The sequence below is a fragment of the Harpia harpyja genome, chromosome 3 (genome assembly GCF_026419915.1).
Source record: "Harpia harpyja isolate bHarHar1 chromosome 3, bHarHar1 primary haplotype, whole genome shotgun sequence".
Lineage (NCBI taxonomy): Eukaryota > Metazoa > Chordata > Aves > Accipitriformes > Accipitridae > Harpia > Harpia harpyja.
The window spans coordinates 1,701,506-1,989,028 of record NC_068942.1 but is presented as its reverse complement, the minus strand read 5'-3'; the positions used below and the strand labels follow the sequence as shown (position 1 = coordinate 1,989,028).

General features: G+C 43.2%; 4 protein-coding genes, 3 long non-coding RNA genes and 1 other non-coding gene across 19 annotated transcripts; 5 read left to right on the top strand and 3 right to left on the bottom strand.

Annotated features, from left to right (window-relative positions):
- Positions 1–98,586: 98,586 nt before the first annotated feature.
- Positions 98,587–108,924, top strand: HEY2 (hes related family bHLH transcription factor with YRPW motif 2). 2 transcript variants are annotated; one of them, XM_052781159.1, is made up of 5 exons: positions 98,587–98,751; positions 99,916–99,994; positions 100,102–100,185; positions 102,879–102,960; positions 107,968–108,924. In XM_052781159.1, the coding sequence occupies exons 1-5, from the start codon at positions 98,669–98,671 to the stop codon at positions 108,654–108,656; spliced, it is 1,017 nt and encodes a 338-aa protein (XP_052637119.1). In that variant the 5' UTR covers positions 98,587–98,668; the 3' UTR covers positions 108,657–108,924. The 2 variants fall into 2 exon arrangements, with proteins under 2 accessions (XP_052637119.1, XP_052637120.1); XM_052781160.1 differs by lacking the exon at positions 100,102–100,185.
- A 13,767-nt stretch (positions 108,925–122,691) lies between these two features.
- TRNAE-CUC (transfer RNA glutamic acid (anticodon CUC)) lies at positions 122,692–122,763 on the bottom strand. The gene has a single exon. It is a non-coding gene; the product is annotated as a tRNA-Glu (tRNA).
- A 2,831-nt stretch (positions 122,764–125,594) lies between these two features.
- On the top strand, positions 125,595–224,259 carry NCOA7 (nuclear receptor coactivator 7). 6 transcript variants are annotated; one of them, XM_052781154.1, is made up of 16 exons: positions 125,595–125,785; positions 150,263–150,394; positions 171,191–171,444; positions 192,788–192,867; positions 193,741–193,848; positions 195,244–195,345; positions 196,386–196,511; positions 198,847–199,031; positions 200,490–201,523; positions 203,036–203,204; positions 214,253–214,400; positions 218,936–219,061; positions 219,546–219,698; positions 220,239–220,334; positions 220,988–221,061; positions 221,993–224,259. In XM_052781154.1, the coding sequence occupies exons 2-16, from the start codon at positions 150,345–150,347 to the stop codon at positions 222,126–222,128; spliced, it is 2,841 nt and encodes a 946-aa protein (XP_052637114.1). In that variant the 5' UTR covers positions 125,595–125,785; positions 150,263–150,344; the 3' UTR covers positions 222,129–224,259. The 6 variants fall into 6 exon arrangements, with proteins under 6 accessions (XP_052637114.1, XP_052637115.1, XP_052637112.1 ...); XM_052781155.1 differs by having other exon boundaries at positions 200,457–201,109; XM_052781152.1 differs by having other exon boundaries at positions 200,457–201,523.
- On the bottom strand, positions 205,502–212,994 carry LOC128139150 (uncharacterized). 3 transcript variants are annotated; one of them, XR_008234249.1, is made up of 3 exons: positions 211,581–212,975; positions 207,132–208,988; positions 205,502–206,697 (listed from the first exon to the last, which is right to left on the bottom strand). It is a non-coding gene; the product is annotated as an uncharacterized LOC128139150 (long non-coding RNA). The 3 variants fall into 3 exon arrangements; XR_008234247.1 differs by having other exon boundaries at positions 205,502–208,988; positions 211,581–212,371; positions 212,614–212,813; XR_008234248.1 differs by having other exon boundaries at positions 205,502–208,988; positions 211,581–212,994.
- A 2,035-nt stretch (positions 224,260–226,294) lies between the features above and the next one.
- HINT3 (histidine triad nucleotide binding protein 3) lies at positions 226,295–233,509 on the top strand. Its single transcript, XM_052781151.1, has 5 exons — positions 226,295–226,492; positions 227,222–227,339; positions 228,694–228,763; positions 229,585–229,711; positions 231,706–233,509. The coding sequence occupies exons 1-5, from the start codon at positions 226,340–226,342 to the stop codon at positions 231,751–231,753; spliced, it is 516 nt and encodes a 171-aa protein (XP_052637111.1). The 5' UTR covers positions 226,295–226,339; the 3' UTR covers positions 231,754–233,509.
- Positions 233,510–233,771: 262 nt separating this feature from the next.
- Positions 233,772–239,065, top strand: LOC128139148 (uncharacterized). The gene is made up of 2 exons (XR_008234246.1): positions 233,772–236,221; positions 237,026–239,065. It is a non-coding gene; the product is annotated as an uncharacterized LOC128139148 (long non-coding RNA).
- On the bottom strand, positions 236,615–239,560 carry LOC128139147 (uncharacterized). Its single transcript, XR_008234245.1, has 2 exons — positions 239,281–239,560; positions 236,615–238,711 (listed from the first exon to the last, which is right to left on the bottom strand). It is a non-coding gene; the product is annotated as an uncharacterized LOC128139147 (long non-coding RNA).
- Positions 239,561–241,989: 2,429 nt separating this feature from the next.
- On the top strand, positions 241,990–270,317 carry TRMT11 (tRNA methyltransferase 11 homolog). 4 transcript variants are annotated; one of them, XR_008234244.1, is made up of 13 exons: positions 241,990–242,137; positions 243,572–243,637; positions 244,371–244,444; positions 246,754–246,835; positions 246,929–247,021; positions 248,085–248,219; positions 249,907–250,063; positions 254,794–254,874; positions 255,557–255,721; positions 257,123–257,195; positions 257,942–258,093; positions 261,449–261,569; positions 269,762–270,317. XR_008234244.1 is itself a non-coding variant. In XM_052781147.1 (13 exons), the coding sequence occupies exons 1-13, from the start codon at positions 242,063–242,065 to the stop codon at positions 269,891–269,893; spliced, it is 1,386 nt and encodes a 461-aa protein (XP_052637107.1). In that variant the 5' UTR covers positions 242,001–242,062; the 3' UTR covers positions 269,894–270,317. The 4 variants fall into 4 exon arrangements, 3 of the variants coding, with proteins under 3 accessions (XP_052637107.1, XP_052637108.1, XP_052637109.1); XM_052781147.1 differs by having other exon boundaries at positions 242,001–242,137; positions 257,942–258,073; XM_052781148.1 differs by lacking the exon at positions 241,990–242,137 and adding an exon at positions 242,360–243,111 and having other exon boundaries at positions 257,942–258,073.
- Positions 270,318–287,523: the final 17,206 nt, after the last annotated feature.

Sequence of the window (287,523 nt, the reverse complement as noted above, 5' to 3'; positions counted from 1 at the left end):
CCCATATCTTTTTTTTGAATGATGAATAACGGTGTTACTGAATAGTTAATAGCATACAAAACTGAAAAAGTTAAGTTTCATCTTGTTTTGATGGCTATGCTGTGACCAATCTCTCTTAGATTTCCTAAGAAGCACTGCTAATTAGTCCATAGATTTCACTTAGGTTCTGCATCCAAAGAATGAAGAGCTTGATACAGAAAGCGCCTGTTTGTGCCAAGAATCATAGTACTGCTGTCACAGGAACTGGTGTTGAGAAATTCCAAGACCGAGCTGATATTCAAAGAAATCTCTGTGCTTCTGCGAGATGAAATAGCAAGGAAAATGAGCTACAAGGCTCTCCTCGGGAGGAGAGAGCAGGACGCTCCCAGAACTCGCCTTCTGCTTATCTGGAGCCTTGACCCCAGCCTGCACCATTTGATCCGCATGCCTGCGACTGCTGGAGACTTATCTCTTGCAGCAGGAATTTGCCTGTGCCTCATGCACCCATCTTACAGCCCACTTACAAACTGGATTGTGGGACTAACACTTCAACACTCACAAGTGGGAAACCTGAGAGCAGGTCATGGTCTCCATCACAGGCGAGGTGTAACAGAGTCAAGTGGGAGGTCAAGCAGAACTAACTGGGTGAGGTACAGCGTATTTCATGACTCTTCCCAGCCATAGAGACGCTAAGTGTTGTCAGTGTAAAAGGATCACCAAAAGCATATTTAGTAGCTTAATAATTAATTATTTAATTGAATAGAAGTCACTTTATCTCCCTTTTATCCTTCCCAAATTTGACCTGTACAAAACAGTTTTAGGCAGGTAATGGAATACAATTTGATGTTAATTTATCTTCTTTTATCACCTTGATTGCAAGATAGCATAGGTATTTTTCTGGCACTGACGGCCAGGTGTTTTATACGAGTCCCAAGAGCCAGTGGGGAGCACTGGGGAAGGGTAAGGTGTCTCCATCTCCATGGGGTCCGTGAGCACCTTCAGTACCCAGGTGAGATGATACTTCATCTCCCAGTGAGGGTGCAGGAAGGCACCTGGGTCTGATGAGGATTTACGTCCCAGAGGTTAGAAAGCTCTTCAGAGTCATCCACCAAGTCTACGAGGATTCAGACCCAGATTGTTCACCTTCCCAGAGCATCCTGCAACCAGCAAGACTGCTCAGGCTAGGGAGACCGGGAAGCACAACCTTCTCCAAAAGCAGTGGCAAGTTGCAGAAAAGAGAGGAAGGGACAGACTGTAAAATTATAAGTGTTGTTTGAGAGGAGACTTGTCTTTTGTCTTAGGGGAAATACGAGCTAGATGACAAATTTTGTCCAGTATGTTATATTCTGGTCCACAATTATTTCCCCTCCTTCCTCTCCCAAACTGGGATATTAGTAATTTTCCGCATCTAGTACATGTGGCAGTCCCAAGTCCGTGCTTAGGATACATTTATTTTCCAAAACTCTTTTGTTGTATTTGAACATATTGATTCTTCCCACTGCACCACTACCAACGATGCCATTATTCTAAGGCAAAGCTGACAATTTATGGTTATGATTTATAGGCTTCCAGGCTTTTTATAGAGCTCAGTGTTTCTTAAGGTTTGTGCCGGGGCAGTTGTTTCTTCCAGTTTACCCTCTTGGCTTAACTGGCAGCCAGCAAACAACATTTCTTAAAAATGGCAGGGGGGGACTTTCCTGAGCAACTTCTCTGGCAACTTCTTGAGTCTTTAACTACTGCAGGGGAGAGAGGAGTGGGCAGAGGCAGGAGGCTGTGATCACTGTGAGCAAGCATTCGGTTTCGCCTGGTGACACATGGCTTTCTAAATTAGAGGGTTCTGAATAAAATAAAAAATATCAAAGCCATGTGTCTGCTTGTGGGTGCCACATTCTTTAAGATCACAGTGGCTGTCCTTCTGCACGAATGTCACAGAAACGGCTTGGTTTCATCCCGCTTGAATGATGTGGCAATATTGTGAAACGCGGGGTGGAAAAGCGTCCCGAAAACAGTCAAGCGAAGAAACCGCCAGAGAGCTGGAAAGCGGCTGTAGAGACCCAAGTGCTGTCACTTTAAAAAGGCAATGGGCCTCGGCGCCTTTGAAATCATTTATCACAGAAGCCGTAACATCTGCCACCATCTTGGATTCATTTGAGAAGTGCGTCTCAGTAGCCATTTTAAAAATGTTTGTTTTCAATTCAAAACACATAATTAAGTGCAGGCCGGGGTAGAATATATGCCTTGAGCTGCTTTCCCTCACCCCAGTTCAGAGCATGGCTTTTTCACAACTATGCACTTTGAATTGAAAGCTTTCTTTTCTTTCTTTTCTTTTTTTTTTTTTTCCTTTTTTGTCTGCAGGGCCTGCTGTTTCTCAAGAATAAATTGAAAGTAAGGCTGCAGATTTAAAGGAGTCCGTCTGATAGGAGCCTGAGCATCATCCTGGGGCCGGAGGGGCAGCCCAGCCTCCTGGGGCTCCGAGCGGCTCCTTCCTCCGGTGGGGACGGAGCTCGGCCCCAGCAAACCGCAGCCGAAGCCTCGCTGTCGGATAACTAGGCTACGCCTTGTGTTTAATTAAGCCACGTCCCATTTCGTAGACAAGAGACACTGGGATGATTTATGGTCATGGAAGGAGCGAGAGACCTTGTTACAAGTCTCTAGAGAGGCTACCAAAAAGGTATCTATGTCCTTAACATACTGTCCTTAATAAACTATTCACATCCTTTTTCCAGACTTTCTAGGAGGCACTTCAGAGGAACAGTGTGAAGACAGTACTTGCCTGTTTACATTGCCTTCTGTTCAGCCGACTTTTATCACCATCACTGACACGTTGCAAACAAGCCTGGGGAAAAGACGAGCAAATGCTCAGGAATGAGGCGCTCCAGACTGGCTGGGGATGGGCTGGACCTGCGGCTCTCCCATTATCTCCTAAACAGGCAGGAAGAAAAGCGAGTCGCTGATACAGGAATGAGTTAGAAGCTAAGGTAGTGCTGGTCTCGGTTCACTCCCCCAAAGAAGAAAAGGGGTTTCTGTGAGGTTGGGAAAAATCCAGGAAAGGCTTTAGGTGTCTCTGAATTTGGTTCCCTTTTGTGAGTCTGAAGCATCATTTCCAGGTGCCTCAAATTCTCCATCTGAAAATACAAGTCACACAAGTTCCCTGAACGGGTGCTCAGACGCTGGGGTTACGTGCGTGCTGGTGCACCATCCCCTTTCCTCAGCTCGGGCGGGCACAAGGGATTAGGTGGGTGCTCAGGGATGCTTAGCAGAGACCTGCTCCCCGACCCCCTGAGCACTGTGGTTCTGGGTCCGAGGAAAATCAGGTATATGCATGGGCCAGGAGCTGCAGCATGCTTTAACCACCGATTTTCAGGCTGAGATGGTTTCTGAATGATGGGGGGACTGGGACTTTGTAATGCGTCATGGTGAGCAAGTATGTGCAGCTTATGTTAATGAAAACCAGAAATAGATGATGTCAGATTTCAATGACTCCGTGCTTTTAAACATGACATCTTTATTTTAACACACAATGTACACAAGGCAGTTTTTCTTTCCTGAAGGTGCCTGGCAAAAGCTGAATTCAGCGCTATGCAAAGAGAGGAGATCCCCTCATATGTCTGCAGTGAAATGAAGAAGCAATGAGCTTTTGAATAACTTATGCTACAAGTTTCTGTGAGAGATACCTATGTTGTTCCACTGATGATGAAATATATTCACTGTTCTGGCAGTGTTTTGATTAAAAGAGGAGAAAATGGAGGAAAAAAGAGGAAATTAATGAGAATAGTATTAATGACAGGGTCCCTGCAAGAGACACTTTCTGTCTGTGGTCACAGTATCATACAAAGGAGATGGGATGCATCTGTGTTGAAAATAAAAGTATCTGCTTGATGTGTGTGCTCCTGGCATGTGTTTGGGAATAGACTGCGATTCTGCTCTGGGGAAACCGAAAGCAGAAAAAGCAAGATACCTTGAGCTAGCTCTTCCTAAACACGAAGCCAAAGCATGCTTTTAATTTTTTACTACACCCATCTTTTTGAAGTGTCCCGTAACTGTGCAAGGGGGGATGTTGCTCTAGATTTCAAGGAGGAGGGGATTTGCTTTCTTTTTTCTTACAAATCTGTTTTTCACGGGCTTTCTTCTTCGGGCATGCATTCCAGCATTCCAGATGAGCGCTGAAATTACAGGGGTGAGAACGCAGCCAGGAATGAGTAACATGCAGCCATACGCGCAAAACAGAAAACATCCTCTTTGACTAGGTGATAATTAGAAAGGCTGCTGCATTGCCGTGTACACAAACAAAGCACGTCCCCTTTGGGAATGCATTTTCTTTCCTCTGATGTGAAAACATTAATGGTTTTTTTGTGGAGGACAGATTTTTAACTGCTCACTGACCTATTTTTAAACAAAACTTCTGCCTGCTCCAGCAGCTGCTTCCAGCTACAGGCATATGACCACTGCCCAAATGGGTCTAGCTGGGATGTTGGAGAACTGAACTAGTGTCTGATTAGAAAAGGTTGATAACTTATCAACGCTCCGTGTTACTTGACTAAAGCCAATTAAAGGTCTCTTGGAAATAAGCTACTATCTCCTCATCTTCGGCAGAAACACACAGACTGATAACCCCGTAGCCACAGCTGGTGACTGACAGGCAGAGTCAACTATGAGCCACTGATTTTTTTCTTCCATTACAAGGACCATCTTCCCCTAATATACTTCCCTTGTGCTCAATTCAGAATGCATGGGCTTTCCTCCATATCTGACCCATTCTCTGCACTTCCTCGCCACGGTTGGACCATAACTCTTTCAGCCTAGGATGACCTTCCCAGAAAAGCCGTGTTTCACCACGCAGACTCTAAAGGAATACTTTATGAGTGGTTAATAGATATGAATCCGTACCTTTCAGGTAAAATGTATGGCAGGCTGAGACAGTATGCTGTTGGATGTCTTGCAGTGGCAAATATGACACAACCCTGAATTTTTTTAGGGGAAAAGAAGGAATATATTTTGTCCGAAAAGAAAGAAAGAAGGAAAAGAAGGAAGGAAGTACAGGAAGATGGGAGGAAGGGAAAAGAGAGGAAGGGAGGAAGGGAAGAAAAACGTAAAAGAAAGAAAGGAAAGGAAGAAAAGAGGAAAGAAAGGAGAAAGTACTTTTTTTTTTTGTATCCTTCCCGTGTGCATTGGTTGCTTGAAGAGCTATAATCACATTCAGAAACAAGCCCTCTTGCCAGAGTGCAGCACAGGGAGGCTGGTGGAGGTGACCATCTCCAGCTGACCCTGGTTACTGTTCTGGTCTAAATGGAGGCAAAAATATCACAGCAACACTTAATGTGCCAGGGAAATCATATGTAAAGTAAGCTAAGAGAGATGTTAAATAGTTGCAGTTCTTGCTGGTGGATAATTATTTCAAGTTCTGTGTGATCTCCAGGAAAAAGGTACTATGTGAATTCAAAGTGTTACTCACTAATTGGCATGCAAAGGTTAATATAGTGAGGAGGATATTAAGGTCAAAGCTGAACCTTGATTTAGGTTTTATGCTTTTATTTAGACTTACTAAGCATTCTACCTTGCATTCTACAGAGAAAAGGACAGAGCCTTGTAAAAGTTGACATGTCTTTTTAAGGGGTTGCTATTACTAGCAAGGGAAGAAGAGGCAAGCTAGCATTTGCTTTCAAAACACATCCCTTTCAATATTTGGATGTGATTTTGTATTCAGCTATAACAAAAAAAAAAGGAGATCTTTTGATGAAAAGTTTCAACAGAATTTAAATGCAAATTGTGTAAGAGAAGAAAATGTTTTCTACCTTCCATATACAGTGGTAACAGCAGGCTAACACTGATGCATTTAAATGTATTCAAAATGTATAATTTGCATTTTTCCCTGAAGTTTTAGGATATATACACACAGCTCTCCAAAGAGGCTTTTAAACTGAGATTTAAGTAGGATTCAGAAAACATGCTCTTATAGGAGCACCACTGAAGAACTAAAAAATCTTGTGCACAAATTTCCAAACAACAAAAATTGTGTTCTGTAAGGCACTAAATGCCATTATATTCTAATGCCATTGCACATAAAAACACTCAGGTAAGAAGCAGCTGGCGTCCTGTGAGGTTTAACAAAATGCAGTAGCGGTCAGGTTTGCAACAGGCGTTGTATTTTTTAATGCAGGTTTATGCAACAGCATTTAGCGTTTCTGCAGCGGGCCACATCCCAGCACAATCAGGTCCTGATTCAACAAAACTGATAATAACGTACCCAAATGTTATGATCTAGCAGAACACATCAATGCAAGCCAACCTTCAGTCCTACCGGACTCGGTAGGTCTCCACCTCCTGTTTGGAGTCAAGCGCAGGCTAAGGTGATGTATTCCAGATCAGAGCCACCCTTCCTCACCCGACGTGCCTGGGGTGAGGACCACCTCCCTGCCCAACCCCGCTCCCCAGGCTGATGTTGGTCCAGCAGCAAAGGGCTGGGACGGCTTTTGGCCGACCGTCAAAGGCAGTCAGGAGCGCAGGGCAGCCCGTGCCCTCTGCAGAACCGCTGTGGCAGCCGCGGGGGGTGGCCGAGCCCCACCAGGGACAGAGACGGGGCTGGCCACGGGCCATGGGGCAGCCAGGCGGGGGGAGGCTGCCCTGCCCCTCGCACGGCCCCATCAGCTCAGAGCCAGACGCGATCAGCTCTCCTAGGGCTGCGGGAGGGTGGGGGAGCAAAGGAGACAAAGCACACTTTTCATCTTCACTGCAACGCTCAATACGATAAAGAGCTTTTCCATTTAAAAGGTGTGTAACTAATTCTCAGCTAAAATCTTTGCAGGAAGAAGAGCTCCTCCCAAAGTAATGCCCCACGGTAGTAGTTTTAAGTCATAAAGACTCCAAGGGCTTGCTAAAGTTTTAAAAAAAAAAAGTAGGGGCAAAGCGGTGTCACTGGGCTGAAATTCCTTTGACAGATGTAAAGGTCTCGATGACAGTTATTTTCCAGGTCTGCAGCTCAGCAGTCATGCCTCTGACCGGTTTCCCACGTGAAGTGTTTGAAGAAGCGGTCGACGTGTGACTGATCTCTAAGGCCCACCGTCTGGTCTTCTTTAAGGATGAGGCAGAGGCAGAAGGAAAGGTGATGCTGATAAAGGAATCTGAACCAAATGTTGTCACGTTCTACAGATGATTAGATGCCCTTGCTGTGACTTATTACACAACCTGAGAGCGGAAAGGGAAAACCTGGGGTGAAATGTAGCCGCAAGAGGGGGAGATGCTTTTTCAGCAAAGAACAAGAGCCAAGAGAGAAATTGTTGGTGCCTAAGATTGGGTCGGGCATCAGAGCCTTCTCTGTGTTGTGGGAGAGATGTGATGCTGCAGTAAATCTCCCGCAGAATCAGACCTACCATGATCTGCATTTGTATCTTCACAAGCTGCTGATTATACAAAAAACTTGTCTTTGTTAAAGAACAGGACAATGCACTTAAAATGCATTTTTGAACAAGCTGGGTTATTTCAGATTTTGCCTTTTTCCTTGCATACATTAATGAATGAAAACTTTGAAGCCTAACTTATGTAACAGAATTAACATACTTAAATTTTAAGCCCCCTCTAAACTTCAAGAAAACGGTTGTATATTAGCTTATAAGAAAAATTATTGATTCGTGTATTTCACATATGCAATACACAGCTTAAAGAAAGTGCAACCTTGCTCCTATATCTGCATTTTCTTTTAAAAGACAGTTACCTGTAGCCATATTCCTAATCTTGGGATTAGATGCATTTTCTGTGTATCACCCTATGGTTTGGCTATGATGATGAGGTATTTAACTCAACAGAAAAGTGAAGGGAGCTTGGGATTCTGGAAGATTTCTTTGGTCGAAACACTCCAGTTCACTCAAGAGTGCTTTCACATCTATAAAACACTCTTGTTAAAAGTAGCAGCAAAAAAAGTCTGCTGCTACGGAAAGTACTGATTTGTCACATGAACCACAGACACCAAAGAACAGCTTATACCTGATCTGTCATGCATGACCACTGCTACATGACTTAGTTTGCAGTATAAATACAGAAGTTACATTAAGTATAACTTCTCAAGACATCTGCCATTTACTTTCTCATTAAAAAGCACTTTCTGGACTGTTTGGTTACCACAGAAACTAGTACAAGTTTTTCCACTGATTTCAGGACAGGCAGTGTCACCCCTTAGATCCACCTTCCTGCAGATCCAAGGAGAGGCAAGAGCAGAGCTCCATCCTGGTGTTACTAGCTCTGTAGCTTAGAAAAGGTATGAGTCCATGACGTTTCAGGAAAGAAGTGTCATTCTTAATATTAGTCATGGCTAATGAAATAACTAAAGCATCCTCAAGTTTTTGAAAAACTTTTTTATTGAGTGTGAAGACCCTGAAGTGAGGAATTCAGGATTTAATGTGTTATCATTATGCATTTTTAAGTATATATTATTTGTAAATATGCATTATTGTATCTGTCGATACAGCAAATTGGTGTGCAAAGGAAAGTACAAATTTTCCTAGTGCAAGGGAAAAACTGACAATCTCCTTGTTAACCAGGTGCCAGACTTCTCTCCAGCCTCAATACCTATCACATACAGCCTGGATTTGTTCCTCCTCTGGATGCCAAGGTAGCTAGTAATTATTCCCCAGCTTCCTATTTAATTGTTGAAATCCTGACAGAGGATGGCAGCTAAGATGCCATGCAGGATCACCGGTCACTGTACATACCCTAGATGTCCAAGGGATCCTAAGAAGCCTTTCAGAGGATGAAGGAGGATTTGGTCTAAACTGGCTTTTTCGCCCTGTTCAATAGCTATCTGCTCTAGCTCCCCATGTTCAAAATGGGTCTATTGATACACACAGGTCTGAGCGGTGAGGTACCCGCCTGCTGCTGAAGTTAGGGAGTAATCTGAAGAGCAGCCTGGGGCCAGGCAGACCTGGCTGGGGACACCAGCAGCTCCGCTGTGACAGCCTCAGCATCCCGTTGCCCTTTTCTGAGGTGGCCGAATAGCCATTTTAGTCTGGCCTTTATCAGGCCTGCGATTGCCTAAGGAAATCCCTGGCTGATTACGATGAACAGAAGAAGATCCGTAGACTGGGAAAGATCAAAGCGCAGGCTCTACCTGTTACCTCACTTTTATAGCTCAAGAGGAACCGCGATGACTGAGGTTTTACCACAACGTAAATTGTTGGTTTGGGTGTCCCAAAAATGCGTGTCTGGAGGCAGCCAGGTGGTTAGCGCTGCTTTGCAAGCAGCTGTGGTGAGTGCTGTGTGGAGCTGAGATGACTGAGATCAGCAGGAATTTGGGTCGGGAGGGTGGCTGTGAGAGAGAGGATCTATGGCTCGAAGTTTCCCATCCCTCCGCCACAGGATCGTGACTCACTGTGTCAAGGAAGAGGTCGTAGGAAGGAAAAGGGCAACAAAGGGACAAAGAGAAAATTAAATCCTTCCCCCTTGGCTCCTACCTCACCCGGTGCTTTCCCTCAGCAGTTTGAGAAACATGTCTTTTTCATCTCCTTCCTCAAGCCCGGGGAACTTTAACTGCTACCCCCCGTGCTACCTCTGTACCTTCTTTTGCTCCTCTATTTCCTTCATCGCAAGCTCTCACCCTCACCTAACCTCGGGCACGTTTGTATCGCAGGCGCTGGCAGGCGAGGATGGCTGCCTTCAGCAGACCCTCGCTTCACCCCCCCGCACCAGGTCCTCACCCCCTGCCCGACCCCAGCCCTTTGCTGGCAGCCTTACAGGGGTCTGAGCGGCTCATCCCTGGCTTTGGAGCCAAAATACATCGGGGACACAGTGAAGGGCGCTGTCTTTTGTTTAATTTCTGTTCCACAAGTAAGCAGGAGGCTTTAAAACCTAGTGCTGCAGCACACATACTTAGTCTGTCAACTCCTGCCCCATGTTCATACAGTGCCTGCCCATCAGGAGGTCCAGCCTATAATAATAACCATACCGAAACCCATATGGACATTGTAAAATATGCCTGCGTGCAGAATGAGGATACCAGAGCTGTAGAAAATGTTGTATCGCTTCAAGAGATGAGTTGGGCAGCTTGCGTAGCTCCTTGTGCAATGAGCGGAGTGAAGTCTCTGCCCAGATGTCAGGAGGGTCTGACTGAAGTCTGAGTTCAGCAAGGAGAAGCTAAGAAGGACGCAGCGACATATGACAGCAGGGCACTGCAAAAGCACTGCTCACAAATGCACACCAAGTGGGTTTTACCCTCTTTCTCACAGCTGCCAGCTCATTTAGGTATACGGCTTCATCCTGCTCTGTTAAATCAAGGCTTCACTTTTCCTTTTGCCAGGAAGACAAGCTCAGCATTGGTTTTTTTCCTCGGCCATGCTATCCAGCTGTGTTTCTGGTTACTTGACATAGTCTCCTTTCCACAGTCATTGCATTTAGCAAGATAGTATCATCACCCCCATTTTACAGGTGTGAACGTGAGGCACAGAGTATGCTGAAAGACATCACCATGCAAGGAGCTTTCTTCTGTTTCACCAGCTCTCTTCAATCTGTTAGATTGCTCTTCCTAAAAGCAAGAGGGGATGCTAAAGTTCAGAGACAGTGGGCACGGGAGGGAGCGAGAAGAGAGGAGAAGAAAGGAAGCTGTGGCATTGACTGAATGCTGATTGCTTGCCACGCTTTGCTGTGCGTTGGCTTTTATTTAGAGGATGCTACTGAGGCTGTCAGTCTAGACTGTCAGAAAGTGCTGAAAAAAAGTGCATGATAATCAACAGGGGAACAAACCTCAGTCAGAAGGTCACTAATGGAATCACTCCAAGCGAACACACACGGTTCGCCCAGCATCCCCCACAATTTATACCATAAGCGGGTGCAAGACTCATTTTCCCCTGCACATCCCTTCAGCAGAGACTGTGAGCAGGGGAAGGAGGGACTTGCTCTCCTGCCTCTTGCGGCATTTCCCTTCGCCTTCCCTCCTCTCCCAGTTCATGCAACTAGGTCCTGCTGTGTCCTCACCTCCCTAAAGGGTTAGAGCCTGCTCTGCCCTTTCAGCCGCTGTTTCAGCCTTTGCTTTTGGGGGGCACATGATGCTGTAGCCTGGTCTACAGTCATAGCTAGCTATAGATTTGCCTCCAGCGGAGGAGAGTATTTTAGCCGTTGAGCTTGCAAAAGGCATGCACGGAGAGAGCAGCAAGTCCAACTGCTGCTGAAAGATGAGCTAGCTGGCCGCGATACATCAGATGCCAAACCTGGGGGGGAGGAGCTGGGAGAGATGAAAGAAAGAGATGAAAAAGTGGGAGGGAAGATTTGCTGTTTCTGTGGAAACCAAGACTTTACTCAAACTCAGGTTTTTTGCATCCCTGACCCCAAGGTGACCTGCTGACCTCCTCTCCCAGCCGGAGTCCAGCCCAGCTGTTTCTCCTGAAGGAAAGGGGCCAGGCTCACCTCCCGCTCGCTGCTTGACGGTGTGTCCAGGCAGACTCCTTCCTGCCAGAGTAAATACAATTAAAACAGCATCATGCGCAGGGTTCGGGCCACCTAATACCAGAGGTCAACAGGATAGGTGCCCCAGAAAACCCCAGCCTGACAATGCCATCATAACAAGTAAATAACTGCACATGTGCTACTCTTTGGAGTTTGCTGACCGCATAGGAAAGAATTGTTGGATGTTGCTTGTTCTGCACACATATGTAAAAAACTGTTAAACAAAGATCTGAAGCAACCCATAAGGTTATGAATCCAGCTTCCAAAAGATGTTCACTAATCACTTTCCTAGTCAAAAGGCCCTAATTAAAAAAGTTGCAGCAGCATGCAGCATGAAGGGTAAACCAGCACGGACTAGCAAAGAAGCAAAAGATGTACGGCTAGCTCCTGACGGGAAAAATTTATTTGAGAGGAAGAAGCAATATTTAAAAAGCAGTAGAGAAATAATCTAGTCCACAGCCAGGACAAAGCAACTACAATTATGTGTACTTGTATTAGGAAGGAACAGTGGTTCCATTGCTAAACTCCTTCCTCAGGCAAGAGATCAAAGCAAATTACACCCATAAGAAGAATTTCTACAATGCCTCACTAACTAAATAGCAGTTGGTTCGTGTAATATTGAAATCAAAAAACATGTAAACAAACCTTGAGACAGGGTTGAATATTTTCCATGCAGACATGAGCCTGAACAAACTCTATCTTGCACTGTGCCTGAATTTTGGAGAAGTTTGAATCTAGAAATGGGTCCAATTTTTGTGCTCCAGACGCATCTCCACTTACTTAACAAAAGTCAATTCCTTAGCAAGGAAAATACAGTGGCTTGAAGCAAAATGCCGAACACAACCAATGACTGATAACGAAGTGTAAAATGAGTCCAACTTCAGTGATGTTTCAAAACTAAAAATGAGATTGACCAGTATCACATACTTAGATGCAAGTAAGCGTAAGACATTCAGTAATTTTTAAACTCCTGTAGTTAAGAAAAGGGATGAGCATTACCATAACAAAACTAATAGCGGTACCTTCCAGTATGACTGAGAAAGTTCCCAGGCTAGTGGCAAGGCAGCAGCAAAGACCAGCAGCATCCTACTTTTCGCCGTTCCCTCCAAGTGGATTTACCTCCAAGAAAGTGCACAAGTGCTGCAACATTTGTGGTGCTGGGCTGGTCAGAAAGGGACAAAATAATAACTAGAGCTTACCACAGCTTTTTAAAGCAACACTGCTGAAAGTCTATGAGCCCTGATGCTGTGACACCTACAAATCTCTTCCATCTGATGGAAGCAGAGCCTGTGTTTTGAAGGGGCTATCCCTGCAGCCACATGTGTTCACCTAAATAAAAAAATGATACCTAAAACCAGACAGCTGGGGATTTGTTGGCTCTTTTCCATCATAAATCTGTAGTGGGAACTTGCAGCATCTCTGCTTTCCACTACCAGTTCCTTCTCATTGATTTAAGGATTACCTGCAATGCCTCTGTCTGTCAGAAACCCCGCTGGGAACACTGGGAGTGTTTCCCCTCCTTCATGGCAGAGATCTTTCTTCTCCCAAACCAGATTCTGCTTTGTGTATGCCAGTGTTGCTCTGGCTATGTCTGCTCCAGTAAAAGCAGCAAGGCCAGGGAGAAGGCTTAAACACTGGCCCACAGCTGCCTCTGCTGTTTGGCTGTCGGCAGACCGCAGGGACCAGTGCCACGGCTGCCTCCTAGCCCACTTGCATTGCTTGGGCACGGTTTGCAAATGCCAAGATCCATTTTCTCCCAGCAGAGGCAGCCCTGTAACCTCCCATCCCTCCCAGTCACTGGCCCTTCCTCATATCTGAGGACCGTCCCACTTCATCACCAATTCCGTTCCTGTTAACCCAGGTCTGCACATAGACACACAGAGTATTACCACATCCATTGCTATCCCTGTTTTTCCCTTTGAATCATAACACTGGAGCCCTGCATCTCTAGAGAGCCAAGTTTCGCTCAGAAAGAAGATTTACAAAATGAGAATTTCCTTCTCAAGAGCTCATCTGCTTAGTCCCCACCTGCACTCCTAATCCTGCTGGTGACATCAGGGGGAATGGGCAGACATTTGAATTTTCAGTAAAAGGCAAAAGCCATTGGTCTCATATTCATTTTCTACACCCACACCCATCTGCTCCCAAAAGAGCGAAAGAGAAGTTTAAAAAAAAGAGAGAATAAGCAGAAATAATAGCCCAAACCCCTACACACCCAGAAACATGACAGAATCACACTATTTCAGAAGCCAACACTTCTCAGTTTCCCGTAATGACAAACTGGATACGCAGTTCCAAGTACCCTTTGGATGTGGTAACCGGGAGCTGGAACGAGCAGCCAAATGTTCGGTGCGGACGTGGCTTCTCGCCAAGGGCAGGGGAGCGGATTCGCAGGCAGGGATGATACCTTCTCCCTCCAAAGGCAGAGCTCCAGGAGAGCACATCTCCCTCCCAGGGAGCTGGAGTGACCACAGAGCTGGCCCAGCTTCACAGGCAGCCCGAAAATCCTCCCGTCCTTTAGGTTTCCCCCAGAAAGGACATTCCTTTCCCAGCTCACCTGTGCCAAGCACTTCTCTCTTGGGACAGCTCAGAGCTCTGCTACCTACCACAGACATCTGCCGATGGCTTTTCTGCAAACAGCTACTTCTAACCAGCTTACCCTCTGCAGATTTTTGCTTCGCTGCAGAAGGACATTGCTCTTATTTACACGTTTGGAAAGTCCTTGCACACACGCACATTCACATCTACACACACACACAGGGGGGTACCAGCCGTAGCCTGGGGACAAGTATATTCAGCACGGGCTTAAAGCATAATTCCGCTGTATCCCCTCATTTTATGAATAAAAACTTAGGAGAAAAACGTCTTGGGAGGAGAAACCACAGGGCTGTTCTAGCATTAACAGACCCTGGGTGCTTATCTCAAGCTGAGAGAGTGATTTCATGGCAATAATTTGTTTAAAGTGTTGCTGATTGCTTCTTATTTCTTCCTAGCAAATGACTTTTACACCTTTCTGCTGTTGCTTTTATACGAGCTGCTATGGCAATTACTCTGCAGGAGGCTGTGTAAACATCACACAGACCCTTTTATCTGACTACTAAGGGCCATAGAAGACACTCCTGGGATTGATAAAAAGTGTTTTCATAAGTTTTTCCCCTTCCTTGAAAAAAATATTGTTACTAAGTTGCTACCAGAGCTTTATTCTCACAGAACACATTCAAGTGTACTTCCAACAGAGACTGTCTGATCCCTGTAAGTAACCTCTTTGAAGGGAACTTCAATAAAGTAATAAATAAAATTACCGAGAGTTCCTGGAGGCAAGGAATTGCCCCTTCTCTGCTAAAAGAAGAATTTCTCTGATAAAATTACTTCAAATCAAGTTGACTCTTTCAGAAGAACTGAGGGTATACAATGATCAGGGCTAATCAGAGGAATCTCTTTTTGGTTCATCCTTTTATTCTCAAGTGCCAGCACTAGGTGTCAGCTATCCGTTTCTCCTGTCCCATTGCTAGTTGACGTGATGATGTTCAGAGTCTGACCAAGGCACTTTGCGTGTTTGACTGGGGCTCCAGCCCAAGGATTTGGCTTGGCCCATGAAAGCTTTCTGCTTTATCCCAGCTTCAAAGTTTCTGCATTCTCCACTCTGCGTCCCTCAAGAGATCAGAGCCCTGTCAGAACACCCGTGAAGCCCACACATCATCACACAACCGCATCTCTGTCAGATTAACCAGAGCACACACTACGGAGTCTATGCCAGTTTCAGGCTTTTTTCCTGCCAGTTTTATTCTGACTTTAAGAGGACTTAAAATAGCTGAACCAGCACAAAGTTAGAGCAGCACAGGAAGATAATACAAGATCTGGCATAAATCCTGCTGGTACAAAGTCAGCTTGTCAATGTTTTTTAGCACATTTATGCTGATGATGTGAGTTCATTCTTGATCAGTGTTTTGTGTCATGTGACCACAGTGGGGTTTTTTTCTTATCAAGAAAAGCATGATATTATTCAATGAACAATGAGAAAGACACTCTGATAGCAATTAGTAGAAAGAGAATGACAGAGCATTAAATTTACAGGATGATTAACTCAATGATTCGCTATTGTAGCTAGGATTGTGATGCTGGTTCCATTTTAATCCTTGATTTTCAGTTGTTTGGGGATTTGATAGTTTAACTATAACTTATACAAAAAGAATTATTAAACTCCTACATGCTCACCAGAAGATTATCTTCCTTTCTATGAGTTAATGCAACATAATCTAATATAAGTAACGTGACATTTCTTTCCTCTGGATTCCATATGAATGAAATGTTTCAAATGTTTTATGGATGAAAGCACCAAAACTCAAAAGGAAAATTCATAGGACTTTTACCTGTAGGCAAAATGGGGAAAACATTCCTCAGTGATGTTATCATAGATTCTTGATCACCGTTTTCCATTTTGTATATAGTTTGCATTATTATCCCATTTTACAATCTCTGAATTCATATTTACCTTGGGACGAGGTAAATTTGAAAGTAAGCACATTGGTTTACTTCTGAAAGCTACCATTTCCAGTCACCCTGTCCCAGGGATAAAAAGCATACACACCATGTTGTGAGGGTAGCACTCAGATTCATCCAGTTGTGTTCTTTACCTTTGGTGTAATCGAGGAAAGTTTTCTGAATTGCAGGTTGTATTAGTCTTCCAGAGCATTTACCGCCATGCCAGTCCCTCTGCTGCTCTTCCACCCCTACTGGTACACCATTAATAATAAACAATGACAGCTTCTTATATTAGCCCCTCACAATAAGTTACAGGTGGTTTTTTTCAGTGTTTAAAATGTGTTATCAATACTAACAGATAACAGGACTCTGGTAGATACTGGATCAAACCCATATTCAATAAAGGGAATAAAGGACTTTATGCAAATCCTTACCTACACAGAGAGTTTTCTCCTCATTTCTACTCGGACTTCTGGGCAGTCAAATAACTCCCTAGCTTTAAAAGAAGAGCAGGTACCCATCAACAGGCTCTACAACATCTGTTGAAAGATGTGCTGTGTACAGCATGATGTCAAACAGAGGGAGCGTGAGCTTGTTAGGAGATTATGAAAGGAGCTTCCTTGTTCCTTGAACTGAAAGCCCATTTCTAGCTCCAGGTGGTAAAAACATTAAAATAAGACCGATTGTGCATTATTCTCACTACTTATTTCACACAAGCACGAACTGGTCTAGTACAAGAACTGTCTGTCAAGTAGGTGAAATGAGATAAGCAGGACTAACACAGTATTATGCACTTAGCATAACAGTAACTCCTGTAACATTATCTAGATGGCTACATAAATTGCTCTTAAGTACTCCAAGTGTCGTTTCGTGCATTTTCTTTACAAACAGGCTTGGTAACATTGTTCTTCCAGGCCTTTGCACACCCACGTACACACTCCTTCAGCCCTTAGAAAGCAAGAACTGTAACTGTATGAAACAAAAGCTGAAATGATTATTCACATCAGTACTATCTAATTGAAGTAAAATTCTTCTGAGATCTATTTGTTATGTATGTCCATGGGTATATGGATGCAAACCACCCTCTATTAAATGAACATTCTTTTGCCCAACATAAGCCAGATAGCAGAAAATCCTCATTCAAGTCCCAAGATTTGTGTAAGAATACTGCTTACACCAAACAAAGAAGAAACTGTTGTACAGTATCTGATACTCATTTGCAACCCAACACGAGCTAACTAATTCATCGCTGTTCTTCAACGTTATCAAATTCAATCCTAAAGCATCACTTGGTGTGAATGGTGGCACTATTCCATCACAAAAACTTGTTTCAGATAAAAAAAAAAAAAATACACACTGTGTCAGTGTCTAGTCAAAGCCGCTTCCCAAATACAATCCCCTCTGAAGCATGTTATACAAATGAGACTATTTCTGACCTGTTTAAGTGGAAGAGGAGGAGCACTTAGAAAAAATCCCATCTCCCCAGCTACCTTCAACAATTTAGCTGCCCTCTGGTGTGGTTTTGCAGCTCCTAGAAAGAGAGGTGCAGGGCCCCTAACCTGCCTTACCCACCCTGGATGCCCTTCTGTCTCCCCTTGGTATCGAGGGACCTTAGAAGAAGATCCTCACGAGAGGTTCTGCTCTGTTGCCTGCCCGTAGACACAGAGAGATGCTGGAGACCCCCAGGACACTGAGGACAGAGCGGGGGGCTGACAGGTGGGACCTGTGCTCTCTGGGCCAGCAGCGGGAGCACCCTGGGTGGCACTGAACATCAGTGCCCATGGAGGTGGTCATCTGCCAGTCCCAGGGGCAGCCTGGGGACAGCACAGGCAGGGACGAGAAGAAATGGCCTCAAGTTGTGCCAGGGAGGTTTAGATCGGATATTAGGAAAAATTTCTCCACCGAAAAGGTTGTCAAGCACTGGAACAGGCTGCCCAGGGAGGTGGTTGAGTCACCATCCCTGGACGTATTTAAAAGACGTGTAGATGTGGTGCTTAGGGACGTGGTTTAGTGGTGGATTTGGCAGTGCTAGGTTAACGGTTGGACTTGATGATCTTAAAGGTCTTTTCCAACCTAAACAATTCTATGATTCTATGACTCTTCCCACGAGGCAGTAAGGAAGGGTTTGGCTGTACAGACACAAGCTATGCCATGCCATTTACTTCCAAGGGTAGAAAGCAGCCCCTTGTCCATTTTATTTGCTGGTGTAGGTGTAACCCTCTGCTTCAACGGTGCCATTTCTTGAAGAACTGCACGGTCTACCCAAAGAGAGTGAAATAATAGATGCTAAATCATATCTTACTCTAATACATTAATATTATCATGGCTTACTATGAAATAAATATCCAGATATAAATTCTCCAGCCTTCTCCAATCACATCTGAGTAATTTTGAATCTCTCCTTAAAAAAAAAAAGAAAACAAAACAACACAGAGAATTAAAAATTGTCTAACATTTCTGTCTGAGCTATTTCACTTCTCTAAGATGTTCAGGACTTTCTGTTGCTTGCTTGTCCATCTCTAGCTGTCCCTTTAGAAGCTCTGGAAATTCATGGGATGATAACCCCTGAGAGGTTATTGCCCCCAGGGATCTCCCCACCTCTGCACACAGCCTGCCTCAGCTGCCGTCTGCCTCGCAGCCTAAACCAATTCGGGTTAACAGAGCTGGCTGGGAGCAGCCGAAGAATGGCCACATCATCTGTCCGGCCACCCCTGAAAGAAGGGAATTTACTTCTACCCTAAGAGTGGCCACAGGGAATGCTCATGGGACTTGGGCTCCTAAATCACTGCTGTGAAAACTTGACCCCAAGTCTGGAGCATGCTGCGTAGCCACTCACTGCAATGGGAAGAGACTTGGATTTCTCTGTTCTTAGTGGTTTGACTTTGGTTGCTTGCTAAAACAAACATTTTAACAAGTTTTTCTCTGGAAGCCTTTGAATTTATTATTATGTTTGTTCTTAAAATGGCCTGTTGCAAGAAACACTTAATATTTCACATTTTTTTTGTATCTGGTAACATATAAACTTCATGCCTATAATTCTATTCTTTAGAGTAATTGTAAATCACTGCATCTTCTTTCACACTTCCATTTCTCTAGTACTGCTTGGATAGCAATGGTTATAACCCACAATTTGCAAGATATGTGGTGAAGTGTGGATGACAACCAGTAGAGCCAGCCACACTGCTCCTCATGTGTCCTTCTAGTCTATGCTCCTCTTCCATTTGAAAATAAGCAGCTGTTGTTCCTTTGGTTTTTAATAGATTATTTTGTTGTTAGGTCTGCTCAAATCATGCAGTGATTGCATACATTCTATCTGTGAACACTTTCCACCGAGACTCCAGGGACTACATGGTCTCCAAATAAGCCATTCTAGGAGATATTTGTCTTATTTTCTACTGCTACAGAAAAACTACAAACCTGAGAACATAAGAGGCAGTAACAAATTCTTTTCTTGTTTCCTGTTATATTCAGTGTAACAAATTCTCCAATCTAAAAGCAGTTGCTGTAACATTTTATACCACTTTCTGCTAGGGTACTTTGCAATTTACTAACTTCAATGTAAGACTGTGTTTTCAGTTTAATAATAGAAATTTGCTGTGTGTTACATGTAAATTCATTTCCCATTGTGTAAGAATTTTTAAAACTAAAGGTTATTGTCATAGAATCATAGAATTGTTTAGGTTGGAAAAGACCTTTAAGATCATCAAGTCCAACCGTTAACCTAGCACTGCCAAATCCATCACTAAACCATGTCCCTGAGCACCACATCTACACATCTTTTAAATACGTCCAGGGATGGTGACTCAACCACCACCCTGGGCAGCCTGTTCCCGTGCTTGACAACCTTTTTGGTGGAGAAATTTTTCCTAACATCCAATCTAAATCTCCCCTGCACAACTTGAGGCCATTTCTTCTCGTCCTATCACTTGTCACCTGGGAAAAGAGACTGACACGCTTAGTGTAGCCAGCTTCCTCCTGGATGGATTCATGAGACTATGTATTTCTGGTCCCCGTAAGCAAAATTATTAGTTCTCTGTCATCTTTGGTCACCTGACTTCTCACTACATAAACATTCAGTACAGCTGTCAAAATAGAAGTATTTTCCATATTTCTATGTTTACTTATATTCTCTTGTCCCAGTTTTCTCAGGAATGTAAAATCATCCTATAAATCTTTATCTACTGAGTATTTCAAAAAGTCATCACATGCTTTTAAACTGGACCACAGGCAAATGACAGGTGCCTGTTGCACAGAAAGACCAACTTAGTGGCATTCCTTGGAGGAATTATGCTTCATTTTAGTTTAGGAAAAGAAAATATAGCAAAGTGTTCAATCTGTGTATCAATCAAAATGACAACATGATCCTTACCTATATGTAAATGAGGAAACTCCCTAATTTTATATTCAGTGCTGTTCCCCTTTGCGTATTGGAAGTGCATATCAGTTGAGAAAAATGTTTTCTTTCAAAGGCGCAAGCTGGAGAGGACTCAGACAATTTGGCAGTACATCTGGCAGCAGAAAACATAATACCTATTGTTCTTAAACCTCTTCGAAATATGAATGAAATCCAGCAGAAAATTAGAAACCTGGCTGACTTCACTCATCATCAGTGGTTTCATATAACCAAGCAACAGTCAAAGTCTGAATCCCACTCCTGGAAGGAAATACCAGCTACCAGTATATTACCTTGAGGCAACTCCACTCCTAGCAAAATACAAAGTTCCCCCAGTTGCAATGATGCAAGGTCACAGTGAGTGAAATTGCGGAGAACAGACAAAGAAACTAACTCTTAACTAAAGGAAGTGAGGTGGGAATAAAGAAACAAAGAGCAAGTGAAGATTTCTCTGTTATGAGTACAAACTACACAGGTACCTTCATTGCCTTTCTTCATGGGAAAGAAGAGGCAGAGGGTGAGTTGGGCGGGTTGGAAACTGCATGTTAACAGTAAATGAGTTTTTGCCTAGAGTGTAGACAGCTTTGGCCAACATTTGACCAACACTATGACCAATATTATGTTACCATTCTAGTCAGCTCAGATTGACTCCTGAGCTGCTCTGAATTACATCAGAAGCTGGAGCCTGTAGGCTTAGGGAAGCACGAAGTTTCTGCAAAGCATCTTACCTCCATGTTTGGTCTTTACCTCTTCAGCAGTCCAGCTAAGTCTATACAATATTTTTGTCTGCTCCTACAGTGCCTCTGACACGTTCAAGCAGCAGATGACAGCCATCACAGCAGCATGTGCCATTTTGTGATGGAATCCATGTTCACAGACCTTGGCAATTATATTATAGACCCTCATCTCTTCAGTGTTCAATTTGCAAAACATGGTTCAAATGCAAAGATGTATTACATTACTCATACCACACGATGCAGCAACTTTACCATCCTACACTAAGAGCTCCTCTGAGATGGTCCACAACATATTGCCCAGAACATTTACTAAGTTGTTGATAATCTGTATTTCACCACTATCCTGATTTCTTTTGCAGCTCTTTCCTTCTGTGTCTTATATTTTTGGTAACTTAAGCCAGTAACATATTACTGAACCTGACATTCAGAGGAGCCTTCAGCATTCTGTCCCTAAATCCAGCCAGGAGCAGAACTGATTGGCAATACAGTCGCAGTTACCCTGCCCTCCTGTTGGGCAGCTGGGGAAGAACAGGAAAGTTAACCTCTAGCAGGATAACTCTGAGCCTTCTTTGCTGGAGTTTACCAGAGACATCAGTTTTTGAAGTGTAGGAGTCAGTCTCTCACAGAAATAGAGGCTTTCCAAATTATTTATATACACTAGTATAACATTTTCAAATGGGTCAATAACAAGTTACTTCTTGCAGGACCTTCGCCATAAGCTTTCTCTCTGTTTCTGATTGCACAGCTCTGTTAATCAATTTTATGCAACTAATGTTCCTGATCTACTACCCAAATGTGCCCTAGAGAGTTCATATGATCTGCTGTAAGCCTGATATAGTATATTTCTTAAATTAGTTTGCCTTAGAGGGGAGAAGATTAGGGCCCTGTAGACCCTTGAGTACCTACCTTTAGTCTTTGCCAGAAGATGTATCTCTTCTGTCTCTCTTGCAGAGAAAATTTCTCTCATTTTGTGACACCGGAGGTAATATTTCAAAGCCATCCACTGTAAATTGAAGGACAGAAATTTGAATAGTATTAGTTCATGGCAGCCTTGTTATTGGCTCCAGGGAGGAGAACAAATTCTGATACGATCATGGTGCAGCTTTTCTTTGCACTAAATCTGGGTCCTCCTCAGAGGAGGTACTGATTTATTTACTTCCACTGTTATTACTTTTGGCATAATGTGCAACAGGTTTTATATCCCAGAGTCCTTAGTACTTTATCTCTGCATTGAATTTGAAGTTTGCATGGAGATGCAAAATACAAATGGTCATGGATATTTTCTATGGTCAGTAAGTTAGAGAGCGCTAACCATATAATGCGGTGCTTTCTGGAACCAATTCTCTACTGCAGTATACCCACAGTATTTTAAAGAATCATTTCACTAAACTTACATTACCATAAACAGATGCAAAAGACAAGTGAGCATTTGACTGCATTTTTGCATAAAGGTCCTCATTGTCTGGTTCACTTGCAGCTTAACACCTAAAAGTCCTCTGCAGAATAGCAAATATTTGTAAAGCAATTTATATATTGTTCTACTTATTTTTTTCCAGAGTTTCTCTAAAAGTCTCTGCTGCAGTCCGATTCATGTAAACCTCTATACAGGCACTTTGGAGAAAACAATGTCCCCCCCAAAACCAAGCCAAACCAAAAAACTCAGACCAAAACCTGTTTTCTCTGCCTCCATGACTTGAAAAGCAGAAGAACTTATCCCAAATATAAAACAGTCAAAACCACATCTATAGTCTTAATTAAGTAGCTATGCCACGTTGTTTACAAATTTACCAACTGTAGAAGCTGCAAACATCCACCGTAGAAATAAATAAAATGCTTTTTAAACCATATTTATAACTACCACAGAGTAAGCAAACAAATTACTTTGTGAAGGTTGATACCTAGTTCTGTACTATTCATTTTAGCTTCCTGTAGATTTCTGTTGTAAATTATTTTTAAGATGGGAATTTACTGCTTGTGATTAACATCAAAAATTTGTCTCTTTCACCAGGATGTCCCTCACTTCTGGCAACTATTGGAAATAACTCAAGCGACAAACTAAGAGTCTATCATGGCAATGGACAGCCTACAAGGTACACCATTACATGCCCCCAGATTGTAAAGTAGTGAGATAGTAGCCTTTCTTATTAGTGGGAATACTATATATATTGCCCTGCTACCAACTTGGGACCCTGAGAAACCAAGTCCAAAATTCTAAGTGTTTGAAGGTCTGGCATCCCCTTCTTTCTGCAGTTGTCTTTCTTCATATCCTATCATGAAACAACGCTCAACTTGCAAGAATTAATAGTATTAACTATTAACCCCAGGCATCTAATGAAGTTTTCCAATAAACAGATGATATATTCAAGACTCCAGCTTATCTTCCTTTGAAATATCTATTATTATGAAGGAATCCTAGATTTCCTTAATATATTTATTATTCCAAAAGATATGTATTATTTCCCAGGAAAACACAAATTTTATTGCATAGTTTTTACTGCACAAAACACTGGTAAAGGTATTAGAAAGCCTTTTGGAATTTTTTACTCAAAATTGTCCTGTGCCAGCCTGGATGTGAAAGCAGCAGTGAGTAGACCTTGTTCTGCTACTGGTACACCACAGTGAACCAAGAGTGTTGTAAAAGTGCCCCAAAGTCTCTGCTTCTGGGCTCTCCACAGGGTTAGCTGCAGGGGACTTCAGGAGGTCACTGCAGCCAAAATAGTTTTACTCAGTGCTATTGTAGACTGAAAAAAAAAAAAGAAAGTTTGTAAACTAAACCAGAACATTTTACCTATTGATCCATTTGCATTTAAACTGTTTCTGTTCACTAGTAGCTGTCAAAAGTAGTTATGTCCTTCTACTTTCGATGTTTAGATTAGATTTTCATTACAAAATTGACTCTAATGCCTATGTTTAGTATCAGGAATTAAACAAAAATCAATATGTTTAAGATCATATGAGATTAAGTGAGGCAAGAAAATACTCCCAGGCTTAAAAGCTGTTATTTATTCTTAGAGAGTACCTTGCTTCCTTCACAGGTTTGCCTTATATGTACACAAAATAGCTTTGTTCTTAAATATTTTTATACTCCTATGCTTCTGTGTTGGCATACAGTTTTTTATCCAACATTATATGAGGGTTTCTGGCATACAGTTGCAAGGTACCTGTCCTTATAGATGCAGTTTTGTCCATCAAGACCACAGACCACATGTGGAAAGGAAAGCACAGTTTTAACAAGAGGGAGGTTCTCCTAGACCCAGTCAATAATGCATCACATATCCTACATAAACAAGTCTTCCTACATTGGAGCAGGCTTTGTTGACTGCACCTGTATTTACCCAAATCCTCCATGTTGCCAATTTACAGATGTGCTGGGGTTTTTGCCTGTCAATCACACATACTCCTTTACAACGGTTCTTATCAGACTGACACCTACAGCCACGGTTCCCACTGAGCCAGGGCAAGCACCAGACAGGGGCCATGGGGTGGACCCTTCTCTCATCTCATACAACACTGGATGACTTGCAGTGCTTCCTAGTGTAGCTTCATACCTTGGCATGTTTAGGCACCCCAGTCATTTGTCCTAATTTTTCAGTCCTAACACTGGCTCTGGCATCACGCATTGTATTTTGAGTAATCAAAAAAATAGAGCTTTCTAGCACCAAGGTTACTTTGAAGACAACAGGTTGTGGCAACTTTCACTGAAAATCTAGCCACCTGCAAACACGTCTTCTTGTTACTAGCTTTCAGGCTCTTCCCTGACGCCTACAAAGACTCTTAAGACTTTCCATGCTTCACCCTTATGTTTTCTTAAGGCTTGCTTCAAAAGGAAAAGGGATAGGAACTTTAGAATTTAAGATGAAAGGTATGACTGCTTCAGTGTGCCCGAATCTGGCTTCTTTGAGAAGGCGCTGGTAGGATATCCCATCTAGTGCATTGGGACAGTGAAAGACATAAAGGTGGAGCATGATGTTTTATTCTGGTGCATGCAAGTTCTTATGGCACACTCATTACTGCAATATCTACACCTTGGAATAGTGCATTTAATGTGGTGAGTGTACATCAGTCATCCTGGGCTGCTTATCTTCTCGTCTTCTCCCTGAAGGGACAAGAATCTACAAGTAAGTGTCTTTTTTTATTAGCTTTGGGAAGGTGAGAAAAGCTATCTCTTTTCCTTTAACATATGTACTGTTGTGTGGGTAAGAGATGGCAGAACAGAAATGCATTTGAGGCAAAAAAATGATGACATGTATGATGGCCTTTAGATTTTAGGGAAGTTTAATATAGAATCTCTGATTTGACCCCCAAAGAAACGTATTTTTGTCTTACAAACAGTATTTTTTCTGTCTATGCAATCTGTTCTGTTGCTTCAGAGGCTTTATAAGATAAAGCATTAAACTTTTCCTGGGTGAAGCTCATTGTAAACCTCAAAAAACAGCCCCAAGCCTTCCACTGGCTTTGAAACGCTATAGAAAATCAGCAGAGAGAGATGAGGGTGCCCACACATGCCACAGCTGCTGGGGAAACACGCTGAGCACTGGTTAAGGTACAATGCTGGAGCTGTGGGCCCAGCTAAATGGTATTCACGTCATCGAGGGCAGGCTCCTCAAAGTGCAAGAACAGTCTGAGGCAATGAGCAAAGAGCTGAGCAAGCATGACAGAAGGCCATCATGGACGAATATGGTGATCCTGACTGAGCCTGAGCACAAAAAAGCAGCACACGGAGGCAGGAGCAGAGACAGGATACAAAGACATTGGCTGTGCATGGAGGGATGGAGTAAGGAAAGCCAAAGCTCAGCTGGAGTTGAAGCGAGCAAGGCGGGTGGAGGACAACAGGAAAGGTTTCCTCCATAAGTACATTGGCAGCAAGAGGAAGGCTAAGGAGAATGTGGGCCCATTGCTCAGTGAGTTTGGGAACCTAGTGGCAAGGGAAAGGTGCACCTCTGTGTCTTTTTTGCCTCAGTTTTCACTTGTTCCCAGGCCTTACAGGTCCCCGAGTCTGCTGGCAGAGTCGGCAGGAGTGAGGCCGTACTCACAGGAGACAAGCACGGAGTTAGGGCTCACTTAACCACTTGGATGTGCGCAAGACCTTGGAACCAGCTGGGATGCATCCAAGGGTGCCGGAGGAGCTGGCTGATGACATTGTGAGGGCAGGCTACATAATTTTCAAAAGGTAATGGCACCTGGGGGAGGTTCCTCAGGACTAGAAAAAGGCAACATCACACCCATCCTCAAGAAGGGCAAGAAGGAGGATGCAGGGAATTGCAGGCTGGTCAGCCTGACCCCAGCCTCTGGGAAGGTGACGGAGCAGATTGTTTTAGAAAATGTTTCCAAACACGTGAAGGACAAGAAGGGGGTTGGGAGCAGCAAACATGCATTTGCCAAGGGCAAGTTGTGCCTGGCCAGTCTCAGTGCTTTCTGTGATGACACCCTGTGACAGACAAGAGGAGGGCAATGAATGTCATATACCTTGACTTTAGCTAGGCCTTTGACAGTCTCCCATAGTTTCCTTATCACTGAAATGGTGAGATATGGGCTGTACAAGTAGACAGTAAGGTGGGTGAAAAATCGCCAGGACTGCCAGGCTCAAAGTTGTGATCGGGGGCACAAAGTCCAGCTGGTGGCCAGCTGGGGTCTACAGTTGAAGATTGGCATTAACGATGTGGATGATGGGCTGACAAGAACCTCATGAAGTTCCACAAAAACAAGTGCAAAGTCTTACATCTGGGATGGAATAACCCCCCACCCCAGTACAGGCTTGGGGCTGACTGGGGGACAGCTCCACAGAAAAGCCTTTTCAGTGAAAGTTTAGATACCAGGTTTTAGGCTCAGCAAAGGACCCCAAGAGCTTTTGGAATGGTAGGCTGTAACAGTGTAGGAAAGCTGGCCTGAGCTTTTGAGATCGACCAGGAGAGTGTTTCGGGGCAGTGTTCATTATCAGATATTTATTAGTCAGGATTTAGGCTTTCACTGGCTTACATGAACCTATCAGATGAATAAGAGTAGTCTACCTTGTGCTTCTCAGGGAATAGAAACCACAGCCTATGTCTTCTCATTAATATCTCTATATTGCATGTTTCGAAAGATAAAGGAAAGTTTGCAGGCAAATGCCCTGCCCACTTCCAAGCCCTTTTAGCGATCCCTCCCAAACACATCTCTCTGCTCTCTTCTGCTCAGTGTTGCTACAACCTGACCAGGACCTTCCCCTATAGAGAAACACAAAAGCTCTATACTCTGGTGTTAAAGCTATTCAAGCTTACTCAAACCTATCTCAAATGTCAACAATATTTACAGAGCTATCAAGGAACAAGTTGGGGCTGGGGCCAGCACCATGCCACGCATGCGTCCCTCCCTTTGCAAGGACGAGGGTGCAGCCTTTGCCAGCCAGCACTGGGTGGAGAGCACTTTGATTCTCCTTTACCTATCTCCAGCTAACCTGCTCAGTTCTCCTACTCGCTGTGAAGTAGAGAGGAAGGAGAAAAACTGTTCACTCTTTTTCTCTCTTCGTTACTGTCATGCTTAACAGTCGTTTCTGTGTCACCTAGAGTGGTCCCGTGATCTGCTGGGTTTTGAGGTGTTGATGTTGCAGCAGGACAGCAGTGTGTGAAAGACTCCTGCTGAGAGGAGAGAAGCTCCTTCTCATTGCTGTCCTCTGTGCCGACGAAGGCAGGGGACGGAGCAGTCTGCCTCTTTCCTTCCCAAAAGCTGTGCGCTGCTGGGAGAAACAGAGGAGGGAGGGAAGGTGAAATGGAAAGAGGGGAGAAGAAAGATAAATGGCAAGAGGAAAAACATGGTAAGAAGTGAAAAGCCTTGCATAACCTTTGGACTTGTTGCAGCCAAGTCACATTTTTTACAGTTGCAAGCTTCCACGTCTTGCTGGGCCGTTCAGAAAATGCTCCCACAAGAAAGGGATTTTAACTTCTAAAAAAACCCTTCATTATTACTATTTATTGTTACATCCTGATAATTTCCAGGATTTCTGACAACATTCCAGTTTCCAGGGAGCCACAGAAACCCATATAAGAAATTAATAAAACAAGAAGTACTTGTAAGAAATTAATAAAACACTTGCTGTTTTGCCGTTTGTTTCCTTTGATAAAAGAGGTCATTAGCATCTTTCAGCTAAACAGCTTCCACCCAGTTCCTGCGTACGAGAGCACACATCAGCAGCACCTCTGTGTGAGACTGATGTATTCATCAAAACCCCTGAAGCAGGCACCGTGCACCGTGGGCTGATACTGCAGACCTCCAAGCCTGCTTAGTGAAAGTTATTTTTTACATCTTGAACAGTAAGCACACATTACAATACTGCCTGCTACATCAGTTAAAGGGAAAAGTCCTGATCCTATTCAAAAAAAAATTTAAAAGCCTACCCCTATTTCAGTTGGTGAAACACTATGTCAAGAAAGATGAGTCCCAAATTAAAAATGGCACCTTTAAAATAGTTCTTCAGTGCTTATGATCTGAGGACCTGTAGCCTCCAGAAAGCCACTAACATGAAGAAAAAGTGCTTATACCTCAACGCTTCTGTGATGCAGCCTCTCAAAATCAGCCTCTTGTCCCCTCCTGCAGTCCTGTCCTTCCTCTATAACATTTATTTTTTTGTATAGAAATAAAAGCAAAGCCATGCTGGATTTTCTTTCCTTTCCTTCCCCCTTTTTTTTTTTTTTTTTGATTATGGGCTAAAAGATTGTGAAAGTTTGGTATTTCTTGACCTAGAGCTTTAAGCTTAAGCGAGTGAAACAGAAGGGAACGGGAAGCCCCAGCGAGCACAGATCGCCTTATGTAGTCTATGTGTTCAAAGAAAAAAAGCGAAGCTGGAGCACAAGCACAGTATGGCGTGCTCTCCCTGTTTGCTCTATGGTATCCCAGATTTACTAACAGCACAAAGACAAACCAGTACCGTATTATTTATAATGTCATTTCTCAAGAATGCAATGTCCCACCCTCTCCCACTCTCAGCTTTAAACTCGTTTGATGAACACCAGTTTTCCAGTAAAGACAACATGGTATTTGGCCAGAGTGGTGGAATAAGAAACATGATTCTTTTCATGTTGGACACTTGCATAGTATTTCTCAACATCCAAAGTTGGGTTTATGCGGGATTACAGCAATCCTTATATTATTTATGAAAGATGACAGCATGTCGTGTGATAATGTTTAGGTTAGTCATCATGCAACCTATAATAGCCTATGTGGAGGGAAATATGAAATTTTACTTAGCAAAGTGAAACCTTTAATTAATTTCATCTGTCCAACAGTTGCTTTTTTTTTTCTTACCCAAGCAGTAAATATCTTCCAACAGATTCACAGAGCAGAGACTTGTCTTACAGTGACAGCTAAGAAAAATGCTTATTAATGCTCTGAGCCTGCCATGTATGTCTAACACAGCCAGGTTTGTCACGCTGTTGATCTCAGATCTGCGTGAGAAGAACAGATTGCACACAACCCTTCGCAGCTTCTCCAGGCCTGCAAAGGCTTGCATGGTCTTACGCTGGAGAACGGTGTCCTTCTCTGGAAGAGGAAAGGAGAAAACTCTCAGCCGATGGCCGTCACCTCCTCACGTATTGCCGGTACATTCACCAGTGCGGGCGAGACATCCTTCCAGGGAGAGGCGAGGAAACACCAAGGAAAACCACACGTGGGACCCGTTGAGATTAACATTTCCAAAAAGTCTCCAGCTGACCCTCTGGGTGCTATCAATAATGTTAATCACAGATGATCTTCTAAAGGCAGTGATACGAGGCGTAAATGGTTTTTACTGCAGTACAACCATAAATAATTAAATACAATGTAATAAATGAGCCTGTCAAAACCAGCTGGCATAAAGTTAGACCTACTAATCCGATCTGACTGCCAAAATCAGCACGCAAGCAAATCTCCATCTGTGAGCTGACTGCCCAAGGTGCTTAGGGGGCATGTTGTGCCTGCCCATGTCAGCTACCCAAAGCAAAGACGCTGCTCGGAGGTGCCCCATGATGGCAGATGGATGTCCCATAGGACAGAGGAGTGTAAAGGGCAATACTTAATTGCCACTGCACATGGATATGTGCCATAAGTACAGCCTACCACTGGATTTTATTTTTTTTTCTAGGTAGGATAAAATACTTCAGGGAAAGCTGACTCTCCAGTAAAAGCTTTTTCTTGTATGCACATACACCACTTTTTACCTACATGAACTGTATTAATAAAACGTCTCTGGTTGTGTGAAAATTTACTAAAAGCCAGGAAGTTAAAACTACACCCTTAACTCAGAGGCCTGAGCATTTATAAAATGTGACTTTTCCCCTCCTTTCATTGTGCTAAAAAAACCCCAAAACAAACAAACAAACAAAAAAAAACCCAAAAAAGGAAATTAATCTGCAGCTGACCAAAACACACAAAAATGTTTCATAAAAAAACTGGCATTTTTGGAAGACGACTATTGGCCACACATTGGTGACGTTATTGGAGTTTTTCCTTTAAGCCCAGACATTTAATCTGAGTATTATTAACACTTAAATAATTTGCCAATTTTTCCCCTTACTAAGCCTTATTTTTAAGATGGTTATTGCTTTGTTTCCTTTGCAATTGTGTTTTAAGTGTGATTTTTAATGAAATTTCAATTAAAAAATCTTTTTAAAAAGTCAAATACTTTTTTTGGAAATGAAAAATGGCTCTGAACGGAGACCTTGCAAACTCAGATCAGCTTCAATGCTTTCTATGCTGCGTTCTCCTATTTTTGGCTGACTCTCCATTTCATTGAATCTAAAAAACCAAACAGCAAAATACGTGTTTGCTGTGTATGCACACACACACACACGTAAAAAGACACACAAATATACACACCACACACACACACACACACACACACACTATTTGGCTGAGGCCAACGTGGAAAAACAAAAAAAGTTGCTGATGCCTGAAAATGGGGATTTCTGGTGGGAATAACTGTAGCTATAGTAGGCATCAGTGCTGCCAGGAGTTTGCTCTCTCCATCTCTTTGTGCTTAACATTCGGGGGAGCTTATGAGCAGATCTTCCACCCTGCAGCAAGACCAGAGCTAAAATAGCTGACAATCATTTTGACGTTTAAATTTTTGTTGTCTTCCTCTATCTCTTTTACGTGAGGACAATAAAAATAAGGGGATATTATCCTTGCATGTACTGATACAACATAAATATTTTGAACTTTATCACGTAGATAAGCAACAATGATCCTGTTTCCACCTCCTTTTTTACATCAAATTTTGCCAACAGCAGCTTCATTTAGCTATTGTCAAGCACACTGCATAAAAAAAATGCATGTACTCTGAGGGTGGGTTATGCCTGAGTGACGTTACAGTCAGAGCAAGAGTGACGGAATGGACGTGGCTGCAGCTAAGGAAGCCGCGACACTATCCGTCCTTCGGTGCCTTTCAAGGATCTTTGCGCTCGCGATCTAATCTTGGTTGCAGGACCCGTGGCTCCAGAAAGGCCTCCAGCCTTGACTTTAAAGACGTCGGGAGAGGAGTCTGAGCCCCGTACCTCTTGTTTTTCTCCCTCCGCGCCGGCGGCGGGTGTCCACGGGTGCGTGCCGTGGGTCGGCGTGCCTCCACACCCTCGCCAAGTGTCCCCACCGCCCAGGGCTGATAAATACGCCAATAAATCTGCCGCCGGCTCACGCAGGGCTGCCGGCTGGCTCCCACCTCCTCCCCACCCGCCTTACGTGCTCCTAATCAGTCTTCCTGCAGGAGCAACAACGCCGGAGCAGACGGCGGCAGGGTTTTGTGCTGGGGACCTGCCTCAGCGGAGACCTTTTCTTTTGAATTGCGGCCCGCAGCCGGCTGGACGGAGCGGCAAAGGGGCTGTCGGTGCTCGGTAGGAAAGTCTGGGAGGAAGGCAGCCCCGTGCGGAGAATGGCAGGAAAGCCGCTCCGCTTCCCGGTGGCTCTATCTGCTGGGAGGCAACGCGGCGCCTGGAGCCCGCCTGCCCTTCAGGCGCTTCCCGGGATTTCCGAGTCGCGGCCACGGCTCCCGCTAACAGCCAAATATTTCACTCTGGAGACATACTACACTTCCTGATATAGGATGCACTTGCATGTCTCCCGGTGACCTTAAACACTAATAAAGGAGTCATAATATGACCTAGACGGGCCTTGAGAGCCAGCTGTAGTGTGAGGGATCGAAGGGGAGGTTGAACGGGAGGGTGCGCGCGTCTGCTCTTTGCTCGGCAGCTTTCGTGTCGTGTTCCTTTCGATCGCGCGGAGGAAGAGATTTTAAAATACATTTGTGTTGCCCTTTTGCCAGCAGCAGAAGTTAATCCACTGTGCTGGGAGAGAAAAACTAAGCGCGCTGACGGTCGGGGCTGACCAGCAGCTCCCGTAGCTTTGCTCTCCCACCCCCCAACTGCATCCAACCAAGGAAAACAGCAACGCAGTGCAAACACCAACCCTCCTACACTGATTCCCGCTGCCTGCGTGGGCAGGAAACGATTATGCCCGTGTATCATGGGCTTTTTAAGGCCACTTTGCAGTTGTGAGCCAGAGATATCGAGCTCCTGTCCAAAGCACAGACTGAAGAAATGGTGGGGTTCTCAGTGGTGTTGGGCCAGATTTTCAACTGCTGACAACAGACTTATCTGCATTCAAAACAGCGGAGGACTTAGCCCCTTTGGTGTAAGGAAACACAGCAGCTATCGTTTGCTGCTTCCTGCCACACGTTGAGTTTTGTACTGCCTTGGCCCTACAGGCTAAGCAAGAATAAGCAGAAAGAGGCTAATTTTGGATCATGCTGGCAATCCAGCTATCAACCATAAAATGTGCTCAGACTTGCTAAGTAATGAGTGAATGATGACTTTGTTACCAGCAAAACGGTCAGTGTTACACGGATCAAATGCATGCGGAGGAGAAACAAGAGACCACCGGGAAAAGAGGCAGACTTTCTCGTCAGCAGAGAACTGTTTTAACTGCTTTAATAGCTCTAAAAATACTTAATTTGATCATGAACCTTTGTTATTTAGCTCTGTTTATTTGTAAAAGGAAGGATAACAGTCTGTCTTCAACTCTATATTACATAAGATCAGCTGACATTTGCTATGATATCATAGACCAACAAAATGAAATAACTTGCAGAGCAAATATTGACTTTCTTTGTCTGAAATGAAGCCAGCAGACAGAAGAGAGATGAATATGAAATAAGAGAAACTATTAGAGCAGTCATACACAGACTAAATTTAGATACAAGTGATGCATGACCTAATTCAGGAAAGCTCAAGAAAAAAAATCTTAGGCATTATTATCATTAATATAAAAGCTTTAAGTTGCAGAAACCAGTCCTTAGCAAGTGAACAATGCAGTGAGACAATTCTCACAACTGATGAAAACTTAAATGCACCATGATCTCACCATCCTCCGATACATCCACATAATTCCCACTGATTTTGACAGGAGCCATGCATGCATTTCGGAGGGAGGCCTTTAGTTGCACGGAGAAACAGGAGGCAGAGTCTGCACACATGGCAATTCTTAATGCTTGGTGTCACTGCACAGCCCAGCAACTCGAAACATTATAGATTTGCTCTCCGCTAAGACCCCTAATCAAGTAACCTCACATCTGACGTGCCCTTGGAGTATCAGTCTGCCTTCAAGACTCTTTCCCAGGATCTGACTGACAAGGGCAATTAATCAGGGCCGGGTCCACTGTAGCCAACAATGTGACACCAGCGCAAAGCTAGTGAGAAGTCCACGCCAGACCTCTTTTTCTGCATCAATTTTATTCTTGACATAGTGCTGTTGCTCACTTACTAGCTCATTTTTTAAAATAAATGTACGGGTTTTAAACCGTTGGTAGGATAGGTTTCTCAGTTTGATTCAACCCAGTAGACTTTAACTGCAATTTCTACAAAATCCTATTCACTCATTCCACTCTGTACAAAGAGAACAAAGCAATGATGACTGTCTTTGAATATTTCTGTCTGTCCTGGAGATGTCCCCAAAATTTCCCCTGTACATTCAGAGCAGTCCCCTGTATAACTCTTCTATGGTCTGACAGCTATGGAAAATGCTTCTCCTGACATTTTCTCACATTCTTCATTTTTAATCTAATACATGTAAATAACAACTAATTATCTCACCCCAATCCTAGACTTGGAGGGGATGAAATGCTGTCTCCCATGTGCTCTAGGGTTTTAGGATGGCAGCAGTTTTGAACATTAATCTTTCTTTAATATTTATAGGAATTGATTCATTACACTACATCCTAACTCCCGAGGTTACACTTGTGTTCAGAAACCATGCCAGATCAAGAACTGTGTTGAGGATCTGATTCATTCAGTGTCTGACCTGTACGTAGTAAAATCAGATTTAAAAGACTTTGGAGACCTTGCCACTTCTTAGAGAATCCTGGATTTTTGTGATTTTCTGGTTTTTATGGCACCTTATAAAGCAATACTTCTGTCTCCTGTTATGCCTTACCAGCTCTATACAAGCAGGATTGTCCAACATCTCCCTCCAACATTCCAGGCCTCTCCACTCTTTTGACTACTGTTTCTGTCATGTATTTCTGCAGAGCGTTTCAGTTGCTTTAATTCCACCGGTCTTGGACCCTCAGCTGATCTCAATTTGTGTGTCACACAAGGAAAAAAAAAAAAAAGAAAAAAAAGAAAAAACCCAGCCTGAAATACCATTTGCTTTTTACTGTCTAAAATGCACCATAAGTTCACCTCATGTCATGTGCGTGTTTCCATTCTCCTCCGCATCAATTTTTCCATGGAAACTTGCACCAGCGTCATATAGGATCGTAACGCCCTGCGTCTGGGCTGCCCATGCGTGAGAGGAGGAGGGGGCTGCTGGGAAGGTAAGTGTGACAGACAGACAGACAAACGGCCGGCGGCTCTTCGGCACATGTGTTTCTCAAGCTCCAGTTGTGAGTTGACATGTTTACATTTCAAACCACTCACAGATTGCAGTGGGTGCAAACAGGCATCTTCAATTATTCATGTGGCCTCTTCCCCATAAATAAAATATTAAGAAAGAAAGAAGACCGCCTTCTAGCCCGTTTACTGCCGGGATTTATCCCCATCTTGTTGTACTCGAGCAGAGTAACTGCGAGAAACATCTCGGCTCTCGTGGAAACAAGGCGTTATGACAAATAAGCCCAGACAAGGGTCAGGTAGATGCACTCCCCCCCGGTCCAGGAGAAAGAACCCCCATGAAAGGCTGGCTCTGCAGCAAGGGGGAGGTCAGGGCCCTGGCTGACATGCAGGCACGTTTCAGCACGTCACCGCAGACTTGCTGTCACCCCAAAACAGGGAGCTGGTGGCCGCGTCAGCCCCGCTTGCTCTGCAGGTGGGGTGGGATCCAGGGCAACAGCGCTCCCACCAGTGCTGCGTGACAGCTCAGCCCGGGTGACACCGATGCCACATTCAGTTCCTACGTACCCCAGCGAAACTCCAAATCGGTGCCAAGGGAGCTTCTTTTGGGCCGTGATGCGCATTTGTTTGTTCAGTCAGACATTTGTCCGTGACGGTAGTTTGACACAAACAAAACCACGCGCAGAGGTCATGACCTATGTGGATCTCATGTAGATTTAGGAATAGTTTTGGTCTAGGTAGATTTAAAGAGGCGTTTTTTAAAGAACCTATTTGAGTTATAATCTAAACACCATTTTTCAAAATGACTTTAGAGCCTGCCTCCCTCCAGCTTTCAGTGAGGCTAATGGCTTGTCCAAGCTACCAATTCCAGCACTTCACATGAGGTTAGGCTTCACACTTCTTGATACACAGGTATCACCCCCGCAATGGTCATTCCTGTTGGGCATATGGCAACGTAGACACGAACGTCATGGGGCCCGTGCAGGGCACGACACGACTCCCGTGTCTTTGCCCAGCGCACAGGTGAAAACAAGCATTTCAGTTCATGCTGGGCACGTTAGCAAAGAGTGCAGGGATAGGTTTTGCCAGTTCCCTTTAAATTTTGAACTTTGACAAGCTAATGAAAAAGAAATTGATAGGAAAATAAGCTAACGAGAGCAGAGAAAATCCACACATTTGGGAAGACCAGTCTCCTGCAATAATCTGTGGACAGAGTGGTTCAACAAAATTTCAATAAGTTTCTTTTTCACTATTTCCTAGGAGTTGTATTCATCCTGCCTTCAAGAACTGGTGCCTCTGCTTAATCAGATTTATAATAAGCCTAATATTTAAGTTCTCAAGAACAATTTGAGTTTCCCTTCCAGTGAACATTAGAAAATGATACTGTGATTAGCCATGCTATCTCTCTGACTGAGGCTGCTAAACAAAACAAATGGCTGGCACAGCTATTTGATTTGGGCAGAAAGAGAAGCAAGAGTAATGACAGCCAGTTTCCAGGTTTTTATTAGAGGAAATGTTTTTGATAGAGAAGTCCCATCCCAGATGTATTTAAGTTCACATGCTAAATAACACAAGTTGTTTCTAAAACACGGAAAAGTTCATAAAAGCTGATTAAAATTATTTCTTACAGCCCTCTATTCACTTTTTTCTTTATGTAGCCCCCAAGAGTTAAAAGAATTATGTCATAGAAGATAACCAGAAGGTCAATCCTGCTCAAAGATATAGTAGTCAGTTAAGACAAGAGCAGAATTTTGCCCAGCTTTACCTTTGAACCACCACGACTTTGTTAGCATAAAAAGAGACAACCTTTTTTTTTTCTGAGGAACATGGTGCCACTAGAACTCTTGAAGAATAAACGAAATCTTTTCCTGCATTGTGCCATACAGTCTTAGAAAAATAGTGAACTGACCTTCTTCTCACATTTTTTGCCACAACTGATGCACAAGGCAGAAAAAAATTGCTGAATAGATTCTGAAATTTCAGGCTGAACTGGCAAAAGTTAGGAAAAACTTGCAGATTTAACCACTGTGACACTGAAACAAGTGACAGAACAGAACTATGCAACTTTATGTTTTTGTTTTCCATGGTTCAGTTTAATACCTCTTAAGAAGAGTAGACCTAGCACTGACTAGAGGGCTGTTGCTTTTTCTTCATGTCGCAGAAACTGAAATTTCAATGTGCTTTTTACTCTGATCTGAAAGTGGTTTAAAAGTAAATATCTGCCTTTCATCGGCTGGATGGCAATTAAAAAAAAAAATCTATCATTAACCCTCAAGTGTCTCTGCAGATTCTGGGTCACTGGAAGCAAGCGATGCTTGGGGCTCTTGGGGGTCCTTGGGTGCGGAGGAACCCAGTGCATCTATACATCTTTCTGTGGAGAAGGGAATACAACATTGCAAGTGCCTTTCTGCAATACAGCCGGGAGAGAGGAAAAAAGTCAGCAATGGATCCTAAAACAAAACATCACCTACAGTATATATCTGTTCCTACATGTGTTCCCAATAGTGTCCTGAAGACATACATATGTATTTGTTTTTAAAAAATGAGAAAGAGTAGAATCGATTACAACTGAACAAAAAATGTACTTTACAGTATTTTTATGTGTAAAAACACATTCAGTTCTTCCTGTCATTTGCCTTCTCTCCTGTTTAGCACCCAGGGCTATCTACTGTTCTTATCTGAAGCAGCTTTACGAGTTCACTTCCTAGCAAATACTTGAGCACATTCAAGGTGCAGGTACCTGGCACGCCGGGACATGATCCAATCTGTAAAGAGGGAAGAAAATACATTTCCTCCTTTGACATGCCACCTAATGTATTTCAGGGAATATGAAACACAGAGGAGAGGAGTCAGTCTGAAATCCCTTACTCAGTGCCTCCAAAGTGGCATTTCTCACCAGCTTGGGGTGAGAGCTGGATACTATTTCTTCAGAGAGAGTGACGACACTGAGCTTTATCCCATCCCAAACTGGCTACCCCAGGACATGGAACATCCAGACTCGGCGGCCTGAGGAAATTTAAACTATTACCCACCAAATCACAGCATAGCCACACAGGCAGGGGCTGGTTTGGGTGTTGGTGTCCTCCATCCACTCTGGTGCTTTTCAGCCAGGACAGCAAGATCCCTTTGAGCAGGGATTAAGCCCAAAAGTGATGGTGGTTAGGCTTGGGGAGACCCAGGTGCTGCAACCCACTGCTAGGACATTGTGTGTGTTGCATCCAGCCTTTAACACAACGCATAAGCATTCAAGGGACAAATGCCTAAATATCTTTCAGCCTATTCTGTTTTGGGGTATTATTGTGCCATGCATATTACCATGGCATCTGAGTGGTGCATTTCCAGCGGTACACAAAACAGCCTACATCTAGACCTATTTAAAAAAAAAAAAAAAAAAAATTATTTCGCAAGTCAACTAGACACTTTTGGAAACGTTACTCCCAGTTGGACTGAGCCTCTCGGGCTTCCCCCAGAGAAGCAGCTGGGGTGCCTGGGACCTACCAGCACAGAAGCAGTTAATTTCTATGAAGACTCCGAGAAAGAAAAACAGTCTAAGAACAGCCTTGTGTTGGGAGGAGGGTTAGAAAACGAGGCTGTTGCTGTTGTTTTCATTGTGTGCACTCTAATCAGAGAGAGTAAGAACAATAATGCATGTAATGCTGATTTTGGACCGTTTCCATGCAGCTTTTCCCAGGCTAGGCAGCCTTGGGAACCACTGATAGTGTGGCACACCAGGGGCACAGCCTCAATCACCAAGCACAGGGCAGGGCAGCCTTTTCTGCGGATAAAATATGTGAGGGATGACAAGAATCTTCCCAGCATGGGAAGTGGCAATAACAAAAAAAAATATACAAGGGGCTGAAGCTGAGTGCAACATCCACTGCAGAGCGTGCCTGCAGGCAACACTCAGATTTGAAAGGTAGACTGCTATTTTTCATTTCCTCCCCCATTTTGTTTGTTTGTTTGTTTGTTTGTTTTCCCTTCTTTCATTAGATGCCCCCCTCCCCCTCTCAGCACCACTTTGAAGCCAAGATGAAAGAAATGCTGTGGCTGCTGGCACAGAGCACACACAGGGAGCCTGACTGAAGTGTGCTTTAGTTTAAGATGCCATGGCTTTTTTTTTTTTTTCCCCAAGTAGGGGAGGGACAGGGGGAGGGGAGAAGAGGAGAAGAGAGTTATTCAGCTAAAAACAATATATTACACTTCATTGAAAAGCATATTGTACAGCTTGGATTGAAACATGGTCCTAATTTTTCAAAGCTTTGCTCTTCAAGGACAGAGGGTTTGGGGTAGCTAAGATGTGGCACCCTCCCAGACAGCAACTGCCCATATTTTATTCATAAAACCTGTCACATCAGTATATGATGAGAATTGACACAACAAGCTGTAGCTTCGTGACCTGTTTTGAATAAGTCGGTCAAATCAATGATGTCTGTCCCTTAGTAGCAGAAATTTATATAGCCACTGCGGGGTGGAAAAAAGTCACTTGCCACCATTTTTGTTCCTAAAACAAAGAGATGCTTTTGAACAGTAGCAATACAAGGATCAACTTGTTTTCTTTTCTCTTCTCTAGGCAATTGATTTCTTCTGACATCCACTTTAAAAAAAAAAGAAAATTCTGGCAGGGGAAGGGGTAGAATTCACACACCTCTGCCTTGACGCTGTAAATACTGGAAGACGCAATTAACTTTGAATGGCTAAAGAATTCAGATCTTTGGGGAAATCCTGGTGCCAGTGACATCAGCAAGGGATGTGTCAATGACTTTAGCATATCAAGCAGATCAAATCCCACCAAGTTCATTATGTGCCACCCAAGGCTGCAAGAACGAGGCCCTTCCACCAACCCAGACTTGCCCCGATGCTGGGAAAGTTGCGCAAAGACTCTGTAAAATCCAGGGGAAAAGGAAGGTCACCATGGATGGCTGCAATATTTTCTCCCACCTTCAGCTTCCAGCCCTTGCCCCTATAAAAGTGTCATTCACGACTAGAATTTCATGCTTATTTAATATCTGTTAGTCACTGTTAAACTGCCAACAGCTAGCTAAATTCACACTAATGTTCCTTTAAATATGCAGCAGTCCTACCATTTACAATCATTATGGAATTAAACTGTAGAATTAAACTCTCAGGTCAAATACCTTAACATATATCTAAAACAGCATTAATTAGCATGTCCAAGGATTTTTTTGGAAGCCCTTGAAGAGAGCAATTACAGCAATTGGTGAATATCCTTTGAAGGGTGGATTGCATGCAGCTTAGCAAGTTAGAACTTCTGACTATTAATTTATTTTGAACTAATTCTGACCCTGCTTCTGTCTGCTAACTGCAAGCCAATTTTCAAAGGCCAAGTATACTGGTGTACAAAGTAAGCCAAGTTTTCTGGAGAATAGAGAGCAGTAAGCCAGCTCTCAAAGGGATGGGGCTGGTTCAGTATCAGAGATTAATGGAGAAACAACAGAATCACAAAATAGGTGTTATCATGATCTGTTACACAGAAAAATAATTTTATAGCAATATGTTTTGTATATGGAACAATCCAGGGTCCATGCTAGGAAACAGCACAGCCATTGTAAGAGTTTCTTGTCACACCTGTAACAGAGAGGATTTGTTTCAAACTAAGCGGTTTCCAAGCAAGTAGCAAGCAGGGGAACAGACCCATTTGCAATTGTGGCATTGCAAGAGAGCCATGAGCAGACCTTTAAACAACAGACAGATTATAGGGCTTGAAGGGGTTTTCTGACTTGACTCCAAGGAAGGACCAGTTATATCTAAACTATTCCAGGCATGTTTATGGAATCTCCTCTTTAAGATCTCAACTGATGGCGATTCCTCAGTTTCCCCAGGTAACATAATTCAGTGCGTAGCTGGCTGCACATTAAAAACAATTCCTAAGATCTTCCCCAGTCTCCTTTATTACCATTTGGTATGCATGCATCGCATTCTTCTGGAAGGCAAAACGCATTACACGTTAGCATTTTCATTTGGGCTGCCTTTATCCTTGTCATTAATAGGTCCGGTCAGGCCCATCTTTCCTCCTAATGGCTCTGGGATGGTGCGATTAAAGCTGTAATATGCTCCAACTCTTTCTTTGCTGCATTTTGTCTCGCCAAATTCTAATTGCAGGACTCTCTTTTGTGAGTACCATGATACACTTCCTATCGCCATTGTTTTAAAAACACAGGCCCTTTCAGAAGCGTAAGTAGGAGGGGATCAGAAGAGGAAACGTCCAACATTTAAATCAATTGCAGTAACCGGGTGCCAAGACATTGGGCAATGAACTTTGCCTATCAGACAACTACATGGATCTCCCTCAGTTGGAATCGACAGGTGAATAATATTCCAGAACTGAAGTAATTTTAACTGAAAGATAGAAAGAATCAAACAGAACAATTCTGCATATGATTATTCTCCTGTTACTACACAAAAGCCTGCTATACAAATCAGAAACAGCAGTGAGGAAAAAGCTAGGATCCATAAAGAGTTATTTTTCAATGTGGCGAGATTAACAGAGTTCTCCAGAATTCTCTCTTCTTAAATGAGTGGGTTTGATGTTTTCTTGGGATAATTGTCAAGTAGTGACACAGGAAAGGCACAGCAAGTTGTAATTTTTTTGTAGCATCCAAGAAATACTTCAGTTATTGTAACCACCAGAAAGAAGACTCGGGTACCTTCTGGAAGGGCTCAGTAAAAAATATCTGCTCAATGTACCTCTGAGAGAGAAAATTCCAATAGTTAGTGCTTCTGGGAGAGTTAACATTTGATAAAGAGATTGGACAATTATGTGAAAATATATGGAGTTATAAAAGATAATGCTGAAAAAAATCCAGAGGAGACATTAAACCTATTACTTCAGGATTTAGATGGCTCTAAATATTAGCGGTAAGGAAGATACATGGTGGGGAGGAACACAAATGTGCCTGCCTGTGTAAGGCAAGGTTTTCTCCACGGGTGTCTGGTGCTGATGGGTTTTTAAGGCAGCATATCAAACAGGATGAACCATATACTGGTCCAGTATCCTTAACAAAAGAGATATTTTTGATAATTCTAGAATCAACCTCAAGGTAGCATCTTTTCCATTTTCACCATGGTATCTGGCACAGAAACATCTGTGAGAGCTGGTCACTGTTTAACCTCATTCCCTAACTTATTCTTTTTACCAGCTGAGCTCTAAACGTCAGCTGCAACACTTCAGCACTACGCTCCTGGCTTTAGCTTTCTAATTACAGCATCCTTCTCCCACTACACCTGCGTGCCCACCAGCCACAGGAGGCTTTTCCTGGCTGTGTGCCTTACCCCAGGAGGCTGTGGGAGCAGATCCCCGTGGAAAAAAGCAGTACCCCTGCCTCCAGCACCTTCAGTGTAAGTCCCTGCTCTGTCCTACAGATACAGCAATCACGATTTCTATGAATCCTTGAGCTTTGCCTAGCTTGTATGGCCTAAACCGCCAGATAACGAAATTCTGTTGATTAAACCTATTAGTTATGTCATTGAACTTTGAGTTTCATTTAGTGTCCGGCAAATGATTTGGGGAAGTCAGCCCTTGTCTCTGCTCCATAACAAAGTCAGGGGCCAGACGCAGCCTGCGTGCTTGTTCAGCAGCCTCCTCGAGCTCAGTGGGGATCACTCTTATTAACAAATTCACGGTCGAGTGTCTAACAGACAAGTATCAGTTGAAGAGGTTTTTTGCATTAAATAATTCAATATTCTTCATTAAGTAATACTGAGCTACTAAAATACTAGGTTGATGTTTCATGCCTTATGAATGCCTTTGATAGGCAGCAAGTCCACATGAGTTACTGCCTGCCTGCAGTACAGGGCAGAGGCAGAGGTTACAGGAGAATCCTGGTATTGCTTAACAAATCTGTCCTCTCCTATGTGTGACCGGTATAATCAAGGGGAAATATGTCACGGATTACTTGTAAGAAAGAGAGTAGGTGTGTTTTAAAGCACAAATAAATCTCCACCTTTGCAGTCTCTCAGCAGACCGCAGCAGGCAGATAAAAGGTTTGCGTCACTACTTGTGACCTGTTCGTAACGGGCTTGAAAACTTTCCCTCATAACATTAGTCCAAAGCTAAGGCTTACTAGCCAGAGCAAAAACAGCTGTGTTGCCATGACCCACAGCTTTTAAGGGAACAAAACAATTAGTACAGTTATAAATAACTACTTTTGAAGAGCGTAAGTCATACATTTCAGTTTTTCCTTTGTGTTCCTTGTAAACAAAATATCCCTTAAAATAATTGTGTTAAGGGTAAAGACACGAGATATATGACTGTGACAAATAATGGCCTCTTGTAAAAATATGGGAGTTCGGGTTTTTTTACATTCCTAGTATAGTAAAGAAAGAAGATCGTGGGCTTTTTTAAGGAGTGTAATGACATCTGAGAGGAGGGCATGAATTGGCATTGACATTTGAATCTCTCAGTCAATTATGTGTGGGCATAATTCATAGGAACGGCTACATTGTCTTCTTCTGACCCTTCCAGGAGCAAAGAGAAGCTCAGAGAGCAGGAAAGCTCGGCCCCCGGCCCCCGGCCCCTCAGGCACAGCGGGAACGGCAGCAAGCGGGGACGGGGAGCGACGTGGAACCGATCGGACGGGAAGAAGGTGTCGACGCCGATTTGGTTGCGAGGTCAGATCCTCGCAGTCTTTCCCAACTGCTCTCACTCACCGAAACGTTTCTGTTCTTGGACTTTTCTGGTGCGGTTTAGTTAGACCTGTTACCCCAGCTGGAGTGCTTATCTACATGAAGGTTGTTATGCTTTCTGTCACGCTGCTCTCCTTTATCTGAAGTTCCCACTAAAATGACCATGTTATTCTGGAATGAATAAGAGGTCTAATAAAGAGAATAAATATCTGAAGGCAATAATATCGTATCTGAATGGATGCTTTCAGCAAAGGAATGCAGATTCAAAACTTAAATAAACTAGCAAGCGGAACTGTGACCTCTTGCTGTCTGAGTCACAACAAGGGTGTCACAGAGGTGGAGGAGTGGTGCAAGAGACTGGAGCAAGCTCTTTTCCACCAGCAATAAAAGCACGGATGCTGAAAGAATTGCCGAAACTGGAATCAGGGAGTTCCTGACGTGCCACAGCATGACTGGGAAAGGAAGTGAGTAACACCAGGTCTCTGGCTGATTGAAAACTTTCTTTTGGCTTTTTGGGCTTGTTGACTGAGGGAATGAGAGACTCCTGAGCAGGTACTAAAAGACTGCCAGAGTACTTTCCAACACGTCCCTGTGACAAAACCATGGGTCTCACCTTGGCTGTAGATGAAACTGCTGCTATGGAAGAGCCCCAGCCAAATCCAAACAGGGGATTTTGATCACTTTTTTCTTTCTTCACGGGGCAACAGCTACAGATGCCAGCATACTGTGAGCCAGGGATGCTTTTCTGGGTCCCAAAAGATGATGAATCCAAAGTGCAAGGCAAAATGTGTAACAATGCTGCTTGGAAGCCACCAGGGAAGGGATGTTCACTTTAAAAATCTGTCACAGATGTTACAGATTGCTAAACCAGGGACTTGGCTATGAAGTCCATTTTTCAGCTCATGGAAATAAATTAACTATCATCTAGTCTAGCACTAACCAGCCTACCTCTCCTCATTTCTGGATAAAGGCGTAAGGAGAGTGTAGCCTTGGACATGAGGAGACCGGGGTTTAATTTTCAGCTCTGTCAGAGTCTTCTGTTCTGAATTTGAACATAGCATTTGAATGTGTATCAGAATGACAGGATGGTAAATGTCTCTGCCCTCCAACCCAAGGCTGGTCATGAGATGAGCGACAAAAACGTTTGGGCCCGATGCACTTGCTCAAGCGGGGGTCTCCCACCATCAGCACATTCCCATTGCAAGGCAACCGCTAAACCCCTTGCAAGCACGGCTGGCAGCCCTGGGAGGACTCAGCCAGGCTGGAGCCCTCTCTGCGAGGCTGGAGATGCATACTGCTGCCGGAGGGGCTATCGGGACATGGAGCGGTGACCGGTTTGATGGCAGCCTGGGGACATCCCAGCAGCATCACGGTGGGCTGCTCTGCTTGGACCATGTCTGCTGTCCCTCCTACACTCTCCCCTGGCCTCTGACGTGGCAGCAGCGATGACAGTGGGGACAGCGGCAAATCCTGCTCAGCTCGCTGTAGGTCTGAGAGCAGACAATGCTTGTCTATTTTTATTACACCCTTTGCTATAGTGGGTCTTGGACAACAGATGCGGAGTAGTTGCTGGAAACATTCATCCCGAAACTATAGTGGCCAGCGCCTTGCATAAGAGAGCTCTGTTCTAGCCTTCGCCCCCCGTATCGATAGTCTCAACAGCAGGGGAGCATCCTCCCGTGCTGGTGCACCGGCGTGTGTTTAACTCCGTCTCTCTGGCATTCTTTCAGCCGTGCTGCGAGCAAAAGAGACAGTGTAGAATAGAGACTGGGGTTCAAAGAAGAGGTTTTCTGATTCCGTGTCTCTGTCTCTGCCTTTGTCTGTTGCTATCACACAGGGATTGAGTTACAGCAGCGCAAAGGAGACTGTGGGAACGTCTCCGTCCGTTGGCCACAGAAAGGGAGAGGCCCCCCCGGCCACAGCTACAGCAGTGATATAGGGCAGCGAAGGAGCCCTCCACCTTTCCAAGCCCAGGTAGGCTCTGCGGCAGCTTTTCCGCATGACACGCCACTAATCCCAGCCTTCCTGCCTTTGTGACACTACCGCACAACACCAAAGTTTTGCCTTTTCCTCCTAAATCTGATTTCCCGCATATCACTTTCATAAGTGACATGGCTCAAAGTGGCCCTCAGTTTGCTAGTGCCTATGTTAAAATATAGCAAAGCAGCCTGATTTTCAAGAAGGCTCTCGGAACCCTCTTGCAATCAGCGCTTCTCCATTTGTCCCCATACAACTGAGGCACGGAAGATCCTTAACTAATACAAGAATCCCACCTCACGCACAGTCCTTCTATAAAGCCTGTAGAGATTGTGTAAAAGCCAGTGATGTTTTGAACTTTAAAAGCATGAGCTATCTTCAACATGTAAAGAAAAGCAGTTCTATGAGCTGGTCTTTAATTTTTCAGGTACAACTGGCAAGCTACACTTGATGCTAAAAGCTACTGCAGGTAGGGGTTACCACATGATTTATATAGGGCTTACTAATAGTAGGGTAATGATCTGGAGAAAATCTGATTACCTGTTTTTCAGACACAGCAAAGGGAAGTAGCTGAATTCTGTAATACTTATTTTGATAAGCTCTGGTTTGCTGTGTTTACTCTCACCTCTAGCCAAAATAAAGTCCTGATTTTCAATAGATCATTTGAAAAGAGAAGTATACATGTCAAATAATAAGAACCGGAAGTTGGCTGCATATAGTTTTTTCCTGGTCATCATTGCTTTAGTATTTGAATACTTTACTCTCTCAATATATTTATCCTCACAATTACCACAGGAGATCTGACATTTGTACAGTATCAACTAAAAGAGGAAATAAGTGTTGTAGCATGTTAGCTGAACAAGGTTCCCTCAAGCCTTACCTGGCATCCTAATCACCAAAAGAATCTTCTTCTGTCAACTAAATACATGTGTTCTGAACAAGTGTGTTTGTTGTAGAGATGATTGTTTCAATGACTGAGAAGTGGTACGTTTCAGTGGCACTCCTTTGTGACTCTGCATATACACATATGTGTGTGCATAGAAATCCACGTGTGAAAACAGAGAAAACCAAGATTCGCTTTTTCTAATCTAATCTATCTCTGAATGAATTCGCACTACTTCCTCCCATCTGCTTTCTCCCTGATTTGCTGCGGCTCTCTAAGCTGATGGGAACTTCTGACAATTTCTGAGATCTTGAGCTACAGCTGAGCCAGCAGGATGGAGAGGTGCCATAGAGACTTTCAAAGAGCTGGCTGTTGAGAACAGATTGGTGACAGAGCAGTTTTAAACACAAAGATCTGAAATTTGTACATCAGAAAGATCCTAAAGCTTTTCAGAAAGCTTTTACTGAGAGATTTGCAGACTAAATACATTAATTGTTTTGCTATTTTCACTTGCTATGTCAGGAGTGAGTAAAAGCAAGAGTGAAGGCTAGCCTGGAAAAAGAGCATACTGCAAACTCACAGAATCACTTCAGCGGAGTGTAACCACTCCAAATTCCAATATGGTCACAATACCACAGGCATGTCTTCTGGATCTATAATGGCCATGTAGCCAAAACAGAATATCTGAGTCTAAGGGCTGTAGGTTCGGTGGCACAATGTCCACCGATGCTGAAAAAAGAGAAAGTCCTTATATCTGATCCAGCCTTGGTGCTGCCTTGTGCTGGGTAAGCAGTGTCAGAACATGGTCAGTTTATATGGGGAGACTGCAAGAATCCAAAAGGTTTGGTATCTGATATTTCTAGGATTAAAATACTATTCATTCACTTGTTTTATATGGAAGTCCTATTAAAAAAAACCCAACCAAACAACCAACCAAAAAGAAACAGTCCTATAGAAACACAAACAACTCAGAGACAGTGATTTTTTGAGTTTTCCTGTGATGCAAGGTCTGTCGATCTGCACCCCAGCTGTCATAATTTGCCTCCTGGCAGCACTTATCCCTCTCCCTTAGCTCCTCTGAATTCCTCCTCTTTCTCTGATGTATATGCTCTCCATCAGCTTTCTCATGGCTTCTTCACCATCTGTATGATGCCAGCCTAGCCTGAGACTTTCAACTGCAGCACTCTGGCCTTACAAACTAGAGGAAAGGCCTTTCTCTCAGCCTAAACTTCCCTCCCTGTGCTAGCATTGCTCTCTTAGGAAGACTCTCTTAGGAAGACAAGAAAAGAAAAAAAGGGGAGAGGAGAGGAGAGAAAGGAGAAGAGAAGAGAAGAGGAGAGGAGAGAAGAGAAAAGAGAAGAGAAGAGAAGAGAAGAGAAGAGAAGAGAAGAGAAGAGAAGAGAAGAGAAGAGAAGAGAAGAGAAGAGAAAAGAGAGCAAAAAGGGAACAAGTCCCTTACGTACACCCCACAAAACATATTTTCTGGGATCTGCTTAGCACTATCTGTACACATGTTACCAAGGGAAATTTCTCACAATGAACTTCGATGTATTGAAAAGAGGGAAAAAGAAAAGAGAAAAACAAAAAAAAAAAAAGAAAAAAACCTGTGGTGTAATCCCCATGGGAAGACCATGTCCAAGAGTGACATTCTTGAGGCTAATCTTCCCATATGTCCTCTCTAACAAGCACGGTAAGAAATAATTGCAACCATTCCTGCTCGAGTCGCATATGCTGGCAAAAATTATTTCACCAAAAGAGCATTCTTTTGTGTGAGTCCCCAAGCGCCTGCGCAAGGCTGCAAGGCAGCGCACTCGCTCGCTTGCTCTCCAACATTCCTGCTTTCAAGAGTGTGGCATTCAAGTACGGAGAGGGTTGCGCTTTCTGGTATAGCAAGTAAAGGTGACTCTCACTGTTACTGTAAATTAACCTGTCAACACTAGCCAGAGAGCCACGGCCAATAAAAATAATGGGCCTGCTAGTGAGGAGCTGTTGACATAGCATTTCAAAAAGACAAGTTCAGCACTTGGGGCTGCAAGGGCACCAAATGTTTTTGTTTTGGTTTTTTTCCAGGTTTACTTGGAAAACGCAGAAAAGTGGGGAATGTTCGGCATCATTTCCAGCCTGATAGTGTGTTAGGGCGGGCATGGATAGCCTGATGATCTTCAGCTCTGGAGGCCACCTGAGATTGTGTACTTAGCTTGCATATCAATATTGCATGAGAAAATCAATAACCATTGTGTTGCTAAATCATTTTCAGCCATGATGCTCCTTAAAGTGGGCCTTTAGAACTGATGATTGAAAATTGAGCCCCCAGCATTCTCAACCGCTGCAAAATTATGACATAAACTCATGTTCTGTCCTTTGGTTGCAGGAGGCACGCCTGTATCTCCATATGGAAAGCGCTGACATCTTCCTTTTCTCTTAAGCCCCCCCTTTGCTGCAGGATCAGAAGTACAGGTAGACTTGGAAGCAGAAGAGCATAAGCTCTTCTTTGTTCAGAGTGGGTTTTGAGTAGCCGTTGGTCTTCAAAGCTGTTTGCATTCCAGCAAGTCGCGTTACAACTACTGTGAAGCGATTTTATAAGTATTGTTTCCAGTAGTCAGGAACAATCCCCGCTGTGCTCCTCATCATCTTCAGTTAAGCCAGTACACGCAGAGCTTGTCCCGCTGGTCGGATCAGGGCAGTCCCTTAACCAAAGGGAGCAAGTACAAAGGACAACGGAGCCTGTGAGCAAGCTGTGTGGTGGAGTGTGGGAGGGAAAGGAGTAATCCTCTCTGCCGTGGCAGCTGGGACAGAAATTGCCTGTGGAGTGACTGGGACTCAATTCGGTTGTTCGTGCTGTTCTGACGTTCCTCTGAGTCTTCCTGACATGTGGCCGTATGGTTAGAGCACTGATGTTCAGGTGTTTTAGGCTCAGTCCCTGCCTCAGCTGGAGACTAACTGAAATGCCGGATGAGCCAAGAAATCTTACGTGACTGGGATGACAGCTCCTCTGTTTCCCCACCCAGTATCTGCCTTATCTGTGTGTCATAGCTGTGGGTCCTCAGGCCAGGAGTGCCTCTCTCCCTGTGTTTATGCAGTGCCTGCCATACGGGCACCAGTGTTACTGAGAGCCTGTATGGTAGCCCCAAAAAATAAGCAGAGAGATGGAGGTCCACATACAATTTCCCCTTTTTATCTTTTAACAACAGCTGCTACCAAGCTCAGCTTTACCACTCTGTACTGCCATGCTCTCCGGATAACTACCTGGTACAAGGTAGTACTCTCCTGCCTCTTTTTTATGCCTTCGGCTTCCTCCACCAGAGTTTGGCAGACTCTCCTTTACAGGCAGAAGTACTGATTGGTCCCCAGGCCAGAAACATCTTTCACAACTCATTAAGGTTTTACAACTATTTGACTGCAAAAGACTTGCCTAATACTCACACAGAGCTCTTACACCAGGGAGGTGTCATCTGTCACAGACAGAAGTGCAATAACACGATTCCCATCTCAAAGAACCTGCTGTCTAACTAGCTAACTCTTCAAACAGTGCTAGCCCTTGCCTCTGCTAATCTGCAGTACAGCTTCCTAAAAAATTATCTTTAAATTCAATGTTCAACTCAGAACTATTTTAATTGGGTTTTTTTTCTGAACCATGATTTGATTTTGGAGAACTTTTTAACTTAAAGAAATTTGGAAATTAAAGGCTGGATTTGCCAAGAGACTTTAAAAACCTTGAGAATGTGTTGTGGCCTGAGCCTACATCCTTAATGAGGACAGTTCATTTTTTGCAGTATTTACCGAGGAGACACAAATTCAACAGTCCTCCTTGCGTCTCTACTGCAGAGAACAACACACTCGAATTTGGGCCCTTTGCTTCTCACGAGCTTGTCTCAGCACTCAGAAAAGGTGGTCTGGAGTGGAGCTCTCCCAATATTTCTAACCGAATCTTCATCCCAATTTATAGAAAGTAATTAAAGTAATTAATTACCCACTCAGACAAGTGCTGTAGACACCCAAATATAAGAATGGTTTGCAGGGGAGAGATGTGCAACCATCCCTTTCTTCTCTGCATTGTGAAAGCCACTAAGTCGCCTCATGAATCAAGCCTTCCAAAATTCAATGTTTCCTTCTGAAAATGTCGAAATGAACCAGTTGGGCATTTCCAGAACTTTATTTGTTTGTTAGTTTTCGCATCGGCCAAAATTAGCTGTCCTGCTCGACCTAGTGTCACAAGCCTGAACTTTTGGGGGCGAATGCTTGATTTACTGGGGAAAAGAGAAACAACTGCAAAGTCCCGGTCTGTGCCACTTCTTTCCAAGCCAGGTCCAACAGCTGGGGAGCAGAGCCCACGCTCTGTCCCGCCTGAGCGTAACGGGCAGCCTCTGACCGGCAGCAGGAGGTTAGCTACTTGTGTGGCAGCATGTGGCATTTCTTCTTAATAAAAAGAAGAAATCACCAAAGCGAAAACAGATGATAGAGAGTAGCCGTTGCTGAGATACTACAAATAAGTAAACAATCCTTGGGCTCTGTGCTGTTGTTATTTTTCTTTAATGAGGATTGTGGGTGGGAGGCCCTGGCGCCTCTTCACTGCACCCAGCCTAGAAAAAGAGCTCTTCCCTACCCCGATCAGCTTGACAAAGCGACAGGAGTGGTACCTCCTGAGCAACTCAGCTCACAGTTGGGCAATATTCCTCTGCTTTGAAGGTTTCTGTTGCTGACATCAGAATAAAATATGAAAACCCTGTCTCTTCTCCTGGATCAAATCGTGCTGTGCAGTTCTGCTCCCATGAGAAGAAGCTGCTGTCAGGGACTTGGCAGGCTTCCCAAAGCTCGGTGGTTGAGTGACAAGGAGTAGGGAAGGGCACTGTACCAGGGCTAGTAAAGATTTTTTAGCCTATTATTAGGTATTAAAAACTATAGAGAAGATGTCTTCACAGGCGCAAATCATCTCAATTGTAAGCTGGTGGTAGTGTGCATAAAATCTCATCTTGAGGAAAAGCCAAATTGTACCACATCAGTCACAGGCTTTTTGGGCACACTTGCAAAATATTTTCCTGCACTCTTCAAACCTCATGTTTGTCCACTATTAGACATGTTCAACAAAACATAATGATACCAGCGGGAAGGAGGTACAGAGTTGTCCCTGGAAACACCTTCAGGCTACAACATCTATATCCAAGTATCCTCCTACTTCGGGAAGCCTCATTCTAATTTTTTGCCAACTGCAATTGCACTTACACATGAGTTTAACAGTTCTGCTGTCTCTGGACCTCCATGTCTGCTTCTTTGCACAAAACTGGCCCTGTTACTGGAAAAGAAAAATGAGATGGTTATTTGAGATTCCAGCTGGACACCGAATGGATTGTTCTTCTCCATGATATGAACCCAGCCTCATAGGAGCCCACAGAAAAGAGGGCAGCATTGCTTTTTCACTCCTCCTGTACACTGGAGCACTGCTATTTCTGGTGTCTTTCTGCATATACAGCCCTGATGCCTTATGGAATTTTTTTTTAAAACTATTAATAATGCTGTCTATGCACCTGTGGTGAGGGGATAGAGTATTTTGTGCCTAGTTCAGGAGAGGAACAGCACTGGGTAAGGGCTGCTTTCCTTGCCAAACATCAGTTTGAAGGTGGTCTGTAGCTGCTCCTTTGGAGTCCTGCGCTGCCTGTGCAGATTGCTTCCTCTTCCTGATAGCTCAGTACAACCTGTTGCTATTGCTGCCACTTATTCCTTTCCTTACAAGTAAATGTACAAAAAGTACTAACTGCAAACATTAATGAATGTACCTTTATGTTTGAGGGAAAAGCAAGAACAATGGGGGCCGACCAGACCAGCCGGCTGCTCGCAGTCAGCTGCTGCCAAACGAGGTGCAAGGGGGGAAAACTGAAGTGCCCGCCAAATGCGTCACTCTGGGTGCCAGCTCAAAGGGCACGTGGTTTCCCACAGACTTGTGTTTCAAAGCTGGTGTCCGGAGAGGAGTAAAGTTTCTTCTTTGGAAAGCTCTGTCTCCAGTGAATTCTCAGGTGGCTGCTAGGGTTGCGCTCCCTCAACAGCGTTTCTCTCAGCTGGGGTGCTACAATAGGCTCGTGGGATTTCATGAAACTTGTGGGAATATCATTAATACCTTGGGGGTCCCTAACAGCTCTAGCTGGCCAATTGCCAGCCAGTTTGAAAGATATTGAGAGATGTGAATATGAACAAACACATGCATACCACATGGAGTGGTATGTTGGGAGCCTTATTTCCTAGAAAACCCAGCTACTAAGTAAAACAAAACCACAAGTAATGTCATTGGCAGTAGTGTCAGCAGCCCCCTCTCCTGTCATGGTGCTGAGGGCACCCACAGGCCTTTACTGTCCCCAGGCAACCTCCCTTGGGGCTACCCCTTCCCTGCCCACAGCCCAGGACCCCCTTTCAGCTCAGCCTGGGACAGTCAGTCCCTGCCCCAGTGGCACCAGCAATGCTGGTTTCCAGCCCTGTCTCCTGGATGGACTGGACCTATGCCATAGACAGCCTGTCTCCTGGATGTACACCGTGGCTTGTCTCCAGTCCTGTCTCTGGCCCTGGATGGACTTTGGACCCATGCTGCAGGCTTGCCCCATCTCCTCTTGCTTCTGACAGCAGCACCCGGATGGTCACGGGCCCTGGTTTGTCACTTGCCACGTCGGGGTCTGTTGATGGATGTTGTTACAGCCCCCGGATCTGCCCACCATGATCAGACCCTGTGGGACAGCACCCACTGGTGAGGGCATGACCTGCGCTGGGGTCCCCCTCGGCTCTCGGCTCGTCCCCCTTCGGGAGCAGACTCACTGCACCCTGGTGTCACCTACCAAACAACAACAACGGTGGAGCTCTGAAAGTTATTGGAAGACTTGCATTAAAATAGGCACTATAAAACATGTCTAAGAGACATATCTCAAGAGACTGAAGTGTACAGGAGTCTTTTTTCAGGTCAAATAAACTGTCAAGATCATAAAATTACTGTAAATGTTTTTATAGCAGATAAGGAGACCTGATCATGTCTGGCCAGGAGAAAGGGCTCCATCCATCCTGTCAAAGTAGACTTCTAAAAGCCAGATGGCACACCGACATGTCTAATATGGAGTATCTAGCCAGTCAGGGTTAGATCTGTAAATATCACCTCTTAGAAGTATAAAACCATACGAAGTACATTTATACAACCTTTCAGTAGATAATTTGGGGCTCACAGACTTGGGACTAATGTCACAAGCTTTTGGGGAGGAGGAAGAGGGCAAAAATGAGCAATGATATCTCTGCTTGCCAAGGATTTATCACTTTGTGTGTTCATAAAGTACAAATACTTGAGATGACCTTAGCCAACAAGCCGATATTCCTTGGGGCATCTTCTGTGGTGAGGAACTACTGAAAAAAATTGACTTGGGGCGGGGGGGTAGTCTTTAACATTAGGAATTATTTCTTATGAAAAAGGCTAAATAGTTCACATGCAAAGTCACAACCCTGTATTTATACAAGTCTTATCAAACTAATTCATGAACAATGGTGTTTTAGCAGAAAAGCTTTAAATAAGTGCAGCATTGTGGCATGTGTTAGCAAAGAAAATATAATATTAAATAACTCCTACAAGGCTTAAGGCCATGTAATAATCACTTGGAAGCTGAACAAGCTTCTCTGAAATGGAGGCATAACAAATATGTTCCTCCTGCTGCAAACAAGATCACAAACACTGGAGTATTCCCAAGAGTTTGTTTATGGTTAGCTATCTACATGATGCTTTAGCTTGGCTATCCAGAGCCATGGAGAAAAGGAAGAAGAGCTGAAGTCTACAGCAGGTAGCAAAGAATATGAGAGGTTAAAATCACAGAACCGGTCTCACTCAGTCTCCGGTTGAGGATGGAAGGTGAAAGGTGCTAAAGGATGGCATGAGGAAGTGTCAGGTGCCAGTGAGGGAGTGTTTGTTATCTCAGCCCTGTTACGGGAAAACATGCAGAGGGACAAGTTGGAGCTCCAGCGTAAGCATGTCTGGAACTAGACAGGACACATAAGCTACGGCTGCTACCACCTCGAGAAACTGGCACACAGGCTTCCACGAGGATAGTGTGGTACTCTTCGGATGATCAGAAGCCAAAATACGTTGGGATCCTGCAGTGCACTCATACTCCAGTACTAAAGGTGATGAGCATCATATTCTATTTTGTTGAGTCGAAATCAGTGAGTTAGTGTTTGATTTTTTCAGTCATTGTGCAAACATTTGGCTGAATGTCCTCTGTAGTGCTATTACCACATTTTACAGTCTGTTCTTTGATTCTTTATAGGCATATCCTTCAACAGCCCCTGGGTTTTGTCCTCTGTGTCAAAATCCTCTGTAAGAAGACCTATCAAAGTTACCTGTGGGCCAAGCCTAGAGGACAACGGCTTCCCATGACAGCTTCATTCCTGGGGACAATGGAGCTGTCAAGATCCACAAGACCAAGCCTTGTGCCGGGCTGGCAGGGGCTCCGCAGCAGCCACCCTTCAGCTGCAGCACGTGCTCATCAAAGCCAGCAGGAAGATTCAGATATCAACATTCACAGCCTTTGAAAAGAAAATGTGGAAACATAGCGTACCATTAATCCTCCATCCACTTAGAGCTCAGAATTAAAAATCCACGAGAAAATATCTCGCAAAAAAGGGAGATGGAGAAAGATGCAGAAATCTCCTTCTGTTCTTGGTTTTTTTACAAGTTGATGAGCTATTCAAAAAATGACACGATAAGCACAGTAAAAGAAGCCAGCAAATGACTGTCAGGTTATTTTCACAAAATCACAACCAAATCCTGCCTTTCTTTTTGAAAAAGAATTGCTGCTGTCATTACCTATAGATGATGAAGTAAATCTGTTCATTTGTGGTTTTAACTGCAAACCTAGGAAGAAAGGTTAAAAAAGGCGACATGTTCCTTACTTGACATAATACAGAAAATAATCAAAGGCAGTCAATTTTCATCATAAAGGCATGCAGCTTGCACTTACATTTGTATCCAACCAGCCAGATACTCTGTAGTATATATCTTGATGGATCTAGTCCTTTATTCAATTTTTCTTTCAGTGATCTCAAGCTGTAGAAGTCCAAATATCTCCTTAATGCAACAGGGCTGTAATGGAGTCCCAATACTCCAGTGAACAGACAGCTGAAACCAGTGCCTAACCTGTGAGCACACTGCTCTGCTCCTTCCCAGTGCAGTGTTGAATGGTTAGCTTAAAGCACCTGTGTTTTATGCTGCAAAAATGTGATTACTCTTGCTCAGTCCAAATCAGTGCTTCACTCTGAAGTTTTTTTCTCTTTTTCCAGCCAGAGCAAACCAGTGATGGCTTAAACCAGGCTTGCTGTCTTTGTCCTGAAGAGGACTAGAAGGTGATGTGTCCTCTCAAACCAGCATGACGGGAAGATTAAATTAAATTGTGAAACATTCAACTTCAGCGCTTCTTTAGTTACGTTTTTTATGTGTGTGTTTAACTGTTTTCTGTGTAACGTATAAGCACCATACCTTCCAGTACTGCTTTAAGGAACCCATAGCCTTGAGACTGGGAGTCTATAGGTGCAACTGCAGTTCCCAGTTCAGGCCTGAGTCCTGCCGTGGAGGAAGGAGGGAATGTGATGATTGCTTTCAAACATACGTACTCAAACAAGCACCCAGAGTAGCCCAAAACCAGCCCTTGAGCTTCTGCGCTTTTGCAGGCTTGAAGACCTCTGATCAGGAAAGCATTTATGGACGTGTTTAATTAGAAACACACGCTAAAAATATGGACTTCAATTATACCAACTTCAATACAACTTAATTGAAAATGTGCTTAAATATTTCCTGTTTGAGGCCTAAAATAACAAGAACACAATTCTTCAAAATATAGGACATTTCATTGTGTGGACTCTTAAAGGACTTCATGTGCTGCATATGCTGGCATTATTTATCCCTGAAAAGCGGCTGCTTCTAAGGTGGAACATTTTGTGTGCTATGAGAACAAACAACGACACTGCAACAGCTAGACAATGAGTATATCATGCCCAAATAAAACCATTGTAGGAAAACAGACAACCAGAACATAATTTCTCAGCTTGAAATTTAGAGGAGCCACTAACTGTTACAAAAAGCCTTACTGGAGCTCTGACAATGAGCGTGGAGGTCTGGAGCCCTTAGCTTCATGCCGGGACACTGATTCATTCCTTGCCCCTGGAGAAGAATGACCTCTTCCTTAAGGAACTACCGGGAAAGCGTTATTCCTTGGACAGCATTTAGTCTTCCTGCAAGGTGCCCGATCCCAAAGCCGTGCTTTGCTTGCAAGAGTGTCGCAGCCCGGCTGTGGTGGCCACAGGGAAAAGGCTGCCTAGCAGTTTAGAGAATGTCATACCAAGTTTTGTCACTGTTTTTTTGCTGCCTTCCACTTAGGACACTTAATCCTTCACATTTATTTCTAAAAACCACTCTGTGCCATCACTTCTTCAACAGTGCTTAAAAATTGATAGCGCAGTATGTTTCACGGCTATGTGCTTTGCCTCACACGTAGCATCTGTCTCGTCTGCTTTCAGCAGCACACGTAGCAGCTGCACAGAAACACATCCTGATGCACGTGAGAGGTTCTGGGGAACGCAAAGGGCACCGGCAGGGCTAAGGGTGTGCGCTGCCCTTCCTGCAATGCTTTAGCTGTTTAGTGCGGTAAAACCTCCAGATACAGCTCTATTAGACAGGGAAGGTTTTTTCACAGTATAGCTCTGTCCTGCAGGGCTAGGATATAATGATGTCAACCGCCTTCATTCTGCTTAGCTATATTTACGGTAGATCCTGTTCCAGAACACTCACGCTCTTTCTTTAAATTCACTTTGTTAACCACCACCATACTACAGTCAAAAAAATTACGTGTCTTACATCTTCGGCTCAAAACAACCTGCTCGCATGATCACAACACAAGTTTGTTCTGGAACATATACTCCAAACAGTGTCAGTCTACAAATATGGAAAAAAAGAAAACCCAAAAAATAAAAATCAGTTAACACCATTTAAAGTTAAGGAGAACCTCATTTCTTCTCAGTTTTGTCACAGTTGTTTTTCTTCTTCTATTGCTTGATGCCCTCTTTGAGGAGTGATATAAAAGACTTTTTGAAAGGACATTTGCAGCAGATTAGTCTGTGATGTGAATTAATCCCAGTCTGTGTTCTTAAAACATTCGACATGTCAGAATTTACAAGGCAGCTATGCAGTAATCATTCAAAATAGATTACTACATGGCTGAAATTATAATTCTACAGCATACACATACCAATAGACATAAAAGGCAACAAAGAAACACATTCCAATTACATCAGAAGTAAGAAGATGGGAAAAGAGCTGAACCACCATGCACTGTAGAAGGAATGACACCACTCGACCACACAGGCGAAGGCAAAATATTAAATCTTTGCATCAGCCTTCAACACAAACATTGCGTGCAATCGTACAATTAACGCAACCTACATCAGGCCTCAGCTCTCAGGCTAAGAGGAAGGCAGAGAATGTTTAGAAAAGTTAGCTGTTGAGTCGTGTTTTTTCCCAAATCAACTTCCTGATTAATTTTATCTTGGGGTGTTTAAAGAACTAGCTGAAACCACCTTGGAGGTTCACAGGACTCAGACAGGCACATGCAGAATGGACGTTCATGCCACTCAGCGCAGATCATCTGAAAGTCAGGTGACATTAATAATCCACATTGCACAGTCACTGAAGACAAGTGTCTACTCCAGAAGGTAATTTTCTCATCCTAAAATGGTTCCTAAAATGACTCTCTTGAGGCACCCATCTCTCTCCCATAATTACAGAGGGAACCTTGATAAATATTTTAAATTGGACATCTAATGTTTCAACGTCTCACGTCATGTTAGCTGAACTGCAATTACATCTTCAGAAAAAGGAGAAGTTATGGGACTGTAGGGCAGTCATGTTATCTTTAAGGTAGGAAAAATACTAGAAAGAAGAATCAAATAGGCTCTTTGTGAGTCACTGCAAAATAATGAGGAAAGGAGTACAGTCAACATGGATTTGTCAAAGCCTCTGTATTTCAAACCTTCCTGGAGAGCACCGTGGCTACCAGCTACAGGCTGCTGTGGGGTGGGTTTTCATATTGCATGTATAGTAAGAGGCTAAAAACTATATTCCCCGCGTGCTCTCACCAAGGAGCAATTTGTGAACGGATAGCAACGGCGGCTGGATGTGCAGGGATGTGCCCCGCTTGGTCGGTCTCCTCTGTCACCCCAGTGGGCCATGGCAGAGGTTGGGGCAGGGAGAGCAATGACCAGCTGGAGGGAGGCCAGCGCTAGCACTGCTGCCGTAACATCTCCTCTCAAACAGCCACACCGATCAGGCAGCCAGCTCGCTCTCAACCCGGCTGTGGGTTTTGGCTACAGAAACTTTAACTCACTGTTTGCCTGCTCAGGCACAGCAGTGGATGGGATGATGCCACGGAGAGCTGATACAAGGGGAGAGAAAAGAGGGATGCTTCTGCCAGGGAAGCGTACGAGAGTGGTGTCATAGGAAAAACTTTTTTATACAGCAAGAACACTGTCTCTTATTCAGATCTTTCCTGAGCAACAGCTTGCAGGGAATGCCCGTAATTGTTCTCTTCTTCTTAGTCCTTTGACGTGGTACCTACTGAAGCCACCTCTGAGCAACTGTTCCTCTGGTCCTGACCCATCACCACGCCTTCCAGCAGGTCGGGTGCGTGAGGTGCAGACCACCGTGTACGTCTGTGCCGGGGCACGACCCGCAGGGGGTACCAGGCAGCAAGGTCGCACGTGGCTCTGCACACCCAGGGCCACACAGAATTGCAGGCGCTTGGGTAATTTTCCTGGTGGGAACGCAGATCCCTGGGGAATTTAGGTTCTTTTGGCTTCCAGCAGCCTCTGCATGAGACTCCTATGCAGCTACCTTACAAGCAGATGTCTTTACTTAGCTATCCCACATACAATAAAAACCAGATAACAGTGCAAATGTTTCAAAGCCACGTATAAAATTACCTATAAAGAGATGTGGTTGAAATAAAATACATATGGACCAATACCTATGTTTTAACATACCATCACATTGCTACTGATCTTATTTAGGATAGTGTATTCCTACGTAAATTTAAATACAGAATCAGATCCTTGGCTATTTGAGATCAGCCGGTTGCCCGATCCCCAATATATTTCCAGCACAATTACTGTAATTGACATTTTCTCAGGCTGCCTGACTTTGATTTCTGTTCCTTTGTGTTCCTGTGCTGCAGCCCTCCCTGTGAGGGCTGAGGAGCACCTCTCTGCTGTGCAGCAGAGCACAACACACAAAACCCAGCGCAAGGGTGCACCCAGCACCGCGTGCTCTCAAAACAGTAGGGCAATCCCATGCAGCCTCCTCTGAATAGATGTGGAAGCAGTAATTCATAGAATTACATGGAATTGTGAAAATAATTATTTTCAGATATGTCTTATTGGTACTGAATAACCATATGGACACTGGCTCTGGACCTGTCTAACTTCCACGCGTTGAGGTCTCAGCACTCAGGGTCTCTGTAACTAAAATACTTTACACCTGGCCCTGGCTCAGCCGACCCAGCTTTGGTGTTTCCATTCCCACAAGGTGGATGTTCCCTGAGCCTCTGGATTTAGAAGTAGTGATGAGTAAAGAATTGAGAGCAGAAGAATGTGCTGGCTAACATACAGGCAGCATTAGCACAAATAATACTAGTTAAATAAGGCAACATCTTCTCGACTCAGCTGTTCTGCAGACTCCCTGCATGGCAGCCATCAAGCACCAGAAGGCAATTTGGAAATCAGCACGTTCTGAAAATCTTTTTGTGCTGTGCAGCACCTAGCATGGTGGGGTGCTGGTCCATGTTAGGCTCGGAGGCACGAGTGCAGTGAAAACAGTGGGTCAGTTATCTCAGATGGGGGCAATGCTGCCGTTTCCTGAAGCAAACGCTGTCATCCTCGCTGACTCTGCCTCTCTTCCAGAGAGGCAAAATACAGCTGATCAGATGCTTTTTAGGTTATGCAGGGGTTTCCAGCTCCACCCTCCCATACATCTTCTTCTATCTGTCTCAGTAATAACCATGAAAGCAAAACCAAACAACAGGAATGACAAGGATGGTGACACACAAAACTGTAATTTGTTCTTTAACCAGCAGTTAAGCAGCGTTGGGCTGGCCATAGGGCTTGCCCATAGACAAGGTGTGATGGACCAGGTTACCAGGTCTTGCAGCGTACCATCCGCAGAGAACAGAACAAGCTTTTCTTGCCTTCAGAGCTCTCAAATGGGGCAGAATGCAGGAGCATTTCTCTAACTTTAGGTTAGGGTTTTCCTTTAACGATAGTGAGGATGAAATAGAAATGACTAGTTTTACAGAGATACCTAAATACAAATATACGCTGAAGTACTGTGCTACGTAGGGTCCTCGGTGCTCTCACGGAGCACACATAATGATGACTTACACTGTCATGGCTGTGTTAAAATTGCACTGATGATAGATTAAATCAGTGTCTGGCTTTTTTTGATGCTCTTATTTCCAGCACTAACTTTGGAACTTAAATTACCTTTCTGTTCCTTTTGCCTGTGCTTTCCAGTTTCTTGTATTTTCAGTCATGGGGTTATATTTTGGCCAGTCACTACTGTGCAGTTTGCAAGGTGCCAGAAGAAAACATTCCAAGTACAGCAGAAGTGACCTGCTTCCAGGATGCTGTGTGTTTTAATTTCATTTTTTTGTATTTTCTGTAAACCACATAATTTTCCCACAAGGTGAAACAGATGTAATAAATTTTCAGCACTTGCCTGTGTGAAGGGATTTCACTCTCATAAATTCAGTGCAGTGTCAGGTCAAACATTCCCTGGAGAAACCAGGGCATACATTACAGTTAAAGCCATGAATGGCACGTGTCGACCTATGGCTATACCTCCAGCATTCATTTTGAATGTATGACACCTTGAACTTCAAAGAATAGATCATTACAATAGATACAAGAATGAACAGGGAAGACTGCAGTGAAATACATTCACTTCTGCAGTTCTTAGGTACAGAGCCAGCAGTGTTTTCCCACATGATTATAGAAACAAGGAAGTTTTTGTAAACTTAAAGGTGGTGGGGAAGCATAGTTACATCTCATTATACACTGAAGAATGGGAAGGATAACTTTTTCTATTAGCTGTGAGTTTTTCCTAGCAGAAACTGAGCTTTTCCCTTTCTTTCCTTTCCCAGAAAGTGGTCAAGTTAAAAAATAAATATATGAGAAAACATAGATGTGTGTGTATAATTTTATATATATCTTATATGTAATTTTGGAGAAGTTCTGCTTTAGCACCTTGCCATCATTGGGGAAGTACTCCGTACTTTTACATTCCAGACAAACCCTCCCAAGATCCTCTCCTGTACTTTGATGGAGAAATGCAGTGCTTATAGAGATAACGCACGTTTGTATCCCATGAGATGTGCTTCCTGCCCGCTTGAACCTCTGGTGAAAGCTGCAGGTTCTTCTCTAAAATGACTAGATCTTCCAGTAAACTAGTTTCTCCCCTTCCAGAAAGTACTGCAGAAACTCATGGATTTAAACAGAGATTAATAATAGTTTTTAAATGTATTTTCCCAGTTCTGATAAGGACGCAGCAGTGCAACTGGATTGTTGGCAGAGGACTTCAGAAATAAAATGCCGTAAAGATAGCTGAAAAGTGGCAAGTAAAAACGACATAATGTGATCGGCACCAGGGATACAGGACATTGCACCAGTCAGACAAAAGGGACTTTAGAAGTGTATTTTAAGCCTCTAGGGTTGATTTAACAGAGACAAAGTTTACTGTGGCGCAGAGAGCACTCTCGCTCCATGGAGGCAGCAGAAAGCCGTCGGCGGGTCCCGCCCGAGCTGCCGGGGGGAGGGAAGGGAGAGAAAAAAACAGAATCAGTCTCTTTTCTGAAATGCTGTCTCTCTCCACTGCTGGTCTTTAGCTAGTTTGTGAAGTTTCACTCCAACAGAAGACAATGATTTGGAAGGGCAAAAGGCTGCCCTGTGGCTGGCGTCACCAGTCCCTGAGATAAGCCCTGGGAGCATGCTGCTCTCCGGGGCCCACATGTCTTTTAGACGTTAGCATCTGTGGGGTTGTCTTGTAATAAATACCAGGATTGGTCCAAGACTAATACAGAAATATGGGGAAATTCAGTGTTCTTTCCCTAGGACTATTCCCCACATCATTGCTTCTCACATTCAAGTACACCAAGGCTGTAGAAACAAAGTCATTAGAAGAGGATGGGGCATGTAATCACGAACTTTGGAAAAAGAAGAGAAAGCAAAACAAAATGAAAAAACCCACTGAAATACAGTGGATAAGGTAAATAGAGTACCCCTCTCACATCTTCCTGATGCCCGTGGTAGAGATCTCTCTCTAACTCCCTTTTCCCTAGTGATGAAGGCTGTCCCACACCTCCACCATCTCTCACAGACCACGTCAATGCAGAGCAGTAGCCCAGGTTTCTCTTGGCAGGTCTGTCTCTAGTCCTTGGGGGTCCAGCTTGCTTAGACCACCGCGGGAGCGTCGCTCCCTTACTCAGCCAGTGTCCCAGCCTCCCTGAGGGGCAGAAGAGGCGAGGAAGTTACTGCGGTCCCGTGTGCCACCTCCCACTGCAAGGTCCTCCCTACCATCACCCGCACTAGCATTCAGTCCATTGCAACACAGACCCCCAGAAATGGGGACCTCTGCAGCAACCTCGAGCAGAAAGTCTTGACAGCGTGGAAATGACGTCTTTGCTACAAGACAACACTTCTGTGAAACTCCCACAGCACAAGTGTAACTATGATAAACTACCTCTTGAATTTCTCTTTTGCAAATGTAGCTCTTTGTAACAGCACTTTGCCCTTTTTATCAATAGAGGGAGTAGATAGCTTTTCCCTCCCTAATGCTTCTGGCCGTGGGGTTGCAGGTACTTTACTGACAGTAACATTATAGCAATCGCTAACACCACAACTGAAGGACAGATGCTGAAGTCTCAATCAAATCTGAAATTATTATCTTATGTTGTGCACCTTGGCAATCCTTTCATTCCTGGCTTGGTTGTAAGCTGTACCATTATAGTGATGACAAGGATCACAAAGCCAGAACTAAAACCTGTGGAGGAAACCCAGCATTCATAAAAGCAGTCAGGTTTGCTCAGCCCTTCACAACACAGCTCATGGAGCGCGACCCAATTTCTCCATTATGGCAGCAGTGATATTTAAAAGCATGTGGTAGTGATGCTGTCAGCCTGTGGATAGAAGTACCACTTTAACTTCCAGCAATGCCTTATGCTTCCAGAGAAAAGGATAACTTCTTCCTTGCCTTTATCCATTAGAAATGTGTAGCATCCTGCATTCAGCCCTACTGAGAGGAGCACTGGAAAAGAAGAATGGGAGAAAGAATGAGCCAAATGTTGCAGCTGTACAGCCACGCTTAAGGCATCGCTAGAAGACACTTGGGTGTCTCTTACCAAGAGTGATATGTGAAAATCTATGTCAAACCAATGAGTGGATCCTGAATCCAGACAGCCACAGATCAGTGACAGCCTGCAGACCACCAGGAACCTTTGCCATCAAGTTCTTAATTCAAAACATTATACAAGTGAGATAGTTCCATAGGCCAGCTCTGGACAACAGAGAGTCCACACTTGATTTGTAAATCAGTGGAATAAGAAAAATGTTAGCCTCCTCAGTATTCATAGCTTTTGCATTCTTTATTTCTTAATCCCAGAATTCTGAAGACAGAAACTCTGTGGGGCTATCCTCATTAAATGAAACAACCAGCAGGTCTCCCCATGCAGCCAAAAGAGTGGAGTTCAGGAGAGATTCCATTCTTAATTACAGCTGAGTGTTCTGCACACACTTATCTGTGAGACAGAGAAACAGATCTGCATTCTTCCAAAAAAAAAGGGTATTTCAATGCCTTGCTGCTCACATACAAATGCAACTATAACCTTATGCTTTTATACGCCTTCTTATCTATCGTATCTTTTTTAGATTCCTAAGCATTGAAAATATAATCCTTTGGTCACAATTCTTTGTCTTTATTGCAGCCAAATACCATTTGAAATATGAGAGATCTGAAGCCCATCCAAACTTCTTCTGACATTGTTTTTCTGAGCATGGCCCAAACTTTGCCATGACTCAAGTGAAGTCGAAGGCATAGTGGTGCTGAACAAAAATAAAGCATCATCCAACAGTTTGCATAATGTAACTATACATGAGATAGAGATGAAATTAGATACTGCAGGGGTTGGTAAGTAAGATACATCCATAGCCAAAGTTTCAACCAACTGACAAAGACCATCAGGATTTTGCAATAGAGAATAGCCATGTGTTTTTAAGTGATGTTAAAGATGAAAGACATTATTACAATTTTCAGCTGTTACTAGTGCAAGCCATTTCACAAACTCATTTCAGCCAAGAAAAGGACCCAAACATGTGCCAAACAATCCCATATAAAGCCTCCCATGTAGCCTGTACATTTATACACATCTATCAGAAGCACAACATCAGATTACCAAACAGACAGTAATTGCATTTGCAGCAGGATCTCAGACTCTGTAAATACGAGTGCGTGTTTGGCCCAACCAACCAAAGATAAGGCTTTATTCTGAAGATTTTTTCCATCATAGACAGTAAGCAAACCTGATGACCTGCAGCTTGGAGATGGGAATGGGAGGGGTAAACTCTAACCAGAAGAAAAGTTTGTATTAAACTTCAAACAGTAAAAAAAAAAAAAAAAGTAGTTCTTTAACTGTAGGAGGGGAAAATACTAAAGTTACAACATGTCAAGCCAACTCTTTGCACACTAATATTTCTGATTCTCTTTAATATGTGTTGTTAATGCTTTCTTCATCTTCATCAGTCTGTCCTTGTTTTCTCCCATAAAGTCTCAGTAGCATTATTATTACATATTGGTGGCTGTTACAAAGTTGTCCTTGTCTCGATATTCCCAAGATGACTCCATCTCTGTAGCAAGCCTCTCTCACCCTACATTATCCGCTGTTAACAGCAATCCAAACAATTCCTAGGCTTCAAATATTTCTGAAAAAGTTGGAAGAGCATTCATGGCTCCATCCTGCAGTGGGAAGAACCGTGGCACAGAGAGATAAAATCGTCTGTCCTTGGCAGGAAGCCACTTACAGAATACTTGCTTTTTGTTTGTTTTTTTCTCCTGCCTTTTTATTCCAGATACTTCTTAGATATTTTTTCTTTCTCTTTCTTGATGGTGTTCTGTTTGATTTTTTTTTTTTTCACTCTTTGCTTTGTTTATTGAGGCGCCTGTATTTTTAATTACTTCTCCCTACAGGCTATCTCATAGGAGCAATCCTCCCCCTGGATGCACAGAGCCCCTAGTGAAACATCCAGCAGGACCAGGACTAAGCATACCTTGCTCTACTTTCGTCCCGCTTTTCTCCATCCTTTGGATCCGCTTATCCCTAGTTCTATCCATTTTGCGCTAAACTTCTAACCCTCCCCCCATTCCCTGCTGCCGCCTTCCTATTTTCTTTCTGTCTCTCTCTCCTCTTTTCCCACCAGCTGGACATAAAGGGACCAGGATTTGAAATACCAAACAATAGCTTTTCAGATCTTGGTATGTTTCCTAAGGACTTCACAGGACTGGAGTCTATGGGAGGGGGAGTAGCCTTTAAAAAAATAAGTAGATGTTCCTAATCATTGCCAGGAGATGCACTAAGGGGAGCCTAAAAGGACTCAGTCACAAAAAGGGAGTGGTATTTTCCTTGCCATGAGCCCAGTATTGCACTAGCCAGCACTCTGAGTCACTGGGGGGAGCTTTGCTGGGAGAAGTCATGCAGGATGTTCAGTCCAAGAAATCAATCTCAGAACAGCCATTGCCCTATTTTGGAGAATATCAAGTATCAACACCGAGTTTCAGGAAGGTTGTTCAAGGTAATCTTCTCATCATGGGGAAAAAGCATCAGCTATGTCTAAGCAGAACAGTCCTCCTTAACGGTTTCTCCCTGGTATCCCTTATTACTCTGATGTTAACACGGTCACTGTGACCCAGGGTCATCTGTTGAGTACAGATTGGTGGCATATGTTCAAAAAGTCCCTACATTCCTTTAAATAGTTCAAGAAATATTTCCCTGATCTCCATGCATTTTGGAGCTACGAAACGATAGCTTAAGTCAGTCCCTGTCTACATACTCCTTTCCCAGCTCCCTGCAGTTGCTTTTATTTGTAACATCAGCGTTGCTAAAAATTTCCACAAAAATTACCTAACAAACAAAGATCAGTAAAACTGAGACACCCTGAGGTGTCCCTCTGCATCCTGCAGCCTGTGACATAGTTGGAAGCTTGGGGAAAAAAACCTTGCTCTCAGAACGCTCCCTTCAACAGAGACAGAAAAGAAGAAAGAGAGGATTATAGAAAATGTTGGGAGGGCTTTTAGCAAACTGGCACAAAAAGTAAGAAATAAATGATGGACGTGCTCTTGTCTCAGATGTCTATGATGGATTTCAAATCAAGCATTAAACGTGGTGTATTTGTATTGGAATAGATGTCCCACAGACATTTGAGACAGGTCCTTTGTTGCAAGAAGAGCAGAAAATAAGAGATAGCTTCCCAAAGACCACTTTGATTTATATTTGTGTATCTTGCATGGAAAATGGAATAATTTGGTACAGAGTCACCATTTGTCACTTTGTCATTTAAAGTGCCATGTGCAAAGAAAGTCACAGAAGAGTGACATAACAGTGACAGGGACCAGCTTGTCATCTATTGCTTTACACACATACCCTTCATCACTTGCCCTGCTGAAACATCACATTATCTAATCTGCGTGATGTAATGAGAAACAGCACTGTAACCCAGGGCACCTCTTCATATGCCTCTCTAATTGTGGTAAGACTTTCTGTTTCTGAACTCCATGAGTGGGTTTTCATCTTGTGGTATGCCATGCATATAAATGAAGAGTGGGGAGACTATATTCTTGGTCACACAAAGGGAAAAATACAGAAAAATTCTCAATATCAAGAATGATGTTGATGAGTTCGTTGCTTATCTGACTTTATTTCTGGGTCTGGGGATAAGGTTTTGTAAAGTCTGTCACCAGACCTGCCGCAGCTTTGGGCACAACAGGTGTTTTCTCCATGCTGCTGATGCTCCTCCCTTAAAAAGAACTTTACAAACCGAAACTACCACAAGATGAATTGATACTACTCACAGGCGAGAGCCTCGATAGCACCAGTCTATGGTGTGGAACCAGCTCCCCAGCCCAGCTCCATGCCTGAGGCATGTCCAAACTCCTCACTGACTGTGGGGGAAGTCAAAACACGACCCAGACATACAGCCTCCCTCCCTCCTGCTCTTGGTCCTGAGGGAAGGAAAGCCATACGCATTTGCTGGATGCAGCTCCAGCATTTTCCAACAGATCCCAGGTCTGATGAACTAACAGACCAGGACAGTGAGGGGCGGGAGAGGACTCTACTCAGGCTTCCCTCTCTTCAACGGTCATGTAAAAGAAAACACAAAACCAGCCCTACAATCCCATGCAAATAAAAGCTCTGTGAACTCTTGAAATTCGGCTTACTGGGAGCAATACTTTCCAAGCAATTAATCTTGGCCAGGTGTGTCTTATACTACAAGGCATGTAAAGTTAGTGCAGCTTTCTCAGAATCTTAACAGGAGACCAGAAAACAATCCAACTGATCTGACAAAATGTAGACGTACCAGATAGTATGGCCCCAGACAGAAGAGAGGAAGGCATTTGAAAACCTTCTGTTTAGGGAGTGTTGTGTCCTTTTGAAATATCTCAAAGACAGCCTTGTGCAGGCTTTACAATTAGCGAAGGAAAGAGAGGATTGTGAAAAAAAGAAATGAAGGAAATGGAAGGAGAACACGAAGAGCATTTTAAGAGGTTGAAGGCAAACCCCCCACCACGAAGAGTGGGCAAAAAAAGGGAGCTAAAAATAGTCAGCATGAGACAGGGCTCTCCGAAAGAGAGCGGGAAGGACACTGTGTTCTGGAAACTGGTGCAACGAACCACAGGCAAATGTGCCAAGGCTCTTGTACATTTTGTTGGCAGTTGCTCAAGGCTGGCACGTAATCCGTACCAGGAAAGGTATCACCAAGTAGGCAGTGCCCTTCGCTGGGGCAGGCATTGCCAGTACAAACTCCTGAGGGGCCAGAGGCAAATGGCCCATCAGACAGTGATAAAATGAAGATCTTCCTGGACTCTCCCTTATCACCAGAGGAACTGATAGAAGCAAAGTTTTATGTACTTATCTAACTCCATCAAAAAAATGGGGTTTTTTTTCCTAGCTACCCACAGTCAGTTCATAGCCATTTGTTCTTGTGCTTACATTGGCATTCAGTTTGTTTCTAAATTAGCTTTAGTTAGCTTATCTTCTCCCCCCATGTGCTTACAGAGAGTAACCATATGCCCCCCCACTAAGCTAACACACCAACCTCTGCTATTTTCTTTTTGTAAATCAGATCTTTGATTCCATGATCACTCTCCTTTTCCACTTCTGCATCTTCTCTGGTCCAAACTAGTTTCTACTGAAATGGGGTAAACAGAGTGAAAATGAAATTTCAAATACAAGCTCACAAGCACCTTGCAAAATAATACCTCTTAATACCTCTCTACCTCCGTCTAAGATGCCAGACCTGACAAAATACCTGAGGGTAAGTAAGTCTTTTTCACTCCCAAATCACACTGGTGTTTCTAAGTCCCTATTACCTCTTACAGAGACCCAGTTTATAACAGATGTTCCAATCACCTCCTAAATGCAATGATTTGCTATTTGTACTATTAAATTCTATCCCATTTCTGCTGCAGTCATCTTCAAATTAATCTTCAAAGTCATCTTTATGCGATGGTCTGATCTTCATCTGTATTGACGTGCTTCTCTTTTTATTTATCACTGGCGGTTTTCATCAGCTTATTCCTGTTTTCTATGCCAAGCTCGGGAAACAAACATATTAAGTGGCACCAGTGCCAAGACAGGGTCTCAAGGCACTTCCTTGCAGCCTGACAGGTTTCTTTTCAGCACAGCGTGTTGTCCCTTCCCTTTTATCTGCAACTTCATGTGTCTCATATTAATCTCCATCTTCTGCAATCTGACAGTTTCTCAGGTGGTACAATATCAAATACTTCACTAGAGACCAGGAATATTGGACATACTATATTTCCTTTAGCTAGAAAATGACTTATTTTTCTCAAAGAGAAATTTTATGTCAATATGGAATGCTTCATGCAACCAAGGCAATGTTTTGTCCTGTTTTCTATTTACCTCCATTTCCTTACTTATTCTGTACGTCAGCAGTAAGCAGTGCTAAAAATCCTTGCTGCTAGAACTACACTTCTCCGACTGGTCTCACAGGTGAAGATCATCCAGTGCCCTGACTTGAGTACATGGAGAGGGCTTGGAGACCCCATGTTCCTCACTGTCTCTTCCAATCCAAGAAGAAGGAGACACATTCAAAGCAAACATAAGGAGGTTGTTCTTCAATCAAGCTGCAGGTAACCTCTGGAATTTTTTGTCCTGAGATGTTGTGGATGATTAAGGTTACAAACAGATGAGGGGGTGCATGAATGAGTCAATGAAAGAGGAAGCAAGGGAAGGTTAATAACTACAACCCTCCCCATGCTTACTCCGGGTATGAAAGTCCCTGGGCCACAAGCTGCTGAAGGCTCGGACGCTAATCCTGAACTGGGAAGCATGGCAAGATGGATTTTCAGTCAAATACAGTGAATTGACTCTTATATATTTGTGTAATCTATCATATCTTATTTGAGTAGCTTATCTGAGTCTTATTTCCACCACACTCATTCCAACATACCTACTCCCATTCACTTTCCCACTTTTTACCTCATGGCCAACATCATCATTATTGAAAGCTGAGACAAAGTGTTTGTTTAGCTTTTACACAATACTTAGATTATCTTTAAACCCTGTAATATCCTTATGGCACAGCAGATGCACTTTTTTTCTTTTTTCCTTTACGTTTCTTGCCTGCTGTTATTTGCTGTAATTTCTTTTTTTAAGTTGAGCTTGACTTCTGGAAGTTCTCGTTTTGTCCCTACATTTTCTAAGTTCCAGGAAAACGTTTATTTCTTGATAAGTCCTTTTTCTATTCCTTGTAGCCTTTGAGTTTCATTCATATGTTCCTGTTTGACACAACAATTCATGAGACCACAACTGGACCCCTTTCTGCAAGTTCTTCCTTGCCAAAGATGAAGTAGATTTTACACCACTGAGGTAGATTTTACACCTTTTACACCTAGAGGTAGATTGTACACCTTTGATTTGAAGAATTCCAGCCCTCTGCTGCCTCTCAGTTCTTCGTGATCTCTAAGTAATGAAAGGACAACAGCTCAGGAGAGAATGGCAAGTAGATTTTGTCATCTGAAGCCCCTTCCAAGCATCTGAGGTACTTACCTTCAACAATTGCAGCCATCTAGTGGGCAAATACCAGAAACAGTCACCCGTCAGTAAAAATGTGGTCTCCCGTTACTTGCAATTGTTCACTTTCTGAGTGGACTGATATTTCATGGCTAAACCAGGCAATATGAAAAAACATGTCCCAAAATACCTTTGTCGTAAGCTTGTATTACAGCACAGTTGCCCTGGCCACCCCACTAAGACCTGAGGAATGAGCACGCCTGGGTACCGCTGACCTCCGCAAGGAGTCACTTGGGCATACAGATTTATTCTCTTGCATTTCCGATACCACAAAAAAGTTATGACTTTACTAACGCTGCCACACACTAAGAATGATAATAAATACATAACCAGAATGGTTTCTAGAGTGGGCCACACAACTGACTCACTTGGATGCTTGACAAGTGAGTGTGAAGTCAGATTTATGTATGTCAAGGCCTTACCCTGCAGCTGTGATTCCCAACCTGGGCTACACCTACCTGACTGATGCACTCTATCAAGGGGAATGTCAGCAGCTGCTGATTATCCCTGGTGTAAATGCTTGCCATCACAGTAGGTAACTCTACATAGACAATTACTACTTTTGCACGCTCAGTTAACTCAGACAGCTAGGTAATGGCAATCCAACAGCAACTGCCTTTTGGGGTATGGGAAGTATGGAAGGAAAATAGATCAGCTGGTACACATTTGGTGGAGGAGAGTGTGCAAAGTTGTAGGAAAAGGAAGAAAAGAATGTAGATATCTCTTGACCCACCAACTATGGAGCCAGAAGTTGTTGCTATTGCTGCCATCAGTGGTAATTACCCCTTTCAGCAACAGTTGTGGTGGTATCCACGCACTCTATGACCACAAACTGCTTTGCTAAAGGTTTTTTTATGCAGATTTATCAGTGACAATTTGTACATCATATAAAATAAAGTACTTCCTTAAGACTGACCTTCATTATATTTTCCAATGACCACATTATCATAGAGTGCATAACACCCAAAATGCTCTTGTGTCAAAAAAACATGCACTTGGCAACATCATTATGATGATGTCCTTCTTTCCCTGCCAAAAGCAATCTTTTAAAACGCTGCTACTTAAGTGCAAGGCTTGACTATTCCGTTTTGTCAGCTAGGAACTCACCACAATTTTGATGCTGTACCACTGATAAATGCTTCTAAATACAGTGAAGGAATGACTTGTTGGAAGCATAGTCATTTCAGTTTTGTTTTAAGTATTACCACAAAACTTAGTTGAACCCTAGTGGTTATTGCCAAGATAAAAGACATATGCCTATAAAAGAATTTGCCAAAAAGTGAACCCTGAGAACCTAACTGATATACTGAGCAGGTACAATGCAAAAGCCTAGCTTTTCCACACCCTGCACCCATGTTATGGGTGCTTTCAGGTGTCTTATCATTGTCAGTGTATGCCTGCATTATTTCTAGCTATTTGGAATAAAAAAATTTAAATAGCAATTTTCTAGCGAGATTCAGTTCTTGTGCTCCCTTGACGTCACTATTATGAAGCTGGGTATGAAGAGAATAGACATGATAGGAGAGGATCAGATCAACACCAATGAGAAAGAAGTCAGGAACATTCAGCCACTGAAGTTCCCCTTTCCGTGCCTACAGTGTTTTCCTTCCCTTTCCCTTCATTCGGCTCCCATTTTCTCTTGTCCGAGTGTCTGAACTGATGCACAGAATTTTGTCCTTTTTCTGCTCCTCCATCTCCCAGCAAAGTATCACTGCCAGATACTCACAGCTGCCTCTGCTTTTTCTGGAGCAGCAGGTATTTGTCTCCAGAGCATGAAGCACAGCTGCTCACGAGGATATCTCCTTTTGCTTCAGAAGCAAAGCTGTGAGCGTGCAGCAGCACCCAACAGCGCCCAGGGAGCCGGGGAGATATGTGCCACAGACCTCCATTGCGTTCAGCACAGCTTCTGCAGCTCCTGGAGCCAGACACCATTTGCACACTAGGGTAACTACCTGGCTGACAGCACCAGAGCTAAGTAAATTGTTTGTAGCCAACAACATAACAAATCCCGCCCTTTTTCCCATTCATAAACTATTTTTAAGCTCTGCATTTTATCAGTTTGGTTTACTTGTAGGAAATTTACTGTAGCTCTTTATGGAAGCATATGCTATTCGTGTTATACCTAACTTACATGATATTATTCCTATTGCCAGACCAACTCTCTGAAACCTTTCATCAATAGACAGTGGAACTGAAACAGTCATTTCTAGTTGGATCTTTGAGCAAAGACAGACTTGCACACACATACAAAGAACAGCAGCCAATATTGGCTTGTGTGCATGGCCTGGGGCAACAGTTTTCAGAACTGAAACCCAACAGTACACAAGAGATAGGAAAGCAGATGTGCCGTGAAGTTCCCAGCATCGGCAGAGCATCCTCAGCTACATATTCTAGCCATCAGGCCACCCCAGGGGGGCTGACATCGAACTGATGTTGGATTTATTTCACATTCCAGAATAGCAGCAATAATCCTAAATTATGTAGGTCTACACTGGACTTTAGTGCCTGACAGTCGTTTGTCAGCTGCAGTCTTGCTCCACATGTGCTCAGTCCCTGCAATATTTTAGCATGTTGCCTTTTGGCAGGATTAGTGTACTGGACGTCCCCTGAGAAAGCCATAGGAAATACATACTGGTCTTGTGGTTAATACAACAAAGCTCTTGATGTCATTATTATTTAGTGGAAATGCAGTCAGACACTTACTGGGCAGCCAAAATTTAAATAAATTCCCATGTTCTTAAGTGGTCATTTTGAATGTTTGACATAAAATGCACATCTCTGTTTAAGCCACATGGCATACGCAGATGAACTTACACACCACTGTGGGTTTTAACACGCTGAAACGATTTGCAACTCTGCTTTAAAGTCGCTGGCTTCCAAAACCAATGGTGATAAGTAAAGTGAGATCTGGAACAAATTAATATATTTCCCAATAACCTGCGGGTTTCTTCGGGACTGCTCATAGTACTTAATGGGCAGCCAGAGTTTCCCATAACAATAACAAAACGTAAAAGAAGAAAAAACCCTATGAATATTGATAAGGTGCAAAGTCAGGCACTTAAAATTTAGGAAGTATAAAAATAAGGTTGCCCGCATGATATTAATTTGAGACCCTCATATACATTTATTCTGATATAAACCTGACATTCAGCTTTTTTCCACAGGATTCTTCCGCAGCTGGGAAGCCGGGAAGCAGAAGCAAAACACTGCTTTCCAAGCAGGACACAGCTGGCCGTCAACAAATGCCATGCCAACGCCAGCTTCTCTGCCATAGAATCAGAGGGGCCCGGAGGAGTTACCAGCGGCACAACCGCCCGAGGTGCGCGTGTTTGTGCAGAGACACCGGGTGTGCGGAAAACCAGTTAACTCCTCCACTTCCCACCTTTCCCAGGAGGTCCTTAAGAGCAGATGTAACCCAGCTGGGTTGCCCAGGAGGGGTGGCCTCATCCTGCTGTCCCCTTCCCTTCCCTGTAACCCCCCAGCTGGGTTTCTCACCCAGGCCAGGGAACAGAGCCCAGCTGAGCACCTCCCGGGAGCGGGTGTACATCCACGGGAAACACGTACCCCCAAGGCACAGTGCCGGTAACGCCCTGCAGAGATCCTCAAACCGCTTCGAAATGAGCTACTGCGGGAAGGGGGGATTAATCCCGCATTAATGCAATACTGCACCCAGCCTAATGAGCTCCGTTTCTTAAGCCACAAGGCCACCTTACCATTCCTTTCCCGCTCTGTGTTATTCTCTATGTGGCCGTTATATATTGGCCCTTTTTATTACAGCAATTTAAAATGGAGAGAAAAGACTTTACAATTTGCACCCATTTTATTCTGCTTCTTTTTTCTTCTTTCCAGAGGGGGGGAAAAAAACCCCAAAGGCCAGCTCTGCCATTCAGCTTGTCCGGTTTTGTACTTGGGCACTACAATGGTTCACATTAACAGCTGTAATATTTTTTATAGGAGGTAACTGGAAGTTCAGAGACACTGAGTGACCTCTCCATGCAGGAAGAAACAAAAGCCTTTATTTCCAGCTTCCTCTTCGAACAGCAAAGCTGCTCTCCCACCCTCCCTGCAGTTTACTGAAAATTGTTGCTTGTCTTTAAAATGTTTACTCCAAAATACCACAATTGTGTCTCAGATTCCCACAAAGCTCAGAGTAGCAATACAACAGACCCCAAATCTGTCAACATAGCTTCACCTCAGTGTTGCTGCCATAGACAAGGTTTGGATCAACGCACCTCAGGCTGCTGCACCGCCTTTACATAGAGCCCAGCCACTTGTAAAGGAGGCAACAGTGAGCTATGGGTGACAAACCAGCATATGGATTTGGGGAGATACAGGGACTAAGCTTTAAAATTGCAACCTAGGGAGCGAAGAGTGAAAAAAAAACTTTTAAAATTACCCCATACCTAAAATGTCAGAGTATTTCTTTCAAAAAGTCAAAGAGTCTCACTCAAATAATACAGTTGCTTATGACTCAAATTTTCCTCAGCCTCCACGTTCCTAAGTACTCAGCTGACTTCAGTATTTTTTAATGTAAAGCCAGCTCCAGGCTTCTCAGCAGGGTAGGAGAAATGCAGGTTTTGGAAATGGTGGTAGAACGGGTCCAGGATAGGGAGGACAAAAAATGAGGGGCTTTGGTATATGGTGAAGAACCAGAACAGCCTTTCTTGCACTACAAAAAGTGTGGCTCAAACAATTTGAGCGGGCTCAGAGCCTGTTGCTGGGAAAGCATTTTTTTAAATCTTCCAGTTGCTACAGAGGAGAGAGAAGAAGATTTCTGCCTCTTGGGTGGGAGTGCTTAAAAAGGGACACACAGAGCTGTTCCCCATCTGGAAGAAGCTATTCGCCTAAGAGGGACTGCAGGGCACAGGTTTTCATCGCTCACTGGGTTGAATTTCCTGGCCTTTTGCTAAAAGTGGCAGCCAAGTAGCTGTGGCACTCGCTGTCCCAGGGCAGGGATGGTGCTGCCAGTGCCCGGGCTCCCCAGGGGTGACATGGGGGACCACAGTCACTCCAGCTTCTCACAGGGTCGGTGATGGGAGGCTCTGCCTCTTGAGGGAATAGCTCACCGAGGCCAAATCTGCAAGACCGGCAATGCCACAGAATGCTCCTAAGCACTGCATTTTGGTCAGATTTTTGGCTTGGGGTTTTTTATTTGGGTTTTTTTGGGGGGGGGGGGGGGTCTTTTACAACCAAAGGTATCTGTTTTGTCCTCCTTCTCACTGCACCTACATGCTGGTTTTGAAAACCAGCCTGTGTACATCAGTATGGTGCTAGATGCTTCCTCCACAGACCAGTTAGCGTGCTCCCACCTTTACGTGATCCTCAGAGGGACGTGAATGTGGCACTCAGCACTCAGCTGGGGCAGCCCTCTGAGTCCCAATCAACCTCCTGACTTGTTACGGGAATGCTTCGTAAAAGGGTAATTCGTGGCAGTCTGTTTGCAGAGGAGGAGAGATGTAACGGCTGATCTTGTTTACACAGCCCTTTACTGGTTACCACTTACAGCAACGTGTTCAACGATAGCCCCAAAAAAGCTCAGTGGCTTCGCTGAGGACTGACAATGTCCATGACATCTGCTGAGCACCTGCCTGGAGCCCAAACCGTACTTTCTGAAAGCCATTCACGGATAACTGTGAGTGCATGGCATTACAGCTCAGAGGGACTCACAGTATGAAGGCAGCAGTGGCCTCAAAGGCAGGAACAACAGCAATGGGAATGTTTCACGATGTGTTGTCTGAATGCATGTTACACTCATTTCCCTCTTCATGGGAGGCTTTTTAATCTGCCTCTTTGGGGACACGGTGATCAAGATGATGGTGCCGTGTTCGTGTGCATTTAGCAAGCCTGGGGAGGTGGAGGGAGGCTCAGATATGAACCAGCATATCTACTTTCACCCACTGAGCGCTTGTACATAGGGACTGCCTATTTCAAAGAGTGCTGGTTACTGGTAGGTAATCTGTCTGCTGCCTTTTCTCCTTGCTTCATTCTGTGTAATGTTCACATTAAAAATGTGTTGAGAGCTCTGGGTTGGTTTAGCCAGCTCTTTCAGTGAATCTGCAAACTATATTGTTTTAGCATGCCTCAACTTTCTGTTACAATTTAGAATGAAATGAGTTGATTCACTGCATGAAAACTGCAAAGACAACCAAATTCTGCTTGTTGTGGATGTGACTTGCCTCAGTGCCCCATCACGCCTGTACTGCAAACCATCATGTAGGAAAGCAGGAAGGAACTTACACTCAAAGGTTGACTGCTAGTCTCCTTCTTGACACCCTGAGGGAGAATGCGATGTCCTCCCGTTGGCAGAAAAAGCAAAATTAGTCCCTTTCCTTGTCAACTGTGTTAGTACTCCTTCTGCTGCCCCAGGAAACTCAGGTTTCCAGGATCACCAGAAATTGCTTAATGAATCATCACAGATCTACAGATCCATAGCTGCTTCTGAATAAAGGTGCCTTTCATGCATCGTATGCATGGGGAACTTCTTCTTGAGAGGCTTGTGCAAGACTCCAAGTCCTTTGCTCATGTCACAGAGCTTTCATGAGGTTAAAGATTAAGTTTTGCACAGTGCTAATACAAGCAAATATTTATCATTCTGAGCTGAACTAACATGTAACTGTGCCTACACTAGTTCAACAAGGTTTTTAATCTGCTGCCTGCTTAAAGCAAGCCATAGGCTCGAGCAGCTTGCTGAATAAAAGCCAAAGGGAAGAGACATTGAGAGAAAAGGTTAGGCAGTCACAAATGATTGCATAAAGTTTTCAAACAAACTTTAAAATTGTTTTCCCTCTAATTCTGCTGCATTACTTTTCCTTAATTGGTATTACTTTCCCAGTAGAATCTCAGTGCAGTTCTCACCTTTACAACAGAAAAGAAAGAAAATGGAAACAAAATTATAGTTTCACATTTACTTGAGTACCAGTTCTTAACAGGTGGAGTCAGGTCCAAACCGAATTCCTCAGACAGACTCCGAGTTCTTTATTTGCATCTTCCAAAAGCCTTGAGCTGTTCTGCAAATATTTTACCTTATATTAATTAAATGAAAATCAATCATTTCAATGTAATTTCAAATGATACATGGAGCACACAGGGGTCTTGTAAACATAGCAAAACATTACAACATCTGTTATTATTAATGCTCTTTACTTTCTGCCAAGTTTATCCATAGTCCTGTCAAGTGAGGAGATCCCTCCTCGCTGGTACAGGAATCAGATGATCAGAGCTCGGCTCACCAGGGAAGAAGAGACACAAGGATTCTGATGCATTTCGGGACAGTGTAAAGGACTCGTTCATACCCTTCCTACTGAAGAAGAGGAGGAGTGAAGGAGCTATTGCCTGTGAATAGGACTAAAAGAACTGAGTGCCATATGAATCTCCTTACCGATGAGTTGTGATCTCCTGGGCAACCTTAATTTTGGTGGATTTAATGGGGTGCCTCGAAGGTTCACTATTTATTTTCAGTAGCTTGTAAAGAGAGGCACCGTGTCCTGCATCACCCAGGATCTGTTTGTTCAACTTGCCACAACTACATATATTTAGCCCAGAGATAGCAGTGTTCAAGTACCCCCTCGGTGGGGATGTTTCAGGCAAGAAAAGTATTTTTTCTAGGTTGAATACCAAAAAGTGGTAAAAACCGAGCAGGGAATCATAGTAATAGTGCAAAATGCCATGGGCAAGATGAGATTGGCAAGCTATTTGCATGTCAACATACAGAAAGCTGGTCTGTAGCATGCCATGCTAACATCTGCAGGAATGAACTGCAAAGTTTGAGCCTCATGTTTCCAAAGGCTCAAAAAAATGTTTTCTGTGACATTGATAAAGATCAGGAAGAAAAAAAAAAATCTTCTCACTGAAATCTCCAGGAAAAAATACATTCAACACCAAAAAAATGATGTCCCACAATCTAAATCAGTTCAGACTTATCCCAAGGGGAGCTGCTCATCCTTTCTGCCTATTTCCACCCCATTTGTTTTATGCCATCTCTTTCTAATACAACCGGGGAAACTGATCAAACACATTCTATACATACCACCCAGCCCACAGTCTCAGAATCCCAGCTGTATTCCTAACCTCACAAATTCACAGTGAAACCATCTCCAGGGTTTCAAAAGCATAGCAGCTTTCATGAAGGGGGGCAGTGGGAGCTCTCTTAATTAGCTCAGCTTCTTTGTGCATTTCTAGACACGTCTCCCTCTTTGTTCACCTTCAAGAGTTTAATGCCAGGGTAGAAAGAGAAGATTTCTCCTCTGTAAAGTAGCATCACATTCTTTTGGGTCTTCTTTTTTTCCTAGCAAAGTTTTGGCACTCGGAAAAACAGCTGGGGCCAAGTATCTAAATGGAAAGAGGTGAATTTTAACCAGTCTGCACATTTATTGAGCACTAAGAGAGGAAAATTTGGAAGCCCAGCCTGTTAGGTGAGCATTTCATTACCAAGACGTCCTTCGCATATTGTCCCTACAACTCTGCCAGGGAAAATTCAAACACAAAACCATCATTAATGTAATTCAACCCTTTCTGGAAGTACAACAAAATGAAATTCAGTCTTGATAGCTTAATTCTTTTATTTTTCCCTCTTGAGACATAACTTGCTGACCTGACAGTCATTCCTAGAATGCAGGGAAGGCAGCAGGACTGTGAATTTTCTCACCAGTGCTTTGAAGTACAGGTCTATCCAGAGAAGAGAGTTGAGGCTAAAGACATGGAAAGGTGGGTTCCAACTTTACTGTGTTCCTGATTCCATGATCAAAGGTTTGCAACAAGGAAATCACACGATGCCCTGGCACATTCAGCCTGGGCTGAGAGGTCCTGAGACAACAAATCACTCAAGGATGTGCCTAATCTACACACAGCAAGTTTTTCTAAGGAGATTCCGTGCAGATCAAGTTAGGGAATAATTGAAAATGTTATTACAATTTCTCTCTGCCTACTAATAATAAGGTTTGAAAACTGAGGTTCTCCATTAAAATTTGCATGGATTCCAAAATCTGAAGTAGTACATGGCTGGATAAGAGGCAGCAGTCAATTTAAGTTAGTAGCTTCTGAGAATTGTTTTGTCTTATATGCTGCAATATTTCTATGACTGGAGAACTGAAATAAAAAGGTTAAATTCTCGGCATTTTCTAGTTTTTAATACATTATGATGGTGGCTTAAAAGAAAGGTGAAAACATGAAAGAAATGGAGAATTTTAAAGCACCCCAAAAGCGGATCTCCTCCTGAAGGCAAGGCAGCTACAAGCACAAATCTACCTCTAGATGTTTCCTCATTGCTATGAAGAGGCTGTCTTCCCTACTAAGTAAACTATATTTAAAGAATTTCATACTAAGCCACTGCAATATAAACGAACATAAACTAATTCTGGTCTCTACCTCAGCCTTACCTCCCCCTGAACCCCCCCTGGACAGGTACTGGCAGACTCTTCTGATCCATCTCACCAACGTCCTCACCAATTTCCCCTTCAAAACTCTTGCAGATCTCTCCTGATGACTTAAAACACACCTTTCCCGCAAGAAAGAAGGCAATGATCTAATTAAAGGCTACTTACCTTTTCAGTACATGCATATGTGTACATTGTACATCTTCTGCATGTGTATCCTCTGCTTTTCAGTGTATTCTATCTCCTTTCTCAGAAACAGCGAAGTTGAAGGGGGTGAGTGTTACCTAGAAATACATCAGCATTGCTTTAAAAACCTATAGTAATAAGCTACTTCCATGTCTGAAACAATTGTACAGCTCTCACTCTAAGGCTTTTTGTATTTTATTTTTCCCATGTAAAATAAGGTCTTATTTTTATATAAAAATTTTGAACAAAAGTTACACATGTTAAATTTGGCATACTGTACCCAATCCCACTGGTTTATAAGGGAATCAGTCACATTCCAAAAGTGACATTTTGGCTCTTTGGAGCTTTAATGTCAGTGAACCACTATAACAACCACAAATACATACAGTTAATGGACAAAGTGAAGTAGGCATAATATATTCACACTGATGGAGCCCCAGGGGTAAGGGGTCTCCTCATCCTCAAGCTATTAATTTTTGCAAATCAGCATCTTAATCCACATTTTAATTTAATTGTTGTTAATATTTAGCGGTTAGGCTGTGTGCTTCAGGGAAGGGGATGAGAAAAGGTCCGCAGGAATATATCCACAGTCAAGTTTAGACAACTAGTCACGTCTGGTCCCTCTGGATTCTGCCGTTCATGGTAACTTAACATAGTCCCAACCCTCATGTCTCAACTGTTCTGTTGAACAAAGGTCATAGACTTTGCTTTCTGCACGGAAAAAAGAGGCTCAGTTGACTGTGTTGGCCAGCTATTCATCCTTGTTTCTTTTCAATGTAATATCTAACATGTTGATGCTATTTAACAAATATTGAATTCATCAACACATTAGTCAATATACAAATATTGTTTGATGATTAACTTCTTGTTCTTTTTCCCAGGCATAAAGTGATCAAACTAAATCTCAGATGTTTTTTCTTGTTGCTCTACTTTCTCTCTCAGCTGTTTTTTTAACTATCATTTTCTGTAGATAATTGGCTAAAAGGAGATGCTTCTGTAGTTATTGTCTTTTTGGATGGTCTCTTTTATGCATTCTTATTAGAGCTTTTCTGCTGTTTGAAGGAACTGTGGCCATCCCTCCTACTGAAGGGCTATACTCAAAGAAAACAATGGAAAACACAATTCTACAACCACCATGCACAGACTTCTCTTTATTTGTCTGAATAGGGTTTGGGCTGCAGGATCCTGGAGGATAATTTTATGGCTTTTTGGACATAGCCTCCCTGTCCTGCCTAAGCACAGCAGACTGTGGGGCACAGCTCAGTTACATCTGCGCTAGCAGACAATGGCTCTGCTCCTGCTTCTGATGTAGTCACTGAGAATTTTGCCATGAACTCATATTACTGTAATTCAGATGCGCTACTGAAATAAATGTGATGTATATTTTCCATGATATGATTACTGGATTCAGTTCTGGTCAATTAAAGCAGCCTGCCCAGGGCTATCACCAGGGTAATGATTAATGTCAATAAGCAACCCTTCCTGGCATCTGCTGGTTCCCTGTAAAAAAAAAAAAAACAGGGGGGGGAGGCTGTCACGTCGATTTGCTGCCTTCAGCCACATTTAGACTAAGAATACACAACTGCATGGAGCCGGAGACGTGTATTGTGCCCGATGAAAAACACATATTGCCAGGAGTGTGTCGGACCTGCCCCGAACGAAGCCCCGGTTGAAGGTGAAGAGTTTGGCTGTAGCACGGTGCGCACCACCTGTGAAAGACTCTGCCAGTGCGTCACCAGGCAGCCGGACTAGACCCCAGCCTCGCAGCGCAGCAAAACCAGGCACAAAACAGAGATAAAAGTGTCTGTGTGTGTGTGTGTGAGCACTTGGACAGGTCCAAGTACCAACCAGGGCTTTGGCGTGCAGCCGGCAGCCAGAGCGCCAGCCCTGCGGAGGAGAGCAGCCCGGCTGGGACCCTGCCACGGAGGGAGAACTTCAGAACAAAGAAGATCCTGGTGAACTTCACGTGGGTCCCCGGCTCTCCTTCCAGCTAGCTCCCAGGACACCCACGCCGACCCTCAACGTTTCAGCAAGCGTGAGACATCTTCTCTTTTTCCATCCTAGCTGGGCCTTCCTAATCATCCAGCGGGTTGCGCGTCCGAAACGAAGACGCTTCCTCGCACTCCAGCTCCTCTCCTAGTTCCTTCTCCCGCAGTTTTGATGTCACCCTAGAGATTGTGCCAAACAGATCCCCCCCGCGCCGCGGGAAGCAAAGATGGGCATCTCTCCTTCCCAATTGTTTTAGAGCAGGAAACGGCTGCAGAAAAGTCTCTTCTCAGCGCACCCGGCTGATGACATGGGACTGGTGGGATCCCTTCTGGTCAGAACGTAACCCTCGCTGGAACAATCAGCAATTTGGACATCCGAAAATTATTTTATTAAACTGCAGTTGTTAATCAGTAGGAGGTCCTTTTCCACAGCTATTCTTTAAAGCCCAAACATTTCCATGTTTCCTGTAATACTTGTGCTTAGTCACACATTGACAAATACAAGGAAAAAAACTCAGATCTTTATGACAGATTTTTGGAACCGCCAAAATAATCTCTTTGAATTTTGCAGTCACTTGACAGCAGGAGTCCAGGAGGAGAGTGTTGAAAACAAAATCTTGCATTTATTCACTGGAGGTTTACTGCATTTCTCTCCCAGAAAAGGATACCTATCATTTTCTGCTAAAAATACATTATCAAATAAAGAGACCACAGACCCCATTAAAATTTAAGAGTTGCCAGGTCCACTTTTTGCCTCCCAGCCTGGAAGTCTGACAGAGAGAGAAGGGATGGTCCTTTGCAGTTCAGCCAGAATTTAACACACTCAGGTATGGAGACCAAAGGCTCTGTCAGAGGAAATCTTCTGCAGAGCGCAACTCGCACACTCACACGAGCAAAAAGTCTCCAGCTGAGTCTGGCCTCCCCTGCTGTAATACATCACAAGAAAAGAGATCCCTAGGTCAAAATGCCCCAAAATCTAAATACCCGAGAAGTATTAAGTACTATAATTTAGAGTTATTGGTATTACTCTCTAAATACTTAGAGAAGAATGGCTGTGCTGGTTGGGCACAAAGCCATGTGTCACTAATCCATGAAACTTTCCTCCTCCATGCCAGGCTGTCAGGAGGGTCTTGTTCAGAGAACTGTCCATGCAAACAGCAGGTCCACTCATTGGTTTTTTGGTTTTTTTTTACTCTCATCCCAAAAGGCCATGACTTCAACAGAAGCGAAGGCAAATATCCCCTCCTGCACCCATCAATTTTGAGGTATGGAAGGAACAAGCACCGCATCTCTAAGTAGATTTTGAAAGAAAGAGATAAGCCTGGCTGTTTTTCAAAGGACCGGCTCTAGCACAGAGCTGGGACTGGGCGTAGGCAGCCGAGGAGGACCATTGCCTGCTGAGGATAGCAGCCCTGTGGTCTGCTCTGCTGGTGGCATGGGCCTGAGAAACTGGGTTTGCTGCTTGACCTTGCATGACCAGCTCCTGCTGGTGGGATCCTCCCTCCTTCTTTCACCAGGCATGCACCCATGGAGCAGGAGCAGCAGGCTGGGCTCTCCCCCAGCTCTCTGCCTCAGATCTGCCCTTTCCTTCTCCCCCTTCTCTTTCCAGGGCAAGTCCAGTCTCTCCATCACTCACCTCAGACCAGGCTGGCTGTGTTGCTGAGAACCTCAAGCGTGGGATGCTTCAGGTTCCACCTCCAGGGGAGAGCTTCAGCCTGTGTCCCACCGCAGCCCTGCATCAGTACTGGGGATCCACAAAGGACCCTGGGGCTTGGACATACCCATAGCATGTCCTACTAAGCCTGCTAAGCAACACATAAACATCATTTACATCTACTACATGTGCCACTACACGTCCCAGAGTGTGACTGCTGCTCAGAGGTACTTCACTCTCCCCAGGACATGCCTGCATGTCTTTGGGAGCCCAACTCAAAGGCATGGGTTTCTCCAGCCAATGCTGAGAGTCAAAACTTCAGCGTCCTGTTGTGAATCTATTCCTTAGCCCACCCTGTGCCCATCTGCATAATACGAATAATATTTTTCACCAGATAGAATGCTTCTGCAGCTTGGAGGAGTACTGTGAATATAAAGCACATTAAAGTCCATGAGGTGCTTAATTCTTTGTGTCTTTGGGGTCATTTTGCTATGACAGAGTTGTAGGTGCTACAGGGAAATGAGCAACCCTGCCCATCACCTTCGCAGCATACTCTGAGGTGGCCTTTGTAAACAAAATGAAAAATAAGACTCTCCTACAAATACAGACTGAGAATTGAGACTTTATAAGATCACAACTATTCCCTCACAACAAAGATAGTATTTATGCTAAAGACTGTGTTTTAAATCAATTTTGGTCAGGTGAACACGGTGCTGGCCATGATGGGGCAAAGCCATGGGGAGAAGTCTCCTGGAGAAGCAAATAATGGTAGCTGGATGTGCATGATGGGTGCAGCTGGGCACCACCAACCCTTCGTGGTGACCTCAGCAGGATGAGTAAGTAGACCCAACATTTTCCATGCAGCAGCTAACAATTCGTTTCACTTTGCAGCTTTCTCCTGAGGCTCCCAAGAGAGCAATTCTTCTTCTTTCCAGACTGTTTCCAACTGCCATAGAGCTTCCCCCCGAATCCCTTAACTCCTGCCTTATCAATACAAGAAAGGAAGGAAACATAAAATGTTCACAGTGACAGGTTCAACTGTTTTTCTTCTTAACTAAAAATGTGGGAAATCTGTGGCGGTAGGAGAAAGAGGTGAAAACACGTCAGCACAGCAAGATGACATGTCCCTGCAAGCCTCCTGCCTCTCGCTCCCCTTCCACAGGCACAACCGGCCACGAACACGGATGCAATAAGAGCGGCTGTTGCAGATCCCCCAGTTTGCCCCGTTATGTCTTCTAGCAGTTCCTCTCTGCGCAGACCCCTCTGATCAGTGATACAGGGAAGATTAGATGTGAGTGGATACAATAGCTCCTTGCGGGACAAGGCACGTTTGGCTCCTGCCTGTCAGTGCGACGTGCCATGTCCGTGGGGCTACCACATCTGCGTAAGAGCAGCCACACTGAGCTCCCACGATGCACAAAACTCATGTACTGAATTTTCCCTCTTTGCCTCCAGCCATCCCTGTTCTGCTTCTTGCTAAGTCAATTAATATCTACCATACTAGCAGTAAAGGGCCCTTGGGAAAAAGGAAACCAGGGAGTAGGCTGGTTGTTCCCGATCTAGGCTCGCCCTGTGCCAATACAGCATATTTTCTAGAGTGTTTTTTACAATTCAGTTTAAATGACTCAGCTGAGGGGTTTTGTATAACTTCTGACCACAGCCTAACAGTTCTCACAGGAGGTAATATTTCCTAGTGTTTGGCATGAGCTTTCCTCCTTTTCATCTTAGCACTTGTGCTCCTTCAGCAATCCTTACCCACTTCTTTCCTTTCTTCGTGCTTACAGCCTACAACTTTGTAAGTGGTTACTGGATCCCTCAGCTTCCACCCAGCCCTTCACCACGCAGCATAATATATCACATTCATTACTGTTATGCAAGTACCTAGACAGACAGGCTTTATCTAGCTGTTTTAATCTTTCCCATAAACCAGCCCTTAAAGTCCAACAGCGGTTTGAGTTATTTTATGTGAATTCCCTCCAGTTTGTCAACATCAATCTGCAATGCTCTGATCTTTGAATAACTGGATTGTCGCAGTGCTGACAAGGTGTGACCATTTTCTTTTTGGTAGGTAACCAACTACTCATTTGTTGCATTTTACTAATTGCACTTAATTCTACCTCTGTTTTTTCCCAGTTCCATTACACCCTCCGTATTACACTTTTTGTGGTAAGCAGCACCAGACACAATCAGATTCCTTAGTCTGTCAGAAGCAAAGGTAATTGCCATAGATATTTAAAACACAGTGAACTCTGATATAGGAAACAAAACCCTTTCAAAAGTGTCCTCTCTCTAAACCTGTCTCCTGGTAAACTGAATTTAAGTGGCAGCAAAGCAACCAAATCAAAACATTGCCTTTCATTTCTGCCAATGTGAAATATTCCCCCTCTCTCCTCTATGTTCTTGCTCCTCACAGAGTGAGTAGATATTTGATTAGGTACAGATTTAAACACAAAAAGATTTTCCAAGCCTCAGTTCCAAGTTCCAAGCAATTACCCATTTGCTGGGTGTAACTCACTGCAGGGTCGCCCAACTGGAGAGCAGAACAGAGAAGGCTCTTCACAAAGAAAAAAAAAAAAATATCCAAGTGTTTCACCTCACAAGGAATTCTTGAAAAATGGGCTCCCCCCCAGAGACCCGGAGTTGTTTGTCTCATTCGAGGGCTGAGTATTTTCCTCTCGCTGGCAGACTGGCAAAGAGGTGGAGGGCTCATGCTCCAGAGTGAGTGAAGAGCTGTCCTGAGCTGACACCGGATTGACACAGCAGCTCCTGAGGGCTCCACTTGTGTCACCTAATAGTGCTGTCTGCCGGACACTGGACCCTTGCACTTGATCTCAGGTATAGTGAGCAGGAGGTACTCACCTTGGCTGCTCTTCAGCAGCACTGGCAGCAAAATAACTTTGCAAACAGGGCAAAAAGTCTCAGTCGCATGCCTAGGTCTGCCCCCAAAGCAGCCTTTCTAAGAGGGAATGCAGTTAAGGCTGGTGGTCTTCTGGTGACCCTGCAATGCTGACTCTGAGGAGCTCACCTGGAGAGAATAAGAGCTAGTATTGGTCCCCCAGGTCTCAGATAATCAAGATTAAATGTGATTTTTTTTTTTTTTAACGCTAAAACCAAGTCTAGAACAAGAAGCTAACTAACTAGCTCTGACTAGATGACACCAAGTGGTCATAGCAAAATTTACATTTATTATTACTGGAACAGTTTGCAAAACTTTCACCCTTTGAACTGGAGTTTTGCAGCTTTGCCATTTGAACAGTTTTATTTTTTATGTGGGAGCCACTAAGTCTGAGTATTTTGAGTCTAGGAAGAGTGCTCAATCTGTTAAACACTACAAGGGAAATATTTCTACATGAATTGCTACCATACTCAAAAGCTGACTTACTGTATATGAAAAAGATGCAGATTTTTAAGCACTAGTTATTAATTTAGTTAATTAGTTAATTAATAGTTAATGAAGTGATTAATAACTAGGCTATGCAATGGTGCTAATACAGAAGTCAATGAAAAAGTTCCTATTACTAAAACATCAGAGGTCTTTGGATAAGGCATTGCATGGACTACTCAAACCTACTGAAGTATAAAACAGCAGCAGATCAGTTACACCATTATTTCAGAACAAGCGTTTATGACTCCCTATGCTCTTAGGGTTATGATCTGTCTCACAAGAGATATCCGAACATGTCTTTACTGGACAACATACCTAATGATGTAGGAAAAGAGATGTCAGTGGTGCATTTTCTCATCTGTTATGATTTTGTGTATGATGTAGAGTTATACGAGCAAACATCAAAACGTATTTTTAAAAGTTAGTCATCTGCTGGAATGTGTTCTGTTAGGATGTTTTCTTTTTCTCCCTTAGACGACTCTGTGAAATACTTCCCTAGTCATTTTGCCAGCAACCATGAAACCCCAGCAAAACATCAGAAGTCCAGCCAACCCAAGACTGCAAAACTGGCTACACTGAAAATTAACTCAACAGGTTCTTCCATTGTTTTTGAAGGGCTTAAATTCTGCCCCACTAAAGAGTCTGAATCTGCGCAGGCACACGTGAAAAAGCAGAGGGGTGGTAATGTGAAAGCAAGTGCTCTTTGTGCCCACAGGGAAGGGGAAGGCGAGAAGCAGGTGTGTGGACAAAGGTGTATGGACACGTGCTAGGGACCTCCGTCCCTAGCAATGAAACCCTGTTCTCTTTCTACACAGAGTTATCATCCTCTCTAAATATTTCCTGGTTTGACTCTGATCCCTGTACAAGGCATGTTCTGTATCGAAAAACTGTGACTTGAACGAGAAGGCAGGAACAGCGTGAAATATGCAACGGAAGGCAACCCGTGCCGTCCTCTTTCTTCCTGAGCTTTCAGCACGGGCTAAGTGGCCTGCTTTTGTCAGGCTTTGTACAGGGACCGGCTGTACCGTGAGGATTTACTCCCCTGGTACCTGTGCCCCACACGTGCACGGCCATTTGACCAGCTGAGCTGCGGTGGCTGCTTTATTGCTATGTTGTAAGTAAATACCCTGTGTCCCTCCGTTTGCTGGAACGCACCCCCGTTTCTCATGATTCACCTTGCACCTTGGGCTGTGTTTCCTGAGCTCTCCAGGTTGCTTTCTGTCATGCCCACGTCCTCACTGCTACCACCAGGTCTTCTAAATTTTAGATAATCTTATATGGTTTCTTTAGCATCACTCCAGTAGTCTGCTTACTTCCCATTTAAGATCAATAGAGAAGAAATCAATGGACCAAACAACAATTCTCCCAGGCACTTCTCTCTAAAGTATTCCTGGCATCTCCTCTTTGCATTTGGTCTGTTAGCTGTCTTTCTCTCTTTATAGCAGTGGTTTTATCTGAGATAATTTTAATTAGCAAAGTTAACATTCCTGGAGAAACTCTGCTTGGAAGAGTGGTCCTGAAAATCTAAATACGTATTACTTGTGCTATTTTACGGTTTGCTGTACAGAACAAATGAAAGACTGGTTTGTTAATAACACGAGTGAGGGACTTCAGATGAGCCCATGGACTCATAGAGCGCAAGAACTCTGGCCTTTTCAAAACCACAGCTAAAGCCTCACTCTAGAGGAAACCGTGCCCTGAGCCCCTGAGCCCTGCAGGGCTCCCGAAGCAGATCGTACGAGTGACACGCACCCACGGCGTGGGTACCAACCCATTGCAGACAGGCAGGGCCTTGGCAACAGCCTCCAGCGGGCCACTTGCTCTGCGTGACCATCCCCTCTCCTCACTCAATACCAGCGAGAAGATTTTCCCTCGTTCTCCTTACTGTCAGACTCCCTCTCAGAGTCAGGAAGGTCTGCCCGGCACATTTCCTCAGCAGGGACTCTGCCTGAGGAAATGTCCTACTCTCTCAGAGGAAATATCCTACCTCCCTTCGCCCTCCCCAGCCCCACGTGCCTGCCGGCACTCCCCTCCCCACCGGCAGCTGAGGAAGGACAGCAGCAGGGAGGTTTCTGGAGCTTGTCCCTCTCGCCTCCCTCCTCCCTGACAGAGACAGCGGGGCTGCAGCTTGGAATTCCCCTATCAGGGAAGAAAAATCCCTCCCTGATTGCGGGAACCCAAATCTCCCCCAGAGGTGGATGGGTGATGGAGACCAAGTGCCGCCGCTCTGACATGTCACCTCACCAAAAAAAATAACGCGTGCCAAAAAGTACCTCGGTGTGGGGGTCCCAGCCAGCGGGAGCTCCAAGGCCGAGGGGAATATTTTGGTGGCTTAGGCACGTGGACATTCCTAGGAGCCCTGGGGGCACCTGGGGTTTACAGCGCCTATGCTCAGGCCCAGAAACAATATAAAGGTAATACAGAAGATGATAAACTAGCAGTGCTATTGTAATATAACCTGGAAAATACTGGAGCTAGTCTGCTGGGGAGCATCTGCTGAGCCTGGAAGATCAGCATGGTGAGTCTGAGCAGTCACCACAGAAAACCACCACAGCCCTCATTTTTTGGGAACCCCACGCAACCACTGCTAACCCCAAGCGTGTATGGAAAATCCATCAAAATGCTTCGGAGACTCCGCATGCGCAGGAACGGGGGAAGGCAGATAAGTCTGACTTGACCGGACTAGTAGAAGAAGAAAGGAGAGAATATGGCAAGAGAAAAGGCAAGGGTGAGGGAGGGTTGAGGAAGGGCCAAGATGGCCAAGGCAGGGTATTTCAGGCAGAGTAGGAATGAGTGAGCCAGAGGGAGTGACAGGAGCGATGCGGCCAGAGCCATTAACCAGAAGGATGAACTGAACAGCTTTTCTGACAGTCCAGAGGCAGAGAAAGGAGATGTGCTCGGGAAGCGAGGCAGAAGCCTGAACAAAGTTTAGTCTATCTATCTACCAGAAAAGTCAGATTATTCTCTACTTTTGTAGGAAGACCTGATAGCTGCACTTGGAGACAACCTTCACGTCTAAGCAATCAAGAGGGCAGAGAAGGCACCAGCGTTGTAAGCCTTTCTCACCAAGACTGGAAGAACTGATGCCCTCAGCCTTGTCCGAGGAAGCAGAGGAGATGAGAGCTTTCGGAAGGAAGAAGAGAAGTTCTACAACGCTGGCTGTGTGAAGGCCAATGATGGGAGAGGGACATAGGAAGAGGGAGAGCCTATCGAAAAAAGACACCATGGAATAGCCACTCCTGTGACTGGGGAGAATTCATTGCTAGAAACTGAGTTCTGCGAGCTGCGGTCCATAAGACATCCTCAAGCTGTTCCCGGAGGTGGAGTTGGCAAAAAGCAAGGGAGTGAAGGTGGACACCTGAGCATGCCTCATGAAGAGCAATGGGAAATAAAAGGACAATCAGAAGCGGGAAAAGAAGCTGATGAGCAGGGCTTGCAGAAGGCCGGGGAGGGCAGCTTTCCAAGCAGGAGTGATGGCCTGAAAGAAGAGAAAGTTTCAGAGACCTGAGATTTGGCTCAGAAAAGGAAGCTAAAATCTTCAGTTTAAAAAGCATTCCATGGTCAAAACCAACGCAACAGCAACTAAGGTGGGGGTTGGAGGGAAGAAGCATGAAATAACGGCGTCTGTTTTATCCTTAACACCAGGAGAAAAACACCCAGGGACCTCATGGTGTTTTGGCAGGGGGAGAGCCCATTTGCAGGGTCGCAGGCCTGAGGAAGCGGTGCTGGCCGCCTCAGGTCCTGCGACAGAGCCCGAAATGGGAACGGCATAGCTCCGAAAATGAAACCTCTGCTCCTTGCAAAGGTAAGCACCAACACCCACGCAGAACCGGCAAGCACCAAAAGCAAAGTGCTCCCTCACAGTAATTGTAAGTGTTCTTCGGTTAACGTCTGCCATAAAAAATAAAACACAAGAAAACAACTTACCAAGCAAAAGAAAGCATTTAGCGTTTTGGAAAGCCTTCAGTCTGCACAGATTTTTTCATCTCTTACACCACAAAGAGCAGTGAACACTTTTTAAGTCACTGACAATTAGTCTTTCTTCTCAAAGAGAAAGTCTGATCTCTTTTTCCTGTAATATGACATATTTATTTTCAACTGTGTATAAACAAAAAAGATACACAGAATAAAATTAATCAGAAAGATGCTAAACTAAAATACTACCAAAGTAATATAATATTATGAAGGAGAGAAAAATGTCTCCCACCATAAATCAAAGATACCTTGACAGTATCCTTTTCTTTTAGAAGTGAGAAGAAAATTGGAATTAGGCCCAGCTCCTACAGAGAGCTCTTCAATTTCCTTCTTGAAGCAAAAGTCATATTCAGTCAACACAGGTTTTCCTGATCAAGCTCAGCAGGATCAAACACGATATTAACTAAAGAATCACAAAAATACTTGTTTAAGCACAGGCAGCCGAAAGACACAGGACTGAGCACAACCAAGACAGAGGCAATTTCTCTCCCTTGGAAAATGAGAGTGATTGATAAAAGGGAACTTTCTGCAATTTAGAATAACTGTTCTCTGTACGGACACACATTCATGGCAGTATTTAAAACTTTCAGTTTGGGGAAAACCAGTTTCTCCCTTTGGCGTAAGAAACTGATGCAAACTCTTCCATGGCTCTTGAATGGATTTATGCCTACTTAATTTGGGTACAAATTTTACCAGTTGAGTATTCATGTTTTATTGCAGAGATTTGGAAGCTGTTTTAATTAATAATTTTCTTTTTCCAGAGATCATAACTTTTTCTACTGACAGGCAGATGTTTAGTGTGTCCTTTTACTTACCTAGCTTTACGGGATCTGAAGTTTCACAGTCGCTTCCAGGTGCCAACAATGACGACTGTTACTGAGGAAGTTCATTAAAATACCATGGACCTAGCCAGAATATCTGGGGTTGCTTATTTTTATTATATACATAGTCTATATACAGGAGTATTTTTAGAGCATTAGGTGATGTGTTTTATTATTAACAGCTAGGGTTGAAGCCTGAAGATGATACACTATTTTCTTCCATAAAGAAAACTTTGCTAAGGCCGCTGCCATTTCCTTAGCACTCCCTGAGAACTGGTTCTTTCCTAACTCTCTGGAAACCATCTTGTTTGAAAATTGGTTCCTTCCTAACTCTCTGGAAACCATCTTGGTTTTTATTTTAAAAGAACAGCCAACAACAAAACTCAAATAATGACGATTCTCTGTTTTTTGGCAACCAAAAAGCACAAAAGAAGTCCCACTTGGAGTGAAAACATTCAAGAAAGAAAGGAAAATGCTGAAGAAAGCTGACTAGGAAGAAGGAACGAAAAGAGATAGAATTCCTTTAGTCCAAAACCCACCAAGTTTTGATAACAAAAATTCGAGAAGGTCCCCGTTTTCAACACAGGATGTGTTTATCTAGCGGTGCCACGGTTACTAGTGAGTCAAACCATGCTTCACCACTGTGAAAATTTATTTAAACAGAAATGAGTTTCAATGAGAAAGCTGTGCTTATGTGCTCATTTTTACAAGTAAGTACTCTATTTCCATTATAATAGGACAATTCTATTCTTGCTACAGCTCTATGGATTTTAATAGAGCTACCTCTAAAATAGATTCAAGTTCATAATTCGTGTTATGCAGAAAACCGTGAGACTAGGTTCTGTGTATTTTTGTGAGGTAATTAAGTGGCCTGATTTCCATTATTAAAGAAAGTGCCCTACTTCCCATTAACACCATTGAAGCCGATCATTAAGATGACTAAAGTTAGAGAGTTCTTAAATCTTGGCCCATAGTCTTTGAAGAAAACACAGAACCGCAGCCAAGGAGATGTTCAGTGAAAGTTTAAAATGCACAATGAAGCCCTAATTCTCCACTGCTGCATGTCTCCTGTGGTCATGTACAGCTGGGTACAGTCCTCCTAAAATACTACCAGGCAAGAATTTTGCACATGTGTAGAAAATCAAGACCTAGCTTTTGCAGAACATATACATATATCAGCCATAATGCTGCAGTTATCGAGACCCTTCAGCACAATGACTTTAAAATGTTAGCAGGCAATTACTATTTCCATTTTACTGATAGGGGGCTAAAATAGAGAGACGAAGCAAGCTAGGCTGGATGGAAGTGCCCAGGAAAATGAACAGAGTTAAATTTTAGAGTGGATTAGTTAAACCACAAACAATTCTATGTAGACATCCATTCAAAACTAAAGCTGCTTTTATTCTAGTCAGTGTTATTTTATTCTGAAAGTGAATTAATTTAAATCAAATTGCAGCCAGTTCTGTTGTGAATAAGAGCATGCAAATTGAGGTTCAATACAGTTCACAGACACTTTTAATTTACACCTTTTGTTAATTTAATTAATTGTCCTGAGTGCCTGAGCTCACATAGGAAGCATGCCAAGGTGCAAAGAGTTAAGGATGAGGCTCTCCAGCAGCCCTTCCTTGGGGTGCTGCTCAACCATCCTCCTTATCACCAGACGGTACAGCCCTGGTCCTTGATTCTGTGGGAGCCAGAGGAGGTATTCCTGCCTTTCCCTGTCACCTACCACGCAGTGACAGCTCTCAGGGAGAGCATTTCATGCATTTAATGGGAGGACCGGACAAACATGCAGCACCTATTGACTCGGGGCCAGGAGGAAGCACTCGACCCGGGAGGGTGCGTTCATTGACCTCTGTAGGCACCGACAGCAGAGAAGTAGTGTGACACATCGCAGGGGACACGGAGTTATGTTTTCAGCGGTCAGCCTAAAAACCTGACAGTCAGCTTCACTTACTTCACCAAGATCAGATTTGCAAAGATGTAACTCAATGACAAACATTAAAAGAGTCCCTGAGAAAGATCTATAAATACCCACTGCATCTTCCTTCCTTCCTACTTTTTTTTTTTAAATCGTATTCAGTTTGAAATTGTAGTTTCTTACGGCAAGTCTGTGCGCAATTTTTATACTTCCCAAAACTGAAGTAAGATGATCTACTGGATTGATCACACCCACATCAGGGCAGTGCAATTCTATCAGTATCTATGCAGTTATTGTAGTACCGCAGCAACCACCTATGGATCAGCCCCTACGCTGACCCATTGGCAAGAGTCCCACAGCCCAGCTAAAAGTCAAATACTCCTCCACGATGCAAAAATGCGTGGAATGCCATGCATCCACTTCCAACCCTGTGCAGCCACTGTCTCGGCAAAGCCACACGTTTTAAGGCCTCTCTACCTTTTTTGAGCATTACTTCCTTCAGCTTTGTAACATACGGTTCCCTCGGTTCTCTGCTCTTTCTTCAGTCTGGTATGAACTTCGCCAGAAATCATCTTAACCTTTTAGTTACAATCACATCAGAGAAAAAAAATCAAGAAGAGCTTTTCTCTCGTTTTCCAGCTTTTCTTGGCAGTTAATAGTAAGTCCATCAAGAAAAAAAAAATCGAGTGTCATCGTCCATGAACGCCGACTGTCCTCCTCTACTGTTCTCAGAGCTTCCTAAGAGGAGAAGGTAACTTATAAGTAATAGAACATTTAAACCTAAGAGGCTGCTTACGGGGTGAAGGAAATGGGATGCAAACATTTGTTTCGGAGAGAGGGGGTGAAGTATGAAAAAACAGCTCTGAGACTAAAAGTTTGAGTGCCTTCTGTGTCCAGTAAAGAAACTCGGGACAATCTTGAGTCCCCTTTGAAGGGAGCTGCTCGGTAAAACTTCAGCTCCTTCAGGAGGCCGCGGTCATTTTTAAAACGCTCTTCAAAACTCCTAACTATGCAATCCTAAATCTCTCGCAGCCACGTAAAAGGGGCAATCCTGAATTCTCGGGGAAGTGGCAGACGCATTTTCGGGGACCGGGGCGGGGGGAACTGGGGGGGGGGGGCAGATGAGCGTCGCGGGGGCTCCGGCTCCACCGCACCCCGGCCCACCACCCGCCCGGCTCTGGTCCCCTGTCACCCACGGGGGACGCGACCCACCGGCGCCTCCGCTCCCCGCAGCTACACCGGGAGCTTGCCTTTTCCCGGGGGGGAAAAAATTTCGGGGGGGCTCCGGGGAGCGAGGGTCTCCCCGGCCGGAGGGCGCTGAGGGCGGGAGCTGCCCCCGGGGCTTCCAGGCGGGAGGCAGGGAGCGGCGGCGGGGCTGGGCGGGTCGGTCCGGCTTTGGAGGGAGAAGGACTTGCTGGGCGACGGAGCAAGATGCATTTCTCGGGGCTTCGGTTGCGTGCCTGCCAGCGCTGCTCGGTGCTGGCAAAGCGGGTAAGCCCGCTGCGGCAAACGCTCCGGGGAGCCACGCTGTACGGACGGACGGACGGACAGACAGACACGCGAGTTCCAGGACGTTATTTCCACCCGGGATCTAAGGAAAAGAAGAGGCTTCGCCCCGCCACGGCGGTTCCTCGGGGGCGGAGGGCCCGCCGCAGCCCCCGCCCGGCCCGTGGGTGGCGGTGCTGGCCCCCTGCCCGCGGGGGCGGCCGGGGAGCCCCCCCCGGCAAGCCCAGGACCTCGGCGGCGGAGAAGGGGGGGGGGCAAGGGCCTGCCTTCCTTGCTGCGTCCCGGGAAAGCCGGTAATTCCTCCCCCAGGGAGCAGGTAGATCTTAAAAAAAAAAAAAAAAAAAAAAAAAAACCAACAAAAAAACCCTAATCTGAGCAAAATGAAAACGGTAATTGCCTGTTAACGTTAGGAGCTTCCCGGAGGAGGGACTTCAGCAAGGCTGCCAGGAGGATTTAGTAGCCGGATCCACGACAAACAACGCTGACATAAGCTCTGCTCGGGGAGGTAAATACAGGATAGCTCGGGTTTCTGTAGGAGAATAGCACGGGAGGCTTGTGCCCCAGGGAAAAAGAAAAAAAAAAAAAGAACAAAAAAAAAAACCTATCGTAAGGCAGCGGGAACGATTTCCAGAGTGAGCAGTAATTACGAATCCAGCGGCACCGACGCGTGACATTAAATATTTCTGTGCAAAACCCCAAGACAGCTCGGAAAAGCACCAATATCCCCGGGTGATGAACGCTATTTTAGCGGGGATCCAAACACCCACCCTGGAGCCTGTTCCCCCGTTTCGGAGGTGGTTGCAAGCGCATCTAGAGCAGCTACAGCCCAGGCGAGGTAACACGGCCTTTTTAAGTCAGACCTAGCAAATCTCTCCCCCCTCTGAAAGGCGATTTCTGCCAGCGGGGCAGCGGTCCCGGGAGCCCGAGGGTCCCGGGTGGGAGCGGGCCTGGCCTTCGCAGGTCCCCCCCGGTCCTTACAGCACAGCCAACGAAGGGAAGTTTTGGGGGCGTTTTACCTTGGGGTTTGTTTATTTTTTTTTTTTTTTTTTAATCTAGAAAACCCCACGCCGAGCAGTAAATGCTGAGTCCGTTCCCAGATTTCTAAAGCGCTTCTGCTTCAAATTGCAGCCGGGAGCCGCAGGCTGCTCCTGCTATTCCACTTCTCCCGAAATGCCCCGATACTTTGGGGGGAGGTTGTTGGGGGTTTTTTTGGTCAGAACCCATCAAAGGGACGGTAGCGGGGAATTCGTCCCAAGATCCCGGGAACTGCCTTTGCCGTTCCCGCCGGCGCTCGTTTCTGTCGTGTCTAAGCAGCCGCGGAGCTTTTAGCAGCTCTGCAAACAGGGGCATGAAAGGGATGTCCCGGTAGGGCAATGAGGCATGAAATCCCGCTGTTCCTTTACATAGCAGCAACATCCAAATGAAAGAGCCAACACCCGACGTGCCACCAAATATAATTGCATAGATGGAGGGTATTAGCGGGGAAAAAAAAAAAAAAAAAAAAAAAAAAAGAAAAAGAGCTGGCGCCCGTTTCTCTTTCGCCACGGCCCTTTCTCGCACGCAGCCCCGCAAAAGAACTCCAAACCACCTGTACCTTCAGCAGGATTTAACCGAGCGGAAAACTGAGTCACTGGCACCCGTCGGCTGCTAAAGAGAAGGCGGCCGGGGCAAACGCGGCCCCGGTGCTGCCGAGCGGAGCCCCGCCGGGAATGTGCCGGCTCCCCCCGGCCCGCCGCCGAGCTCGCTGCCTGCCCCGAAAGGAAAGCCGGAGCCATCGCTCCCTCCAGCTCTTCTTTCCTCCTTTCCCGACCCACCGGTTCGTCCACCTCCCCGGACCGGCACAGCACCGGTGCCGTCGCCTCTCGGAAACCCGGCGAGATGAGGGCACGGCGGCCCCGACGCCACGGTGAGGGTCGCGGGGCCACGCCGCGCCGACCCGGGGAGGGGAGGAAAAAAAACCACCAACTCCTCGCCGCTTCATCGTTTTGCGGCGATGCCGGTCGTCGCATCCCGCGTTTCTCTCCGGCAGGTGCTGCCCCTGCCGCCGCCGCGTTCCCCGGTGGCCGGCCCCGGCTCCCGGTGTCCCTCTCGGCCAGCCTGGCGGCAGCAGGGACGGGAGAAAAATGTCCCCAGGAAGGTGGCAAAGGGGACGGAGGCGGGGGGAGAGGCACCGAAGGTGAAGGATTACATTTCTGCGGAGAACGTAGCCCTCCGAGTGGATGTATTTTGTCAGGAATCCGGAATTAGAACACGCAAGACAAACAAACGGGGAGGGGGGGAATCCCAGACAAAAGCAAAATAAAACCCGCCTGCTACAGATCCTCCGGTAACCGAGCCGCTAAGCTTCCTCCGAGTCCTTTCCAGCCGGGATTATCGCCGTGCTTGGCTCCCGGCCCTGCGAGTGCCCGCTGCCCCTCGGCGCGCCCGTGGGAGCCCGGCGGGACGGGACGGCGGGGGCCGCTCGCACGGCCGGGCCGGCATTTACACCTTTCCCGGGATTTGCACCTTTCCCGGGATTTGCACCTTTCCCGGGACGTATTTACACAACCCTCAAACCCGCGCTTGCGTGCCCTGCGAGACACCCCGCGGCACCCCACGAGCGGCGGCCAGGTCTACCCACCACCGCCAAGGGGTTTGCGGGACGGGACGGGGCGGGGGGGGGGGGGTGGCTGATCCGGCTTGGGCCTTAGGGACCAGGAGCAGCAAGGACCCCCCCCCCCCCCCCAAAAAAGCCGGGTGGGATAGCGGGGAGTGGGAGGGCTAGGAGCCAGACGCATCTGCCCCCACTCTGCTCCCCGCCTGCCGTGGGCTGAGGGCGGCCGAGCCCCCCCGTGGGGCTGCCGCCCGTTCCGCGGTGGGCGGGCGGCCCCCCCCACCCGTCACCCGCGGCGGGGCGGGCCTTGCCGGGGGCGGGCCGTCGGGCTTGAGGCTGTGCCGCGGCGTGGGAAAGCGCTTCAGAGAGGGTTTGCTCTGCTGGCGGTGCGGAGCCGAGCCGAGCCGAGCCGTGCCGGACCCCCCCCCCCCCCTTCCCCGCCTCCCCCCCATCCCGGATTTATTTATCTCTGCCCCTACCCCGGCTGTAAGCCGCGCCGCGTCCTGTGCCCACGATGAAGCGACCTTGCGAGGAAACTACCTCAGACAGCGACATGGACGAGACTATAGACGTGGGGAGTGAGAACAACTACTCGGGGTAAGTGCCCCCCCTACCCACTCCCACCCCGGGACCCCCGGCCCTGGGATGGAGCAGAGTGAGGGGGAAACCCAGCCGCTCCTTTGGGGGGGGGGGGAAGAGCAGCCCCCCCAGTGCGAAGCGGGGTGCGGTTTTGTCCTCCGTCCAGGTCAACTAGCAGCTTATTGATAAGCCCCCCCTCCCCCCCGCCAAGAATTTGCCCCAAGGTCTGGCCACCCGAGCCTCGAAATCACGCAGAGCACTGAAGTAACTTGTGAGCCACCGGGCTGCAGTTCATTAGCTCCCCTTAATTTGCCATTTTCAATCAGCCCTCTTCCCAAATAGCTCCTCAGCAGGCCGAACAACCCGAGGGAAATGAGCTTTGGAAAGTAAGCAGGGGTCCACAGCAGGTAACGGGAACTTCTGCGAACCCTGCGTGCAAGCCGAGGGCGAGCCGAAGGGATTGCCGAAGGAGAGCCGGCTTGGGAGCTCCACAGGGTCCGTGCCGGTCCTCAAAACTGGTCCTGCCAATTTAGAGGCACATGCACCGGAGCCCCGTCTCGTCCGCGTCAGCGGCTAAATGAGTATTAAATGCTACTGGATTTTTTTCACTCGCTCGTGACAAAATAAAAGCCTTTTTGTACTCGTGGGTAGTGTAGTTTTAAAAGTGGATTTTGAATTCCGTTCCTGATGCGGGACAACGCAACAGACCCGAGCTGGGCAACTGGCTTTGTACTTAAGCATCTATCGACTCTTGTAGCAATGGGCAGGAATGTCAAAACCTAGCAGGCCAGGCAGAGGTTGTGGCATCAGATACATGTCCTTACCACTGCTGTTAGCACATAGAGATGGTTCACGTGGGTTTGGACTCGGTTCTTCAGCCTGTATTTGGTAGGCAGGGCTTTATATGCGATGGAAACGAAATCCGCTGCGCCGGACGGTGAGCTGTCTCCGGAAAGGGACTTTATTTTCAAGAGAGTGTTCAGTCAATTCAAAATATATGCTGGGGCAATCAAAAATGAAATGTCTCTCTCTCTTTAAAAATACTGTGCGGTGCAAAGAACGTCTCCTAAGCATTGAAAATGGCATGAGAGGGACTATGCATACTTAATATGGTGACCTAAGGTGTCTTCAAAGAGCGGTGTCAAGTTGTGCAACACCTGACATACTTTTATTGTTTCACAGGCAAAGTAATAGTTCTGTCATTCGATCAAATTCCCCAACAACAACATCTCAGATTATGGCCAGAAAGAAAAGAAGAGGGGTACGTTGCGTTTAATTCTTTTCCCATGTGCCAATTTGCGTGTGTGCTGTGATTTTGCCCTTCAACATTTTTTATAAACTTAACGTGTTTTGTTTTTTTGGGAATAGATTATAGAGAAAAGGCGCCGTGATCGTATAAATAACAGTTTATCAGAGCTGAGGCGGCTTGTGCCAACTGCTTTTGAAAAACAAGTAAGCCCTTTTTTTTTTTTTTTTTTAATTCTGTATCTCATCTGGCAATGTTAGTTCTCTTGTAAAACTCATTAAAATAATATTGTATGTGTCCTGATCTGGCACAAAGCAGGCATTTCAATAAAATGCTTTCTTGTGGCGAAACTATTAGAAACATAATTCATTATAAGGCTGAAAAACATTTCCATTCTTTGGCTTGTTTTTCCCTTAAGGGTAACTGTATTCATGTTGCCTCTGTTCTTTCGATGAATTCCAGTAGTGGTTTTGTTAAAAATGTGCTTTACTCCATATTTAAAAAAAAAAACCAACAAACCCAACCCAGGTTCCCCCAACCTGTATGTCAATTAGCCTTCCCTCTAAATCTTTAAATATAATCTCCTTCGCCCCTACTTTAAGAAACCTTAATTTTTGAATCTATAATTTCAGTTCCAAACTGATCAATCCAGTTTCCTGAAAAGGGAACAGACAGTCTGGATTATTCACGTTTTAAACTGACTCTTTAGAACCAGGGCATTAGGAGAGGGAATAGGCCCATGTCATGTGAGCTAGTGAAGTCAGTGATACGTTCAAAGACTTGTCAGTGAGAAAGTATTCAGTGGGAAGGCTGCATGGATCCAGCTGACTTTGGTTCAGCTCCTTGGTCATGAAATTACAGACCAAAAGCTTAGAATACAATCTGTCCTGTAAAAGAGGACATTTTGTTTATGCCATTCAAATTAAATTATTTACTTTTCCATATCTTGATTTTTGGATCTGGGGGCTTTGATTCAATATTTAGCCTTGTTCCAGTTTTGCTGGATGTATCTGAATATCTATGGATATGTGCAAGTGACACCATGTTTCAATAAAAAGGAACCAACTGAAAATAAAGGACCTGACTTCCTTGTAATAGTAAAATAAAAAACAGAAAGTAAAATTTGAGAGCAGGATTGCGAGGCGCTGAATGTCGGTGGTAACTCCGTGACAAGCACCACGTCGTAATAGGCCTGTTACATCCCTGGCCTGAACAAAAGCTGGCTAAAAAGAAATTTGAAGTATTGTAATCATGGTGAGAGCATCACTTGTGTCACCTGCAACACGCTTTTAATAACTACTGGTTATAACCGTGCCCTTGTGTAGGTTCTGGCAAAACAGAGTGACAGAGGTATTTTCAGCTAGATAAACAGGGGCAAGAGACAACAGTTGTTTGTCCCATTTTATTGTTTACTTCTTGAAAACCACAAACATTATAAAACAAGTCCTACAGAGCCTTTGGAAATTACCCAGCGCCATGCAGTTTTTAGCTATTAGTCACTCTCACTGAGACGGCTTGTGCTGTGTCTATGGAAAAGATGAAGTCTGAGGAAAGGACAGGATGTAGTCGCATGTAAAATGGGGAATTCTGACCAAAAATTCACGCGCGCACCAACCTTTGTACGAGGAAAGCGCTGAAAGCAGTAAGCAGATTGAAAAAAATGTATCAGCGTAAAAACGAGCGCGCGCGCACTGTATTTTGTTCCGAAAGCCCCACCATTTTTCTGCAATATGCCAAGGACAAAGTCATCGGTCCTTTTCCAGCTCCTTGACATTCAGCTCACTGAAGTTTCCAAGTTGGAGGTTTAGTTTCGCTTCCGCCTCCCTCTCTCCCTCCCTCCCTCCCCAAATCACAGCTCTGCTCTCCCGAGTCCCTCGCAGAGATTCAGCGCCAGCAAAGCAGGGCTGCGGAGGAGGGCGTAAGCCTTACCTAAATCGCACGCGTGCAACCTGGGCGAAGCTGGCTGAGGCTGCGGGACGGTCAACGGCAGTGAGGCGGGCCGGACGATAACTGAGAGAAAAATGGGGCTTGCAGGATGCGATCCGCCAGTGGCTGCAGCTTGCGCAGCCCTGGTTTTCACTGATGCCAAGGGATGATCTCTTGCACTGGAATAACATTTGCACGGTAAACTCAGTCGTCTGGGCGTGCTCCAGATATTGAAGGGAATGTTACCGTGCAAAATAGTTTTATTCACAGATTAATATATTAATACTACCTTTTGAATTGTATTTTATACTTTTCCTCTTGTAGCTCTGTGAGCCACCCTCAGTAACAGGAAAAGATTTTCCTTTTTCACCCTATTTAGCTTCACGTCCCTGCAAACTAGGCCTCTCGCTAACTTAAAATACCGTGGACTGTGCGGTTGTTTTTTCAGTCGAGGATGAGAATAGAATATTCAGCAGCCAAATGACATGTCGAAAATGAAGAGGCGATTAAGAAAGAGGGTTACTTCTGGGTGTGTGTCCACAGGGACACCTACTGGTAAATGCAGAAAAAAAAAAATGTTGCAGCAGGGTCCTCATCGATAAATGGGGCAGACCTGTCCCGCCAGCTCTCCGTTTGTGTTTGTTGTTAAAAAGAAAGTCCGGCAAGTTATGCATTTCTCTCATTTCATGAAGATGTTCATCTCTGTGCTAGCTTCAAGGCCAGAGCTACACTGAGCTATAGCCTTAATAAAGCAAAATTGTGCTGCTGCTGCTGCTGCTTGTATCGCTAGAGAGGAGACGGCCTTCGTCCTTAGAGAAAGTCTGGGAGGCAGATGCTCACGAAAGAATTAAGCCGAGAATGTCCTAATGATAGGGGAAATTGAAACCATAAGGCTGAGCTCAGTGGAAAGTATATCAAATTAAAGTTTCTAGTACTTGTAAGCCTTTATTTATATGAGTCTCTTATCTCAAAGGGATCTGCCAAATTAGAAAAAGCGGAAATACTGCAAATGACAGTGGACCATCTGAAGATGCTGCAGGCGACGGGAGGGAAAGGTAAGGAGCCGACAGTTTCTTTTCTAATATTTGGGGAAATCTCAGCAAAAAAAAGCGCTTTGAGGAGCCGTGATAGGCGTTTCCAGATTAAAGGAGTGGAAATCAATGCTAATGGCAGGATTGAACTCGTGGGAAAGAACTACTGGGACAAAAGAAGCACTTGACCCTGGGCTTGTGTTTGCTTTCATAACACTGTGGGAGTAAAGGCTTCATTCACAGGCAGCCCAGTCAGAGATTTGTTTGGGGTTTCCAAAGAGCACTGAAATCTGCACAGGGAGACAAAACAAATACACAAACACCAAACATAAACAGGAGGTTTGTGGCAACAATTGTGTAGCACAAAACCGATGCTAAACCTCATTATCCAGCAGCTATACCGAAGGAAGGGGATGGAGAGGAACTTTCATTATTGTTTATGTATTTTCTTTGTTCTGGAAAGACTTTTAAATGCCAGGTTAGACCGTCTCGTTCACCAGAACAAAACCCGGTCTTGCTCTGTGCAGCTCCAGGTACCTGATAAAGCAGACAGGCAGACGGCTAGCAGCGCTCCCTGCGCTCACATGTATATGCTGTATTTGTGTGTCAGAGGACGTGTATATGCTATATTTTGTGTGTCAGAGGACGTGTATATGCTATATTTGTGTGTCAGAGGTCTGGGTAGCTCCCTGGTAGTGGGTGCCGATGTGACGCAGGGGCTCCGCTGGCTGACCCAGTAGGTCAGCCGGCTGCCGGGAGTCGAGCGTCCCTCGCTTGTGCAAGCTGACAGTCCCGAGGCTGGAGGCCAAATGATTTCAGCCACCCACGAGGTATTCTGTATAGTCATGATTTGGGAACTTGTTTGGAGTGACAAACTTCCTGGCCTCCTGTAAGCAGGGTCCCACATCCCGTGCCATCGACCCTGGTGATGGTTCAAACTGGTGCAATGGAAACCAGCCCATTTTTCATTGACCCATTCTGCCATCTAGGTAAAAGCTAGAAAAGAGGTGGCTGCTGCTCCCTCTTCCTTTTTCGATTAAACTCGGAAGTTTTCAGCCCGTGACTGAATTACTGCTCCTCTCTGTACCTTACAGCAAATACAGAATTCAACTTACAATCAGTGCATGCTTAAGAACAAACGGTTATAGGAAAGGCTGGTATTCTGCTATTTGTGAAAATTAACACCAAGCTGACGTACGTATTTTCTAGGTGTTAAGAGGCTTTTGCTAGGAGTCCATTTAAGCTTAAAATCTATGGGTAACTTGTTCTACAAGAGGTGAAAGGAGTTTTATTGCCCTTCATATAACAGATGCCTCGATTCCTCAGAAGATGTGCAAAATTAAAAAAAAAAAAGTTAATTTTTATGTCTAAAAACGTTGTTTAAAAAGCACTATTTAGTTGGTAAAGCTACGCTCTCGAAAGTTACGCGACGCCAGAATGGACCACGCTCGTGAGGTTTGAATTCAGATCCTCCGCGCGTGATGGTGCCGTCTTTCATTTTGCGCGGGCGCGGGCTGGCTTTCCACAAGCTCCGTCTCGCTTGGTGCAACGGGGCGAGCAACGCTCAGCTGCTGAGGGGAGCGGCGGTTGTTTTCGCTTCGTCCTCCCCGCGTACGACGTGCGGCTCGGCTATCCCAACCTGACCCCGCTTCCCGCTGCACGTCGTTCCTCTGAAACGCTGCAGCAGCTCCCACCCCTCCGATGTTGGCACCGACAGCGGGAGGACCGGGAGGCGAACCCGATGGGGGGACATAATTGAACAGGAACCCTCCTTTCCCTGCCTCCTCGCTCCAAAAAAGTATGTGGGGGATTATTTTATAACTGGGTCAGGGTGGGTGGCCCAGCTAGCGGGGCAGGGGACGAAGTGCCCGGGATGGGAGCTGCCGGGCGGAGAGGGGTGCCGGCAGAGCCCCAGGCTCCGGACAAGCGGGATTTTGTTAGCGGTCCCAGGTCCTGCGGTCTCTTCCTTGGTCTGCCACTGCCACCACGGCTCTCCCTGCCCTGGCTGACACCGGCGTGCCTGCGGCTGCCGGAGGGCGATGCGGGGAAGGACGAAGCGTCGGGGTGCAGGGAGAGGCGATGCTGGTTTATACAGCACGGTCCATAGTGGGAGGCGCATCGGTATAATACCCAATCGCTTCACAAATACTGTGACTTTATCTTCTCCTTCCGACTCAGAGATAAGAGTAATCTCACTGCACAGATTAAGAAATTTTAAGAAAAAGAGGTTTGCGAGTTAGTACCGGGCAAAGTTTAAGCCCGCGTTTCCCGCTTGCTTAATGTTTTGTTTTGCAACCTAAGTAACAGCTTTAAATATCATTTCTTAAGGTGTTTTTAAGGCAGATGTTTGTTTTATTTGCAAGTGTAGTTATTCCCACTTTGTAACTCGTCTTCCAAGCCAGAAACTTTTTTGGATCAGCAAAAAAAAAGAGTTCCATCATTTTTCCTATGGACAAAAGCTATTATTGCAGCAGGGAGAAATGGGTCCTTATACCCTTATGCTTCCCTACATTGAGGGCTGGGGAGAGCTCATCCTCTTCCTCCTCACGCAGAAATGGAGGACATCCATGACAGGGCATGCCGGGGCTGGGCAAACTGGAGTGAAGTCGGCCACTGCTCAGCGTGCTGAGCCTGCGGTCGGCATGGTGGAAGAAAACCCGACGTGGCTCCTGTCCCTTCTCTGCTTTTCGGAGCTGCCCGGGCAGGCAGGCTGCCGCCTCCGAGGTCCTGCGCAGACTCCGCGTTTCTGCCGCCCTGATGCAGGTGCAAGGAATGGTCTCCTCTTTGCATTGAGTTACGATTTTGGCCCGGGGCCAGGGCTTTTTGCTGACCGCGCAAGCAAGCACAGGGGAGGAGTAATTTGTCAACAGCGAGTCACTTGCTGGGACCTCAGGGCGGTTTTATTGCAGCTTCACTGCAAATTTAGCTTGGGTGACTGACACCTGGGTCAGCAACGTGGGTTAATATAGCTCAGATGACTTAGCCGGTGTCCTGCGTGCAGAGTAGGTGGGTTACCAGGATAGCTGAAGCAAAACCTAAGCTTCCCACTGGCTTCAAAACGCTGGCATGTACGTGTGGGGGTGGTGGTGGAGGATGTTTTTGGGTTTTGGAAAGGAACAAGAAACAACATTTTTAAGTCTCTCTCAGAAGGGGGAAGCCAGAAAAGGGGAAACCTGGAAAAGATAACCATCAAAAGCAAAACATAATGGAGCCTGGGAATCCCAGCTCTCATCTCCCCTCTGTCTTCATGTCTCGGCCACCACAGGAGACCGAGAGGGAGCCAGGATCACCCGGGCTTTGGGACGGCTCGTCACAGCGCCGGCAGCTCAGACTCGGGGGAGGCTGGTGACAACCACATCTCCCACGTCTCCTCCGGTCCGGAGGGAGGGAGGCCGGGAAGCCCTGGCTTGAGCCACGCGCTCGCGGGGCTCCCAGGCTGGCTGACTTGTGGCCAGAGCCGAGAGGCGGTTTTGGCTGCGCGTCAGCCCCTCTGAAGCCGACGGAGGTCCCGGAGCCTTCGGCGCGGAGGCAGTCCCCACGCCGGGCTGGCTGGCACCCCAGCAGGTACCACTGCTGGCCTGCCTGGCGTTCGTTTCTCGGGAATTCACTCAAACCGCAGCGTTTCCACGGGTCGCTTGGTCGCAGCGGACCCGGTGGGAAGAAAGCTGCGAGGAGTCGGTGCTCGGTGAGATGAGCCCTCGACCCCTGGCATTCGCCGATCTGCTGGCCGAGCCGGCGTTTCTCTTGGGTTTCGTACAGCCTCAGAAGAGCAAGGCAGCCTGCGTCAAAAATCACTGTCATAATTTGGCAAGAAGGGGTGTATATCAGGCAGGGGATTTGGGGCGACGTCTATAAATGTGCCCAAGTTAATTCTGTAACACGGGCGTGCAGCGACAGAAAGGCTCTTTTCTTGCTGGAAAGTTGAGAGAACTGAAAACAACTGTCTAAGGTGCTAGCATTTTTCAGAAAGACCGAGGTCATTTCATGCCAGAGAGCGCAAGGCCTAATGCAGCTATTGCTGCCGTATTCCTCCACAATAAGGGCACTTGATCTTTATATACTGACATACATCAGAGTCACGCATACCTAAAAATCTTCACTGAAAGCAAGAGAAAAAACACCATACCAGCTTGGGAGTGGATAGGACATTATTCTCCCAAGGAGATTGCTTTTAAACTAAAATAGGAAAATTCCAAAAACTGGAATAGGTTTTTGTGGTTGAAGAGCTGCAACTTAAGCAGTAGATTTGATCCTAGACCCTTTTAGAAAGGGAATATCTTTTCATGTGCATTTAATAAGCCAAATTTTTTTTTTCAAATGCTTTTTTGTCCCAAGCCTGTGGAGCTGCAGTTGCTGTTTGTTGAAATACCTCATGGGCCATATGACTGTCAGTCTTCCATCTCCAAATTAGCAATGGCATTACATAAAACGTTTTCTCAGTAAAGCTTTTTATTGTGTGTGTGCAGAGTCATGACAAGATGTTTTTAGTTTGTAGTTAAGTGACACCGTATGTCATGTTCTCTTAATGACTCTGTGAAGTAGGTGGGACCCCGGCAGCAGTTACAACAACTATCTCGCAATGTCCAGAAATAGTTTGAGAGCGTTACAGTGAATGCCAGCGTAGGGAAGAAAAGGCAGGGTCGTACACGCAAGCTCTCCGATCTCCAGCCTGTTTCCTTGTGTGGGTAACCGTCTCGTTCCCACGTGCGCGCGCAGGATCAATGCTGCACTGCAGCGGCTTGCTGAGGAACTCCAGGAGAGGCACGGAGTATCTTTTTAAGCATCGCGAGTACTTACGGACTTAATTCTTTTCGTTTGTGTATTGTCTGCAAAAAACAACTGCAGCCTATCGCGTTGCAGGGTTGGTCACGCAAATCATTTGCAGCTCGGAGAACAAAATTTTCGCGTTGCGAGCCTTAACCCGTGACTGGGGGATCCGGCGGCCGAGCGAGGGCCGGGTTAGCCGCGTCACCCAACGTCGGCCGGGAAGCCGGCTCGACACTCAACGCATCTTTTGCCCTCCCCTTGCAGGTTATTTTGACGCCCATTCCCTGGCCATGGATTTCATGAGCATTGGTTTCCGGGAGTGCTTGACAGAAGTCGCGAGGTACCTGACGTCGGTGGAAGGTCTCGACACGTCCGACCCCCTGCGCGTTCGACTCGTCTCCCACCTGAGCACCTGCGCCTCTCAGAGGGAAGCCGCCGCCATGACCTCCTCCATGGCCCACCACCACCACCACCACCCCTTGCACCCCCACCACTGGGCGGCCGCCTTCCACCACCTCCCGGCGGCTCTGCTGCAGCCGAACGGACTCCACGCCTCCGACGCCGCCCCGTGCAGACTCTCCTCCGACGTCCCCCCCCACGGCTCCGCGCTGCTCACCGCCACCTTCGCCCACGCCGACGCCGCTCTCAGAGTCCCCTCCGCCGGCAGCGTCGCTCCCTGCGTCCCTCCTCTCTCTACCTCCCTCTTGTCCCTCTCGGCTACCGTTCACGCCGCCGCCGCCGCGGCTACGGCCGCCGCCCAGAGCTTCCCCCTCTCCTTCACCGGCGCCTTCCCCATGCTTCCCCCCAGCGCGGCCGCCGCCGCCGCCGTGGCCGCGGCGACGGCCATCACCCCTCCGTTGGCCGTATCGGCCACCGCCAGCCCTCAGCAGGCTGGCAGCGGGGGCGGCAATAAACCCTACCGACCCTGGGGGACCGAAGTCGGAGCCTTTTAGGTGCCCCTCTCTCCCTTCCCGGCCTGGCTCCCTCCTCTCTCTCAGCAGACGTGCCCGCGCGTGCGCTCGCACCCCCACGTGCCCACAGCCGCCCACCCACGAGCCCCCGGGACTCGGCCTGTCCCTCCCGCTCGGCCCGGCCAAAGGGCCCGAGCGGTGCCGGCAAGCCCGCCGAGGAATGGCACCGCTCTCCTCCTCGTTCCAGGCGTCGGAGAGGACACGGGGCGATACCTTCTTCTTCTTCTTCTTCTTCTTCTTCTTCTGCTTCTGCTTCTGCTTCTGCTTCTGCTTCTGCTTCTTCTTCTTCTCCTTCTTCTTCTTCTTCTCCTCCTCCTCCTCCTTCTACTTCTTCTACTTCTTCTTCTTCTTCTACTACTTCTTCTTCTTCTTCTTCTTCTCCTCCTCCTTCTTCTCCTCCTCCTTCTTCTTCTTCTTCTTCTACTTCTACTTCTTCTTCTTCTACTACTTCTTCTTCTTCTTCTTCTACTTCTTCTTCTTCTTCTCCTTCTTCTTCTTCTTCTCAGTTTGTTTTGCTGGAGGCACCTTGAGGGAGCAGCGGTGGCTTTTGTAACAGCACGACCGTATCGGCACGTAGAGGTTTCCTGGGAAATACGTAGAAATACGTAGACACTAGAACTAATAATTCTCCAGCTATGCATCCGTGTTTGACAGAGAGGCGAGGGATCGCACCTACTGGGTCTCCCCAGGCTAGAAAAAGAGTTCGAGTTTCATAAGTGCCTGACCTTGAAAAAATAATAAATAAATAAAAAAAGTATATATATGTGTGTTCTGCTAAAACAAATAACATTGCACAGGTATGGAAATGGTATGGGAGAGAGACGAAATCCTGCATTCAACTTCAGAACTGGGATACCTTTCCAGGGAAGAGCGTGCTCTTGAAAGGGAGAGGGTTTTTTAGCCAAAAGATTGCCGAGGAAGAATGTTCAATTTGACAGGCCTAGTTCTCGCTTCCTTAGTTCACTTTCTTTGTACAGACTTGCCAGATTGTGACATCTAGCATAGCGTTGGTAAAAGCAATTATCTTATCAGTGCTGGGATTAATGAATGTTTCAGCACTGCCTGTGAGCCTTGAGGCACCCTTTTTTATGGCTTAAATATGGTGCTAGCTCCTGTCTGCACAAACAGTGAATTTGTCATGCACCCAGCAGTAACCACTGATTTAAAGTGTGCACACAGTCAATTCATGCCAATACAAGAGACTCAGTGTTCTAAGAGCTCAAATTAACTTATTTAGCTGTATTTGGACATTTACTTTTAGCCGATTCTGTGCAAGATCCCTCTTCACTATCAACTTCTGGGACAACGATCACTCTGGGTATGAATGAAGTTACGGTAGGGACAATTTTTTAATTGGCTATTAACACGCCAACATTGTAATGTGGGTTTGATTCCAAACCAAAATGAATGTATTAACGGGGATGTGAGTAAATTATTTTGTCAATACCCAGACAACTAGTGCTGCATAAAATGGTTTGCTTTCATTTTTTATTCCCGTGACTTAAAATAACCTAAGTATTTTAATACATCCAGTCAAGAACTAGAGATTTTATGTAAAAAAAAATAAAAAATAAAAATAAAACACAGCATGTATATTATGCACTTGATTTCTCTGCTGTGTGGAGAAAGCAATAAGCATCGAGAATGTTAAACATTATGCAAAATATACTTTAAAATATTTGTTTTAAAAATACTGTACCTAGTCGGTCTTTTATGCATTACTTTTTGTTAACCTTTTTTCTATGCAAAAGTCTTTACATATCACTAATTAAACGAAGTCCTTTTTGACTGCGTTTTATGGATGATTTGTTGCAGTTTTTGTTTGCTCTTGAGGAATACTTGTGGGCTCAGAGTTAGTTTCTGCCACTGGTAACGAGCCTGTCGGCTGCTCCGTCCTTTGCAGCTCCCCTTGCTCAGACAGGAAGCCTGTCTCGTACAGCGTGCTCTGAAATAAGCAGAAAAAAGCAGTTGGTAAAGCAGCATCGGTTTTCAGGCTTGTAGATTAGTTCTGCGTTGATGGTATGCTTAATGATACGAACCCATCTGTCCATCCTGGAGAGCCCCCAAAATCGTTGGGGTTTCTAGGTTCAGCTTTCCTTCAGATCCTCGTTAGGGGCCTGCGTTTAGAAGGGAAGAATTTTAACCCACTGACATCATTAAATATCCGGGTTGCGAGAGGGTGGTTTTTCCCTCCAGTTCTGGTCTTCTAATTTACCAGTTCTCACTGAGGCAAGGGTTTGTGATTATTTCATCTTAGATCTGCAAAGGCCCTCTGTAGAAGGCATGTCAAGCTGTGTCCGTAAGGATAAGCCCAAAGTCCTGCGTGTCCGCAAGACACTAAAAGATTATTATGCCCAATTAACAGCTGACAAGACTGAGGCACAGAAATGGGATGACCACCTTATAGCCATAGGGAGACCATCCATCACCAAAATGCAGCCTCAGCTCAGTGGCTCGTTCCCCATCATCCCGTTCTCCCAAATGTTAAACACGTAACCCATCCCCGATTGTGTCAGCCGGGCTCCAGCACCCAGGCAAGGAGGGCTTGTGATTTCCCTGAACAGCGTGCTGTCCCATGGAGAAAACGGACAAAAGATGGGGAGGAAGGCTCTCTACTCCTGCGCTGTAAATCGTGCTTGTTCTTCGTTGAAGTTTTGTTGTTTCTGGGGGAATCAGACATTTTGCGACTCGGGACACAAATGCTGCGCTGCTGTACTGGCGTGTTTAGCAGCATCTGGTTCAGGTGCCATTCACTTTCCATATGAGCAGTTTCAAGAATAAAGATGACATTAGTGAACTGGCAAATAGATAAAAAGTGGGCTTTATTTACATGAAAAAGAGTGGGTTGCAACCCTACTTGACTTTAAGCTGTTAATTATTAACCTGCCCTCTAAGAGCCTGGTAGGAGGTCTCCCATGCATCACATCCTGTTAAAAATGGGCAGCTGCTGACTTGGTTCCACCCAAGGGCTTCAATCTGATTGATGTGCCCCAAAACATCACCATTTGTTGCCCCAAATGCAACATTTTCCCTCATTCTAAAAAAGGGGAGTTTGAAAAAAATATTTCTGAGACCGATTAGATGAAAGAATAGTTATTTTAGCATCCTGAAACAACACATCACGGATGGATTTGTGCAGCCGGTGTGTTTGGGCTTATCCCATTTTCTCTCTCACAAAACAGGCCAAATTCATGGATGCCGAGTTGCTGATGTCTCCTCTCCTTTCTTGTTTTGTTGTCTTTTGTTTTGTTTTGTTTTGCTTTTTTTAAGCTGAATCACCTGAAAGGACCAGCACACGAGGCAGGAGCTCAGCCTTCATGCCTGTTTAGTCCTGAGCCTCTGTTGGGAATGTTACCTCTTGCGAGAGCAGATGAAGATTTCCCAAGTGAGAAATTGGTGGAGAAGCAGCATATTTCACATGTGCTGTTGGAAAGACATCAGAGGGTAATAGCTTCTGATGGCTTTGGTTGTAGCTGTGCTAACAGGTCAGAGCTGAAGGAGTCTGTGGAATTACTAAAACAGAGCAAGGGAAAGCTGTTTGCCTGGCATAACCAAGATCCAAAAGGTAGGACTCGTGGCTGTGCACACACAACCTTACTTCAGCCCTTTTCTATCTTTATTCTGCATTCAATGATGAATGGACCTGGAGGATGAAGACAGTTTGTAATTCATATAATTTAGGGCTAGATCATAGCACGCAGTACAAGAAAGCAAATCAGGCTGCTTACTCAACAGTTTATCTGGCTTCGACTAACTTTTCAAGGCGTGGGTTTGCAACCTTAAATTCCAGTTATCAAGAGGATCAAAGGAGGTTATGCAATTTCCTAGAATGTTTTTCTTAAGAGGAAAAAGCTAAAAACCAATTCTGTCACTCAGCATTAGCAAGCTGGAAACCTTAGCCCTCAGCAGTGCAAATAAAAAGCACTTCGGCTGCTGTAGCTGTGAGACTAACTGTGTCACACAGCACCAAAAGAAGATTATTACCCTAGAGAGGAGACGGGCAATTGAGAGGCGGTGCTGCCCGTCCTCCCTTTGCTCGGATTGCAAGTGGAGGAAATCCGGCATTAAGTATTGCCCCAGAAGCAAAACCAGCTACTGTGGCCGAGGGTTGAATGCATATATTCAAACCAGAATAATCGTATCCTGGCTGTGACTACATCTGCCTGAACAACTGCCAAGAGGTGCCAGTTCATGCTGCTGCCTCCTTAGTGTGAGCCTTCAAAATGTTTGTTTGCAGCTATTCTGAAAGATGATACTTCAATCGGGATGTCATGAGATAAGTAAAGGGCATTTACCCAAGCCTGGGACATGGATATCGGCAAAGTCTTAGGGCTATTGTTAGTGAGAGATTTCTTCTTCATAATAGAAAAAGGTCACAAGTGTCTTTTCATCAGAAGAGACTACATCAGAAAATGCCACTGAAGTGTGGACTGTTACCAGCTGTGTAGTCCCCAGTCTCATTAGTCGTCTTCTTCTATAGGCACAGAGAGCCTGAGTTCACACAAATGAGGACCTGAGCGATTTAATAGTCACAGGTAGTTTTGTCCAACTTCAAGAAAAGCTGAAGAAATCGGTATAGCTTTGTTTGCAAGCTTCATGTGCTCAGTCTCATTTGTGTGAGGCTACTGCCTGAACCTGAAGGTAATTTTACTCAACGCTGCAATTTTTACTTGCGCTCTGTTCCTCCGTTTCGCCATTTTACACTGGCAAAGACTTGCGTTTTGGAAGCTAATGTGTAAAGGTCTCAGAAGGGATGACCAGAGCAACACATCTGACCATGACTAGAAATGATAAGCAGAGGAGCACCAGGCAGGTGCTAGAAATGTTGGGATCTCAACTTGAGGGTAGACCCAAGCTTTCCTGATTTACAAATAAAACAAAATTCTGACAGATAACTATCTGAAAAGAGGTGGGGTTTTTTTTGCCTCTGGTACTTGCTACTACTGGAAGTTGTAGTTGCTATTAATGTGTAAATACAATCACTTAGTCTGCATTCAGTTGCCTAAATATTTGCCATGTCCTAAGCTGGGCTCCAACTATCGCTGTGGAAGGTGCAGGTCTCCCCTGCGTCACCTCTGCCAGCCCTGTGCAAACGCTTGGGAAACCCAAGGTTGCTCAAGTGGCACTAAATGCGTATGGCCAGGCAACTGAACTTCTTCTCTATCTTGCATCATCTGTGGAGAGAGAGGATTTGAAGCTTAATAATATTTTCACATATGATCTAATTCTTTTCAAAGAACTGGCCTCCTTCTCACCTGAAGACACAACAGAACAGTATCAAAATCATTTGATGATAATGTGTTATCATCTGTCGATCTTGTAAAACTAAGACCGGTCAACACCTCATTCAACACTAACTTCAGAATTTCTCTTAATGGTCTGGCTGCAGTGGTGGTGGTGATTATAAGATGGTATCAATGTAATTTCTTTTTAAAGGGATCTTATTCTGCATTCACGGTGGCAGTGCAAAGCTGGGACACATGAATTAGTGTTGTACCCTAGAAATGCAAAAGTCAGAAGGAAAAGGAAATTAATATGGGAAATAAAAGGGAATGTGTCTAGTTGAATTACTTTCATGGTCTAGAGAGGCAGACTCCTTTTTTACAGCTACAGCTGCTGATATTGCACTCAAGCAAAGCTAAATGTTTTAGATGATGCTTATCTGAACACTAATATTACTTATTCTACAGGACAGTCCTTCTGAGGTGTTGACTTAATTTTGCTTTCCACACAGTCCATATTCGGCATTTTTCTGTTCTACAAAGGAAAGTCTTCGAGATGAAAAAAATACCTTGATGCAACACTGAAATTGTGATTGCAATTGCTTAAGAGCTGGGAAATTTTTAACTCTGCCCATGTCTTCGTATATGTTACACTGCAAGACCTCCTTCTATGGAATCAGCGCACTGCTCCAGTATATTATTGGAAGATGTAAAGAAAAGTGTTTCACCTGGTCAGAATACTTGTAAAGAGTGTTCTGTATTACTGTGTGGTAGGTGAAAATCTAATAAATTACTACACGGCAATCCATAAACCTAAGGAGACAAAGTTATGATTACTTAAAGGCCTACACTCCCCCTCCCGCCCCCCTTAGTTTTGATTTAACTCTGAATGCTGTTTGGTTTTTTTTTTTTCCATGTATCAGAGAGCCAAGTAATTTTATTTTTCTTCAGGAGAAGGACTCTGCTTTGGAGAGTTTAAAACAAAGTGTTATGCATTTAAGGTACACTTTTGCAACTAGCTTAACAAGATGAGGTCTGCTGTGTGTGGATAGTTCAAACAGTTTTGGTTTTAATGACACTTCCCAGCGCAACCCTTGAGTTTAATATACAAGCCTTAAAATAAACTGACATTGTTTCTCTCCCCACCCCCTCTCCCTCTGTTGCTTTCTAAATGTATTTGGGTGGAGGAAAAAGGAGCTTATTTTGTTTGGGTTTTCTTGGGTTTGTTTTTCTGAAGAGGCACCGGGGTGGCAAGGGGGAGCGATGGCAGGGCACGCCGGCTCCTTGGGTGCGAGGAGCATCTCCGTTCCTCTGGGCAGGCAAAGCCGCTTCCTCGCCTTTTCCCTCCCCTGCCCTCTTTTGGGTTGCAGCCGCAGCAAGAGCTGGGGGTTTCACCAGGCTGTCCCGGTCTCTCTCGCTGTGCTCTCTTCCTTTCCTTGATCACAAAGGCCGAAGTGTGTGGGTTTTGATAATTACCTCAGGTCTTCAGTCGTGACCCCCCATCACCAGTGTTTGCTTCCTTCCCTCCCCCTGTTATCACGGGTCCAATACCTGCCCGGCTACAATGACGTGGCCCCGTCAATTTATTATTGCAGTTAGCGGATAAAAATGCTAGAAACAGGAATCTCAAACTAAAACAAATAAAAATGTTTCTCGATACTGCTGAAAACTGACCTTCATGTGCCGCCCTGTCCTCCTTCAAGGCCTGCTAAACCCACAAGAAAGATTCCCATTAGTAAATCACTATTGGATCATTAAACCTTTTTAAGGCAGTATGTGCCTTACCGAGAGAATGAGGATTACGACACAGCAGTGGCTGCTGCCCACTGACAATCATGGGAACCAACCTCAGTAATAAATCCATGAATTATCTGGCTCGCTTTGACCGGTTCTCACGCCAGAGCAGCTCCTTTGATGTGACCGTCAAAACCCAAGGATGCCCAATAGCAGTAGCCACCAACAAAACAATAGAGGAGTAATAATTCAATATAAATATGTAAAACCTGCTTGCCCGTATGCCCAGCTTTTGCAGTGGGGTAGTTCTGAGCCTGCGGTTGAAATTGGAGACAAAAAAGGGAAATAAAGACCCTTTTTTTCCTGTATATAGCCTCTTAAGGAAACAAAAGCCGGGCATGTTAGAGAGAGATTTTTTAGCTACCGTTGATGTGCATGACTTTTTCAGCTAAGGGGGGGTTCCCTGTTGCTTTTCAAAAATCAGTCTGATGATAGTTCATCACCAATATGCACTTAAGGACTGATTCTGCAGAGGGACTAAGGAGGAACTATTGTTCTCCAGTGGGACTATTCATATAAATAAATTTATTCATGCCTTTAAGCACCTGCAGGACCAAAACTTCAGAGGATGCATTCTCATTGGTCTGATTTGTAAAAATATTTAGGTGTCAATCTCCTTTTGAGTGTTTAAATGCATCAGAAATACAACTGTTTGTTAGTCCACTTCTTGTCTGCCCACGTGCAAGCGTGAATAGTGTTATTTAGTTTCTTGTCCTTGATCTTGTCTAATTAGACCTCAGACTCCAGGGCAAAGATTGCTTTCAAACTCATGATCATCTTGCGAGCACCCTCAACTAGAGTTTCTGGCCCTTATCAGAAGCCTCCAGTTAATAGAGGACAGTAGCTGTCCTGAAGCCCAGATGCTAGTGAGGGAGGCAAATTTCTGATGGCATAAGGGGTGACAAGAAAGAAAAATCCCCTTCAAATTGTATGACCAGAGGAGAAGCAGAGTTTATTAAATTGCTTTTAACCATTCATTTTTTTCTACTCTTAAAGCAGGCTCAGCAAACTGTAATAAACACCAGGCACAAAACATTTTAAGATATACCTGGTTTTCCATAGTGCTGAAGTACCTTTAAGTATACCAGCATGACGGGAATCAATAAGCAGAGGATGCTACTTCTGGGCATTGCCGTGCTGAGCTGTCACGGGGGATGCTCCGTTTCGATTGACCCAAGGCCATAGTCCAAACAAATCTGAAGCTGAGACTTTCTACCCAGCTTGGGGTAGAGAACGAACAAACTGAAGATTATATACCGCAAAACTTCACCGGGATCGAACTAGACTGGCAGGCTCTTATCTCAACAGAGGGGAAGATCATTCCCGTTTCCTTCCTTTATTTTGCTGGCTCTCTTGCGCAGAACCGCAGCTTACACAATACCAATTAAGCCATTTATGGAATACAGAGTTGTCATTTTTGTCAAAAAAAATCCCTTGCAAAGGATGCGGGGCCAGTTTGGGTGCACAGCCGCTCGGCGGCAGAGCTGCCGAAAGCACCCTGCCGCGGCCACGCTCCATCAGCCGCCTTGGCCTCGCCTGGGTCGCTGCTATTCCCTGTTACACGCAGCGGGCAGCACCACCAGCCAGAGCATGTATTGTAATATCAATTTATAGTCTGTTATTATTTTCCTGCTTTTGGGGGAAGCTGGCACCTCCCAGCTCGGTTTTCCTGCCAGCAAGACAAAGATTAGGCACAGCATAGTAACGTTGTCAATATAGTTTACTAAAATGTGATTAATCAAAAGAGCACATGGGAAACAAAGCATGGAAAAGCAGAAGGTAATGATTGACTGTAGCCACAAGGCAGTAATAAAAGGGTTCTAGAAAGCAGATTTTCAGCATGTAAGTGAAAAAGTTCAGGCTTTTAAAAGGATCAGAGCTTTCATAATTTCATGATCAGAGCACTTCTTAATAGGACATGGCAATTGCTCCTGTAAAATGGTCCTCAGATAGTATTATCTAGACCCGCGTGTGGTAATTAAATCTGCATTGGACTTTTGTTACCATCACCTTACATAAAATGCCTTGGTTTGGATAAAATAATTTCTCTTAAAACATGATTCAGAGTAAATTTTTCAGCTGTAGTTCTGAAGGGACAGTCCTAGCAGGATTTGAAATGAGGTTGTTATGTTTTTTAAGTTTATCTTACAGTCCAGGAGGTGTTCTGTATTGAATCTGTACCTAGGAAAGAGATTTACAGTTATGTTTTAAGGCAGCAGTATTTTACAGAAAGGAACCTAGGGAGAGATAATAGGATGAGAAAAAAAAAAAAATGCCGGAGAAGGGATTATGTGCCCGAAAGCATCTTTTTTTTTTTTTTTTTCTTTCCCTGACATCTCTGGCAGTTTAAGAAATGCTTTGCCTTGTTTGTGTCCTTTGACTGCCATGGAGACAACAGCACTGATGTCACAGCACAGACTGCTCCCATGTTTCACCAGCTTTGTGAATCTGTGCAGAAGGGAACAAAACCAGACCCTTCTTGTCTCCTTGGGCAGCCCTGGAATCCTGACCTAGGGTGCAGAAATTGTGGTTCCCTCCTTTGCTTTTGCACAGACTTTCTGCACGATCTTCAGTTCAAAATCCACAGGTGAAAAACAGAGATGCTGCTGGCCCCTGACGGAGCGGCTGTGAGGATGACCACGTCCAGGGCCACGTTGGTTCTTCGTCGCTCTGGTAATGGCATATATCATCCATGTATAAATGGCACAGATGATAGACTGAGGTGTTAAAGAATCCGAGTCGTACTCCCGATAATCCTTTGTAACTTCTTTTTTTTAAATCCTACATGAAGGCTGTTTTAAAAGAAAGACAGCTTGTAAAGCTTCCGTGTACAGCCTTAGACTCAAGGAAAGACGTTGCATATGATTTGGCTTAATAACAGCTTCATCTATACATGAAGTGGCTTTATCAGCAAATGAAAAGCCTTCATTACTCTATAGCTCATTGGAATGAACCGGGCGCAGTGTTAACCTGCGGAATTAAATCGGAACCCTTGAGAGCAGGGACCGTGCTGGGAGACACGGGTGGCTGGTGGCAGATGTGGGACCGGGGTGCCACCTCGTGGCATGTTCAAAAGATATTTTTATCAATAAGCAGAGGCTCGTTGCCCTGTAGAGGACAGCAAGAAGTTGTACTTGTTTATATCCACAATAAAACTACAAATAAGGGGATAAGCGGCCACCAGAATGTCCTGGGAACAGAATAAACCCAATGACTGCATGACTGTGTGTCCTTCAGATAGGAGTGAAATACGAGGACAAGTAGCAAATATGCCTTTAGAAAAAAACTGGGAGCTCTCATTTTCTGAAGAGTCTATTGCCTGTAAAAAAGTCATGCAAAATTTTGCGTTCACTCACCAGCAAGATATTTCATATACGATTGGAAAAAACTTAAGAAGCGGAACTAATGTAGGGCTGTAACTTAAAAGAGGTAGCCATAAAGAAAAGGTAATGACAGAGATAAAAGATCAAGTTTGGATGTGAAAGCTCCCATTCCCAAATTTTCCAATAAAGTATAAAAAGTAAGAGTTAACAGTCTTAACCAGAAACTCAGCTGCTGGTTTAAACTGATCTATAGTTAAAGTATAGTCTTCCTTACTTTCCTTATTTCTACTGCAGTTAATTCCCATCAGCCTTTGCCGGGAGATGGAAGGCAATTGGGCAAGCTTTTGAGGAAGACCAGAAATGAAAGTAAAAATACTTGTGCTCCAGTATCTCAGAATATATCGCAGTTAGAAACAGTCAGCTACACTTTGAGAATGTGATGCTAATAATAATACTAGTAATAAAAACCATATTGACTTTATTGTTTGAAATACTTCTGTTCTAGCCTGTGCAGCCATGCACCAGATCACTTTTGTAATGTGCTTTTGATTTGTACTGCCAGTCCTCTGCAAAATAGCTCCACCTTTTTCTGGGGCTTCAGCAAGCCAGTGGCATGAGTTACTTCTTATTATTTAAAACAAAAATATCAACGAAGATTCCAAGAAAGTTGCTTCTTCCACCTGTTAAAAACAAGTACCCTGTTCCTTCCCTCCATCATGTTAATTTAAGGCCCAGGAAACAGGGAGTCAGAAACTGCGGTAACTGTTCAACCGATGCTGAAGGTGAACACTGATCCTGGAGTCTTTTCACCCCAAACCAGGACACCTTTAATCACAGTGGGACCTGAAATGGTAGGACATCAGCAAGAGGACTGGTTCCCACTCTTTGCCTGGTGGATATTTGTCTTCCGCACGAGGGCAAGTTTCAGGTCTGGCATCGGACTGAAAAGGGATTGGGAAGGTCACTAGGTAGCCTCTTCAGAGACTATGCTTTCATTCCTAGCAAAATACTGGAAACTGTACTCTTCCTTTGTGTGCAAGAGCTATTCTGGTGACTTTTCTAGGTTTCTAAAGGCTTACATATAATTATCCTTTCTCAGATGACTCTAGAGCTGGACTCACGGTGCTAAGAGTGTGCAAACATACTATTGCAAAATGAGTTAAAACCAAGGGAAATGCTTCTTTTGTTCCTATTCTGTAAAACCATACCTATACCTATTCTGGAAAACTAGTCAACACCCAAAATTCACTTTAGCTGCTTCTAAAATGACCCATCATTTTCTGAGGTAGAGAAGAGCAACTTCTTCCATCAACCACTGAGCCTGAAGAGAGAGGGAGGAATCTCAGAGACCTACACAGCTATCTCAGTGCAACTCACGTAAACTGGTAATTATAGGGGAAAGTCCAAGACAAAACAACAAAATTAGGACTCCCAGGATCTTAGGAGACCCACTGAGCTATTGCCCTGGCCCAGTCTGAGACCCTTGCTGAGATGCTCGCCCAGCCTGCTCTTAACAACCTCCAGCCACAGGAATGCAATAATTCCTTAGGTTATATCCTTTGGTCCTTGCACTTAACTGTTATCGGGCACCTTTTCTTAATACCTAAAGGATGACAACAGCCCTTTTGACTGTTTGCTTTCTGCCTTAAAGCAAAGGTGATCCCATCCCTTTGCACCCCCTTGAAGCTTCTTTGTCATAAAAAATATAGTGGAGGACCTTGGGATTTCTCAGGAGGCACTCCTATCTGCCTTGGAGGGCAGCCCAGACTGCAGTACGCCTCCGGCACACCCTGGGAAAGGCAGCCAAAGCCATTATTTCCAGTGGTGCTTTCACATCAGGGCAAAGTACTCCTGCATAACTGTGGCCTGCCAATATTAAGGAGTTATATGGGTGATGCAAGGGCCCTGGCTTGCTCCCGGCAGCAGGGAGGATCCCTGCTAAAGCATAATCTGCCAGGTGTGCTAGCCTCTGTTTTGCAGTCCGTCTAAGCTAACGAGTATATTCATTTATTATCAGTATTTCTTGTTTTACCTACAGCAGTGTACTGGGTCTGGCTGGGACCTTATTTTCCCCATAGCAGTCCTCACAGTGCTGTGCTTTTTATTTGTAGCTAGAAGGGAGTTAGTTGATAACACACCAGTGTTTTGGCTACTGCTGAGCAGTGCTCCCACAGCATCCCACATCTCTCCAACGCTCCCCAGGCCAGTAGGCTGGGGGGTGTCAGGGGGAGAGTTTGGGCAGCGACACGGCCGGGACAGCTGACCCAAACTGACCGAAGGGATATTGCCTACCATATAACTGTCGTGCTCAGCAATAAAAGCTAAGAGAGGGATTAATTTTTAAGGCATTTGTCTTCCAAAGCACTGGCTACGTGTACTAAGGCCCTGTTTCCCGGAGAGTCACTGGGCATCACCTGCTGATGCAAAGTAGAAAATAAATCTTTTTTTTTTTTCTTTGCTTCCACATGTGGTCGTTGCTTTCTTTCATTAAACTGCCTTTATCTCAACCCACGAGTTTTTCATCTGATTTTCTCCCCCTGTCCTGCCGAGGACCTGGGTCGGGGTCTGGTGGCCAGCCAAGGTCAGCCCACCGCAGGCAGGCACTGCTCCACCACGAAAGGAGAGGTTCTCCCACTGCCCCCTCTCTCACCCCCCAAATCACGGGCAGGGGTGGGAGGTGGTGGGCTGCCGGTGAAGAAGAGCAGCTCTTGCTGGAGCCCTGGATGCGGGTTTGGATGCGCAGCTGATGGGACAGAGCTGGGAGCTCCTCTCTCCTCCCCAGCTGCCAGGGCACCCGCACCGGTTTTAGGAACTGAGAAGGTGTGGTGGGGGCTTCACTGCAGGAGGGAGCGAGACAGATGCTAATGACGGGGAGGTATTAATTAAAACTCCCTTTGCCCTCTCCGTTTATTTCTGTCCACCTCCCCAAGAATACCTGGGATGTCTCTTGCCCCCCCTAACCATATACCCGACAACCCTGCGTGGTGGGGGCTGTGCAAATACCCTGCGAAGAGGCAGTCCGCTCCTGAGGTGAGCAAACACCGCGGAGGATCGCAGCCCCCTTCCCGCCAGGAGGGAGATGCAGGGGACGAACGCGTCCCAACTTTTCTGGGGGAAACATATAGAAACATACCTCGCAGAGGTATGTGCGCACCAGTGACAGCTACGGGGGACCCTGGTGCCACGGCTCAAAGATTCATGACAGCACCGAGTGACCATTCATCTGGGGAGGGGGGGGGGGCAAGGGGTGGGAACACCCTTAGCTGTCAGAGCAGCCAAAAAAAAAAAAAAAAAGGAAAATATGGTATTTCTAAGCGATGGGCAACACCCCTGCCAGTGCACTTTCAGGCAGACAGTGCTCGGCAGCCCTCCGCTGACTCCTAGAAACCCTGTGGGTGGGCACGGGGTGTCCGTGGGCGGTTTTGGGAAGGGAAGACTTCCAGACAGACGCTGCACCCGGGCACGCTTCCCCCGCCTGCCCGCCCCTGCACAGGGCGGCGGGACTTCGCACGCTCCCTTCATGCGCGGCTCCTCCAAACTACCGCTTGCGTCTTAAAACTCGCTTCTGGGCAGCAGTCGGCCGATTGCTCCCTGAATTGTAAGAGCAGAAAGAGAAGTTTGGAGAGAATCCTGAAAAGCAAAAGGATCAGGGAGGGAGAAAAAAAAAAAAAACTTGTTTTCCCTGACCGGGAATCGAACCCGGGCCGCGGCGGTGAGAGCGCCGAATCCTAACCACTAGACCACCAGGGATCCGCATAAACACCTTCCCATTCCTTCCTCAAGAGCTAACTCCCATAACCACGCCCCCGCGCCTCACCGCCCTACTAGTTTCTCTTCTTCGTGCTCCCACCTCCCGGCCAGTACCAAGTCCCGGAGGCAGCTGGGTGTAGGGAGGGACGTTCCATTCCACCCCACGGAAAAGGGGGGGAGGGCGCCGGCAGGGTGGGGCGGAGGGAGGGCGCCTCAGGCGAGGCGGGTGAGGGCCCTCGCCGTGGGCGGGAGGTGGGATGGCGGCGGGACGGAGCCTCCGGCCCTGCCGTCAGTCCGGCGGTGCAGGAGTGGGAGCAGGCGTGCCCCCCACGGCGCGGCAGGCAAGAGCTGGGCGGCCGGGGCCTCGGCGGCAGCGGGGTTGTTTTTTGCTCGTTTCGTGTTGCCTGTTCCCGCTGTTCCTTACAGGATAGTCTCCCTGCGGGCCGTTGCCGCGGCGGCTGCGGGCAGGGCCTCGTCAGCCGAGCGCTCTGCGCTGCAAACCCCGGCCGGTGGCAGCGTGCTGGTGGTGCTTTCCCCCGCTCCGTCTTAACTGCTTTTCAGGCAGGCGGTGGAAACAAAAAGAGCACAGCTTCGCCGGTTTTCGACGTTTGGTCTGCGGGGGAGAGGCGATCAGAAAGGCCTACCTCAGGTGGGAGCCCGTGGCTCCCCAGAGGGAAGCCTGACTGGCCTTGCGCTGCCAGGGCCCTCTTGCAGGATCGACAGGAATCTGGAACTTTGCTTCTTTTGGTGAGGTTTCTCTGAGAGAGGAAGCTGGAACGTTGCTCCTTTTGGTGAGGTTTCTCCGACAGAGGAGTCTGGAACGTTGCTTCGTTTGGTGAGGTTTCTATGAGAGGAGTGGGAACTCTGCCGCGGACGCAGATGACATCTGCATAAGCGCTTTTTCCTCTGGCGTGTTGATTTCATCGGCAAAGTAGATGTGTGAGCCGTGATAGCCAAAGTAATTTTCCCTGTTTAAGCAGTGGCCGTAAAATACGAGGGTTTGCTCTACACAAGCAAATTCTCTAGTTCTCAAACCCTCTGCCTCTGAAATGCATTATATGTGAAACCTTTTCCCTGTTAAGATAGATAAGCTTCAGACTTCATGCTTGTGGGCTATGCAAATATGCCTTAGCTTATCTTGAAAAGCTTTAGAGTCTGAAAGCAAACCTCTTTCTTCAGAGGTGTACTGAGGAGGTTTGGGTGTTTGGTTTCCATCTCACCAAAGTCCCTGTTCAGCCAATGGTTCATTTCATGCCAAACCTTTCACGGTAGCAGGCTTGAACAAAATGTGTATCTCAATTGTGATGGAGCTTTCTTTTGTCCAATGTGAGCAATTTTACTATGCAATGATGTAGATAACTTACAAAATGTGAGGTTCCCATCAGGCCCTATTAGATACAGTCAGATACCTTACATCCTGCAAGAACTGCGCTTGATGTGTTTCGTGATAGCAGCTTCTTTGGTAAGACGAGGGCATTTCAGTCCCTGAGGAGACAAAGCTATGGAGCACTGGAGACAGAGCACAGCTCAAACTGAGGTACCACCAGGGCCTGAGGTGACTGCAGAGAGGGGGACGTGGTTAGGTGGGAGAGGTCACCTGGTCCCAGCAGGTAGTCTGTGCCCCTTGTTGAAGAGCACGGCAAAGTGGGACCTGGTTTCCTGTAACTATGAGCCAAGGGAAAATTTGCCAGTGCAAACGTAGGGATGATTTTGGCCCCAGAACCTGCAAGGAGCACCAACCAAATATTAAGGTGGTTCTATACCACAGAAACTGAGCTAGCTTTAAAGGATTTTGTATGCTTCACTAGCTCCGTGGTTAAAAGCATAGGCTTCCCCACCCTGGATGCTTCTCAGGTGGGTTTTGGAGGGGTCGTGACTTTTGTGCTTCCATGGCTGTGATGCTAGCAGCACTTGAGACAGCTAAGTTAAAACTAGGGTAGGTCCACGTCAGCTGCATTTGGAGTGTTGAAGACGTGTGTTACAGAAGGGTCGTTGCCACTCTTTGTTCTTAGAGTACCTCTGTTGTGGGACACCTCAGAGGAATGCAGGGGTGAGCCCCCCAATTCTTAAGCTGCCTGAATGACAGAGACAAAATATTCCCTCTGACAATTTCAGAAAAGCAGCTGACCCTATGAAAGAGGGGATCTCATGGCTGATGGCAGGGTGGGCAAACGTGTTTCGTCCACGTCTTAGGAAAATGTTAGATGTAGAAAAAAATAATTCCTGCTCTGTTATCATATAATCATAGAATAGTTTGGGTTGGAAGGGACCTTTAAAGGTCATCTAGTCCAACCCCCCTGCCATGAGCAGGGACATTTTCAACTAGATCAGGTTGCTCAGAGCCATGTCCAACCTGGCCTCGAACACTTCCAGGGATGGGGCATCTACCACCTCTTTGGGCAACCTGTGCCAGTGTTTCACCACCCTTATCGTAAAAATATTCTTTGTTATATCTAGTCTAAATCTACCTTTTAGTTTAAAACCATTACCCCTTGTCCTATCGCTATGCTTGACAATTAGCAAGTTATTTTCAAGATGTGTAATGTATCATACTAAATTTCTATTACCCAGTGAAAGGGTCGTTGATGACAGCTGTAAGAGTAGTGAAAACTCTAATGTATGTACTAGAGAAGTTTCACTGAAATAAGAAATCTTTTCCTGGATGTGAACCCAGGTTGTGGGGTGCGGGGGGTTGACCACTAGACCACCAGGAAAGTAGCACTGAGAGTCGTATGCTGTCTAGTTATTTTTAGAAATAGCTTTCTTTTCTGTACAAGTCGTGTGCACTGACAAAAGATTATGCCTCTTCTCTGGTTTCCTATATCTGATAGAGAAACGCATCAGTGAAACTGTCAGCGATTCAGCCTCCTGCCAGCGCAGAAGCAGCCAGTGCCTGTGCCTGCATCCCCGCTATGCTAGTTGGAGAAGAATGATCCTCCTGAAAGCACCAGGGAAGGAATGTCAGAGGCCGATGTTTCTTTTCACTTAACACAACGGAACGGCAGTGTGTCAGTAAAACCAAGTGAGTAACATTCAATGCTAGAGGTACTGTGCCCCAGCTTTCAGAGTTTGGTATGCAAAGCTGAATTTTGGAACCTGAAAAATCAGAGCGATTACTTTAAATGCAAGCTGTAAAGCAGCATGCAATTAACTTGTCTGTTCCATATGAATATATTACGTTTTATTATTACTTTAATTTGCCATGTTAATTGATGTGTGACAGTAGGTTTACTATGTGAAAACAACTAAGAATAACATCAAAGTAATGTGCTAATTTACTGAAAGTGTATTATTTGGGTATGCTTCTGCTGTATAATGGTAAGTACAAATTGTCTTTAGTACCTGGGGTACATGCTTCAGCACTAGTGAAAATCCTTGATTTGCACAGAAGCTGTAAATGCTATTTATAACTATGTGTAATGTCTGCATTTATCACTCCTCTCTTTCCTCAACTGTGTATTTCATCTGGGAAGTCTTGGCATTAACTTTTCTTCTTTAAGTTAGACTGCTTTAAAATTTACATCATCCCAGTTTCAGGGAGGTGTAGAGGAGAGGGAAGGGAAAGATGATGCACAGTCTTTTGCTGGTTTATGTTTAATTTCCATGTATGGTCAGAATGATTACTTAACTGTTAGATTATAATGATTTTCTGGGGGAAAAATACCATTGTGGTTTATGTTTCTTATATCTACTTTCACCATAATAGTGTTTTTATGGAAAGAATCTAAGGAAAGTCTCAAAAGGCGTTGTCCAAATGTTACAGCAGTTCTGATACTCCAAGATCATCTTCCAAGCTGTACAATGACTTGCTCTATCTTCTTGTATTTTAATTTAAGTAGGGCTAGAGGGCAGTATGTGAGAATTTGCAGTGTCATGTCTTAATACTGTGCAGACTAGGCATTCACTATTTACAGAAAATATTTTAAAGATCCTGAAGAAAAATGGGGGAGTAACTCACCAGCAATACTTTTATAAATAATTGTACAAGTTCTTGTATTGTTTTCCTTGATCTTCCGTTCTTCCCCTGGCACCGTATTTGGTCCAGGAGAACCTGTGTCAGCTTTTTTTCTCTTAGCCTGTGCTAAAATGCACGTGGTTCTGGGGTTCGGGATAAGGTATGGCGGTGGGGTGCCCACTGAGCTCAACAAAATATCTTAGCTGAAACAAATATGACTTTTTTATCATCTCCTCATGTATCTCAGCAGATTCCTTTTCTTTTACAGTCTTTCTTCTGCAGAGCATTTTGGAAGCAACTTCTGGTTTGCTCTACTAGACAGTAGAAACGGGTGCACAGAATCAGTTATTAGGGGAGAACTTCTTATAAAAGTTTCAAGCTGCGGTCTCTTTCTCTGTCATTTTTCTGAAACTTGTAGAAATTTTCAGTAACTCGGTCAAATTGAGTTATATCCAGACAATCAATTCAAAGTTACAGGGTTAGTTGGGGACACTCAGAAAATTCATCATTACATAAACCGAAGAAACTAGGCTAAAAATAGCAATGTATTGTTACAGAAGTCAACCCCCAGTGCATGGTAGGATCAAGCAGAGCCTCAGTTATGCGTAAAAGTCTGCCTATATGAAACCTATTTTGTGACTACTTCATGGTGAATAATTGTAAGAGTAATTGGGGAAAAAACAGGATGACTGCTAATGGCAAAAGAAAAGATTGGTGTCACCTTTATTTTATACCTTTTCAAAACTGGACTGTTATGGTATTCAAGCTCATCAGTGTAATGATGGCAGGTTGTCTTTCTTAAATAAATGAGCTGTAAGCTAACAGTTACAGATGTTAAAAAAAAAAATTAATTACATGAACCACACATGAGCAACACGGTATTTTTTTATATTAGTGTCAGCTGATCTGAGTGCAGGCCATAAACTTCTTGTCAGTACTTCTGACAATTTTTTTCTCTGTAATGTATGCAGCTCTATTAATATTCACTGAAGTGCGTATTGTGGGAGATCAACCCCTATTCAAACACTGTACTTAAGTATCCCAAGTCTATTCTGTCTTCCATGTGTTATTATACATGTGAGTTTGTGTGAGTAATCTTTTTCAAGGGTAAAAATTCACAATTTGGTAGTGATTAAAAAAGCAAACCTGTATTTTATCTTCATCAAAATAGTGCAATAAGTGATAAACCAAATGTGCCCAATCCTGAAATGAACGAGCGACATGAATTTAAGATTTTCTCAGATATTCTAAACATTGATATCACAAAGACAATTAATAAAATGATGTTAGATCATTTGTATTCAAATCAATTGCCATGGATCCTATTGCCACGAGAAAGAGCAAACCATTCAGACCATCTTCTATCCGCTATGCTATAGAGAGACCAAAACTAAATTTTATTTCAAAGGTTTTATTTCGAAGGTGATGTGTGTGTATATAATCGTTTTAACAGATAGTCAGGCATTACCTCTTACTTCCAAACTCAGTAAAAAAAAAATGGTACATTAGATCCCACTCACACAGTTTCTTCCAATGACATGAAGTCTGTGGGTTGAGCTCCAGGCAATAACCCACAGTGCTATAACCAGAACTTGTATGATGCTTCTGTTCCAGCCCTAGCCTGCTTATTCTGCTGCTCTGACAGGAGGTTGAGTGATTTCTTCCCCATGCCAGTAGGCTAGAATATGTATTTGAAATGCTTGGGGCAGTGTAAATACCGCAGAAACGTGTAGTTTCTTTGTCTGCTGTATGGAATCTATGCATTGTCCTCATAGAGCTTTCTACACAATGCAGTAGAGGTGCTTGGAACAATGACGGACAGTGAACTGGTACATTAGGACAGAGACAACTTTTCCTGGAGCTAAAATAATGTGTTAGTCACTGTCATTGTTGTGCAAGTTCAGCTGAGAGCTAAGTGGGTTTTCCACACTTGGATGGATAGGGCTGCATATCTTCTACTGCAACTTGGCAAATCCGAAAGAAGTCAAGTAAGCGCTACTCATTTAGGTCTGCAGTTTTCTTCCTCTTTTTTCCCCCATTTTGTTACCTAAGCAGTACTGGAGGAGTAACTGAGAGCAGGGCCCCATTCTGTGCTGCATTGGAGAATCCTCATGCCAGTGAGGTCTTGGAGATTTTAACCAGCTTTGGGTTTGCCTGTCTGTTGCCTGCGTAATAATACAGATACAAGATGTAGTAACTGCGGTATGCCATCAAAATGTATCCTCTAAGCAGGAGACTATGTTTTAAAAAAAATCTGCACCTTGTAAAATAAACTGTTTTGGAGGAAAAAAAAAAACCCAAACAACCAAAACCGATGCAAACTTCAATTTTAGCTGGAAGTACAGCAGCAGGTTTTGTGGAGTAGTGGAGATGGTTATTGTCCCCATGCTGACGCTGAGTGGTAGAAGGCACATGCTACGGGTAGGGCAATGGTAGTGGTGGGAGGTGGCTGCATGTCCATATTGGAGTTGCATTCGGTCCTGAAGTTGACACAAACGATTTTGAAATGGATCTTTAAGCAGCTGCTGGGTTAAAAAATGGGCTGTTGACAGATACCCTTCTTAGTTAAAACTTGTTGGATGTGTAACATTATAACTACTAAGAAAAATGGTTCTGATGTTGAGACACCTGCGCACCACTTGCTGTTTTATTTTTGCACATTCTTTTAGTACGTGTACGTATATGCTTTGCGTTTTAGTTTATGCAGGTATCTGCCTATCTTCAGGCTTTTGAATTGCAGAATTGGGGGTTTAATGGTGTTACGATACCGTGGGCCTTTCCCTAAGCTTTCCGCTCTTTCAGAGCTGGTTACTGACCGAAGGAGGGAACAAGAAGCTCTATCTTGTTTAGGCTAGCCGCAAACGTCTAGAAGGGTTACCTGGAGTTATCTCGGGTAAGGGAATGGAGTTCCTGGTACCTGTAGCAGGTTTTGGGGGCTGGGCGAAGAAGCCTGCGTGCTGGCAGCGTGGCAGCAGCAGATCCAAGTTTGCAAGGTTTTCAGTTTCCCAGGGATCTCAAGGCTTTGCCTAACCTCCATTTCCAAAACGGGCTGTTTTGTTTCAGTACTGCCCTTGAGAAAACTCCTCTCCGGAGGCAGAGCCCGGCGCTTGGGCTTTATGAACAAACGCTCCACGCTCGGCTTTTTTTTTTTTTTTGGCCCCCAAGACAGACCCCTTTCCCCAGCACAGGGCTTGCCCGCGCCGCGCCGCGCCGCGCCGCGGGGGGTGGGTGGGTGGGTGCCGGGTTCCGTGAAGCGGCTGGGGAAAAGCGCACCGCACCCTTCCCTTCCCTCCCCTCCCGGCCCGCTGCTCCGCTCCGGGCCCCTCTGCCGGGGCGCTGCGCCCTGCCAGACGAGAGCCCGCCGACCCCCGGCCCCGCAGCCGGCCGGGAGGCGGGATCGGCGGGGCGGGGCGGAGAGCGGCGGGGCTGGCGCTGCTCCGGCCGAGCGGGGAGCGCTGCAGCCGGCGCTCCCGCAGCCGCCTCCCGCCGCCGCCCGGTAGCGGGGCCTGGGCACCGTACCGTGCCGCGGGGCCGCCATGCCACCGCCCGCCCGCCCTGCAGGTGCGCGCCGCGGGGGAGGCCGCCTTATTTTCCTGTTTACGCCGTGCCGAGGGGAGGGCGGGGGGCGGCGGGAGCGTCTGCTCGGCCACGGCCTTGTTGCCGGGCGGGGGGTGCGGGGGCCGGCGGGGCCGTTTGCCTGCTCGGTTCGTGTGCGGAGCCAGCCGGCCCGGCGTGGGGAGGTGAGGGGCGGCCCCGCGCTGGGGATGCGTTTCTGCTGGGGCGTGTGTGTGGCCGGGGGGGGGCGGCGGCGGCGGCGACCTGCCCGCCGTGCTCAGGGTGCCTGCGAGCCCCGGGTTTCGCCTCTGCTGCCGCCTTGAACCGGCCGAGGGAGCTGAGCGGATTGCTTTGTTGGCTTTCACGGCCCCAAAGCTCGTTTATTTCCTCCCTCCCGAGATCTTGGATGACTTACTGGAATGTTCCAGGCTGTCTCTCTCTCTATTAATTTATAGTTTCAGGTTGTCATGATTAAGAAGCGCTGCCGGGGGCCAGAGGTGTGTTAGTAACTGATTTTTGTCTCTCTAATCTGGGCAACGGACTTTTCTCTCCGTGCCTCGTCATACGCTACTTCGGAGTTGTTTTTCGGCTGCAGGGGCTTACCTGCGTGTTGGTGATGCGCGTGCAATATTACAGTGCTAAAGGATGCAGTAACTGTTTGTCCTCTAGGTGATGAAATAAGATGATGAACGCTTAGACTTGGTAACAGGCTTTTACCACGTGTTTACTTTACACGCCACAATTATTGTTGTCCCATTAAGCAGTCATACGTTTCTTGTATTCATGCGTAATGATGGACTTTTAAGATGGGTAGGTGCCCATTAGTTGATTATGGTTTGCCTCAAATCCTGTGACCCAGACTAAGGGCCTGTGTTTGGATACTTACAATGCATATTGATGAACTCTCCCAGCATATTGAATCAGCAAGTGTTTACATAGTGTGGAAATCATGTTTTGCTAATATTGTTCTTTTGGAGGTGTATGTATACACACGCAGACTTCAGAAAATTAATGGAGAAGGCAGTAGAAAATGCCAAGAAAAGTATGCGTGCCTATATACTTTCTGAACGAAAATTACTTTATCAGAAATATATGTCTTTAAATGTAAGTCATGGTTAAAAATATATAAGTCCTAGTGCATTTTAGTCTGCTTTCTCTTTCATTCTTTTACCTGGAAGATGTCCATAAATATACACAAAATATTTTAAGGATCTAAGCAGGCAGGTAATGTTGGTCCTGGGAAGAGTTGTATTGAAGCTGTTGGGACTGCTTGTAGACAAAATGTTGTCTGACGGCTTTTGCCCCCAGCTTTTTTTTTTTTTTCAAATTTTTTCTTTTTTTTTAATAACAAATCAAAATCTTGGGCTTGGAAGGAAATTGTATGCTTCAGTTAAATTCAGTACCTTTTTTTCTTGTTGTGTGTTATGTTAGGAAAAACAACGCTTCTAGAAATACTGATTTGTCTAAGTCAGTTGTGGGACACAGTCTCTCAGTCTTGCTCCTTGCCTCTGCCCAGTGTCCTGTTCTCACTGCACCAGCAGCCACACTCCCATTTGGATTCATCACATCTACTGCCAAAATGATAAGTGATTCCCTTTGGAGTTGAAGTGACTTAGAATTGATTGGAACAGTCGTCCTCTTGTTGTATAGGAATATGGCTTTCTTGCTTTGTGTATCCAGGATTTTGAAAGAGAAGAGTACAGTTGGCTGGGGATTGGCTCTAGTAAATATTTGGCTAGCTTAGGGTCCTCACTTCAGTGGACAGCTTGCAGTGTTAGGGAATAAGTTCCTCTATTCAAATAAAGGTAAAGTCATTGGGAAGTGATTTGGGTTGGAGAATAACATTTCTTCAAAAAGGTTATTAACAAAATTGTGAGAATCCTATAGATGGGTGCTGCAGCCAGAGTGGCTGCCTGCAGTCACCCATCTGGGTAAGTGTTTCAAAGGTGAGAAATTAGCGTGAGCCTCTGCAGCATGATCTGACACAAGAAATTACTGCTCCAGGTAGCTGGAGATGTTCACAAATGATAATTATGATGGAAATGAGGGATGGAGGGACTCAATTTCCCTTTGCTTTCCAGTAGGCATTGAAGGAAAGCTGGAATATAACCAATGTCGAGAAAAATGGTAAAACTCCCTGTCTGGCATCTGGGTTGTGTCCTCTGTGTCTCAGCAGGTGCCCGACGCAGCAGTAGGCAGTCATAGTCCTCGGCTCTACTGGCAGGGTGAATCTAGTGTCATCACCCAAGAAGCAGCAGACTGACAACTCTCTTATTCCTCGTGATCAATAAGCCAAAAAAGTCTAAGGCTTTATGGGCGCAGCTCTTGTTTTAGTGAGGTATCTGCTCGCTGGTGTAGTCATTGACAGTGGGGATGGCTGCCTGCCACAAAGTTGGTGGTTTCTCGCTCCCTGCTGTGAGGGAGCTGGGCCTCGGGATCTGTGCCCTTGTGGAGGAAAATGCACGAGTCATGCTGCTGCTGCTGTGAGTTTGTCCTGGGCGTTAAGATTGCTTTCCCAAAAAGAGAAAACGTAACACTACAGTTGAGGAGTGAAGTCAGTGTTAAGAGCACTCACTTAGGTGGCCTCCTTTGACCAGGAAGAAAAGCAGGGTAGGAGAAACAAGTTTTCACATTTTATTATGTTTTTTTAAAAATCTGACTGGTTTCCTTATTCCCATGTCATTTTTCCCTAGCCGGATTCATGAAACAGTGAGGCAGTGACAAAATTCACAGCAAGCTAGAGGGATTATATTCCCCCCACAAACGTAATGTTTCAGATCGATACATTAAACGCATACATGGCAGTATTCTTTTTTTCCTCCTTTTCTTTGCAAACCCTTCTGATTGTAGGCAGAAAGCTATCCTTCTTTGTTCTTGATCAAAATATCAGGCGGTGTGAGTGGCTGTGCCGCTGCTGTAAGGTGTCTGCTATGAACTGTTTGTTCAGTTTTGGGGAGGGCAGCACGCTGCAGCGGGGCAGGGGGCTGTGGTTGTTTATCTGCAGGTTCTCCTCTGCTTGCCTGCAAGGGCAGGGTGCAGGCAGGCTTCGTGGGGTCTGTCAGTACTTCCTGATGGGTTGCAATGCAGAAGGTAGTAGAAAGTGCCAAGAAGGGTGAGTTACTCCAGGTGCAGTGCTTTGCTCTCGCACCTGTGCTGCTCCCAGTCTCTGACCAAGCTTGGAGAAATAGTACCAGTATTTCAGCTTAGTACCGTATAGCATCCTAGTGACATACGTGTACTTATTTGAGACGTAATGATTTGTCATGGAACCACAGTTTATCCTTTAGGAAGACTTCTGGCTTAGACTTGAGCTCTCAGTGGATAGAGTACTCATCGTAATCTTAGTAAGTCTTTCTGATTGTTATTTATCTTGTTTTCAAGATGCGAGCTGTGCTTTCAGTTGCATGCCTCAAATTCCATGTGTTGTATGGTCCTATGGCCTTGTCAGCTAGATGCAGCTGTTCCTGCTCTCAGTTATACTGTCCCCTGTAGTACTCACGCCTTGTAATTAAGCATTAGGCCTCCTCTGGTATGCTACACGTAGATCCCACTGAGGTGCCACTTTTTTCCTTTTATTGCCTTTCTTATGGCTACTATGTATGCTTTACAGGTTTGTTTTTCAACATCCTTTTTGAAATGCAGGTTGTATGACTACCCATCATATTTAAGTAATGGTGATATCAACCTGGTTTAGAGGAACAGAAAACATCCAAGCTGAGCAGGGAAGTTATACCTGTTCATACAGGCAAGATTTGCGTTTACCTTTTGGTTACAGTGTCAAATTAGGATTGTTTATGTTTCATTCTGTGTTCACTTAGCAGGATTTAAAAGCCTTTTATTAATAGCTACGAATTTCTAGAAAGGAAATTTTCTTACAGTGGTCTCACCCACTAGTGACTGATTTTGGGATCTTCCCGTAGTGTTTCCGTAGATATCTGAGAGACATTTCCCTAAAATCGAAGACTCCCCGGGCAGACAAAGAGCTGTCCCAGTGCAACAGTTAGAGGAAATGACAGCTTTGTTTTACAGAAGTTCACAGTGAGAGCTACTGCTTCCTTGAACTCAGCCTTATCTTAAGAAAAGGTAATTTATTCCCTGACTCATTTTTCAAGTAAATTTAACCTTTTCTAACAGTGCTCTCTCTATCTGCTGCTACTCCTTGTCTGTTTTTTTTTTCTGCGTGCTGTCCCACATGCCATCTGTCTTATTTTCTGGTTTGTTTTCTTTTTAAATACTCTAAGCTAATGCAGCAGATAGAAGTATGAATATTTATGAACCTTCACTGCCACCTTCCTTCCCTCTGAGGGGAAGAGGTGTGGATGGCTTCCTGCCAGGTCGGATGATGCTGTGATTGCAGAAGCTAATTGGGATCTGCCCAGGTTGTTACTTGGAGGGGATGCTACAAGGAACAACTCGGTATTGTCAGTGGCTCAGCAGTGCTTGCATGCTGTGTCAGTAGTCACTGTGCACAAATAATGTAGTAGGTAGCACTAGTCTATTGCTGTAGTTAACGGTCTCATGGTCAAGTAATGCCCCAGTCTGGTGGCAAGGGCTTTATTTTACCATCAACTTAAGAAGTAGCATTTTATAATGCTTTTTAAGTAGCTGTACTGATGCCAGAGACCTGGGCACTTCTGATAAAGCTGGGCGTAATACTGTATGCAGGTTTTCGTAGCTGTAACAAGCTCAGCAAAGATTTGTAGGCCAGAGAGTGGCTTGGTTTTTTCCTTCATGCTTTCTCACAAAGGTTCAGATAATTCAAAGGAGCATTGAAGAGTATAATAAAGTAATTTTACACATTAAGATTATTTGTATGATATTTAGAATATATATTAAAAAGAAACTCATCACTTACAATATATAAGCAATGTTTGACTTTTTGTACTCCCTTTTTTTCCATCCCGGTTGCTGATCAAACCTTCTGCAGTGAAGCTGGTGAAGACTGATGGCTAAAGGTAGCAGCTATGATAACTCATGACATAAAATCCAGGCAGTTCCATCTGTCCCAGCTCCAAAAGCTTCTGAAATGCCGGTGTTGCCCGGTAGATGCGTGGTGCAAGCGGTGACATCCTGGTAACAATGGGTGGAGAACCCAGGAGATACAACTTTGACTCTTACTTTGTTACAGAACAGTGTGCTGAAACGTGTCCAGGTATGTGGTGAAACATTGACTTTGCCTGCTGTAAGCCAGTCACTTGTGCAGATATGGCCCAAATAATTACAACTGTGCAACAGCTGATGGACATGAAAGTCCCCTTGCTGCCCAGATCTGTGGGCTCAAGTAGCAAGCAGTCTGAGTAGTCATCAGAGCAGTTAGGAGATGAATTCGGAACCACAGAAGAATGACGGGTGGCTTTCTGACAGTGTGGTTACCCAGTCCTTGTGCTTAGGTATCAGCTGAAGAAATTTCATTTGATTTACAAGTAATTTGGTTTTTTGGTTTCGTGGTTTGGGTTTTTTTGTTTTTTTAGTGTATGGTACTGAGCTGTGTTGGTTAGGTATGCCTTGTTGTCAGGGGCGAGTAGGTGGTGGGAGGTGGCTGGCATCATCTCATCACTGTACAGAGGCTAGGCAGGAACTCGTGGTGGCATATAAATTTGTGTCCTGCTACAGTCATGCTTACAGGATGGAAAGTAAGATCTCCTGTGTTGGCCTACTGCCAATGTGGTTGCTCATTAGGGCACGTTTGTTTGCTTATATACAGGAATTCTGGATTCCTTAAAATTGAGCCCTGCTGCTAACTGATCACTCAGTGGTTAAATTTTTAAGTGGGTTATTTGTTTTGAAAATTGGATTTCCCTTTGTAATGCATTAGTTCTGTTAGTACAAGTAACACATCGGTTGTCATGAAAAGAGATTAAGCAGCTGGAGATTAGTTTTCTTTTCTCCTGCTCTGTTGACACTGTGCACTTGACCCTATTGTGTAAGTAGTAAGTTTCAGTGTTTTGTCAACTAGTTGTGTCCTTTCCTGAGCCCTGCTCTGGTAGTTCCCAGTCCCAGGCTGAGCTTGGCAAGTAACAGGCAGGTTTTACGGGAAGGGGACTGGATACTGATCTTGAGACCAAAATGGTACAGCAAATACAAGAAATCCAGAATCTTCTACAGGGAGGGTGGGAAGAGCAAGTAACATAAACCCCAGGAAACAACCAGACCTTAGGCAGTGGCATGTGTTGGAGAATTCTCGTGGGCTCCACAGATGGTGAGCTGTGGAAAAAACACTGCGCCCAGGAGAGCGGTTCCTAGCCCTTCTGCTGAACTGTGAGCGTGCTTTGGATTAAGCTTGTGAGAAGAGCAAGGAAGGTGCGTTCCCTTCCTTGTTTTCCTCCTGGGAAGGAAATGCAGACCCAGACCTGGTAGCAGGGGCACGCTGCTCTTCGCAGAATGGGGCCCTGCTACACTATGAACGAGCTGCGATTGATGAGTGCCCTGGGCAGTCTGTGCAAATGCCAGTGGAAAGCCAAGGAGGTTTGCAAAAGGAAAGCTGGTGGAGCTGTAGGGGCTACCTGTAGCACCAAACCTAATTTTAAGGTGCTTCTGAGGAAATGTGTATTTCTTTGTACCTGGTAACTGTAATGTGTTCATTTTGTCACTTGGACCAATGTAGGATTTGGGATGTAAGGGCTTCAAGTTATAAAATTTATTTCTTGGGCAAAATTATTGTCATCCCTCAGTAAATGGTAACAGGCCTTTAAAAGCCTCTCTTCTGGCTGTGTTTTTTTGTTGTTGGTTTTTTTTCCCCAGTATCTAGAAACTTTGTAAACAATCAAACTTCCATGGATGTCACTGAAATCAGGACATCCTGTCTTGTACTTCAGTACTGAGTACAGTTTTTAACTCTTAACTGCTTTGCAGTCAGCATTATATTGCATTTAAAATAAAAGTTTTACCTGGTACTGTGTTTTGTAACTGTTTAAGTTTTGATTCCTTCTTCATCCCACATACTATTTGTTGTGAATTCTGTGATGAAAGAGCTATGGATGATTATTTTCTCACTGAAAGGCTCTAGGATGACAGCATACTCTGTTATAAATTGGAATTTACTTTATCTGGCCTTGAAACATATCTTTCTTCCTGCTTCTCTTCACTGTTTTTTTTTCTTTCTACTTCACTGAGTCCAGCAAGCAGATAGCTCAGAAAAGCAATTTTGACCTGTGGAACCTAGTGCCAGATATTACGTCTTCATTAGGTTAGCCCGGCCATGTGTTCAAATTGGAAGTGTGCATTTTAATCCTAGGTCTCGTAATAGTTATTGGTAGGAACATGAATCTAGCTCTGGGGTAATACACTTCCCACAGGTAATGTGTCAGTCCTTTTTAACTACAAATCACTAATGTACCCATATGGGGTAGGTGTAAGCTGCTTTTCCTGTTTTTTTTTAAAGGTATAGGTCTCTACCCAGTTTGGACAGATTTTCAGAGCAACTGTGAAAAGGTCTGAGTTGCACTCTGCCAAATTTTGAGTTTTAATGCCAAAACTGGAAGCACTAGAGCCCCTCAAAAAAAGAGGCTTTAACATGAACCAAAAAACCCCCCAAAACTTATTAATACATTAACTGTTTTGGCTGGCTTCAACTTGAGCAAGGGCAAGCAAATACTTTGATGTAGCTATAAACAAGTGAAGACAAGGTTTTGTTTGAAATGTGTTGGGCAATCTGAAACACTTGCCATTACCAGCTATGTTGGGCGTAACTTGTGGTGAATGGAAAGTTAGCAGCCTTCATCTTTGGGCCCCAATTCTGCAAATGTGTGCTTAGGTATTACAAGCATGACTTGGGTGAGTGAGTAGTCCCTCTGAATGCACCTGGTACATGAGTAGGGAGCTCAGCGATGTTGTGGTACCTGGTGATGTGGCTGAGATGGCTTCCATGAAAATGCAGCACTGGAGGAATTGAAGCTATTTGTAAAATTACGTCAAATTTTGTGAAGATTTTTGTTTGGTTTGGGTTTTTTTTTTCTCAGCAAAAAGAAATATCTAGCTTCAGAAATGCTGAGTTACTTTGTCGATACTGTCAGTGTAAGATGTTTTAATTTTAGTTTCAAAATCAGCCTGTTTTCTTCAACAAGAGCACCTAGATTCAATAATAATGTTTAAAACACTTGAGTAATCTGGAAGTAAAATATATACTGCTGGGTTTTTACCAGAAAATTTCTACACTTCTGTTTTTTATGCAACAGTGCTCAACTTTAATAAAGTGTATTTTTAACTTTTTGTTGTTTTTTTTAACTAAGCCCTGAACCATCTCACTGACTGAACACATGCAGAGTTGAACAAATAAAGTCCAGATTAGATATGCTGAAAAAAGGATAGCATATAGCTGTTTTGTATGAACCATTCTGTTGTTACGTCTTTTCTGCATACAGAGAAATAGGTTGCTAACTTCTATTTACCTGAATAATTTTGAGCAGACACTTAGCTGTGCACAGATGGTTAGAATACAGAAAAGTAGAGAAAACTTATTTTTCTGTTTCTGGAAAGAAGCAAGCAGCTATTCAGAGAGACTCGCTAATTTGGTAGGTAAATGTAACTGTGCTATGGTATATAGCAAGGGGAATTCAGTTTGAGAGGGGAGTTTTTGCTTTGTGTATAGTGCAAGGTGACTTGATACAAGGACAGAAACCAGGTGTAGTGTTGTACAGGAATCCGGAGATGGAGGAATGAAAATGGTAGGATAATAAAGGTTTTAAGGATGTTTCAGAAGAGTAACACAACTAATCATTCTCAGTTACACAATACCTAAAGGAATTTTGCAAGGAAATAATTAGAAACATTGCTGCTTTTAAAATGGGCTTCAGACTATGCAGTGGGTAGAGGGTACGATTTACTGTCAATTGTTGTAGTTTTAATGCATCTAACGCTGCCAACATCTGAGCACCTGTGAAGCTGTGGTGTAACACAAGGTCACTCTCAACAGACTGTAATGCAATAAATGTTGCAGGTTAAGGAGTTGAAAAATAAACAATGAAGGTTTCTAGTGTTAATCTTATACATCACAAACGTACAGGATTTTCTGTTACAATTAAACTTCACTATGTTACTTAATGTACAGTGTATGCAATGTGACAGTTAAGGTTGCTATGGAAACCTGGCATTTTGGTTCTGTTAACGGTGTTTCAGATGGGAAAACATTTGCATTGCATTACTGCGAGACTCCTTTCTACCCCCACTTCTCAGCTCCTTTGGTTCTCAGCTGGGAGGTAGGTGACAGAAAAAAAGCCATGGCCTTGAATTTGCATGAGTCAGGGTTGATTGAAAAAAGGGATGTTGACCTGAAACTTAAAAATTATAATTTTTCCTTCAAGTAGCTATTGCATCTTGAGTTGCTTTTTGAAGTGAAGAAGTATTTAAATGTTAATCTTTCACAGTGTAGTGTCAGTGGGCTGTTAGTTTCAGGGTCTTTTTCTAAAAATTTGAAAATGATGGGTACTTTCTAAAGAAAAGTTTCCAGTAATTTTCACAGCATGATTATGAATATTGTTGGAAATGTACTTGACCTAAAAAATAGTGACCAGTTCTAATACTTCCTGTTAGATTGATGTTTTTTTTTCATATTTTAACACTTCCCTGTTGCCTGGCCTTATTCTGTAAAGCATTGAGAACATGTTAACCAAGTCTCATTGAGTACAATGGGAATATTTACAAATATAAACGTAACTTTACACTTAATCATTTTGGGACCTAAACTAATTGTAAGTAGGAGGTGATTTATGGTACCTGTGATTTACGGTGCAGGTATTTGTGCCAAGCATCAAGCTGCATCTTTGTGGTTTAAGTGGCTCTTTGAACACCTGTCTCTTCGTGCTCTGCCTCTGCTTTATTTACTGTTGGTATAAATGCCTTTATTGGGTTGGTGAGAAAAGAGCTGGGAAGCGAGAGTGCCAGTTTGCTGTGAAGCGGAGAACATGCATTCATTTTTCATAGTCTCTCATCTCATGAATGCTGGCCATAGGTCTCAGCAGCACTCGTCTTTCAAAGTGTGCGGTTGCTGAGGCCCACCAAACAAAGTCGCTGCTGTAGGAGTTAACGTTGACGGTTATCTGCCCAAGCTTTCTGCTGCAGGTCTGCCTTCTGTGGCAGAAGTAAGGGTGTGCTTGCAGTTCAGCTGTGTGCAGCAAAGCCCGCTGGAAGTGGGTGTGAGCTGACATGGCAGGATACAAACTGAACTGCAGATACAGAGCTGCTTCTGCTGACTCTGCTGCAGGTAATTTGTGTGGTAATTTTGGGTGGAGGAGTGGTAGCAAACAGCTGAAGTAGGTGAGAGGGAGAAAGGCAAAGGGCCATAATACTGCAAACTGGCAGCTGCTTGCTGCATGGAAGTATTTTAACAGCCTGAGAGGCGAGCGAAAGCCCAGTTTCTTTGGCTTGGCACTTTGGCTGACCAAGGTCCCCTTGATCGCCAAAGGACGTTTGCCGTGCATCTATCTGCAGTAGTGCTGCTGTTTCGCCAGTGCAAATCCTGCTCGAGCCCCGCGTAAGCTAATTCACAGAGGCAACTCTGATGTATGGCCAGGCCTGGGATATGTGACTCTGTGGATCCAATGGCCCTTAGCAGCATTCTGTATATGGGACGTAGGGCAGTTCTTCTGGTTGCTCACCTGGCATGGAGGTGGCACCAGGCAGTCAGATGATTTTGTTTGCTACCTGACTTGCTCTCGTAACACACTGCTGCGTAGGACTGGTGAGGATGGAGTGACTTTCTGTTTGCTGCTTCTGTCCCTTTGCTTGGTTCAGAGAGGGGAATCTAAGGAGGACTTGGTCATGTCCCATAAAAACCTGGTAGAGAACCCGTAACTCTTTGGCTCTGGGAGTGATGTGGTTATCTGTATGCATATGTTTTGACCTTGTCAAAACAGATGTGCAGGCTTTCTTTGAAATGCTTCTAAACAGATCATGAAACTAGCAGTTGTTACGGCCAAGGAACGTGCTGGTGTCAACTGCCAAATCAGCAAGGTAGTGCTAAGGGTATTGTCTAAATGCTAGTTGATGTGTTGAATGTTCATCCATTTTTATTTTTTAGAAAACTGCAAGTACTTGGTGTTTTAGTTGAATGCTGCAAAGCACATACATAGAATGTGTGTATGCCCGTATGCTCCAGGGAGAGGTAAGAGAACAGTGACATCTGTCTTACCCTCTCTGGATGCGGTGAACTGCATCCTCCTCTTGTTCTGTGGTGGTGGAACTATGATGCTGTACACGAATTTAGGATCTGACTCAGAAATGCAACATAAACTGTGATGGAAATGCCTTAGTATGTGGCGTAAGCACAGACTTGATTTCATTCAGCAGGTGTCCCAGGGCCTTGCAGTTGTAAGATCTGTGGTTTTGTAGTAACTTTGCAGAATGACCACAAGGTTCTTAGGGATCTCAGTCTCTCACCTGTAAAATGAAAGCAATATTCTTGACGAGGAATGTTTGAAAGGCTTAGCTTTTTAAATAAAAATAGCTAAAATTTACTGGAATCTCAATTAACTGGAACCAGCACCCTGCAAATTCTTGGGTGTTTCAGTTGTTTACATGTATGAGGTTTTCTGTATTTCAGTGGCTACAGAGTTCATTTTGTTCATCCAAATGCTGATGGTTTTTTGCTGCCTTGTACCTTTTGTTACGGTATTTGGTAGGCAGAGACGCCTGTTTTCAGTCAACAATCCATGAAGATGCAAGATTTGGCGTGTAAACTCTGCATACTGCATATACCTGTACAATGTGAGTGTGAAAGGCTGCAGAGTCTGGAAGGCTTGGGCTTGATGCTTAATTTTAACAACTGGGGTGGGTTGAAACAGGGCATACAAGAAAATGAAGGTGTTAATTATTTTAAAACTTCTGCAGCAATATTCTTGTTGACTTAAACATGAATGTCTTCCCAAGTGGCCTGATTTCAAACAGCACTGCACTTTTACATTTGGTGTGGCATAGCACTCTACCTGTTAATAGTTTACAATGTGTTTTGTAACCAGTTTCTGTCTAGTAACTGCAGCTGAGTTACACAGTGAAATACATTGTTCCCTATGGAAAATGCATCTGGTGATATTCAGCTGCCAATGAGGGAAGATTAAATCTGGATGTTTTTCCTTGACAACCCTCACTGGTGATATGGAATTTCTGGTAGCTTTTTTGCTTCCCCTTATTTCGTGTGAAACACGACAGCCCGAGTTAGTCAGCAAAAGTCTTTTCCCAAGCAAGGTAGGCATAATTCATCTGGGATGTCCATTGGAGCTGAATCAAGTTTTGTTGTTGTTATTCTGTTCCTGAATCAGAAATGTTTCTGTTACATTGATTCTCATTTATTTTATTTGAACTTTGTTCATGTGGATAGGCTGTTGCAGATGCAGTTGGTGAGTTGAAGGTGCTCTAAGCTTAGCCTATTCTTACTGCATTAGTAGGGAATGAAAATGCTTGGACTGTTAGCTTACTACACCTCTGTGGTGGGGATAATAACCTCCTAAACATTGCACCAGTTCCTCAAGAGCAAGGCTGTTTGTTTCCTTTGCCTATCTTATCTCCAGATCTTATCTTCACTGTCCTTGAGAGTCCACAGGGTGCAATAGCTACATCAAATCTCTCTCCTTCTCTCCATTTGGAGATAGAGAAATTGTGATACTGGTCTGTGTTTAATCTGAGCAAGAAGTCCAGATGCTGCTTCTGCATACAAATTTATTTTCAGTCTCTTAATTTTTGCATTTTAATTATTCGGGGATTTTAAGAGTGCACCCTTGTTACAAGAAACGTGACAGGCTTAATACTTTAAAGGTCAGTGGAGTTGTGTGCATAAATAAGGGTTATTCACCTAAGCAAGGGTTGAGTCATCAGCCTCAACTTCACCAAGGTAGAGAAGCTCTCCTAGGTTAGTTTAGCACCCTTCAGTTATGTATAATGGACTGGAATTTCTTTATAGAGCTTATTAATGTTTTAGAAGTAACATTACACTTTACATGGTAATTATAATGTAACTATATAATTGTATTAAAATAAGTGCATATTTATCTTGATAGCTTTAGAATAAACAATTTTTTGTCCATTCTACTGAATCTAACTTAATGCAATTGGTCTGTGCTGTGTTTTATTGGCTTGTGCTAGTGCTTTCCTGAAAGTTTCCAATCTCACTTTTACCTAGGTCAATCTGCCTGAAGAAAAGACTAAAAAAAGTTGTCGCTTACTCTTCTCTTTGCTGGCTGTGCATTTGTTACCGTTCATCTTGAGATGCTGTAGTGTTTATTCCGAAACTTTTATCTTTATTATTTGTCGTGAATGAGATTTTGTTACATGGCTTTGGTTTAGCAGCAATTTAGGATTTATTAATATTTTTGAGAGAGATCACAAGATTAGGTTGTATAATTTTAATAGTACTTAATCATCAGCCAATTTAACAGAGTGATTTGATGGAATTTGTTACAGTCAAATTTGCGACTTAGTTAAAGATTCAAAAATGGCAAGGATTGCCTGAAACTTACAGCAGGGTTGCACAGAGATGGGAGGTTAAATCAAATCACACACATGCACAGATGGAGAAAACAGTTCCAAACCACACGCAGACATGCAAAATAGTTCCGAACCAAACTGCAAATGCACACGCACAGATACAACAGTTCTGAACCAAATTTTACCCCCACCCCCCGAGGTTAACCTATGATTAAAGTTTCCCTTTTGTGAGTTTCGTGAATTACTGACTTTTATGTGCCGGCATTCATCAACAGACGGTCAGTGAACCTCACAGAATCAGGTCTTTAAGTCCTCATGAAATCGTTGACGGATGATCTTTCAATCCTCACGAAACCTACCCCGATAGGCGTCCCAGCTCAGGGGGAGACACTGGGTCACACAGCCCGCCGCGGTCCCGGAGAGCTCTGAAGGTCTCACCTTGGATCGCTGTTTTTAAGGTCTCAAGATGATTGGCTTTGGTCATTATTTTACATTCTGTCCACAATTTGTGCTGAGTCATTCTGATACACAATTCAGGCAGCAGATGGCCCAGGTGTGGCCAGGGGCTGCCTGGCCACCCCAGCCCCAGGCTGCTGCACTTGCCACTGAGATAACAGCACAGTGGGAGGGTTTCCCAAACCATGCAGGGCTTATCCTGCGATCTCAGAGTGGCCCAGGGAGGCTGCACCACCACACTATTACATGGAATGAAATACACTAGCAGAATATAAAAGCAGTAAAACTCAAGCTGGTTAGTCCAGTCAGTAAGGCATTAATGAAATGCTGCAAAGTTCAGCATTTCTCATAAGGTGCTAAGGTGCTTTCACTTTCATGTTTTTAAAAATGGGATGTCTGTTGGAATGAATGCTACAGTTGATATTAGTGCTTTGGCTGGTGAAGCCTGATGATATGCATTTATATGACCCAGTAGCAAATTATGTGTCTCTTCTTCTGTATTAACCTGTTTCTGTTGCCTTATGCTTAAAGGTGTTGTGTGTGACTCTATGCTGCAACCTTGTTGCTGTGTGTTTGTATGTATTTGCATCTGCACAGTGCCCTGGAAACGGCTTTGGTCTCACCAGAGGCACAGATAGCAACCCCCAAGGGTTCAGTTTCAGATATAATGCACTGAAAATACTTCCTCTCTGTCTGTGATTTGTTCTACAATTTCTTATTCTGCCAGCTTGATAGACAGTTTTGTTCTTGAAGCATTACATACGTATCTTTCCTTTTTTTGGTCTTGATATTGACTTGTTGGTGCAATCTTTCCCATCTCTCATGGTGCATTATTTTAGGGGTCAGAATTGGCATATGTACCCAGAAGACTTGTTATTCGTAAGACAACACTCTGCTGCAGAGTTGCAGATCTAAGCAGAATCGTTAGTAATGCTTCATGTCTGAAAATGACCTGTGGCAACATTTGAATGTTCATATTACAGCAGATGATAGTAAGGAAGCGTGCAGTGGTATGAGCAGGTGTGTGAACTGTTTATCTGTAGTCTCGGGGCAGAGGTAAAATAGAGAAACAAAAAAAACCCCTAACGTTGTGTGGGATACTGCGCCAGAGAGCTCGTGAGAGCTATGTGGTGTGTCTGGGCAGCATCCTGCTCCCTTGGCACAGTGGGGTCTCCCTCTTACATCCTTGGCGTGACCGTGTCTGCTTGGCTGTCTCACTGGGAGTCTTCTGCCTTAATCTGCTCTGTCTTCCCAACCATGGAAAATTTGTGCTTAGGCCTCTCACCTTCTCTGCTTTTTCACAGTATGATCGCTGCCACCATTGCTTGCTTTGTGGGGCCCCTGCTAAGGTACAGGATACTACCCTTGACTTGGTTTCCCTGAAGTCAATTCTTTGCATTTTTACATATTTCCTGAAGGAGCTGAGAGAGCCATTTAAACCTAGATCCTCAGAGGAGTTAGGCTTTTTATTTCCTTTTGTGGATCTGAGCTTTAATTTCTATGCATATGCTCGCAGAGCCAAATAAAGGTGAGACTTTGCTATCGGTCCCCTAAGTTTGTCAGTTTAAATTTTATACAGAAAACAGTAACTGGCTCCTTGTCAAAGTAGTCTCCTCCGTTGTTGTCATTGCTGCTGGTCCTTGAGGCTGGTTGGATTAAAGCTGGTGGGAGGATACTTGTACACGTTGCTTTCCCACTCTCATTTGAGCGTGTGGAGGTACTTCATGTACTTCAGTTCCCCATTTGCAAAGTAGAGAATTACAGCATTTTCCTACCTCATGTAAGGTTGAGAGATATTGACTCTACAGGGTCATGAAAATATATCTAGAGAATTGCATGATCTCGAACATTTTTGTTTCTCTGTGTGTCTTTCCAGGACCTGCAGTGGGCACAGATGGCCAGAGACAAGCTGTCAAGTCCATTGAATGTTCTAAAAATAATCAGGATATTTCATTGGATTCTGTATTGCTAGTGCTGTTGGATGTGCTGTTGTTCATGTGCAGTTTTGTAAAGTAATGCGCCCAATCGGAGGACTGATTGTTGATGCTTTAGAGCCAGCAAACAGGATTTCTGGGTGCTTACCCCTGAGTGCCTCAGGCAGGTCCTCTTGTTGTCTCATGAGAATGTAAACTACTTAAACTGCAAGTAGTAAGGTATATTATCCTTCATGCCTGAGAAGGGCGGGAAAAAAGAGGAGAAAAAATCAAAATAATTTCATAAATTTATCAAAGTCTTTAGAGGACTTAGGATGCTCTACTCATATATTTATTTATTTTTAATGTTCCCCTCAAAAATAAGTTCCCTTCCCCTTTGTTTATCCTCACACTTTGAACATCTTCCTCTTCTGCTGCTCTGAATGTGCCATGACAGGAGGCAGCTGTCCTGCAGTGCCAGGCGGCAGAGCGGGCAGCAGGAGCTGGAAGCATTTCTAGAGGTCTTGGGAGCGGGGGGGCAGTTGCAGTGGTGTGGGTACCCACATTCAGGAGTTCAGTCTGTTCCTGTTTTCTTTGTTGGTTTTGTGTGTTTGTTTGTTTGGGGGTTTTTGTGGCCTTGCTGGAGCATACCCACCCTCATTACAAACTCCCAGTAGCATCCCCCAAACTCCCTGGCAGCAAGCCTAAACAGGCAAAGCAAATATCCAGAAATATGCCAATATAAATGAAAAAATCCAGATCAGTAGGACTAACAGCAAAAAGTACAGTATATTTTTATGTATTTTGTTCTCTTCTTCATATAATTATCAGGTGCTGACATTGGCTAAATTTGGAGGATGGCAAATTTTTAACAGGACTCTTACTTAAATGCATTGTTTGCCCATCAGGAATATCTTTCCTCTTGAAGTTACCTAATAAAAGAATAGGCATTGCTGTAGACATGTAATATAAGCTTTTCACCGTCTATTTTTGTTCAGTGTAGAAAGGGTTATGCTGAGCCTGAAATTTCTGTAAAATCAGCTTTGTCATCATTTGAGTTTGGACTGTATTCATGATATGTGAGTAAGATGTCTGTCTCCCAGCATATAAATATCCCCCAAATATGTACATTTTTAATAGTCTGCCTGATTCAGTCTTTGTCTCTACCAGAAAGGAGCTACCAGGAAACCAAGATTCATTTTAATAATATATCCTTAATAACATTTTAAGCAGTTAATATTAATAAAGAATACCTGTGATTTCTTTCTTTGGAGATATCAAAGGACAGGTAGGGGGGAAGCGTGCAGTAGGTTTGCTTTTTTTGATATAACTTTAAAACATCAGTGACAACCTATGAGGTAAACGTGGCTTTTGTACTGTTACTGCTTAAATAACTAAAAATTGAAAAGGACCTTTCAGAAATACTAGTTTTCAGTAGCAATTACTGCAGGTTACGCTGTGATCCTCCTAGCTTTCAAGCTTTTTTCTTTTTTCGTTAAAGCCAACTAGTACATGAAAAAATTCCCAACAACAAAAATAAAATCAGAGGTTATGAAGTCAGCACTCAGCTTGCTTTTCCTAGTACTATATTTTCAAAGTATAATTTTCAACTTAAATATGCCTTCCTAGAACACCACCTTTGTTTCTTCTAAGAAGGTGAGCTAAATAATTTATAAGTCAACAGAGTGGGACCTGATGTTATTTTATTGTGCAAATTTTCATTAATTGGTGACTGGATATGAGAACCCTGTGAATTTTTACTAGCAAAAGAAAAAAAAAAATTACACCTGAATGCCTTTGTTACTTCTGGTCTGTGGATAGCATTCCCATTTTCTGAGTGCCCACCTGTTCTGAATAAAATTTTTTTAAGTTCTCGTTTTATTCCGCCTCGCCGTGTGAAAGGACTTGGGGTTGCATTTAGTTGATGTGGGAAGAACAGGCTCCGTACCCCTGTTGTCATTGCTATCTTTGTTTAGCGTCGATGAAAGCAAACAGCAAACCTGACAACTCGGCGAGCGGAGCAATGCCACCTCCTGCAGCATCTGCGGTTAGGTCCAGGCTGAAGCCCTACCTCCTCTCTCTTCGTGCCCCTCTTGGCCGAAGCGGGGGGTGGCTGCTCCAGCACTGGGCAAGACAGGGCTGCGGGCAGGTGGGGTTTTCTCCTCCTGCACTGTGCTGGAGCAGGGCTGGTATTCCCCTGGGTAGGGTCGGTAGATCACGGGAGAAGAGGAGGAGGACGAATGGAAGGAGCGTGCCGCTGACTTTTGCATGGGGTGAAGTCCCGAGGACGGCTCGTGTGGTGAGAGGGGCTCTCCCCGCCTCCCTCTTCTCCTTCCCATGGGTCCTGCTGTCCTCTTGGTTGTGGGTCTAATATTATCTCGGTGCTCCATGGTTATTTGATAGTCCTTGGTGTCAACATGAGACTCAACTCTGGCTCATCAGTGCCCTTGCTCACACATAGCTGAGGGTAGTGAAGGCAAAGCAGGCAAAGGGGAAAGAGTGGTTCTTCTTTCTTTGAACTCTTTGTAGTTTGCTATAGAGGTCATAGTTGTACGCTTTGAAAGATTTATTGTAACTCTAAATGCAGGGCTAACAAAGCAACTGTTTTTGATCTTCTGAAGATCTAAGGACCTGCCCCAACAGGGAAGATAAGGATGTATCAAAATTCCGAGGAAGTATGTGGTATCTTCATACAGACTGGACATCTGAGCAGGACAATTTGTTTTGATGCTATTCTTACGCTACTATCATGTAGGTTTCTGTGTCCGGCTGAAGACTGTGACATGCATTAACTTGCAGATATAAAATCGTATTCTCTTTATAAAGCCAAAGGTGTCATAGGCAAATCTGCCATTTAAAGAGTGAGTATTACTGTAAGACTCTACCTGATGCATAAAGATCAGAGAGACTAGGTTCTTTTTGATGCATTGGATGTATTCAAAATTAATAAGTAAGAAAAAGTGCATTTTTCAAGCAATGGACTTTAATTGCAGTGGACTAATACTCCATAAATATGGAGAGAAAATTATGGCAAGTGTTTCTGATAAAATCCAGCAGGATACCTTCTTGGGCTTTTTGAGTAGATTAGTCTGGTTTTGCTACATTATCTCTTTTGTTGACATCTGATAGTTTGTAGCTTATGATCTTTTAATGAAGGGGAAAATAATGGGAACTGATTACGTCCCAGAGGAATTTTTCTTCTTTTGCTACGAATCATAATTTATGTGGCTTCCATTTCTTTGTTTTACAGCCCATTAAACTGAAATGTTTAGTAGTAACTTCTGATTTGAACTTTAATCTGGAATACTGATAAAGAACTCTTAAGAAGTTAACTTATTTTGTGCATGTGCACAAGCCATTGGGCTAGGTTGAATGTGTGTTGGAGAGGGGAAGAGGATAAAACATCTTGGCAGGATTATTGGAAAGCAATTCATGTGGCATATCATTTATTGCAGTAATTGCCAAGCAGTTCTGAAATTCCCAACTTCTGGTTTCCAAGTGCCTCAGTACGACATTCTCCAAAGAGGTGGTGGAGGTGGTGATTTCCAGTGTTACTGGTCTCTCTTTTTTTTTTTTTTTTTTTTTTTTTTTTAACTTCTCAGAAAACCTTCCCTAGTCCTGTCTATCTCAAGGTGACTGCAGTTCATCTGGAGAGCAGGAAGTCCATCGTGTTTCTCTCTGTATACTTGTTTGAACTTGTGTATTGTTCACAACAGGCAAACCTGTGTGAAGAATGTAGATTGCTCTTTTTTTTCTTTACATTGCTTTAAAACTTCCTTATTTCTCACTGTTATAAAGAATTTTTATAAAGTGAACATTATGTATCTTTCTGGTTGTACTGTTCGTACCGGTTATTTCCAAAGCTTCTCTTGATCTTCCTGTCTATAAAACACATGAAACCAGGAAGATGTTTTGGTATAAACTATTTAACAGCTTGCAAACTTCCAGGTTTTTAAAACTTGCCACTGCTCTTTGAGTTACGTGTTTTGCAGTATCTTTCTTCCCCTGCTGGAGAAACTGGCCTGAGTGCATTTATTGTTTTTTGTCTCATTGTATACTAAATGGATATCCCATGGCAAACATTGACTGGTTAAAGTTTTACTTTGCTTGTCACTGGGTCAATTGCATTTCCAGAACCTTGTTGATTTTTGTAGGTGTTGTTGACATGTTGATTTATGAATTTCCTGTTTTTAAATGTTATATACAGGGGACTCTGTCTGGGTATGAAATACTGAGGGGAAAAAGAGATTCACGCTTGGCTGCTCACCTTGCCCATTTGACTGTACATAATGGAGACCAAGGAAGAGAAGAAGGAACGAAGACAAGGCTATTTTGCTCGGTAAGGTTACAGGGTTTATTTCAATGTTGATTAAAATGTGGAATTCCTCATTCTGCCTTTTTCACAAGGCTTTACGATTTTTAAAGCATGTAAAAAAACCCATGCTGCATTATGTATCCAGAAAGTGCTTTCCTTGCTGAGTCTGTAATGTTGGAGTGGCAATTTTTTCCTTTTGGGTAGTGAAGATAAACTTGAATTATAATTGTTATTTGTAACAGAAAACTGTTCCTGGGTACTCGATTGCAAATTGCAATTTATTTGAACTTCCAGCATCCAGTTCCTGAAGCGTGTTTATAAAAACAAGCACATCTAAAACATAAACATGTCTAAACCTAAAGTTTATCTTATTTCAAATAAAGCACAGACTAGTATTATCTCATGGGATAAGATCATCTAAGAAAGGGTAGTTATATGCTGATAGGTTAAGCTGCCTAGACTGTATCATCTTTCTAAATACAAGCAATGTTTTTTCAGTCAATCATTTTTATCATTTGGAATTCATGATTGGTGATTTTTAAGAAATAAGTGACGTTGATTTCCTGATAACTTGTCTTTGTCAATTAGCAAGCCTGTAATCATCTCTGAGCTCTGATGTACAAGAAGAACCAAAGCTCACTTACTCTTGGGGGTAGGAGGGGAAGGAAATCAGTATAAAAACCATCTTTGACTCAAAGATACTTTCTGCACCATTGAAGAGGAAAAGTGTATAGCCTTTCCACTCTGTACTAAATAACTGTTATTGAAACTGCACTAAAACACTAGCCATAGTGCATTACAGACATCTAGAGACATGCCTGTCGCACCACTTAGAAGTAGTAGCGTGGGGAAAAGTTGCAGCACTTCTGTATTGCTGTTCAGTTGGTAAGTAGTGATCACTAAAGACTTGAGGAAGTTTTGTGGTGAAGGACACCTGTTAATGCCAGGTAGCTTGCTCTCCATTTGAAGAAATGCAATTATGTGGATGTTGACAGAAAAGAATGTTGCAGTTTGGGATTTTGAGAAGGGGAAATAAAAAGTGGCACCTATAGCAGAGGAGGTATCAGGTAGGATAAAGCAGAAGTAGCTGAAGAGATTGTACTGAGGAACAAGTAATTTCTTGTTAAGGAGAGACTCAGGCTTTGAGACAGATGTCTGAGTATGATGCTTTAGTACTGAAGAGAATGTTCTGAGTCCTTTCTAAATACTGTCTGCTAAACAAAATGGAAAGCCACAAGAGTCCTTCAGCAAAGTTATTGACGTTTTATTTAATCTGTTTTGCAGCTTTCCTGTGTCATCTGTGGCTATTCTCTTTTAAAAATTCACAGGGGCGTTGTGTCTTGTATAGGCACAGGACATTAGGCAAGGGTCAAAAAGACCTGAAGTCCGTTCTTAGTTCTAGCACTTACCTATGCTATGTAACTTTGGGGAGGTCATCTGTCTCTTTCCCTCCTGGCTTGCATCTTTTTTCTTTGTGCAGGTTGCAGGCCCTTAAATTAAGTTCCCACTCTAAGCAAACCCATGTGTGATTTCTACAAGAACGTTCTTGCAGACCCTCAAGACATGTTTTAATAGGAGCTAAAGTAGGTCAGAAGGTGGTACGTCCAGCTTACCTTCATGTACATTGTCTGTGTGTGCAGTCAGGGACAGAAGCAGAACTGAATTTACATGTCCTTGATTTTAGTCTAGCACCTTAAGTCTAGCATGCTTCCTCTAGTGTCCCAGCATCCTGCAGATGAATGGTTTGAATGCTTTACGTGATGACCCATGTAAATGTCATATGAGTACCTGAAAATAGTAAGCAGCTTATATTGCCTTTAGTACAAAGGCAGTTCTAACAATGTCCCTACCTGTTTTTTTAAACGTTTTAAAATTTAGCTTTTGACTTGATGTAGACAGAAGTTCCCAGCTTAGGTGCCCGATATTGGGACACCGAGATGATTTAATCAGGTGCATGCTTTGATGTTGCTGTCAGTTATGGTTGTTTTGTGTCTTAGAATCTGTGGACACCTGTTCTGTCCTTAAATTTAAGCACCCAAGTTCATTGAGTTTTGGCCCTCATGCTGTTTTGTGTGCTATTTCAAACACCATGCTTTTCCTGCCAGCTTGGGCTCATATTTATTAAGCTAAGAGCAATCTCAGCTGATTGCCCAACACATGCACCTTTCTTACTTCCATTACTGTTTTTTTTCCCCTTACCTCTTATTACTGTTATGTTTTGTGAGCCTAAGATAATAATAGTATTTACAAAATCTAAATTTATGTATAGTAAACATTCTTGTGAGACAAGGACTCTCCCCACCTTTACCTGGATCTTGTTATTTTTGCCTATGATCAGATGTTCATGGGAGAAGACTACTGCTTACCAAGGAAGAGAAAGGAAGACAGGTTAGACTTTTTGCCAGCAGGAGAGAGAACTGTGCTCCATGTCCAGAGGGTGGGGAAAAGGGCTCTCCTCCACCCAGGGCTGACAAGGAGGATCCTGCTTATATCCTGGTTAGAAAGGAGAAAACATACATATTTGATGCTGATGAAATAAAATGTTTTATAGCTACCATGTGGACTATATTAATGAAAATACACAAATTTTGATAGAAAACCTCACTCTCTAATGTGAGGAGAAAGGTTATTCTTGTATTAACAAGGACAAAGGCATTAAATGAAAAATGGGAGGTGATAGCTCTTTCTCTTAAGCTCCTGCTAACAGAAGCCCAAGTTCTCTGTTGGCAGAGCAAGGGAACATGTGGGCATGAACAGCCAGATGAGCAGCAGCCTCTCTGCCCTGCCAGCATCCCAAAATGTCTGACTTCCCGTCAGAAGGTGGCTTTTGGCCTTCAGGCTAGTGTAATCTTGGCCCCTCGTGGACAGGTTTTGCTAGGGGTGGCACTCAGTGTCTGACTGGTTGCTAGCTTGAGAACCCCAAAATATTTAACGTGGTTAGCATGATGGTAGTTATGTGCTGATAAACCAGCTTCTGAACTGCTAGAGACGAAGCAAGATTAACGTGAAATAACTGTCTGCATCTCTGTCCCCCAGATTTATTCTTGTAAATAAGCTGGTTTAAACATTTATCCTTTTAAAATATTTAAAATTTCTCCATAGAAGAGAGCCACGCAGCCATCATATCTTTCCACTACAGATCTTCATGGTCCAAGTACCTCAGTTTCCCCGGGTCTCTTTCCCTCCCTATGGCAAGTGAAGCTGAAATAAAACCCTCACCATCCATTTTTGCTTCTTACCAAATGCTCCTTTACCCACTGTGTTTTGTGGTAGAGGGCTTATTTTTTGCCTTGGTTGGCAAGAAATAAAACAAGTAACTTTTCAAACAACAGAGAAATCTCTACGAAACTTTTTAAAGACCAATTTAGATTCCTTATGCAGATAAGATGTTACAGCTCGTGGGAGTTTAACAGGCAAGAAGTAAGAGTGTAAGAGTAACATGCAAGCATGAATTTCTCTTATGCAATAGGTCCTTATTTAAGACTGCTACTCCTACTTAAACGCTATTTCATGTAGCTAAGTTTTCTTGCCTAATTCTTCAGACCTTGTTTTTAGGCTCTTCTGTTGACTTCTGTGTCATTAGCTCCCAAATGGACCAATATTACTCCAGCTCTTGCAAAGAACTCTGTCTCCTCATGTTGTGAAGTCTGTCCTCGTATCCAGCAAGTTCAAAAACAAATGGTACAATGTAATATAGATGTACAATGGCACATCTATGTGTATTGGGTCCCTGACTCTACTGTGACATTTGGTGCTTTTTATTGTGATTATGTGCCCTTGAACCCTGGTACAACTTGGCATTTCCCTCTGCCTGTGCTTCCTTTATCTTCCCTCTCTCCTTACAGAGTGAAGAACCTCTTGCTTTTCCCCTGCCCATTGCATAGGGTCAAGTTCAGAGGTATTTCATCATGTGAAATGAATAGCTATTAAAATTCTAACTTAACTTAAAAAGAAATTATCAACATGAGCGATGTGTGTCACATGGAAAAAATTGCCTTGGATACAAATTGGTAGTCTGGAATGCTGAATCATAGAATCATTTAGGTTGCAAAAGACCTTTAAGATCATCGAGTCCAACCGTCAACCCAACACCACCATGCCCAGTAAACCATGTCCTGAAATGTACAGCTTGAATCTGGAATTACTTTGCATGCGCTGTTGTAATACTGGATATATTTGGACAAGAAGTTGTAGGAGATGAGAAATCACAAGGGAAGAATTTGAGTAGTTTCCTGAAAGAATGACAAAAGGGGCTCTTTCAGTTTCAAGTTTTTTGTGTCTTTTAACCTTCCTCGTTGTCAGTTACTTGGCATTTTCCATGCTTTATATGATCTATGATCTATGTCAAATAGCTCTCTACTACTTTCTTAGCAGAGAACAACAAATAAGTAGTGTTTTATTTGAAAAAATGTTACTTTTCAACAAGTAGACTGAGGTGCTGACATTAATTTTATCAATAGTTACATCTCCAGCTTGGGGTGACCTTAATCTGAAGAATGCTGTATAGAGATGAACCTTAAAACTGATACTTACACTGAATGATTTTTTTAGTAGTTTCCAGGGGACTTAAGAATTTTAGTTCTCAGTCTTTTTTTTTGGTCGCCACTGAGAGCCAGATTTCTGAAGTCAAAGATGAAGTGCTTGTATTAGGGAAAATATTCTCACTGGGATCTGGGTGCTTTTGTGTTTATTGAATTTACATTGGTCTTGTTACCATCATTCTTTTGAAGAAAAACTACATAAGTGTCTGGGACATGCTCCAAAGCCTGTTTGAGTAGGCGGAGACTCCCTTTAGCTCCAGATTGCTAATACTCTGTCAGAACCTGAAGCCAGTTGTACAACCTGATGTTCACCTCGTGTTGCCTTATGATGTGAATATTTAAGGGAAATAAAGGAAATCACAGCATGTTTTAATTTAATTTAGATTCTTGACTTAGATACCTAAATTTACATTCATACAGATTAAGATTTGTACATTAAAACCAAGATTTACAAAGGTGGATATGAGTGTTTAGGACGGTTATCATTTACTTGTTACCAGGCTCTAATTTACAGCTTTTTTCTTCTAATTATTTTTTAATACCTAAAAATAAGTAAAAAAACCCATACAATAAATGGTATACAGCATTCCAATCAAATTAGTTGTTTACAACCTAACATTAGCTTTCCTTTTAAACATTCACAACCCAGGATTCTTGACAGTAGGAATCATTAATACCTAGTTGCTGAGCTGTAAACAGCAAGCGTCTGGAAAGCTTAGCTGGAGAAGGAGTCATATATACTTGTCATATTGGTATGGTCTTTCCCTGGTCCTTGCTCCTGGCCGCTGTTGGAGGTGGGATGTTGGCTTGCACAGACCCTTGGTCTGACACGCTGTGGTCACTCCTTTGGTCAGCCTTTTGCATATTACAAACTAACAGGTTTATAAGTATCTCATTTGGAATTTTTCTGGCTTTGTTCTGTTTTATTCCCATGTTCAGTATTTGTACACTTCATATTTTTTATTCCTGTGGCTATTAAGACATAGGAAGATGGTGAAATGAGAAAAATGCAGCAAGCACAGAGGGAATATGTGGAAAGAGAGGATATCAATGCCTAGGAAGGAGGGAAACCCAGATAAGGAATATATGCACAAACATACTTTCTTGAGGGCATCTCCTATACGTGAGACTGTGTCATAGGTTTTTCAGTCAGGTGCTTTTCTTGTTGGCCAGGCTCATTATATCCATGCAACAGGCTTCAAATGTTGGGTGCTTCTCAGATCGCTATTTCTCCAGCAGTCATCTCCTTGCAATTGTTCTTGCTCTGCTGAGCCGAAGTGTTGATGTTTATTCAGGCTTCCTGTAGCACCCATAATTTATTTTTTGCTTTTAGAAGGAAAAGTTTCCACACATTGTTTTTAAAACAAACCGTCATGGAGGTTTATCTTGGGCGTGAAGAATAGTCAAGCCAAGATCCTGGAGATAATTAAATTTTTTAAGTGACTCTAGGAAACAATACATCATTTCAGCTCATCTGTAAAATGGAAATTTGTTAGCTCTGCTTCCAGACATATAAACATTACCTCACAATCCTGTTATTGAAACTAAAAAAACAGTTTGCATTTTACTCACAGTGTTGACCAATAACGTATGCCTGAGGCATTTTATTTTCTAAGAAAAGGCTGAAGATACCACTGCTTCAGATTTATGGGGTGCAGTGGGTATTATTTGCTCTGTTATTTAGGGGTGTATGTACAGAGTAGTTGATTTGCTATGTTGGATGCTGAGAGAAGCTGTAAAATATTTTCTGAAACATACACTATCATGGTTTGCCTTCCAGTTACTTAAAATGGAGGGGTTTCAATGTTTTAGCAGACTTTCTGCCTGCTGCTGTGTAGGTTAGTATTTCAGCTGTCCTTTGCAACTGTTGTAGTTTTCAGACATTGAAGAATGTCTAGAATTTCACAGACAGCAGCATGAGGAGCTTTTGAGTAGAGCTTTGGGAGGTTGGTCAGGTCCTTCAGATGCTTGAGACGCTCGCTGTTCATTGCTCACAAACTTACTGTTGTATATATATAAAAAAAAAAAGAAAGTTTTCTTTTTATCATAGGTGTAAGCCTGGAGAATGAAAGTTGGGGGGAAAATTGAACCTGCTTTTTCTGAAGAGTGTTGCAGTGCAGGGGAAAAGTGTGTTGAACAGCTTCTTATCTTGGGAGCTGCTTCCTCATCTCACGTTGCTGTTGCTTGCTGGACTCTTGAGGTTTTCATATTAGCGGTCTTGTAATTCTGTGGTGCAGGATGAGAGTCAGCAGAAGAGCATGAATTACCGTCCTCTATTTAGCCTGTGAATCACAGAATTATTCCCAATGTGATTGCTTCCTCTTGGAAGCATAAACAAGGCAGTGGTTTCTGCAGCCTCTGTGCTTTCCAGTGCTTTCATCCTCACGAGTAGTGGAGTCATTTAGGATTGAAGAAGAATTTTGTTATTGCATAACAGAGTTAGTGAAAGTATCTAATGGGGCCCTGAGGCTTTCTTCAGGGTTTTTCAAAATTTTCCAGTACCGGGAATGCTATTTATGGAGATACGAAGCTTGCATAAGACAGGAAGCATGGTTAATCTCACCCGTTCACTTCCCTCTGCATGTGAAGTGAGACTGGGTAACAGTGTGGGCTCTGTATAAAGAGGCTTTTTTTAGGAAGGAGAAGAAAGGCAGAGTTTCATGATTTTCTTGATTTCTTTGAGGGCTATATCACAGAATATACAGAGAAAAGAGTTTCTGTTTATTTATCTTCAAACATGCTGTCTCACACCAGAAATTTCAGAATTTTCACTAATCACTTTGAAAGGTATGTATAAGGCTGTCTTGTCAGTCAGCAAGCATACAATGACCTTGTATTTGCTTTTCCCAAAGGGACCTTTGGGTTTCTCTTTATCAGCCTTTAGAAAGAAACTGCAAAAAAAGAAACTTATTTAGCCTCCTTTTTAGAACATAAATAGTTACACGGTAGGCCTTTTGATGTAGGAGTCTGTGCAGTTTTGATAAGAGTTGCTATTAACATAGTTGTAATGTATTTTGTCATCTTCTCCTTCCCTTCCCTGTGGCCTGCAGCTGCGTATGCCAGGCACGAGGGATGTGCTGGAGGCTCCTGATGCGCTGTGCCATTTACCTTATCGCTCTTGGACAGACTTAAAGATGTTGTAACTTAAAGGCTATAACATTTGGGGGCTTCAAAAGATGGCTTTCTGGATAGGTGACTTTTTACTGTTGTCTGCAGGAAACTGATATAATTACCTTTATAAATTACACTGTGTTTCTGTAGTGTCTGCAGGTATGGTCTTGTCCCTTCAGCCTCCCAGATGTGTTTTCTCTTCTGCTCTTAGGACCTACTGCATAAAATTCTGCTTAATTCCAGTGAACTGTTTTAAAATTAAGCCTAGCTTAAATGCTGGTTTAAATTTAGCATTAATACTTGGCAGATGTGTGGTTCCACGGTCAATTTTAAAGCAATGCTGTGTAAGATGCTACCGAAAGAGGTGGTCCTACTCAGCCTTCTGGTTCTGCCACATCTCTTACGGATGGCAGAGCTGCCATCAAGGAGCTGCTGTGGCAGGAAGGCCCCTTCCAGAAGCAGCCACAGTTTTGTTTAAGTGACATGGAGGCACACACCTAAAGAGATGCCTAATGGTACTGACTTTTTGGTGGTGCTGTTAATCATCTCTTGCTCGTGCTCTGAGAAACCCCAGCTGTCTTACCACCTTGTGGCAGCAGTCCTGGCCAGCTCTCCTGTGCTTCATACCACGTGGTGGTAGGGAGTGGGCTGTATGGTATTTTGAGGAGGAGAAGAGTCAGCATCATAAGATATGTTAGAGTTCGCTGGACTGAAGAAAACCCAGGTTGATAAGAAGCGAGACATTCCCCTTCAGGGAAGGTTGCCGGTGTTTCTGGCCCACAGATGAAGTTGCCTGCCTTGTATCTGCTGCCCTGATTCAAGACTTTTGCCCGTTTGTTTCTGGCATGTGCCATGCTGGTGGGATGGTCTATTTCTGGTAACAGTGCTGCACATTTAAAGGGAAAGATAGGAATGATAGCTGCAGGAATGTGCTTTTGGAGAGAAGCAGTTTCTTCCCTTCTGTCCGAGGGATTGGAAGGCATTACATAGCTAACTAAAGAGAATTCTATTGGTAAGAGAAGAAATGCTGTGGATCCTGCATGGGGACACTGGGTGACTGCTTGCACTGTATTTGAACTATTAGTTGCATGTTCTGCAGTTTCTGTTGCGTGCCTGTGGGCATTGGGCTCCCTACTCCTGCCTCCCCCAGGACATGAAGCTTTTTCCCTCTTCTCTGGGGCTTTGGACAGGGTAAGAGGCTGTGTGGATATTCCTGACGGCATTAGGTTCCCCGTGGTGCCAGCCTGGTAAACTCTCATGCCCTCAGCATTAATCTCGTTTCCAGACGGGGTTTGGAAGGGATTTCTCTGCACCCCGCCCCACTCCTGCCAATCTGATTATGGGGAGGTGGGTTGTAAGTGTAGGTCTGTGATGGTTTTTTTTTTCTGTCCTACTCTAGTCTGGGCAGGGAGTGTTTCCTAGGATCATCTGAAATTTAAGCATGTATGTTAGCTATGCTCTCAGTCTCTCATGCTATTCCATTGAGGTCTGTGGGATTCGTCCTGTTGATTTGTGTGAAATAAAATCCCAAGGAGAGCAGCAGAACTAGTTAGGAATTTGGGGAGGAGGGAGAGAATTGTCCTTATTGTTGGAAAACCTTTGTAATGTAAATGAGCCATAAATCAGCTCTCTGAGTGTCTTAATGCACTGAGTATTTTCCTGTCAGACAGCAGTCTCTGGCACAGAGAACTTGTCTTGTATAGCACTTAATATACTGATAATAACTCCAGGTTTCTACCACTATTTTTCTGAACTCGCTGTTTTTATTTCAGTAGGTGTAAACTTAACATCTAGCCAATCGCAGGTGAACTTCGTTTAAATTATATTTTATGTTTTTGACATTACAGTGCATTTCTGTCAGCTGCTGGATTTTTGCTTTTAGTAATGCTTCTATAAATACATGGCTTCGAGGTGTTAATCACATGTTTCAATCAGACAGTCTTTAAAAATCAAATCTGCTTAAGCAGAAGATTTATCTGTATGTTCAGTATCTGTGTTAAAAAGATGATGCTCCTCTTTCCACCTGGACCACAGCAGGTGCTGCATGTAGCAGTTCTGCTTGCCTGAGGCTAAGAAGGGTGTGTTGTTATAGAAGCGTTTTGTGTTACAAATGCTGCCAGCCCCTCCTTCCCCTTTTTTTTCTTTTTTTTTTTCTTCTTTTTTTTGCAATCCCACGGAATGTCTTAAAACTACAGCATATGACTCTGGTCCCATGAACCGATGCGTTTGAGCAGTTTTGTGCCTATGAAGAATCATCCTGTTAGGTTTAACGGAACGATGAAAGTTGCTTGTAGGAACAGCGCTGTAGCAAGGGTGGTGGGAGCAGGTCCGAGGCATTGCTGCTGCAGCGTGAGATGCCAGGGCACCGGAGAGGAGGGAAGGCCAGCAGCTCCTCGCCCACCTGCCGCGGCTGGGGTAGGACTCAGCGTTCCGGGAAGCTTTGCTTCCCAGCCCAGAAGGGAATGGGCAAGGGGGGACAGTGGCCGGCGGCAGGACGGGGTGTCGCAGAGCACCTGCCTTATCTGGCTCTGGCTGGGTTTGCTAGGAGGCCGTTGTCCTTGAACGCTGCAGGGGATTGAAGATAGCTGGGCTGCTTCTCCCTGCCACCCTCCTGCTCCGCTGCTGTGGGGAGGAGGCAGAGCACCGAAACTTTCCGGTTTCCTCAGCTTATTATTCTAGTTTGGTATCTGCCTGAAGTGCGGTGGGACCTTCTGGACTTTGCGGAGTCCTGAGAACCTTCGAGATGGAGCAGAACCTCATGTCTTCCTGTCACTTCTTCTTCCATCATGCCGATGTTGGGCAAGATTTACTTTTTGCCTTTGTTTTTCCTCTGCAGTAATTGCTTCTTCCCCTTCCAATTATAAACATTTTGATCACGTGTTTAAAAGTTTCAGCTGAAGAGTAAATGAAAAAATCCAAACTATTTTTCAGTCAAAAATAAAAGCATAAATAATTTAATATTTGATATAAAAACCACAGAGAAATTTTAAGACATAGTAATTGACACACATTTTGTCTCTTACAGCAAACATAATGGAGGACCTGCTACACTAGTATAATGGTATGGCTACTGAAAAATATCAGACCATGCCAAATGCTCATTTTAGCATAAGGTGTACGCATACGAGAAGTTGCATTGGTACATGCATGCCATGTGATCGTGCCATGGAGACAGGCCCTACCCTGTCGTGTCATCTTTATACTTACGGTTAATGATCTTTTGACCGTGGTAATAAAGTGGTGCCATATTATTTTGCATAGAAGCATTGCTGCAGACACCCCCTTTGAGGGCAGGGTGATTATCATTCTCACTTATGAAATATCCATTGTATGAGACAATATCGCTCATTATTCCAAACGCTAAAGCTACAGATTCCTCTTTTCCCCACCCATTATCAGCATTGTTAGGTGTTTCTTTGAACTTTAATCCATGTAACAGGATCTTCAGTACACTTGGGCATTTCCTATTCTGTGCTGAGTGAGTGTTAGTTAATGGGAGCTCTATTCAGGAAGCCCATTAAACTACTCAATGTGCCAAATGGGTTATAAGTTGGTTGGGGACAATGAATGCAAACATAGAACTGAGACACACAGTCGGTTGGCTGAGATTTGGTTTTAACAATTACTCTGAAATACTTTAAGTAGAACCTTTCTCCACTTGTGTCATGATGCTTCTTGCTGTAAATTTTGTTCCTGAATAGATGAGTTTGCAACCTGTTTGTAAGCATGTACACAGCATCTCTTGTATTATATGCTCCAGATGTGATTAACAAAATCCCAGAGAAATACATGGTGGCATTTGGATAATTCTTGCGTCATCATGAAAGTTAGCATTTAAAACCATTAGTTTGGCTTCCTTTTTAGTGTTTTTTTTCCTTGTCCTGGTCTTCTCTATTAATAATAAGAAAAGAAGAAGTTGTGTGGTTTTTTTTCCTCTGTGTTTTTCTTTTTTAAACTACTTTTGTTTTGTATCTGTATTAAATTCATGCCATACGGAGTGGTGCAGTGATGCAGAGAGCCTTGACATTTAAATGTTAATTTTCAAAGTAACTTTTTAAATAAAAGCAAAAGCTAATGCAGACAGGTGCTTTAAATCTCGGTCCCCTCCCTCTCTAAGATATCCCTTTTAGTGGTCATTTAAATAAAGAAATAATTGAATTTTTTACTTTACTTTGATCACTGACTTCTTGACCATGGTTATTTTTGGATCCCCTGACCTTGCTGGTCAGCTAAGTCAGCCAGGTGACTTCACTTATTGAGCTGAGTCAACTTATTCAACATTAAGACCCTCTTTATGAAGAAAACAATGATTTTTTTCTCTTCCCTGCTGCTGTTGGAGAAGCAGTCACTGTTTCCTTGCTTTTTGCAGCAGGGGAAGCTGCCTGTCTTGCAGCCCTCGCAGCACAAACCTTTATGAAAATTTTCTATCATCAAAGTGCCTTTTCTGGATAAATGGAAAGAAGCTGCCATAACCGCTTCAGAGGTCTGTTGGGCATGGTGTGGCCTGTGTCTGGTTTGGCTTTCTGTCTTCCTCTTTTTGCTGATCTCAGCCTAATGTTACAGGGAACAAGCGAGGCTGTAGCTTGAGAAGGCCTTTGGTCTGGGCAAAGTGCCTTAGAACTGGCACTGCTGCTTGGAGGAGCAGTCTTGTCTCCTCTTTTGGCCTTCTCCTTTGTGTTGATACAAGTGGTAGCACAGCCAGGTGGGATCTAATGGAGGAGTGATCCAATTGTGAAAAATGAATTTATGTATTGGCATTTCTGCTGGGTTATCTTTAATGTAGATAATTTCCCAGATCTGGAGCTGCAACAAACGCTTGTGTGCAAGAATGGGGACAACTCCTGGGGACAGGATCAATGGTGAGCAAAGAGAGAGGCGCCTTCTTTTGCTGATGAAAGTGGCTTAAAACGCTTCTTTGAGCTACAAGCTTTGAGCCGAGTCTCCTTTTCCTCGAATAGTACCGTGCTCCTCCTGAATCCTAGGGGTTTGCTATGCTTTTTGCCCCATTACCACTGCACTCGCCATGCTTTATCTCTGACAGGGGTCAGTCGGGGATGTTAAGAATGAAAAAAAAAATAAAATGAGTGCATGCAGGGATCCTTCATGAGTATGCCCACAGGTGTACAGGCTTCTAGCAGTTTGCAGTGTAGGTACCTGCTGAGGGAAAAAAAAGAAGAAAAGGCTGTATCCCTGTGACTCTGTTCTCCATAGCTCTTCACAGGCTCTGCCATGATAAATTTTCATAGTTGCTTTTTGTACCTGTTTACATCTTTGGCAAACACAGCGTGCCTAAGCTATTTATTTTTAGCTGCTTTTCACCTTACCTGAAAGTATTTCTTGAAAGAATTGAATGTGATGCCCTTGGTACTTCTCATATAAGAAATACTAAAATACTATTCCCTGAGATTTTTTTTCCTGGAGGTGGGTTCCAGCTACATTATTGCTGCACAATGTATGGCACATTTCCTGTGGATTTTGCTTTAAATGACCATTGATTTTCGTCTACTGTTTCATCGCTTCATTATAAATGTTTATTGCCATTTGAGTCACTGAGCATTAAATTTCCTTCTGACTGTTTTCAATCAGTTTAATCGATACTAAAACTGGCTCTGTGTTATCGGGAAAGTTTGGCACTCTACCTGACCTGAGAAAGTGGGTGTGCAGCGATGACTGTATGGAGCAGTACACATCCCCCACAGCTCTCCATGTACCCTGTCATCTTCTTTCTTCTTTTTGGTCATTCTCAGTTCTTGCACTTTGTTTCCCTATGTTAATCAATTACTAGTTTGAAAGGGCCTTCCTCTTTGTTTCACGGAAGTTGAGTTTCTTGAAGGGTGTTCAATTGGGGCAGGGAGGGAGGCGTTTATCGAAGTTTCAGGGAGAACTTGAGATGTGTTTCAGCCAGCTTGATTACCATGTGCTTATTGTCCTTGTCAAATAATCTTAACAGTTCTAACATGGTGCGGCTTTCCTCTGCAGAATCTATGCAGCTTCCCTGTTAACATCCTCCTTTGCTGTGTAAGTGCAGTTCCCTTTTTCTTACAGTTTCAGCCAGCTGATGTCAAGGGGAGTGGTGGCTTGGGGAGCTGGCACTGAGCGTGGGAGAGCAGCTGGATCCCAGCACCGGCTGGACAGGACGGGACAAGGCCATTCCTCCCTTTCCAGGGCTTCGGTGCCGGGAGAGTGTCTTGCCGAGCCGCTTTGGGAAGAATTTGTTGCATGTGTAGGAGCAGTTTGGGGTGATTAATGAATACCGCAGTAGCAGAAAGTATCTGGCATCATTAGCAGAGCAGAAGAGGAGGAGCGGGATGGGAGTGTGGTAAGAGTCAAGTTGGTGTTTGTGACAAGATAGATCTGTGGTGCCAGTTTAATTGAACAAGCCTGTTAAGTGAACCACAGGCAAAGTTAAAGGAGTCATCCAAAGGGAGGGATTTCTTCATTTTGCCTTCTGCCTAAAGCTGTTCTTTGAGAGCCTGCAGTATCTGAGGTTATAAGAGGAGGAATTAAATAGATGTCTAAATCGAACAAAACAGCTTTCCAAAATCCTTTCCCTATGGAAAAGATTTTGTTACATTGTTGTCATGGTAATGGAGTGCTGAATACATCATAACCTCTTTTGCTAAGTAAACAGAAAAGATGGGGGGATACTTTTTGCCTTTGAAAATAGAAAGTTTATTAAGCTGCGTGGGAGCATTGTATTCTTAAATTTAAGAAAATAAAAACTTTCTGACAGCTCAGAACTCTCTCGAGTTTTACCCTGGGAAATTGTGATTATTTTTTTCCCCCCTTAAAATAAATATAAGAGAGCTTAAGTGGGATATTTAAAATTTCCTGGTATCAGTCAGAAGACTGGGGGAAAAATTAACATATTTTCATTTAATCTAAGAACTTCTTTCTATGAGAAGGTACCATGTCTTTAAAATTCCAGAACAGCTTTACTACAAATACTTCCCTCCATGTTACAGATGATGAAATGGAGGTAGAGTGACTTGTTTTTGTAAGCTAATGGCAGTATCAGGAAGAAAACAGACATACCCTGATTGTCAGCAGAGCACTTCATTCTTTGGAGCATGCCAACTTTCTTGAGCATTGCTGATAACTGCCCATGTGTGAAATCTGGTGCTGTATTTGTTGTAAATTAGTAACAGGAGTTCCAATAAAAGTGGAAATGTCTAGCTTTGACCTGTGCTACTAATACCAGAGCTTTCTGTAGTTGCTGTGTGTCATTTGGAATGACCAGAGTACGGACACGCTTCAGTGTCTGCAATCATGCTGTTGTCCTTGATAACTATATCAGAGTTACTTTCTTCATAGGTTCCCCCCCCCCCCCTGCAGTTAATTGCTTAAATCTCTCATTAAAAAAAAAAAAATATAAAAATGTGTGCCATCCCTTATTTTTGCCTTGATAGGCAATTCTGTTTTAATAGTAAACGTACAGCCTTGTGGCTTGCTCGTTTCCAAAACAGGATGCATACCAGCCTGAAATGGCTGGTGTTTCATGGAGCGTGCTTTCTTGTGGGGTGGATGCTGTTTAGTTTTAGGAAGATTTCTCACTGAGGGTGAATGGTTTTGTATTCATTTCTGTTGTGAAGTGAAAGTAGCCACACTGAAGAAGTCAGGAGTGAAGCATTACGGTCTGGCAAGCAGTCTGACGTCCTTTGGCTTTGCAAGCAGTAATGACTTATTTTGCCTGAGACAGCTTATTCGTCAGGTTACATCAGATGGGATGAGAGCACAGCTGTGCCCAGACCTGACCGAGCTGTGCTGGCACCAAGCTGGGTGAAGGGGCAATGGATGATCTGTGCGGGCTGGAATAGAATAGCTGACTAGGATCAGACCAGTGGGTGCCTAACGGGGATTTTTACTGTAAGTTTTCTGTACGTAGGTTTTTTTTTTAGTGTTGCAAATTTGATGTATTTAGTTGTTCTGGATGGGTGGAGAAAGGCACGTAGGGTACAAAGAAATGAGTACATATTATATTGAGTGCAGAGATTTAAATTAAGGTGAAAATGCTTAATTCTGAATGAAATAATTGGGGTGTATTTAATTTCATATACAAAGTACATTAACAGGAATCTTGGTGGGAACAAAACAAATTAAGAGGTTTGAAGTGTTCTAAATTTCTTTTTTACAAGTTCTGTTAATCTTATTGCATATATGCATAAATGGTTTAAAAAACCCAGCATTTGTAGAACATGATCTGTTTGTGCTGTGCAGGATGTTGAGTTGATTGTATGCCAGATATGAAGGCACATTTTAAAGGATGCACATTGTGGAAAATTTCCCAAAAGGAAAACTCTGTCATCTTCAAGATAAAATGAAGATTTCTTTTCCCTTCCCTCTTCTTTTTTTGTGTTCTTTGGAGGGCACTTTGTTAGATGCTTTTGTTTCTAAAGTGAGATTTGTCCATGCTGTATGATTTTTATTAATCTAATACATCATAAAAAATCATGCCTGATTATCCTAGGAGTTTTTTAGAACATCCTATGATGTGGACCTAGTGCTCTTTGTCTGTGATTAATTATTATATATTAAATGAGGTCCTATTCAATTGTTTGTTACGCGTCTCTTGAAGAAGTGTTAACCAAAACCAAATGGAATTTCTAGAAAAAATTATCGTCAGATTTCCATTTCTTTATTGTCTCAGTGTCAGAGTTGCATAGCTTTACTCGTTGCTTGTAGTCTTGCGGTGGAAGCTGTGCTGATAACATCACCTCTCCTTTCTCTGATCAGTTTTCTTTTTACTCTTCCTACCTACCTTGTTAGTGTACTGGGAAATACAGGCTGGTTTCTTCTAAAAATGCAGATTTATTTGCCTTTTGTAGGCAGTCAGATAGACCTGGGTCTGGAAGATGAAGTAGGCCGTTTCTTGAGGTCTTTCCTAGCTTGTTTCCCGTAAGTCAGTGCCCAAGCTGTTAAGCAGTCAGTTGCAAATTAATTTAAGTGAGCACTGCTAACCTCGTATTTCTACCTGCCTACTCTGAGATTATGTCCGTTTCAGATCGTTAGTCTTTATTAAATGGTATGAGAATGGTCTTTGTATTGAAGAAAGTTTCTGCTCCCTGTTCCTTCTGTAGGGTAGATGCCCAAAAGATCTCTGCAGCCAGCTCAGTCCCCATTAAGAACTAGTTCCTCTCATTCTCATGGAACTCAGTGGAAAAGCTCCCATGCTGTCTGCCATGCACAGTAACAGACGGAAAACTTTTACTGGGAAACTCTGTGTTTGGACAGACTTAGAAAATGGCTTATTGGTTGTTGCTCAGAAAACACTTTGAGGAGCTGTAAAAGGATGCCTCTATATAAATTCAGAAAAAGTGTTTCATCTGTCAGAACCAATTAGCTTGAAAAATCTTATCTGGCATATAAATGAAATTACAGATGTGTAAGAATCTTTCTTTAGAAACCAGAGTGGTTTTGCAGATGAACTGTTCGCTTTTGCTGCCCTCCCTTTTTCTCTCTCCCTCTTCCTTCGCCCAGCAACTTTCCTAGTGAAACACAACATGTCCATTGACTGTTGGATACTGAGGATACTGAAAAACAAACCACTTCTGCAGTAATGCCTTATCCATTCACTGGAAAAGGTGCACATCGTTTTGTCTGAAAGGCTGATTCAATTGCAAAACCTGACACTGGTAGAACTGAGGGTTTTCATTTATTTATTTATTTATTTGGCCTTCAGCTCCCTTTTGCTCTCATAACCATTAGGATAAGACTGACTCTTGGTTTTATTCAGAGAAGTCCCCTTTAAAGCTGAACAAAACCACTCAAAATCTTCCAAAGTAGTTGAAAAAGGAAATAATTTGATAAATGGCATTCTTAAATCCATCTTCCATGGCAGCTCTTGCCATGAAGGGTGGGAAATACCAGAGAGCTGGGAGAAGAGCAGATGAGACCTTCAGCCTCCAACTTCTTTAGGAGGTGATGGGTTTGAAATCTGAGCAGGAGAGGGGCTGGCAGCTTGTGTGGGTGCCCAGTCTGCCTTGCTGGGAGGTGCAGGTCAGTGTGAGAGAAGGCTGAGTGGAAGCTGAAGGGCATGCCGCAAGGGGATGGAGTTTTGTGTAAGATGCAGTAAACCCTCCAGCTGTGCTCTTGGCAGCCCAATCTCTGCTGCACCCTACCAGTACGTGTTAATGAATTGCCTTGTGTGTATACAGGACTTTGTATTTGCTTTACTAAGAGGGTGCATGTAATATCAAAAAGCATAGTAAATTTGAAGCTGCTGTTATGGTTTTAAATGCTGCTGAAGGCTTGTTTTTGTTCCTGGGGATATTATAGTTGAGTTTTTCCAAGACTGAGTGAAGTGGAGGGTTTTGGATAATTTTGGCCAGGCTTTAGAGACCTTTAAAAGCAGCATCTTCCAAGCAGAGATCATAACCCTAGGCAGAGTTGCAGTAACTCCGAGTCCTGTGATGAATGTCATGGATGCTCAGTCCTCATCTAGTACTTTTTCTAGTGCCAAGGTTGCCACTTTGAGAGTTGGATGGTCATTGCCTTGAAACGGAGCAGTAGGCAGGAGGAGTAGGCTTGGCACTATCTGAAAATCTGATGCCTGCTATGAGGACGGAATAGAAATTACAGAGTGCCCAGATTCTTGATCGGTCTTACTGGAAAAGTGCCTGTGGCACTGTCCATTCACAGCAGCAGCGGTGTGCTGGGGATGCTGTAGGTTGTGTGATGAACTCTCAGTGGGCTGTGAGAATCGGACCATGTTAAACACTACAGGGAGAAGCATCAGTCAGGTTGCAGTCAGTTCAGATGGTTGTTTCTGCTTCCCTCTTTTCTGCCACTAATGGACCAGCTCTGCTTTAGCTCTTAAAGTTGCCTGGGGCAACTTTGAAAACTGTAGTTCAAATGAGTATGTTTTAAGGGAAGTACTGACGGAAGCTGTCAGTATTGTCATGAGGACTGTTGACCTCTAGAGAGGTTTTTCTCTTTATTCTTTTTTTTCCCCTCCAAAAAAGCGTTCTATGTTTCCATTAGCAGCTTTTTGTTGTTTTGAGGTACTACATTTATACTACAGAAAGCTTACTTAACAGAGTTTGTGATCAAAACAAATAGACTAGGAATCTGAGGACAGAAGTCTCTGATGCAATGTGAGTAGAAGTGGGGCTGCCATTGGGTGCGTGCCAGCTCTCATCTAGTGAAGCAGATGATTTGGGTACCCTGTGATACGCACACATCCAGGAAGGTCGTTGAGTCACTAGAGTAAAAAGTCAGGGATCTGTCTCATTTACAAGTCTGGAATCGAGTACAACCGTGGTAAGGATATGCCATTTCAGTGTAGAGGGCTGCTTTGCAAAGACTTCTACCAGGGCTAAATATAGACATTGTGTATGCAATGTGCATGTAATGTTTTGCGGTTGCTACAGCAGCCTTTGATCAGGACTGTGGCTTATTAGTCAAAAATAAGCTTCCTTTGCATATGCAAGTTTTCATTAGTCTAAACAAAACACTTAATTTGTTACATAGATATATTCACTTTTATCTTTTATAAATCCCTGTAGGTTGTTTTCGTATGTAGTCAGGACCTGATCTGTAAAGTTTCGCACACAGTAAATCTCTCTTGCTGTGCAGAGCATGAACAACTACTAGTTGTCTTACAAATCAGTGGGTTTGAATGAGTGGGGAACCAGTGTCCTCACTGAGTTGGCTGCAGAATATGAATCTCCTGCTGTCACATTTTGGGAAGCTTTTTAAGAAATATGTGTACATACGTGTGTGATAGACACAGCTTTTGCAAGACAGTCTTTTGAAATGTTTCACTGGAAGGTGTTGGTCGCATGTGATCTGAGAAACTGACTCTTCTCAGAGGTCTCAAGCTGGATGTTCTAAACTTGGGAACTGGTTTTAATGTTTTATTAAAAAAAAAAAAAAGTGTAGCCTGAAATGTCTGACTATAATTTTCAAATGTTCTGTGTATTTATTTTTATGTTGTAGCCTGAAAAAATATATGGATAGCATCTAAATATAAAAGTTGGAAGGAAGAATCTCTGAAATTCCTGCATTATGTTAGTAACTTAATGTATTAAGTTTTCCCTTACGTAAACTAATGCTGTGAGATCATGTAACCTTTTCCCATTTGTGGTGACTCATTGATTATCTGTATTTTCTATGCATAATTCTTCCTGTGCACGTAACAAAGTTTTTAGCATCAACAAGATTAATATACTACTCCCTCCCTTAGGTACCTTGTAACTAAGAAGTTAATGTACTAGAGAGAAGGACCATTAGATAGATTAGTTTTTCATTTTTTATGGTATGTGTCAGTGATTCTTAACTGAGGACTATTTTAGTGATGCTGACCCTCAGCCCATAAAGTCAGCCTTTGCTCTTGCTAAGCAAGTCAGTGCTAAAGATGGTGATTTAGCAGAAAATTCCGTGTTAGGATTCCTGAAGCATCCTTCTCACTTGAACTGTGGTTTAAGGATTCTTCTAAAAAGAAAATAGTCTTGTTGCTATAGTGATAAGTTGGAAGATTTATAAGCAGCTTGTTAAGATTTCTCTCAGAAGAGCTATAGCAGCTGGAAAATGTTCCCCCACAAGCAGTTTGCGGTCACATCGGTCACGTTGCGGAAGGAGCTGCTGGGTGACATTTGGAGTACCAGGTGGTGTGGATTGTGCAAGGACAAATGTGGAGTAGCATGGCTGGCCGCTGGGAGATAACCTTGGACAAAATGGAAAGAAATAACAAGTTTATATCAAAACAAGTAGCTTTATAAAGCAGGAGCAGTTGACTGTGAAATTATGTTAGCTGTTGCATTATAATACATTTTGATATGAGGTTTTATGATAGCCTAAGCTTCATCTTGAAAACATGATTCAGTATCTTGTTTATACGTTTAGATGTATGGTGGTTTAAAACAAAACAACTTTTTGATGTTTTTTGTTTCTTTTTCCCCATTCCTTCTCCTCAGTAAACAACAGTAAAAACTTTATTACCTTTTTTGTTATTCTTGAGAAGATATCGTTGAGATGATGATATGATTGAGGAGTATGCTGTAGGATAATCTTAGTTACCAAGTTACTGATGCAAAGTGTGTTGTTTTTACTGAGTTGCAAGGAATTCTGATGTTAAATTCATTTTGAAAAAATCAAGTTAGCAAGTGAGTTAACTTGTCTGTAGAGGTTGGCTACATCTTAACGTTGTGGGTTTTTTCTTTATGCATAGTTTGAAAAAGAAAAGGCAAGCCAAACAAAACACTGAGACTGTCTCTGCCAATTCCTCTGGATCTCCTGTTTCCAAAACACCTTCTGCAAAAGATGATGAAAGTAAAGTTATTTTGGAGCAAATCAGTTCCTCTGAAGACAACTGTAAATTTGCTGGGGAAAAGGAAACTGCTCCAGACAAAGAAAAGAAAAAGAAAAAATACAATCAACTGAAAGACATCAGACGCACAGAACTTAAAAGATACTATAGTACTGGTGAGTTATGTTAATGCTATAGTATTTTGAAATATGTTTGTTTTGATAACTTCTTAATGTACTTTTCTCATATTCTGTAGGCCTTCCTTAAAAGGATGATTGACTTTGGATATTCTTCCTGTAAAAAGAAACAGAATTATGTAGTTCTGAATATCATCTGCTTCTAACTTTAACCTTGCAGTTCTGAAAAAATACATATTTCTTGTTTCTTAGTTCTAAAACTCAGTGTTGTTATAGGCAACAGTTAAGTTCATTATTGTATTTTATTTTTAAGATTTGTCTTTAATGTTTATGGCATTGGGGTTCAGGTCTTTTTGGTGGGGTTATTTGTTTCATAAACTGATGTATACTGTTTAATTCATACTCATTTTATCTGAAGTGTGAACAAGTAAGTAAATTAACTACATATTTTTAAACAAGATGTCAAATGGCTTGTGTGCTGGATGGCTCGTTTCACCCTCATCCCCCCAACTGTATCAGTACCTCAGTTAATCATAAATACCTTTTTTTAGATTTATTCTTGCAAGAAATTCAGAAAAAATTCAGTTTGTGCATAAATATATGAGATGAGTCATATACACATCTGTTTGCAGTTCTGGATTGTAATTTGTTAGATACTCTAAGTAATTTTAGATACAATTTATGAAATACTTCTTCCAGATTTTCTTTTGGTATTTTGTAGGAATGAACTCTTAGATTAAGAGAACCCTGGTTCCATCTTGTAAGGAATCCTTTTTAAAGAGAAGGAAGGGAACAGAAAATTGTAGGTATCCTCAAAGCAGACTTCTTTCTTGCTCACGCAGCGTGTGCATGGACGGCTGACTCCTAAGGAGGAGTCCTCTTCAGGAGAAAGAAATGAATCTGCAGTAAAAATGTTGTTATGCGTTGACTGGCACATGCAGATTAGTCCGCACCTGAAGATTGTCTTTTATGAGGCAACACAGGCCTTACCAAAAAGGAGATAAATCTTGGAGTAATGTTTCCTGGCAAGCTCAAGCGTTTACAGTGATTTATTGATCAGTCCATAATTTTTGGCAGGTTTGAATCTGATGAGATCAATAATTTGGAAACTAAAAGAAAACTTGCTTCTCTTTGTCTGAAGTTCTGACCACATTGTTCTTGAAATAAAATCTGTAGAAGGAAAAGTGGAGAATTGTTAATGAACGAACCCGCGAACTCTTTCTGGTTTGGTAGTATGCTAATTTTAAAAAACCAAACACACCAAAATATAAACTTCTGTTGCATTCCTAGTAAAGTGCTTCTGCTAAAAGCAGCAATTTATTGGTGGTTTGTACCTAGAGGAATTTGGGGTTTTGTGAGGTAGCTGAATTTTGCTTCTCTAGTGTTTCAGTAGTTCGGTGAAAAATGCTGTGACAGTTGGTACTTGCGGTGGTGAGATGGGGGAGAAGGGGGCCGATGGCATCCCTCTCTCTCACTGAAGAGTGTGGCCGGGGTGGCAAGGGAGAACGTAAAGTTCTCTAGGTTGTCTTTGGCTTGCAATCCAACAGTCAATACAAATATTTTTTTTTTTTTTTTTTTTTAACCTAATGTTTGTTTCATAAGTGTTCCTGTGGTTTGTGTGGACTGGCATCATTGCGGGGGTGACTTGAAATGCTGCTGGCCGACATGCGGGTGTGCAAAGCCTCTGGGTTCTGCAGAAACACAGAACTTCTGTTGAGAGGTACAGTAATTCAGTGCTGCTGTTGAGCTGAGCACAGACCCGACTGACAAAATCCATAGAGAGAGAAACCCCGTTCTTGTTTAAAAGCCTGCTTTCGGTTGTTCCTACGTAAAGACTTTTACCCAGCTGGAGCATCAAAATTAAGGAAGTGAAAGTTTAAAGAGAGATGGAAAATGGTTGTGAAACAAGTGCAATAGCTCCATGTTCCTTAAGCAACTCTCAAAATGAAGTCATTTTTGTGGAATCATTGGTTGCCATAGTATTAGTCTGCATGTCTTATAGCTGCCTTCGTCCACTACAGCTGTAGCTGGCGGTGGTTACCTGCTTAGCCGTTTGTTACTGTTGCTCTCCTGAACGCTGCTGCCTTCGCTAACATCCCGAGCAGTTTCCAAGAGCTCTCCCTACACCCGTAGCAGCCTGTAAGAACTGGACTTGTTTAAATAGCCTTTACCTGCATGCGGCAGAGGATAAAACCGTCTTGTCTCGCTGGGCTGAGTTCTGCCAGAAGATATGCGTTCAGCAGTTCCCTGCTGGGAGGTGTGTTAGCTGCAGTGGTAAGAAGGTACTGCCAAATCTGTAAAGGCTTTATTTTTTAATTGTTGATATGCTTTCATATGAAACTGGGTGAGAGGGATTAGCCATGCATATACATGTCTTCATTATTTAACAGTATGGATGCATATACCTCGGGTTTTCTTTTTATTCCACATGATTTTTTCCCCTCCGAGTTGTTGCTTTATTGATGTTTCTGAGGTGCTCTGACTAAAATAGTCTCTCTCTCTTACTTATGGTTAACCATTTTTCTAGGTGCGTTTGCATAAGGGCTGGAGGTTTTGTTTGATGGTTGTTTCTTCCCAATTATCCAGCTTTGACTTAATGTCTAGAACTTTAAGGAAATCTGATACAAGAATTAATTCTTTTTCTAAATGCTTTCTGCACTTTACCAAAATGCCTAGTTTTCCTAGTCAAAAGAAAAATGCATTAGACGTAGCAACAGTCTTGCATATTCTCATCTGTGTTGATATGATGATGCATACGATCTTTATTTTGTGGCTTAATGGAGGTCTTGTCATAAGATGCTTTGAGCCTAGAAGGGTTGTGTCTGTCAGTCTAACAGAGTGAAGAACTCTGTCCTCTGAATAATCTCCCTTTTGTATTTTACAGGACTATAAATCCTTCTCTATTTATTGTTCTAAGAGATCCGGGAAGGGGCATCACATCTCACTATAATTTGTTCCTTGCACACCATGTCCCTTCATTAGAAGTTCGTGAATGTGTTTGCCTTTATGAATTTGTGAATGCTGACAGTGACATCCTTACTCTTTCATTTTGAATGTCATGCCTTTTAATAGATTTATGCAAAGGCTGATGCTCTGTCAGAAGGATTTTGTTGTCTCAGTCAATCCCTCCTCTCCGGTGGAAAGACTGTAACACAGTTTCTGAAGGCTGCGCAGAACTGGAGGTGGTGGTGCTCCCTGCCACACTTCGTAGAAAACAGAGTGGTTAAAAGGCTTTTCTAACTTGAAGAAGATGGAAGCACAGTGATGGAGGGAGGATCTCCTCGCCTGGTATCCAAGTGCCACCTTGTGTTAATGCCTGCAGCCGGCGGGTGGCATTGCCGAGCTGAGGAGGAGGAGGAGCAGGAGGAGTTGCGACTCAGACATCCTCTAGAACGGGGTCCTCCAGCATCCCTCTCCGCAGCCAAGATCATTCTGTACAGCGTATCTGCTAGAACTGGGGTGGCACCGTTAGAAATAACCTCATGGTATGAGGTATTGATCGCTTCTCTTGAGGCACTGCTGAGTGGCTGAACAGGTCCCACTGCCAGGTGGTTTCTCCAGTGTAGCCTCATATTTTCCTTTTCTCTTAGCACTTGTGTTGTTCTTCAGTGGCTCTATAATGCTGGCATAATTTGTACCTTTCAGACTCCAAATCTCACCCTATAAGACATTGCTTTGCAGATACAGCCCTTGTTCTCTTGCCTTAAAACAACAGAGGTGCCAATGCTCCTTGTTGCTATTTCCTGAGGACCAATGGAAATAACACTCCTTTGTCCTTATTTTCGCCTCATCTCTTGGCTTATGTGGTAATCGGCTTCTTAACTTTGTCTTACCCTTTCTGCTGTTGTTGCTGCAGTAATCTGCTTTCAGGCTTCCAAGGATGTGTCTGTCTGGCACAGTGCAATGGTTGCGTAGGCACTCCGGCTGCTATATCCACCACTCAGGATGCTCTCCCCTTCTTTTGGGATAACCTAGTTGACCTACTTCTGCAGCTTGGCTGTTTGGTTCAGGCACACTTTCTGTGTGAAAAAACACACAACTGTTTTTGTTGGAAGATGTTGGACTTGCTAAGCTTTGATTTATTTTTTTTCTTCTCTTTTATTTTCTCTTTTCTCTCATTGTTTTGCTCCCCCCCCCCCCCCCCCCCCCCCCCCCATGTCATAGGCTCTAAAACACTTTCACAAAACGAGGGAAGTTGCAGGAACCCAGCAGTGGACCTCTACAGCCTGGAAGCACCAGTTTATTGGCTCTAGGGCAGGATGGGATAGATTTGTTAGATGGACTCCTGTGAAACTAGGAAACCAGGATTCCTGTCAGGAATTGCTAAGCTGGATGAAGGTGATCATTTGTGTTGCCACTGAAGACACTGAAACGGGAAAAAATGTGACCTTCTGAAAGCAGGCACTGTAACAGTGGTGTAAATTAGGGTCAAGCACAACACTCTGAATTTCATCCATATATTTATTCCAGTACAATATAATGTGTCTTTCTACCAGAAGTGCAGAATAATTCCTCTATTCCACTGATTTTGCTTGAAATCGTAAGCACTCAGCAGGTGTGAGGAATTGGTCTCCATTAAAGAATGCATCATAAAGAAAAGTTTGGTTTAGGTGAGTTGTCCCACGTCATGCAGCTACTTTTATCTTACCAACAATCCAGTTGACTAGCTTAATCATTCTACTCTCTAATCATAAAGCCATCCTTTTTCATTCACTGTATGGTGTTCAGTTTCAATTTCTGCAGCGAGTGGGAGGTGAGACTAACAAAACCTCCTCTTATTGTAGCTCTGATTTCTGTCCAAAACAAGCAGGAGTCACAAATGCCGTAAGAGGGAAAATGGTATGTGCCCATTTAATAAGGTAGTATATTGTGTGTTGAGCAGTAGGTGCCAGAGTATCTCCCCAGAGTCCAGAGACAGAAAATGGATGCCTTTTTGACTTGTCCTCCCTGCCATCACTCGGGCAGGAGGCAATATGAGAGCAGCGTGGCATGCATGCAGTTAGCAAGCCTCTGAATGTTCTGGGTAGCTGGCCAAGAACAAATGTTGGTAAATAAACCAGAGAGGGTATAGCAATTTTTGTCACTCATAATGTGAGATTTGCCCTGGCTGGCACAGAACCAGCAAAAGCAGCTCCCACGATACCAGCAGTACTTACTCTGTTTCAAAGTTGAAAGTTGCTTGCAATGCAGTGAAAATTTGTAGATAATTTAAATTTAATAAAAAGGTGGGGCACTTAACGAACCCACTTTGCATAATAGTTTCTTATAGTTAGGTCATTTGCTAAATAAGCTTAATCTGAAGTGACTTTTCAGTATATATGGAATTGAAAATTTAAACTTCCTTCTGCTAATGAGTCCTGGTTTTGTCTTTTGTACTACCTGGTATGGTTATTCAACAGTAGGATGCACCTGAGGACTTAATTAAGGTGCTAGTCATAAAAAGGTAGAGTGCACTTAAAAAAATAAGAAAATCCATATAAGTTCTTGCTGGTAATTAGCTAACTGTAATCTGTCCTAATCTCTGGGGGCTTGATTTGGTCAGCCCTATTCATGTAGCCAAGTACTTTGTATTCTAAGTAATCCAAGTGATTTACAAACTGGGCTACTCGTTGCTGTGTTCAAGTTGCTTAATACAACAGTAAGAGGAACAGGATCTGAATTTTCCCGAGTTCTGAGACCTTGCTTTAGCCTTTGTGTTTCAGGTTGGCTTCAGACAGCAAAAATGAGAGTGGATATAAGGACGAGTGAAAAGGGGAATAATTTCTTTCTTCCAGAATCGAGATCTCAAATAAAATGAAAGCAGCATAGGAAGATGTTAATTTGGTTATAATTGCCTGCGTAGAACAAGAGGTTTGGAATAACTTATATATGAGTGCAAACTGGATGTAGCGGGCAGTGGCTGGTTGGGAAGCTTCAGGCAGTTGGTGTATTAGCATTGGTTGCTGAAACCATGCAGGAAGAATGCGGTGGACGAATAACTGAAAGACAGCCAGTTTCAGATCACTCATTTTGGAAGAATAAGAACAAATGATCTTGAATCTCAGTGGATCAGTGTTAAGGCCACCAGGTTATATTCACTCTGAGTTGTTAATTGGTGTTTACTAGAAACTGTTGCATGCAGAAGGAATGCCTTGTCCGCAGGCAGGAGAATTTGATCTGAGCAGTAAGTACCAGAAATAATGCTGCTAGTACTTCTGAAAATTTGGATGGAAATGTCTTAACGCTGCCTGACCTCCCCATGTGTGGAATTCTCTTCTAATTCTCATCTTGATGGATAAACTCCTGTTTGTTGTAAAACTAAGTAAAAGGCACAAATAAGGGAAACTTGGTGTTTTGTATGTAATCTGTAGGCATTGCCTATCAACATACAAGTTGGCTTAAAACCTACAGTTAAGATAGAAGACTGAGCTGTTTTTATGTCTGCTGTTAGATGGAAGTAAAGCTATATGGATATATAAAACCAAATTGCAAACTTGGCCATTGATAGTCAGTAAACTAATATGCTTTTCAAGTGGGAAGTGAGGGAGTTGGAGTGGGAGAGTAAGGGACACAACACAAAAACTGTGTCCAGTAACATGAAGAGATTTCTTAGCTGTGATAAGAACAAAAGAGAAACTGACAATAATTTTAGCTCATTATGTGATGCTAGTGGTTGAATTTTCAGTAATTTTCTGATCTGCTTCTGGGCAGCAGGGGGGAGGAAAGGACGCAGAAGGAGAATTGATGTATTTGTATCGTCTGGTGTGATTTTCTCCACTCAAACAGTTAGAAATGAAGGTAAACATTAGCTTAATAGATGTAATCTCTTACTTTTTTAATTAGCAGAGCTGCTTTTCATGTAGGAGTCCTGAGAGTTTATTGATGAACCTTCTTGATCATTGATGTGGCTTTTCTTCGGTAAGCCTTTAAAAAGGGTTCATACCAGATTTTTATAATCCTTCCTTTAATTTTCAAATAGTCAATCAAGGCCAATTGCATTTGTAAGAATTACGTTGCTGATGTTATGTACTACTATTTTGTGAGGCCCTTGAGTTTATATTCTAGAACATCGTGAGTTTTAAATTTGGACAGTACCTCCCCCCAGGAGGATGATGAACAAGCGTGTTCAGCTCTGAAAGGATCAGGTGCTTGCTGTGTGTGATTTAAGGCTTTTATAAGTGGGGGAAAAAAGGTGCCCATCGTATTTGTACAAAAGTTGTAAGAATTGTAAGCAGTGCAAGTTACCAATGCTGAGTTATGTGAATTGATTGGTAATTCGAGCACAAGCAAATTGCATGTTTTAAAGGTAGGTTGTAGAATAAAGATTTCCAGGATGAGGGGCCTGTTAACTCCGAAAAATCACTTGGAGTAGTTGATGTGCTTATTTACCTCAGCATAAAATTGCAGAACATCACTTTGGAATAAAAAACAATAGTACAGGTACTTGGAAGTTTTATGCAAGGGAGTAATGGGAATGACGGTGTGACTGCTGCTGAACCACTACGTCCAAGCCTGGTGTCCGTGATTCTAGGGTGAAGAAGTGCTAGAGGGGCCATAGGAATGGCCATGCTGTTTCAGACCAGGGCCCGTTTAGTGCAGCATTTGTTCTCCCACAAAGGCCACACCTGGATGTCTGGGGAAGATTAAGAACACAGTGAATTTTGTAAAATTATCCGCACTAATGTTCTCCTGTCCTTCGATGATTTTCAGCTGTTGGGGATCTTCTGAGCTGCTTGCAGTTTGTGCGTTTAGAGAATGTTCTTCCATATGCTTACCTTGTCTCTCCCTGGGCCCATGCAGGTTTCTACGATATCTTTTGGTAAAGAGTGCACAGGTTTGTTACCATTTGCATGAAGAGCAGTCTTGCTTCTGCTGGCTTTGTTTGGTGGCCACTGGTTCTTGTAGAAGAAACTGAACAGTCAACCCCTACTCACCATCTCCAAGCCTTCTATGATTTTTTTTTGTACTCTTCTCTTTATAAAATACCCCCCTTCCATCATTTCCAGGCTGAAGCACTTCGGCATTCCTTACGTGTAATCTGTTTTTGTGGCTTTCCTTGTCCTTGTTATCCTTCTCTGAACCTCCAGGACAAAGGATGCTGGGACAGGGGATGTTTTTGCTCTTACCTCAGATTCTCTGACTTGATTTACTGTGAGCTCTGTTTAGTACAGCTCAGGGAGGAAGCAAATTTTGGGGGACTAGAGGGAGTTGTGAGAGACTCCTTCAGTTATAACTGTTCTTGAGGGGAGAAAAACCCAGAGCCTTATCCTAAATTACTTGTGTAAGTAATTGAAATATCATAGCAAAGGGTTTTGTCAGGCTGAGCAGGCTAGGAGATGGAGAGAAACAAGTGGAGATTAGAAATCAGGGATACCTTTTTATCAGTAATTACTGAGGCATAAAATTAAAAAGTGTTGCAGTGGAATTACTGTCACTGGGGAATAAATACCAGGATTTCATATTTTCATTTCATATAACATTTTCATAAAAGTTACATTCTACTGTAGCAGCTACTCAAGATTTAAGACAGTGACTTCTTGTGATCTATTCTGCAAAGGTCAGACTAGGGAATGACACAACTGGTGTTTGATCAGCTAAAACTGATCTCACTGCTGAAAGAACCAGGTATGTTTCCAAGGGCTGTCTGTTTTCCCAGGGCCTGAATTTTCAGGAAGAGTGAGCACTTACATTCTTAATTATATTTAAATGCAGATGCACTTAACATCTCTGAAAAGCGAGCCCTGAGGAAGGCAGGAAAGCTGTGGAGCAATTGGTCATATAGCACAAGGCGAGGCTGTGGCAGGTGTACGTGTGCAGGAGGGGAAAGGAAAGTGTCGGGAGAGTTAATGAAGAGAGTTGTCATATTTCTGCCGGGGATAATGAAGGGAAAAAGGTCTGCGTGGTTAGCAAGTTCTTCACTTCCAGGATCCACTGGCTCATCATGTTTGGGGTAGTTTGAACTTTCCCAGGTCTTGCCAACTGCCTGTTGGGTCTTGTGCTTGCTGAGCGTGGGTGCCCTGTGAAGTTACTCGGAGTGCCTCAGGGGATGTGCAGCTCGTTGGAGGCAATTTTGGTAGCTATCTTGTCCTGGTGGAAAGGGTTGGACTCTCTTACAGGTTTTTCTCTTCAACGTTTCCTGGGAGGGCTGTCGACCAGGCAGACTGGATCCTTTGCCTCTTCCCCCACCCAGGTTTCCAGGACCCGCGCCCTTGGTGCCTGCGGAGCAGTTTTCTGCAGTACCCAGGTATATCAGTGCCATAGTCTCTCTCCCCTGTGCAGTGACTCCCTGTAGCTCTCTGAGGATCTCTGCCCACGGGGAAGAGGCAGAATATTCTCTTTATAGTTTCAGACATGAACTTTACATTGGTAAGATTTTTACCTCTTTAAGGCAGGAATTTTCATAAGCCAAGTACATAAGGAGCACGAGATAGTGCATTTGAAATCATATTGCAAATCTTTTGGTCTCCAAGCAGAGATGTGAGGGAGTCATTCTCAGGGAGTCTGTGTAACTCAAGCCTGGTATCCTCAAGGCACACTTTAATTTCTCTTCTTCAACAAGTTCCCATATTGTGCTTGAAATACACTGTTGGAAGTTAACCTAAATGCTCTGAAAAGCAGAACTCCTTTAGCCTGCATTTAAATATAATCATACAAAGTTAAGCCAGATCTTTTTTATTTTGTTACACTTTCGCTCCCAGTTTTCCACACTGATGTTTCCTCATGTCTTGTCAGTCTGTCATGATGTCTGTGAAGATGCGACTTGTCAGCTCACACTTGGGATCAGTACTGTGTATAAACTGAGTTGCTCTTTTCTATGGCTCCTGAGGATCTGTGTGATGAAGTGCTGGCAGTCAGCATCACATCAGATGCTGATATCATCTCCATACATGAAAATAGGGCATGTCCCCCATATGTTTAGAGTCTTTGTGATTTTCGTCTATGTCTTTAACCTATGACCTTGTAATCACCAACCAATAGACAAGGCAGTACAGCATGTTAATTTGAAGAGATGTTGCCCTGGTCGACTTACAAGGCATAGCCTTCCCAGGCAAGCTGCTGTGTGTTCAAGCAGCAAAATGAATGAAGGAAAACAGCATGTGTAGTGTTAACCATTTTCTAAAATGCGCATGTCTTCTTTTGTGATGCCTAAGTATTACTTCTCTCAGACCTGCTCCCCTGACAGGTTGATTTTCCTCACTCTGTATTGTCTTTGAGTCCCTGATGTAGTGGATAGTCAGAAATTTTATGGTGGTACTTTTGTGATAGATGTATTTACGTACTGACACTTACCTGAATGGGATTCACAGGTAGTGCTGTCTGTCAGACCACAGAAAGACCAGTGGGCAGCTTCTCGTCCACCCATCTCCAAAGTGCTCCTGAATCTACTTACACCCAAAGCAAGTAAAAATTCACTGAACCTTCGCTTTCTGTATCCCCTCATCTCTTGAAATAATCACCAACCCTTTTAACCTCCACCTTTGTATGAGAAACCTGGAACTAGCTCTGATTGTCACCATATCCCTCCCACGGTACGCTTTCATAAACAGTTTGAGCCAGTCTAAAGTGTCCACGCTGCTGCTAAAAGAGGATGTATGCGCTGCCCGTCCTCCTCCTGAGCCCAGCTGGGTGGTTCCAGTCCTGGCCTTCAGCTGTCACCAGCCCAGAGAGTCAGGAGCTGTTTTCCCTAGGCTGGCATCTAGCGACCTGGGCCAGTGCAGGGCTGGCGGCAGGAACACACGGAGGAAGGAGGTCGGTGGAATTTGCCCCTTTTGGCAGCAGCTTCATGGTGAGATGGTTTAAGCTGCTTGTGGGGCTGTGCCCAAATCCAGTACTGCTCCAGGGCGACTAATATTGGGTCTGTTTTCAGGGGGAGCTATACAGAGTCATGTGCATTAAGCCTTTGTTACTGTCAAGGTAAATTCACTGAAGAAATTAAAGTTAGATGTGTGAAAGTGTTGATTTTTAAGCATTGCTTAGTCTGAAAAGTGTATCTGGTGTTTTTTCCTCAAACAAACAAACAAACAACTAGAAAAACAAACAAAAAATCAACCAAACAAACAATGTACAGTTTAAATTACACGTTGGGGATTGTTAGTCTTTCTTAATGGAAGTCTTTGCTTTTTCTCATTCCCACCATTTTGTTTCTTAACCTGAATGAACTCCATCCAGCAGAGGCCTGAGAAAGGCAGTGTGAAAGCCTTCCTTCCTGTACCTGGATTTTCTTCAGTAACTGAAAACAGGATGTAGAATTTGCATAAGAATTGGGTTCCTGACCACACAGTTAGATGCCAAGTGTCTGAACAGCTCATCTGGGCAGTGATAGAAAATAAGAACAACCTTCTCTATCTGATCGAAGGATACATGTGGCTTTCTTCTTGCAGTTCCCAGTAACACAGCATGTTTCTGTAGTGTGTTCAAAGATTGACATACATCAGCTATGCTGAGTGGTTTGATCCATTTATGCAGTATACATCTGCAGGTGACCAACTTAGCCAGAAAAGCTCTTTCACATGCAGTGAATAATGAGGGAAAATGCTCTCCAAGGGAGCCCTTACCAGATACTTTATTACTGTCTTTATCAGACTGATAATGTAGAGTTTTTTCCCCTGATTTTAAAGAAAACCAGGGGAAGTCATTTGTTCTACTTTTTTCATGTAATTCACCTTCTGGGTTTTGGGGCGTAGCTGCCTTCTCTGCTAAGTCTGTGGTCGCTGTTGCAATGTGGTAAGACAGCTAAGACCCCACTGGCTGGTAAATGTGGCAAAGCGCAAAATTCATTTTGTCCTGCAGTTCCACCTGGCTTTATCAGTGCACCCAAGAGGGCCTTTCTTCCTACAAAAATAGACAAGGAGAGCAGGATATTTTAGAGGTAGATTGTCAAACACAGGGATCTTGGCGTAGATTGAATGGTCTTGAACTAGAAACTGGAAGAAGTGACGATAGATGGTATGAACAGCTTCTGATCTTGAGTCTCCACATTTCTTATATATGAGTAAAGCAGAGCTCTGGATGGGGAGGAGGTTTCTGGATGCTAAGTCTGTGAATTGTCTTATGCAAGTTGATATTTCTGTGGAAGGTTGACTTAACATTGTTTATTTGTATAATGCTAGTAGTGCTAGTAGGGAACTAGACCAGACTGTCGCCAAACAGTCTGGAGTATATAATAATGCAGTTTTGGGGTTCTTCTTGTGTGCATACCCAGCAAGTTGGTAGCAGCCCACGCTGAAGTTTCTGTTGCTGCATCTTTGCTTTGGCTGTTATTCGTACTTCTTAGGTTGAAGATAGCATGTGTACCTGCACGCTGTGTAATTACTTCCCCGATAGCTGTAGACCTCATGGATGGTAGCTATTTAGTCTGCCCTTAGGCAGTAGACATCCATTGCTTGCAGGCTGTCTTTTGTGTAGCTGATAAATGTGTTTCATAAACTTTTGCTCTGAAGGAGGATAAAGCACTTAGCTGAAGATGTGGTATTTGGCTGCTAACAACAGTTAATCTAAGGTGGTGTTGATGTGAATTAGGACTTTGGTCTGTCTTGTGGACAGCTCAGGTGAACATTGTGCTCCCAAGTCCATCTTATATAGGCTGTTGGAGGTTGGTGAAATAGCAGTGGGGAGAGACAGTTATTAGTGGTAGATGAAAAGTAGGTCAGGAAGAGTCCACGGTTTTGATGACACCACAAAGCAGTTATCCAGGGCGCGTAGGAACAAGCTCCTGTCACAGAAATGATGATCACTTCCTACTCTTTACAGGCATGTCAGTATTTCCCTGCAACTATCCAGGGCCAGAATAAATACATGGTTACAAATACTTCCACAGTAAGTATAGTTAGATCATGTGTGCAAAATGCAGGAGAGCACTTGCAAATATTTTCCCATCTGAAATTTTCTGTGGATTTCCTTTTGAATGTCACACTTAAAGTTTTGTGTAACAAGATCTCCTTTTGTTTCACCACTGTTTTGTCTATATGCAGGAGTGTGCAGAAGGAGACCTGGCTGTGGAGCGGAAGGCTAAAATTATCTCATGTGTCTTTGTATCCAGACAGCGTCAGTGGGAACTAAAGACAACCTTCAGAAAAAGAACTGCGATAACATATTTCAGATATAGGACTGATAGTGAAGGGAGAAAACAATTGTCCTTTTCTAAAGGAAAGAATAGAGTTAGGACCTGGATCTACCACCCAACTGCTTCAGCTGTGATGGGGCTGGTTTTTACAGATGCTCCTACCCTTCCTCATTCCCATCGCCTCATTCTCCCCCTGTCCCATCCCTCCCTCCCCTCTCTCATCATCAGTGCTGACACCAACTTGGTTAAATGCCACCCTGTCCTGGGAGGATTAGGCAGGTTGGGATGAGGTGAGAGTTAATACATTAGTGTAGGATGAGCAGAAACTAAAGCTAGGAAACTACTGTTTTAAAGCATAATCCAAAAAATTAAGCTCCCCAGAAGTGAGGAACTGAAAACTTGTTTTTTATATGATAATATGGATAGATCCAAATTGTACACTGTTGCATTTTGAAACAGTGTTGCCCAGGCTGAAACCTTGCATATGAATGCAATTCATGGTGAAAAGCACTCTATAAAATGTCTGAAAAGGTAATAGGAGCAAGATTAACTCTGCTGTTAGGACGTATAACTTATAATTCCATGATGCTTACATTATAGTGACCTATTTCTTAACTACTGGTCTCTACCCACAGAAGTATGTCTGTTTTCTGTCTGATACGAACAAGGTTATTGGTTCATCTGAATCCTTCCTGTGTCTTCAGACAGCACCTAGAGCGCACGCTAGGAACCCTCTGCCTTTGCTGGACACCCTCTGCACGTCCTCCCTGCTCACAGCACTGTGCATCCTCTCCTTTAAACTTCCTTTCTGACTGTACTGTTCAATATAAAGAGTCTTCTAGTTCTAGTCACTTCTCTTCAGTGCTTCTTCGTGGGTGCCCAGTGACACGCTGCTTCAGCAATACTCTTAAGTTTCAGTACATTTCAACTGCTGCCATATTGTTTTCCAGCTGACATTTAGAGCTAAAGGTCTGGGCTGTTGGCTGCATCTCACTGTTTCTTTACAATAATGTGTCAAATTTTCCTCTTGACCTCCCTCTGAAATTGAGTGGTGGGGTTTTTTTGGTTTGGGGTTGGTTTTGTTTTTCTTTTTCCCTTTTCTAAACCTCAGTGACCTTTTAAACTAGATCTTTCCTCCTCTTACTTTTCAAGCAGATCATCACAAAGGAAACTTAGAATGCAGTGGCGCACATCTTGCCATCTTAAACACAAGAGATGCATAGCTGCCTGGAGCTTGGCACTCTTGATGAGTGCTCATTCCCCCCGCGCTGTCCCAGCAGGGCTTGTGTCTCCTGCTCCGTGTCCACCTGGTTCAAGTGCCAGCAAAAAAGCGGCAGTGAAGCTGCCCTGGACAATGTCTCCTTGCAAGGCTCCTGGTGGGAGGAACCCTGCTGCAGGGAGGCCCTTCACCCTCGCTCAGCTGGAGGTCTTTCTGGATGTTCAGGCACCCCTGCATGTCCCATTGCCCAAAAATACCTCATTGCCCGAGTAGGGGTGCTGTCTGTCCTCTAGCCCTGTGCACGGCTGCAGGGGAAGGATGGCAACAGGTCCTTTCTTGCTTTGGCTGTGGTGGGAAAGGGTTGCTTTGCATTTCAGTGCAGCATGTTCAGGTGGTAATAAACTGTTAAACATGTAACGTAGCATCGCTTTGTGCCTCTGCAAAGGAACTAAAGCCGCATTTTGGGGAGGAAGGAGTAAAAAAAAGAGGGAATTTAAGTTCCTTGAAAATATTTGCAGTTTTTTATGTAGAAGCTGCAGTATATGAATATTGCATGAATATCAATAGCCAAATTCTTATTTAAATCTGCCTTAAAATACCTTCTCCATTTATAACAGAAGGAGTTACTACCTTTTTTATATCAGTTCTTTGAACTGCTTGTCATTTTTGTTGGGGCCCTGTATTTTTTGGTGATCTCCTTATTCCTTTGAAAGACTTGCTTGGAAAATAACTAGTGGAGAATCACAATCAATATTTATTGAGAACAGAGAAAAGTTGTTCAAGGCATAGATATTTCAGAGTCCTGTGCCTGGATTTGTGTTGATCAGGGAATTGCTATTCTCCTATGGCAGGAGAAGTTTCACTGATGAAGGGGCATGTGTGGTCGTGATGGGTAACAGCTGCCTTTTTGTTTCAAGTGACTTAAGCAGTAGAGAAGGAGGGGAAGCCAAATGATAATATGATTCAATAGAGGAAAATATGCAGAAGTAAAGGTGAGGGCTTGGAAGGAGGCTGTGGGAAAAGTGGGAAGCAGAACAGAAAAACAAACGCCTGAGATGGTGGGATGTTGTGGGGTTTTTTTTTTAGTTTTGTTTCTTTTTCTTCTCCTCTTAACATGGTAGCACTCCGCTACCCAATCTGGGCAGGGAGTGTTTCTGTCTACCTTGCTGCCATTTCCTCAGGGAGGTAGGTCTGCTCAGGTGGCCAAAAAACCTTTTGATGGGTGTGCACCCCAGCAGCTGCAGATGGCTAGAGGAGGGAATGGGGCTGGGAAAATGTCTCTTTCTAGAAGGCTGCTGCAGCCTCTGGTAAGTACTGGAATGTCAGAGTGGGTGGAGGGTGTCCCAAAACAGGGGTCTGGCCTCTGCGGTGGTGGGGTTCACCCACGCTTGACAGGAGTTGAAAGAAAGACTTTTTATTTAAATGTAATCATTTTGATGTGAACGCTGTTCAGTTTACTTTGAGAGCCATGAGAAGAGCCAGAAAGGTGCTTGTGGAGATGCGATTAAATCATCCTGTACATAACAGCATTGCTGAAAGTTATTAAAATGTCAGTCTAGAAAGTAGAAATGGAAAAAATTGTTCAGATAAACTGGTTTGTCTTCCTCCTTCCTCCTCTACCAGCCCAAGCAGGACTTTCATATTCTTGAGGTCTCAGCATCTCTCTAGAATGACTTAAGTGATACTCATTGTACTCAATCTCTGTCAAGATAGTTGGTATCAGGCCTCATTCTCTGATAAGGGAACTACCCCAGGAAGCCTTATTTGCTTAATTTCTTATCAGTACTCTGATAAGGTTACTCCAAGTGATAACTGTTCTCCCCTGAATTTATTGCATTTCAGATTCTTGTAAGCTGCCTTCAGGTTTTCACTTCTTGGTCCTAGTGCTTGGCTAGACTGTAGTAATATAGTTTTATTTCTTCTAACAAGTCTGTCATAGAGATGTAGGACTGGAATTTCCTAAACCAGCAGTGACGTACTCAGTGATGTGGAAAAATATGACTAGTATCTTACAGTTTTAAGGGAACCCTCATTATGTCGTTGCAGAAATGAATGGGTTTTTTGCATCTTAAAATCTGCATTTGGTTCTCCTTCCTCCATCACAAAAAAGATATAGTAGGAGAAGAAAAACTAATGAGAAGGACAGCCTGTGTGATCAGAGAAATAGGAAGGAGTCTAAAGTATGCTAGTATTAGTCAATCTGAAAAAGTGAAATAAGTAAGAGAAGATGTTGGAAATCTGTGACATTGTGAATGGTATGGATGTTGGAAATCTGTGACATTGTGAATGGTATGCAGAAGCTGAATAAGGACTATTTATTTGTTCACCCTTAAAATAACATTAATTAGGATGCTCAATGAAATTAATTGAAATTAACTGAGTATAAAGTACAAGAAAGGAAGCACTACTTTATGTAGCACATCATGGTACTGTGGGGTTCATTGGCATAGGACCAGCGTGGAGGTCTTGAAGGGACTGGGCAGTTTAGTGGATGCTGCTCTTCTACCCTGGGAAATCCATGATTTCTAGAAGCCAAGGGGGCTAGTCAGGGAAAAGATTTCTCTATTTACATGCCATCTAAGTGTTTGGTAAGACAGAGATTAATGAGTAAAATGGACTTTTGGTCCAAGTATGCCATTACCTCTATTCTCTCAGGCTACTGAGTTTGTTTACCTGCTGTGGGAAGTGGTCAGTCCTTTGGCCCCTTGTTTACTTCAGCATTACTGCTAGCATTACCAGACATCAGCCTGATGGCTCAGGAACTGTCAGGCAGGTTCAGCTGTCACTGCCAGCACTGCAAAACCTCACGCTGATTTTGGCTGGTGGCAGGTTAGTCTGGAACATTGGTGGGGATGGTATTGTCTTGCAGTGGCATGTGGTATGTCAGTGTGAGCAGCCTGGGATTCTGTTGATGCTTCTTGACCTATTCTATCTACTTATACAGCTATTTACATAGTTGCAGAGGTGTAATTCTCCTATCGTGTGTCAAGGTCTTTTGGATGATAAACTGATTGACCTCTTTGTCATACTCCTTCAATAGTTGCTTTCCAAATTATTCCTAGGTAACTCTTTTTTGTAAGGTTTCCCTTAGCATTGCAAAATGAAATATGAACAGTCTGCTAGGAAACTGAGTTAGGTATAAATATATCAATAAGGACAGAAAAATTCCTATTTTAAACCTATCTGTTTTCAGTAGGCCTGTATTTTCTTGCCTGTTCTCACTTGGCATTCTTCTTCTCATTGCTTATTAATTTTACTATTTTTATATAATTCTTACTTTACATGTTTCCTGAAATCACAGAGAGGTTCAGTCCGCCCACTCTGCCCTTTTCCTAAAAATGCAGTGTGATCAAATTTGCATTAACACCTAGTCAGTTCTCATGGCTGTACAATCCCATCTTCAGTGTATGTGCAGTGCAGGAAAACTTGGGAGGCAGAACCGTGAGTTACTTCACCACTAAGCAAATGTCCAAGTTCAAAAAGTAGCCAGTGGCATTTATTTTAAAGCCTGTGGAGAGGTGCAGCTCTTCCATCTAGTTCTGTCTGAAAGAAGTGTGGTTACCGAGGACTCCATCATGCCTGCACGTGCTCTGGGTGCCCTTGGGACTACTACTAGAGCTAACTGCCGCCAGATCATGTCAGAAAATGTTTGGCTTCCTGAAGGAAAAATGAGAGAGAATAAGGGAACTGGGGAAATAGTATATTGTGGTGTTTTGTTTGCTTTGCCAGGCTTTCCACCCCCTCCGCTGTAACCATTCATGTAGAGCATAATCTGTGACCTTGGCCTCGCTACGTGTACAGTAAGTGGGGTTAGCAGTACCTGTTACATTTAATGGATTTATTGGAATTTTTTCCTCTGAAGGTCGGAATTTTTTAATTTATGATTTTAAATCTGTATATGCACAATTAAAAACGTGGACTAGTTAAGACTTTCCACTATTCAAAGTGATACGATGTGGTTTGGAATTGCCAAAGCCTGCCAAGTAGTTATGCTCAGTGTAAGGACAGTGTCCAGAACCCCTTGCTGGTGGGATTTAAAAAAAAAAGGGGGGGGGGGGGGGGTGGCAGGGCAGAAAAGAAAAAACTATCCAAACAAGAAGTGTCAGAATTTGGTTTCAGAAGACAGGTAGGTTCACAGACTGTGACTGCTTTTAGCCTTTAGCTAAACAGGCTATATAACATATATTCTTGCACATAGATGTGAAAGAAAAGCAAGTTGTCTAATTGTTGGGCTTATTTAGGATTTATTAACCTTTATTGGCAAAAGAAGGACCATTTTATGTTTAGTCTAAACGTGGCTTGTCTTCTGAACTTTTTCTCTTCTACTTGTCTGTACAGTTTTGGGTTTTCAACTATGTGTGAGTATCTAACTCGCTCTTTTGTATTGCACCACGGTGTGTTGGGGACCCTACTAAACACACAGACCCACGTTCCTGTCGGCCAAGAACTAGAGCGTATTTCAGGTTATAACTTTTCACTGGATAGTATTTTTTAATCTCCAAACTTTGCAGCCTATGCAATTAGGAGGACCTGAAAAATACAGTGTATTTCACAAGGGAGGCGGGGAGAGAGATGAGGGAGAGAAGAACATCCCCTCCCAGGTAGGAAGCTGTAGAGGAGAAAGTTGTCCATACTGCTAGAGTATTTTGTGGTCGTCTTGTGCCACAGCGGCATGGCGGTTGCTGTCCTGGTCAGCTCTCAGTCACCATCCCACCTTCCAAAGACAAAGCTTTGGAACAAAAATGTTTAGCTAATACCAAACATCATAAGCCTTGCAGAGAACCTGCTTTTATTGCATATTGTTATTTCTCACATACACACACAGACTTAACTGTTTCACATTCAGCAGGTACAAAATCTTTCTCTCTCTCTCTGTACATCCCTCTGGGCTACTTCATTTTTATTGCCCCCACCCACACCAAGGTCTTACCAATGCATGTCTAGTTAGTATGAAATAGTTGTTCTTAACTGTTTCCTGATTTGTGTGCTGTTTCAGAGCTAAGCAGGAATTAATACATCTGAAAACCTAGCTACTTTTTCCAGCTAGACCAAATGATTTACTAGAAGATGAAGCCTACCTATAAACCTTTCTTGTCTCTCTCCAGTGATAGGTCTCAGGCAGCTTAGGTAGTTTGCCTGCATGGGTATGATACATAGATATAGTTATCCTGGAGTAGCTGAAGTGGCATCTCCCGAGTAGCGCAAAATAGCGTGAACTTGTTAGTTGAGGGAGTTTCTTCAGGCAGGATTGTGTCCATATCGGCAGCTGTACATAAATAATGGATTAAGGAAACATCCAGTATTTGCCGCTCCTTTGTCTGTCGTAATGGCATTGTGTTTCTGATGGTTTAATACTGTGCCCTGCTAACGTTGTCATTACCTGTTTTTCCATCCTTCACCATAGACTACTTTGACTTTGATCTGAGGAAGATGGTGTGACAATGGGGGAAATATAACTGGTCAGAAAAAGGCAGCAAGAATGCTAATTTTAAAAGTGGTACTGTGCGTCTCCAGTCTCGGAGATGAAATGTCTAAGTGATGCTCTGTTCCAAAATGCTAACGGGGAAAAGCCAGCACCTTCCTGATCTTCTCTTCCTACTTCTGCCCTTCATGCCACGTGTACTATCCACATCCACTTAAATTGTGTGTGTTTAGTCCCTGTATGCTTTCCACCTCTACTGCCCTGTGGGAAGAACGCCTTTGCTGTCTGTCGTGTCACTCACCATGGCACTTCTCACGACTGCATCCCTGGCAGGTAGTGGCTGAGGTGCGCCGGCATAACGCCCGGGTGTATCTGCAGGGCTCTCGTGAGTCTCTCTTGACTGAAGGAGACGGTCTCTGACCGTGTAGCCTCTGGAAGACACCGAGGCAGCCCCCAGCATTAATCTCGCTGTGGAAACGGGCGGGCAGAAGGCTCAGGTGCAGCATGCTTGTGGGCCCCTCCTTTCTTCTTGTGTACATTACAGTGGGGCAGGCGAGTCCTCGCCCTTCTTTTTACTACCTGCCTCTGGCTCTCTGGAAATAGCAAAGGCTGCAGCAAAGCCTGAATGCGAGCCAGAAGCCCTGCGCTGCCATTCCCCGTCCTTTCCTCCCCGATCTCCTTCCGGAGCTGCCGGCTTGGGCTGCGGGATCGCTCCCCCCAGGAGGGCAGCGTCTCCAGGCTCCTGGCCCCGGCTGCTGGTTTTGCTGGGCCCAGCCCTGCCTCGCCATCTCGCCTCTCCCCATCTCAGCTGGGCTGCAGCACCCTGACGGAGGCAGCAGGACTTTTCCGAGGGGCCGGGGCCGAGCAGGCTGGACAAGCGGGACAACCATGCACGGCCTCTCCGTGTCCCGGCCCCGCTCGTGGAGCTGGGGTTGCGTGTCACCCTCGCCTCCGCCAGGTACGTGGGTGCGGGGGGTGAGCCTCGTGGGGCTGGGGCTGGCTGGGCAGCTGGCGTCCGCCTCGATCCTTGGCTTCCCTCACCCTCTGCTGTGGTAGGAACTGGAAATAGCTACCCTGCTCACACTGCTGAGAGCTCACCCGTGCCTTTCGGGTCCTGCAAGGGTTTCTGCAAGTGCAATGAGTTTTGCGTACTGCAGCTGACGGAAAATGTCTTCTGAACAAGCTTTTATGCTTTCTGATGCTTGACTGTGTACCGTATGTGTGCGTGTTGCAGAACTCTTGCCATGCTTTTACCCTCAGAGTTTAAAATTTGACGTACTGGTGGTGAAGTGGTGGTTAACCAGTATTTGTTGTGGTCGGACCGATGCAGTAGCAGCACATGCATTCATCTGCTGGTTTCTACCTCAGCCTTGACAGCAGCTCATCACACAAAGTGCTTGTATCTGACAGGTGAATGCATAGGAATCACAGAGAAAAACATGGGAGCAGTTCTGAGTTGATATGGTATCGTGTATACGTTACTCTTGCGGAGTTCCTGAATGATTACTAAACCTGCTGTACTTGATGAAGTTTTGCTTGCCTTGCAATGCAATTTTAAGGCCTAACAGATATTTTTGATGTGTTCTGTTGTTCCTGTTCACAGCTGCGATTTGCACATCCTGTAGATCCCTTTCAAAACATGTTGATAGGTGAACATCTTGAAAGTCAATTACTTGAATAATTTTTTTTTTCTCTTTAGATGACAATCAAAACAAAAGCAATGAAAAGAAAGAGAAAAAAATGGTTTCTCAGAAACCCCATGGTACCATAGAATATACTGTAAGTATTGCTGTGTGGTTTCTTCCTGTCTGCTTTTTGAAAGTGGAGTTGTTGAGGCCGACAGGGAGCCAGTGGCACAAAGCTCAAAGCACTAAGTGAATGCTGGCTGCAGTTTGTACTTATCTCAATAAGGATTGCTCCAAATATCGTTGTATGGGGAGAGCTAGGCTCACATCCTGAGCCACTGTTCAACCCAGGTCTTCTGCCTCTTCTCACAGCTGACAGTTCTATTTTTACTTCTCCACTGTGGCTCTTTAGTAGAGAATCGGTTTTGTTATTCTGAAAAATACTTCTATTCCACAGCATTGCTTAGGTCATCAAGTGGTTGGCCTATGCTCGGTCTCAAGATGATGTGAGACCCCTTTCTCTAAGCTGGAGCAGGGCAGCAGTGTGCTGCCGCGGCAGCTTAGAGGACTAGTTCTGCCCAAAAAGTCTTTGTGTGAGCCAGCCAGGTCCCTGAACGGGGGCTGCACCCCTGTCTCTGTCATGCAGAGCGACTGTGGAAGGCGAGCGTCCCAGCTGGGAACTGCACAAATGCCTGATGTGCTGTGACTGCTGAAAGTGTAATGAACCTTTCCAGTGTGTGTCCTTTCCCCAGTTGCCAGACCAGTTCGAAATAAGGTGGTGCTGCTTTAAAGTTTTGTGAGAAAAGGAGAGGGACATCTGTAACACCTCTCCATTTTATCTACTGTATAGTATGAGAGAATATTTTTTTCTTTTTATTGATACTGGCTCATCATGTAAGCTATTAAACAGAGGGTGTGTTGAGATCATCAGATTTACTCTCTGCAAACAGTCTGTTAGATGGTTTTAGTTCAGCTAGTGTGCTGAATGTGTTCACTATGGTATCTTAAGCTTCAACTCTTTCTTCAGGCTGGAAATCAGGACACCATAAACAGCATAGCATTAAAGTTTAACATCACCCCAAACAAGCTTGTGGAGCTCAATAAGCTTTTCACGCAGACGATTGTGCCAGGCCAGGTAAATATTTTATGTTTTTTTAATACCTGAAACCTGATTATTTGCTTACTTTCACATATCTTTTAGGTACTTGGGTACAAGGATAATGGACAGTAATTTAAATGCCTCAAAGGGGAACTCACTAGATCGTTACCTGGAGTGCAGGGGGGAGCTTTGTAATTGCCATATCTGACTCTTGTTATTCATTTACTGGCACTAAAGCTTAAAGATGACTGGGAAGCTCAAGAGGGTAATGTAGCTGTTGCAAGAGAGTTAAGTTCTTGGGAAGCCTAGATAAATGCTATAAATAATACATTAAAGCGTTAGAGAGTTAGATACAGTAATTGAAATGGCTCTTTGCCGTTATGTTGGGGATGAGTCAGTCTTCTGCAAGATGAGAAATAAATGGAGATAGACTGTTCTGGGGAGAGTCAAGTAATGGAAATGCAAATGTGAAGGCTAACACCTGGTTCATGAAGAGCAGATCTCTACTTCTGCTTCACAGACATTAAGAGATTGAAGTGTCCTGATCTGCACATGGGGAAACTGAGGCACAAAGAGATGGCGTGACTTGCCTAAGAATACCCAGCAGACAAAAGCTGGGATAAGGAAAATGGTTTTATTTTTCTGAACATTTTTAGTTTAAAACTAAACTGTGAACTTTTTTTTAACTATAGAAGTATCTATCTTTGCTCTGACACTTGCAACAAATGACTCTGGTTTTATTGGGGTGGAGGTCCAAAGCTGTACTGCAATTTTAATACTGCTGTACTAAAAGTCTGGGACGTTCACTGTGAGGGAATGTGAAAATTCAAACAGAGCATTTTATTTTTATATACACTTGTATTTGTGTAAGTTGTTCTTTTTTCTTTTAAATGTAGTACATGATGCTAAAATGCTGGTTCATATAAAGAATATTTTCTTAAATTTGGAGAGGCAAGTATGTTTTTGGAAACAGACAGCCTATAGTGGAGTGTTATAAACTTCTAGCGCAAAAAATCCCCCATCTTCAGCAGTGGCCTTCTTTTTGGGCCAGAGTTTCCTATTAGAAGTTAATGACTATTAATAGTCATTTTACAGTTACTTTTTCTGTAGTTGTGATAGTCGCACAACAACCTGGGATTGTAAATTTGGGGGGGGGGGAAAAAGGAGGTTCTCATTCTATGGAAAATGTTTTATTTTCTTGCCTGTGCTGCAAAACAAAATGTAGAGGTAGATCCTGTGATTAATTAGACCTGCACGTGCCCCACCATCACCACCTATGAAGAAAGACTCTAGAATAAGTAGTTGTTAAGGAGTGCATTGCAATCACGAGTGATCCATATTGGGTTGTCTTTCTAGTAGAACATAGTATTTATAGTGAATTACTTTTTAAAGCTTGTGTCTCACTGTTTTGACATACATGTTTGTATTTAGATTCTCTTTGTGCCAGAGACAAGTGCTGCAAGGCTGTCGTCTTTCAGTCCTGGTGGTCCCGTTTCTCCTTCATCATCAGATGCTGAATATGATAAACTCCCTGTAAGTCAAACATTGGTTCACTCTTCACAAAATAATTTCTGATTCTGAAGCTGAGATTCAAGGCTGTGTAAATAACAGGGTTTTGAGGTGACAGTTCAGACCTTGTGTGTAGTGTATTGAGTAACATTAATTTGCTGTACTACAAAATTTACCATCTCTTTAAAATATTCCAAATTAAGGGAATTCTGTCTGAGCGTAGAAACCAAGTACAAGTTCTGTTGGGCCCAGAGTCCATCAAAACAGTTGAAAATGGTATAGTGTATAGTTTTTAAAGAGCAGAAAGTTAAATATGAAGAATTATTTAGTGTTTCACCCTGGAGATTTCTATGCTGCTCTGCAGTCCAGAGCCTTGATCCTGCATTGGGATCCTTGAGCACGGAGGCTGTTAATTTAGTCTGAGCAGTCAGTTTCTTTTTAGTTAAGCATATTATGGTGGTACCCGTATATAGACTTGTCTTATATAGACGAGGTTGAGGGATTTAATCTTTGTGAAAGGCCTTGGAATAGCTGATCTTTCATCTTCCATAGAAGGGTGATTGGCCATGATGATTTTACATAGTAGTTTTAGGCAGTTTAGCTGTCCACCTGCTGATGTTAAAGCAATTAGACATTTCAAATTTCAAAAGGAAAGTGGAGAGAAGCCTGGAGTGAATAACTGTGTTTAACCTTAGTTTTATGCCTGTGTGCCACCTGCATGGGGAATCACACCAGTGCGCTGTGTGCAGAGGTCTTCAGTGTAGGTGAGGTGGCAGTACTGGCCCTTTCTTAATGAGAGTACCTCATTAGGTAGGAGAGCTGGCTTGCCTTGGCATTTTTTAATTTCTTGCCTATTATTTGTATGGAGGTTTATTGTAATGTTACGAGGTTTTTCTTCCATACAGGATACTGCAAGAAGTGTACATACATACATACATGACCACCACTTTTCCTCCTTAAGCAAAAGGAAAATAGTTGGTCAAGCCTGGCCTTTTAGTTGCCCAAAATCTAAAAGTATATGATTCTGGTGCTGTTGCTCTGCACTGAACTTTTTCTTTTTTAAGGATGCTGATTTGGCAAGAAAGGCCTTCAAACCGGTTGAGAGAGTCCTGTCTTCTACTTCAGAAGAGGATGAGCCTGTGGTTGTTAAATTTTTAAAAATGAATTGTCGTTACTTCACAGATGGTAAGGTAGGTGAAACCTGGCTTTTGGGCATTGTTTGAGATTCTTTAAAAGTAAAATCTGTTTAGCTAAGTGAGAGATGAATACTGAGGGAGTCAAACATGCTCCATGTTTGTGAAGAACATAAATGTTATGGTGGCTTTATCTATCACTGCTGTGTTTATTGGTACCATGGTAATACGCTGTATCATTTTGTTCTTTCAATTGTTTAATGTTATGATAATTGCTTTATGAAAGAATAGCTCTTCTACCCATCTTCATTCCCTTACCATGTCATACCAGAACTATCTATTTAAGAGTGTATTGCTAGATACACAGAGAAAACTGCACTTTAAAGACGTGTCAAGATTAGTTGTCCAGTTCCATCAAATTGTGCAACAGCTTTATAAAACGAGCACATGCCTATCTATTTCATTTATGACTTTAAGCTAAATTTTAACTGTTTCCAAAGCAGTGTTTCCAAATATGTCCATCTTGCTTCTGCACTTGCTAATGAATGTCATGCAAACCCTAATAAAAAGATAAATATTGCATGATACAACCTTTTTTTTTCTTTCTTCTTGCAAGTATTCTTCTAACATATGTGTTCCCACTGGGACTGCAACCCTAAATTTTACAGCAGCTGGTTTAGAAGTGAAGGCACAAAGCTTGGGCAGTATTTTAACCCTCCTCTTCTCAAGGTTGCAAGACACTGTCGTCTTGGACTGTCTAATTTATCTGCTCTTGTTGACTGGTTTCAGTTAAATGTCTGCATGTTTGGATTTTCAAGTTCTCTGGAATTTATAGCACTGGAGATGCTAACCATTGTAGTTTAAACATATTTTTCCTTTAGTCCTGACTTTTGTAAGATGGATGTGTTTACAGCTACGGGTTTTGGCTTCTTTTCGCATCGAGTGGATGTAGACTGTATTTAACCACTCTGCAATTTTTCAGTCTGCTATTTTGTAGAAAGTAATAAAGGACTACTTGATGTCTCGCATGTAAATTAGGGCAATACTGTGGCTTTGTTATGTGGTGCTTGCTAGGTGCAGAGGATACAGATTGCCAATTTTATGGCTGCAGGACTAAAAAAGTAATTTGCAGTCAGAACAATCAAAAGGGGGATGGCTTCTTTGCCAGTGTAGCTAAAATCCCTTGTTGCCTTGCTTCCTGCAGTGGCTGGGTAGGAAGTACAGCCTACTGATATATTGCTCTTCTAGTTAACTAGAGTTACGTACCTGTGGGAGAAGCCTCTGCACTTGATTTTGATTTTTTTCATCCAAACACAAACCAGGCACGTGTACATCAGTCATACAGGAGAAACAAATGGGAAATACATACAGACTTTGCTTTCCAAAGGAGCAGGCACACATGCACTCACTCGCCAGTGCCAAGCCATCAGCTTGGCATCTCCCCGATTTGACAAAAAACAAACCAAGCTTGTGGTCCTTTACCTGCCTATTTGTTAGCCTTCCTTGGCTTGCCTTGCAGATGACCTTGGATAATTAATAGTACCTACAGTGTAGGTCATTCCTGTTGATCGGTGGCTCCTATTTGTCAGATGTCATGATTTACGCACAGCTTCTGAGTTGGTCTGGTGAATTTTGTGGCTTGTCTGGAAGAGAGGGTGCAGGAGCAAGACAATGGAAATCTCCTTTGTAAACCTTGAAAAATGTCAGTTGCCATGGGTTGGATGCTGAATAATGGCTGATGCATTATCGAATCCATGGCTAGAGCACGTTTTGAAGAATTAAATATGTCTTCTACAGCTGTGCAAAATCTGCTTGGATCAGTGGTAGAAGCTGCTTCTAGATCAAGGAGAAGCTGTTTCATATCAGGTCCCTATATAAAGAAGTTTTTTGCGTGTACCTCTGATAGACTATATCACGGGGACCTATAATCTAGCTTAGCATAGTAACCTTGACATTTCCATGAGTAAGACTGCCTTCAGGTGTGCTGGCTGCATATAAATTCATGTATCAAATGAAGGTGGCTGTATCTAGAATAAAATGGAACTTTTTTTTTTTTTTTTTTAAATCCACTACTCTGTTTTGTCTGAGGTTTGCTTGATTAACAATCTGCAGTTTTAGCTTGTAGCAGCCAGCACTGAGAGTTGAATAGTTTGGATGTTCTTCCTTATCAGCCAGGAACTTTGGTGTTACTAAGCCTTTTTTTAATTTGCTCTCCTTACAATGTCAGACTTGATGCAATTGGAAACCAAAATGTTTTGTTAGCAAACATTGCATGATGGGGTATAAAGAGGCTCAAGAGAGGGCTTTTTTTTTAGGATAGTTGCCTAAAATCCAATACCAAATGATAAGTGAATTACATGTGATCTTCTAACTCTTCCTTCTCCTATTTTAGGGTGTAGTTGGAGGAGTCATGATAGTAACTCCCAACAATATCATGTTTGACCCACATAAATCTGATCCTCTGGTAATTGAGAATGGCTGTGAAGAATATGGACTCATCTGCCCCATGGAGGAGGTTGTCTCAATAGCTCTCTACAATGACATCTCTCACATGAAGATTAAAGATGCATTGCCATCGTAAGGACTGCTCTTCCCTGAACTTATGTTTACAGATTTTCAGTAAGGGCCATGGAAAAAGAGGTGGGGGAATGGAGGGGAAGAGTTTTAATGCAGCAGAATAAAGCAAATCAGGGGAGGAAGGTGCCAGCAAAGGAGTGATTCACTTGTGTTGGTCTTCCGCTTTCTTTTCAGAACACCAGTGGCAGTAAAGAGAAATGGGTCGTGAATATGAGAACCAAAGTGCAAAGGAGACCAGTAAAAAACAGTAATTAAAAGCACTGGTGGCGTGCCATGGTTGGGCTCTTGCACTGAGCCATCTCTAGGGTTATTTCAGTGGAAGTGAAGAGGGTTAGATTTGGATCATTTGTTGTGTTACCAGGACTGTTCTGAGAGGAGTATTTAAAATTTATGAAGATAACAGCACCTTAACTGCCATCTTCAGGACTTACAGAAACACCAGTCTGTGGAATACTTCCACTTCAGAACCAGAAATGCATTGATAGTTATCATTTATAATACATAATAGACTTTCTGGGGTTTGCTGCTCTCATTTATGCATAGTCTAGGCACCGCTTACAGATTTGTTCTAAGCAAGGTTTTGTCCTTACAGGCAACACCTGTTGATCAGTGAAATTCATCTACTTGCCTCCATTTTCTCATTTCAAGAAAAACTTTCCAGATACTTGTTACACTCATTAGTAGAGTGTTTAGTAACTTCTTAGTAGCTTTTAAGTGATGAGAATCTCATATTCTCATTCACCTCAGACTTTTTAGCAGCGATGAAGAGCTCAAGTTGTATGCTGTTAGGTTTTTAAGAATTTTCCATTTTGAAATGTTTTATGATTGTCCTGCTTTAAAAAGAAATCTTTGGAGAAGTCTGCATTCAAACAGTACATTTGAGTAATGTAGAAAAAGAAAAGAAAAAAAACTCTAACTCTGTTGCCTGTTACTGTTTTGCAGTAAACATGTTCAAACAGGGTACGGCTTATCTCCGATTTGTTTTCTTCACAAAAATACATTTGTACTGACTAGGGAAGCACGGGTGGTTGTAGAGGTTGACTCATTGTCAGGTGCGGGAAATAACAATATTAATATGGTATGAATGAAATTCCAGCAGCTAAATACATGTCCTGTGGTTTTTTAGTTACTGAACTTCTGGTAACTTGCACATTGTTATTACATGTGTACCATTTCTTCACCCATGTGGCGTATTCTGCCAATGGTTTACTCATTTTATTTCCATATTATCCTTTCTGCATTTTTCTTCGTTTTCTTTAAAGTCGCTTATTTCCACTGATGTATGTTTATTTTGGAGAAAGTAATTTTTCATTGAGTTTCAGAGCTTAAGTTAAGTTGGTATATTATTTAGTTTTTCTTTTCCTTTTTTTTTTGTTTCCATTTTGCTTTTAACATCCTATGTACATCCATCATTTTCCTTGACAGTGACATACCAAAGGATCTTTGTCCTCTGTACAGGCCAGGAGAATGGGAAGACCTATCCTGTGAGAAAGATATCAATCCTTTCAGCAAATTCAAATCCCTTAGCAAGGAAAAGAGGCAGCAGAATGGGGATCCATCCATTGCTCTGGGTGCCAAACAGATAAAGCCTTCAGATGAGGAAAAGTCTGCTGATTTTGAAGTTCTTCAGTCATCTGAGAGTACAGGCTCAATCAAATCAAAGTTACTGGAATTTCCCAGCAACATCACTGCCACTGAACATTTGGAAAAGTTTGCTGTGGATCCATGTGCCAGAGAGCCTTCTGGGGAAAAAAATGCTTCAGATATCAAAACCAAAGAAAAATCCCTTTTGGGAGAAGGAGAGGATGACTTCATTGAGCTGGGAAAGACGTCATCTCCTATGGATAGAGGGTTGGACAGGAAAATCTCAGTAATGGAAGGCTTGCTGGCTGACCCCAGGGAGTTGGGGAGAACTAAGCAGCAGGTAACCAAACCCACTACAGAAGTCCAGGAGCACTTGACAGTTGATTCCTTGGAAAAAAAGGACAGTGTTGAACCTAAAGCTGACTTAGACTTAGAGCTGTGTGAAAAGCAAGATGTTATTCCAGAAGTAAACAAATGTGTCAGTTCCCCGACAGGTAAGGTGGAGACTGCATTGGACACTAAGAAAGAGCTAGAGAAAGATAAACTTATTGAATTTTACCTCAATAAAGATGGGAATGGGTCTCAGTCATCTGAAGACTTACACAAGGCTGAAATCCAGAAAGGTGAAAACAATAAAGCAATTGGCATAGACCTTACACTTAGCTGTTCAAAGTCCCAAGCTAATGAAGTCCATACAGTTAAAAGTATGGAGCTTGATTCCTGCTGTGTTGAAAGGAAAGCACCTTCATTAGAAATCAGCTCAGCAGCAGCAGAGGAAAAGGATCTGAAAGAGTCTGTGGACTCTTCATTAGTACCAGCCATAGACAAGACCTGTCAAGAAACACAGTTAGACAATCAATCAGAAATCAGACTGTGGCTGCTGCAGAAAATTCAAGTGCCAATTGAAGGTAGGTCTCTGGTTATCCTTGTTTCCTCTGAGACTTGGACAGCATTATGACGGTAACCTTTGAATTGATAGCCTTCTGCTCTAAATTCCCTCTTTCTATAATACCTGGTCTTTTTTTTTTTTTTTTTTTAATCTCGTATATTATATTTTTATATTATCTGCTATTTAGAAGAAAAAAAATACTTTCAAATTCCCTAAGCTTCTAGTTTGATAAGTAGCTTGTGTGCTCTTTCCATATTCAGTGATCACTGTTTGTATAATCTTCACCTCTGTTTACTGGCTTTAAGAAGGATAGTGAAATGTCATCCAGTTGCAGTATTGACAGGGACACTTCATGGCCTAGGAATTGTCACTCTGTGTTGGTAACTTTTGTTGCTTCAGTGAAGTCTGTCAGTGTATTTCTGATATTATCCAAAGTAGTAGTGCATTGCTGTAGAGGGAGGTACCAAAGTATACTTGACAGTATTTGCATCTGTCTCGTGTGTTTCGTGCTATGGAAACCCTTAAAGAAGTGATAAACAGGAATATATGTAGAGTCTTACTGACTGATCATGTTTGTCCTGATTGGTCTGATTGGGTTATCATAAATAAAATTCAGGCTGTTACTGGAAAGCATATAAGAAAATGAAATCTCAGTTTAGATAGCGTGTACACATATTACTACTTCTGCTACAGCCCAGTGCCTTTAAGCACTAGTCCATCCTGGAGCGCTGATGCTCCTCTCTTGGTAGTTTAATAAACCAGTGGACATACCCTTGATTCATATCAGGTGGTGGGGAATGACAAGAGTGGAAGTCTTTACTTTAAAAACAGTTGTTCTTAAAATGATTTTTCCTTTCTTTTGGAAGGGTTTATATCTCGCTAGTTGTATTTGGTGGTCATTCTCATTGGGAGAGAAAAAAAAAAAATAATGGCTGTATACATACTCCTAAAGTGAATGGGGCAACTTCAGTGTGATTGAGGCCATAGTTTAATAAGCAATTTTTTTGTCACACTAGCAGTTTAAGGAACTTTTACTGCTCTTACGCTTGACCCTGTCTTGTGCAGGCAGAAGGTGTTTGTATGGCTGTCTGTCAGAGTTGAGGAACTGATCGGGCTTTGTGTGTGTGTGTGTGTGTGTGTGCAGGGTTACCCTTTGACTGGATGGGTTTCCTGGACCCCGTCAGACGCTGTCCCCCGTCAAACGCTGTCCCCTTTATTTGCCTGCTTCATGTTGCAGTTTGCACCCACCCTGATCATCTTACTGATTTGCTTTACAGGGCTGTTCTGTACATAGCTGTACAGCTGAGGGGGATACAGGCTGTGATGAAATGGGAATAAATGGCCACAGTTTAGGATGAACAAGGATTTATTAAACCAGTTTTGCTATTGAATGACATGTCAGGTTTAATTCTGTGTACGGTGCCTCTGAGTATTCCTTTGCACAAGATTGTTAATCTTTGTGACAGTGTTTTATCAGCTGCAGTATTTGTACTTTCCTGTAAGCAGCCCATTTCTTTTGTCTCTCATTCAGATATGCTTCCTTCAAAAGAGGAGAAGAGCAAGACTCCTCCAATGTTTCTGTGCATTAAAGTAGGCAAGCCCATGAGAAAGTCCTTTGCGTCTCAGAGCACCACCATGTCTCAACAGTACAGCAAAAAGATAAAGCAACCAGAGTACTGGTTTGCTGTTCCTCGGGAAAGGTAAGCTGCAGTGCATAGCACGAAAACATGTTTGTCTCTTATTTTTTTTAAAAGTCTAGTGCTTTCTGGAGTTGAATCTGACTTTCCCTACATGGTCCAAGGTGTGAAATGCAGCAGGGATGCTAAGATGGGGAGAGGGGTGCCATGCCGGAGAGATAAAGCAGTGTTTGTTGCTGATCTAACATGGCTCCCAGTGGGAAGGAAGAAGGGATCAGGTGCCATTTGGAAGATGAAGAGCGGGATATAAGCGCAGCTAACATATGATAAAAGCACTGGGGGATGATCTGGCTTTGGCTGTAGTCTAGCAGGTGAGGGAGAGGGGAAAAAGGGAGCAGTGGCAAGAGAGGCGAGGAATCCACTAAGGTGCCAGTGCTAAAAAATAGGTATTTCACATGAGCAAAGTGCATGATGTGGAAAAGGGAGAAACTCCTAACTGAATGGGTGTGGCTGTTTCAGCCTTCAGGCCCATAAAAATGTCCCTTCCTTTGCGATAAAATCCATTAAATGTTTTATGTGCCTGTAGGTGTGTATGTATGCATAAATAGTACTATAGAAGGAAAAAAAAAATAAAGGCCTGTGATTTTCCACATGAATCACCCAAGAATTTTCACTGGCTGTGAGGAATCAAATCCCTGGTCCTTCTTTTGCTAGAAGGCAGCTAGAGCAACTCTCCAGTCTGTTGATGAACCGAAACAGGGAAATCGGTGATCACGCTTGTGGTGAATTAGATACCAGGAAGGAAGAATCTGAACTGGTGATCAATCTCAGAGGTGTCTCTTTAAGACGCAGGCAATGTTTTTCTTTTTTGTAATAATTTTTCAGAATATTTAATTTTATTTTCAGATTTGTAGCATGTGTGTTGAGTTAAGTGTTTATTTCCTGTATTTTAGAAAAGAGTGTGTTGAGCAGACCAGTAGTGTGGAAGTTGCTGACACAGGGGAGGAGGGGAGGAGGTTTAATCTGGCTGGAATGTGTCCATCGGGAGTGTAGCTGAAGATAGCTTTTGTTTTGCTTGCTATCTGCTGAACCCAGTCCTTGGCTCCTCAGGGATTGCAAAAGGGCGGGTTCAGAAAATTCTAGGTTGAAGCATGAGTAAATACTTAAAGGATTTGGAATGATGCTGTAATATAACACAAGGTCAGTTAGCTGCTTTGGGGATAGTGTATCTAATGTTGAATAAAGCTGCTGAGCTGAACTGAGGTCGTCTCTGACTGTTGCTCTGTGCAACAGGTAAATCTATTAAGCTTCTTATCACAAACTTGGAAAACAGCTTCTCTGCTTGTCATTTTCTGAATAGTGAGGGGACCTAACCCATGTGTAGACTGAAGTGTGGACAACTGGTTTATACTTCAGTTTTTAGAATGAGGAAGGAGTAATTTCTGCAGTGAGCTGTTGCAGCAGCGCTTGGCTGTGCTGGCTGCCAGGCCAGATCTTTGCTCTTGGGACTGCTGTTCAGATCTTGATCAAAATTAGTGGTGAATGTAGTATAAGATTGGGTCATTTTGGTGCTATTCACGCGTGCCTGTTTCAACACCGCAGAGGTGCATAAAAGATCATGTAGAACTTGGGGCAAAAATTAAATGCAAGACCCACTCCTTCATATTAATGCAAGACGTGTCTTTGCCTAACAAGTCAGTGTTTTCTCCAAACTCTCACACGCCTTCCCAAAGTAAAATGCATCGCTTCCTACCCTCTGGTGATATTCTTGCACCAGTATTGCATAGTAGATAATTATCAATGTTGCATCTTGAGAATGCCATGGACGTAGGTCATTTGGGATAGCTTTGCAATGTATTTTTGGTACAATGTATCAAAATAATTTACTAAGATTAAAAACATTTGGAATGCAATTTATAGTCATGTATGAAAATATCAAGAATACCACTCTCATCTCATTAGCCATAAAGCAGTATAAATAAAACACTTTCTATCCAGTGCAGTCACAGTGGCTTGTGTAGCATCTTAATAGTTCCATAGTAATTAAAAAAAACCAACAACCAAACCAAACCTGGATTGAGACTGTGAAAAGTAGGTGTGCATGTCTATAATCACTGTATAAGTTAAGTCTTCCTCTGATTTCCATTTAATTGCATTTTTCCATGGTTTCTTAGTGTTTGCTGTTAAAACAACTTCTGTCATCGGTTGCGAAAATGGCTCCATTCTCAACCTGGGCCCTGTAGCCCGCTGCTCCCGGCAGAGCTGCTCATCTATCTGCAGACTGCTGCTGCTTTTCTGCCCTTGGCAGGCTGTGGGAAAGCCGTGCTGGGGGGAGGCATACTTATCTTTTAAAACTGTAATTTTTTTTTTTTTTTTTTTTTTTAATGGAAGCCTCTGGAACATTATTAATAGAGAGAGGAGACTGTTAGGCTGATATTCTTTATAAAGGCTGTCAATAGTCTTAAGTCTCATTTGCCTTTTGTGGCTGCTGTAGGTCTTCTCTCTTCCTACGTGGCTTCCCGGGTGCCAAGAGTGTCCCGGCGTGCGTCACCCCGTGACCCACACAACGCAGCTGAGTTAATCAGTGACTATGCTTGATCACAGCAGCACTCACCTTAGCACGTAACAGGGGAGGTGGGCATCTTGAGTTGCCTTATATAATAGATTACTCAGTCTAGGGCAGCTTCTTGTCAGGTTCAGCTGAGCAGAGAGGCACCCATGCTTTTGGACACCAATAAAGAGATTGATTCTTTTGCTGAGGAGTCTTGCAATGGGTATAGCTTACAGTATTAGAGGGTAAGTCTGTGCATGCTCTTGCTACATGGATTTATGCTTAAATGGTATGTAGATTATCCATCCTAGTGGATTTTGAGTAGTAGTAGGTCAGTAATTATGTCACAGATATCCTCAAGGTCTTGCAGAGGAAAATGCCTTGCCCTGGGACAGATAGAGTAATGCAGAATTTCTTTGTTTATAAGCACATGTCCTAACAAATAATTTACTCATTTTAGCATTGACTAGTTCCTTAGTCAAGAATTAAATCTCATTGATTATCTACAATATGAATTCAGCAGACAGGCTTGGCTTATGAATGTATAATTTGCGTTGATGTTGATGTAAAAGACATTGCACTGGGATCATGCTGCTGAGAGGGCATCTGTTTTTTTTGGAAGTTTCTTTCTGAGAGCAGGCAGATGTTCAAGGAGGAAAAGGAACAGGGGTTGAGCCTTGCTTCTCTTTTTCAATCTTAGCTTCCTGCCCAATTGATTATTTTGGTTTGGTCTGGGGAGTTGGGTGAGTTTTGGTTTGGTTTTTGTTACTGTTTCTGTGGGGTTTCCTTTTGTAGAGCAACATGTTGCTTGGTTGTGACTCCTGTTAGTATCTAGTGCGTAACACCCAGTAGTTAATACAGTTGAAGCTGAGATCTGGAAGAACTTGCAGTACAACTAGCTGGAGTCAATACCTACATGATGCTTCTGTGCGCTTACACAGGGCTTTCCATAAAGGGGGGATGATTAAGATGGTCCTGAGGCTGAAGGATCACTCTTCCATGCTCCTGTTAGTGGAATGGAATAGGTAGCATAAAGCTTAGATTTAGGCTCCTTTTGAAGTAGCCTTCTATAAACAGAGTACTCCTAGACTCCTGATAAATAAGATATCAAACTATACAGATGAAACCTATGAAAACCCGTTTGTATCTGTAGCTTAGTATCTTATAATGAGGGCTCATATAAGTTTATATAAGCTCACATAAGCATATGAGGGCTTGTGATACCTTAGCCCTCATAAGATTCATGAAGGATCATCATCATCATCTAGTCAGGCATATTTATAACAAAGTCATAGGATTCCTTTGAATTAAGTCCTGTTTCTAGGCCAGGAGCTGTGGTTGGACTTAGAGCCTTTGTACATGTATCACAGGATGCACAAACCCTCCCTCACCACCCAAACGCTAATTTGGAAGTAGCACCGTTCCCACCTGTGACTGACCTGAAGACATTAATTTATGGAAAAGTAGTTTGCCTCTGCCATCAAAGTCTGATATTGCTGCCATATCAACAGAAATGGTGGTGGTGATGATGTCAGTTTGGGACCTCCTAAATTAAAGTGTCTCTTTTAGAAGAAAAATCATTTATGGTTCCCCCTCAAGAATCACCTGTAACTTGAGAAGTTGTCTGGTGTATTTTATTGATAATTGCCTTTGCTCTTTTTCAGTGCACTATATACCTACTTTAATTTTTCTGGTTTCCGGTCCCTGGTTGTGGTTGTGTCTGTATTACCAGGATTCAGTTCTTATTGTATGCAATCACAGGGTATTGCTCTTGTAAGCTAAGTAACTGGTTTTGCCTCTTGCTGTACGCCAGTTGGTCTTGCGTCTCTAAGCAGCAACACTTGAGCGTGAGTTGGGAATGGCACACCAGAGATGGGCAGAGTATTCCAGCAGTGATTACCAGTGTCAAACATCAAACTAAACGCAATCTCATTCCTTCCACTGAATGTGACTTTCTTGGTACGTTCAGAGATTGCGCTAAGTATTGTCATCAGTGTGCTGGTGTGGAGCTCTTTCTCCAAAATTCACAGCCGTTACCCCAGGTCTCTGGGGTTCTTCTGCCAAGGGTAAAGTCCCATCCTGCAAGCACAGCCTCTGCTTACTGTTCTGCAGAGTTTGCTTCCCTGTTCAGATGCATTCACACACAGAGCTGATTGTGCCCAGTTTACTAAGCAATGCAGTGGCATAAATGCTCCACGAGGCTTTTGTCTTACACTGATTTTATCACTTTGCTGTCATGATCTTTATGTCACGTTTTGTACTCTCCAAAATTAGTTTTCTACTGAATGTATATCCTTTTCTTTTTACATTTTTGTGCCCTCTGTGTGTGTGTTACTACGAATATATTTGTAAGCATATTCACTTTCCTTTTAATCTGGCTACAACTGGGGAGGGTCCCTCTTTAATCAGTGTTCCGTCTTTCATTTTTGATTTGTGTCTCCTAGTTTGCTTTTTTTCTTTTAAAAAAAAAGTTTCCTGTTATCATAGTTTCCTTTTGAATAATTTCTTTCTGGAGTGACTAACTTCAGGTTTCTGTAGTTGTTCCTTTCCAAGTACTTTGTGTTTTATTGATGTTTCTCTGTTAGTGCATGACACACTCATAAGCATGTGATCACCACAACAGCTATTGAGTTCTAGGATAAATTTCCTTGCAGCTGTCAAGTTGGCTGTAAGAGAGTTCCTGAAGCAGTGGTTTTCCAATTTAAAAACTGTCTCCAATTTTTCCAGTTTGGTAGCTTGGAAATACTACCATAGCATAATGTTATAATTTTATTAACAGAGAAGGGATGCTCTGCATCCCCTTTCAGAATGACCTCACTTCTGCAGTCACCTATTTCTCATTTTATGCTGCTGCTTCTTAAATCTGGAGTGTCTGGATTTATTTAGCATCTGTCCATTGTAGAGGAAAACTTAGTTATGGACTACTTAAATAAACTGAGCATATACAGGTCTGTGGGGCCTAACAGGAAATATTCTAAGTGTACTGAGGAAGTTGATTAATGTTATTGCAAGGCTGCTTTCTATCATCCTTTGAAAGGTTATGATCACTGGGAGGGTGCTTAATAATTGGAAAGACAAATGCTACAACCATCTTCGGAAAGATCCGGGAGGATCTGTGGGAGCACGGGGCAGTCACCTTCACCTCAGTCCCTGGGATGATTATGAAGCGTGTCCTTAGGGACTCCATTTTCCAGCACATGGAGGGCAAGAAGTGATCAGGAGCAGCTATTGTAGATTCACAAGGGCAAATAGTTTTTCTACCAACCAGATAATTTCTCTGTTTGAGATGGGTAGCGCTGTGAACAGGGAGAGAGTAAGGGATTGTTGTTTTACCATGACCTTAGTAAGGCTTTCAACACAACCAGCCATAGTATACTTATAGCCAAATTGGAGAGATGTGACCTGGACAGGTAGACTACCAGGTGGGTGAAAAAGTGACTGGACCATTGGGCTCAAAGGGTTGATAGCTAGTCTGAGTGGCAGCCAGGTGCAAGTGATATTCCTTGGAGACTGATACTATTCAATGCCTTCATCAGTGACATGGACATTGGGACAGAATACACCTTTGTCATTTTGGGAGATGATGCCAAATTTAGGGAGCGTTCATACATTGGAGGGCAGGGCTGCTGTTCAGAGGGACCTCAACACGGAGGAATGGGCTGACAGAAATGTCGGGAAGTTCAGAAAAGGCAAATGCAAAGTTGTGCACCTGGGGTGGAGCAGTCCCTGCAGTGGTACAGTCTCAGGACGGGTGGCCTGGGGTGTAGCTCTGCAGAAAAGGAGCTGGGGAAGTTGAGAGCCAACTCAACATAAGTCAGCAGTGTGTCTTTGCAGAAATGAAGGCTTCGCTTCTTGCTGGCCTGTGTAAGGAAGAGCATAGCCAACAGCTTGGGTGGTGGCTACTCCCCTCTTCCTTTTGGACACATGGTTAAAAAAAGGTGTGGGGGAGGGGAGGGGGAGAAAAAAAAGTAGGATGGTGCCAGACCCTCCTGAGGTCACATGCTGCATGCATTACAGGAAATTGTGATTAGATAGAAGAGAAGAAAACCATGAGACTAGTTATGCATGGAACAGGCTGCATGGAGAGGTTGTGGAATCTCTGTTGGAGATTTCCACAACTGCAAGAGGACTGTGCAGCCGCCTCTAACTTGGAAGTTAGCTCTGCTATAAGCAGAAGTTGGCCTAGATGATCTCCAGAGGTGCCTTTCAACCTAACTATGTTCTGCGATTCTGAGATGAGAGTATGCTGCTCTCCTCCACCCACCTGCATGAACATGCTTTCAAACTGATCTTAGCCAGAGAGCAGCAACCACTAGTTTTATTCTTCTTTCATAGGGATTTGTAGGAATTAAGTAGGTAGTTTTCCAGACTAGGACTACTGCATATAAAATACACAGTGCTCAAGTTAAATGTGTCTTTCAGTTAAAACTCACATTAGTTAGCAAAGAGATGATCATACTGCTCTTTCTGAAGTTTCTGTGAGCAAGCGAAGAGGAGTGGGGCGTGACGAGTGGCACCTATTGGTGGGGGAAAACTTCCGCAGTTAGAAGAAAAGGTCTTGACTAAAATGAGGTGATACAGCTTTTAGAAGTGCCGCCCATAGTTCACTGGTTTTAGATCTATGCAAACTTGTAAGCAATCATGTGGCTTCTCAGAAAGAAAGGGGGCAACCCTTGGCTATGGGAATGTGACCCTCTTTTAGTCTTTTCCAGGCAATTACTGGCAAGAACTATCCCAAAGACCGATTGTTTGCACAGTACTACCTTGATCTCTTTTGTGTGTGTCTTGTTGCAGAGGAACGAGCAGCAGCTGAAATTTTTACTTGGATATCAACATTAGCTACCTTACTTGTTCTAGGTGAAGGGAGGCTGTTGATGCCTCAGGAACTAGTGTTGGGTGTTCACAAATCTAGGACAATTGTACTAAAACCATATTTGGCTGTATATATTAAAAATGTTTGACAGGTACAGTTCTTATTTGATTACAAAATTTTAAACTCTGCTAGAGCATGTTAGCCATGCACCACAGAAGCTTTTGTGAGTATGCAAAGGAGAAGAGAAAAAACTGATGGCAGTGCTAATTTGTTCCTTTTTCGTGATTAAGAGGACATTTCCATGATGAAGCAAAGTCAATCCTTTATTCTTTCTGAGGGTAGTGGAAATTGGATCCAAATTTCTTGAGGCCAAAGTGAGTCAAGCCCCTCCAAATATCTCACTTTGTGAATTAGTGTAGCTGTCGTGAGCGGGCAACAATTTCAGGGCTGGCAGTTCATGCAGTTAGAACTGACATCAAACTCTAGCCCTCATTGGTAGGAGCATAGAACAAAAAATGTAGACTCAATTGGAAAAATCTCTGGAATTACACTAGTGACCCTGAAGAGAATCCAACAGTGCTGAAATGGTGGTTTAAGATTATTTGTGCATATATAGAGATCCAAGTAACTATAAATACAGGGGGAAAATGTCTAAATTTCTCTAAGATTTTTCTGGGTTTGTATTGATCAAGGAATTGCTGGACAAACCTTTCTGGTGAATAACTGGAGAAAGACCAAGTGTCATAAGTACTTACTATCTTTCTATCTGCCCTCTTTAGTTAGGGTTTGATATTTTTTGCTGGCAATTCAGCTTCTTGTACAGTGGATCCACTATCGTATTCCTGTTTGAAATTGTATGTGTTCATTTTAATTTCTATATACTACATTGTTGTGGTTTAACCCCAGTTGGCAACTAAGCCCCACGCAGCTGCTTGCTCACTCCCCCCCTGCAGTGGGGTTGGGGAGAGAATCGGAAGGGGGAAAGCGAGAAAACTTGTGGGCTGCGATAAAGACAGTTTAACAGGTAAAGCAAAAGCTGCGCACACAAGCAAAGCAAAGCAAGGAATTCACTCACCACCTCCCATGGGCAGGCAGGTGTTCAGCCATCTCCAGGACAGCAGGGCTCCATCACGCAAAACGGTGACTTGGGAAGACAAACGCCGTCACTCCGAATGTCCCCCCCCTTCCTTCTTCTTCCCCCAGCTTTATATTACTGAGCATGAAGTCCTATGGTCTGGGATATCCCTTGGATCATTTGGGGTCAGCTGTCCCGGCTGTGTCCCCTCCCAACCCTTTGTGCCCCCCCAGCCTGGTCGCTGGTGGGGTGGGGTGAGGAGCAGAACAGCCCTTGGCTCTGGGTAAGCCCTGCTCAGCAGTAATGAAAACATCCCTGTGTTATCAACACTGTTTTCAGCACAAATCCAAAACACAGCCCCATACCAGCTAGGGTGAAGAAAATTAACTCTACCCCAGCCAAAACCAGCACACTCTCCACCCCTTATTCCATACCATTTACGTCATGCTCATTTACCACACTATCCAATATAACCTCATTAACCACCACCCCTTTCCATCCTTTGATATAATACACAGATATCATTCTCTTAGTCTATGGACCACCCCTATAAAATGTCTTTAAAATGTCCTTAAAAAGTCCACAAATGCCCATAAAATGTCCACTGAGTTCATTTAGTCCATGACTTTGGGCTCCATCTGTTACGGTGGTCACTCAGGACAGGAGAGATGGTGTGTTGTGCGGAGTTACTGGGCACCAAAGCCAGCTCAGGTCGGGTCACTGCTGCACTTGCACTGCTTCTTGTAAGGCTTGTCCTCCATTGGTTCAGGTGGTTCCTGCTCTGGTAATTCCTATAACATGCAACTCAAATCATGGGTTACAACAATTTAAAGGTATTACATTATGACCTCCACCCCTGGGCCCTTTGGGCCAGGTTGTAGGGTTTAACATTGCAATGAACTCCTCCCCTTGCCCCTGCTCCGGCTTGGATTTATCCTTGGGCCACAGTCCCTTCAGAGGTATAGCTGCTGCAGCACAAACAGAACCACGGCCACAGACCCTTCATGATGCGCCTGCTCTGGCATGGACTTACCCACAGCCACAGACGCTTTGGGGTGTCCTGCTCCCGCGTGGACTCATCCACAGGTCCCAGTCCCTTTGACTCGAGTTCACACTGGAGTTCCAGCCTGTCCAGTATAGCAGCGCAGAAACGGCAGCAATGCCCTGGCCATCTGCCAGCCGAGGCACAGGGCCATTGCTGTTATCACAATGTTCCCAGGCACAGCAGAGTGGGATGATAAGCACTACAGCAAGCAGGAAAAGCAAAAAGCAGCCACGAATGAGCACAAGACTCTAATACACAGTGAGGCAAGCAAGCCCCATGGCAAGCACAGGAGCCTGTCAATTAATAGCTAGACAGCAATAATAGCTATAAGTTCGATCTAGAACGTTCCAATCAAATCTGTAGTTATCTCGACCCCTTCGTGCCCCGTGTTGGATGCCGTAAAGGACTGCTGTGGTTTAACCTCAGCTGGCAACTAAGTCCCACGCAGCTGCTCACTCGTTCCCCCCACAGTGGAATAGGGGAGAGAATTAGAAAAGTGAGAAGACTTGTGGGCTGAGATAAAGACAGTTTAATAGGTAAAGGAAATGAAGGAATTAATTCCCCACTTCCCATCCGCAGGCAGGTCTTCAGCCATCTTCAGGACAGCAGGGCTCCATCACATGTAACGGTGACTTGGGAAGACAAACGCCATCACTCCGAATGTCCCCCCCCCCCTTCCTTCTTCTTCCCCCAGCTCTATATGCTGATCATGATGTCCTATGGTCTGGGATATCCCTCGGGTCAGTCGGGGTCAGCTGTCCCGGCTGTGTCCCCTCCCAACCCCTTGTGCCCCCCCAGCCTCTCGCTGGTGGGGTGGGGTGAGGAGCAGAACAGCCCTTGGCTCTGGGTAAGCCCTGCTCAGCAGTAACCAAAACATCCCTGTGTTATCAACGCTGTTTCCAGCACAAATCCATAGCCCCATACCAGCTAGGGTGAAGAAAATTAACTCTACCCCAGCCAAAACAAGCACATATATAAATTCCTTATTCAGAAATTGTTTCACTGATTGTTACGGATGTTGTCAAAGAACTCTTTAAAGACGGTGATTGAGAGCTGAATACATTTGCAGAAGTGCATGCACTGCTGGTGATACATCATTAGCAAAGCTGTCAGTAATTGCTTATTTTCATTATGCTAAGAGAATGAAGAATTGGTTCGTGGTTAGTCTCTATAACGTTTAGAGGTCAGCTAGAAATGTGGTATAGACTTTACTGGTGATCTCTTATCGCTTGTTTTATGCTGGAGGTCAAACTAAATAAGTTAAGTGAGTGTTTTATGCACTTAGCTTTTGTGTGTATGACCTAATACTAATCAATGTGACTTCTTAATATGAATTGTGTAGGACTGGACAAACCGCTTAGTTTTCCCATGATGCTTTGGCTGTGTGTATAGCAAAGGGAGGAGAAAAATATATTATGGAGAGTGAAAGCAGAGAAACCTTGAAGTGCTTCAGGCTGCTAGGTGGAGGGAGCTATTGCTTTGCGTGGTATGTGAGGGTGGAAGTAAACGGGTATCCTCTTTGTGTGGTTGTCCCTTTTTTGTCATTGGGCAAAACCTCTGTACTACATGATAGTGTTGTGTTCATGGACCACTGAACAATGGTTGTGTCTTCCTCTTCTCTTTACAGGGTGGATCACTTGTACACATTTTTTGTTCAGTGGTCACCGGAAATATATGGGAAAGATGCCAAAGAGCAAGGTTTTGTTGTGGTAGAAAAGGAGGAGCTTGACATGATAGACAACTTCTTCAGTGAACCCACTACTAAAAGCTGGGAGGTGAGTGCTTTCTGCCTTTACATGAAGAGTGTGCATCCTCTGTTAAGAATTTCAGCACTTTCTCTTTTGATGATTTTTATGGTGTTTCTTTATAATGCTTGCTGCTTCATGTAGAAGTCTCTTCAAGGCTCATATCTGTCTCACAAATGTACTCATATTCCTTCAGACCTCTCTTCTCTCCCTAGAAAGAGCAGGCAAACAACTGGGAGCTCTCTGGTGTGCAACCAGCAGAAGTTGTGTAAATATTCTGGTTATGCGATGTTAGCCTTTTGCAAAACTATACAGGTGTATGTTGTCAGCATTGCTAAATTTGCATTGTATTTATATGTTACAAATAAAATCTCTAAAATGTGTATGTAGACATAAACACCAACACAGACTCCTGCGTGCTGGTTGAAATGGCTTGGTATGTGGTGATGTGCCAGACTCTTGCTTCTCAGGTGCACGCAGCAATACTGTTTGAATATTGGTTGTAAGATGGGTAAGTTTTATCCTCGGACTTCAGCTCTTTCATGTGGGGGCTTTTGCAATCTGTTCGAACTACTTGGCATGCCTCTGTTTGTTATCTGTCTGTCTCTTGTGTATACAAAGCCTAGTTTCTAAGGGAAATAAGCTTGCATGTATTTTTTAATAGATATTTCTGAACACTGAAGTACTTGCTATGCTAAGGAAATAGGAAACATTAAAAAAACAGATAAATCCCTAAGTGGGAAATATCTTGATGGCAATTTAAGAAGTGATCTGATTATTTGTCTTAAACATAAACATGTTTTGAAAATTCTACTACCTTCTCTCTCTCTCTCTCTTTTTTTAAGCATTTCTGTCTTCAAAGTATGTTGTCCTGTTCAAAAGTAGAGCTTGGGAGTGGGGCTTGTCATTTGAAATGTAGCAACATGACCTCTAATCCCAAATTGCTTTTATTTTTACAGTTTTGTAGTTTCTTAATGTTGGTGCTTTGTGAACTGCAAGATGAAAAAAAAAAAAAAAAGAAAAAGTCTTCATTCCTTGTTTTGCTCAGAGCTGAGTGCAGTCATATATTGCACTAGATTTCACTGTTCAGTTGTTATTTGCATGCCATTTTCATAAAACCAAAATGAAGGAGGAGGGCCAGTGATCCAAAGAACAGAGGCGGGAGGGATCTGGGCACACTGGGAGCTTGTCTCTCATTGTTTTATTTAAATATATATTGGGAGAAGAATTAGGTGGAAACTGCTTCTAAAGGTGTGTCTCTTTTGTTTGTAATATATTCAGGCTTTACAAATTTAAAGTAGGTCTGCCAGGAAATCTGTATTGAAAGTCCAAATTTGGGCATGATTACTGTGAAAGTTTCACTCTCCCTTGTGGGGAAACAGAAAGTGTGGTTGCAGAGAAGCATATAAGCAATTTTATCAGTGTGCCACGGGCAGTAGCCATCTGTCATGCTTGTGAGCAAGAGCTCTTGCCAGTAGAGCAGGGAAGTGTAGTTGATACTGTAAAATAAACTGGTAGATGATGAAAGGGAAACAAATGCCTTTGAATATTCGAATTCTTTACTATGCCAGACCTGACCAGGAGGAACCTTTTGTGGAGGTATGTTGAACTGTGTCCCTGTTTGAACAGCTTGGATCTAATACAGCACTTCTGCCCTAGTAAAAAATGTGCTGCTTACTCAGATGAATTTTAATAGGGTATTTCCACCCCAGGTAGCTTGCTTTCTCAGTCCCGTAAAATCTTTAAAAGATTTTGTAGGTCCAGTTTCTGTAGTGGTTGATTCTTTCCATCCGTCTCTGCTTTTGCGTGGTCTGTAAATATATGATCTTGTAGATCCCTTTTCTTGCAGTTGTTGACTCTGAACTTCATTCAAATGTGCACTTCAGTTACAGACTGACTAGGTATCTATGCAGTGAAGAGAGGGGTTTGTCTCTCTTGGGAGCTGATTTGCAATTTACAACTGTGTTAGTGGGTTTTCTGTGGTTGCCTACGTCTGTGAGTTTGGTTGCATTTTGCTAGGTACCTGTTGCTGATTGATTTACTGTGATATTCCCCCCACACTCCTACAGGGAGACTACTCCTAGAAAATAGTCTTCAAAAGAGGAGTTGAATACTTTTGATTTAAGATGAAAAAGGTGTTTGTTAAAAAAAAAAAAAAAGTAAAATAATGGCCTGGGAGATGAGAAGGGAAGGATAAGCATTCAGGAGGTGGAAAAAGAACAAGGAAAAAAGCAGAAAGACCATTTTCCTTTGACAGTTTGTTGGGGTTTTTTTAAACGATCTTAATTTTGCAGTGCAAACCTTCCCTGAAATTGGCCATGTGTAAAATTTTCCAGCACAGAATTCTCTTCAGTCTCAGAAGACCCAGGACTAGATTCCACTGAGCCTGGGCTGGAGGGTCAGGATGCAGCTGTACAGCTCTTGCAGTATCACCGGTGGGAATACCCGTACTGCCCGGGTGCACAGGGGCACGTCACGTTAGTTCTGCAGGCTGGATTTTGCCCTGTGGTCCTGCCCTCTTCTCTTTTCCTAACTCTGCTGTGTGTATCAGAGTGCCGGTGCCCAGGTGCCCCGCTCGGGGTGGCTGCCCTGGGCTCAGCTTCAGGCGTCTGCCGGCGGATGCAGGCTGGACGTGAGCACGTGCAGCAGACCTGTTGCTCCCATCCCCCTGGAGATGCTAGGTGTGACTGACAGTATTAGGGCTTTTTCCTATGCACAGTGAACTCCTCACCGGTCCTGGTCTTCGTGAAAAGCTCCTTCTGTGCTTTGTGGCGTGGTTAAATCTGCACCTGGAGTCGGTCCAGTGCATTTGCTTTCTCGCCTGTGGGGCAGGTGTGTAGGACCTCCAGGCACTTCTTGGCAATTGTCTCAGCTGTTGACAGCTGCTGCAAGTTCAAGCAGTGATCGTGAAGGTGCGGAGGAGTTATGCAAAGCTTTATCCATGTGTAACATGGAAGTCGTTTGGAAGCCATATTTGCAGGGAGGTGTGGCAGCGGCGCGGCGTGCTCTGCAGCCACATCTTGAGGTTCCTGCTCCCAAGACCTCTGTGGCGACACGCTCGTGGAACGAAGGCAGTTTAAGGTTTCCTGTTTGTTTTGTAGTTAGGCCCCCTTGCTTCCCCTTTTCTTTCTCAGCGGCCTCCTCTCTGAGCTCTTGCTGTTGCTTCCCATTTGCCATGGTGGCACCGAGCCCCAGGTAAAGCCCCGCTGCTGGGCACAGTGTGCCTCGTCTCACCTCCCGGTGCTGCGCGGAGCTGAGGCTCCTGTCGCCTCGCTAAGCGCCCCGAGCTGCGCTGAAGGGTCAGCAGCTTGCCAGCTGTGCCGGATGATGCCCTCTGCCAGCTTGCGAGGCCGAGCACCCCAGCAGCAGCTTGCCGGGAGCCAGGACACCCAGACCACGGCCGCCGAGGGGTGAGGCAGCGTCCTCCTGTCTGCGGTGAGCTCCGTGCTGCCAGCTCCTGCCCCGCGCCCCATTTGGGCTCCTGTTTGCTGCCCGTGCCACGTGGGGTTTGGAGTTTGTCCCGTCTCTCTCAGCACCTTGTAGGCTGCCGAGTCCTTTTATAGAGAAGCGTGAAGCGTATGGACTCGGATTCTCATTTTGTTTCTAGCTTTGTGGGAAAAGGTAGTGTATTTACCTGTAGTTGCTGGAGAGAAGTCTGTGCTTCCTTTTATAAGTATTGAAATTCAAACCTGATGTTAGAAATATTTATATGGACTCACCTTTTAAAATACTACAATTTGCTCACTTTATAAAGTCTTAAGCAAAGGAATATGTAGAAGTTTCCAAAGAGCTGTTTGATCATTTTCAACTAAGAATGTATTTTATAAAGAGCTTGACACTCAGAATGAGTATTTTCAAGAACTTGCATAAACTGGATGCTCAAAATCTTACTTAGTACATTTCCTACAAGACAGAGCTTCAAAATACCTGTTCAAGCTGATTTACATTTTTACTTGTTTGCTATATTCATTCTGTTTCAGTTTGTATACACAAACCCATGTCTGAGGCAGTAAAGAAAATCAGGAAAATGTTGCTGGTTTAATGAAAAGGAGAAGTGGAATTTTAAACTTTTTCATATAATGCTCGTGCATTAGCACCTGAGAAAATAATTAACGTACTCAACTAGCTGCATGAGAGAAAACAAAGAAGCTTCCGTGTCCTCCTTATTTAGAGTCCCACGAGACATCTAGTTGAGATGCGTGTAGTGTGCCTCGGAAGCAGAAGGTGCGCTTTAGCTTTCTGACTTGGGACCAAATATGTCTGAGACAGACACTGATGTCACCAGGTTACCTCAATGTTTATTAATCCCAAAGAACTCTACAGCTGTGGGAGGTCACCAGAGCGTGAAGAAATTCTGGCCATGATGTCTCAAAGACACCTTGCCAGCTAAGTTTTTCCCTATTTGGTTAAGGCTGCCTGTGCTTGATAAAACCATCCCATACAGTGGTTTTGCTCCACAGAGTGTAACAGCTGAGGAGTATGTTGTTTTAAATTAATTTGCTTCAACAGAGGATTGACAGCATAAGAGCTATGCTTTAGGTTGGACAATTGTTCTCTTGCCTCAGATCATTACTGTAGAAGAAGCAAAACGACGAAAGAGCGTTTGCAGTTACTATGAAGAAGATGATGATGATACTTTGCCTGTCTTAAAGCATCACAGCGCTCTCCTGGAGAATATGCACATAGAGCAGGTATGGCTAGAAAAACCTCAAGTTTCTTTGTTAGCTGTGGTCCTGTCTCTGCCAAGTGTGGGACATTCTGCCTTCTGGAGGCAGTACCAATGCTTTTTAAGAGTTCGGAAAGTACTTAGTATGTTGGAGTGTCCTTGTGCAAGGTCCTGTTTTGCTGTGGGACTGGCTCACCTGGAAAGCTTATTTTTATGTTTTGCAACTCTGGAGTTTGAGTTGTGATACTGAGGACCGGCAACTCTTTCAGTGCCCAGAGAGGGAGTGCCAGTTTTGACATCTCTTTAACAGGTGATGTGAATGCAGACAGTTGGGCTCAGAGTACAAGGCCACATGCATGTTAAGCGGAGATGTTAAGCTGCTGGCATCAGCTGTTCCCTTGACAGCTGTTTTTTGGCTCAGAAGCCCCTGCAGAAAGGGAATAGTCTGGGGCACCACCTGTGACCCAACCTGTTGAATATGTAACCATTTCCCCCTGTTCATTGCCCAGCTTGCCCGGCGCTTGCCCGCACGAGTGCAGGGATATCCGTGGCGGCTTGCGTACAGTACACTGGAGCATGGGACTAGCCTGAAGACTCTGTACCGTAAATCAGCATCTCTCGACAGTCCAGTTCTCCTTGTCATCAAGGATATGGACAACCAGGTGAGGAGTGCTTGTTCTGCGAGGGTTGGACTGAAAGGGCAAAACTATAAAAAGTTATCATTATGAAGTGCTAGTCATGCTGTGAAGTGACATCATGCCAAAATAAGACACTGGTGTTTGTTTTCTTTTATATTTTCTACTGGTTAAACTTACAGGCAGGAAAGTACATCAGCACTAATAGAAATGCCTGCCTCAGCTTCATAACTGCAATGAGTGCTCCTTTTAGTAGTGCCCATGGATGTATCTTCCTTAGGTATCTCAGTTAACAAGCTGTCACAAATAATGCCTCTGTGGAGGTCTAGTACTTCGGCAGCTCCTAGAGTCGGCGTTCCTGTTGCTGTCGTTGTCATCTGGCTTTTAACTGGCAGGATACAAAAGATTTGCAGGAGTACTTGCTCATCTGATGTACTTTACTAGTTGGTTCTTCTAACATGAAACACCATCTCAGTTGTTCTTTAGAAAGTATTTTGAAATGTTTGGGCTTTTTCTTTTGAATTTTGCACTGTCCTCAAAAATAGTTTAATCATTTTATTCTGACAGATATTTGGAGCATATGCTACACATCCCTTCAGGTTTAGTGACCATTACTATGGCACTGGTGAAACATTCCTCTACACATTCTGTCCAAATTTCAAGGTAAGTGGGTGTTTACTTTCTCAAATAAGATTTTTGGGTTCCACTTCTGAAACATTTATGAGATTTTTATGGAGACAGCATATTTGAGTTTAGAAGATGTGCTGGCTATTGGTGAATGCAGTTAATCACTCATTGCTTCAATGCAATGCTTTAAGCAAAAGTGGCTGTAATTATCTGAAGTGCCGAGAGGACAGTTTGTAAGGGTGAGGAGAGGGTTTTAAATGGATTGAAGGGGAAAGCAGGGAGGAGTAAGGAGTGGACTGTCAAAGACTCACCTTGGAAGGCAGTGATACCAAGAATAGGGTATAATTTCACATGTGCTTAGGATCAAAGTGGCAACAAACCAGAAATAAGAGTGCTACTGAAGTACCCCTTAATGTTCATGGCTTAGCATTTTTCAATATTGAACACATTTTTCCTTTTTAACAGAATGCCTGTTGATTTAGAGATGCAATGAGAATTTTAAAAAGGTTTAGGGTGCCTTGTTCATAGCTTTAAGTATGTATTGTTCCTTTACTTTCTACCTATTACCTCTTGCTCCTCCCCCTTCAAAAAAAAAAAAAAATATGACCATATCAAAAAATACGTGCTAAGAGTCAGTCCCCAGTAGTTTTCACAGTCCAAATATATTTGGGGTTTTTTCCCCTCCTCAGGTATTCAAATGGAGTGGAGAGAACACCTACTTCATCAATGGAGACACCAGCTCTCTGGAGCTCGGAGGTGGAGGGTGAGTGAATGTTTGGTTTTCAAATCATGTAGCTAACTTTTTTTTTTTTTTTTTTTTTTTTTAAATGAGACTAGGAACAATGATATTTGCAAGAAAAACTAATCAGTAAAATGGCTGAACTTACTTTTAGTAAGCCGTTCAGGGCAGATACCTCAGCAATCTGATTTCTGTTACAGACCCACAGTAATTTCCATTGCTTAAGGAGAATGACTGATGTTAGGCAAGTAGGGTTTGTTGTTTGTTTTTTTTAGCTAGAAAAAACCCCAGATGTTTTGGGTAGATATGTGTCTCATTGCTGAAGCAGTTTGCCACTGAAAGATAATCTCTAATGACAGTTTTGCCATCAGCTTCTAAGGTTTCTTACGTGGTCCTTATTAAATTGTCATTATTCTGTTGATACGCAGAGCAAGGATACAGACAGTTCTTAATTGGGTCCTGAGTTTCAAAGGTCAGTGGGTATGAAATCAAGGCCTAAGGCTATACGACTTAACTAAAGCTGACTGCAGGCTGCACCACGGAACATCTGGGCATGATTTGCATCGGGAGTGTGTATACACCCCTCCTCCTCCTCCTCCTAAACCAGAAGGGGCCTAGTCCACATCCAAACAGCCACGGAAGGGACCCCAACGCCTGTGCCCTCGTCTCAGCCTCAGCCACAGCTGGCGGTGCAAACAGCTGAATGGCACGGGGGGCTGCGGGCGCACGCTCGGTCCTGCGCTCTGCCCCGCTCGCTGGCACAAACAAAAGCGGGGGGACTGCTCCGCGAGCTTCTTGGCAAGTGCTTTGCCAGGATTGAGCTCTTCACGTTTGGTCTAAGAGGTCCTCAGAGTTACCTAGATTCCTCCTTGTCGCTGCTCTGGTTGTTTCTACAGCTTCCAGTATTTCTACTGTTACATATAACCTGAATTTTTTGTGTGTATTTCCTTTTTAGTGGCCGGTTTGGCTTATGGTTAGATGCAGATTTGTATCACGGGCGAAGCAACTCCTGCAGCACCTTCAATAATGACATCTTATCTAAGAAAGAAGATTTCATAATACAAGATGTAGAAGTATGGACATTTGAGTGAAATACTGACTGCCTTAAGGACTGGATCCATTAGGCACTTAAAAGCTAACTAGAAGGTGCAGGCTGCCTCACAACGTTACACGCTTTTTCCTCAAGTTTGTACCGGAGCATGACTACGCAAAAAACCCCCAACCAACTAACCCAAGAAAAAACAGAGCTGGTTTTGAGAGGCAGTAAGAGACAGAACAGTAAGAGATCAGTCTGAAGTCTTTTTTACTTCCAACGCTCCTCCATCGAAGATACGATGCTTACGAAAACATTCATGGTGTATAGGTTGAAAACGTTTTCTGTAACTGTGAAAAAGATCCTGTGGGAAAACTATAACTATCTAGTACATTCCATGTGTATTTATGTGCAACGTACAAATGCTAACCAAAAATAAAAGGTTACTTTACCAAAATCTACAGCATACTGTTTGCCATGGAAAAGAATCACAAATAGGTGTATACAGCACTTAAGGGAACATGTTTTTAAAATCTTTTTATTTATTGTTATTGTATAACAGATTTCTTTTTTTTGTAAATGCATTAGCTATGAGTTTTTCCTTTTAATATTTCAAATCTCAATTTGATAAATAGTTACTATTCAGGTAGGTTTCTTATGCCTTGGTGTTTATTCTGAGTCAATTTATTTGATTTCTGACATTAATTTTTGTATTTTTATTTTGTAAATGAGATTTGGTTTTTGTTTTACCCTAATTAGAGGGTTTGTTTTCTGGCAGAAACACTTGAGTGCATAATTCTGTTTTGTTTTTTTTCTGAGGGAGAAGGTGGATAGTGATTCTTATTAACTCTGCTGCCACATTCCTGTTAATAGGAATACTAATATTATTTTGGCAGTGTATGGAGACATTGGGCAAACTGCCACCTAGTATACACTGTATCAGCTCTGTTGCAGTCAAGAGAATTGGGACAGCACGCTCTGAGCATCTGCCCTTGTATTATTTGACTGTTTACGAAGGACAGTTCTAAGAGAGGATTGTTTTTCTGTATCACCACCAAATGATTCAAAATAAGCCACCCACTGTGCTTTTATGAGCATTTCTCTACAAATTGAAGAATTTGTTAAGGAGAAAATACAATCGAGATTTAGAGAAGAATGCTATTTCCCTAACAGGCCAGATCATGTTAGTGTAATACTTGTTTTCTTAGTAATTACATATATGATTTCCTTCCCAAAAAAGACTTGAAGCAACAGGCTGGTTTAGGATTTGATGGGCAACTAAATATTCTTCTTTGTTTTTCATTAAATAATCGGATACTTCCTCCCTCTCCCCCGCAACGCTAAAGAGAAAAAGACTCCATGTTACAAAATGAAAATTTCAGTAAATAGGGAGGGTGTGACAGAGGACTGGCAATCTTTACTGTTTGCTAAGGAATTCTCTTTTCCCATTAAGCTCTGGTTTTGTTTACACAATCCAGGCCTGACCAACATTAGGACGCTGTCCTGCCCTTAGACTCAAATATGTCATTGTCCTGAGAAAGGCAGGTTTTAGAAACGGTAGTGTGTTTTCATGCGTTAAAACAGTGCAGTCTAATTTTGGAATATTATTAACTGAGTAATACAACTCAATGTAGTTACTGCTCTTCCCTTTTTGATTTAAAAAAAAAAAAAAAAGGCCAAGTGGTTTTCTTTCAAGAGCATTACTAAATCTTGATCCTGCACATAAATTTCACAGTCTAAAAACCAATGCTATATACAGTAAGCCTATAACACGCTGCACGTGAGCTTTTCACACTTCCCTTCTATGTGGTCTACTGCATCCATAAATAAAGTTCTTACTGGTAGTGCTGTAAAATATTTTTGGAAGTCGCTAACAGCATAACGCTTTCAAGATACCAGGAATATCTAATACTGTTTGCTCTTTTAAATGGTGGCAGACCACTTAATAGTTTAAAAAAAAAAAAAAACCAAACCAACCAAGTTCAACATTTTACATACATTTCACTATTGCTACCTACAACTTACTCCATTATATTATCCTTGTCAGAGCATATCTAAACGCTGTGGTCTTATATTCAAAACAGTGTTGTTCAATCAAAATTCTGTGACCCTTGAAACTATGAATATTGAATATATGTAATGCAGTGCTATCACAATATTTTCAATAAAGGAATTTATGCATTCAGAAACTTCTTACAGATGTTTTCTCTTTTATTCATGAACTTTAGTACATTTTAAAGGTGAAAGGGTGCAGCTTAAGTTACAGGTTATGCTGAAAAATACCTACATCTCCCCTCAAAAAGAGAATTCCAGCAATATCATATTTTAGAAACGTGGCTAAGGAGATGGGAGCTTTTGGGTTGGGGTTTTTTTTGTGTGTGTGGTGTGGCATCTCCTGAAATAGAGCTGTTTTCGTGTTCACTCAAAGATAGACTGTGACAAAAGGCTAAGAAGTACCAGTAAAGAGTTAAACAGTTGACCTAGTAGTTCTCCTTGCTTCTCTCAGCTGTAGTGAATGACATGTATTTCCGCATCTTTTTTGACTAACCTGTTCCCAGGAGTCAAAAGTCTGTGTACCTTATTTTTGTATGCACCCTTTTTATATTGCTAAAGTCTTGATGTATTTTTCTTTCTGTCCAAGCAAGACAAAGGCGTACAATGCCTTAAAGTTACTTGGTTCTTGGCTTGTATTGGCTTTATGGTATACAGAGGTGGCATTAAGAAAAAAACAAACTACGATTACGCATGAAACAGAACACACATGCTATCTGTGAACCTTCCTTTGAGTGAAATGGCGGTAAGATTTTTCTTACTGTAAAGTAAGAGGAAAATTCCAGTCACTAGTAATTTTTCTCTCAGAGGGAGAACAAAACATGTTCTTGCAACATGAAGCATGTGTCTTTTAGTGGTACTCGGGGTAAAGAGTTTTGATTCAGGACAGTGGTGAAATGCTCATTCACAATAAGGCTTGTAAGTGCGCAGGTAAGTGCGGATGTTTGATTTGGTGCTGGTTTCAGTGCAGTTTTTGCACCAGATGTTTTGTACAAAGCTGGCTTTTGAGCAAAGTTACTTTCAGAACAATCCTTGTGTGTAAACTGTGAAGATTTCACTTGCCTGTTTACAGCAGAGAAAAGGAGCAGATTGGCTCATTGCAAAGGGATCGCCATGTGCTCTGCAGGTCGGCAAATGCTGGCAAATGAGCTTCTTCAGGTAGAATAGCTAACCGTGTCCTATTTGTACAAGCACAGCTTGCATGCTCTGAAAGAAATGCATTTTTGAAAAATCTCTCTCCAAATTTTGCGACTCGTTACCTCTGTAAATACTGCGTCCTATCATCTGTGGGGCAAGTCCTTTGTGCCATTTGGGCTGCGTGAAGAACATAAACACTGCAATTCCATGGTCAGGGATTCTGCAGCTCTGCAACTCCAGTCTAACGAACAGCGCAGGCGATTTAAAATACAAATTACTAAGAAAACATTTTTAGAAATTGAAGGTTAGCCACCTCTTAGACATACCCTTGGTTAGCTTTGGGGGCAGTTGATACGCTGAGGGTGGTGAAACCCTGGCCCAGGTTGCCCAGAGAGGTGGTCGATGCCCCATCCCTGGAAACATTCCAGGTCAGGCTGGACGGGGCTCTGAGCAACCTGGTCTAGGTGAAGATGTGCCTGCTCATGGCAGGGGGTTGGACGAGATGGCCTTTGAAGGCCCCTTCCAACCCAAACTACTGTACCATTACATGAATTGAAGGAGCTCAGGATGCGTTCAGTTAATTTTATTCCCGGTTTGTACCTTTTTCTTCTTAGTGAAAGCTTGCGCTCAGCAGGCTCCGTGGGTTTGTACTGATGCTGCAGGCGTGCGGCGGGAGGTTTGCTTGGGCACACCGAGGGAATTCAAATCCGCTATTTCCCCCTGCTCGGGCGGGCCTGCCTGCCTCAGATTCATTCACCCCTCAGCCTGCAGACGTTCCTGCTTCAGCTGTGTGAGGCTTCGGGAAAAAAACAAAAGCCGGGGGTTATGTCGGAGGCCGGCGGGAGCGCACCCCCCCCCCCCCTTTCCCCTCACCGCCGAGGAGCCCTCACAGCTCCGCGGGCGCATTGCTTTCCGCGCCCGCCCGCCCCCGCGGGCAGGTGGGCGGGGCGCTGCCCGCGGGCGCCTGTGGTTGGTCCGCGGCCCTCACGCCCCGCCCCTCCCCTCCCCTCTTTCCCCTCCGCCCCGCGCCGGCAGGGGGCGCGCGCGGGGGCCCGGCCGCAGGCGGAGGGCGAAGGGAAAATGGCGGCGGGGGAGGAGGAGAAGGGGGCGGCCGCGGCCGCGACCGCCGGCGAGGGGAAAGAAGCCGGGAACGGTGGCGGTTACGACGGCAAGTGCGCGTTCTGCAGGATCGCCCGCCGGGAGGAGCCGGGCACGGCGCTGCTCCCCTGCCAGGTGGGTGAGAGACGCCCCGGGCGGCGGCAGCGGCCTCCCCCGGCCGCCCTTCGTTCCTCTGCCGCAGGTGGGGGTCCGGCCGGCTCCCCCGCGGGCAGCGGAGGGGCTTTTGTTGGCCCCTGGTGGGTGGTTGTCGCTTGTTGCCGTTTTTTTGTTGTTTTTTTTTTTAACGAAGAGCCGGATTCCGGCTGTCGCCGTGGCGGTGTGAGTGAGGGCTCCTGTGGGGATGGGGGTGCCCGAGGGGCAGGGCTCCGGGCGAGCGGGAAAAGGGGCCGAGGGGGTTCGTGTGAGAACGGGGGGGGGGGGGGATGAAACCCTGAAGTGCTGCGTGGGTGGCCTGGGGACAGCCCTCCCGCTGGGCGAGGCGGTGCCCGGGCTGCCCGCGGGGGAAGGGTGCTGCTTTAAAGGGCTGGGCGGGTTTGGGGTGTCCCTTATGGAGACGAGGGGGGGGGACATCCATCGGGAGGGAACCCTTCGGCGTCGGCACAACAGCTAGAAGCCTTGAAGCTGACGCCGGGGAGCCCTGGCTGCAGAAGGTCAGCTGAGGACGCAAATCGCGCCTACACGCCTTTCTGTAGGCTGGCTCCGCAAATCCGAACGATTTTTGCTCGTTGCTTCTAATATGGCGTTAAGCATCATCACGTCGATATGGGGAAGACGGGCCTTGTTACCTGTCCCTTGCCACTATCCTCATCCTAATCAATTTAATGCGTTTGCATCCTTTCTTAGTACGAAGACCTGGTTTGCTTCAGAGACATCAGACCCGGTGCCCCCCACCACTTTCTGGTGGTGCCGGTGGAGCACATGGGAAACTGCAAAACGCTGAAGGCAGAACACATACCTGTAGGTAAGGCTGTAAGCGTGCGTTTAACCCAACGGAAAGTAATTTTGCACAGCCTTAAACAGTGCGTTGTCAAGTAAATGACACCTTTGAGCACCGTTTGGTTGAGGATGTAAACGTGGAACTAGATGGTGTGAGTGAGTGTAGGTAGGGACTTACCCTTCCTGGGAACTTCTGCGTGCTGTTCCAGAACAGCACATTTTTTTGTGGTTTCTAGAAAAACATTGCGCTAGTGCATGAAATCTCTGTTGTTTGCATGGAGTATAGATTCCTCTGCACTCTGTTGGAACCGCAACTTTGTTTTTAAAGTGTTTGCATGCTGCTTCATTGCGTTTTCTCAGATATATAAGCAATTTTAAATTATATGAAAAATTACAGAAGAATTTTATAAAATGTGTATTTTAAAATAAGTGCTACATTATTTTTCAGGAAAAAAGGGACTGAGAGGAGAAAGGGAAATGGTGTCCCAAAAAACTTAAATAATATTTGAAGAGATAAAGTTCTAAAATATCGAAACTATGATTTATTGTTGATAGGCTTTTTTTTTTTTTTCATAAGAAAACATTGTCCTGGAATTTGTTTCACAGGAAATGCCTAGCTGTGTTGAGTAACAGAAGAAACTACAGCCATACATGCATGAAGAGATTCCACCTGAGGGAAATTTACAGCTGATGCAGGAAAAGAATTGTAGTTGTAAATCTTGCATCACTGTATTTCTCTTCTAAATGTAGGGTAGTTTTCTCCAGAAACAACTCCTCTACATGTTTGGCTTCAAGACGATTCCTTAGGCTTTTGCTTTGACGTTTTGTACTAGGGTTGCTCTTTTTCTCAGTGATACAGTAATGAAACTTTGTCCTAGTGATAAATAGGACCGACAGATTTATTTTATTTTCATTTGAATTTGTGTACCATCTCTGAAACTTCCTAACTTTTGTCAGGCTGCACAGGACCTAGAGATTAAAGTCCTGTAGCTGTGTAGAGATATAACCCTGGAAATAGTGTAAATGTCATCATTCTGACCAATCAGTATTTGTTAGGGTTTTTTTTTACAAGGGTGTAGTGATAGCATGGCTTTGGCCGAAGTTCTTAGAATAATGTCCCACTTAAAAGCATCATGAGTGTGGAAATTGGTAACAGTGGCAATTTTCATGTCAGTCATTGCACAACACTGTCTTGACAATCTTTGTTTGATTATGAGTAGTTACAGTATTTATCTTTTGAAAAACCTGTGTTTGTGATCTCACTGTAACCAGTTTGTTGAAGTTAATATTCTGAAGAATACCTTTTTTAAATTACTTGATGACATACGATGTGTAAAATATTACTTAAACATTAAATGAAATTTATTTGTGTTTAATAGTGAAGAGAATGATGGAAGTTGGAAAAGCTGTCCTCCAGAGAAATAATTTTAATGACTTGAATGATGTAAGGTATGTAACGGAAACCTTCTGTGTTTATTGAGTATGTCTTTTACTTTTCAGAATGCTATTTTAAAGATGGTGGCAACAACTGCAGTGTGATTTATTGAAGAAATCAGGTCTGCGTTCACGTACCACATGACTTCTCAAGTAGAATGTGCTGGCATTGAATACAGACTTTTTTTCCTGAGGAATTTCCAGCACAGATTGCGCTCCAACTCTGAGATTCTTTCTTGACCACATCTTGGGATAGAGAGGGCACTTCAAACAACTTATCTAAAAGGCTGCTCTTTAATTACGTGCTGAAAATATGCTCTAAATCCTAGATTCCAGAAGAGAGGTAAACTTTGTCCTATTCAAGCAGGGCACTGCATTGTGTTTCAGTCATACCTGCATTCTTTTGATTTCGGTGCTGCACCCTTTAGTTTAAGTCAGTGCCTTTGATAGACGAAGTAAATTGTAATATAATTTAAATAGTGTAGAGTATAGGGAGCTGGGCCTTCATGTTTAAAATATGTAGAAACTGCATTCATCGGGTGACAGTTGGCTTTTTAGCTGAAAACTAGATATGATACATTTAAGATACATTTTATTTTTTTAAAACCTCCTTTTTAACGAAATGTATCTTAAATAGGGAGATGTGAAGGATGAGGTTAATGGGCTTTCGAGAAGGTTCCCTGAGAGCATCCTGAAGGGAAAAGGCATGTTTTTTACAAGGAAAATGCAATGCATTGAGTTGTTAATTCAGTTGATTATGTTAAATAACGTATGATGTTCCACTTCTTTCTGAATTAACATCACCAGTATTTTTTACTTGTTTTCCTTTTCTGAAGGATGGGTTTTCACTGGCCTCCATTCTGCTCAATATCCCACTTGCATCTTCACGTCCTGGCCCCAGCCAGTCAGTTAGGATTCTTATCCAGACTCGTGTACAGAATCAATTCCTACTGGTTTATCACGGTAAGTGTAATGCAGATGAGCTTTTTGGTAGGTTTTCAGTTGCAAGCTGAAAATGTGATGTCTTTTTAACATTTTAACTATGTCCAAAAATGCTTTGAGCAATTATTGTTGTCATTACTGTAATTAATAGTTTTGTATATTTTGCATTAACTATTTGTGAAAATATAATGTTAAAAACCTTAATGTTTGTGCTTATTAAGGGGAGTCAAGTGCCAATAACATTAACAGCAAACAATACAGGAGTTCTGGATCTAATGTGTAGCTCGGGTGAATGTGATGTGGTTCTGAGGACGCTTTATAAGTAGCTGTTCTTTAATTTAAAAGGATAAATTCAAATGTGATGGACTGTATTGTACATGCCCTGGTTCATCCCGTTTAGGTGAAAACCATGTCCACCTAATGATTGCTTTTATCAGTTCACATGTTTTTTCTCATCTTGGCATCTGTAGACTAAAACAAGTGTCTGCTTTACAAAAACGTTGTTTGTGCTCAGTTGTGTCAGTAGAGATAAGCAATGAGACTGAACTGGCACTGACTAAATCACCATTTGAAAATCTCTCTCTCAAGAACCAAAGCTTACCCTCGCTGCTTTGATGCAGCGAAGAACCTGTCCTTGCAATGTAGCTACAGCATCCTGGTGTCATTGCACAGCCCCAAACCAAAGATGCTGAAAAAGGTCTGTCTCATCTAAAGAATACAGACAGCCTCTTACTTAAAGAGAAAAAACTCAGCTTCTCCACAGTGGTACCTTGCTGGAGATCTCACTTAGCTTGAAAAAAGCAGATGTGTCTTTTCTGTGTTGTAGAGCATCACACAGATATTTGGCCCTCAAACAAGCATGGCTGTGTAGTTTTACTGCTTGCTGTCTTGGATTAGCTCAGGGAGATCTGTACCAAGTTTGGTTATCCAATATGGATGCACTTCAAAAACTACTTTGCCCTGTTGTCAAGTTGGAAAGTGTTCTTGAGTTGTTTTCGGGTTTGGGGTTTTTGGTTTTTTTTTTTAAATTGTAATGGCTTGAATGTGATACTTGTTAAAGAGCTCAAAACAAGATTCAGATTACTTCATTTTCAGTTGCTCCACGCTTTATCTAGCTTTATTTGCAAATAAACTGCAAGAGCTACTTAAGTGCTGTTAAGTAGTTCCTACGTTAGGTAGCCGACTGCTTTTTTACTGTGTGCATTTAAAACATGCCAAACTTAAGTTTTTCACCTTTTAACGTGGTTCCTTCAGAGATCTTATTAAAACCTCAAGCACTAGTTCAAATTAAAAGATTAATTCAGTGGGACTGGCAAAAAAAAAAAAGCTGACAGTAAACTGATTTGTTTCAGAAGTGGCCATGGTAGTCTCCATGTGCCCAGTTTGGCCTGCTAGGACAACGATGGCAGACTTCCTTCTGCCCTGAGCCTTTCTGAGGGCTCTGTGGGCTGGTGCTGTTACGTATACCAAATACAGCTGTCCCGGCTATGCGCTAGATGCATAAATAGCCATACAATGAGAAAAGTATGTGTGAGCATAGTGACATAACCAAAGAGTGGATGTATATCTCATGACGTGAACCACATACAGGAATGCACTCCATGCCTCAGCAACGTATGTGGTTGGTGTGCAGCTTGTTGGGTGATGAGAGGCCACAACATGCTGTTCTGGAGCATCTCCCAAAGAATTCCAGGTCTCACAGCTTGGTGGTTCTGAGCACTGCTGCCTTCTGAGGTCTTTAAAAACACGCTGCTTTATCTGCTGTTTATTTGCTCACACATCCTCTTGACTTTCATAGGTTCTGTTTCCTCTTCTGATCACCTAATGGGAGTTTGATGAAAACTGTGAAAAAGAGTCTGCTCTTTAAAGCAATCATTGTATTCTGCTTCTGTTGCATGCTTTGTCTGTAAAAATGAAAAGTAAATGCTCTGTCAGTGTCACTATTTTTAAAATGGAATTTTCAGTAAACTGAAGGTCCATGGTGTAGTTAATGCATTGCTTTCTCTCCTTCATAGGCTGAACAACTGATTGAGCGACTGCAAACTGAAAATGCTGCCAGCTGAAAGCACTCTTAGCCTTGTGTTGCTAGCCAGTTTGTTCTTTGTCTTTGAACTCTGATTTAAGGTTGCACAGTTTGATGTTGCCGATAACATACAAGGATAAAAAAAAGAAGCTTTAGTTCCTTATGAGGAAATACACACAGAATTTGTAGCTGCCAACCTCATTCTCCCATTGAGATACTTGAGTCTGTATACTTCTCTGACAATAAGGCAATGTATTTTAATTACAATTTTATATGTGTGTATATATATATTCATAACACATACACACTCATATGCACACATGCAGAGAACTTGTCCTAGTAAAAGGCAGGGTATAGCAGCAGAATGTATTGCAACTAAGGCAACAAGTTACTACTAACAGCATGTACACGGTACCAAAGGGAATATTTGTTGTGGAATCAAGCTTTTATTTTAAGGATGCATTGTTCTGGGATTGCAAGTAACATTTAAAACATTCAAGTTTCCATCTGTATTTGTATGATACTTCTGCCTAGTTATTAGTAGGTACATTGCTGAAAGTACACTACTAACTTTCTGGTGCTAAACCACTTCAATGTATTACCTGGCTTATTTGCATGACAGCGACATAGTAAATGTTAATACAATAGGTGCCCAAGATGTGATAATGCTATATAACATAGAATATAGTTTAAATGTATGTGTAAGTGGTTGTATCTTGGGCTTAAAGATCTTCCCTCTTGTGTGCACAATACTTTAAATTAGTTGTTGTATGTTTACAAAAAATGTGAAGAGTTCAGAGGAATTGATTTAATATGCGGCTCTTCTGCATGATGGTAGAAAAAAAAAAATCCAACTTTTGAGATGGGTCTGATATCGTTCTCACTGGAAGTCCCTTGGAGATTACTAATGCCTTGGCTAAATTTGATTTCTAAATGAAGTCATAAGAGAAACGGGTCTTCAGCGCAGTGAGCATGTGGCAGGCTTGCCTAATAGCAATGTGATTTGAATTTGGGATAGCAGGGACTCAGCCCAAAATTGGAACATGTTGTGTTGCTGAAGGAACCTGCTGAACATTTGCCTTTGCCCTGTGACTCTAATCAGTAATGCTGGTGCTCTGTTTTTCAATACCATATTAAGGCAGACTGTCTGGGAAGTTAAAACTCCAGAAAACAGGGAGTGGATTTTCTTCATTCACAGCGTGTATCTCTTGGTGCCTAATTCATCAAGTGTGCTTGGCCGATGCATTTAGATGCAGCTGAGGTGATGATGGTCTGTTGCACCTGCAGGCTTACTGGAACATTATTTGCTCTGTGTTTTCCACTGATCCAGCACCTCTTGCCTTAGGGGTACAATGTATTGTGATATTCTTCCAGTAAGCTATAGGTAGTATTTCAGAAAGTTCACACCCTTCTGAAGAACAATGTTTTCTACCCAGAAGAGTTTACACCTCTCTTTTCTGTAAGACCTTGTTCCTGATACTGTCTTGTTATTCTTAGTGGGCACTCACATGTCATTTGCAGCCCTTTAGGGTCTTCATTTGTAACATTAGATAGGAAGAGTGTGAATTAAAGCCACTGACTACTTCTGTGCAATAGATTAGGAGGTTCGAGCTGGCGCCTAGCTTTATGAAATATCTGTACATCAAGATCTTTCAAGAGTTAATACTGTGTATGTGTTCTGATTTATAATTAATTTACGTAACTGTATTTAACTGTGACATGTAATATTAAAGTATCAACGTGAACTGTTGTCAAAAAGGATTAGTAAACAGAATAAATGCTAGTCTTGGAATGATCTTCCAGTGCAATGGAACAGTTGACTGGGGGTGCTGACCCTGGATAGCCCTTTGCTTGCTCTTCACCCCCGACACCAGCGGGACGGGAAAGAAAATGGGAAAGAGCAAAAGTGAGAAAACTTATGGGTCGAGATGAAGACAGTTCAATAAATGAAGGAAAGAGGAAGAAAAAAAACAAGGTATGTGATGCAAAGGTAATTGCTCATGACCTCCCACAAGCAGGCCAGTAGCAATGGCTTCCTCCCCCCAAAAACGCCGGCTTCCTCCCCCCAAAAACGCCACCTTCCTCAGCTTTTATTGCTGAGAAGAAAAATTATCTCCACCCCAGCCAGACCCAGTATGTTGTCAAATGTGCACAGAAGCACAAAGGTCAACTTCTCTATCTTACATTTGAGAAGGGTCCTGCTAGTGATAGTAAGACTGGAAAGGTAAAAATCGGGGTATAATCTAGCTTCCCAACTTTTGTTGGTGAGCAAGATGGGGAATTAAACTTTTCTCTGACAGCAGCAGACAGGCCTCAAACCAGCTCAAACAACGAAGCATTCAACAGAGCCACGTTAATTACTGAGATGAATGTTCAGTATCTCATTAGTGTTTTTCAGCATAGAACCCTGTTCCATTTTCCATCTGTATTGACAAGCATTCTTGGACTTAGCAGATAATTTTTTTAATTAGGCTAAGAAGTATTTTCTGAAAAGCCTATCCTCATGCTTTGAATATGTTTCAGACTTACTGGCTAGCCCCTGGAAGAGGCAGTAGGCAGGTCCCATTAACTATGTCACCCTCTTCTACAGCAGCATTTTAAAACTTCCAAAATCATCTGTAGAGCTTTCCAGTGAGCAAAGATCAATAAAATACTCCTGGAGAGGGAACTTGGCAGCTCTTGCTCTCCAAGAGCTTGGAGAAACAAAGGAAAGTTGCTTAGCCACTGCCCCTGGCTCTGTTTTTCTTTGATCCAGTATTAGCAGTCGTAAGAAAAGCTGCTTTTTTGACTACATGTTTAGGAATGACAAAGCTTTATTTGTACTCGTTTGCTCAATTGTTTTACATAAACTCCCAACCTAATGCGAACCCAGAGAATAATGCTTTTATGCTGAAGTACTAACTGCTCCCTCTGAAAGGATGAAACAGATATACAACGCTGTTAAATGTAGAATAAAAAAAAAAAGTTTGTGTTTTGACTAAGGGCAACGTTTTCAATGCGATTAAATTGATAATAGCTCCTCGAGCTCTTCTGAAGTCTTCTTAAGTGGGAGTTGTAAACAAAAGCATAAAAATGGGAGCAAACCAGTGAAAATTGTATTTGAAATTTGACAAACTTGGAGACAACCAAATGCTGCATAAAAACTCGCTGTCATTTCAAACTGACGTGCAACATTTATTGAAGTGCTGAAAGTGCTTTCAGTGTTTGACAAAATACAGATAATCCCCATACAATGTGCAGTCCAAAACATGCAGAATTCACAGGCTTCAAGTGGAGGAAGAGGAAAGACCACTGAGGGAGCTTGCCACAAAGAAGTGAAGTTTAGGAGAGGTTTGAAGAGCTGAAAGTTACTTAGTAGGGCAAGAACACCATTTAGAAGGTCAGAGTTTACTTACTGCTCCAAATAATCCGTAATATGAAAAAACCTCACACGCTACAATTTTTGTAAAAGTAATTTAATAAATTCTGTTCTATTTACTCTAATGCGAGCCTGCTGAAAAAAAGTTGCCTGTTTAGAAGTTTAAATTCCTGTTTCATCTGGAGATGCCAATCTAATCCCCACATTGCAGATGAGGGAGCTGAATTTTGTAAAACTTGTAAACTAGTAGCTAAATTGAGTCATGTGGATTAGATATGCTGTGCTCATGACTATAGAGGCTCCAGGAGTAACTTTTTATTCTGGAGCGTACCAGTGGACAAGCTGACCAATTGTATTATCTATCTTTTAGACTCCTTTTGAAATACCAGCTATTGCTGGAAGCAAGAGATGGGATTTGTCAACCTGCGTGCTGACCCAGTTTGGCAACTTGGTGTTTTATAATCATTTGTATGGGCACAGAGAAAGATTTCTGTCACTCTTTAGAGAATGCTCATCTGAAGCTGGCAGGGAGGAAGTTTGGCCCTATAATTGTTTAAAAAAATCCATCCCTCTCTATATAATCCTTTTTTATAATAATCCTTGATTTTATTCAAAATATCATGATAGGGCAAGCTTTTTTTAGTCCCTTACAAAGTGGGTAAGAGCATTTCATTAGGGCTTACTCTGCTTCTATCTGTTTTGATCAGAGGTGTGCTTAAAGCTCTTGCAGATGTACTCGATATTTAAACCAACCAGCAGCAGGAGAGAGTGCAGCAGAGGCCACGTACGTGTCTAACTACTTACGTGGCAGTGGCAGCCATTCCTGACACGTAACTATTTGAGCCAGCCTTAATAAAGAACTAGTAAGTTTACATGAGCTGGACTTGCATGTTGGGGTGCTCAGGCTACACACTGCCTCAACTGTGTGTCTTTTCATGTAGTATTTGTACAATGTCTAATAATGTATTATTTTTCCTGATATTACCATCCTGTTTGTCAGCTGGTGACACCTGAACCACCTGATACTGCTTCCTGCAAACTATGAACTAATACTACAGCAGAATTGACTGGATTTCAAAATCATTAGAATTAAACAAACTGCATTCCACAGCTGTATTATAAAAAGCTTGATTTGTTTTAAAATCAAAACGTACGTACATGCTTTATCTAATAGGAGCTGAAATCCACTGAGGTGTGCTCGTGTCATTTTGGCAACAAATGCTTTTCCAAAAAACAAAGCATTTTAAATGTGTTAAGATCACAAATTATATGTCTTGTTTTCAGCTGCAAGACGTAGATTTGTTTAGGAAGAAGGAGTGGGTTTGAAAACAAATGGCACGCACACCAGCAGTGCCTGGTGCAGCACATATTGCCCAGTTTCCAACATGGTAAAATTATGTGGTGATTAAAACCCACCCTTGTTTCCCCATCCATGCTCCACCTGCATCTGACTCCCCTGTCCCCCAGATATACTTATTTTAGCACATTAAATTCTTCTCTTTTTTTTCGATTGTCTTTTCACTAGGAAAAGGAGGCAGAGGGATAACGAAATCCGTATTTTTATTTGCTCAGTCAAAAGGCTTATTTTAATGCAAACCTCCATTGGATGAAAATGTCAAAACAAAATCCCATTCTTTTAGGCTTTTTGCAAAAAGACATTCTTTTCTGTAAATAGCATAAAATAATCTATCACTTTTATCAAGTTCATAGTTTATATTAAATTTCAATATCCTTTCGAGGCGAGAGAATATCTTACTTTAAAGACCCACCAAGTAGTGTAGTTAATACCACATAAAAGCTTTTATTTGCACAGGTAAAAACCAGAACTTTATGTTTCTAATTATACAGTTTTCTTGGTGGGAACTATTGTAAATACAGCTCCTGATTATTTTTAATAGCATTATTACAACTATTGCATATAACCAATCCTTTTTTTTTTTTTTTCTAAACATAGAGAAAGTTCCCCTGGAAGAACCATGAAGGAAATTGTTATCAGTCATCTTTCAGTCTCAGTTTTAACTAGCTGATCATTTTTGCTCCCAGTTTGGCAAATTCACAACTATGCTCTGAAAGCACAGCTCTGCCTCAGATAAATGAGGTGTGGGACTGCTCCACTGTACCTTTATTTATGCATTTGGCACTACAGGATCTCTACTCTCCTCCTCTTGTAAACAACATTGCTACATTTTGGTGAAAGACGAGAAAGAGCCGCTTTTTTTTCTTTTTCTCACGAATGCACAGTGCTCCAATATATAGTTTCTGTTGCCTTTCACATCTTTATATTGTGGCACCCTACTTTCTATGAAGGGATATAGCTGAATTCACCAAAAAGGCTGCAGAGCTTTGTGATCTGCTAGGGTATGACACAGCACTAGAAGAACAGAACAGGTAGGTAAAAATGGTATGGGATACAGAAGGAAAAAAACAAGAGACACAGAAGGTTTGGAGAAGGTATGATAATAAGAATAGACTAATACCAGGACTAGTGCAGCTCTCCAAAATACATGCAAGATGCAACTAATTTAGGAAACATCAGATACGCTTGCTGTCATATTTCTGTAAATTCAGGAATTTTCATATACTTCATGAAAATAACTTCCATTTATTCAGTTTCACCATGTGAAAATAACCTAAACTTTTGCTATAAACCAGGCTCTTTTTTTGGAGTATATGAATTCCCGTAAAAGTTTTCAATTCCATGTTTTACAAATCAAAATCCCACATACAGCAAGTATTTCACAACCTGCAAGAATCAGTGTTGTACGGTAGCAAGTTAGTAATTTATACTTTCAGTAAGCTAAAGCAGTAATCCAGCAGAGTTATGTGAAGAACTGCAGTATACTTGGTAGTGGATGACAATAATGAAAGGACAATCCAATGGCAGCGTGATGGATTAGTAGATTATTTGTGATTTCTGTCCAAATCTCTACTATTCTTACAAAAATATTTTTTCATCCTTCTCACCCGTTTTCTCTCCTGCTCGTGCCCCAAGAAGCAGCTGAGTTGAAATTTTGTAATGAAAACCTCTTTCAAGATGGTATCCAGCTATGTTTTCCCAAACGGAACCATGCAGCAGAATTCATCAGATGAGAAAGCCTTATTCTAGCAAAGTGATGATCACATCATCATCTTTTCCTTGCCAAAGCATTTCACCTTCAAAATGAACCAGACCATGTTTTCTGGCTCTTAACAAGATTCCCACTACCTTATTAGAAATAGTCACGTATGTTTCAAACAGCTGCCCGAATGTCACACTCACATGTCCATCTTCTCCCACCTCTCCAGTGCTTCTAATGATCAAGCACAGCTCTTCCACTTCCTTTCCCACGTGTGAGTGAGCATCTTTCCCCCTCTGCTCTGTCTGAGACCCTTCAGGGGGTCTCCCGTAGGTAGGATCTCCTCTGTGAGCATGCACGGGTTTAGATGCAAGCCTGTTGTCGTTGCTGAATGGGTTCTTTCTCTGATATTCAATGTGATCCTCTGCCCAGGTCTGCCAACTTTTCCTCAAGTCACCCACTGCACTGGTAGCTTTAGCACTCTGCCCTTTATCTTCTTCCATTTCTTGAAAATGTTTTATGGCACTCAAGCAGGAAACAAATCAATGACTGGTTGTAACTGTGGTTCCTGGGTGCACTGTCAGCTGTGAAGGAAAAACAACAAATCACCCTTGTGATAATTTTTGGAAGAGTTTTGCCTGAGTGAGAGGCAAAGCTGCTGAAAAAGATGTTAAATATCTGAAGATTTTGTTAAGTCCACCCATAATCCTACAGCACTGAAGAAAGTAAAAGTGATTCAGCTGAAATTCAGAAGTCATTTTGTAACCCAGGGCAGTAAGTTATGCTTACAAGGTTACACGGCGTACCACCGGTCCCGCAGCTACCGTACATACCCCGCGGCCTCCGTGCGACACAAACGTGGTGCAGTACTTACTCTTCATGCAATGACACCTTTTAAAGAACTTTATCCTTACAGCCAGCAGCCCCGCAGACTTCCCGCAAACAATCTGATGCGGTGCTGGCTGACCTGTTCAGCACAAGCTTACTGACAGGCGAAGAGAGCAAACCATTCCCCAACAGCCAGCGCACCAACCCATACACAGGGGTGGGCAGCCTTTCTCCTGCCTGCACACTGCTTAAAGGTGGACAAATCCACGCTGTGCCGGTGCGGTTCCCACAGACTGTGGAAGTTATTATACACAGAAAACGTTACCCGGAGCCGAAACGCCGATACGTGGTGGGAGCAGGGGGATTTTCCTCACCGGGCACTGAAAAGAGAAGTAGAAATCCAGTTAGCGAGCGTGGCACCATCCGCAATGCCCTGTTCAGCAAAGAAGACAAAACCAGCATAGAGAGTTCTCCCTTAAAAGGCTGTGCTGCACAGCCATGTCTGCCAGGGAAAACCTCCAGGCAGGCTGCAGGCAAGGGAGCTTGCACTCCAGAGGTGGAACTGCCCAGCCCCTCTGGGTACACAGGCCACCTGTGAAATTACATGTGCTTACATCATGGACTATCTCTGCAGTACGTAATTATTCTGGTGAAGCAGGGACAGACTTTTATGTACCCATAGAGATCTGACCGTGTTATAACCGTGTCTTTGCTGGACCGTATCCTTCACCTGCTGAAATACACAAACGAGAGTTTCCATATAGTACATTAGTACAGCTGATACTTTTCTTACAGGCGTTGGAGATAAAACAGAGGATTAGTGCTGGCTTTTCTGTGGGGAAATGGACAGAAATGCAAATTCTGAACAACTTAATAACTGAATTATAAATTAGGTATTTCTGTATTTTAAAAGCATTGCTGTTTTTTTTTTTAAGTAAGGTTTCATGGGAATTTGCCCATATACACATGTTGATGCTGTTGCATGTGAACCCCACGAGCAGTGTACAGAGCTCCCTGAATGCACCAGCAGAATGTGCAAGTCACAGTCAAAAAACACTTGTGTTGCCTTTGGGTCTAGAATAGTGCATGGGGTGAGCAGAAGATGGCAACACAATGGCTGCGAAAGAGAATTGAGAAAAATCAGCAGTGGTACACATTAAATAATGGCCTTTCATTCATAGGCTCTCACTTTTAAATTGAAACTCATGATTGTCATATGATCCTGTTGTTATATTTTTTGTGAGAGGAGGGTGGTTAATTCTAGCCTCCTGGATAAATTTCAACTTGAGTAATTACATTTTGTGTACTTAAAATTCCCCCGAAGGCTAAAAAGGATAATTGTTCTTCCTTTCCCTCCCTGAAATACTTATGTAATGCTGCCAGCGTAAGATGACTCCCCAAATCCACGCTAACAAACTCCTTGTTTCTCCTCAGTGGCAGTACAGGAATGTATGTTAAGATTACAAACACAGCATCTGAAAAGCACTTTGTTTTTATGTCAGGATCAAATACTCGGTAAGTCCTACTTATTAATATACATCCACTTTCAAACTATGCTGAGCAGCATATAGAGACTGCCAGCAATTTTGCATGGATCCTCAAGTCAAAAGCAGGAAAAAATGGGGCTTTAGTTAAATTCTTCTGTAGACAACAGTATCACTGGAAAATCGAGGTATTCACCTTCTGAGAACAGACAGCAATGCTCTGCAGATAAAGTAAGCAAAAGCCAGTCTCAAAGAGATTAAGCTTAAACAATAATACCAGTAACCCCTCCTAAGGAGTTTCTAAAATGGAAGCTATACAGCTAGGAAATTTAAAGCGAGACAGATAAGCAAAATAAAAGCAGAGTTCTTCCACTGAACCACTTTCAGCAATCCCAAGGTTTTGTAAGCAATCTCAGACTCGCGGGGTTTGTCAGCAGTTCAGCAATGTGTTTATTGCTGGGTCTCAGCACTCAACTGCCGAGGTGAACAAGCCTGACCCACATCTGCCTCTTTTCTTTCTCTTCTAGGAAAGTTCACGTTCAGCTGCCGGTTCACATTTCAACTGTTTCCTTGTTGATTGTCAGGGCTAAAGCTTCATAGCAAACCTTAGTTTTGATTACTGCAGGAGGACATAACTGGAGAAACTGCAGGATGAGATTATGGAGATGCATAAAGAACGCGGCCCATGCAGTGCTTGCAGGTCATGAGCAAAATCTTAGCCATCTAGAAAAGAAGCTGTCCAAAAATCAGCACAGAAAATACCGAACATGAGTTCAGTGCTGAGCTGGCCTGGTCCTAATAAAAAGCTTACCGAAATCTGGATAAGCCGAACCTTTCAGCTCAACATAACAGGGAGATCAGTGAGTACGGGATTATAGTTATCAAGTCTAGATGTTAAAATAAAACAAAATACAAGCTGCAGTACAATCCCCCCCCGTCGGATAGTCACATCTCTGCCCCTTTCCTGGGAATCCCTTCCTCGTCTCCATCTGCTCCTACACCCACGTCGCCGACGCTGACCTCTTTCCCATGGAAAAACGAACGGCGCTCCTTTGGTGTCTGTTAATTGTTAATGTGATTTAATGATCTGCCCCGCCGATACCAGCGAGGGCAGGTTATTGCCGGGGGAAGGCCAAGGCCCGAACCAGCCGGGCCAGCGCCCGCCTCAGCTTCTCAGTCGGGAACCCCGCCAGTGAAACCCCGCGGAGCGCCTGTCCCCGCAAACGGGTATTTATTTACTCATGAATTACACACAGCTGCTACTGCGCTGACGTGCGGCGCCGGTTCTAAAGCACACGCAAGACAGAAATTAAGAAAAGGGCGCAGAAGAAGAGGAAACGACCGCTAATCAATCAGCGAGCACTCCGTCGCTGCCGGCCCCCTCAGCCAGCGGAGCCGGCGGCAGCGCCCGTACCCAGCGCTACGGAGCGGGGCGGGAGGGCACAGGGGGGGCCCGTGTGTGTGTGGGGGGGGCTTCTTTCTGTCACACACCTCCCTCCCTCACCGATGGCCGCGCTGGGGCCGGCAACGGCGGCGGCTCTTCCCGCTCCTCCCGCTCCCGCCGCAGCGCTGGGCCCGCCCGGCGGCGCATGCGGCCCGGGGTAGGCGGGGGAATGGCCGGACATGGCGCTGGCGGCCCCGGCGCTCCGGCGGTACCTGCTGCTGCTGGCGCAGGAGCACCTCGAGTTTCGCCTGCCGGTGAGAGGGGACGGGGACGGGGACGGGACTGGGACCGGGACCGGGACCGGGGCCGGGGCCTGCTGCCGGCCGCCCGCTCGCTGAGGCGGAGGTCCGGGCGGGCTGGCGCGGGGCCACCGCTTCTCCCCTCGGCCTTGCTGCGGGCGTAGGCTTCGTCCTCCTCCTCCTCCTCCTCCTCCTGCCCCCAGCCTCCATGGAGAGCCTCTGGCGTTAAGGCAGCGCTTTCCTGGCCGCTTTCAAGAGCCTTTGGGGCTAGGAGAGGTCGCCAGCGAAGTAGCTGGGGGCTCCAGAGGGGAAATGGAAACTGGCTGGAAAAAAAATGGGTTTGCAAACACGTTTTTAAAGGTCTTGGTTTGGTGGCTTTTTTAGTTCGTTTGAAGTATGCAGGTGTTCCCGCCGGCGTGGTGCGGGTACGTAAGGGGTTGGTGCTGCCCCGACGACAGGCGAGGTCCTCCCCGTCGCACGCGTTTACGGAGCGGCGTGAGGCGGGAGGGTGCGGAGATCTTCATTTTCCAGAGGAAGACTTGGGGAGCAGCGAGGACGGGGCTTCTCTGAAGCCCTGGGGCCTGCCGGGATCCACGGGAGAAGGTCTCCAAGGCCTCGGCGGGCGTCCTCGTCGCCAGCCGCCCTGCTCCGCGTCGCGCCGCTGGCCCTGAGGACTGCTCGCTTTCGGCTTTCGATTCCGAGCGCTCGCTCCTGTGCGGTCAGAAGGGTTTGAGCGTTCGGTCAGAAGGGTTTGCCAACAACCTGGCCAACGCGGGGTCAGAGAGAGCGGACCCGCTTCTGCGGTGGGACGGCAGCGTGTCGGGCGCGGGAGCCAGCCAGTCCTGCCTGGAGTCCTGCAGCCTGCTTGTCGTTGACACGTTTGTGCCAGCTGGTTGCAAAACGTGGGGCGCAGAGTTCGTTCCCTGTCGCTAAAGTGGTTTCGCCTTATCGAGTGCTATTCACGGAAATCATTAAAACAGAAATAAGTTGTGACGTACCTGAAGCTGCCTGGTATTTTTTATGAGTCCCTGGTTTTTATGGGTCCTTGGTGAACGTCTGGTTTAGCATATGGTCAATTTCCGTGTTCATGAGAAAACCCTCTTGTTTGTAAATTTAACTTGTGATTTTTTTTCTTTTCCTGTGATGACTTAACAGAGTTACTATATCCTGTAACAAATTTCGATACCCTAAGTGCTCTCCTAGGCACCACCTTGAAGAGCTAGTAATACAACATCCAGGGTAATATTGTTTAAAACAGTGCTGAAATGCAGAGGGTTTTTGTCAGAATTGGTAGGTCATCGTTACACATGTTCTAAAATATTTAATGTGTATTGCATCATTTATTTTCCTTGTTTTCATTAAGGCTTTCTTTTGCGCATTGCTTTTTACTATTTGCTTTAAAACATTAGTTGATGCTCCTAAAGCCTGACCTTTATATTTTCACTTTAGGAAATAACATCTTTGCTCTCGCTTTATGGTGGACAATTCAGCAGTGAGCAGGAAATTCGCGTAAATGTAAGTGAGGACCAAATACTTTACTCGAGTGCGTGTATGGTGTACAAGTATGTTCTTTATAGTATTTTCATTAAATGTGGATAGATGAATAAATTTTGAAGTTTCTTAGGAAAATAAGGAATCTTCTAAAAACGAGCAGTTCTCAATTTCAGTAAAGACTCAGAACTGAGTAGGAGATGCACAAAACGCACCTCAGGATGCCTCCATTTAACAGTGTGAAAAGAAACAATGCCATCTGCTGGGAGGCTCTCCTTGCTTTTCAGAATAGCTGAACCATGAAAACATGCTGCAGCAGTTTGAATTTGATGTTTGCCTCTAAATCAATGAGACAGCGTGTCTGGAAGAATGAAGCTAGGAAGCTGTATGATTCTGGTCTCGATGTTTAGTCAGAGAATGTTACTGGGTTTTAGTTCTACTCATGTGTAATGAGGTATTTTGGGTCTTAAGAGGATGAATAAGCCAGAGAAGCATAAACAAATAATAATATTTTACCAAGTCAAAGATATGGTGAGAAAATGAAATACCGAATAAAATTTCTCAGATATTCAAGCTGAGTATACGGTTTTACCTCAAATTAAATGTTTTATCCTCATGTTCTCTGTACAGTTTTGTTTTTTCTTTTTAATCTTCAGCATTCATGTTCTATTTTTATAGAACAGAATTGTGTAGTTCTGTGATTCAGGTGACATCCTCCATCTAGGTATTTGCATCACTTGTCTTCTCTTTATTTCAGTCTCCATTTTGGATTCTCAGTATTCCTTCAGAAGAGATGGCGAGGGGACTAATGAAACGGACAGTATGTGCAAAGTAAGAGGTGAAAAATCTTGTAAATGATAACTTAGGTGGTGGAAAATTGTTCTGCTATATTGTGGCAAATATTAATTTTGTATGGAGTCTTAAAATAGAGGAGGTGTTACTGGAGCCTGTAGGACTGATTATGTAGCATGCCTGTCCTCTTTACTTAGTGTACGATCAACGCAGGGTCTTGAGACAGTGTTGTTTAGTGCAGAGCCAGTACTTGTCTTGTAGTGTCACTGATGTTTTAGTCGCCTTGAATGATGTTTAGTTAGTTGCTTGTTTTAAAATGTGTATGGAATTAAAGCTAAAAACAGTGATACATAAAAACTGAAAATCAAGTTTGGAAGGGAAAGGTAGTGATTCCTTGTGTCACCCTCCTAGCGCTGGTATCTGAGCCCTCAGCCCAGACTGCTGCAGCAGATGTTCCTCTAGAAAATTCAAGAGCACAGGAATATGCCAGAGGGTGATTGTTCCAGTGGCTTTTGTTCCTTTCTAGAGGTGTCTGAATAACATGCTTTCCAGTGAGGCTTGAGAGATACCTTGGAGGTACGGTTCAGGATGAGAAGCAGCCCAGCTGTGGTATGGCGCTCTGACCATACTAAATCTGGGGTGTCTGTGCTGTCCTGTTCAGGGTTAGTTTGGGCACCTCTGCAGAGCGTTGCATGGCCCCTGTTGAGTGCTTCTTGTGTCATGTATTCAGTTTTACCTACAGCGACTTGGGTTGTACACTCTTCCCTAAAGAAACCCCGTGTATACAAAATTGTCCTTAGGATAGTATGTTTCTGATGGGGATAAACTGTACTGCACTTCAAAAAGCAGCTGTAGGCAACTAAGGGAGTAAAACATGACAAAACAGCTTGCGGATGTTCCATTCGCCATGCTCTTTCAACTAATGTATGCTTATTTTATGTAGAAAGCATAACTGGCCCACTGCTTTTTTCCTGGTCTACTACTGGTTGTGGGGAGATATGTTAGTTTTAGTGTAAGATTGCTGGAGCATCTCCGTTGCAATGCTAATTAATATTAAAAGCTCTGAAGCATACATTTATCTAAATAAAATCTCCCCAGCATTTTGCAGGGTTTTTTTCCAACACATATGTAAGTGTAAAAGTAAGAAGTGGGCCTGAAGGTGTTGTAAGAGCTTCTTCTCCCAACAGTTGAATAAAATTCAAAGATGAATATTCGGTTCTCTCTAGTACAGCGTATGCTGTCAACATGTCCATTGCTCCATCTAGAAATATAGTTTAAATTCTCACAGTAGATAGAAACAGATGCTTTAGGAAAAAATTAGACACTGTGAAAAATGTACTTTTTTTCAGGGTAAAGGCAGGTTAGAAATATAGCCTTAAATAATTTATTCAGGAAAGGAATACTTGAAGAAAATGGCTTACCACTGGGTCTTGGTATCTGCTATTGTCACTTAGTAAAATGTAGTTCTCGTTTATTTTTGCTTGAGTGAGCTCAACCTTTGAATGTTTTGAAGATTTGCTTTAAGGAGTCATCTTTGAAAAGGTACTACATGGCACTGGTAATCCTTAAAGGCTGTGTTTACGATGCGTTGCAAATGCACATAAGAATGTCCAACAATTCATGCGGTGCCCTAGGACTCCTGTACTAAAAAAGATTTTTTTCCTTTGATATGGAAAGTCCACTCAGTTTGGATATTTTAATGTTGGGGGAAAGGTCTATGATGGGATGTTGTGCCTTCATTACAGTAGCATCGGTTATCTCATCTTCCAAGGCAGTGCTTTTCTTAAAGCCAGCAATATGGAAACGAAACAAAAAAAGTGTGAGACAACGTAGTGTTTAAACATCTGAAAATGAGACATCATAACCATGTCTTAAAATGGGATAGAACCTCTGATGATGTCATTATACATAGGATGTTACAGTTTCACAATTTGTTTTACTCCAGGGTAGTGTAACACTTTGAAAGTCTGTTCTTGACCTTTTTCAGCCTTTGCTTACCCCATCAAATCGATAGGTACAGATGAATTTTGGCTCGTTCGCTAGTATCACTGTGTGCCAGAAAAAGGTCTGGTGATATCCAAGGGTACTTAAGATGGAAATTTACCTTTTAGTGTACGTTACCAAACGTAAAAGCTTCATCGAAATTCCAGTTTAGGATTAAAAATAAGTGTGTCCCTGTTAAGAACAAAACTTAAACATGTGCCAAGAGTTAAATAATGCACTTCAGTACTCCATAAAGCAAAGCCTAAATCCTTTGGCGAAGAAGGTTAAAAGGAGTAAGTATCTGCAAGGCTTCCCCCCCCCCAAAACCCTGTATGACTGCACTCTAAAAGACTTTGTAATTTCAGGTCTATATTTGAACTGTGGGGTCATGGAAGATCTGCGGGGGAGCTCTATGCATGTTTGAAGAACTATCCAATGGACAAGATGGTATGCATATAAAGTATCTGGATAATAAGGTTCCTTAATCACACTGAATAGCACTGCAGCTGTACTAATGCAAGTGTCTTTGCCTTTTTTCAGCTTCCATATCTACAATCAGACTCTACTTACAAAGTACATATTCATACATTTAATAAAACACTGACCCAAGCACAGAAAATTAAAAAGATAGATGTAAGTAGATCTTTAAGAAAACTTTGACATTTAATTTCATCTATTCACATTGTTCTTATACCATGCTATCAGTGCTGTCTAGAATGTATTTAAGTTTGGGTTTCTGAAGATCTTAAAACAGTTTACAGCTTATGCCTTCTCAGCTCTAAGTGAGATCTTTGTGTCTGAATTAACATGCTCCTCAAAATTCATGACTTTATATTTTTTTTTTTCTAAATAGACCAAGTAAGGCATATACAAAGACAAACAAATATCACTGCTGACTTCAGCCCGGTGTGCTGGGGAAGCTGAAGCTTATTGCCCAAAACTGTAAGATTCAAATGGCTGGAGTTAGGTGCTAGACTTTTAGAAAATCTGTTGCTTGATCTCCATAGTAGGCATTTATTGTTGCAGAACATGGAACAAGCCAGTCCAGTGACTTCAGCTGCAAGCTGTGAATTGTGTGTGGATTTCCTGTTCTGTCCTTATGCTCTTGTCTGCACCTGTGCTCTCCTCCTAACTGTATCAGTATTTTTAATTAGGAAATTTTTCTAAATTACTGTTAATTTTTGCTCATCCACATTCTATTTTTAGCAGCTATTTATCCTATTTACTTCATTTACAGAGACTGAAATTACCTGTATTAATAGTAGCTACCCTTTCCTGTTTGTTTAGTTTTTGTGTGCATGAAATAATGCTGAGTATGTAAATCGGTGTAGCTGCACACCACTGAGATTTTAAATCTCATTGTTCGTCATCATGTTGTTTTTGTAACTTGAAAATTGCATAATTAATATGCACAGTTCATTTCCCCTAAAGTTGGGTTCTGTTCAGTTAATAAAAAAGTTATCCCTGATTTCTAATCCTTAATCATTTGAGCTGTCTTTATTCACAAGAAAGGTATTTCAAAAATCCAGAGAAAATTGAGAATGTACTTTTAGTACTAACCTATCATTTCTCACAAGTGGAATTGTGGTTTGTTTTTTGGTTTGTTTTTTTTTCTTTTTTTTTTTTTTTTTTGTGGGCTGTGTATTTCAAAAATTTGACCCTGTTATCTTTTACTCTGTTTTTCTTTATTGTATAGGCCCTTGAATTTCTGCCATTCAAAGGAAAAGTAAATTTAAAGAATCCAGAACACATCTTCTGGATTTTGGAAGATTATGGAATGGATCCTAATAATGTTCCAGAAGAGCCCTTTCACCTGTATTTTGGTAGATGGGTGCGTGAGTACACTTGCTTCAGTTCTTACGAGCTTGTATTTTCAGGAAAGTGTTCTTCAATTCAAATGGAAAAAATTGTGTTGAGCTTTAATGGAAGCAGGCAATATAATTATGGCTGAATCTGTCGCTGCATAATACACTTATGCAAGTCTTGAAAGTCCTTATTGTGACTAGGAAAAAGTAGGTTAATTGAGCAATTTAGAGGTGGAAAAAATTGAAGTTGTATCTGGGACCACACCTTATCTTGCCCTGCACTGAGGGAACTCAACACAGCAGTGAGACTGCACAGCTATGGGGGTGTATTATATTATTGTCGGCCCAGATGGAGCTAAAAGCACCAGCAGCTTGTTTCAAACACAAAGACGGATTTCCAGGAACTGTAGATGGCTTGCGGCCCCCCTGAGCTGCATCAGCCCGGCTGGAGCATTCTGTAAGTGCTTCGGGTGGTCCTGACAGGCACCTCCATGGAAAGGCACGGGCTGATAGATCCCTGGGGCTTTGGACATCAGTGGGTCCAGCCCACAGGTAGATGCTCGCCCGGAGGGACACTGACAGTGCAGTGCTGTACAGTAGGAACCACGTCCAAAAACTGTCTGGAGCTTGTCGTCTGAGGTCTTTACTCCAGGCTTCCTTGCCTGTTGGCGTATGCACTCCAAACCTGCTGCGTTATTAGGATATCCTGAGGAAATCTGATCTGGTCTTTTATTTTTTGTGAGGAAAAAAAGTGGCTTCCCGAAGGACGTCTTCCAGAATGACACCAGCCACTCATGGGAATATGTGCTTGCAATGTCCTGGGTCAAGGGCAGCTGGAGGGAGGGAGAACCACTGCTGACATTATACAGCTATGGTCAGGGGCTTGAGTACAGAGAAATTAGAGATCCAAGTGATCTGTTAGCACCTGTAAATATTCTCCATGCCTGTGATTAATGTGAAAGCACCCTAGGATGTGGCAATACTGCAAAACATTGCAGCTGTTGTCCCATCTGTGCTGGATTCCTGAAGTGTTTAAAAACAAATAAACCAACCTGAAAAAAATAGGCAAGTGTATTTTGTTTACCCAGTAAGACTGATGTTGACTGGAGCTGGGGGATAGTGTTGGAAGAGCTTTTGAACATGTGTTCTTCCAGATTGCTTTCGTCCTCTTCAACATATTTTGGAAGTCTGATGTAAAAATGTTAGCATGTGGTCTTTGTTTGTTTTTCCAGTAAATTCTGATCTGTCAACACTATCCTAAATTTAGATTTTGAGTGTGACAGGAATGCCAGTGAAGATGGAAATTCTGCGTTACCTTAAGCATGTGCGAGTGTATGTGCATGCACGTGTTAACATGCATTTCTACTCCTCATAATTTTGAAATTCTTTTAACTCTGAATTGCCAGGAATTGTTTTTCTGATACCTAGAATAATAGCAAAGTTGCACTGATTGTTACTTCTTCAGAAGAATTTTCCCTCTAAATTGTTTGTATATTTTTGACCGCTGTCTTGAAGAATTTATGTAGGTGTTGAACCAAGATATCTGTTGCTTGGAAAGAAGTCTGTCATGTTTTCAGATGGCAGAAAGCAAGGTGATGTGTTATGAAATGAAGAGTTACCTGTTTGTTGGATGGTGCCACTTAGCAAGACTGTTAGCCTGTCTGCTTATATCTTGTATCTAAGACCTGACAGTGATTTTAAATGTTTCAACAGATTGCAGATGGCCAAAGAGAACTTATCGAGTCCTATAGTGTAAAAAAGAGACACTTCATTGGAAATACGAGCATGGATGCCTGCCTGTCTTTCATTATGGCAAACCATGGGAGAGTAAAACCCAATGATGTTGTATATGATCCGTTTGTTGGAACAGGTATATATACATTTTTTTTTTTTTCTGTTGGAGGGAAAAACTGGGAGATTGTGTTAACTGCTTGCACCATACTTTTACCTGGCGCAGCGGCTTCTGGTGCTTGACTGATACTTGAGGTGATGCCAAAAGCAAAATGGTGATTATAAAATGAATATTTTGTTAACTTGAAAGGGATTTTGGGGGAGGGAGATCAACTTCAGAAGATGTAAATGCTTCTGACAAATCTATCTTCACTGTATTATTTTATGTAACATGGCTTAAACGCCAGTTCATGCGTGTGATGGACTGCTTAAGATCCAAAGTGACTAACAACTGAAATTTGGATAGAGCACTCCCTGCAGCCACTTTCAGAATGTTACAAGGAGCAGCGTTTTTGGAGGTGGCTATTTAGAGGAGTGCTGAGGGCACTTCTGGACATATAACACAATATAGCAATAGTTTGGCCATAGCATTCAATAGTGATCAGTTCCTTGTACCATGATGTCTCGTCTTCAGGATAATATTATTCACACCATGTATTCGCCCCCAGCTGAACTTTTCTTAGTTAAGCCAGGAGGGGGAGCTTTTATTCCACATATTACTGTGTGTGGCATAGAAGTCCTTTTTACTTAAGGGAAACTCAGACGTTTTGCAGGTGAAATAGAAGATCTATTGTGTCAGGTTGTGCCATTTAATCGTACAAGAGTATATTGTGTTAAGCTACCTATAGTAGTTTCTTCAAAAGCATAGCAAAGGCTGTGTTTCAGACCTGTATTTTGCTAAATTTTGATCAAGAAGACCGTGTGTAAGATGCATACAAAAATATATTAGTGGGAGGATGAAGAGAATTAACTGCAGAAATCACTGCAGAGAAGTTGGGGAAAGAGGAGACAACACTATAGGGTCACTAGTAGGACAAATTCTTATTAGCATGTGGCTTCTCTGTACCATGGAAAACAGATCAGGGATATAATATTTTCAGAAACACAGGGCTTCGGTGAACTAGATGTTTTTGTCTTAAATTTTTCTTCATATAAAACCTGATTTTTTTTGTGTGCATAATAATATCTTATGAAATTTCCTCCTCCTCCTCCTCCTTGTGTTCCTTGCATATAGGTAGTACCCTTTGAAAGTCTGAGGAAATTCCTCTACTTCATCTATAAGCAGTTTGTTTTATTTCACTGTCTGTGGTTTTGTGTCTTTTTACAAAAATATGCTAAACCTAAATCACAAAAAATTCTCTGAGAGCATTCATTCTCTTGGGAGTGAAAATTGAAGGAAAAAAAAAAGGAAGGGTAAAGCTAGAGAAAGAAAAATCACACAGAAGCGGTGAAGCTGTAGAAATTGAAGATAAATGTTGTGTTTCAGTTCAAAAGGTAATATATACAAAATTGTCCCCAAATTGCCTAATGATTTGAATTGCAATTTTTGTGGTTTTATTGCACTAGACATCTGTAATATATAGACTTGAGATTAAAGGTACGTAGGGACACTGGAGATACTGGGTGGCATGCCGTTTGTCAGTAAAGTGTACTTATGACTAAACAACAAAACAGTGGCTTTTGCACCTCCTTTTGGTGAGTAAACCCCAGGAATTTCAATTGTCTCTTGAGGTCCTTTAGAGGATTTTCAAGACTGTCAGTGCAACAGTGCCCTGCCCCTGGAATTTTGGGAGGTAGCTCAGAATTGAGGGTGATGCAGTGAGTCTGAGCTGATGGGTTTGGAAAGGAGTATTTTGAAGAAACTGCAGTTCAGATTTCTTTATTGGCGCAACTTTAATTAATACCTGGCTTGATTTCTTCCTGGGTTTTATGCTGAAAAGGTAAATAGTATCAGATCAGAATGGCCTTGCAAAACGGTGCTTGCTTGTTGGAAACAAACTGGTTTTGCTGGATGAGCCAAATCACAAGTCTTCCATGTTAGTGTAAGAGTGGACAATTGCAATTTGTCCTTGGAATAAAAAGTGCTTTTGACCAGGCTGGTTTAAGAGACTTGATTCCCCTTTTTTGTAAAGCAGAATTGGAATGGCTAGGATTGTTTTTGAGTTCTAAACCATAACTTCCATAAACTGTTTAGATATGCTTTCCTCAGTGTTGGGCAGAAGGAAGCCTGAAGGTTTCTGGAAGAATAAATCAAGTCTTTTACCTGAATACTTTGTACTTCCTCCTAGACAATCTGTTCAAGTTATCTCAGTAAGCTGCTTGTTTGTACCTTTGCAAGATACTTGTCCCTACTTTCCCTTTGCCAATTTGTGATACTGCATAATAGCAAATGACAGGAATTTTTTCTTTGACATCCTGGAGGACAGTGCTATGACCAGACCCTTCTCTGTCCTGAAGAGGTGGGGGCAATAGTGTATGGTAGAAAGGCAGGACGTTCGGTGCCATCATCATTCTGCTAATAGTCATCAGGGGACATGATGATTCTGTGATCAACCCTTTGTATACATCTGTTTGATACAGTAGGTCAAAGGGCTGGCTGTATTAGAGTATTTAGGTATTCATGCACCTTCTGTTTGAACACAATTGAACTAGTACTAGCTGAGATTTATTAAAAGCTGTAAGTTCATGTTTTCCTAACTTCTTTTTCCCTGTGATTAAAAACATTCTTAGATGGGCAAAGTACTTTCTTCTTACCTTTTTTTATAGGACTGGGTGGTATGCCATACTTGGGGTCAGGGCTAGCTAAATTTGTCTTGACCCTCTGGAGGTACTGCCCATCTGTTCTGAGGGATTGCAGCCGAGAAGGGAAATGGGTGACTCCTCTGGGGTGAGTAACCTTGCTTTTCCCTGATCCATTTCACAAGAAAAAGCAGAGGATTTTTTTTTTTTTTCTTTCTCCCTCAGCTTCAGTTTTGGTAGAGTTCATTAGCATATGGTGTAGGAGTTTTCTAGTGCCCTGAGATGGGATCTTTAGCCTGCGCACACATTGCGTGTTAGGGATTTGTTGGTGCTGAGTGGGTGGCGTGGGGCAATGCAGCCGCCTGAGATGCTTCTCTCCATGCTGCTGGTGAGTGGGAGAACTGGTGTCACCCGCACAGCTAGCTTGCATGTTGTTCCCTGTGCTGGTGAACTCTTCGTCCTGGAGCAATCGTCCCCTTTATTTTAGCAGGACCGTTTGTATCCATAAGCAGTTAACGTCAGTCGTGTGGGGTTCACAACCTTGTTCTCAGTCACTGTTCTGTTTTAAACCATTTTGTTAGCTATGTACCTCCTTATTAACGACTCGACAACACAGCTCTGGTAATTGTCGTGGTTTAACCCCAGCCAGCAACTAAGCACCACACAGCCGTGCTCGCTTACTTCCCTAGCCCTGGCCCAGACCAGTGGGATGGGGGCAAGAATGGGGGGGGGGGGGGGGAGTTAAACTCATGGGTTGAGATAAGAACAGTTTAATAGGACAGAAAGGAAGAATCTAATAATGATAATAATAATAAAATGATAATAATAATAATAATAATAAAAGAACTGGAATACATGAAACAAGTGATGCACAGTACAATTGCTCACCACTTGCTGACTGACGCCCAGTTAGTTCCCAAGCAGCGATCGGCCCCCCGGGCCAACTCCCCCCAGTTTATATGGGGGGTCATGGGCATGATGTCACATGGCATGGAATACCACTTTGGCCAGTTTGGGTCAGCTGTCCTGGCTGTGTCCCCTCCCAGCTTCTTGTGCCCCTCCAGCCTTCTTGCTGGTTGGGCATGAGAAGCTGAAAAATCCTTGACTTAGTCTAAACACTGCTTAGCAACAACTGAAAACATCAGTGTGTTATCAACATTGTTCTTATACTGTATCCAATACATAACACTATACCAGCTACTAGAAAGAAAATGAACTCTATCCCAGCTGAAACCAGGACAGTAATCTTCTGCTGTCTGTCCTTTTTTTTTTTTCATTTGGAAGCTGTTAACGAGATAATGTCATTTGCTTTTTTCTGTGGGCTATTCAACCATCTCCCAGTTTCAAGGGGGAATCAAACATGCGTTTTTGGTAGTTGGTTTTTTTTAATTAGGAAAGCAGATCACAATAGTAGTGATTAAAAAATTAGTTTTATTGCAGGATGAGTATGCTAATAAATGTACTGACAAAACAGGTGGCACACTCACAGAAAAAATGCATCTGTATATAGCTTTCACACTGCAAAAGAATTACGGAAGCTTTTTGATATTGCTGCTTACATTGGAGATACTTAAATTTACAAGGTTCTTGACCATTGCTTCTTACTCAGGGAATGGCCACATTATACAAGCTTGATTTTAGACACAGTTAAGGAGACTGACTTTGAGAACAGGCACGGTAGAATTGCCATTTGTTTGGTGATGATTTTTCAGATTGTTTGCCAACAGTTTGAAATTCTGCTCCTTGCAAAGTAGAATTAAAAGTTTTGGTTCATGTAACGATTAAAGGATCTTATTGCCTTGAAATACAGAAAACCTTAAACGAACTCCTAAGAACAGTCTCCAGAGATAAGGGGTGACATAAGGCATAGCAAGATAAGGAAGATCAGGTATAACAGACAAGGAACTTAGTGTTATTATTTCTGATTATAGTTGCATAGTGATTCTAACTGGTTGGTAGTTTTAATTCTCTTTTTTTATTTCTTTTTTTTTTTTTTTTTTTTTCCTTGGGTCTAGCTTTGGGTCTAGTGTGCTACTGGTGTAAACTCCTGAAGTTCCTGAGCAAAAAATGCTAACACAGATAACATTTATGACAGCAGTTTATACTTTTCCCCTTTTCTTCCCTTTATAGGTGGCCTTCTAATCTCCTCAGCTCACTTTGGAGCGTATGTGTGTGGTGCTGATATAGATTACAACACAATCCATGGATTAGGTATGTTAAATATTTCTAAGCCACTGAAATCTTACTCTCTGGAATTTAAGAATACTGATGGTAGCAGACGATACTTAGTGGATTTTAAAGCAACATTAATCTTCACAGGATTTATTTGGTCATGCTTATTTTTATTGACAAATTTACATGTATCCTAGCTAAGCTATTCACTTATTTTTTAAGCAGGAAATATTTAATAAAAGGAATAATGAAAACTAAAACAAAGTTCCAAATAGTAATTACAACAGCTGTGTGCTTTCTTAGCCTGTGATGTAGGAAGCTTTTTGTAATCTAACCCAGGAAGTCTAATCCCATTCTTACTTCTCTGAAAAACTGCAGTGGAAATTGTATCTGACTTATTGGACAGGATTATGACTGATGGATAGTGAGAACATCTTACAAACCAACGTTTTTGTAAATGTGTTCTGTGACACCCCTATGTAGATGGTGCAGCAGAACTTTTCTCATGTATTTTCATTATTCCTTGCTACTTGTGAAGTTTATCACAAATACTTGTGACAGTGAGCAAAATAAGGCAGGAGATAAACTCTGGGTTTGTATGTGATATTTAATTCTTTTCCTTTAAATTAAATGATAAGAGTATATGAAAGCTTTTCTTATAAAATAGTTTGTTGTTGAGTATGCTTTTTTTTTTCTGTTCCATGTCCCCCCTCCGCCCCAGGCAAGGCAAGCAGAAAGAACCAGAAATGGAGAGGACCAGATGAAAATATCAGAGCTAATCTCCGACAGTATGGTTTAGAGAAATATTACCTTGATGCACTAGTTTCTGATTCTTCAAGACCAATATGGCGAAAAGGGATGCTGTTTGATGCAATCATTACAGATCGTAAGTTTGTTCATGCTTTTTGTTGCCTAATAACGATGACTAAAAGATCATTGCCTACGTCTATGCCTATGTACATTGATTTAATGTCTTGATGAGTGCTCAGATCTGCAGTTTCCATATTACAAAAGATGACCATTGAGAGCTGTGCTGTGGAAATCGGATCTGCATTTGACGTCTCTGCATTAATTTAAAGATAGTTATAAACATGTAACGGAGCTGGTGATAATACTTTCTTCCATGGAGAGAATACTGTGTTTGCCAGTAGAAATCAATATGGCTGAAAATCATCCTTCAAAGAAGTCTCATTCAGTAAAGGCATAACTTTATTGATGCACAGAGACTTCTTATCAGAATGGTCCATGTTGCTGTTAGGACTTGGTCTGCAACACACTGGAATCTGCCATGCAGCTCTGATGAACTTCTGGCGACTTATGTTAAGTGCTTATTGGAATGTTTCCAAAGAGAAATTTTAATGCATTTCTGATACCCTTAACTACTAGAAGCACTAGCAGTTTGAAAGGATTCTCTGATCTTTTAGAAACCTGTGTACTTAACACATTTGTAATGCATGAGAGGGAGTAGAGGCTAAGGGATTAAATAAAAGACCTTGATACAGCAATTTCTAATCTCTAGTGCTGGCTCTTAGGATGACACATTCATATTAATTAGGAGTAGGGAGTGTGACTTTTCTTTGTGGGTTGCCTGCTAATTTTCATTTGGCCTGTTTGGCAATAAGACAACATGGAATATTAATATGACTTAGAACTGAGTTTGCAAATGTGTCGCAACTACTTTGTTTACAAAATGGTTGTATTCGTGCTTCGATGATGCTGAAACAAGTCTCACAAAAAGAAATGTGTTGAACATGAAATAAGTATGTTATGCTATTAGAAATGTGCAAAAATGTATGAGAGAAAGCCATCTCTGGCTCTTCTCTGTCTGTGTGAGAATTACTATTTGTGTAATGTGTTGGCAAGAAATTCCAATATATACAATTTCATTTTGATAAAGGTTAGCTAAGTGCTGTAGGAGAGATGTTTGTGTCTGTCAGAAGAGGATGGGATCATTTGTCACATGTTGGAAATGTAAGGAGTATCTTTTAATGAATAAAACAGAAAAGCATTGTCCTTTGTAGTGTAGCAAATGTCTGGCTGCTAGAAGCCTCTTCAGCTGAAGGGCTTGCTTTGAAACAGTTTTAAAGTAACCTTTTGGAGCAAGAAACTTTTAATAGATCTTGAAGAAATTACCCTTACTGACTTTCACTTTGTAAAAGCTTTTCTTTTTTTTTTAACTTTGTATAAGCCACAGTTTGTGCACTGTTGTGTGTGTATAATATAATTGTATGTTATTTTGACAAAGGGTGAGGTTCTCATCTCTGCATTATGCATTTGCTTTGTATAGCACCATATGGTATCAGAGAAGCTACTCGCAGAACGGGTTCACAAAAGGAAACAGTTAAGTCAGCTGAAAGAAGGTAGGTAAACTGTCTTGTCAGTTGTAGAATATAAATGTCTTAATGGAAACACAGTCATAGTTTTAGAATCTTTATTATTTCTTGGTTGGCTGTCAGCAGTTAAAAAAAATGATAGTAATAATAATTAAAGCAGAAAAGCCCTTTTGGTTCTGTTTGCAAAACTAGTATGCAACTTCCTGAAATCCTCTTGGTTTTTGTTCTCCCTGCTTATCATTTGCATGTATTCAGATTTCAGGTCCTATTTCTCATCTCTGTAAACCACCATTACCTTGTGTTTCATATTCTCAGAAAGTTCTCTTCAGTCGCTGCAAGCTGCAAAATCAGTCTAAAATGGAATACCTCTATTTTACCTTAATCTTCTCTCTTGGATTTCCACTGCTCCTTTCTCTTCAGAGATAATATGGCTTCTCCACTGCCTGGCCTTCCTTGTCTTCTGCCCTTTACTCTAAATTGCCCTTAAGAAAGATGCTGAGCAAAATAACTATTCCCTACATGCTTGTGATTCTTTGACTTCCACAAGTACTAACGATGATAGTCTAAAGAGCCAGTAGAGGAATTTGGGAAGTCATATTCCTCATAGTAGAAGTTGTACTCCTGAATTGTCCTAGGTAGTTTTGCAAATCTCAGGTAGTGCTATTTTGTGGTTTGGGGTTTTTTTTGTTTAGGTTTTTTGTTGTTGTTTGTTTAACTAAAAATGCAGGTTTTAAATGTGCTTTTATGTTTACACTTGTAAATTTTTTGTTTAGCACAGACAATCACATCTTCGTTTCATCCAGTTATCATCTAAGTGACATCTTTTTTGACCTGTTGAAGTTTGCGGCAGAGTATCTGGTGATGGGAGGAAGATTAGTTTATTGGCTGCCGATTTACAGGCCTGAGTATGTATTCTTGATTTCTGGTATGTAGTATGTCAGAATGGGTGCTACATTCTCACTGTGCTTTCTTTTGGGGCATAGTAGAGCTGGAACTTCCATAGTACTAGCACTTAAGAGTAATGCTCAGACTTCATATTTCAAAACTTCGTAGGAGGAAAAGCAGATTTCGAAATAAGGTTTTTGGGTGGAGATAATTCCTGACTATTACCAAAAAGAAAAAGCCTTCACATGTCCTTGCAAATGCATGTCCAATGGGTTGAAGTTTAAGCTTAGAAAATTAGAATTTCAAGGTGCAGATAGATTTCTAAAATAGTACTGGCAAGGCTCTTATTAGTATGTGTTTCTACCAGAGTAGTTGATAGAGGTGCATGACAAGGTCCTGTAAGAGAACATTCTTGGCTCTTTGGGGTTTGGCACTACTAATTTAGCTTTCTTCTGAGAAATCAAAAGTCAAGTGACCAAGAGATGGCAGCGAGAGGCAGGAAGCATAGGGGAGCAGCCCTGTTAAGGACGAGAGAGGCCAGCAGAGACTGCAGGATGCTGTCTGCTCAGTAGTGCAGCCTGGGATTAGAACTGGGTTTAAAAGGAAAGACATCTGTTTGCATATCTTACTTCAGCGTCTCTTAGATAAGGTTTTGAGGGTTTTGTTTTGGTTTGGTTTTGGTTTTTTTGTTTTTCCCAAAGCTGTTTCACAGTAAAGCGGGGAGTTGATGTACAGCAACTGTTTCTAAGTGTCTTCCAGATGTAGATTTGCTCTGAAGGTAGCTTCTACAATGTCACATGTTTCTATGTATAGTCAAACTATAGTGATACATAAAGTGGTTGTTGTCCCTGGTTTCACCATGGAAATGGCTTGTGACAGTCCTACATACAATTATCACATGCTGTTTTGAAAATTTGGAAATCAGAGGGAGCCATTTCTGTTACATGCTTCCATAACAGAAGAGTGCACTTAGCAGCTTGTGGGTTTTTTTAATGATAGGATTTGTATCTTAGGCTTTTTTTCTTGTAAGACTATTCAGAAACAAAACAATGAATGCCATTAACAGTATTATAGCTAATTGTTCAAAATGTCTGTCTATACATGCTTAACCCTGACAGACCATGTGTGGTTGTGAATTCGTAGACTTCCATGTCAATAAACTGTCTTTGGAATTACTGAGTTTATTCTGTTTGTCAAGATACCAGAGCTTTTTTGTCTGCTCACTGAACATTGCTAAAAGCATGCTTCCTCAGTACAGCAGTGTAAAGTGTTTAACTTTAGGTAACTGTGAACTGCACATTCTGGTTCTACTTTAGTTGTTGTTTTGGGGAGGTTGGCTGTCTCAAGCTCTAGTTGGGATGCCTCTTAAAAAGTGAATTTGTACATACTACTATGAATTGAAATACAGAAGTCACTATATCAGCACAGAATATTAGTGTAGTCACTTTATTTTCAGCTATAATGATGAACACAGGAACAAACATTAAAGCATGTGAGGGGAAGATAAGATGCTGTCTACTAATATGTTTTGTTATCAAATATCCCTTGGCAACACCTGCCATCAGGTTCATGTGTTATTTGAGATCTTTGTCTATTATCTTAACTCAAAACCGAAACAGGATTAAAATGGATGTCTGTTAAAACCACTGCTACTATATTTCTTACTTGATAACGTTCTGAGTTTTACCTGAAAGAATGTAGAAATATATGCATTAATGCTAACAGACAAGGCTTTTTAACAAAGTGATAATGATCTCTCCCTCTGCAAGATAGCATCTTGCTCCAAAGTTTACTCTTTCAATCTGACATTGAAATCATTGTTGAGTCTGAATTCTTTTAATTCCTTTGCAGTCAGGCTTTTATATGGTTATGAAGAGAGACTTTTAAGATGTGGCAGAGTGCCTACCTTTGTAAGAGAAAGAGGCAGTTTGGTGGTACTAGATGCATCAAAAGTCTTGTGTAATAGAAAAAACAGCTGAGAATTAATTTGATTCTCCTTTGTCAGAAGCATGTTCTGACTTCACCTAGCAAAAGTAGTGGCTTGATTCCACACGTGAGAAGCAACTGAAAGGTGGTTTTGCGATCTGGACGTTTTGCAACAATGCAAAGAGGCAGTACTGTTTGGTTTTTTTCCTATTTACAAGTCTGTATTTGGTATTGTCTTACTTGTTTAACAGCTCATATTATCTTTAAGAAATGTCAAGATTTCCATCAGCAGCTGGATGGATCCTATTTTGAGTTGTTACATGTGACTTCTCTTTCTCCCAGAACAATACATTTACTTTGTAAAGTGCATTCAGAAAATCTATTCCTTTACAGGAAAAATGTGAAGCTCCTCCTTTGTATCTTTTAACTTCAAGTGATAGGTGTGAAAGTTGTTTAGTTCTGCTTTTTAATGTCTGACTTCTGTTGACCCCCAAGCATTGGGGAATCATGAGAGCAAGCATTTTACATGAAATCATAGTCACTGACAATACCATATACCATTTTCAGTATTATGTTGTAACTATTACAGGAAAGCTTATTACAAAAACTAAGACTAAATAGCTGATCTATATTTCAGTATATAGGAAGGATGTCTGTTCTCATACTTACCTTATTAGCTAGGTCAATGCTTCTAGCTCCTGTAGTCCCATGCAAAGCCCTTAAATCCTTAAATTCCTCTTTCAGCATTTGGAGAAATAGAAGGATTGAAAGCAATCTAGAGAAAGCTGTTTCTATAGAAAATAGTATGCTTATGAGATGGGGGCATTTAAAACACTAACTGCTTGCTTCTATAGATAGGATTTAATTGCAAGCCAGTGTTGCTACCATCTGATGTTAAAAGATAATTGATTTTTGTTTCTTCCCTTCAGAAAAAGTAATTACAATGTGATAAACTTGTAACACCAAATTTTGAAGTCCAGGAATGTCACTGTCTAATGAGAGCTGGTTTAATACGTTTTGGAATTGAAGCATAATGGTCTCCTTTTAGGGAGCCAGAGTTAAGTCTGTTGTTCCTGCAACTTCATATATGTTGACTGTGGAATACATTTTTAAAATTACAGCTCTGATTGGATAAGTTATTTCTGATAGGCCGAGGTATTTTCTGCTTGAGATTATACAGGCAGGCCTGTGTGCATACATTAACATCATGTAAATACATGTAGGAAATGTGTGTGGGTGTGTCTTTACTGTGAGGTTTTAATTTATTCTGCACGTTTTATGTCACAAGATGATTGGAATACATGATGTAAAAACTCTGGAGCACCAATACCTGAATTTCTTTAATAGATTAAAATGCACAGCAACTTTCTAGTGTAAGCCATTTTGTGAAGAATCTGTATGAATTTAGCTTCAGATGCAAGTCTTGCAATTCATGAGCTTACAGCTCTATGAATGTTTATTTCTTCCAGATACACAGAAGAGATCATTCCCCGCCACCCATGCCTGAAACTTATTAGCAACTGTGAGCAGATGCTTTCCAGCCACACATCAAGGCGCCTGATAACCATGGAAAAGGTGAAAGAATTCAAGGTAAGCTTGAATTCTTGATTATATTGTGTAAAATACTAGCTATCGCATTCATGAAAAGTTTGTTGTATTCAGCATTTGATCCTTATTTCTATCACACTGAGTTTTTTATGATGGGAGTTAGAGCTTTTGTAAAATTGCCACACGTTTCTTTAAAATAAATTGGGTAGTGATTTAGGGGAGTGTTCTGGTTTTGGTCTTTTCCTTTTTCTCCTCAGGTTTTGATAAACTTTTAATCCTGAGCAAGCTGCTTAATAGTGAGAGAGATATCTTTGAACTTATGGTTACTTGTGAAAGCTGCATATGCTTTTCTTGGAAAACTGAACTCTGAATCCGATCCACAGAGATGCCTAAGTTCCCACTGATTCCCAAGTGTAATTTGATGCCCAAGTAAATACTAAATGCCTTTGTGGGTCTTGCAGTACAGGTAGACTGTATTCAATTCTGTCACTTCATTTTTCGAGTGGTACTTTTTTAGCTTTTGAAATAATATTGTAGCTGTGATATAAGTACAGTGAAGCACACTGGCTTTTTTTTGTTTTGGGACATGCCAAGTGCCTCTCCTGAGGCATTGGGACCAGGGAATATTGCATTTAGGTCTCCTTTGCATTCTTGCTGCTTCTCTCACTTAATACTGTTAAAAGAGATGCTGTCGTGCTTTAACTGCAGCCGGCACCATGCAGCTGCTTGCTTACTCCTCCCACCCAGTGGGATGGGGGAGAGAATAAAAAAAAAAAAACAAAAAACAAAACAACAAAAAAACCCCAAACTAAACCTTGTGGGTTGAGATAAAGACAGCTTAATAGGACAGAAAAGGAAGAAAATAATTAGAATGATGATAATAATAATATGACAATAATAATAATAAAAGAATTGGAATATTCAGAACAAGTGATGCACAATGCAATTGCTCATCACTCGCTGACCAATGCTCAGTTAGTTCCCGAGCAGTGATCTGCTCCCCCCCCTCCCAGGCCAACTCCCCCCAGTTTATATACTGGGCATGATGTCACATGGTATGGAATATCCCTTTGGCCAGTTTGGGTCAGCTGTCCTGGCTGTGTCCCCTCCCAACTTCTTGTGCCCCTCCAGCCTTCTTGCTGGCTGGGCATGAGAAGCTGAATAATCCTTGACTTAGTCTAAACACTGCTTAGCAAAAACTGAAAACATCAGTGTGTTATCAACATTGTTCTTATACTATACCCAAAACCTAACACTATACCAGCTACTAGAAAGAAAATTAACTCTGTCCCAGCCGAAATCAGGACAGATGCTAAACAAAGGTGAAGCAAATTGTTAATGAAAACACATGCAAACAGTGAGCAAGTGTTTTTAGTACATTCCTGGTCAGTTGGAAGAGCTATTTTAAATGACAGGAGATACAGTCAGACTGCTTTGTCTGCATGGTGCTTGCTCTAATAACACAGCATGGTTTCAGTACTGCATTCATAATGCTAATGATGACTGAGATTCTCAAGCAACACCTGAATGTTTTTTAAAACACTGTATGTGGAGTTCCGAGCCAGAGCTGCCAACTTTACCAGTAGCGAGCCAAGAGGGTAAATTATGGAAGTTTTTGACATGCATGTCTCAGAGTGTTCATTGGAGGTTTTCTGCAGGAGTTTTATTAACGCCAGTGCTGTAGGATAACATGTTCTAATTTAAAAAAATATATCCACCTTTCTGCGAATAGACTTCCATCATTTGTTATTCTTGTGCATCACCTGTTCTTCAGTACATGCTTTGAGAGGTTCATGTCTGGAAATGCTTAACTCTGAGCACCTGAGTGTAGTTGGCAGGCTTACTGCTTAGATAAAACTGTGCAGGTGCTTACACTCAGGACTCCAGATGTCTTTTAGGTAATTTAAAGATACCAGAACCCGTGTACTGTTTCTGATGATGCAAAACTTTTCCAAATAACAAACACATATTGACTCCTTAGCTAGTGCCTGCTTGCTGTTTGGCATCTAAGATTTCCCCACCCCAGTGTCCCTTACCTGGGACATGTTTTTTCCTGTTTTAATATCCTGAACAACCTTTGAATTGGATACTTCTGACTCACCAATTACGATCATAAAATTCAATAGTCGGAGCTTTGGCCATTTTTCTTTTTCCTAAATGAAAGAATGAATTTTTATGAATATATAAGCATTTTTATTTCCAGACAGTTCCTGTCTGCTTTACTAAACTGGTTTGTAGCAGGCACTCACAAGTGCCTTTGAATTCAGCTTAGTGTAGTACTCACAAGTGGCTAAGAAGTTTTACAAATCATGTAGTGTCATTATGCAGTCCTCCAGTTTCCCCAGTGTTTGCCACCAATAATGAATTCCAGATTTCACAGCAAATTCGATTTCACTATCAACACTCTAAACTCTTAACTGGAGATTAATTCAATCAGTTACTGAACATGAAATTGGTGGTGCAATTTGATTGTGCTTGTAATATAAAGGAGACCAAAGTGAATGTAAAAAGTGAATAAGTCTAGTTGAAGTATTGATCTATTGTACTTAATCATAAGCATGAAGATCATAAATGTTGGATTAAAAACCTCACAAAAGGTGGTATATAACTCACTGTCTTGTAAGTATCCAGTCTGTTCTATTTAAGTTTACGATGAAATCGTGCCAACTGGAAAAGATTTCTTAGTGAACACAGAGTTGATATGAATAGGCTTTTCCAGCATGTGCACAATATGAGCAGAAGAGTTGTTTGTTTTTTAACATTTAATGCTTTTTTTGGACAGCCACGGTGGTCATTAGTAACTCCCCTCCTCCCCAATCTTAAATTATGGTGATAATAATAAAAGTGAATGAAGGCAGTTGTTGTAGAGGGCAGCTAGCTGTAGCCAGCTAGCAACTTCTCGTCTTCTAAAACTCTGAAGGCAGAAGAATTAGAGAAGTGAAGAACCAGAGTGTGGAACGGGAGAGGAACAAAACAGAAGTGATATGAGGTGAGAGCTTACTAGCCTGATGTATTACTTTTTTCTGTGGACATTAGTGTCCCTTCTTCTGGTATTAAATGGATATGGATCTCCCCAACATCTCTTTAAACCTGAAATAAAACTTTCTAATTGATATTATAGCAGGCAGGACTGTGTGAGTCTACCTTCATTGAACTGTGAAGGGAGGGTTTTTTTTTTTTTGAATTGGTAAAAACACCGGTTCAGCTCTCCAAAGACTGTAGGCATTTGTATGTAAGAACTGAAATACAGCAGTAGTGGAAGAATGAGAAGCTGTTGGCCGAGTAGATTTGTGTTGTAATGTCTGTCGGCTGTGATCTAGTAGGAGTCCAGTCTTCTGCTTTAGGTCAGAAGAGGTTTGAACCAATTTTTCCAGCCCAAATCAAGTGAAAATATACTTGCCATTGTACCAGTTTAATTTTAAAAAGCCTTAAAAAATATAGTTATGTAAGGCTGAAAGGTCTCAGTCTGTGCCACCTATATCTGAATTGTCATCATTTGTATTTAAATGTCAAATATCTGGTAAGTGGTTAATCAATAGGAAAATTTGAGTGTAAAAACTTACAGCATTATTACCACAAGGGTTTTTGGGAATCTTTATCTGGTGATCAACCAGCTGTTTTTGGAAGGGGTGGACTTACTAACAGTGTTTAACTGTAGGGTTGTTTGGTGTTCCCTTTCTTTACAATAGTATGTCTAGCTTTCTGTTTTCTGAGGCTTGTTGATTTTCCCGTGCTGAATTATTTCAGCTGTTGCTGAATTACTTGTTTCATTCCTCTGCTGGCTGTCTTTCAGAAATATATGGTATCTATTTGGCTGGTACATGCTTCCTAGTTCTGAAGTTTCTCATCAGGACTTCTTAAAAATATTGGAGGAGAGATCTATAATTGACAAGGGCTAAGAGAGACACCTAGAAATTACGTAGCAAGATGAAACAGGAAACTTGTCTCAAGGATGAACTCTGAGCATATGACTGCCCGTGAAAGGACTCTGGAGCATTGGGCATACACATCCACGACACTGAATGGGTCCAGGATTTCTGTGTGTCATAGTCACTCCAGAGTCGTTACTGGTGTAGAATTTTTCCTACTGAATTTAGCAGTGTCTGTTCCTGGATATGACCCTGATTTGGAAACTGCTCAGTGTTGTTTATAGCTGTATAACATTAGTACAAGTGGTTTCTGTAGCTACTGTCCAGCACCAGATGTAGAGTGGTAGGAAGCTGTGATAAGGCTAGGAAGATTTTTTTTTCTCTTTTTTTAAACAAAAATTGAATGTGGGTAATTACCCTGGGGCTGAACTGAGGCATGCTAGGTTCATAAAAACCTTTAAAATATCACTTAATATTTGCCAAGATTTAAAGAAAAACAAAGCTTTCTTGATATCTTTAAGCTTTCTCCTCTTTCTTCCACCTCTTTTGTTGCTTATTGGAGATCTGTAACACCTTTTTTAGTGTTGCCTTTAGAACAAATAAGTGTTGAGTTGAAAACTCAAATTAGCTAAAAGCAATTTGGTAGCGTGCACTTTGACAAGAGCTTTGTTGGTTTTCAGTTGTCACAGAAGTCATCATAAAACATTTCAGAGCAAAAGTTTTATGTGATAACTGTTGTTTGCAATTAGTCTGCTGTTTTTAGCAGACTTTAAGTTTTGAGAACTTAAATTATTCAAAGTGACAACCAAGGATGATGGTAAAGAATGACCAGGGATTAACGAACATCTTCAGTTCTGACTTTTACAAATAAAGGAAGCAGTCTTTGTCATCTTGGTAGTGCTGGCAGACCGGGGAGAGAGCTGACAGTGCCAAGTAGGCTGATCGTTGCTGATCAGTCTTGGAAATGATTTCTTGGTAAGTCTCGCTGTTTTGTGTTGAGTAACCAATTACAAACTTTATGCCTTGAAAACTATGTACACTTGTTTCAAAACAAATAAGTGAAAAAAGCTACTCATCCCTAGATGCAGCTGTGTATCACAAGCAGTACTCCTTATTCCTCTCTAAGTATGTCATGTTAAGAGGAGGAAAGAGACTGTCTCCTTTAAAACACTGTGGTTCAACTCCATTCCCTGAACTTAAACTTTTTTTTAAAAAATGCAAGAGAAAGGAAAAAAACATCCATATTAACTGCACTGGACAGTTAATGTACTTGAGGGAGAGTTGACACTGTCACTGCCACCCTCCATAAGAGATCTTCTCTTACTGCAAAACGTTCCTGTCAGATACTTCGAGTGCATATTCTACCAATTTATGCTACTCAAGACAGAGCTTAACTGAGGATGTTTGATGGGCTTCCTTACCGAAATGAGCTGGTGCCTGATGCCCAGGCAAATTCTAGTCCAAATAGTCACAACAAATTGTTTCATGAAGATTATTTTTGACCAGTTCTTATCTCTGTAGAGTTAAATGCAGCCTATCCCTAGTGTTCAGATTGTACCCATTCAGCTCCCCGTGTAGATATAAAATACCCTAAGTTAGAATTTGTTCGGATCATTAGTCTCTGAAATCCAAGAATTCCTTTTACTTTGATGAGTTCCCATGTTGGCCGTAAAACTGTTCTGGCCAGTAAATGTCAACAGTGAGTGGCATCTCCAGGTAGTTCAGGATTTCTTATTTTCTTTTCCCTTTTTTAAGGAGCAATTCCCAATCTGTTATTTTTCGTTAAATCAATTGCCATCTTTATGGGGCAGTCATGTCTGTACAGGGGTGAGGTAGGGAATGGAAGCCCTTAAGCTGGAATGATTGTGATATGGGCCAGGAGCTTCCTTTGTAAGCTCTCCCAAGAAATCCGTGCCTGACTGCAGATCTCCTCTCATCTAGTGAGCAATGATTTGCATAGCTTTTGATGAGGCCTGGATTTACAAAATGGATTCTGCTGTGGAGTGATGCACCAAACCTGTTTCCATTTGATGAAGGCAGATGGTCCTCTTACAGCTGTGTTTAACTTGAAGTTTGTTGTCTTACATATCATATCCTCTCTTTGCCCTAACCAGCTTGGGGGTAGAGGGGCGTAGTTCCTTTCTTCCTTCCTCCCTTCACCCTGAATCAGCATTTTGTTACTTAAGGAATCAAGATGAATGGTGTACAGATGTGTGACCTCTTAGAGGTTGTGGGGATTAATTTTTATGTTAAAATACTGTTGACCCATATATCATTATCCTTCAGGGTCAAATATCCCATCCGTTTCTCAAAACAAGCAAATTATGTAGAATTATCATTAAAACACATCCCAAAGCTATAAAAATATATTATAAGTTTAGGTCAAAGAAGGATTTCTGACTTGCAATTTCAGGGAAAGAATTAAGTGCCCTTTTCCTCAGAGTGGTCCTGTAGAAGAGACCTGGAAAAGTGGGTACAGGCTGGCTGTGAGAGGAGTGTGTCTTAATTCGTCCTTGTTTCCTGTCTGCCTATAGTAGTTTATTTTTTTTTCCCATGGACATGTTCAAAGCCTATTGATTATCAGCCTGAGAATGGCTTTGGAGATGGCAGTATCTGACAGGTGACTAAAAGACAACCGATAGTACCATGTCTGCATTGGGTTTACTGAGGTAATTTTCTCCTGCTATTTTCCAACAGTGCGGTATTTAAATAGAACTAATTTGCTGCTACTGGTATACATGCTTTACATGTTAGATAGCCACGTGGCACTTAACATTTAGCAAGTTAATTTAAGCCAGTGGCATGCTACTGGTATCTGCTAGGATAGCAGATGAGAACTACTTCATAGGAATATCTCATTGTGTCCAGAAGAGGGCACTTGTACATGCACACAAGCATCTTGCTGTGTTGAAAAACCTTTTGTTTCACTCCTTTAGAGTGGGTACTAGGATATCCAAAGCAAGATGAGGTGTTGATCTTGCTAGGGGAGGGCCTGGAAAGGCTACGGAATAGCTGGAAGGGGAGATTGTCCACTAGGATTCAGTTGATCCTTGCATTGTAATACTTTCATAGTATGAAAATATTGACTTAAATCTACTTCCATGTTCCTAGTACTTACGCTAAAGCGTTCCACAGTAACCTTATTTTCAAATATGAATAAATAACTCTGAACTGTGAACTTAGAGTAACGAACCAATCTGTATGTTGCTGCATTGCTTAAAAAGGTTATGACAGTGAGGATGCATTGAGAAGAAACATTTAGCGGAACAGAGGTTTAGTTCGGTCGTACGCTTGTTTTTATTTTCTCTTTGCACAGTTCAGTTGTTCTATGTGAGGCTGCTTATCTCAGTTCCATCTTGCTATTGAGCATAATAAACTGACATCAACCATAAGTGTAAAACCGTTTTTAAAAGTTGCCATCAGTTTTCTTTAGCACTCAGATTAAAGTGTGATGTATTGTTTATCTTACAGTATTGATAACATTAGTTGACAAGTATCTTAATGGTATAAAGCCACAGTACATGATGAACTACACCTTTGTATATATAATGGACCAATTTTCTAAACTATGTTCTTGGCTGATGTCAAATAGGTATTATGTGTAGGGATTTACTGTATCAACTTTAACTTTCAGAAGTACATGAATACTGTACAAGAAAAAAATCCTCTGATTGCGCTTCAGTAACTGTAGGAACTCATTTCAGTCATTTGTGTTCCTCTTCTGTTTGTATCCGCCTTCCACAAACCTCTGAGTGATTGAATTCTCCAGATGGTATTTTTTCTGGAAACTAAACTTTATATTTTCCTTTATAAAAGTCTGTGTGGCATAGTACCTGTGCTGTCGTTCATTCATGCAAGGATTGGATTCTGGTGATGTTAGCTGAGATATTTCTAGTGATGCAGTGCTGTTAACACTTCAAGTGTCTGGTACTGACAACGTGCATCATTTTGCGGTACAGAGTAGAATAAAGAACATTTGAATGAGTACATAAACCAAAATAAAACACCAACAAAAAACCCTCGTCTGCATACAGCTTGTATTTGATCAATGTCAAATGAGAATCCATTGCATACAGAGTTTCATTTCTGTTAAATGTTAAGACTTTGCAGTAGGATGTATATGTTCTTGTTAATCCTAATGGAAACCTTAGCATTCTAATTTTGAAATTCTTTAATCAATCTAGTGACTTAAATGTTTGCCATTGAATTGTAAAAAAAAAAAAAAAACACAAAAAACCAAAACCAAACCAAAACCAACTTTACTCTTGCTTGTAATTGTTTGAAAAAGTTTGGAGGAAAACCAGTGGCAATATATGCTGAACATACTCCCATAAAACCTAATGCTTGCATTTTGATACCATGCAGGATCAAGATCAGCATTCTTACTTGTTGGATGGTCAATATATGCCATACAGGGGACACAATTCTTTCCGTGAGAAGTATTTCAGTGGTGTGACAAAGAGGATTGCCAAGGAAGAAAAAGACAATCAGAAGTAAAATATAATATAAACAGATTAGAAAATGAGGAAAGAATGAAGATCATGTTTCTTTGTAAGGACATCTGGATATGAACATTCATTTGGATGCTTCAGAAAAATAAATACTGCTTTTAATTTTAAAACAAGATGAAACCCACAACACAGGTTGAGAGCAGTTCTTTTTAATTAGCTTTGTTTATAGCAGATTTTATTGTACAAGCTTTTTGAGTCTTATTTAATTTATATGTGTACTTTCAAGTACTAATGATGATTGACTAAAACCATTATTATTGTTCTTTCACCATTAATGTTTACAAAAAAGTAGTAGTATTATTTGGCTTCTTAAACTGTGAACATCTGGCTGTTTTAGAAACACGTGGTGGTGATCATTTTCATTTGTTTTGTTTTTTTGTAAATGGTATACAATAAAACAAAAGATTGTTGTTGAGTTTTTTTTTAATTGTTGCATGCAATAACTGCTTGTATGAATTCCAGTTGCTCTGACTGATGCCAGAAGTATTTAAAACAAACAAAAACCACAAAGAAACAAATGTGGGTGCACCCCCCCCCCCCCCCCCCAAAAAAAAAAAAGCCCCTCTGACCTGACAAACTCTGGAGAGCCTATTAAACCCTGTGAAGCCTGTCCACATCTGAAGCTCATCTGTACCTTGGATTTGCTTTTGCATTCCTAAACCTTGACTCTTGGTCAAGCCAACTGTCTGCAATTTTTGGTTCAGAAACTGATAGTTAAAGCAGTTAACAACAACAGCATAAAATCAGTAATGGTTCCCTAATGGTATTAAACCTAATCAAATCTTTGAAATTGAAGCTGCATTTGTTAAAGGGCAAACTTTGCTGAATCCACACCATGTCCATCATGAAAATACCTCATCTGAAAACCACTAAGCCCATTAATTCAGGATGTTAATGGTTCTTCTCATTTTGGTGGTCAAATATTCTTCAGCAGGGCGTTGGTGAATGTATCTACTTGCTCTGGCCAGAGGAAGCCCTACTTCTCAACTCGCTGTAAGTCACTGACTGTGGTCATGTTACAATCGTTGTAGATTATAATCTTGAAGTGCCTCTCCAAAAAGTCAGAGATACCTAGGAAGGCACGAGTCATCGTGTATATCTGATCGAGTTCATTAACGGACTCTGCTCTTCTGTGTGTTGCGGTCCTCAGCTGCAGCAGGGAGAGCTCGCATACTCAATGACAACTTTGTCTGACCTTCTGGATCTAATCTGTGGTGTGTTAGGAAGTTCTGAAATACTGATTTATTTTCTGTGTTTCCATTGTAAATCACTTTGTTTTGAGACTTTTAATGTCAGCCATATAATAGTCGTTCTGGGCTAAACTTGGAGCAAGATCAAAGCTCAGAAAATTTTTCAAAAGCAGAATTTGAATTGATCATTTTCAAATATTACATCAGAAAATTACTGCTTCTGAAAACCTGTCTTCATATAACTTCTGACTTCAATTTTAGCATTAAATTTGGCGTTCAGCTTTTATTACTTTACAAATTAAAATTACTTTCTGTTCTTCATAGGCAAGGAATTTTTCTAGATGGATTTATTATGCATTTATAACTTCATTTTCATAAAGGTTACCCTACATAGACATGATCTAAATGGTTATACAAGATGTAAGGTAGTGGCAAATCTGGCTCTGTCTATTCAAAGAGAATGATTTAGTTTATTTCTCCTCTGCCTGGTCCAACTTTTAGTCTATTCAGCAACAGTGGTGTGGCCTCTGTTTAGCAGTTCATACATAACAGCTCTATCATTACTGAAGAATACCATTTTCAACAGAAATTGTAAGTGTATTTGGGGTACTGCATCAACATCCGCTAATCAAAATAGTTTAGAATTGAAATCAGATGTTCAAGCTCTGCTGATCCCCAACTTTAAAGCTATCATTGGGAAACATTTCTGATCTTTAAATTTCTCCTCGCTTAGCGTTCATGCTCCAGCCGATTGTACGCGCAGACTTGCAAAGCGGAGGCGTTTATAGCTGCAGGGCCATGACACAGTCCTTGCGCTCGCTCCAGCGAAGGACTGACAGGCGGGTGAGTTATCTTTTCGGCAGGATTTGGCGATCGGTGGCCGCGGTTTCTGGCGCTTTTGTTCGATCTGGTTCCATTCAGTCTCTTTCCGTCAGGTTCCAGTTTCCTGATGCTGGCAGGGAAGGGTCAGTTCACGAGCCCGTGCTGAACTCATGCCCTTGTCATTCTCTCCTTTGGGGTGGTTTGTGCCATTTTCCAGTTTTGAAAAATAAGTGTTATTTTTGGAGCACTTTGTTGCGCTGCAGCAAATTGGATGGAGGAAGGAGCTGAAAACGGCTGTGAGGTGATACGGGCAGAGGCTGTCTCTTGCTGCAGGGAGTGATTTGTCGAGGCAACAGAGGGAGAGAGCATCGTCTTTTCACAGAATCCTTTTACCTGGTGGTGGTGTTCCTGGCTGCCAAGCCTCCCACGTAGCTGTGGGAAGAGGAAGCAGAAAAGTAGCGGAAATCGATTTTCTCTGCATTAATTGTGTGCCCTACCTGCCATCTCTCTCTAATACTTTTTTTAATTAGTGGCCAATTTGAACAAGTTTGACAGAAGTTCAAGGTTCAATGAGGTCTTACAGATAACAAGGAGCTACAAATTTTGTTGAAATAGGCAGAGGTATTGAAGAGAAAAGACCTAGTTAATCTCTTCCAGGGAACAGGTAGTAATGTGAGTTCAACCCTCATTAAACATCAGAGAACCCACATGGAAACAAGACCTGGAGACAAAAACTCTTAACTAATGTTTTTTGTTGCTGCTGCGACAGCCAGTGCTGGTCCTGCTGCTTCTTGATCTTCTCTTTAAAACAAAAAGACTCAAATGAAAGCATACAGGTCTTGGCTGAACTTCCCACATCTACTCAAGCTACAAGACCAACTCACAAGAACTCAGACGCTGTAGTTTCTCCTTATTGCTCTGATGAGTGGAGTCAAGCAGCTGTGTCAGCTTGCTGAACATCTCAAGGAGAGCCCAGTCCGCCCTTTAAACCCGCCTAAGAAACTGGTGTCTGTTATTGGGACAACATCTAACTCTGGGTCTCCTCTAGTAGAGCAGGCTTCTTGTTTCCACAACGCCTGTTGCTGGACTTTGTGCTGGGACCGTGCGCTGCGGCAGTGTCCGCTCACTGGGTACGGGCACTTCAACAGCAACTCTTGAAGTCTGGTTTTGGTGGGTCCTTCCTTTCTCTCTACCTGTTCAACAGGACTGGAAGACTGTGGTGGAAGCCCTTAACTGTTTGGCGTCTCTTCCATATAGACTAGTATTTTAGCTCGGAGTTGTGACTTATAAGAGGGTCATAGGTATCCATACACATGGCAGTTGGCAGAAGGCAGTCAAATTTTTCCGAGTTCTCAGTCAAGGCTCTCCTGTCCAAAAACACTGAAAAATGCTGCTAAGAAGATAAAGTACGGGCTTTCTCTCAGGCTGTTTTGATATTTGTTAACTGTAGATGTGTTATAGGGAGGAAACACCTTAATAATTCTGAATCTTCTCTTTCCTTCTATCACTGCTTTTTAAGATTTCTTTTTAATGGTTATTTCCACTGTCCCCAGGAGAACTCCATAGCCTCAGGGGCGCCAGCCAGAGAAGGGTGTCACAGAGATGGTGACCCTGTGACTTTGCACTGTCTTCTGGTCACGCATTTTCCGGAGACAAAAATGTCCAGTTGAAGTGGGCAAGACGGGAGGGGATGATACGCAGTGGTTACGGGTTTCCCCGTCGGACAACAAGCAGCTCTGGGGTTAGCTGACAGGCGGCTGATGAAGTCTCCAAAAGGCAAAGGTTGTTCTCTGCTGGCTCAGCTCCCGTCACCACCATGTTTCTCTTTTCTGACTCTCCTTTCCACCCCACCACAGAAGCTGAGAAGAAAAATTTAATGCAGTCTTTCTTTGCTGTTTAACTTGGTCTGCAGTTTAAACTGAGGTCCAGAGTTGAACAAGGCTGCCTTTTCCGCCTGGAAACTTCTTCCCTGCTCCTAAAAAAAATGGAGTTGTGGGTACCCAGGAGAAGGAAGAGGCCAGCATCCCTCTCTGCCTTTCTCTTCTGTTTGCTATTTGGAAAAAATGTGGGTTTTTAACCTTGTTCTCTTAGATCATTCATTTTGGTGGTCACATAATTTAAACCAGCAACATGTATCTTACCTGCCTCCCTGCTACCTTTTTGAATAATTTCTCTGATGTTCTCTTATTGGCTTATTTTACTGTAAAAATCTCTGTTTAGGTATGTATCCTCACAACTGTTTTCATTATAGTTTTCTATCATGGCTGCTGTTATTTTGTCCAGTGCCTCTAACCAGTTAGCGCTTTCCTGAGCCGATGGATGGGGAGGACACCACTCAAAAGAGACGCAGCTCTCTGTTAGCTCAAAGGCCTCATCAGAGCCAAGGTCTCAGAGAAAGGACGATCTATCTGGCTACTCTGAGGGTATTGGACCTCAAGACAGGTTTGCCAAGTAAGATCTTTTTTAATTCTTGTATGTTGCTTAAAATGAGGTGGGCAGCTGAAAGGTAAAATCCACTGGTAGGAGGGAGATCTTACTGTCTTTACTGCCGCTGTTGCAATCTTGGGTATCTGTACTCTCAGGTGCCCAGGAGATGCGATACAGATTGCTGATGACCCACAGCAGACCTAGGCACCGGAGGCTTCGACCCTACACGTCAGGTTTGACAAGCAGTATTTTGAGTACAACTGGGTAGGAACAGGACATTTTGCTTCATTTAAAATTCCCCCAAAGTTAATTTTTTCAAATTTAATTTTTGGGTGCTAGAAAGAGACTATTTTGTACGAAGATGTGATGATTGCTAATGGTCATCTGAGATTCTAATCCAAAATTTCTGCTGCTTTACATAAAAGTGGTTAAAATAAAAAAAAAAATCTTACCTTCTAAAGATGTCAAAACAGCATAGTATTATCACTGTTTTAATTCTTTCCAAAACTAAATGTTATTTAAAAATTACTTTTCAGGCTTTTTTCAATGAAAATAGCACTTGCTGTATAAAATTCTAATTTAAAACTTGTTCTTCATGGATTCATTCTGATAAACTTTTCACTAATAAAGCGCAAAATAACAGGTCATGTTACTGTATGTGATGGGATAAGTAGTTAATTCTAATCCAATACATAACTCCTAACTAAGCAATCTCATCTCCATAAGGAGATACTACTGGCAAAATAGTCATATAGCAATTAATCATAGTACTTCCTTCTATAAGAGTATGTCCCAAAAGATGGGCTGTCTCCGAGTGATGACTAAGGATGGATGTTCAGTGCCATGACTGGACAGCTCAGAGTGTCTTTGCTTTATCCTGAGACTGATACGAGAGATCTCCACTGAACACGGGGAATTATGCTGATGATTGCATTTTGGAGGCAAGACTAATCCTTGTTCTATCTTTTTTTCTGTTGAATGCAGCACTAGGAGAAATGCAAGTGGGTGATTTCAGTACAGGATAACTTTAGCGATGAAAATTCTTAACAAGTAATAGGGAAGGTTCATAAAATATGGTGATTTTTGGCTAGAGATGAAACATAGCTATGTGGAGAAAATCCTTTGAGTGGTTGGATCTATTCAATTGGAAGGATAGCTCCTTACACACAGGCGGTCTTCTCCACTGAGTTGTGGTCCTGTTCTTCATGGGAATGTATGTGACGGGTGGAATGATGCCTCTCTGGCCACAGTTCATGCCATTATAAATCGTTCTGCTCTACAGGTTTGTTTTGAGGCTGTTTGCATAAAGCTGTGAGATCCTGAGATTAGAAGTGCTAGACAGGTGCAATGTGTTTATTGCAAAACCAGTTGTGGCAGAGACTAGGATAACCAGAATTGTGAGCAGCAGCATAGGGCACACGCTCCTGTCTTGGAGAGAACCTTCTGTCTTGCTACTAAACAAACCTCTAGCCATTTAGGAAAGCTTTGGGAAGTTTCTACTCTCTCTTCAAAACGTGTATGTGGCAGAGAGTACTTGTATGCCTTTGCTTGAGCCTCATTCCTTAACATTCCCTGGAAAAACGTAATGAAATGACATGAGGAAAGGGGCTGATTCGCTTAACCAGTAAATGTTTGTCACAGTTGGCATTTGCAAAATGTCATGGTTTTGTCTCCGTGGCTTGCAACAGGAGCTGTCACAGAGGTGTGTGTGCACCTACGGCTGGTTCTTCGATAGAGGTTCCTGGCAGGCAGCTTCTGTGGTAGCGGGATGCCTCCGCTCAGTCCTGTAATTGCAAAGCAGCCGGTACGGACAGCGGCGAATATATTTGTGCATACTGGGCAAATACGCACAAGTGCCCAAGCACCACCTGTGTTTGTTCTGCCTCCCTGTTCTGGTGTTCTCTGGAGCGACCTGACAAGCTGCAGGCTGAACTCGACAAACTACTGCTGTTTGCTACGGGGAATGACCTGCCAAAAAAACGCACAGGCCCCGTGCCGCGGGGGCCAGGGAAGCGGGACCTCCCCTCTCGCCCCCAGCTGCCTTGCCTCTTTATAAAGCAAAGCAAATTTCTACCTCAGTGAGAAATTAATTTTATAATAACCATAGCATAGCATTTTTAGCCTTATGTAAAGATGTCAAAGAAGACAAAGATACGGACTATTTCTTAATTAAATATAGAATTTCTTTTGGTTTTTGTTTTTACTCTTAAAAGCAAAGCAAAACATGTTTGTGCCAATAACTGTTATATCCCACCCCCCTTTCTCTATGTTTTTTTAATTGTATTTTTATATGCTTGGCGAATTAATGATGAAAATCTTTCCAGCTGTGACTTTGCCAGAATCCCATTCTGAAGCTCCTACTAATTTGGATTAAAACTGGATGGATGAAAGCCTCAAACAGCAAATCCTGGCAGTAGATTTGCTGAGGCCCCACAGCATATACTTCTCCAACTGTTCTTATCTTCTGAGGCAAAAAAAAAAAAAAAAAAAAAAAAAAGAAAACCCCAAGCAAACCCAATTTTGTAATTACACAGTTGTTAGCACTCTCCCTGCCTTTCCCCTCCCTGGGCTGGGGCGAGCAGGGCACGGAGCACGCAGCCGGCGGCTCCCGCCCGCCCGAGTAGCCTGCTGGGCTTCCCCTTGGTGGGACAGACCTCCGGCTTTTGCAGGGTGGTGGGGTTTTTTTTAAGCACGATCTCATGCTGGCTACTCTACGTGTTAACAGCCAGCGTGGATTTGAGAGAGAGTTGCCACGCTGGGAAGTAACTGTTCAAAATGGGGAAGGTGGGTGTGCAAGCCTGTCGTTGCAGGGACACGAAGCCACCAAGCTTCCCGAGTCCCGGCTGCTAGGTGCTCACCTCGCTTGCTTAATTCTAGCAGCGTTGATGCCGTGTTTTCTTACTGTCCAGGCTTCCCGGAGCCAGCAGCTGCAAGCTCTTCTGCTGCCATAAACAATTAAATTCATTTCTTTAAATTGGACAATCTCTGGCAAGTGGCCCGTGTTCCTTCCCTTCCTCACTCTTGCCAGGAGAGGCTTCTGGAAGCTTGGGAGCTTACGAAGACCTTGCTCGGTGCGTTCCTCTCTCTTCGTGACCGCGCTAAGAGCGAAGGCAGTGCTCCGAACGCAGGCAGTGCCGTGGGACGCTAACAGCCTCTTCCCGTGACCTTGCCAGAAGGTGCCGTCTCCACCAGCGCAGCCCCTCCAGGTGTGAGGCTGCAGCTCACAAGGGTGTCGGAAGGCTATTTGTGAGCACGTCGGCTTCGACGCCAGCACTTGCCGGCGGGGATGGCAGAAGCTCCTTGCTGCAGATGCTCTGAGCGCCTTGCTGACCTGCCTGGAGCATCTCCTGCATGGAGAGGTGTCGTGGTTTTTAAGCCCAGCCGGCAACAAAGCACCACGCAGCCGTCGTCACTCCTTCCCCCCCCGGTGGGATGAGGAGGAGAAAATATAACGAAAAGCTCGTGGGTTGAGACAAGGACAGGGAGGGATCACTCACCACTTGTGGTCACGGGCAAAAAACAGAGTTAACCTGGGGGGGGGGCAATTTAATTTACTACAAATCAAATCAAAACAAGGATACTGAGAAGTAAAAACCAAACCTTAGAACACCTTCCCCCCCACCCCACCCTCCTTCCCGGCTCAACTCCACTCCCAATTTTCTCCACCTCCTCCCTCCAGCAGCGCAGGGGGACGGGGAATGGGGGTTGGGGTCAGTTCATCACACGTTGTCTCTGCCGCTCCATCCTCCTCAGGGGGAGGACTTCTCACTCGTCCCCTGCTCCACCGTGGGGTCCCTCCCACGGGAGACAGTCCTCCACGAACTGCTCCAGCGTGGGTCCCTTCCCACGGGCTGCAGTCCTTCAGGCACAGCCTGCTCCAGCGCGGGCTTTCCCACGGAGTCCCGGCCATCCTGGGGGGCCTCCGCTTCCCCGCTCCCCTCCACAGGCTGGGGGGGCATCCCCTCCTCCTCCTTCCCTGACCTCGGTACCCGCAGAGGGGTTCCTCTCACATTCCAATCCCCCACTCACTGGGCGTTCCCCTTCTGAAATCCGTTCTCCCAGAGGTGCTACCACCATCGCTGACAGGCTCAGCCTGGGCCAGCGGCGGGTCCGACGTGGAGCGGGGAAGCTTCGAGCAGCTTCTCACAGGAGCCAGCCCTGTAACCCACTTCCCTGCTACCAAAACCCCACCACACAAACCCAAACCAAGAGGGAATATGAATACTACCAGTTATATTTATGGCATATTCTGTTAATCATGATGAACAACAGCAACAGCAGCTTTCTCAGGTGGACCACTCTCAATTTCTGGCAAACCTGAAGATGGTGAAGGAGGTGGCCACTGCTAAAGCGTTATGGGGGACGGTGTAGGCAGCAGCATCTCCAGCCTGTACCTGCTGGCGCAGAAAGCCATGCAACCCCTCTGACCTCCCACAGGAGACCTTCCCCTCATTCCCCCTGGGCTGAGGGCTTTGTTTTTAAAGGGCGTGCTCCTCGTCACCATTAGCTGCTGGTTTTCTCCGTTGGCTGTTCAGCAGGTGTGAGCAGATGCTTGACAGGCTGCCTCAACTTGGCTCCCAGCTGCTTCGAGGAACTGGGGGAATGCACAGTGACCGAGCTCTTCTTTCCTTCTCGGGATGCCCTGAGGTAGGGATGGGTGTAGACTCAAGGAGGCAGCAAGAGGAAAGTGAAACGTCTCAGCTGAAGTCCAGCCTGTCTTTCAGTCAGGCGAGGCAGCACTGGGATGTATTTTCAGCCATCATCCTGCGTGTTTCTATACCAAATGTGCGCAGTCTGTGAGCAAGAAGTGCTTCTTCCGTGACGGCCACCTTTGCAAATGCTTTTTGAGTTCTGTAACAGCACGCGGGTTTTTTCTACTTAGCCTATTATGAGCAGAAAGAGTTATTCAGGATAATCTCCTTACATGTTCTTTATAAAGCTATTGCCTTCAGATTGTGCCCTTGAAAACATCTGCTGCAATCTACCTGTTTGTAGTATTAGTGCAAAAACAAGGCATGAATTTGGACATGCTTCTTTTTAAAGATATATTGTCTAACCATCTTCTAATTATCAACAATCAGCAGGTCTTGAATCCAGCTTTTGAAATAATAATAAAAATATTTTAATGGATTGCTTTGCTTTTCCATCGACTTGCGACTCTTAGGCTGACATATCCGAATCTAAAAGTCCATAACATAAGCCACAAGGAGCATTCATTTTTACATGAGCAATTCTCACTCTACTCAGTGGCGGTAATGTGTGCCATTCAGAAAAGAGAATTTAGGTAAAAGGTAATATAGAAAGTTCTTTGTTTTCAGTAAGGCCTATGTGATCCTTACAGCCTAAATGGACTGAAATGAACTCCCTGAAAAAGCTAAATTTTTTAACAAAGTAACCAAGTAAATGATGAATATTATACAATTTTAGTTTAATATGATAAGTTTTTAATTCATTCAACTCTACAAGAACAAGATATGGGAGATTTTTGAATCCTTCCTCTGCTTTTTCATCTCACTAAGAATCATTTGTACTTTAGAAATGTATACCTAATTAACAAGAGCTATCCATTTAACTCACTACCAATCAACGGGACAAAATAGTTTATTGTTTCTCGTGAATACTTCAGTCTCTCTTGATTTATGGAAATTAGGCATGGTTTGGGAATGACACTTCCAAAATTTGGGTTGTTTAAACCATACAATACCCTGATTTTTTAGAATTTCACATAGCAGGCTTTCAGGAACTGCTACAAGTTTGAGAAAGCCTTCTTTCCAGATACCCATTCTGAGTGGCATTGATTGTTTTAATCTCCTTTAATTTTTTTTTATTAACTGGGTTTCATATCAAGATTGGTACCACTGATCAAGTTGGCAGGCCAGTACTTTGTCTTTTACCAAACTGGCAGAACATTCGCTTTATTCCAGATACCTTAAGTTTCTGCAACAGACTGACAATCAATATTTAGACTGAGGTTTGACTCACCTAACGTTTCATGTCAAGGTCTGTATCTAACACAGTCATGTTAGTCTCCTTCTAGTCCATGGAGAGAAATAAGTCCAGAGCACTTGTCAGTCTGCTCTTCTAGAGCTCTTGGATGCACACGGCTCAGACTTGCTCATTTAAGAATTACTCTGGTTGGTAATGTCTGTTGTTTTACTGAAACTCTCTGTTTACAGTGAGGCCAGTTAATTCACCTTTATTTCATATAAGCATATCAGCTGCTGCTTCTATAATGCTGGGTAAGAATATTTATGAAATAGTTCTGCCTCTTCATTTTCATCTACTTTGTCCTTCCACAAATGAAGCAATTTGGTTTTGAAATACAGCAAAAAACAAGAATTCAACAAACACATGGGAGAGCAAACACCCAGCCGTCAAAATCTCTTCTTTCTTAGTGTCTTTTGGCAGTTACAGAATTTATTTCCCTTTGTCCTTTTGGCCGCCTTATCAGTTTTCTGGCTTATGATTTCTATGAGTTGCTGCCTGTTTCTCCTTTTTTCATGAGTTCTCTAAATATTTGTACGGCTAATTTTACTCCCCCTTTCACTAGATTGTTACTTTATATGTATGATACTTTGGGGAGCTGATGGGTGAGATACAAATCCTGCTTGGGAGTGCCGGATTACATTTCATGAGAGGTTTTGCAGATGAGTTATTGCTCTGCAGCAAGTCCTCAGCCTGCGGTTTCACAAGCAGGGAAGCTAATGTGACAGTGCAGTGCTGCTGAAAGGCGTGGGGATTTGTGCCTTTTCCCTATTCCCTGGTCCTAGCTTTTCTCCTGCCGGGCTCAGCAGAGTTGCCCGCTCTTGCACTGACTCTGGTTCTTACTGGAGCCTTTCTTGTGCCAGTTCGATTTACTAAGCCAGCAGAAAACTATTCTTTTTGCTGAAAAAAAATTACTGCAAGGGAGTGAATTTCCTTCCATTGGAGGTGAGCTGTTGGATCAGCTCGCTGTGGTCATGAAACTGTGGTCTCTGTCACATTGCTCCTAGACCTCAGGCTGACTGCAGAGACTGTGCAGCTCCTCGCTGAATCACCCAAGAACCTCCTGGTGGAGAGAAAGCAGCCGATGGTCTTTTGTGTAACAGTGGGCTTTGTTAAACTTAAAATTGTGGAAGGTTGGAAGAAGAAAAGTCATTAGCTGTGCCTTTCTCAACACAGATTGACCACATCTTTGAGAAAAGGAAGGATAAACTCAAGTGAGAAGCATTGCCTTTGGGGGTTATTTACTCACTTGCAACTTATGCTTTACTGTGTTTTTCTTTTAAATGAAAAGCTATGTTGCGGCTGCTGAAAGCTTTCTTTTCTTGTTGTGATCCAGGGACAGGGTGTGCCAAGGTTAACCCAGAGGAACCACGAGGATCAGTAGTGGAGCTGCAGCTGGGCTTTTGGTCCATGGGATTTAGCACCTCAGAGAGGCGTGAAGAGATTTGCAGCCCTGGGGCACTTGCAGCCTCTCTTCTGGAGGGTTTTAAGGTGTAGAAAAATCCAGCCACAGTGTGTGCCACAGCAAAAATCTCCTTTTTTTCTGTGTGATTGTGGATCTTTAGGTATTCAGTACTCTCTTTTCTAATACCTCCTAATTATTACTTCTGTTTTCCTTTCACAAATTCTCTTTCCAAGCTGATTTGATTCATGATAGTTTCCAACCCTGTGAAACTGTCCCTTTTGGAGCATAATGTGTTTGGTCACATAAAGATTTGGTCTTTGTCCTATTTGGATTTGCATCTCAGTGGCTACTGATTTTTACTGAGAAGTCAGTTCTTTGCTCTCAGTCTTTCAACTGAGGGGTGACCTGGGATTCCTTTAGTTTGGATGCTGCAACTTTTTGACCCAGGCATTTCAAAGAGCATGCGTGGGTAGCTGGTGTGAGGATGTGCTGGGTTTTTTTTTTTTGCTCTCTCAGTGCGGTTTGGTGAGACGGTCCTTGTCTGTGTGGGTATGGTCTGAGTAGCAGGACATAAACCAGACTCAACGTGTGAAATCACTGACTAGTTAATCCCACCCTGAATAGTACGGGGGAGCAGCAGTGTTGTGTAGCAGGTTAAGTCAGTTACCCAGCCAACAGCAGCATGCAGAGGAGTTTGGGGAGGTGTTTGGAATGAGATGCTGTGTGTGTACTCGTGGGGGTATTTGTACCTTATGCTGAGATGATGAAGCAGTACAAGAGTGACAGAGCAGCAGTTGTGACTGCCATGGGTACCCCCGATTTTCTGTCCTGCCTGAAGCCTGAAGGGGTTTTCTGTGTGTGAAATGCAAGTAGGCATTCATCTCTGAGGCTGAGAACATCTTGCCATGTGGAACATCTGCCGTTGGGAATGCAGGGTGAAGATTCCTTTTATATAGTGCTGTGGCCATTCTTTCTACAGATGATATGGGAACCTAGGACTCCTTATCCTGCAAAGCTTCCAGCCACAGAAATTGCGTAATTATTTTATGTATTTATATAAACCATCTTTATTTATTTATATAAACCCCAAAGCCCCCATCAGCTCTGGGGTCCCCAGCATAAGGAAGACATGGACCTGCTTGAGCGGGTCCGGAGGAGGGCCACGAAGATGATGAGGTGTCTGGAGCACATCTCCTATGAGGACAGGCTGAGAGAGTTGGGGCTGTTCAGCCTGGAGAAGAGAAGGCTCTGGGGAGACCTTATAGCAGCCTTCCAGTACTTGAAAGGGGGCCTACAAGAAAGCTGGAGAGGGGATCTTTTATCAGGGAGCGTAGGGATAGCATGAGGGGTAATGGTTTTAAACTCAAAGAGGATAGATTTAGATTAGCTGTAAGGAAGAAGTTCTTCACTGTGAGGGTGGTGAGGCACTGGGACAGGTCGCCCAGAGAAGTTGTGGCTGCCCCATCCCTGGCAGTGTTCAAGGCCAGGTTGGATGGGGCTTTGAGCAACCTGGTCTGGTGGAAGGTGTCCCTGCCCATGGCAGGGGGGTTGGAACTAGGTGATCTCTAAGGTCCCCTCCAACTCAAACCATTCTATGATTCTATGATTTGAGTGTCCTGCATTCTTGAATGCATTTGTCCTCACAAGATCCTTATGAAATAGATATTATTCCCATCTTAGAAATGTGACTTGCCCAAGGTCATACATGACATCATAGTGGAGCAGAAAAACGAGCATCTCCCAAGTCTCAGGCTAGCTCCCAAACCACTCCACCATCTTTTCTTCTAGGATTGATCACAACCAACTCACAATGCTGTACATTCACTGGGATTTTTTTCTGTGCTAGGAGATCAAGGAAGCAAAATGTTCTGGATCTGTAAATCTAAATCTGGATCTATCAGTGAAACCAGTAATTTTGTAGGGTTCTGTCGTAGCATTTAATATTTTAGTGCTTGTGGGCACTACCTTCATTTGCTTTCTAGCTGGAAACAACCAGAGGTCCATAGGAGTGTACTGAAAATACATGAAAGAAAGACTGATTTTAAAATTAGTGGGGAAATTCATGGTGAACTATAAAGTAATTGTCCACAATATACTGCATGTTCTCTTGAACAAAATACAGGTTATGTAAACTGCTTGGTACCGTGAGCAACAATGCAAGCAGATTTGTCAATGATTGTTAGATTTTTCTGGACAATTAGTATGATCTTAAAGTAAAACTTCAAAGGTTGTAATCTGCACAACTGGTTTCATTCACTCCAACTTATCATTTGTAAGGAAGGTACCCTTTATTTTATATCAAACTACAACAAACAGATCAAGACCTAGGAAACTAAGAGAAATAATCCTTTATTGTAGTGGTTATCTTCAAAGCTTGTCTGAAAGTTTTTTCCACTAAAGACCCAACTCTGTTAGGTTTCCAAAGAAAAAAACTGAATGTTTGTGATTGCTGTCAAGAAAGACTAATTTATCTGTGGAGCATTGCTAGTCTCTGAGCACCAATGGTGCTGGGACTAAAATGTACTCATAGAATTTCATTAAAACTGGTTAAGTAATTGGTGCTTATCACTCCACATCTAAAATAAGTGCCTGCCTTATTTAACTCAGTGTTGTGCTGAGATACTCGGTATGAGAGACAGAATAATAACATTTAATTTTTAAGAAAGCTTTATCTTATTAATGGCAGACCTTCACAGGAGTCATATGAGAATGGAGATGTCATTTAAAACTTACTGTTCTTCCATGTCACCTTCAGGCACGTTCTGCCAGATCTGAAATCTAGAGCAGTGTTGACACTATTCTCTCACTCCAGAGAGAATAGACCATTCAGATCCTCGTCCGTCACTCAGCAGAGCTGTGACAAGGTGAAGAGAAAAACATCACAACATTTCAGAGAGTCTGTCTTAGCCTTCTTCACAGGATGCAACACATCAGCGTGAAGACAGAGGACGGGGTGGTGAGGTACCTCCAGCACATGCCTAGAAGATTATTTTCAGTTTTCTGTTTGTTCTTCTAGAAATGAATTCCCACTCTATGATGATGGATATTTTCAGTCTTAAAGGTAGGAGGCTAAACTATCAGATTACTGGCTACCAGATAAGGACAACTGATCGTGTTGGCTGTTCCAGCAGCCTGTGTTTTTATGTCTGTGCTTCACTCTACCTTTCTAGCCTTCACTGCTACAGATGGATACTGGACTGCTATTCGTAGATGAAATTAGAATAATAGATGCTAGAGATGGAAAAATACCTAATGGTCCATTCCCCTATAGCTGCCAAATAGACTTTATTAAAAAAAGTGCAGGCAAATATCTTCCATGGCAATATTTTACCATGAAATATTACATCCTCTTTATAGTCTGGGCAGAGAGCAGGAAATCTAACCGCTTCTTGGCTTAAGGTTTTGCCGTCTGTAAGCTTGGTACCCAAAGACTCTATTTTGGTACCAGTTGCCTTTTGCTTTGTAGATTTGGAGCACCTGGAAAGTTGGATAGGGCAGTCTTTAAAGCGTCCAACTAATCTGTTGTGTTAATACCTAAGTTCTGAAAAATGGGGTAAAGAATATCTGTTGAATTGCAAACATTAAGCACCCAGTCCCACAGGTGGTTTTATTTATAACTCAAAGCACAAGTGCTGTAACTTTGCAGTAGTCCCTGCCATAACTGTAGGATGCCTTTGTAGCTACAGTGGCTGAATGTACTTCACTTTGATGGACTGTCAAAAATATAGCTGTTCTGAGTGGGACAAAAGGGGTGCCTTTCTTCGAAATGATCCCTATCTGCTGGCTGTCCTATCAGATACATAACTGCACTGTTGCTTCTGAGTTTCCTCAGATCTGATCTCAATATGTGATTTTGTAAACCAGGGTTTTCAGCATTCAAAGGCTTTGGGGGGTGGGGGGGTGGGGGGGGATGTTTTTGTAAATCTGGAGTCTGTAGAAGTAACTAAAATGCCTCATTTTGGTTATTGAACCTGTAATGGAAAAAAAGCCCTGCAGACACTGTAATGGTTTAATTGGTATTCAATTGCTCGTACTTTTTCAGGCTTTTAAAGAAAAATATCAAAGAATGAACTATAAAACCAGATGTATATCTCCAGAGACTTAAATTGTCCAGTTTCCAGTGACATGCTTTAATTCTCCTCCCACTTAGTAATTTTACATTGGCGCAAGTCCTGTGGATAAGAAAGGGTAACTGACCCCTCCAAAATTATTGTTCTTACATTGAGCTGGAAATGATGGGATCTCACGAAATCTGTAATCTCATTAATTATAACTGTGTATGCATTAATGTCCTGGAGGTGATCCAGAGGAAGGCTTCAGTCTGTACAGTTTTGCACATGCTTAGGTGCTTAGCCAGCTTTAGAAATTATTACAGGTAAGGAATTACTGACGACCAAACTTTTTCACTCCTTTCCCCGTTCCTCCCCCTCTCCCTTCCCCACATCGTTACTAGGATTTCAGTTAGTTCAGGTGCTCCCTGTTACATAAATGTCTGCCTGAAAAAAAAACAAACCCTCAACAAAACCCAGCCCCCCAAAAAACCCCACCAAAGCCTGGGTTTGTGTTCTGAAGGTCCCAAGTCTTTGTTTCAGCTGGTCCTTGTGAGAAAGGGGGTCCTGGTGTGGCCGGCTTTGAGGTGACCACCAGTAGCCAGCCCTGGGTCCCCTCTTAGCACTAGATGGGCAGCTAGAGGGGAAAGGGATCTGTGCCCGAGTGTCACAGGTCAAGACAGATATTCCTTCTCTCCACCATGGTAGGAAACCAGCACTGGTGTGTTGAGCTGCTTTATTTTGTGCCTTGATAGCTTTTCTGTTGAAGCAGGACATTGTGCCCTGAGATGCAGGGCTTGGAAGGACCAAAACGTGCCATGTGCTTGGCTCCAAATGTGTCTGCTTCGTGCCAGTAAAACCACCCACCCCTTTGCGGGTGGTAGAGCAGCCGATCTCTTGGGCTGGGTGCTGATGACCTGAGTTCTCCTGGTGATAGCAGTTCTTCTGGGAACGTATTGTGGTAATTCAGTCGGGTAAATGGTTGGGACCTCTACTTATCACGTGCAGCAGAGCCATAAGGTGGGGTAGGGATTTAAACCCAAAGGAAATAGCCTCTGTCTATATGAGTTGGAAGAGAGTTTGAAATCCTAAGGTCTCATCTTGTTCTGGTTTCTTTGTGGGTTCACCTTCCTCTTTCCTCCTCGTTATTTATGAGAGAATGAAGTTTACCAAGACCTTTCATTTTCCTGACTCCTGTCCCAGAAGCAGAAACTCAGGATGAGGTAGGATCTACGCCAGCCTTGGTTTCTTTTCTATTCTCCATCAGTTGTCATCTGAGTATTAACTACATTGATATACATACAATAACATATATATTGGAGAAACAGATACAAAGTATGGTTTCTACTAAAAATGATCACTTTATTTATTATGGAAACCACGATCTTGCCTGTTATCATTGGTTTAAAATATAACTAATTGTTTGGACCGACCAGCAGTTTAGTTGGATGGTTGGCTAAATAGTGTAAGTTGTTCAAGAGTGACATAGTTGATTTTGATGATAAAATATGCTCAAATATTATTACAGTTGTGTGTTTGCCTGAAAATTGAGGGGAAAGGTTGTGGGTTTTTTTTTCTTTTTTTGGCTGAATTCTTGGTTTTCTTGGCCAAAGAAATTGTTCTGTGTCAATCTGATTTCCAAAGAAATTGTTCATTGGAGACCCATAACTGTTTATTAGAGCTGTTGGGGGAATGCTGAGATTGGGGATCTTTTGTTAGAGATGGAGGACAGAAATTG

Coding starts and splice junctions, on each gene's coding strand:
- HEY2 (XM_052781159.1), top strand. CDS start 98,669: ATGAAGCGACCTTGCGAGGAAACTACCTCAGACAGCGACATGGACGAG. Junction 99,995..100,101: donor CCAGAAAGAAAAGAAGAGGG/GTACGTTGCGTT, acceptor TTTTGGGAATAG/ATTATAGAGAAAAGGCGCCG. Junction 102,961..107,967: donor GCAGGCGACGGGAGGGAAAG/GTAAGGAGCCGA, acceptor CTCCCCTTGCAG/GTTATTTTGACGCCCATTCC.
- NCOA7 (XM_052781152.1), top strand. CDS start 150,345: ATGGAGACCAAGGAAGAGAAGAAGGAACGAAGACAAGGCTATTTTGCT. Junction 150,395..171,190: donor AGACAAGGCTATTTTGCTCG/GTAAGGTTACAG, acceptor CTTTATGCATAG/TTTGAAAAAGAAAAGGCAAG. Junction 192,868..193,740: donor ATGGTACCATAGAATATACT/GTAAGTATTGCT, acceptor CTCTTTCTTCAG/GCTGGAAATCAGGACACCAT.
- HINT3 (XM_052781151.1), top strand. CDS start 226,340: ATGGCGGCGGGGGAGGAGGAGAAGGGGGCGGCCGCGGCCGCGACCGCC. Junction 228,764..229,584: donor AATGACTTGAATGATGTAAG/GTATGTAACGGA, acceptor CCTTTTCTGAAG/GATGGGTTTTCACTGGCCTC. Junction 229,712..231,705: donor ATTCCTACTGGTTTATCACG/GTAAGTGTAATG, acceptor TCTCCTTCATAG/GCTGAACAACTGATTGAGCG.
- TRMT11 (XM_052781147.1), top strand. CDS start 242,063: ATGGCGCTGGCGGCCCCGGCGCTCCGGCGGTACCTGCTGCTGCTGGCG. Junction 243,638..244,370: donor AGCAGGAAATTCGCGTAAAT/GTAAGTGAGGAC, acceptor TCTTTATTTCAG/TCTCCATTTTGGATTCTCAG. Junction 254,875..255,556: donor CAACACAATCCATGGATTAG/GTATGTTAAATA, acceptor CCTCCGCCCCAG/GCAAGGCAAGCAGAAAGAAC.